Below are 259,305 nucleotides of genomic sequence, written 5' to 3' on the forward strand. Positions count from 1 at the left end.
TTACTGGCCACCATGGCGCCCGTCGCTAAGCGAAACATTTGCCGAGTTTTGCCCCGTTTTACGACCTTTCTTGCCAGGGTCGTTAAGTGAATCGGCCTTGCCTATCGGAAGGTCGCCAGAGCAGACCACATGAACCCCAAGGCCCTGCAAGCGTCAGTACAGGGTGCCACTCCAGTAGCGGCCCACTGATTGCAGAATTCTGGCGCGACGGCTCCAGTCTGTCTTTGCCGGTCCGTGTGCACCACCATCTTTAAAAGATGTTGTTTCCTTCTGCGCACATGCTCAGCTGAAAATTGTGGAAAATTATTTTTAAAAATAATTTTCCACAATTTTCAGCTCTCTGAGCGTGCCAGAAGGAAAATTGTCCCTCCTTGCATGCCCAGCAGCAAAATTGCACTGGGGACGTGCACATGCAAACGCACGCACACAAAACAGCACATAGTGCACCGGTAGAAAAGGTAAGGAAGCTGCCCCTGGTCGGTGGCCCTGGTCGCTGCCCCTGGTCGGTGGCCAAGTGGCTTGAATTTGGATCGCGTGAGCCATGGGGATGCTGCATTGCTCATAAGTGAAAAAAAGGCCATCGGTCACTTTTTCAATGCCGCTGTAACTTTGAAAGGTCACTATATGAAGTGTTGTAAGTTGAGGACTACCTGTACCCTTGGTTAGCCCCAAGCTGGTGCTCCTTGAAGGTTGGATCATCCCCGACAGCATCAGCATCAAGCAAAAGTAGAATTGAAGCAGAGGGGGCTTTCGCTGAGCGTGCTGTCCAGCCTTCAGCCCCGTCTTCCTCCCTACCAAGAGAATAAAACAATTTGGAGTGGACTGTGGGATTGTGTGGCTCAACTACATTGAGCGTGGGAAAGCACTGAGGATTATTAATTTGGTAACATAATCATGTCACAAGTATTTGCTAAGATGACCTTTTATCTTCCTATGTTTCAACTGATCCTCAATTTTGTATCCAGCCCGTCTTTGGTGTGTACAACCTTCATTATTTATTTGTTTGTTTGTTAAAAACATGTACAAGGTAGCAGGTGTTGGTAAGCAAAGTAGTTACAAATAATAGGACAGTAGGATGGGACAGTAGGCAGATGCGCTTATGCACATCTCTTACAGACCTTAGGAATGGGGTGAGGTTGACTGTAGCCAGCCTAAGTTTTGGGGTTTGGGGGAAGAAACCGCATAGTCAGGGAGTGCATTCCAGGCGTTGATCACTCTATTGCTAAAGTCATATTTTTTGCAAGAATAGAATAGAATAGAATCCTTTATTGGCCAAGTGTGATTGGACACACAAGGAAATTATCTTGGTGCATATGCTCTCTGTACATAAAAGAAAAAGATACATTTTATTTTATTTTATATTTTTATTTATTTATTTATTTATCCATCCATAGACTCGGGGCGGCTAACAACAGTGGTAAAAACAACATGCGACAATCCAATACTAAAACAGCTAAAAACCCTTATTTTAAAAACCAATCATACATACAAACATTCCATACATAAATTGTACAAGCCTAGGGGAAAAGAATATCTCAGTTCCTCCATGCCTGACGACAGAGGTGGGTTTTAAGGAGCTTACGAAAGGCAAGAAGGGTGGGGGCTATTCTAATCTCTGGGACATTTGTCAAGAATCATGTGGTACAACACTTAATGATTGTCATAGGGGTCAAATAAGCAATGAAGAAACAATCAATATTAATAAAAATCTTAGGATACCAGCAACAAGTTACAGTCATACAGTCTTAAGTGGGAGGAAAAGGATGATAGGAATAATGAGAAAAACTAGTAGAAATAGAAGTGCAGATTTAGTAAAAAGTTTGACAGTGTTGAGGGAATTATTTGTTTAGTAGAGTGATGGCGTTTAGGGGAAAACTGTTCTCGTGTCTAGTTGTCTTGGTGTGCAAGTGAGTTTGGAGCAGTTTATAATTTTAATATAATATAATATTATTATAATTAGTTTTTATAATTAATATTATAATTCCTGTAAAACACGAAGACATGTGCTTGCAATTCCACTTCTGCTGTCCTGGTGGACTATGTGACTCACGGCAAGCCCTAACTGTATGGCCCTGACATGTGCAGACTTTTGCTCCTGCCACACACAAAACAGAGCATGGACAAAAAAAGTGCCTGGCAGGGACCGGTGCCTGGCATGGATTCCCCCAGACCCTTTGACTCTTGTGGTTCTAGAAGTGTGGCAACTGTTGGGCTATGAGACAAGACTGCCCCACAGAAGCTCAGGGGGCCTGCCCCACATTGTGCCCGTCTCAGGGTTTATCCAGAGAAATAGGTCTGGCTGGGATTTTGTCTAAAGGCCCAGATTTGCAGCCAAGCTGCCAGTTGGGTGATGCTGAGCTCTGGAACAGGTGAGGGAAGGGGAGCATTCCAATAGGTGTTTGGGGCCAGATGTCCAAATAGGCTTGCAGACAGTGTCTCCAAACGGCCACCTTCACCGACTGAGCGTCTCCAGGCCCCTTGGACTACAGCTCCCATGAGCCTCAGTGGCGCAGTGGTTAGAGTGCAGCATTGCAGGCTACTTCTACTGGCTGCTGACTCAGCCTTCCATCTTTCCGAGGTGGGTAAAAGGAGGACCCAGATTTTTGGGGGCAAGAGGCTGACTATATACAGTAAGTTTTAAATGCTATTCCTTCCCTTCCTTCCTTCCTTCCTTCCTTCCTTCCTTCCTTCCTTCCTTCCTTCCTTCCATCCCTCCCTCCCTCCCCTTTTTCCTGTTCGAATGCAGTATTGCAGGCTAACTCTTCTCACAGCCAGATGTTTGATCCTAACTGACTCAAGGTTGACTCAGCCTTCTATTCTTCCAAAGTCAGTAAAATGAGGACCCAGATTGTTGGGGGCAAGAGGCTGACTCTGTAAACCACCTAAGAGAGGGCTATAAAGCACTGGAAAATGGTATACAAGTCTAAGCTGTGGCCATTGCTATTCATATCCAGAATAGCTGCCCCACTGTCCAGGAAATAGGATTTGAAAATCCTTGTATCTGGAGGGGGCACCATGGAGATTTGCACAGATGGGGAGAGCAACAATGCTTACAAATTCTCATTTTATTTATTCCTTCATTCGTTTGACTTCTATGCCGCCCAATCCCAGGCAAGGACTCAGGGCGGCTTACAATAATAATATAAATAGAAATACAAATAAATACAGAACAGTTAAAAGAAGTCTAATATCTAATATTTAATATCTAAATATTACTATCTAATATTTAATTAAATATTACTATCTAATATTTAATATCTAAAACTATAAAACCCCATAATAAAAAAACCCATTTGTTATTTTAAAAAAGCCAAACATAATCACATGCATACATACCATTCATACAGTTTGGCCATGAGAGATGTACAATTCATGGCCCCCAGACCTGCCTGCAAAGACAGGTCTTTGTGGCCTTGCGGAAGGCCAGTAGGGTGGGAGCAGTATGGACATCTGGGGGAAGTTGGTTCCATAGAGCCAGGGTGGCCACAGAGAAGGCCCTCCCCCCGCGGTCCTGGCAACCTGCATTGCTTAGTCAATGGGGCCTGGAGGAGGCCGACTCTGTGTGCTCTTATGGGTCTCTGGGAGGTGTGTGGCAAGAGACGGTCCCGTAAAGAGTCTGGCCCTGAGCCATGTAGGGCTTTATAGGTGATAACCAACTCATGTGTGGGACACGATTGTATGTTCACTGAGCACAGAAATGAAGCTCTTTTGAGGATCTCAACTACTAAGGATCCCAGGACAGAAGCTGCTTTTCCACTATTTTTTTTCAATTGCCCTAACCTACCATGTGCTGATAGCCTTCCAAGTACTGTCCAGAGGATCAGGGTTGAATTATTAGAACATATAGAATGAAAGGGCTGGAAGGGACCTTGAAGGTTTTCTAGTCCAACCCCCTGTTCACAGCAGGAGACCTTGATTTTCCAGATCAGCCAAAGTCATTAGCCATCACCCGTTGAAACCTGGGTTCGTAAAACACAAGCCCCCATGCACACTACACCCTGCACTGCTCCCCATGAATGCGCACACGGTGAAAACGGCCAAGTGGGCCAACCGGAAGTTCTAAAACAGTGATGGTGAACCTTTTTTCCCCTCGGATGCCAAAAGAGCATGCGCACATGCTATCGTGCATTAGTGCCCACACCCATAATTCAATGCCTGGGGAGGGCAGAAACAGCTTCCCCCGCCCCACGGAGGCCCTCTGGAGGCCAGAAATAGCCTGTTTCCCGACTTCTGGTGGGCCCACTAGGCTCGTGTTTTGCCCTCCCCATAGGCTTCCCTTCCTCCGTGTGAGCCAAAAATCAGCTGGATGTCACACACATGCATGTTGGAGCTGAGCTAGATAGGGCTCTGCATGCCACCTATGGCACCTGTTAGGCCATAGGTTCACCATCACTGTTCTAAAACACACTTCCAGTTGACCCGTTTGGTCGTTTTCGCTCTCCCCAGGCTTCAGGGAAACCGCCTGAAACTGGGGAGTGGCAAAAAAATGACCCAGTGGCCCAACCCGAAGTTATTTTCCGAATTTCCTGTTGGACCGTTTTTCTCTGTCCCCAGGCTTCAGGAGACTTCCCTGAAACCTGGGGATTCTGAAAATAAAGCCCAAAAATCAACTGGCTCCACGTGCCACCTGTGGCACACTTGCCATAGGTTCGCCATCATGGCCCTATGCCATGCTGGACAAATGGCTGGCCAGTCTCTTGAAAACCTCCAGTGATGGAGCACCCGACAACTGTTGGAGGCAAGCCATTCCACTGGTTAATTGTTCTCACTGTCAGGAAATTAATTCTCGCTTCCTCTTGCACCCCTCACAAAAGTTCAGGAAGAATGAGAAAGCTGGACTGGAATGCATTGGGGCGACTGGAAACCCATGGCCCCTGTGCATGTCCCTGCAAGCGCATCTCCTGTGGTAGGCAGCAGAGACAGAGGGTCTCAAGGTGGACCCAGAGCAAACTCTCTAAGCCGCACTGCCCTTGTAAAACGGTGCTGGTAAAGCCATGTGCTTGGCAGAAAACCTGACACACCTAATTGCATGTGGACTTTGGAGCAGCTTCTATCACTTCTGCTGGGTTGGGCAAACCCACGTGGGGGGAAAACAGAAGGTTGTGCCCATCAGGGGTGGAGATTTCCTACCTCGGTCACATTTCCACTTGTGGGGAAAGCACATGGTCCGTTCCCCAGAGATTTGGCAGGCCCACCTGTCCTCCTGAAGCATCATCATGGGCCCAGTTGAAAGGCGCGTGTAGTGTTAACCCAGCCAATGGTGGTTTACTCAGTTAACTAGGGTAAAGCAAACCATAGCTTAATAAGAAACTGCTTTGCATTCATTTTATGATGTTGAGATAATGGGAAAACAGCCACCTGACCTTTCTCTGATATGGAAAGATCCAATTATCAATGCTTGCTGCTGCTGCTGCTTTTTATTTTATTTTTTGCACTGTTTTATTTAGTTTTTATTTAGGTCATGGTGATGGGGGTATGTGTGTTGGGTTTTTTATGCTCTCCGAATAGTTGGGGAAATATGGGTGTGCTGGAAAGGGGAAAGAGCTAGCATTTTGAGCCCGCTTGCTGATCAATAACATGATGGTGGCACCTTGTTCTTCAATAATAGCTCAGCACCCTGGAAGGATCTAGGGAATATTTTTATTTCATTTAAGAGGTTTTTTAATTTAAGAAAAAAATGAAATGGAAGGTTGGCTTGCCAAGGGTGTGACATCATGCTTATTAACAGTCCTGGTGAACCCCACCTAAAGCCAGATTAATTGTGGACAGAGAACATGTGACCTGAGTTCACCCCTACGTTGCAAGATCCAGAAGAATGAGCCAAGCTGACTCTGCTCTTAATTTTTCATCTTGTTTCCAAGAAATGCACAATTCGTATTTATTGATACCCTGGTAATCTCGGTGGTGCAGCTACTTCTGCGGACCACCGGCTGCCAGCAGTTTGGCAGATCAAATCTCACCACACTCAAGGTTGACTCAGCCTTCCATCCTTCCGAGGTCGGCAAGATTGTTGGGGGCAATATATGCCTACTCTCTGTCAATCCCTTAGAGAAGGCTGTAAAGCACTGTGAAGCAGTATATAAGTCTAAAAGCTATTGCTATTTCTCCCATTTAAAAAGAAAAGAAAAATACAGTAGTTGCCAAACGGTTTCAGAACCAGGAACAATGCAGATGCCAGCTGGGTACCACCACTGGAAATGCAGAACAGGGTCCCCCTTTGTTACTGTGTCATTTGTCAAGGCAAATTTAATTTTAAAAATCAAGTCGATGCTGAGGGAGGATAGCCGAAGGGCAGCAGTATATAGAAAATACACTGCTCAATAAAATAAAGGGAACACTTAAACAATACAATATAACTCCACGTAAATCAAACTTCTATGGAATCAAACTGTCCACTTAGGAAGCAACACTGATTGACAAATCAATTTCACAGGCTTTTGCGCACATTCAACTTTGTACAGAACAAAGTATTCAGTGAGAACATTTCATTCATTCAGATCTAGGAGGTGTTCTTTAAGTGTTCCCTTTATTTTTTTGAGCATAGAATAGAATAATTGGGTTGGAAGGGACCTTAGAGGTCTTCTAGTCCAACTCCCTACAGGCCCGTCCTATGACATTCCAGACAAATCTATTCTCTTCTTGAAAACCTTCAGTGACAGAGGTCCCAAAGATACTTTTTCAGGAGGCGGCTGGACTTTCTTCTTTTTTCTTTTGAAGATGTTTTCCTTCTCATCAAGACGCTTCTTCCGCTCTGACCGGATGGTGGGGAATGGGAGGATTTATACTCCTTGCAGACAGCTGGTCATTTGCATCCTTTTAGAAGGTTGTGGAGGCCACCTGGAAATTTATCTGTATTCTCAGGGTCACCTGAGTGGTGGTCCTGGTTCCTATAATCAGTATATATATATTTGTCCCTGGGAATCCATGCCTAGTCCCACGCCATTCAAAGGAATCCATTCCTAGTCCCATACCATCTCAATTGCATAGCTAAAAGTCTGCAGTGATTCTCGGTCATCCAGGTCATGGTTGTCCCAAAAGTGCTTTTGCCTCCGGAAACATCCATGGCGTAGATCTGGGGTCTCCAACCTTGGCAACTTTAAGCCTGGAGGACTTCAACCCCCAATATTCTGGGAGTTGAAGTCCGCTAGGCATAAAGTTGCCATAGTTGGAGATACCTGACCTAGATGACTGAGAATTGCTACAGAGCTTCACTGATGGACCACCCACAACACATTTACGGGACCGTCTCCTGCCGCATAGCTTCCAGTGACCGATTAGAGCCCGCAGGGTTGGACTTCTCTAGGCTCATCAATGAAAGGGTCAGCTGGCGGGGCCATGGCAGAGGGCCTTCTCTGTGGTGGCCCTGGCTCTCTGGAACTCTCTACCCCCTAGAACAGTGTTTTTCAACCAGTGTGCCGTGGCACACTAGTGTGCCGCGAGACATGGTCAGGTGTGCCGCGAAGCTCAGAGAGAAAGAAAACAAGAGAGAGAGAGAAAGAAAAAGAAAGCAAGCAAGCAAGAAAGAAAACGAGAGAAAGCAAGAGAAAGAAAGAAAGACAGAGAGAAAGAAAGAAAAAGAGAGAGAAAGCAAGCAAGAGAGAAAGCAAGAGAAAGAAAGCAAGACAAAGAAAGAAAAAGAGAGAGAAAGCAAGCAAGAGAGAAAGAAAACAAGAGAGAAAGCAAGAGAAAGAAAGCAAGACAGAGAGAAAGAAAGAAAAAGAGAGAGAAAGCAAGCAAGAGAGAAAGAAAACAAGAGAAAGAAAGCAAGACAGAGAGAAAGAAAGAAAAAGAGAGAGAAAGCAAGCAAGAGAGAAAGAAAACAAGAGAGAAAGCAAGAGAAAGAAAGCAAGACAGAGAGAAAGAAAGAAAAAGAGAGAGAAAGCAAGCAAGAGAGAAAGAAAACAAGAGAGAAAGCAAGAGAAAGAAAGCAAGAGAGAGAAAGGGAGGGAGGGAAGGTGGGAGAAAGACGGAGGTAGTGAGGGAGAGAGAAAGAGCAAAAAAGAGGAAAGAAGGAAGAAAGAGGGATGGAGAGAAAAAAGAGGGGGAGAGAGAAATACAGCGAAAGGAAGAGATAATTTTTTTGTCCAAGCTTTTTTTAGCCGCCACCCCCCCCCCCTCAATGTGCCCCATGGTTTTGTAAATGTAAAAAATGTGCCGCGGCTCAAAAAAGGTTGAAAATCACTGCCCTAGAAAGCCTTGAAAACCTGGCTTTCTTGGCAGGCCTGGGGCCGTAAGCAAATGACATTCTTAATTTCCGGCCCAATAAGATAATGATTGCGTATATATGATATGGTGTAACTACATTGAGGTTTTAAATGATTTTTTAATATTAATTCTATTATTGTTTAAATTGTTTGCATTGTTTACATTGTTTTTATATATTTTTATTGTTGTAAGCTGTCCCAAGTCTTTTGGGAGTGAGTGGCATACAAATTTAATAAACAAACAAACTTCTAAAAGCAAGCTGTTCCACTGATTACCTGTTCTCAATGTCAGGAAATTTCTCCTTAGCTTTTAGGTCTCCAGAGGATATTGGGGTGTTATGAAAGTAGTTCCTATGATCTGGCTGCCTTTAGCTCAAGAAACCAGGGATGGGCTCCTACGTGTACGGTCAGGTATGCAGAACCGGTAGAAAAATTTTGATCAGGTATGCAATTTTTTTTTCTTTTTTCCCTTCTGGGCTCTGGGTATGTTTTTCCTATCACAATAAATGAGGTTGAATGTGTATAATTTTAGAACAGCTGTGCATGCGTGTGTGTGTACATACAGTTTATATAGTAGATAATGTATATTTTTGTGTGCCTGTGTGTAATATGTATGTATATATATGGCATACATACATAGAATTAAATAGTCTATTTTGGATGTTCAGTAATAGTAAATAAGGGAAATTGTATCTCTTTGAGGTGAGGAGAAGCCAAGCACCCTAACCCAAACCCTTGACATGAATGACAGTCAAGTTGGCCACCTTTAAGACAGTCACATGACATTTAAGCCACCACCACTCCCACCTGGTCACATGGCTAACAAGCCACACCCACAAAATAAGCCACTCCCACAGTATGGTAGTTAACAAAATGTGTAGCCCTTCCCTGCAAGAAACCCAAGATGTTGGCCGCAACCACATGAATGACGCACATGAAATAGTGATGGGGTGGCCCCCTTGACTTTTCTGGGCTCCTTCCGGGCTGAGTCTCCTGCCACGTGGGTTCTCAGGCCTCATCTGACCTCTGAAGGAAGCACAATGCCACCTCAGTCAGTCCTGCAGCCCTGATCCTTGTTTGGGGGGAGGCATTCCAGCAAAAACAGCTGGGCTCCAACAAACGAGGATTGTTTTCTCCTAGGAGAGCAGATTCTCCTGCGCGCCCTCCCACTTCAGGGATGGGAACAGAGACCCAGGGAGGGAGTGGTGCTTGTGCTCTCTGGAATCCCTCTGTGCGAGGGGGGGAATGGTTCTAGCTGGCCCAGGCTTTGTAGATCGGAGAGGGGATGGAGGGCATGCGGTCATGCTCGCCCATTGCTCAAGCAAGCGGAGATGCACACATGCTCACCCACCACTTCCACAGCCCAATTGCAAACAGCTCGCGGCCCTCCATGGGATTGGGGACTTCTCTTCTAGGCAGTCTGCATTGGAAATCCCAAAGATGCTTTTTTTGTGTGTGAGTTTCGTATTATTCTTTGAAGACATTTCACTTCTCGTTGAAGAAGCTTCTTCAGTTCGGACAGGACAGTGGGGAATGGGAGGATTTATATTCCTTGCAGACAGCTGGTCATTTGCATCCTTTGATCCTTGAAGCACTTGGAGGTGTATCTAAGTCCTCCTGAGTGGTCCTCATGGTTGCTGTGGCCTGCATTTTTTTCTACCCTCTGGAAATGCCTTCCTACTCCCACACCATTCCCAGGGTGTTCATCCCAAATTGTACAGCTAAAAGTCTGTAGAGATTCTCAGTTATCCAGTATCCCAAAGGGTTTTTTTCAGGAGGCAACTGGACCTCCTTGTTTTTTCTTTGAAATTGATTTCCAGAGGAAAGGAATATAAATCCTTCCATCCCCCAGCATCCAATCAGAGCGGAAGAAACTTCTTGGATGAGAAGTGAAACATCTTCAAAAGAAAAACCAGATGATCAAAAACCTGGAGACTAAAACATATGAAGAACGCCTGCAGGATTTGGTCTTGGCTAGTCTAGAGAAAAGAAGAATTAGGGGTGACATGATACCAGTATTCCAGCATTTGAGGGGTTGCCACAAAGAAGAGGGGAGTCAAATTATTCTCCAAAGCACCAGAAGGAAAGACAAGAAACAATGGTTGGAAACTAATCAAGGAGAGGAGCATCCTGGAATTAAGGAAAAACTTCCTAACAGTGAGGACCATCAACCAGTGGAACAAATTGCCTTCAGAAGTTGTGGCTGCTCCATCACTGGAAGTTTTTAAGAGGAGTCTAGAGAGTCACTTATCTCAAGCAGGGGGCTGGACTAGTAGATCTCCAAGGTCCCTTCCAGCTCTAGTTTATGCTTACAAATTAGAGCAGCCGGGTTATACTCGAGAGTCCAGACCAGACTTTTATGGTGGGAGACCAGTTTGGCGTGATAGCAATCAGAGGTGGGCTGCTAAGGTGGAACAGTGACATGTGCTCACTCCCCTTGGCTCTGTGTGCTAGCAGAGTCCAGCGCAATTCTGCTACTGCATCTGGCAGGTAGAGAAATCACGTGCGGACACGCAGGGGCTCCCATGGCACCCCTGCATGTCTATGCGTGATTTCGCTACCTGCCCAGGTACAGTAGCAGAATTGTGCTGGACTCCACAGTTACCACGCCGGAACATGGGCTCCCCTGCATGTCTGCGTGCGATTTTGCTACCTGCCCAGGTGCAGTAGCAGAATTGCGCTGGACTCTGCTAGCACTCAGAGCCACGGGGGTGAGACAAACGTCACTGTTCCACCTTAGCAGCCCACCTCTGGTAACAATCAAGTAAACAATACCGCAATACAGAAACTGCCCAAGAGCCATCAGTAAGCGCCTCAACCAAAGAAGATCTAAAACCATGCACCTACAGACAAACAAGCATGTCACCGGAATATAAACTGATAACAAACCACACACTCCTTAGCTAGCACTGATGACATTGGCTAAATAGGGTAATGAAATGTTTTCAAGAAGACAACAAGCTCCGAAAAGCACTTTAATTTTAGAAAAGTCCTGCTTTAATATCACCCCGAAATACACATTTCTGCATTTTTTTCTCTCAGTGGATATCAAAATTGTGAAATGAGATGATGGAAAAATGCTACCTCGGCTTTTAAGCTCCAGCTGAGAAGAGCCACTTGCAAATTGTAGCTAATTGCAAATTTCAGAATTGCCTGATAGAGCTAGAACCAAATTCAATCCATTTGGCAAAACCCGAGGAAGGTTTATTTATTTTCTTTTTTAAAAATCAGATGTTGAACACACTTCTCCCAGGTTGCGTATGCAACACCCACACCCCCCAAACCATGCTTGCTCATGTGCAATCAAGGTTTGAAATGGAAAACTTTTAACTGGCAAGTAGTTCCACCCTAAATCAGTTGCTGTTTTTCTTCAGTGAGAAGAAAATATTTGGAAGGCGAAGCTCATCATAATCTACAGGATTAGTTCAGGAACTACACATCCATGGAGAAAATTACTTTTTGGGACACCAGTAGCAATGTGCTGGAGAACATCCCTTTAAAGTCACAGAGCTGCCAAATCCGTGTACAACTGGATGGAACAATAGATAAAAAACAGTCAAGGAGCGGAGCAGCCTGGAGCCAAGCAGAAACTTCCTAACGGTCAGAACATTTAAGCAGAGAAACGGTTTTGCTGTCAGAAGTTGTGGGAACTCCATCAGGGGAGGCTTCCAAGAAGAGACTCGACCTGGTTCAACGGACAGCCACTTGTCTGGAATAGCGATAGGAGGGTCTCATGCTTGAGCAGGACGGTGGACTAGATCAGTGATGGTGAACCCTTTTTGGGTCGCGTGCCAAAAGGGAGCATGTGCATGCGCTAGCATGTGGGTACGTGCCCACCTCCATTCCCTTCCCCCCAAGCATGTGGACCCCTCCCACTGCCCCTGCACATATGCACAACCCCCCCCCCATTCCTGCACATGCGCACAGGCCTCACTGAAGCCTGGGGTGGGGAAAAAATGGGCAAACTGGAAGTTCGGAATAGCACACTTCCGATTTGCCCTTTGGGATGGTTTTTGCACTCCACAGGGTTCGGGGAAGGTTCCTGAAGTCCCAGAGTGTGTAAAAGAGCACAACGGGCAAACTGGAAGTCTGTTTTCTGAACTTCTGGTTTGCCCGTTGGATGGCTTTTCATACTCCAGGGCTTTCTTGCAGCATCTGGAGGGCGAAATGGCCTTTCCCAGGGCTGAAAATCAGCTGACTAGCACGCACATGCATACTGGAACTGACATAGGACTACCCCTCGTGTGCCCTCTGACATGGCTTCATGTGCCACCTGTGGCACGTGTGCCAGAGGTTCGCCATCCCTTGACTAGATAATCTCCAGAATCCCTTCCAACTCTATTATTCTATTACCGGTGCTCTGAGAACTAAATGTAGCTAGTCCTTGACTAACAACAGTTCATTTAGTAATTGTTCATATTTACAAAGATGCCAAAAAACCTGACTTATGACCATTTTTGCAGCATCTCTTGGACATGTGATCAAAATTCAGGTGCTTGGCAACTGGTTCATACTTAGGAGCATTGCTGTATCATGGGGTCATATGTCACCCCCCCTTCGCGACCTCCTGACAATCTTAACAACTGTGTTACTAATTATCCACCGCAGTGATTCAATTAACAACAGTGGCAAGAAAGGTCGTAAAATGCAGCAAATCTGACTTAACCAATGTCTCATTGAACAACAGACATTTTGGATGCAATTGTGGTCATAACTCAAGGATTACCTGTATGTACTGAAGGCAGTAGATGAAAAGATGAACTTGACAATCAGAAAGGTCGGCAGTTCAGCAGTTCAAATCCCTAGCACCGCATACGGAGTGAGCTCCCGCTACTTGCCCAACATAGCAGTTCCAAAGCAGGTAAAAAAAAAGGTAGAAAAACAGGGACCACTTTGATGGGAAGGTAACAGTGTTCCGTGTGCCTTTGGCGTTGAGACATGACTCCAGAGATGCCTGCGGACAGCACTGGCTCATCGGTTGTGATACGGAGAAGAGCTCCACCCCATTTGTGCGAGGGGGACCTTTATTTCCACCTTAGGAAGAGAATTAAAGAGCCATATTTTTATGTGGATTTAAATGCAGTATTCCGGTTCTCCATCCTGAGAAGAAGTGGGTGTAGGCGGACCAAAATGTGTTAATTATGCATAAATAACAAATAAGCAAGCCCTTAACTCGACCAATAGAAATCCAGTGAGTGTCCTCAGCCAGCTTATGAAGCTGGGTCAGTTCTAATCAGTGGTGGGATTCAATTTATTTAAATACCAGTTCTGTGTGTGTTGCTTGGTGGACGTAGCTGGGGAAGGGTATTGCAAAAGCTCCATTTCTTCCCCACTCCAGGAGAAGGATACTGCAAAGTCTCCATTTCCTTCCAATCAGCTGGGAGGCAGAGAATAGTTAACAAGGGTGACTTCACCTTCCATCCTTCCAAGGTCGGTCAAAGGAGGACCCAGATTGTTGGGGGCAATATGCTGACTCTCTCTAAGCCACTTAGAGAGAGCTGTAAAGCACTGTGAAGCAGTATATAAATCTAAATGCTATTGCTAGATGGGGGCAGGGCCCATCAGAGGTGGTATTTATCGGTTATCCAAACTGTGCAAAATTTCCACTACCGGTTCTCCAGAACTGATCAGAACCTGCTGAAACCCACCTTGGATCCTAATCTGGGTTAAATTTTATTATGGTTTAGCAGACTGAATCCAGCCCATTTCATGAATGTATGATTCCATGCATGAATTTATGAAACCAAATGGAATAATCCGCATTGGTGTTGGACCATCTAATGTCACCTGCACGATGTTATCTTGAGACAGATACCTTCCCTGTTCTGTCCCCACTTTCCTGGTTGCCAGATAAAGCTTGTTGCATGAACCCCATCGGAGGATTACAGCATCTTGGATCGTGCTTGTGGGAGAGAAGAAAGTTTAACTTGACTGCCAAAGCAATTTTCAATAATTAACTGGCACGGACCAGAGACAGAAAGAAGCCAACTAGGAGAAGGGAGAAGGCACGGAACAAAAACTTCCAGAATGACCTTGTCTCGGTTCAGAAAGAGTGCCAAGGATTATGCAACTTACCCTGCACTTGGGGTGAGTCGCCCCGAGTCCTTGGAGAGGGGCAGCATACAAATCCAATGAATAAATAAATAAACTCCTTTTAACAAAAGAGAAGTCCTAGGTTCCTTTCAAATATAGCGGCCAAACCAAATTTATTTTGTCCTGTCTTGGTGGTCTGGTTTACCCAACGTGCAAAGGCAACGTTTTGAGTCCCAACAATATAGATCATTGGCTGCCCAAGCCAGTTGTGTTCTTACCTAGCCCATTGTGCAACACACACACACACAGTGCTCACATCCAGAGAAATGATAGGATTCCACCTTAGGACAGCCACAAACCATTTGAAAGAGCACACCAGCATCTTGGGTGAGTTCTCACAGTGAGTTAACCCATCATCAAACAATCGGAATAAAGCTGGAAGGGAAAAATCAGCTAGCTGATTTTCAAGATGCAGGAGGGCGGGGCACATGTGGGTGATGCACGCATGTACATGGACTGGGGGTCATGTCTGCATGGGGGGGAGCACCTGTTCTGGGCACTACTACTTTCCCCATAAATTATCCAGAAGATTCATTCTTCCAAACTTCTTCTGCAGTTCAAATATATGTTTGGCGGAGCCTAGGGGAAGAGCCTTCTCTGTGGGGGCCCCAGCCCTCTGGAATCAGCTCCCCCCTCCTCCCCTTCTGCAAGAGTTTTAAGACTCACCTATGTCGCCAGACCTGGGGCAACTGGATCTTGCCCCCCGACCATTAAATGTGATGCATGGTGTGATTGGATTGTCTGATTGAGTAATATATAAGGTTTATAGCTGTAGTTTTTTAATGTATTAGATTTGTTTTGTACGCTTTATTTCTATATTTATTCTGAGCCACCCTGAGTTTTCTGAGAAAGGCAGCATACAAATCTAAATAATAATAATAATAATAATAATAATAATAATAATAATAATAATAATAATAATAATATATTCTGGTAGCAAGCAAACAGCATGGCTGGAATTTCTCCATCAGCTGGGAGCTAATAGCTTTATGACACCGTTAAAATACCATTCTGAATAGCTTGGAGATAACAGGCTATAAATCTCTACTTTAAGCAAATTCTTGCCGGGCACAAGACAGATCTTTCAGTGAAACTGCTTCTGGCTCATTTAACAGTCTCTCATAATTATCTATGGTTTTCTTTCCAGGATGCTACTGAAAGCCACATCATACTTTTTCAAGCAGTTGTCAGAACACAATCTTCTTTTCCAGCTACTCCGGGAAATGACATATACAGATGCACAGAGCTACTAAAGGGTGGGTTACTACCACTTACCTTGAATTTTTTCTCTTCTTCTGATTTTTCTTCTATATTTTGGATCTAACCACTCACTGTCTAATAACTCATCAGTATCTGACAGGGACACACTTTCCATTGTAACATCAGTTCCCTGAGGTGAACACATTTGATTCTGTGCCTGTTTTTTGCAAACAAGGATCGTATTAGCTTTTTTGGTTGCTGACGCACACTGCTGGCTCTCATTTAAGTGATTGTCCATATTTCAGTGATCATGAGGTTTCCTAGTTTGTTTCTCACTTAACATGTTAGGAAAGCTTTATCGCTCTGTGCCTCGGAAATCATGATTGGTGGCACTGTGAACACATAAATCTGGGGCTTATGCAGCAAACCTAAATTAACAAAACGGAGGGCAATCTATGAAGCCACTATTCCCCAAGTACTTCTAAGCGTTTTCTTTCCCCATCCCCTGCTTTTCTCAGAGGTGGCAAAACCAGGAGGCTGTAACCCTCGTTCCAACCACTGCATTCATCAAGATGGTTCCGCCTTGCCTATCCTAGAAATCTTAACAAGCCACAGAGCTTAAATGAAACATTAGCATTTTAAGCGATCTGTTTAAAACCCTGCTGTTCTGTTCGGGTCCTATGTGACCCGAAACCAAGTTTGAGTCCCCGGTAAAACATTTTCCCTGCATATCTGAAACTTGAAATTTCATGACTTTTCATCATTTCAGGGGTTCTCTCTATGAGAATTTTTTTTGGGGGGTGGGGGGCTTAGTTTTTGCTGGGCAAAAAAACTTCCTAATGTTACCGTATGTTCGGGTCACATACGACCCGGACAGAAAACTCTTCATTTGAAGTGCTTATGTTTGGTCAATTTGAAAACTTTTTTCACTTGGAAAGTAGTCCGAACATTTCTGCACACAATGATATGAAAATTGAAATGAAAAAAGTAAATTTTATTGGTTTATTTTGCTGATATAATGCACGCCCCCCCCTGTTTTTGTGATTTTTTTTTCAATTTATGGATAGTTTTGCCTGCAAAATCCATTCTATTTTACTAAAGTTGGTGTGGGATTGGTAGCTTGAACATTTCTGAATATAAGAAAAATATAAAGGAACTGAAAAAAATGATTCTTATTGGTTTTTTAACATCAGAAATAAGCCCCCCCCTCGGCTGCTTGCAACCATTTTCACTTTTTATTTTTTTATGCTCCAAATCCGAAATATTCTTTAAAATATTAGGCATTCATTTACTCAATTTAACAATGCTGATCATCAAAAAATATTTTTGGGGTGGTGGCTAATTGTTTTCTGGGCAAAAAAAAATCATTACTTCGAGTCTGTTTCTGTTCGTATGTGACCGGACCAAAAAGAATTTTTTTAGGTACTTGAATTTGATCTTTTTGAAAACTTTTTCAACTGGAAAACTAGTTTGAACATTTATGAACATAATGATATGAAAATTGAACTGGAAAAATTGAGACTTATATTTTTATTTTGATCAAAAAGCCCCTCCCCCATCCTTTCTGAATTTCGTGTCAATTTCTATTTTTTAGGGCTACAAATCCCTAAGGAATTTCCCCCCAAAAGGTTTGATATACTAAATTGAACATTTCTGAATATAAGAAAAATATAAATGAACTGGAAAAAATGGTTCTTATTGGTTTATTTTTGCCACAAAAGGGCCACCCCCCCCCCTCGGCCTTGCTGTGTGCCATTATTACATAGAAACATAGAAACATCACTTTTTATACATATTTGGCTAGAAATATTTGGAATATCCTTTTGAAACAATCCTGAACATAAGAAAAATAGAAATGAACTGAAAAAAATGATTCTTATTGGTTTATTTTTGAATATAAAACCATATTGTCTTGTACTCGAGTATAAGCCTACTCGAGTATAAGCCTATTTGAGTATAAGCATGGGGGCCCATTTATGTGCAAAATAAACCAATATGCATCAATTTTTCCAGTTCAATTTTCGTATCATTATGTTCAGAAATGTTCAAGCTACAAATCCCACACCAACTTTAGTAAAATAGAATGTATTTTGCTAGCAAAACTATCCATAAAGTGAAGACTATTTCAAAAAAAACGGGGGGCATGCATTTCATCAACAAAATAAACCAATATGCATCAATTTTTCCAGTTCAATTTTCATATCATTATGTTCAGAAATGTTCAAGCTACCAATCCCACACCAACTTTAGTAAAATAGAATGGATTTTGCAAGCAAACCCATAAATTGAAAAAAAAATCACAAAAACGGGGGGGGGGCATGCAATATATCCGCAAAATAAACCAATAAGATTTACTTTTTTCACTTCAATTTTCATATCATTGTGTGCAGAAATGTTCAGACTACTTTCCAAGTGAAAAAAGTTTTCAAATTGACCAAACATAAGCACTGCAAATGAAGAGTTTTCGGTCCGGGTCGTATGTGACCCGAACATAACATTAGGAAGTTTTTTCGAACAGAACATGGGGGTTAAAATAAAGATTAAACTTGACTGGAGGGGAAAAGAGATCGTAATGTGCTCATAATTTAAAAAATCAACATTGGAACTTTTAAAAGAGGAGAGAGCAAAAAAAACCCACAAACCCCAACCCACAGTGGTTTTTTAACCAAACTTTTAAAAAAATGGAAAATGGAAACTACATCCTGCTTTCTAGAAAGCAGGTAACAGGACAAAAGTGGCATCTCCTGGAGTTTCGGGATCAAAACTAAATTTCCAGAGTTGGAGGGGGTGGCTTGGGGGGGAGAGAATAAAGCAGCAACAACATTCAACTGTTGCAAAATGCTTCAGCAGAGGTGGAAATTTGTAATATCCAGGAACATTCCTTGGGGGATTTTTTTAGGGCTTGTGAAAGATGATAAACAGAACATGAGTCACGCATGTGACAAAGTAGCTCAAATCGTTTTAAGGTTGACTGAACAGACTGTGAAGGAGGAGTTTAGTTAATCTACACCAGAGACCTTCAACTCTGGCAATTTTAAGACCTATGGACTTCAATTCCCAGAATTCCCCAGCCAGCAAGGCTGGCTGGGGAATTCTGGCAATTGAAGTCTGTTAGTCTTAAAAGTTGCCCAATTTGGTGTAGATTAATCTACAGGTGTGGCAAAGAATCAGGAATGCATTAGCAGCTTTCTTGGTCCTTAATTTTACGAGAAGGCAGAGGTCATAGGTAGTCCTCAACATACAACTGTTCATTTAGTGACCGTTCACTGGAAAAAAAGTGACTTACAGCTGTTTTTCACACTTTGCAACAATCTTTGCAATATCCCCATGATCGTGGGATCAAAACTCAAGATGCTCAGCAACTGGATCGTACTTACGACTGTTGCTGTATCCCAAATTTATGTGATCCCTTCTGAAAAGCAGTCAATGGGGAAGCCAATTTCCCTTAACAACCAGGTTACTAACTTATCAACTGCAGCAGCAGTGGGATTCAAACATTTTTTTACTACTGGTTCTGTGGGCATGGCTTGTTCGGCATGGCAGGGAAGGATTCTGCAAAATCTCCATTTCCTCCCTAGCAGGAATTCTGTTCTGTTCTATCAGCTGGGACTCTGGAGGCAGAGAACAGATGGGGGCAGGACCGGGGTTGCAGTGGTTAGAGTGCAGCACTGTGGGCTACTTCAGCTAACTGTTAGCTGTAGTTCAGCAGTTCAAATCTCACCACTGGCTCCAGGTTGACTCAGCCTTCCCTCCTTCCGAGGTGGGTCAAATGAGGACCCAGATTGTTGGGGGCAAGAGGCTGATTCTGTAAACCGCTTAGAGGGCACTGGAAAAGCACTGTGAAGCAGTAGATAAGTCTAAAAATCTAAATGCTATTCAGAGGTGGCATTTACTGGTTTGTTTGTTATGCTTATTTGCAGCCCAACAAATAAAAACAATTCTTAGAACAATATGAAAAACATTACTTAGAAAACCCCACTAAATACAAATAGAATCCAAATCCAATAAATAAACAAACAAACAAACAAATAAAAAAATATATAAATATAAATAAATAAATAAACATATATATTCCCACAATCCTAAAATACACAAAACTCACAACAATTCTCACAGTATAAATATATTAATTAGAAAACCCCACTAAAAACGTATATTCCCACTATCATTCCTCATTCAAGGATGGATTTAGGTGGTTTTTCAGTCAATCAATGGCCCCAGGCTTGCCGGGAGAGCCAGGTCTTTAGAGCTTTGCGGAGCACACGTAGTTCTCTGAACCACTCAAAATTTCCGCTCCCAGTTCTCCAGAACTGGTCAGAACCTGCTGAAATCCACCACTGAACTGCAGCAATCCATTTAACAATTGCGGCAAGGGGGAAAAAACAGGTCAGAACTAACTTCATACACAATGTCTCATAACAGAAATTTCGGGGTCAGTTCGTAGCCATAAGTTGAGGATGAGCCCCTGTGTTTTTGGCAAAGGTTCTTCCAAGATGTTCTGTTGAAAGGCTGTTTGGGGCACGCATGCACATGAACCTGGAGTTCAGAGCACTGCATTGTTTTATAACTTGGGCAATGCCGGGCTTCATTCCAACATGCCAACCGGAAGACACAATCAGAATGCAAAAGCCGGAAGGGAAGGTTTTTTACCCTGCGAGACAATGAGGCAGGTAAATGGCAAGGGGGATGCTCTTTACTGCTCCCCCACCACCACTGACCCTTGTCTGCAGAGGGCAGGAAGCAGCTGCTAAGTTGCAGGAGGCCCGTCCCAGGTGGGGTGGGGGGTGGCGAATGAGCAGGATGGGGACAATTGTTTCATTGATTTCCATGCCCTGCCACAGGGGAACTTGACCGATCAGGGATTTCCAGCGTTGGCAACTTTAAGACATGTGGACTTCAACTCCCAGAATGCCCTAGCCAGGACTGAGGAATTTTGGGAGTTGAAGTCCACAAGGCTTAGTTGCCAAGGTTGGAGATTCCTGCTCCTGATGATCTCTGTGGAGGTTTTCCTTGCATTAAAGGCAGTCCTCGTCTTACGACCAATGTTCCCTCTATTTTTTTTCCGGTGTGGGCGGAAAAGTATAGTGTCTGAGCGACAGTCCCTTTGGGACTGGGCGGCATAGCGGTATAAATAAGTAAGTAAGTAAGTAAGTAAGTAAGTAAGTAAGTAAGTAAGTAAGTAAGTACATACATACATACATACATACATACATACATACATACATACATGCATACATACATAAATAACCCCCTCATATATACAATCCCATGTAACATCCCCTTATAAATACAGTCAATCATCAATCATCCCTCCTGAAATTTATACCATTTCTGGGTACTTCTCCTGTCTTTCCCCCTTTTCTCTCTCATGTTTCTCATTTCTCTCTCTTCCTCCCTTTTTCCCTCATTCCTTCTCCCTCTCACTTCTCCTCTTTTTCCATTCCTGTCTCTCTCCCCCCCCCTTATGTGTGTGTGTGTAACCATTTCCAAAACCAGTTGAGGGCTGGGGTTTTTTTCTCTTTTATTCTTTTCAAAAACAGGTGTGGGCTCGGGGTTTTTTCTTATTATTTGGATGCTTTTTACCATATGCTTCAAGAATCACCTCTCTCTCTCTTTTGTTTCTCTCTCTTCTCATTCTCTGCCTCAATCATTTTCTCATTTCTCCTTTTTTCTTCCCTTTTTGTTCTCATTTCTCTCGCTCTCCTTTCCTCTCCCTATCTGTCTCTCTTGCTTTCTCTCTCTCTTGCTATCTCTTTTTCTCTCTTGCTTTCCTTCTCTCTCTCTCTCGTTCTCTTATTTTCTTTCTCTCTCTCTTGTTCTTTCTCTCTCATGCTTTCTCTCTCTTGTTCTTTCTCTCTCTGTTGCTCTCTCTCTCTCGTTCTCTCTCTTATTTTCTCTCTCTCTCTCTTTCCTTTCTCTCATTCCCTCTTTCTCTCTATCCTTTCTATCTCACTCTTTCCTTCTCTCCCTCCCTTTCTCTCTCTTTCCTTTCTCTCATTCCCTCTTTCTCTCTATCCTTTCTATCTCTCACTCTTTCCTTCTCTCCCTCCCTTTCTGTCTCTTTCCTTTCTCTCATTCCCTCTCTCTCTCTATCCTTTCTATCTCTCACTCTTTCCTTCTCTCCCTCCCTTTCTCTCTCTTTCCTTTCTCTCATTCCCTTTCTCTCTATCCTTTCTATCTCTCACTTTTTCTTTCTCTCCCTCCCTTTCTGTCTCTTTCCTTTCTCTCATTCCCTCTTTGTCTCCTGGGGCTGACTGCGCCTGCCTTGCACCCCCCACCGTGGAGGGAAAGCATTTGGCATCGGCACCGCCAACCCCCCCTTCACGAGCAGCAAAAGCCTAAGCGACGGAGCCGAAAGGCAAACGGCGCACCCCGCCGCTTAGGCTTTTGCTGCTCCTGGAGGGGGGGGAGGATTTTCTCCTCCCCGCCCCCCCGGCAGCCAAACGGCGCTGAGGCTTTCGGCATCGGCGCCCACCCCTCCAGAAGCAGCAAAAGCCTAAGCGGCGGGGTGCGCCGTTTGCCTTTCGGCATCGGCGCCTTCCCCTCCATGAGCAGCAAAAGCCTCAACAACGGAGCCGAAAGGCAAACGGCGTGCCCAGTCGCTGAGGCTTTTGCTGCTTGTAGAGGGGTGGTGCTGATGCCACTCCCCCCCCCAGGAAAGAGGTGCAGGAAAGCAGCGTGTTTAAAAGGCGCGCTGCTTTCACGGAAAGCAAACCCGGCTTTCCCGGCCGGCACAGGGCTTTCCCGCCGCTCCCCCCCGAAAACACAATGGAGGATGACAAGCAGGACGAAGCGGGGTGGAGCAACGCGGGGCTCAATCAGGCAGCTTCCGCGCGTTTCTTTCGGCAGAAGAGGAGAGGGAGCGGATCGGGCGGGCGGGGGCAGCACCTTCTACTGCCGGCGCCTCGCCGCCCTCGCCCCCCGCGGGCTGGCAGGAGGATGGGGACTGCGCGCCCATGGAAAAGGGCACGTGGGGGGTATTTTGGGGTGCGCGGGCGCGCAGCCTACGGGGAACGGTGCTTACGACTATTCTGTCCCAGCAATGAGCCTCCCAAGAAATAGATCCAGACACATTTGACAAGATTTAAGCATGTAATTCTAAGAGTTTTAGTAGCAAGGAGGTTTAAATGTTTTAAAAATAAATCAGAAAGCAAGAAGTAAGTCCATTTCAGTCTTAACTGTTCATTAGTTTCTTGAACAATAAATCACTCCCCAAATACGTCTCTTTGATCTCTCTCTCTCTTTTGTTTCTCTCTCTTCTCATTCTCTGCCTCTTTGCAGGCTCGTTTTCATTGCTACACCCTCCAAACAAGGGTTTTTTCCCCCAGCTCTAACCAGGGGATAAAAGGATGTGCCGAAGCTGACCAGACTAAGGTGCTGGCCAGATGAATACCTGGTAGGCAGATTCCCCCCCCCTATTTTCCTACCCAAAAACTGAAGTGCGTCTTATACTCTGGAAAATACGGTGGGCCAGATCTAAGCATCCTGGGGGCCTTGAGTACAGGGACAACTTGCAACCACAATTGAGCCCAAAATTTCTGTTGAGCTTTGTCCTGTTTTATGACTTTTCTCACTAGAGTTGCTAAGTGAATCATTGCAATTGAGAAGTCAGTAAACCAGTTGTTAAGTGAATCCAGCTTCCCTGTTGACTTTGCTTCTGAGAAGGTTACAAAAGGAGGTCATGTGACTTTAGAACACTGCAAAGGTCGTAAGTATGAATCAGTTGCCAAAGTGGAGAATTTTGATCACATGGTCCTGGGAGACGCTGCGAAGGTCATTGTCAGACTGAAGCCATTTTTATTTGGGATCTTTGACCTGCCACAATTTATGCTATTTTTTCCAGCCCTAACCAGGGGATAAAATAATGTGCTGAAACTGACCAGACTAAGGACACCAGCCAGCTGAATATCTGGTAGGTAGATTCCCCCCCCCCACTCTATTTTCCTCCCCAAAAAACTAAGGTGCATCTTATACTCTAAAAAATATGGTAAATGCATTGACCAGCTGAAAAGACCACAAATGGTGAATACATGACACTTGTTGTAAATACAGGTCAGTTGCCAAGTACCCAGATCAAATGACCTTGGGGATGGCGGAAGAGTTGTAAGTGCAAGGCAGTTGTAAATCACTTCTTTCAGTGCCATTGCAACTTGGAATAGTCACTACTAAATGGCTGTAACTCAAGGACCACATGTATGTCACCATCTCTATCAGCTGCCATTCCCTGCTAAAGGTTTTGCATTGAGAACCTTCACATTAGCAAAGGCAGGAGGGTTGGCAGATATCAAAACAAAATCTTGCAAAAAAGAAGAGACACAGTATACAATTGGGGAGAAGAAAACAAAAGCATGCCAACCCTCCCCTCCCAATTTATCCAAGCAAGATAGAGAATAACAAAATAACAGAATTGGAAGGGACCTTGGAGGTCTTCTAGTCCATCCCCCTGCTCAAACAGAAGACCTTATACCTGTGATAGCGACCCTATGGCACGTGTGCCACAGATGACACGTGGAGCCGTATCAGAGGGCACGCAAGATGTTGCCCTATGTCAGCTCCAGGGCACATGTTCGCGCTGGTCAGCTGATTTTCGCCCTCTGGACGCTTCAAGGGAGATTTCCTGAAGCCGTGGAGTGCAAAAAACCCCACCTAATGGACAAACCGGAAGTTCAGAAAACACACTTCCAGTTTTCCCATTGTGCTGTTTTTTGCACTCTGGAGGATTCAGGGAAGCTTCCTGAAGTTTCCAAAGTGCGTTTTCTGAACTTCTGGTTTGCCTATTGTGTTGTTTTTTTGCACTCCAGAGCTTCAGGAACGTTCCCTGAACTCTCTGGAGTGCAAAAAACAGCACAACGGGCAAACCGGAAGCCTATTTTTCCGAACTTCTGGTTTGCCCATTTTTTGACATCCCAGGCTTCAGAGAGGCCTGTGTGCATGCATGGGGGGAGGCATGGAGGAATGTGCATGCATGGGGCGGAAGGGAAGGGGTTTGGGCACATATACGCATGCTAGCACACCCACAAACTGCTTTGGCACGCGAACCAAAAAAACTTCGCCCTCACGGCCTTATACTATTCCAGACAAGTTGCTATCCAGCCTCTTCTTAAAACACCGAGTGATGGAACGCCCACAATTTCTGAGGGCAACTTGTTCCACTGGTTAACTGTTCTCATCATTAGGAAAATTTGACTTCATTCAACGTTGGATCTCTCCTTGATTAATTTTCACCCATTGTTTCTTGTCTGGCCTTTAGGTGCTTTGGAAAAATAGGTTGAAACTGCCCCCCTCTTCTTCTTTGTGTCAGCCCCTCAACTATTGGACCACTGCTATCATATCTCTCCTAGTCAGAGGTGGGATCCACCGATTCGGATCGGTTCAGGCGAACCGGTAGTAACACTCTGCGGGGTAGTAGCTATTTCCTTTTGTTTCCATTTGCAAACAGTAATGTTCATACATTCATAAATATTTGAAAGAAATATATATTTCCAGACATTAATTGAAAGGAGAAAATTCACGGCCACAATCCAGTTGCATTCACAGACAATTATGAATGTGTGCCTACTGGTAGCTTTGATTAGGTTCTGCATCTGCCGGATACCAAAAACCAGGTCACCAGTTGAGTTTAATGCTGACATAAGCTCAGAGACCAGGATTTGTGTCCTAATTTAAAGCTGCATTAACAATGCAGGCAGGAGACAGCAACCACGCATAGATCACTCTGGAGCATAACAGCAAAATGTACTTTAGCTTATTCTATATTAGGAAAATATGCCAAGAATCGGGAACAGAATATAACACTAAAGTCCTCAAATCCAACCCTCTGAATTGGGCAAGGATAGGGACAAATTCCAATAATGAGGATATAAAAACATCAAGAAACCCCTTCTATGCCCCCCCATCAATGTTCCCTCTAATTTTTTTTCGATGTGGGCGGAAAAGTATAGTGTCTGAGCGGCACATTTGGTGAGTCCTTCGGGACTGGGTGGCATAGAAGCTAAATTAGATAGATAGATAGATAGATAGATAGATAGATAAATAAATAAATAAATAAATTTTCACGGCCTATTTTTTCCCACAGACGTCAGTGTCACCCAATTATTGCATAATTATTTGGGGCTCGCTTGGTGCTGGGGCAGAATAAGGCCCTTTCCCACTATGTTATATTATTCTGATTGGTTGCCTAATTATTGACATCACTAGCATACAAAGATTCCAACTGAAATTAGCATGATCATCATCAACTATATTTTCAAATAGACAGTAATAATTCAACATCCCAAACTCCCTAAGATTAGCCTCTTACAACAGCCATTGCAAATTTTAAATCTTTCCCTCTAGAAATACCAAGAACTTTAAGATTAGTCTGTCAGTCTCAGATCAAAAACATTAATTATCAACATCCAATATATTCATAAATGTATTTAATTATGTCAAAAACATCTGGCTCACCTTAGAGTTTCTCACGTCTGTCTCTCACATTGATGATGACCATTCCATCATTGTCTTTGTCCACTCCATCTTTGTCCACTCCATCTTTGCCAAGATCAATCTATCTCTCCCCCACTTTTCTCTCTCTTTCTCTCCCTCCCTCTTTCTCTCCTTTCTATCCCCCTCTCTTTTTCTCTTCTCTCTCTTTCTTGGCGGGGTGATGGTTGGGCCTGGGCGGTGTGAGGGCTATGACACCGGGAGGGCCGTGGCAGGCAGGCAGCTGGGCCTGGGTGGCAGGAGGGCTACAGCATTGGGAGGGCCGCGGTGGGATGACGGCTCGGTCTGGGCGGTGGGAGGGCTACCGCAGCAGGAGGGCTATGGGGGGGTGATGGCTGGGCTTGGGCGTTGGGAGGGCTATGGCACCGGGAGGGCCATGGCAGGCAGGCAGCTGGGCCTGGGCAACAGGGCTATGGCAGCGGGAGGGCCATGGCGGGATGATGGCTGGGCCTGTGCGAAGGGAGGGCTACAGCAGCGGGAGGGCCGTGGCAGGCAGGCGGCTGGGCCTGGGCAGCAGGAGGGCTATGGCAGCAGGAGGACTGTGGCGGGCCAATGGCTGGGCCTTGGCGGCAGGAGGGCTACAGCAGCAGGAGCACCATGGCTGGCGGTGGCTGGGCCTGGGCAGCAGGCCAGCAGCAGGAGGGTCACAGCGGACCAGCGGCGGGAGGGCTACAGCAGAGGCAGTGGCGGCAGCAGGCAGTAAGGGCCTGGGCTGTGGGCCTGTGGCGGGAGGGCTGCGTCGGGTGCCGGCCAGATTTGGGCTCCATGGCCATGCCCCCTGGTTATGAATCCAGTGGGTGGCAGCAAGGGGTTTACTTACCTCCTTAGCCGGCGAGCTGAACAAGAAAGACCGTTCGGCTGCCAGAGTTAAAGGGGCAAGGAGGAAAGCGTGCCTGCAATTGGCTCCTTTCTTTCCTGCCTTTACTAGAGAGGAACTGTTGCTGCCCTATGGTTGCAGAGCAGCAACAGTTCCAATTGCCCATTGGTCGGACCTCTGCGTGGGAGTTTCAAACTCCTGCACGGAGGTCTCAAACCTCCTGCGCTATAGTGCACAGCACAGCTTAAGGGAAACATTGCTCCCCATCAATGTGTACTCCCCACACTGCCTTCCATGCATGCGCTTAGGCCTTTCTGAAGTCTGGTAGGTGAAAAAAAAATGCCCAAACTGACAAACTGGAAGTTCAGCAAAATGCAACTTCTGGTTTGCTGTTGTGCTGTTTTTTGCACTCCAAAGGGTTCAGGGAAGCTTCCTGAAGCGCCAGAGTGCAAAAACCAGCAGAGCAGGCAAACTGGAAGTTTGGAAGACGTACTTCTAGTTTGCCCACTGTGCTATTTTTTGCTTCCCTGAAGCGTCTGGGGGACAAAACGGCCTTTCTCAAGGCCCAAAATCAGCTGACCAGGGTGCGTATGCACACTGGAGCTGAAACCTGTCAAAGTCTCCCGTTCCCTCCAATATGGCTCCATGTGCCACCTGTGACACACATGCCATAGGTTTGCCATCATGGATATAGGGTCTCCTGCTTGAGTAGGGGGTTGGACTAGTACAGGGGTAGGGAAAGTTGGCTCTTCTATGACTGGTGGACTTCATCTCCCAGAATTCCTGAGCCAATCATGTTAGCTCAGGAATTCTGGGAGTTGAAGTCCACATCTCATATGAGAGCCAACTTTCCCTACCCCTGTACTAGAAGATCTTCAAGGTCCCTTCCAACTCTATTCTGATAGACTGAACTCTGTAGAAAAGTAGAATATCCTTCTTGTACAATGTCCCAATCTTCAACACCAAGTATAAAGCTAGAACAATGAAAAGTGCTTACAGTACTCCCAATATTATATAACTGTTGTTATAGACCATAACATGTGTTCAAAATACAACCTTTTCTGTGCTGAATCTACAGAAATATAATTTCCTCTAAAACTGTGACAGATGCTGTATTTAAGCGGAAAATAACAGCATCTTCAACAGAGGAAGTTTTGACCACACAAACCTTGGGCTTGCTGAAGGTATTCTTAAATTCCTCTTTCAAAAGAGATTGACCAAAAAGCGAAGGGGTTTTTTAGAACATGGAAATGCACACCTACCATTCCCCACCCCCACCCCAAATTGCACTTAATCTGGTGAGAAAGAAAAGTTTTGTTTTAAATAGCATTTGATACATCAGCTGCCCAGATTCTAATCCTACTATTCCTTGTGAAAATTTGATTAGATTAACAGAGTTGGAAGGGACCTTGGTAAGTCATCTACTCCAACCCCCCTGCCCAAGCAGGAGACCCTACATCATTTCTGACAGAGGGCAGTCCAGTCTTCCAGTCAACTTCTTGTTCCTTTAGTTGATTGTTCTGTCAGAAAATGTCTCCTTATTTCCAGGTGGAATCTCTCCTTGATCAGTTTCCATCCATTGTTCCTTGTCTGGACTTCAGGTGCATTGGAAAATAGCTTGACCCCCCCCCCCCCCACTCTGTGGCAGCCCCTCAAATACTGGAAGACTGCTCTCATGTCTCCCCTGGTCCTTCTCTTCACTAGACTACCCAGGTCCAGTTCCTGTAATTGTTCTTCATATGTTTTAGCCTCCAGTGCCCTTAGCTTGTTTATATATTGCAAACCCAACTGTTTTGTGCATAGTACTATCAACATCCAGTAATGAAGAACCAACAACTTCTGGAGGCAAGCTGTTCCACTGGTTAATTTTCCTCACTGTTAGGAAGTTTTTCCTCAATTTCAGGTTGCTTCTCACCTTGATTATTTTCCATCCATCGTTTCTTGTCTTGCCTTCTGGTGCTTTGGAAAATAAGTTGACCCCCTTCTTCTTTGTAGCAGCCCCATGAATGCTGGAATACTGCTACCATGTCACCCCTATTTTTTCTTTTCTTTGGACTAGGCAAAGTTGGCTCTTCTATGACATGTGGACTTCAACTCACAGAATTCCTGAGCTAGCATGATTGTCCACAACTCATAGGAGGGCCAACTTTGCCAACCCCTGGACTAGCCAAACCCAAATCCTGTTTAAGCCAATTGCATGCTCTACTCATTTCGCTACTGTGACTCTGGGATTATCTGCCATCAGTCAGTGTCAGCTCTTAGCAACCATATAGATTGATTTTCTGCCCGATGATCTGTTCCTAAACTGGTCTTCCGATGATGCCCCCTCCTTAATGCAGCCGAGTTCCTCCGCCCGGCTCTGCTTGCCTTCTTGTTCCCTTTCCATCCCCAGCACCACAGACTTCTCCAGAGGCCTGGCTCTTTCCCAGGACTGATAGATTGATTATGTCCTGAAAGCCAGGATTGACACCGAGTAACATCACACAAGTAGTCCTTGCTTAATAACTGGTCCCTTAGCAAGGGTTCAAAGTTATGATGAATACCCTTGTAAGGTCCCGAGTCACCAGGATGCCAAAGAAAGACATAAGCAAGAAGACGCTTGGAAAAAATATGTTTTTATCAGAGGTGGGCTGCTAAGGTGGAACGGTGACGTGTGCTCACCCCCGTGGCTCTGAGTGCTAGCGGAGTCCAGTGCAATTCTGCTACTGCACCTGGGCAGAGTGTGAAATCATGCACGGACATGCAGGGGCACCTGTGGCCTAGGTGCAGTAGCAGAATTGCGCTGGACTCCGCTACCATTCAGAGCCACAGGGGCAAGCACACGTTCCTCCTTAGCAGCCCACCTCTGATTTTTATTTGTACAAAGAAGAGTTGGGTAGACCCTACCACAACATACAAAGGTCACATCTTGGGGAAGCTATGGTATCCTTTTACACCTTCAGAGACATCAGCTTAGCATCCAATTCTGGCCCCTGCTTCCCTTGGCAGTGCAACAAGGAACTGTGTGTGTGTGTTGAGTGCTTAGCAACACAGGGGCTGGGTTACAGGTGGGCTCCTCCCGGTTCAGACCAGTTCGCCCGAACTGGTAGTGGCCCACTGGTGACATCATGATGACATCACAGTACCGGTTCAGTTGGGCTGATACAGCAGCTTCCACATAGACTGCCTATGCCCTAGAGCAGGGGTCTTAAGACTTGTGGACTTCAACTCCACAAGTCTTAAAACCGCCAAGGTTGGAGACCCCTGTCCTAGAGGAGAGCTGCACCGTTAGGGAACTAAGATGAAATACATCAATTGCCCAAGGAGACGTTCGTTGTTGCAGTGAGCAGCCCTTTGCTTCAGGAAACTCATCACATCACCCACTCAATGGACCCGGGGAGGCGGGGAGGGGGCGGGCTACCTGTTCTGCATCTCCCTTCCATCTGCAGCAGTGGCATGCAGCTGAAAGGGTTGCTAGCTAAGCCCTGGGCATTGTCACGACAACCCTCTTCTCTCTCCCCCCTCCCCCCTCCCCCCAGGGACCTCTTCCTGTGGGGCTTGAACAGATGCACTGGACTGGAGCAATGAATTTGCAATGGAGGGAGAAATGGAGGCAAGCTCTCTCTGCAGCTGGAGTCAAAAGGGCATTTTGGTTCTTGGCATCCCCCATTCTGCATTTGGTGCATTCCTTAGGGGCACACAGGTCTAGCCATTCTCCCTCTTCTTCCTCGGCTTTACTGCCCCAGGTGGCTGCAGCTGGGATCGATCAAGAGCCGAGCTGCACCTTCCCCCCACCAGTGGATGCATGAAAGCAGCTATCGGTGGTGGTGGTGAAGTGGTTAGAGTGCAGTACTGCAGGCTACTTCTGCTGACTGCCATCTACCTGCATTTTGGCAGTTCAAACTTCACCAGGCTCAAGGTTGACTCAGCCTTTCCTCCTTCCAAGGTGGGTAAAATGAGGACCCAGATTGTTGGGGGCAAAAGGCCGACTCTGTAAACCGCTTAGAGAGGGCTATAAAGCATTGTGAAAGGGTGTACAGTATAAGTCTAAATGCTACTGCCAAATGCAATGAGCCAGGATTTTCTATGTCCCTTTACCACCATCTAGTGAGAGCTGAGAGTATTGCAGCTAGGGTGGCAGCAACCCTCCAACTACCTGTATAGTAGGGGTCTTGGACTTCAATCCCCAGCAGGCTGAGCAAGATTATCAGTGAAATGCCAGGGACAGGGGAAGTATCTAAAAAAAAAAAAGAGGGCATATAAGCATCAGGAAAGTATACTGCTCAAAAAAATAAAGGGAACACTCAAATAACACATTCTAGATCCGAATGAATGAAATATTCTCATTGAATATTTCATTTGCGCAACTATTCCATTTGCACAACAGCATGTGAAACTGATTGTGTTGCTTCCTAAGTGGACAGTTTGATTTCACAGAAGTTATATTCTGTTGTTCAAGTGTTCCCTTTATTTTTTTGAGCAGTGTACATGAACAGTAAACTCTAGGGCAGAATTTCTGAAATTTAAGATAGTTGGAATTCAACTCCCAGAATTCCCCAGGTTGAGAAACAGAAACGACATTACCATTCATGGGAAGGAATTAACTGCAACAATAGCCTGATGGTCCATAAATCGAATAATTGTCCTCTTTTCTTACTTTAGTGGATACTTCTAGAACGGAAGGACCTTTTGTGGCTATAGACATACAACCCCAGAGCATCCCAAGATTGGGGCCAAATTCGGATGATTTCAAGATTTGGGGGCATGTTCAGAGATGGGTTCCACCCAGTTTGGATCAGTTCACCTGAACCGGCAGCAACTGTCTGGTGACGTCACAATGACGTGACGGAACCAGTTCAGCCAGTGTCGGTCTGTGGAAGCAGCCATCTTTTAAAATGTTTTTTTTAATGTTTTTTTTTAAATTTCCAGGATATTTTTCTTCTTTGCACATGCAGAAGCTGAATTTCTGGCCCTCTGCATACATCGCCATCTTGTTTTTGGCTTTATTAAAAAAAATTCAGATTTTTGTCACTCTGCATGTGCACAGGTGCAAAGCGCCCACAGGGCACTGCGATGCAGTGTAAAAGGAACTGAACCAGCAGGGAGGTAAGTTAAAATCCACTCGTGGGCATGTTGCATGGAAATGCTCCACAACATTGGCAAAAAAAAATTAAAAATCAGAACATCAAATACAAGCTGGGCAGATACGACTTCATAGAAGACCCTCACACTCCAAAGGGTCTTGGAGTACTCATCTCAACCTATCTAAGCATAAAGGCATTAAGAGTTGTCAACGTAATCTTGCAAAGCTTCTTCTCCGGTAATATTATACTGCAAACTAGGGCATACAAAATTCTCGAATACAGTTCATCTGCCTGGAACCTCCACTGTATATCGTAGATATACAATAGTCACAATGAATCAGCACAAAATGAGCAGAAAAACACAGGGAGAAAGAATCACATTTCTGGCTCCCTCTTATGGCAATCTCCAACACTAACTCTTAAAGTCATAGTGTTTCAATACATACAAGCATTCATTGTTAGCTTATTTATATATTGCCAAACCCAACGGTCATGTACATAGTACTAAAAGTAACCATATCTGTGTTTTAACTTCCTTGCCTAAAACCCAAAGTTATTCTTTGCCTGACAAGATTCTCACTGAGTTTTCTTTAGTGAGATTTCATAGAATCATAGAGCTGGAAGGAATGTGGGAGATCTTCTAGTCCTTCTATCTTCCTGGACAAATGGCTGCCCAATCTTTTCTTGAAAACCTCCAGAGATTGAGCGTCCACAACTGCGGAGGGAAGCTGTTCCATTCATCAATAGTTCTATCAGGAAATTCCTTCTGTCAGGTTGAATCTCTCTCTGAGGAGCTTCCACATATTGCTTCTTGTCCTGCCATCAGTTGCATTGGAGAATAAGTCAATCCCGTTCCCTGGAACAGCCCTTCAAATTTTGGAAGATGGTTATCCTATTACCGCTGAACCTTCCCTTAGCCATCATTTCTACAATTTAGCCTCCAGGCCCTTAATTATCTTTGTTGCTCTTTTCCACATTTTTTCTAGGGCCTCAGCATCTTTGAGAGGTTGAGATTGACAGATAAATGGAGTTGGAAAGGACCTTGTAGGTGATCTAGTCCAACCCTCTGCCCAAGCAGGAGACCCTACACCCTGACAGATGGCAGTCCAATCTCTTCTTGAAAGCCTCTAGCGATGAAGCTCCCACGACTTCCGATCGCAACTTCTGTTCCATCAATTGATTGCTCGCCCTGTCAGAAAATTCCTCATTTCCAGGTTGAACCTCTCATTGTTCAGTTTCCACCCATTGCTCCTTGTCTGGCCTTCAGGGGCTTTGGAAAATAGCTTGAGCCCTTTCTTTCTGTGGCATCAGATGAGAAAACTGAGAAATTCACAAATGACCTACTTCCCATTTAAAATCAATATATTTCATGAAAATTGTAATTTTTAAAATTTTCTTCTACTGGCCTCTCTAGGATCCAGGAAGTGGGCAGGTCTTTTTACTGATAATATAAAACACACAGCTGGTTGTTCAGATAACAGATAAAGCACATTTTTGCACCTGTTCAGCGTTCCTGGCTGAAGAATAGAATAACCTGCTGAGTCTGTCAAACACAGCCCCCTTACCTGAGGCTGCTCACCTGTGGAGTTCACAGCCCTCTCTCACCGTGTTTACCTGCAGAGTCTGCAGAGAGGGGCGGCATACAAATCTAAATAATAAATAAATAAATAAATAAAATCTTCGTATGAAAGGCTAGCATTTATTTTTATTTACAAGTCACTAAAGAGACTGAGTGGCTTGGAAGTAGCCTAGGTTGTAAACTATCCATAAGCACCTGCAATGCCATAGGAATTTTCTGCATTGACTTGTAAACTAGAGTTTCACAAAGAGTAAGTAGGTTGACCAACTGGGGTGTCTTCCACAAATCACAAAATGATCAGCTATAAAAGCACAATATGCCATTTCAGCCTCTTAACCTTGAGAATATTTGCCTTTTCTTTTTACGGCTTAAGTACTGCTTTTCATTGAAGTTGCCTCCCTTTTCCAACTGTTGCCTCACCTCTGCTGGCCTACTTAAAGTGTGCCTCTAAGGAGAGCTTCACGTGGGACTAAGTGTTCATGAAGACTTTGCTCTTCATCTCCCATTATTTTTTTTCCCCACTGAACCAATTATTTTATCAAAGAAGGGAAACTAAACTGGCTTAACATAATTAGTTTCTAATAAAAGCATGCTGGCAGCCTGTAATCACCTAATTTCCCTCTGGGTGCTTGGCAATTAATTGTTTTCTTATTGTTATCTTCGTAGATTCCGAAGTCAGGCTAACATGCCGTGACTATTTTTGCTTTATCTTCTTCCCTTTTATAAAAAGAGATTGCTCGAGTAGATTTCTCTCGTCACATTGCCCTGCAGTTTCCAAAAATCAGACTGGTTATCAACACATATACGAGGGTTATCCGGAAAATAAGGTCACAAGGCCCATAGCGCTCGCGGGGAATGTTCACGGGGGAAGTTGGTATTATATCATTTAGCGGGAAGCCAGCAGGAGAGAACGATCAGTGCCAGTGGTCAGTAGATCATCGACTGGCGTTGTGGTGAAGGTTAGAGATGAGCGTCCTCATTCCGTTTCCCTCCAAATGTGAAGTGCGTGCTGTAATACACTACCTGGATGCTAAGGGCATGAATGCTGCTGGGATGGGTGTCCAGGATTTGTGCGCAATGGGTGCCCAAGATTTTTCTCCACAATTGCAGAATTTTGAACTTTTTGGCTGAAGGAGAATGGGTATGGCGCCACTGCATTGATTGACGTTTGCTCCCTGGAGTAGGGTGATACACCCAAGTTTCATCTCCTGTCACTATACAGTTGAGAAAAGCCTTACCTTCAATCTCGAAATGGTCAAGAAATTCTTGGGCGGCACTGACGCTGTCAGTTTTGTGTGCTTCAGTCAGCATCTTGGTCACCCATCGCAGCAGCGTTCATGTCCTTAGCATTCAGGTAGCGCATTACAGCATGTACTTTGCACTTGGAGGGAAACGGAATGAGGACACTCATCTCTAACCTTTACCATAACTCCAAGCCCTTCCACCTCCAGATTCTTGGTTAATTCTTTCTGTTCCATTATTCAGAAGGGAGAATTGGAATTGTCTGTCAGCGAACCAAATAGCATCTGAGAAATAAATCAATTTCCACTCTTGTGCTTTCACACACGGTTCGATTTATTAACAAAGCCATTTTGGATTCAGCACGTTCCTCCCAACTATGAAATTCCATTCAGTTCCCATCCAAGTTAAAGTTCATTTCACATCCCCACACCCACAAGTGCAATCATGTGGACCAAACCGGTGCAGGGATTTCTGGTTCCTTCATTAGTTCAGTTGACCCTGGACTCTGCGTAAGGGAATGTGTGGTGGTATAAATCTCTTTCTCTCTTTCTCAGTCCTCTCGTTTCTCTGTTGCTGCTAACTGTGCCAGGCAAAACCTCAAACTTCATATAATGACTTTGGGCCTGACACTAAGTTGCTTCTCTCCTTGTTTGTTTAATTTCCACCCATTGCTTCTTGTCCTTGCTTCAGGTGCTTTGCAGAATAGCCTGACTTCTTCTTCTTTGTGGCAGGCTCTGAGATATTAGGACACTACTATCCTGACTCCCCTGGTCCTTCTCTTCATTAAACTAGAGTACTGAACCATTACTCATATCTCTCGGCCAACAGCTGGATATCTGTTAGAACTCCACATTTCCTCTGTGCATCCCTGATAACTCAGGGGCCACCCAGCTCATTCCTTAACATACTCCAGTGCATCTTATACTCTGAAAAATACGATAAGTAGAACCCATACTGGTTTTCATGCGTTTCTAGGGTAGTGGTGGGCAACAATGGCCTCTATATGAGCTGTAGACTTCAACTCTCAGAATTCCTGAGATGGTGCAATCATGGCAATTCCTGGGAATGGCTGAGGCAGGAATTCTGGGAGCTGAAGTCCATAGGTCGTAAAGGGGCCATAGTGGCCCACCCCTGTTCCGGAGCATGGATCCCAGGGTCCCTCCCAAAGGGTCGTTGTGCAGTACCATGGCTTCCACTTTTAAAAGCAGTGCAAAATCCCGCCATGCCCTCCCGCACGCAAGTCTGTCCTAGGCTGACTGGGTGAACATGAAGCCTCTGCATCGCATTTTCTTTCCAAGAGTTTCCCACAAACAGAGTCAGGAAGCAAGCATAGAAATCATAAAAACGTTGGACATTGAGTAAGGGTAGAATCCGAGAAATGCAGTCGGAAATCTTGTTGGGCAGAAACAAGGGACTGAACCAGGGGTTGGTTCCTCCTGGTTTGGACCAGATCGCTTGAATCGTTAGTGACCTGCTGTTGACGTAAAGATGGTGTCATGGATCCAATTCTCTGTACCGGTCCATGCGCACCGACACTTTTTTAAAGTAATTTTCAGCAATTTTTTGCAGTGTTTGGATGGCTTCTCCTCTTCCTCTGCTTTGAAAAAGGCCCTCCTGCCTGCCCGCGGGTTAATACCGACCTTTATTTCTTCACCTGAAGCACAGGTGAGTACTTCCTCAGCTGTGTTTTGGCTGAACTCCACCTTCTGAGCATGTGCAGAAGTGAATTTGCACGAAGGGATGTTGTGATGCAAGCCACTGGCAAAGGTAAGTGGAGCCCACCTCTGAACTGAACGGGTACAGAGAGTTGTCGGCTTACGACTGCAATGGAGCCCAAAGTCTGTAGAGGTTTTCAATCCTCTATGGTCGTCCCAAAGGTGCTTTTTTCAAGAGGCAACTGGACTTCCTGGCTTTTCTTTGAAGATGTTTTACTTCTCATCCTGGAAGCTTCTTTAGCACTGACTGGATGGTGGGGAATGGAAGGATTCATACTCCTTACAGACAGTTGGTCATTTGCATCCTTTTGCAGCGGTTCTCAACCTTTCTAATGCCGCAACCCCTTAATACAGTTCCTCATATTGTGGTGACCACCAACTGTAAATCTAGCGCCAATTCTCCCAAAAGAGATTTAAGCTGATTGGCAGAAAGGTCAGAGGGACACCCCCACAGTAAATGCCTGATTGGTCGGATTGTAAAATATGTTCCATATGTACCAGAATAGAAGCTTTATTATTATTATTATTTATTAAATTTATATGCTGCTGCTCTCCGAAGACTCGGGGTGGCTTACAACATATAAAAACAGTATACTGTACATCAAGATAATAATTAAAGTAATAAAATCCACAGTAACTGAATTTAAACATGCCTGGGATAAACATATATCCATCCTAAGATAAAATACAGGAAATAGTATAAGGGCAGACTAGATGGACCATGAGGTCTTTTTCTGGCATCCATCTTCTATGTTTCTAAGTTAAAATTAAGAATTACATTTAAAAAGAAACTAAAAGGCCTATTAACATGCACACATACATTCATTGGCCAGGGGGTAGAATCTAATGACCCCAGGCTTGGCGGCATAGATGAGTCTTTAGACTCTTACGGAAGGCGAGGAGGAGGGGCAACATGAATCACTGGGGGGAGTTGATTCCAGAGGCCTGAGCCCCTCACAGAGAAGGCTCTTTACCTAGGTCCCGCCAAGTGACATTGTCTAGCTGACGGGACCTGGAGAAGGCCGACTCTGTGGGACCTGACTGGCCTCTGGGATTCATTTAATTCCTAATACCATGGGAAATTTGTTTTTTCCCCCAGGGTCTCAGGCAACCCCTGTGAAACAGTCCTTCGGCCCACAAAGGGGTCCCGACCCCTAGGTTGAGAACCACTGTTTTAGAGGAACTACAAGAGCCATCTGCACCACTCAGGTAACCATGAGGACACAGATAAACCTCCAAGGGCTTCGATGACCCTCTAAAAAGATGCATATGACCAGCTGAGGAGCATGCACAGTGGAGCTGAACTGGGGTGATGGCTCACGTGCCCAGAGCATACCACGGGTTCACCATTACGTGTCTTATAGCAAAGAAACCAAAAAGGAAATCCTGCCAAAAACCCCTAAAATTCTCTGCTCCTCCAAGGCGATAAAATACTAAAATATATATTATTTCCAGAGTGCCCCTTTTTCTCAGCATTTTCTATAACTTCATATATTCATTGGGTGATTTTGTGTGATTTGACACTTCTAAAGCTGGATTGCATGACCAATGCTAGAGGGATCACTAGAGATCATATATCACAGATGATTTAAATCAGTGGGGACTTGGAAAGTAAACATTTTATGGGGCCTGCATGCCCAAGGACATCCCAAGGTGAAAAACAACACTTAAAAATTATAGTAGTTGATGAACTCTTTTCTTCCTAAAGGGAATTGCCATAGGGCCTGGAAATTGGGACAGAAATGGGAATACATTTTTAATTTATTTACAACTTGCAAAGAAATGCATCCTCCAATATTTAATAGACCACTCAATCCATTTTGTTTTAAAAATGTTAAAAGTTTACTGAAGTCACTTGTTTCATTAAAAAGCGTACAATATGTTCTTCCCACCTTTTTTAGACTGATACAAGGAGATTTCCCGCCACCAACTGTCCTACAAGGGATCTCTTCTTGATCCTTGCGTGCTGCACAGATGTCGATTGATTGAGAGGACGGGATCAGATTGAGGCTGGGACACACAGGTTAGGATGATATAGTACAACAGACAATTGGGGGGTGGGAGCAAACATGATAGATAAATTAGATATACTAAAAACACGCAGCCAAGTTTCCAGTAACATGTTTTAAGAGAATTTCGCCAGAGCATTGAATGAAGGGAAAAATTCTGTTCAAAACTCTTTAAGAATTCAACCAGAGACAAGTTGACTTACAACCGTCCATTCAATGATTGTTTGAAGTCACCACGGCATGAAAAAGGTGAGTCACGACCGTTTTCCATACTTGTGATTTTTTGCAGCAGTCATGTAACTGAAATTTGGGCGCTTGGCCACTGGCTCACGTTTATGACATGGTTGGTCTCCTACAGAGGTGGGCTGCTAAAGTGGAACGGTGACGCATGCTCGGCCCTGTGGCTCTGACTGTTAGCGGAGTCCAGCGCAATTACATTACTGCACCTGGGCAGCAAAGTCAATGGGAGAAATCAGATTCACCTAAACCAGTGTTTCCCAATCTTGGCAACTTGAAGATATCTGGTCTTCAACTCCTGGGAGTTGAAGTCCAAATATCTTCAAGTTGCCAAGGTTGGGAAACACTGACCTAAACGGCTGCCTCCCTAACTTTCAACACCTGCAGTGATTTATTCAGGAACTCTGGGAGGAAGGAAAGGTTGTTAAAAATGGGGCACAGCTCACCTAACGACTGTCTGGCTTAACCAGGGAAATCTGGGGCTCAAGCACGGTCATAAATCGAGGACTACTTTAGGACAGCTTTCAATGCCGTCCGTCCTAGAAGGTGAGGTTGGGATGGAGAGCGTGAGCTTGCAAAGGGGCTTTCAGGGAGGGAAACGGGGTTGGCCTGAAGCCTGCCTGGCCTTATGGCCAAGAGCCGGGAAGAAAGACACCCCTGCCAGAACCTGTTGAATCTTTTATTCCAGGGAAGGAAGAAGATGCTGGCTTTCTACCTTCCCTCCCTTCCTTACAGATAGACTGCTGCTCTTAGATTTCTGCAGGGTCTGAACGCTCAGAGGGGTGGCTTACGTTTTAATAAAACACACACCTGGGGGGGAAAAGGAATTATAAACAAAAAACAGAAAGAAACTTGAGGATTCCTGAATGGGAAAAATCTCTTAGGAAATTTCGCAGGCTGGGGGTGGGTTGGGTTGTGGTGGAATGGGGTGGGGTGGGGTGTATTTTACTCCTCAGAACCTGAGACTGGTCCAATGCAAGACTGCGGGGTGTGTGTTGTGTGTGGAGCTTTTCAGTGGCCCAAGAGGCCACTGGCGCCAGCAATGTGGGGGTCCCAGGGCTGGTTATCATGCAGAACCAGCGCCCCAGGCGACGGGCACAAGCAGGTAGGGATGATGGCAACGACCCCACAATCCGAGTCTGCGGTGTTTCCTCCAAGCTACCAAAAAAAAGTGGAGAGCTGGGAGAATCGGCCTTGCAGCCCCCCTCCCGCTTCCCTGGGCCGTGAAACAGGCGAGTTAAAACTATCTGCTGCCCGGGGAAGCTGCCCCTGGGCCTGGCAAAGGCTTCGGTTCACCTATTGACTATTGCAGTGGGAGAGAAGACCCCGAAGAGGCCATGCTGGGAAACAGCTGGATTCGGAGAGTCGGGACTCGGCCCATAGCTCAAGGCTTCATGTTGCTCAGGCGGAGATCCCTCTCATTCTCGAACTGACGGTAATCCACTCTTTCCAGGAAGGCCCGTCTCTCCAGGTACCTGCAAGGGAGGAAGCAAGGGTTTTAGATGGGCTGGGAGGTAAGGCAGCTAGAAACAGGGCATTGCCCCTCCTGGCTTTATTTCCTTTCCCTCTTCCAGGCCAGGGATCAGCAACCCCCGCGGCTCTGGAGCCACATGTGGTTCTCTTATCCCTGTTGTGGCTCCCCATTGCTCCAAATATGCATCACAGCCGTCAATGTGTGATACCTGCCAGCACACAATTTATTGAGCTTTTCAACCGCTGATAGGCCAGCCATGGATAAAGAAAAGATAAGTTTCAGAAGAAAACAAGAATGAAGTCTCCAAAGGCATTCAACCACATATGCTAGTTCTGTGGCCGCTGAGGAAATAGTCAGGCAAGGGAAGGATTTTGTGGCTCCTAGTGTTTTCTTTTCTGTGGGAAATAGATCCAAATGACTCTTGGAGTATTTAGGGTTGCTGACTCCTGCTCCAGGCGTTCCTTGCACCAGAAATGTCTTGCCATGTCTTCAAATTAAGCTTGACAACTTCACCTTTTGGGTCGCCCACGTCCAGAACAGCCTCACTTACCCTCAAAGAGGCTGTGTTGGCAGCACACGAAGCCATCTCAGAGGGCACCCGAGGCATTGCCGTATGTCAGCTCCAGCGCACAAGCACACGCTAGCGAGCTGATTTTCGGCCTTGGGGAAGGTTGTTTCGCTCTCCGGAAGCTTCCCTGAAGCCCTGGAGTACAAAAACTGTTCAATAGGCAAACTGAAAGTTTGGAAAAATGGGCTTCCGGTTTCCCTGTTGGGCTGTTTTTGGTACTGTGGAGGTTTCAGGAAAGCTTCCGGATGCCCCAGAGTGCGAAAAACAGCCCAGCATGCAGACTGGAAGTCCATTGTTCCAAACATTTGGCCGTTTCTTCACTGTCCCAGGCTTCAGCGAGGCCTGGGTGCATGTGTGGGGATGCGGGGGGGGAGGGGATTGTGGGCACGCGGTGTGTGCATACATATGCGTGTGGGTGAGGGAAGGGGTTTGGGCACGTGCCTGTGTGCTAGCACACACACAGACACACAACCTTTTGGCATGTGAACCAAAAAAGGTTTGCCATCAGCGTTGTAGGGCATTTTAACCGATGGGTTGCGTCCACTCAAGCAAAGGGTTAACAGAGCCTTGATTTTTCCCAAATTCTACTTCTGCTTCCTACGTGGAATGCCTGCAAATTGGTCACAGGCACCTGAGGAACCGGTGGGAACAGTCGGTGGCGCATCAAGGTTCTTCAGGAATCTTACCAACATTTTTTTTTAAATGGGGGCGGGAGGGGGAAATTGTGCCGCTTTTGAGAGTGTGAGCAGCCAGTGTCACTCATCAAGCAATTGCTAAAGAAACAGAATATACATACATAAATACATATATGAAAGTCTTGGCATATTTGGGTTTCTTTCCGTGTAAGTTTCAGAGATTCCTGGCGACGTTTCAACGAGGTCCCACTCATCATCTTCAGGCTGGTGCTTTGTTCGCCCTGGCACAAGGACAAAAGCACCAGCCTGAAGATGACGAGTGGCACCTCGTTGAAACGTCGCCAGAAATCTCTGACACTTACACAGAAACAAACCCGAATATGCCAAAACTTTCATACTTGCACCCGTGAAAATCTATGAAAATGTACATACATACATGCACATAAATACACGCACACATATATATTTCTCACCCTTCTTTTCCTCTGTTGTGGATGGCCAACTCGTCGCCAATGCCTTCTTCTTCTTTGAAGTTCTCCCAGTCCAGCTTGGACTTCTCCAGCGTGCTCATTTTCTGCTTTTTGGAGTCAATCTTCCCCAGAAGGCTGTTAATGCTGCTGGGCCGCTTCACTCTGCCAAGGGAGAGCAGAAGATAAAGGCCAGTTCTCCAACTGCTGGACAAGATGCTGCCCCGTCCCTTCTGCAGAACATCGTCCAGTTTGTTCATCACACACCCTGTTTCCAGACTAGTGAAAAGAAGGACCAGGGGAGACAGGATAGCAGTCGTCCAGTATTTGAGGGGCTGCCATTGAGAGAAGGGGGTCAAGGCCAGAGAAGGAATAATAATGGATGGAAACTGAGCAAGGAGAGAGCCCACCTCTATAATGCCCTAGTTGGTCTACACCTAGAGTACTGCATTCAGTTTTGGTCACCACACTACAAAAGAGACATTGATACTCTAGGGAAAGTGCAGAGGAGAGCAACCAGAATAATAAAGGGACTACAGTAGAAACTAAAACACGCGAGGAAAGGTTGCAGGAACTGGGCATGGATCGTCTAGCAAAGAGGAGGTCCAGGGGGGACATGATAGCAGTCTACAAATACTTGGGAGGCTGCCACAGAGAAGAGGGAGTCACATTATTTTCCAAAGCATCAGAGAGCCAGACAAGGAGAAAAAATTGGAAGCTGTCCAAGGAGAGATTCAACCTGGAAATAAGGAGAGCGATCAGCCAGTGGAACGGCTTGCCCGCAGAGTTGGTGAACACTCCAACACTAGTGACCTTCAAAAAAAAGACCACACTGCTATTGGACTAGCGTGATGTAGGGTCTCCTGCACCAGCAGGGGGTTGGACTAGATGACCTGCAAGGTCCCTTCCAACTCTAATAATAGATAGATAGATAGATAGATAGATAGATAGATAGATAGATAGATAGATAGATAGATAGATGAGACATTTTCTGACAGTGAGAACAATCAACCACTGGAACAGATGTTGCCTTCAGAAGTTGTGGGAGCTTCATCACTGGAGGCTTTCAAAAAGAGACTGTCAGAAGTGGTGTAAGGTCTTCCTGCTTGGGGCAGGGGGGAGGACTAGATGACCTACAAGGTCCCTTCCAACTCTCTTAATTGGTAAATCTGTAACTTCAACAATGAGGATGCCTTTAGAGCCAATCCTGCATGGAAGCTCTTAACTAGCTCAGTTCTACAATTGGCAGTGTCAGAGGCGAGCCGGGCACAACCTCTGCCTGGTTTTTAAACCAGGTTTATCCACACCTTTGGATGATTAACCAAGATGAGATCCTGTTCTGAATGACTATAAAGTGTGAACTGTGGTTTGCATCATCAATTTTATTTTTATTTTTATTTTATTTTTAACCCTACTCTAATTGTATCCACTGTAAACCCAGTGGAATCATCGTGCCATGTTCTATAAAAATCACTGTAAACCCAGTGGAATCATCAATAAAACCTACTCCATTTTGTGGGACAATAAATCCAGTGAAACCTTGTACCCTAATCATTGTAACCCCAGTAGGAACATGTCCTCTCTATTTATATCAGTATAGTTTATAACTGTTTATAAATGTATAAAGAGTTATTATTTATAAATTATAATCCACATATCTTGCTTTAATTCTATAATTCTATAACTTTTATAATCAATATTTTATATTTTCATTAATAACTTTTCTTAAAAAAATTAAAATCATCCAATATAAGTGGTTTGCAGAGTCAGCTTCTTGCCCCCAACTATCTGGGTCCCCGTTTTACTGATGGAAGGCTGAGTCAACTTGAGCCGGTTAGACTTGAACTTCCGAAATGCTGGCAGCTGGCAGTCAGCAGTATTCTGCAAAAGTGCAGTACTCTAACCATTGCGCAACTGCTATGTATGGCATAGCGCGATGGCAGTCCTGGCAGGTGCCTTCATTCCTGGAGAAAGCTGTGCCCATGAGCCTCTGCTAGTGCATCCAATTTTTTAATTATGGGATTTCCCCTGGAGAGAGCATCCCAGGGTATCGCTGCGAGCACTTTGCAGCCATTGTAGGATAGGTTCCATATACTAAAACAGAGCATTTTGTCCTGGGAGCTTGTCTTTTGTGGTTGATGAGGCACATCCTATTAAACCGTCTTGTCATTGGTGATACCTTGAGCCTCCTGAGATTTGATCTGCCAAACTGCTGGCAGCCGGTGATCAGCAGAAGTCGCTTGCAGAACGGGACTCTAACCACTACGCCACTGAGGTTCTATACCATTTCTGTGGGCCCCTGCACTACAACCGGCTCCGCGCTGCTTGCCAAATGCCCACCATCGCTGATTCTTCAGCACAACTGCTGCAACGAAGGGTCACCACGATGGAGCCACAGGCTTGGCTCTCCTCTAGCGAGACACGCCATCCTTTAAGTGACAACGGTGTAGCCCTGAGGGCAGACAGAAGGCGTCGCACAACCATACCGGTCCCGCGGAGGATCAATCACAAAATCCATCAAGCGCAAAGTCATGTCGTCCATTAGCTGAGGCTTTACATCTGCACAATAGGTTTTATTTTGCATTCCCGGGAGAGCTTCCCTTTCTACCGACCGGAGGCCATTCTGGAAATCTGGGAAGGAAATGCCTGGCATTCTTGAGCAGATGAAAGAGGCAGAAAGCCACGACAAGCACTCGCATCCCCAAAGTTCAGGATATTTTAATGAACCACTCAAGGAAAAGATAGACTTTTCCAAGCCTAGTTTTTTCCAGTTTTCAGTTAGAAAATCTTCCTTCATGAACCAGAGGAAAAGTTTAAAGGAAAGGGCCAGTTCAAAAGGAGCAGCTCTTTCCCCTTTGCCACAAAGCAGAACAAACAATGTGACCCTTCAGCTGAGCACAGTCACAAAACAAGCAAATTGTGCAAACCAATAAACCACAGACTGAACCTTGCAATTGCTGTAAATTCAGTAACTGAATTTAAACATGCCTGGGATAAACATATATCCATCCTAAGATAAAATACAGAAAATAGTATAAGGGCAGACTAGATGGACCATGAGGTCTTTTTCTGCCGTCAGACTTCTATGTTTCTATGTTAACTCTCCAAGTTTGGACAACACAGAATCTTCTCAATCTCAGCTCCTCTGCCCAGAAATATTTATGGTTCTTTTAATGGGATTCCTGGGGAAGGCACCTGCTTCTCCTGGAAAACACTGCAGGGGCCCCTAGCCCGGGGGTCGCCAACCTTGAACACTCAAAAGAGCCACAACCGGAAGTGTGCCCCCCCCCCCCCCAATCCAATTATGGAGCTGATTGGAAGTCCAGTTCTCCCACCATAGTCTCCTCCTAGCACAGTGTCTTTTCCTTTTACCAACCAGCAACAGGGAGCCGTAGCAGAGGGATGAAAGAGCCACATGTGGTTCCAAAGTCGCGGGTTGCCGACCATGCCCCTAATCAAAACTATGGGTTAAGAAACTCCCACTATGCAGTGATTCTCAACCTTTCTAACGCTGCAACCCCTTAATACAGTTTCCTCATGCTGTGGTGACCCCCAACCATAAGTCTGGTGCCAATTCTCCTGCCAATTGGCAGGAAGATCAGAGGGACACCCCCACTGTAAATACCTGATTGGTTGGATTGTAAAAATATGTTCCAAGGCGCCAGAATAGAAGCTTTAATTCCTAAGAGCATGGGAAATCTGTCTTTTCCCCTATGGCCCTTAGGCGACCCCTGTGAAATGGTCGTTCGACCCCCAAAGGGGCCTTGACCCCCAGGTTGAGAACCATAGCACTATGGACTGAAATTCGGAAGACATGCTGCGGGCAGACCACAATAAGCCAAGTTGTCTTATCCCTGGCTTGTCACATGAAGCCATGGGGGAGTTCATGCACCACAATAACCAATGACGATGGTTTAACAGGATGTGTCACGTCAACCACAAAATAACAAGCTTCTGAGATAAAATGCTGTTTTGGTATAGGGAACTTATCCTGTAATGGCTGCAAAATGCTTGGGTGAGAACGATCACAGCGATACGATGGGATGCTCTCTCCAGGGGAAATCAAGTAATTAAAAAATGGGATGCATCAGCAGAGGCTCATAGGCACAGCTGTCTTGAATAGTTTGACAGTGGTGAGGGAATTCTTTGTTTAGCAGAGTGATGGCATTCAGGGAAAAATGTTCTTGTGTCTAGTTGTCTTGGTATGCAGTGCTCTGTAGCGACGTTTTGAGGGTAGGAGGCTCCACCTTTTTTCAGTGTAACAGTCACTAAATGCACCGTTGTAAGTCGAGGGCTACCTGTAGTCTTCTTAGGAATCCAGCCCAAGTGTTTGTGGGAATCCTCACCCTGCAGATGGATATGGCTCAAGTTGACTCAGCCTTCTATCTTTCCAACATTAGTAAAATGAGGACCCAGATTGTTGGGGGCAAGAGGCTGACTATGTAAACTACTTAGAGAGGGCTGGAAAGCACTGTGAAGGAGTCTAACAGCCCTTCCTTCCTTCCCTCCCTCCCCTGTTAGAATGCAGTATTACAAGCTAACTCTGCCCACTGCCAGGAGTTTGATCCTGACCAGCTCCAGGTTGACTCAGCCTTCCATCCTCGCAAAGTCAGTAAAATGAGGACCCAGATTGTTGTGGGCAAGAGGCTGACTCTCTGTAAACTGCTTGGAGAGGGCTGTAAAGCATTGGGAAGTGCTGTTGCCTGCCCTGCTTAAAGGGGAGGGAGAGCAGTTGGATTGGATAAAGGATGAGGGAGTTGCATGAGAGGAAACAAAGCTATGCATTGGGCCCCCACTGCTGGCCTTTCCAAGGCTGCACTATGGAATACAGGACCACCCACCCCACAAAGCCAGCGACCGACCCATTACCCAAAAATTGGCTAGCCCCTAATTGATAACTAGGCAGGGGGAGGCGGGGGTGGTGGTGGTAGGAACAAGGGGTTTGAACCATGAATCTGGGCGCGAAAATCCCAGATCCAGCTTTGCTTTTTCTGTAACCACTTGGCTTTAGTAAAATGCCCCTTTGGCTAACCGTGAGCGAGGGTCTTTATTTTCGAAATGACCAAGTAGGATGTGCAGGCTTTGGAAAACAGGACCATCCTCCCAGATGGGAAGTCGGGCTTGTTTAGAGGAGGAATCTGGTGACCACCCTAGATGCTACTCTCTCTCTCTCTCTGAAGGTCATCCCAGTGACCTTTCTCATCTCAGACTGCCACTCACTGGGCCTTCAACGCCCATCCACCCCTAGTGAAGAATTTAGCACTCAATATCCCGTTTGCTCTCAAAAGATCTGACAGTTGGAAGAGGGCCTCCCTTTACAAAGGCCTCGGCTCACCACCAAAATTGAGCTCCACATTTCCATGTTGCTAAGCAAGGCAGGCAGGTACAGGGCTCTCCAAACAGAAGGCCGCAAGCCCATGGAAAGCAGCAGGTTAGCCCACGCGCAGCTACACTCGTGCAAGCGCATACAGCTCCATTTGTGGGAGTGGCAATGGGTGTGCTTGCCGTTTGTGCAAATGGAGCAGCATGCAGGTGCGCACTCGCCACCACCGTTCGCCTGTAACCGTTCCCTCTCCCTCCCCCCCCAGTCCGCAAAGACAGAAACGATAGTTGGTTAAGTGAGTTTGTTGGTTAAGTAAGAAAATGAACCTTGGTGGGGCAGTGGTTAGAGTGCAGTACTGCAAGCTGCTCCTGCTAATTGCTGGCAGTAGTTCAGCAGTTAAAATTTCACCATCGGCTCCAGGAGGACTCAACCTTCCATCCTTCCAAGGTGGGTCAAATGAGGACCCAGATTGTTGGGCAAAAGAGGCTGACTCTGTAAAATGCTTAGAGAGGGCTGGAAAGAACTGTGAAGTGGTATATAAGTCTAAGTGCTATTGCTATTGCCCTCCCTCCCTTCCATCCACAGTTCAATCCTAACTGGCTCAAGGTTGACTCAACCTTCCATCCTTCTGACGTGGGTCAAATGAGGACCCAGATTGTTGGGGTCAAGAGGCTAACTTTGTAAACCTCTTACAAGGGTTGTAAAAGCACTGTGAAGTGATATATAAGTCTAAGTGCTATTGCTATTTTGCTCCATTTTATAACATTTCCCCCCTCCATTACTGGTAAGCAAATCATGATAGCAGTCTTCCAATATTTGAGGGGATACCACAGGGGTGGGGGTGGGTGGGGGAGGGAGTCAAGCTGTTTTCCACAGCACCTGAAGGCCAGACAAGGAATCATGGATGGGAACTGATCAACGAGATATTCAACCTAGAAAAAAGGAGGAATTTTTTGACAGGAAGAGCAATCAATCAATGCAACAGAAGTTTACTTCAGAAGTTGTGGGAGCATCACTGCAGGCTTTCCAGAAAGAGACTGAACTGCCATCTGTCAGAAATGGTGTAGGGTCTGTAACAGCAATAGCATTTGGACTTATACCGGGCACAGTCCAATTGTCACCCCACTTGCCAAGTGCCCGAATTTTGATCACCTGACCACTGGGACGCTGCAACGGTCTATGGGCGAAAACCATCCGCAATCACCCTTTTCAGTGCCGTCATAACTTTGAACAGTCACAGCTCTAAATGGAAAGACGATCTGCGCGGCTTCTGCCAGGGCCCTGCTGGACCGAGTGCTGGGGCTCCCTTCCAGAGCTGTTCCAAGTCAGGGTTGCTCAAGCCACCTGCAGGATCCCTGCTCTGGGGCCGCCCCTTGGAGTCTAGCATTGTGTCGTAGAGAAAAATGCCTGTAAAGTACAGAAGCTGGATTTGGTTCCCAGGCACATTTCCCGGAATGGCTTCAAGCTCCCTTTTTTGGCTGGGGACGGTGGATCTGTGCTCTGCAGCTGTGCTCCCAGTTTCCACGAAGTGCCGAGCAGTTTAATGAAGGACAGATGCTTGAATGCTATTTCCCCTATTCCTTCATCGTGGCTACTACTACTTGAATGAGTCAGCCTTCCCTTTGCTAATTGCTACTCTTTGTCCAGTTTGGAAAGGTGTCAAGGAGTTAAGTGGCAGCCCCGATAAGCCGAACCCACTAAATCGGAGGTGTCGAAATAAATTTCATTGAGGGTCACATCAGGGCTATGGTTGACTTGGGGGAGGGTTGGGGGTGGTGGTGGCCAGCTTGACACTACTCCCCAAACTGCTGGCATATTTCCTCTTTGCATTGGGTAAATTGGGCCGAAGCCACGTTTGTGAGCCCCTAACATTTCCTGGGATAGCAATAGCATTTAGACTTATATACTGCTTCATAGTGCTTTTACAGCCCTCTCTAAGTGGTTTACAGAATTAGCATATATCGCCCCCAACAATCTGGTTCCTCATTGACCCACCTCGGAAGGATGGAAGGCTGAGTCAACCTTGAGCCGGTGCTGAGATTTGAACTGCTGCACTACAGCTAGCAGTTAGCTGAAGTAGCCTGCAGTGCTGCACTCTAACCATTGCACCACCCTGGCTCAGGATGGCCCCGTGGACCAGTCCAACCACTTTGCGGGCCATATCTGTCCCACAGGCCTTGTGTTCAACACCCTTGCACTAAATGAAAGATGTCCAAGATTTGGGCATTAAGGTTTGTGGATTTCAACTCCCAGAATTCATTAAAGTCGTCAAGGTTGGAGACCCCTGCACTAAATCCATGAACAGCCAGGCGGACAGGATTAACTTGCCACCAGAAATCGTGGGGGCTCCATCACTGACAGTTTTTAAGAAGAGACTGGTCAGTCACCTGTCTGGGATAGTATAGGATAGGTTCTCCTGCTTGAGCAGAGGGCTGGACTAGAAGACCTCCAAGGTCCCTTCCAGCTCTAGTCTATTCTATATGCTAAACTCAAATATAGCAAAAAACACCGAGTGAATCCAAAGCTGTGCACAGAAGGAGCCACGGTTTGCTAAACTCACAGGAAATGAATTCCACAGATGGCCACCAGCCGGGACAGCCCAAAAAAGAAAGTGAAAAACCCAGCTCCAAAATAAGATTCCTCAAAAAGGAGGCGAGCTCAGAACGAAGCGGTGAGGCTGTCTCAGAAACCCGGCCACTGCCCTCTGGGTTGAGACTTCAAGGGCCTCTCCTGGGGTCTTTCCTTAGTAAAGAGACCCTCTCGCCAGCTGAGACAAACAAGGTGCTGCATCTACATTTCATCCATTTTGTCCCTTTGCAGAACGGGTCCGATTGTGCAGCGGGAGGACACAGAGGTCCGCTCTAGCTTGACAAAAGCGATTTCCAGTGGTGATTAAATCTGGAACGGCTTTGTGAGTTGTGACATCAACGGGACAATTGCTGCAGGCTCAGAGGACCAGGCCAGGACTGGCGCCCCCTGGTGGCTGCCACTTCTTCTCCTGCTGCCCTATCTGTCATCGGACGTTGGCAATCATGTTGGCAATCCTATTTTTATCAACAGTCACAAGAAAAAGTGCTGCTGAGTTTTCTCCAAGCTGGTCCCTTAGATTTTCAAGCCATGATCCTCTTCTTCTGCCTGGACCTCCTTTGCCTTCAATCTTTCCTTGGAAGTGAAGGATGCCTTTCCCCCCCAGATGTCACATCAGATGTCTAAAATATTCTAACTTTTACTTTTTAATGGTTTTGGTGATTTCCCTTGGCTTTCCCGGAGGTTTATCACTTCCTCCTTTCTGAGTTTGTCAACAAAGCTTATGGTCTGTAAATACTTCGAGTCTCTTCCAGTGGCTGTTGGTCAGAGACCAACTCACAACTGGGTAGGACAGGAATTGTATTCACTGCACAGACTCCACCCTCCATATGCAGGGTGAGGATTCACACAAACACCTAAGAAGATTACAGGTAGCCCTCGACTTACAACGGTTCATTTAGTGACTGTTACACTGAAAAAAGGTGGAGCCTCCTACCCTTAAAGCGTTGCTACAGAGCACTACACACCAAGACAACTAGACACAAGAACATTCCCCCCCGAATGCCATCACTCTGCAAAACAAAGAATTCCCTCACCACTGTCAAAATATTCACTAAGGCTGCATTACTATTAATCATCACCCATCTCCTCCCACTTATGACTGCATGACTGTAACTTGTTGCTTGTATTCTTACGATTTATATTAATTTTGTTTCCTGATTGCTTGTTTGAGCCTTATGACAATCATTAAGTGTTTTTTACCTCATGATTCTTGACAAATGTATATTTTCTTTTATGTACACTGAGAGCATCTGCACCAAAGAGAAATTCCTTGTGTGTCCACTCACACTTGGCCAATAAAGAATTCTATTCTATTCTATTCTATTCTATTGTATTCTAATTCTATTCCATTATTCTATTCTATTCTTCTGTATTCTACTCCATTCCATTATTCCATTCTATTCCATTCCATTTTTATATTTCTATTCTATTCTTCTGTATTCTATTCTATTCCATTCTTCTCTTCTCTTCTACTGTGTTCTAAAAGGGACTCATGACCATATTCCACACTTATGACGGTTGCATGATCAGGTGACCAAAATTCAAATGCTTGGCATATGATTCCTATTTATGACGGCTGCTGTGTCCTGGGGCCATGTGACTCCCTTTTGTGACTTTCTCATGAGCAGAGTGAACGGAGGAGCCAGATTCACTTAACAGCCATGTTACTAACTTACCAACCGTAGTGATTCACTTAACAACTGTGGCTAGAAAGGTCGTAAAATGGGCCAAAACTCATTTAGCAAAATAAATATTGGGTTCAATGGTGGTCATAAGACGAGGACTAGCTATACTCCAATACAAGGTCTGCCCAATTGTGGGAAGCCAGGCGCCAACTCACTGCAGAAAACATGTTGGAAAATGCAAAAATCTGCTTTTAGATGAAGCGTGTGCTATGAATGTAGCAATTATGTTCTGTTAATTAGTATTTGAGAGCCAGTTTGGTGTTGTGGTTAAGGCCTCAGGCTAGACACCGGGAGACCCTGAACTGGCTGGATGATCTTGGGCCAGTCACCCTCTCTCGGCCCTAGGAAGGAAGCAATGGCCAATCACTACTGAAAAACCTTGGCAAGAAAACTGCAGGGACTTTTTCTCAGCAGCATCTGAGAATTGGATACAAGAGAACTGAAAGAAAAAAATCCCTAGTATTTAGCATGCTCTGAGATCCCAGCCTTATCAGCTAACTGCCTAAATTATTTGCAAATTCAGAAGGTGCATGAGGACACTCAAAAAACATATTTGGTCTGGTGTTTAACACAATGGATTAGAAGGTGGGAAACTGTGAGTTCATGTCCCATCTTAGCAAGCCAGTTGGGTGACTTTGGGCCGATCAGCTGCAGGTTGCCACTACCAGTTCGCCTGAAGTCGTCTGAACCAGCTGAATCCCACATCTGATGAATGATTTCGAGCACTGATATGTCTAGCTTAATGAAAAGAAGGACCAAGGTTACAAGTTAGCAGCATTCCAATATTTGAGGGGCTATCACAATGAAGAGGGGATCAACCTATGCTCCAAAGCACCTGAGAGCAGGACAAGAAGCAATGGATGGAAACTAAAGTGGAGAAGCAATGTGGAAATAAGGAAGAATTTCCTGAGAGTGGAGGGGAAAAAAGGTGGGGAGAACCTGAGAAGGGAAGAGTTAAACCAGCTGCTTTTGGTGTGAAAAACCAGATCCGGCTTTGCTTCTTCTGTAACCACCTGGCTTAAGTAAAATGTAGTTTTACTACTAATGGAGTCAAGAGACTTTCTTGTCTAACTCACCAAGCTGGGATGACAATACCGGTGCGAATCTTCCCTCCCCTGGCAATTAAAACTCAGGGGGCTGCTCCACTGCATACATCCATTTCCTTTCTAGGTTGGGTGAGGAAGAAGGCATCTCCCAGGAGGTTTTTAAGGGAATCAGCCAGTTCCCGCTGGTTCTAAAGATGCCGTTGCAATTCCCCCAATTCCCACATTCGTGTGACCTATGCTGGATGAACAGAGTTTCTCAGGATCTTACCCCGAAACAGTTGGTGGAGACATCTGGGTGGCCACATTCGGCTCCAGCTGTTTCCGAAAGAGCTGGGCTTCCTTTGAAGCAATGTCGACTTCCTTGGTGACCCTGCCGGAGGGATGGAAGACAGAAAAGGAAAAGAGGACACTAAAGCAGAAGCCATTCCTTTCATCCTTCCGATTCGGTCCCCATTTTGAATTCTTTTATTATTTTTGTAAAAAGGGTTTTTTTAAATTTTTCTCCACATTAAAATCACATACAACATCACATATACTTTCAATACAAGTCAGTAAGCATACATTGTCTCTTCAATGCAATTACCTAAATTGCATCCCAACTTTACTTTTATTATTAAAAGTTTATTTTATTTTATTTGATTATTTATTACTTTTATTATTCAGTCTGTCTTAATCTTCCCTTCCCTCTTTCTATCTCAGGTGGCTATTCCACCTCTACTACCTACTTTCTTACACCTTCTCTCCCCTTTTCTACTACCATCTCCTTCCTTCCCCCTTCTCTTCCTCCCCTTCTCCTCTCTCCCCTTTCTCTCCTTCTTCTCTATGTCCTCTTACAACCTCTAAATCCTTCCCCGAGTGGACAATTCTATTTCTATTACATGACAGACTGAGAAGCTTCTCTAAATGTTTACCCTTTATAATCATAATTCTTAATTCCATATCCATTCTACCCACTTTGAATTCTGACTGCAGGATCTCTGGAAGTGGGGCCTGGACTTGTCTGCATCGCCTGCCCGATTCCCAAAAAGCTTCAGCTAAGAAAATGCGGAATTCCTTCAACCAGCCAAGTGGGGAAACCGATTCAATCAACTCTTGAAAGTCTTCAAGCACATCAAGATATACAGCAGATGTTCCTTAATTTGGGTCATGCAATTCTGCAACCCAGGTCAGAGGGCATCAAGGATTCTGCAGACCTTCCCCTCTTCCTCCTCCTCCACTCTTCCACACCCTACTCCCTTCTAACCCTGATGACGTTACCTAGTTGGGTAATGAAACATTTGCAAGAAAACGACTGAGGTCAGGGACAGCTCAGTTCAACCCCAAATATTCTCCTTTATTTGTATACACAATCATCACGAACGTGCGTCTCAATTTTATGAATTCAAATCCCAAATGCTTGTATAGAGGGCTGCTGAGAGAGTCACCACATTGAGTGCTAAAATTTTCCCTAACGCTGCACTTTGCTAGCGTACTCAAGTTTCTCAGTACATCAGTCTGAAATTCATACATTTCATACAGCAGAATTCTCGTATTTCTACAATCATCATATTGAGAAACAATTACAATACCTTCTCTAAAAGTAGGCAATACATTTATGTGGAGTGATTTGGACTTTTGACTGGGCTAATTCCGTTTTAAGAGTCAGCCTGGCTTAGCAGTTAAAGTATCAGTCTAGATAGAAATGGGAGGTTGGGAGTTCTAGTTCTAGTTTAGGCACAAAGCCAGTCACCCTCTCTCAGCCCTGGGAAGAAGGCAATGGCAAACCATTTCCAAAATCTTGCCAAGAAAACCGCAGAGATTTGTCCAAGCAGTTGTCAGGAGTCAACAATGACTCAAAAGGTGTGTGTGTGTGGGGGGGGGGGGGGGAGAGGATAAGAAAAAGGAAAAAAATCCAGAAAAACCCTCATCCATACTGTTCACTGTTAACTTCAAACAGTTTGAGTTTAAAAACCCACATTTGAGATAAAGACTTAAGTAAACCATCTACGTAAATTAATCTTTCTCATGTTATTTTAATCCCGTCTGTTTTTCCTTCTGTGTGACCTTGTAAGGTATTTGACTCACCCCTCCGTTTTTAGCAGGCTTAATAGATTCCTGCTTTCATTTTTCCCTGAAATGCAAAAAAATTGCTGGATCCAACAAAATTTCATTTTAATGTATGCTGATTACTGTACATTCAAAATAAAATAAAGTTATTCCATTCTTTTTCCATTCCATTTCTTATTCCATACCAATATCCTCTGCCCTTGGTGGCGAACTTATGGCGAGTGTGCCACAGGTGGCACATGCAGCCATATCAGAGGGCATATGAGGTGTTGTCCTATGTCAGCTCCAGTGTGCATGTGGGCGCTGGCCAGCTGATTTTTGGCGTTGGGGAAGGCTGTTTCACCCTCCAGGGACTTCAAGGAAACTTCCCTGAAGCACCGGAGTGTAAAAGAACTGACCAATGGGCAAAACGGAAGTGAGGAAAAACGGACTTGCCTGTTGTGCTGTTTTTCAGACTCTGGGGCTTCAGGAAGCTTCCCTGAAGTGCGAAAAATGGCACAACAGGCAAACTGAAAGTCCGTTTTTCTGAACTTCCATTTTGCCTGTTTTTTCACCATCCCAGGCTTCAGTGAGGCCTGTGCGCATGTGTGGCGGGGGCAGTATGTGTGTGGGGTGCGCCTGCACGGGAGAAATGGGTGTGGGCAAGCGCATGGGTGCTAGCACATGCACACACATAGTTTTGGCATGCAAACTATCAAAGGTTCTCCATCAATGTCCTATGCTATGCTATCCTTCAAGGGAGTAAATAAAGCGTCTCTCTAGAACAGTGTTTCCCAACCTTGGCAAGTTGAAGATATTTGGACTCTGGGAGTTGAAGTCCAGATACCTTCAAGTTGCCAAGGTTGGGAAACACTGCTCTAGAACAGAGGTTGGAAGGATGGCTCAGGAATTCTGGGAGTTGAAATCCACAAGTCGTAAAGGGGCCATCTTTCTCCACCTCTGTCCTAGGAAGACGACTTTATCCCGGTCTGAATCTTTTATGTAGGGAACTCCACTTAATGCAAAACTCAATTCCACTTTCTTGTTACTCAAAGCCTTCCGTTCCCAATGCAGCTTTGCCAGGTTTCCTTCCCAAACCTCCAAGGAAGAGCAACAAGTGACTCCCCCTTCAGTCCCAGACCTTCACGCTTCTCCCTGTGCCTCACTGAGGTTGCTCTGAATATTTCTCAGAGGTTTGGGCCCTTTTCTGGACTTTCAGCTCCCCATTTCCTTCCCAGGCCTTGGAACTAAACCCATGGACATTTCAAGCACAATGCAGCTCTTGCCCAAAACACCAGCCCATCTGATTCTGAATTACTTTCAGAATTTCTGAAAAATGACTGGGGTTGTCCCCTAATTTCTCTCTGGGATTTGGAAGGATCTTAGAAACATAGAAACATAGAAGACTGACGGCAGAAAAAGACCTCATGGTCCATTTGGTCTGCCCTTATACTATTTCCTGTGTTTTATCTTAGGATGGATATATGTTTATCCCAGGCATGTTTAAATTCAGTTACTGTGGATTTACCAACCACGTCTGCTGGAAGTTTGTTCCAAGGATCTACTACTCTTTCAGTGAAATAATATTTCCTCGCATTGCTTTTGATCTTTCCCCCAACTAACTTCAGATTGTGTCCCCTTGTTCTTGTGTTCACTTTCCTATTAAAAACACTTCCCCCCTGAACCTTATTTAACCCTTTAACATATTTAAATGTTTCGATCATGTCCCCCCTTTTCCTTCTGTCCTCCAGACTATACAGATTGAGTTCATTAAGTCTTTCCTGATACGTTTTATGCTTAAGACCTTCCACCATTCTTGTAGCCCGTCTTTGGACCCGTTCAATTTTGTCAATATCTTTTTGTAGGTGAGGTCTCCAGAACTGAACACAGTATTCCAAATGTGGTCTCACCAGCATTCTATATAAGGGGATCACAATCTCCCTCTTCCTGCTTGTTATACCTCTAGCTATGCAGCCAAGCATCCTACTTGCTTTTCCTACTGCCCGACCACACTGCTCACCCATTTTGAGACTGTCAGAAATCACTTCTGGGTGAGTCTTGCAACAATAGCCCAAAACAGGTCCACCCACCAGCTTTGAGTCTCCAAGGAGACTCTCCGTTTCATGGTTATCCTAAAGGTGCTTTTTCAAGAGGCAACCAGACTTCGTTTTTCCTTAAAGAGATTTGGCTTCTCATTCAAGGAGTGTCAAGGTTCCAGGTAACATCCAAATTTAAATCAAGACAAGGCATTCCTCAAAGTTCCAATTTATTTCCGGAGCCATCCTGGCACCTACACTGGGGAACCCGAATCTAAGCTTCCCTCCCAGTTGAAAGTTCACATGCCTTGACCCCCACCCGCAAACTTGTCACGCTGCCCACTCAGATTGTGCCATTGTGGCCAGTCCTCCTTCCGTTTCTGCCAGGTGGGTGGGCATAGGATATCCTTGAACCACTCGAAAGAATGCTTTGTGGCTGCATCTGTTTCCTCCTGAAAATCACCCTCCCCAAGTTCCCATAAACATCAGGTCTTCTATAGATAGGGTGGCAAGCCATTGATTTATCACCACCCTCTGAACCGGCTTGACAAGGAGCTCTGCAACCTTTCCAAAGAAAATGATAAGAAGGTCCAGTTGCCTTTTGCAAAAAGCAGTTTTGGGACCTAAAACAATAATTTAAGGTGGTCAGTTCAATCAGAAGAAGCTTCTTGGATGAGAAGTGAAACATCTTCAAGGAAAAACAAAGTCCAGCACCTTGGGGACACCAACTTTGAGTAAACTCAAAACAGGCACTTATTTGCTTATTGCATCATCTTCTTTTAAAAAACTCATAATCCCTTGCGGGGTGAAGTCTGGGCAACTGAATGGAACAAGCAGGGTAGTTTAGAGGCCGGATGCCCTTCCTGTCACCAATGTGTAGTTTTCTTCAGCAGATATGAGGGTCGCCCAGAAAGTAATGCACCACATTTTTTTCTCAACCTACAATAATGGTACGAATGCAAAACTTTAGATATACATTATTTGAATTGTTAGGAGTGCATTTGTAAATTTTGCATTTCTTCAGGCAGACAGTGTAGCTGCAGCAGTGTTTCGAAATGGCGTCTGTAAGTGATGTACGTTACAAGTAGCGTGTCATCATTGAATTCCTCACTGCGGAGAAAGAAACTGTTGAGAACATTCACAAATGTTTGTGTACACTTTATGGAGAATCTGCAGTCGACAGAAGTATGGTAAGACTCTGGGCACAGGGGGTGAGGCCACTAGAGGTGATTCACAGAGTACAGAAATGTCTTCGTGGCCAGAACAAGGAGTGGTACCGACAGGGCATACATGCCCTTGTGTCTCGCTGGAGGAAGGATACAGAACGGGACAGAGATTACATGGAAAAATAGGGAGTGTAGAAGAAACATCTTCTTTCTCGTGTGTAAGTTTCATTGTGTTCAATAAATAATTGTTGAAGAAAAAAAATGTGGTGCATTACTTTCTGGTCGACCCTCGTATATTCTCAGTGTGCCAGGAGAGAAATATTTGCCTCTACCTAGGATTGAACTCACAGCCTCCTGGTTATGAGGCAAGAACTCAGCCTCTAGGCCACCACAGCATTCCTACTGGCTCCTATTGTATGTGTATCTGAACACACCTGTGCTGTTTTACAGTCCTGTGAAATGTTTGAAGGTCCTTGTTTTGTAGCAAATAGCAAAAAGCAATGTGTAACACGGTCTTTGCCCCCTGCTGTTTGACTGGAATGCTTGAATGCAAAGAAAATGGGCCGATTTCCATATTTTCTTTGAGAAATATTTAGCCTTTTCACAGGTCCACCACATATGGTAGTAAGTTCCTATCTCATCTTTGCACTTCCAACAATTTGGAGATCTTCCTTGATAAATTTTTGCTAGTTTAACTGGTGTGAAATGCCAACGATAAAAATTTTTATACAAATTTTCTTTATAAGCAACCGAAATAGTCAGTTTCAAATTGTACAGTAGCTCCAAAGGAATTCCCATTTCACCAATTCTATCCCATGGCCTATGTTTTGTGCCCATTTTATCATCACTTCTTTAACTTTCTCTTCCCCCATTTCCTTATTTAACAATGGGGGAAGAGAAAGTTAAAGAAGTGATGATAAAATGGGCACAGAACATAGGCCACGGGATAGAATTGGAGAAATGGGAATTTCCTACACTTTACCAAAATTGAAATTAAGAAATTAAGACCTTTTTTCCTTAACTGAGTCACGCAATAATATTTACAGACTAGAATTGTTCTGTTATTTTTTTGATATCACTGTTTTTATACCTTTAAAGCTGTTTTTTTCTCATTATGATATGTTTTTACAATAATTTTAAAATGAATAATGATAGGAAAAATGTTTTGTTTGATATTAAGAAATATAATTACTTTAGCAAAGGGTGAAAATATAAATATGGTAATCCGCAAGTTTGAATATTATTATAGTTAATTTATAAAACAAAATAAGGAAGGAGAGAGCAAATATCTCTCCAATTGTTATTTTATTTTATTTTTGTAATTCTAAAATTCTTTTTGTTTTTCTTCTGTTATGTATTTTCTTTTCCTTTTTTTTCTTTTTCTTTGAATGTGTTTATATCTGTTTTTGATTTTAGTTTTTGTATTGTGCATTTAAAAATAAAATATAAAAAAAAGAAAGAAAGAAAACGGGCCGAACTTACCTCACCTCTTCGCCAGCAAAGTCAAAAACTTTGGTGACCGTGATTTTGTTGCTCCCGGTTTCCTTCGGTTCCCCATGAGACTTGCACACAATCTTCTCATCGGCTGACTAACCAAAACGGGAAATAAAATAAATAATAAAAACACACATGGGGTGCATCTTATACTCTGAAAAATACGGTACATAATTGAACAAAACGTAATGGAAATTCCCTTTTTATTTCAAACAGTGCTGTTTGAATGGCAGTTTTCTCCTTACCGTGTGTTTCTGGTTGGAGGGAGCTTGTTCTGTGGAACCGACTTTGGGTTTCAGGCCAACATCACTAAGGAAGCTGGCCCATAACGCCTCCTCCTTTTTCCTTTCCTCGGTTTCATTCATATGAGCCTTGTGACTTTCTCCTGGTTCACCGTCCTCCTCATCGCTTTTATCATCTTTCAAAGATTCTCCTTCAGCCACGTCTAAAAAAAGCCTGTGTTGTTTCTTTTTCCTAGAGAAAAAAGTCTTTTGTTATCAGCAAATAAATTACCATTCAAGATCTAAAATGGCAGTAAAGATTATTTGGGAGTGCTGGGAAACAACCAGGAGCAACTGCAGTGTTTGGCTAAAAAAAGGGAAGATGGCTGCCAGAAAAACACGACTGAAGGGCCACCCCTTGCGGTCGTCATGTTAATTTTTATTTTCAACCACATCCTGCAGACACAGCTGAGCATTCTTGTATTAAGTATAAAAGGGCAATAGGTAAGGACGGTTGGCATTTTATATGGACAAGAAAAGGAAACAAATTTTGAAATATGGGCTAAGGCAATTTGTTTATGCCTCGGTTCATATAGGTAGATCTCGACTTATGACCACAATTGAGTGCCAAAATTTGGGTTACCAACTGAGACATTTGTTAAGTGAATTTTGCTTTAATTTAATGACCTTTCTTGCCACAGATGTTAAATGAATCATGGCAATTGTAAAGTTGGTAACCCAGTTGTTAAGTAAATCTGGCTTTCCCATTGGCTTTGCTTATCGGAAGGATCTCAAAAATGGATCACGTGACCCTGGGACACAACAACTATCATAAATATGAGACAGTTGCCAAGCACCTGAATTTTGTTCAAATGCCTATGGGGACGCTGGTATGGTTGCAAATGTGAAAAAAGTTCATAAGTCACTTGTTTCAGTACCATTGTAACTTTGAACGGTCACTAAGTGAAATGTTGCAAATGGAGGACTACCTTTACACTGACTAATTTATACGTGGACTTCAACTCCCAGAATTCCTGAGCCAGCCATGCTGAATATAGTGCTATTTATGCTAGCTGGGGAATTCTGGGAGTTGAGGTCCACATGTCTTAAAGGATCCAAGGTTAGGAACCTTGGTTTATACTAATTCTATAGAGAAGAGATCTTCAAATTTGGCAACTTTAAGACTTGTGGACTTCAACTCCCAGAATTCTCTGGGAGCTATGCTGGTTGGAGAATTCTGGGAATTTATTTATTATTTATTTATTGGACTTATATGCCGCCCCTCTCCGTGGACTCTCCGTGAAGTCTTAAATTCTCCAAATTTGGGGACTCCTGCTATAGAGATAGCAGGCTTATCTCAAAGCTAATCTCAAGCTTGACCAGAATCGATGTGGGAGTTTTGTGAGTCTTCACACAGCTCTTCCTCTCTTTCGATGAAACTGCCCTCCTCATTCATCACACAAATAAAACACCTTATTGGAAAACAGGCAGTTTTAGACATAATCTTGAAAAGGAAGCAAAACAACACATTCTTTCCCTCTTATGCAAATTTCCTCTTCCGCTTACCCAGGGGCGATTCCTTTAGCGTCCTTTTTACATTTCTTCCAGTCTGCTGCCTGCTGCTTCTGCTCCTCCACTTCTTCGTCTTCTTTTATCAGCTCACTGACATCATCTTCACTGTATTCTTCTCCTGCATCAACACAAGCCAAAAGGCACAGGTGGTCACTAGGAGTGGGGTGGGTGGGCTAGACTGTGTGTTACCCAAGTAGCCAGGCCTGAGCAAAAAGGAAGCATTGTGATCGGAGGGAAAGCTGAAAAGGAATCCAGCAAGGAAACTTTTATCCTTCATCTGTCTTTAGGCAGACCGGAGATCTGCAGGGAGATTAGCTGGGGTGCTGCAAAATTTGAAAAAAAAAAAGCAAGCTGTTTAATCGGATTTTTTCTCCATTCTGGTGATTTAAAAATATGAAAACAGCAGCAACAAGAAGGTATGTCGCCAGCCTGGGTCCTCAGTAGTAGCTGTTTGGGGACTCCATACCACCCTCAAAAGAACCACGGGTCACACTGGTCTAGTGGGGAGCCTAGATACCTGCAGACTCTGCATTCTACTTACCGTAGTTCCAATCACCAGGAGACAGTGAGTGGCAGTCCCGCCTTAGCATGAAAGCCGGCTGGGTGACTTTGAGCCAATCACTCTCTCAGTCCAACTCATTTCAGGGAGGGGAGGGGGGGAATAAGTAGAACAAGGAATATTAGTTATGCTTGCTGCCTTTATATTCGCACTGCCCCCACCATTCTGGCCTTTCAAAAGATTTTTTTTTAAAAAAACAAATTTTTGCTGGCAGGCCTGGGGCCACTGAGCGTTGACATTCTGCCCTGGTCAATAGTATGTTTGTGATTGGGACGAATTTGGATGAATGGGTTTAAATGTTTTCGATTTTAAAACTTGGGTTCTATCATCGTTGTTGTGGTTAGCTCTGGCCCAGCTCCTGCCCCAAGGACTGTGGATGTGGGGGAGACATCCACATGCTGCAGGCCTGTTTTGCGCCCCCCCCCCCCCCCTGGTCACGCTGTGGGTTGACAGCCTCCAAAGACATCTAGAAACATCCAGTAGTTAAATAGTTAACTCTTGTTTGTTATTGTAGCTCCTCCCTTTCTATGATGTATCCGTGCTTTCCTCACTTCCTTTCCTACACAGGAAGAGAAGGCAAGCATCCATCTTCCTTCTAGTCTTTACAATGTGAGGACATGCTTTATGCCTGCTCCAGGCATTATTATCATTTTTTACTTTTCTAATAAAGTTAACTTCGTTTAGAAGGTCTCCTCGCAGCTCATTTCCATTGACTCCGTGGTTAGTCTCATTTCAGCTCATGCGGGCTGATCCCACATGAGCACTTTCCATGACATCCCCTCCCCGTGGAATCTGCTGATGTAGGCTCCTCTGACCAAGAAGACATGAGTGACAGGGAGGAGGAGAGTGTGGCAGACAGCTCAGAAGGAGATCAATTATCTAGCTCCTCCTTGAATTCAGAACAAGAGTTAATGATACAGCCACGCATGCAGAGAGCGATGCAACAACAACTGAGAGATTATTATCAAAGAAAATAAGGCCACCTGTGGTTGGGTGGGGCTGTGGTAATTAGTGAAGCTGCTATAAAGAGCAGCCTGTGGGTTTGGCCATTGTGGAGGATTATCTGATGGGTGTGTTTCGTGCCTGCTTTGCTGACTTTGACCTTGTGCTGATTTCCCCCCGCTTTGAACCTAAACCATAGCAAAGTGTGTTTCACTTTGTGAAAGAAGAAGGACTGTGAATTGCCTCACAGCTGCAAGCTAAGTATCACAGAACTGATAAGGGACTTGTACAAATTACCAGTTTGTTTGGAGACGAGTGCTCTTTGCTCTACAAAAAGAGGACTTAGTTTAAGTGAATTTTCATTATAAAGAACATTGTTTTGAATTTTCAAATGTGTGTGTGTGTGTGTGTGTGTGTGTGCAATTTGTATGTGTGAATTTTCGGGAGGAGTCTACCAGAAAACCCGACAGAACAATTGTTATAATGTATAATTTAAATTTGTATTTTAAATTGATTTTATCCTGTAATCTGCCGAGTCCCCTGGAGAAGGGTGGCCGAAAAATTTGAATGAATGAATGAATGAATAAATAAGAATAAAGCTAGCATAAAAATAAAAAAATCAAACAGTTCTTTCAAATAGAACAAAACAATCTTTCTTAACCTTGGATGCTTGAAGATGCCTGGACTTAAAATCCCAGAATTTCCCAGCGAGCATGAAAAAGACCCTGCTAGACAGATTGCACCAAAAAAAATAAATCCCAATTGGATCACAGAAATCTTAATTCTTCAAATTGTCCAGCATTTGCCAAGAAAGAAATGCACCAAGATTACAATTCAGGATAAGAGTGAAATGGGAGAGCCGTACAACCCCAGAGAACTACAAATAAAATAAGTAACATGTTGTAAGCCAGTGTTTCCCAACCTTGACAACTTGAAGATATCTGGACTTCAACTCCCAGAATTCCCCAGCCAGCATCTGGGAGTCGGAAGTCTAGATATCTTCAAGTTGCCATGGTTGGGAAACACTGTTGTAAACCACGTTGGGAGCCAAGCTAGGATTGATCCTGTGAAAGTGGGCCCTTTATCTGGATGGATAGGAGACCACCAGGAAACTCCCCCCCCCCCAAAGAAAAGATTTGGAGTCAGAAGGACGGACTGCGGAATCTCCACCCCATTCCCAAAAACAACCAGCATGGCCATAAGTCGGGCTGCAGGAAAGGTTTGCCTGCCCAGGGCACTTAGAAGGGACGGGAGCCAGCAGTTCCTGCAAAGGGGTTCTCAAACTAGGCCGCTTTCAGAATTCCCTGCCCAGCAAAGCTTGCTCACTTTGTGGGAGTTGAAGTCCCCCTTGCTTCACTTTCCGAGAAGCGCGGATCTATGATTCCACGAGAAGCGGCGCCGGCTTCAGTTAGGCGAGCAGAAACGGGTCCGCAGCTCAACGCCTTCCCTTTCAGGATGGTATAACCCGGCGTCATCCCGTCCTCCCCCCTCCCGCAACTCGGGTTGGAATCGCCCATCCGAAGCGGTGCCGGGCCGATGTCACGTGATGCCCACAGCACGTAGCCCGGATGTTGGTAGCCGCCGGACGGGCCTTGACCCGGAGACCTCCCCCTCCGGCCCTAATTGCCCAAACCGCCCGCCCGCGGGTGGTGACGCGCTCTCTCCGACGCCGGGAGTCCCCACCTGAGGGCAGGTAATCCTCATCCTCCTCTGACGAAAAATCCTCCGAATCCGACATGGCTCTTCCGGCGCGACTCCAATCTCACGGATCACGCTCCACGTCCTGAGGCGACAACCCGGACGTATACGCCCCCAAATTCTTTTCCCCCGGAAGTAATTCCTGGCCCTACAATACAGACCGATGGAAGACCGTCTCGTGACTTTGGTTGATTATTTGAACATTGTTTTAATATTTGACCGGCCCAGGCGTAAATATTGGACGATAATTACGCCTGGACTCGCGGGAAAGATCAGTCAGACCTCAGGGGGAAAAAAAGGCGCCGCAAAAGAAGAAGGTGGGCCATTTGAGGTCCAGAAAGCCTGGAAAAGATCGGTTGGCAAAGGAGAAGACAGCTTCGCCGCCCTTTGCGGATTAACGTACTGCGGATGACGTTCCAGCCGTCGGTGAATGAATAGTTCCCGGCATCCTTCTCCGGAAAGCCAGAATGGGCTTCTGGAAAGTGTAGTTTTCTAGGGGACGGCGGAAAAGAAGAGTTGCTTTAACAACAAAAAACCAAAGAGCGCTGCGATCCAAGAGCGGCTACGGCGGACGGAAAGCGGCCTTACCGGAAGTGCGTCTGGCGCCGCTCCGGCCGCGCTCCTCTCTGGCTCCGTCAAACGGGATGCCGCGGCTGAGGCGGCGGGATGGCGGAAGGCGGCGGTGCGTCTTCTTCCGACTCGGGCGGCCTCTTGCAGCAGATTCTGAGCCTCCACTTGATCCCGCGGCTGGGCAATGCCACAAGCCCCGCCTGCGCCGCCGCCCTCTGCCATTTTACAGGTGAGCGACGACGCAGCCCAGCCTCCGCTCCCGGGGAGGCTCGGGGTTGCCCGGGACGCTGGGGACGCGCTGGGCCCTCGGCTCGGATCTGAAGGGGAAGGGAGGAGCCCCAGGCCGTCGCCGAGGGTGGGCGGGTCTTCCCTGCCGGAGAGTGGGAGGAAACCGGCCAGTCCCGTTCGCGGGAAGTCCTGGGTCCCCCACAGGGGGACCTTCACACCAGACCTCCGAGGGTTTCGGTGCCTTGTTTTGGTTGGAGGGAGGGGGCAGTTTTCAGAAACAGCCTTTACAACTGCTTCAGTTTCTGCCTCCCCTCCCCATTTCTGCCCTTTTGGCCACCCTGCGTTGCCCCACCCCTACCTGGCCCTTGCCCCACCCCCACCTGGCCCTTGCCCCGCCCACAACTCGACGTTGCCCCACTCCCGCATGGCCCTTGCTCCACTCCCAACTGGCCCTTGCCCTGCCCTTACCTGGCCCTTGCTCCGCCCCACACCTGGCCCTTGCCCTGCTCCCAATTGGCATTTGCCCCGCCCCCACCTGGACTTTGCCCCACCCCCCAACTGGCCCTTGCCCCGCCCCCGCCTGGACTTTGCCCCACTGGCCCTTGCCCCGCCCCCACCTGGACTTTGCCTTGGGGTGGGGCGAAAAAAGGACTAAGCATTTCTGATAGACCAACATTTGGTGCTATCATAACCACAGGTTTTCTTACCTCAAATTGTTGGCTCCTACTTGGAAAGAAGAGTTATATTGCATCACATCATTAATCAAACATCGGTGGGAAACATGGATCTTCATAGTCTGACCTGCTAGCAACTTTCACTAGCAAAATTACAGCTGTAGCTATAGTTAGTTAAGCTTCCTTTGAGTTAAACGAAAGGGCAGACATACCTGATAGTCGAGGAAGGGGACTAAGAAAGTAGCTGCAATATATTAGCATGTTAGCATTAAGACTTATATATCGCTTCACAGTGCTTTGCAGCCCTCTGTAAGTGGTTTTCAGAGTCAGCCTATTGCCCACAACAATCTGGATCCTCATTCTACCCACGTTGGAAGGCTGAGTCAGTCTACTGTCCCAACTCGGTCAGTTAGAAAATAATTTTACTATTTGCAAGAAGTATCTATAAACAGGATTTACCAGAGTCTGGAATTTCTTGCTCCCTAAGCCATCCATCCATCTGGTAAACTCTGCAAGATTTGTTTCTCTCACTATGGAAATATATACATCTGAAGTAGACTGCATTGTTTCTCTGTGTCCTATAATTATGTGGATACTGTATATGCACAATTTTGTATTTATTTTGTCATGTTCATGTAGTGTAGGTTAGAGGTGGTGACCCTTTGAGAGATGTATGCAACAAACTCTGGACTGGGGCCAGAGACCGGCCCAACCTAAAATCAATTGCCCAATGATAGCCCCCTTCTGATCATTTTGTTTTTGGTTTTGATCCCTGATGGAAAGGGGAGCGAAAAGCTACAAACATCCCCCCCCCCCCCGATTTTTACATTCCCTTTTAAAAAGTTTGTCACAGTTTGCCACACACAACCTCTACTTGACTTCTATCTCTACATTTGTAGTAGTTGCTCTTCCTGTTAATGACAGTGGCAGATTTCCCATTTTTTCCAAATCTAATTTAATTTGTCGCATCCGTTTCATATAATTGTCTTCTTTGATTATTGCACCTTTTGCTCTTAATTGTATTCCTAGATACGAGGGTCACCCAGAAAGCAATGCACCACATTTTTTAAAATTCAACAATTATTTATTGAACACAATGAAACTTGCACACAAGAAAGAATGATGTTTCTTCTATACTCCCTAGTTTTCCATGTAATCTCCGCCCCATTCTATGGCTTTCCTCCAGTGAGACACAAGGGCATGTATGTCCTGTCGGTACCACTCCTTATTCTGGTCACAAAGCCATTTCTGCACTGTGCACTGTCTTCTAATGGCCTCACCCTCTGTGCCCAGTGACTAACCGTACTTCTGTCGACTGCAGATTCTCCATAAATGCTACACAAACGTTTGTGAATGTTCCCAACAGTTTCTTTCTCCGCAGTGTGAAATTCATCACTTACAGACACCATTTCAAAACACTGCTGCAGCTACTGAAGAAATGCAAAATTTAAACATGCACTCATGACAATTCAAATAATGTGTATGTAAAGTTTCACATTCATACCATTACTGTAGGCTGAGAAAAAAAAATGTGGTGCATTACTTTCTGGGCGTCCCTCGTTTGTCACTTTTTTAAACTATCTGTGTATTAAAAATGCCCTCCCCCATCCCCCCAGAGGCTCTCTGAAAGCCAAAAATGCCCTCCTAGAGCCTCTGTGTGAGTCAAAAATCAGCTGACCAGCACACACATGCACATTGGAGCTGAGATACAGCAACGGCTCGGGTGCCAGCAGATAGGGTTCTGCGTGCCACTTTTGGCACCCATGCCATAGGCTCGCCATCACTGATATTTATTTATTTATTTATTTATTTATTTATTACTTAGATTTGTATGCCGCCCCTCTCCGAAGACTCGGGGAGGCTCACAACACGTGGAAACAAATCATAAATAATCTGACAATTTAAAATATTAAAGATTTTAAAAAGACCCCATATACTAACAGACATACACACAAGCATACCATACATAAATTAGACATGCCCAGGGGAAGATGTTTCAGTTCCCCCATGCCTGACGGCAAAGGTGGGTTTTAAGGAGTTTACGGAAGGCAGGAAGAGTAGGGGCAGTTCTAATCTCCGGGGGGAGTTGGTTCCAAAGGGCCGGTGCCGCCACAGAGAAGGCTCTTCCCCTGGGGCCCGCCAACCGACATTGTTTAGTTGACGGGACCCGGAAAAGGCCCACTCTGTGGGACCTAATCGGTCGCTGGGATTCGTGCGGCAGGAGGCGGTCTCGGAGATATTCTGGTCCAATGCCATGAAGGGCTTTAAAGGTCATAACCAACACTTTGAATTGTGACCGGAAACTGATCGGCAGCCAATGCAGACTGCGGAGTGATGGTGAAACATGGGCATACCTAGGTAAGCCCATGACTGCTCTCGCAGCTGCATTCTGCACGATCTGAAGTTTCCGAACACTTTTCAAAGGTAGCCCCATGTAGAGAGCATTACAGTAGTCGAACCTCGAGGTGATGAGGGCATGAGTGACTGTGAGCAATGAGTCCCGGTCGATAGGCTCGCAACTGGTGCACCAGGCGAACCTGGGCAAACGCCCCCCTCGCCACAGCTGAAAGATGTTTTTCTAATGTGAGCTGTGGATCGAGGAGGACGTGATATAGAAGAAGCCAAGCTGGATCTGGGGTTTTCACATCCAAAGGATATGGTTAACTTTTTCCTTGTTCCCATCAAACCCTGTGTAACAGCCCCTGTCTTTGCAACTGGATGGTTCTGTATTCCTTTGTGTGACATTGGAAGGATCGAGATCCATAAGGCGGTGATGCATAGTTTTGTTTCCTCATGTTAACCCTCCCCCTTATCCCACCCCACTAATCCCGCCCTTCCATATGGTAGGCTGACAGCAAGCAATGCGTAATATAGCTGAATGAGAGTCTTGACACCCTCCCACTCCTCAGCCCGGCAGCCTTCAGGTTGGGCCACAGCAGCCTCTGATCTGTCTGGAGAGGACTTGCTGCTTCCTGCCAGCTTCCCCACTGACTTTGTGGAAAGCCAGCATGAAGTCAGCTACAGTACTTCCTTACTCCACAAGCTTTGCTTAATGATAGTACCCGGGCCTGCCTGGTTTGCCATCGCTAAGCAGAACTGTCATGAGATGTTAAACTTTACAAGCCACGGTACTGAGTGATGGAAATTTCAGTCCCAGTGACCATTATAAAACTGAGCAATACCTGTACACCAAAGCGGCTCACTAAAGGTGAGATACCAGGAAAGATGTACATAGTTCTCAACATAAAGAATGTCGCTTGGCGGGACCCAGGGGAAGAGCCTTCTCTGTGGCGACCCCGGCCCTCTGGAACCAACTCCCCCCAAAGATTAGAATTGCCCCCACCCTCCTTGCCTTTCGTAAGCTGCTTAAAATCCACCTCTGCCGTCAGGCATGGGGGAATTGAGCCCCTCTTCCCCCTAGGCCTTTACAATTCTATGCATGGTATGTATGTATGTATGTTTGGTTTTTTATATTAATGGGCTTTTTAATTGTTTCTAACATCAGACTACTATTGTACACTGCTTTATTGTTGCTGTTAGCCGCCCCGAGTGTCCGGAGAGGGGCGGCATACAAATGCAATCAATCAATAAATAAATAGCTAGCTAGCTAGCTAGCCCAAGGCCTACTGGGTTTTTAAAAGTTTACGGAAGGCAGGGAAAGTGGGGGCAGTACGGATCTCTGAGGGGAGCTCATTCCAGAGGTCTGGGGCTGCCACAGAGAAGGATCTTCCCCTAGGTCTGGCCAGACGACTTGGTCTGGCTGACAGGACCTGGAGAAGGCCAATTCTATGGGACCTGACTGGCTGCTGGTATATATGAGGCAGAAGACGGTCCTGTAAGTAATCTGGTCCCATGCCATGTAGGGCTTTCCTGCAACCATTCTTTGTATGTTTCAGTCTCCAGTCCTCTAATCATAGCTGCCTAGAGTCCTTTGGGAATTGGGCGGCATACAAAATAAATAAATAAATAAATAAATAAAACAGACACACACACACACACACACACACACACACACACACACACACACACACATATGAGCTTAATGGAGCCTGCCCATTAAATGGTGACATGAAATAAACTCTTACACGATTTTACAGCTTTTTTGCAGTGGTCATTAAGCAAATGCAGCAATGGCGAAGCGACACCATGGTTTGCTATTGCTTCTGCTTTTGCCAGAAATCAAGACATGCCAGTTTTCAGGAAAAAAACCTGGCATAAAATGTAAAAACACAACCACAGGATGCTGCAAAGGGCTGAAAATTTATTTATTTGATTTGTATGCCCATTGCTCCATTGGGGATTTCTGGGAGTTGAAGTTCACACATCATGAAGTTGCCAAATTTGAGAGACACTGGTCTAACCCTGACTGAAATGTGGAATACCACCAACCAGAGCGAATCCTCCACCTAAAAGCTCCATCTTCTGGACTTCTGAGTTCTTCTGGAAGAAGCTGCCCATTTCTAACTGTTGGGAGGTCCACCTAAGAAAGGCTTAACCATGTGGATTGAAATGCCTTGATCTTTGCTCTGGGGAGAGCAACCTCTGGAGGGTTGTTGGTGGAAGCCTTCCAAGGGTTGTCCTTCTGAGCTTTTCTTCCCTCCTCTCCCAACTGCAGAGATGTGGTATGGAGTCTTCCTGTGGGCACTGGTATCGTCCCTCTTCTTCCACATTCCTGCAGGACTACTGGCTTTTTCCACTCTCCGGAGGCACCGCTATGGCAGGTTCATGCCCGTGAGCATCTTCCTGATGGGCCTCATTGGGCCAATAGCTGCCGGGACCTTAACAAGTAGGTTGATTCTGACAGAATTGGTTGGGTAGCATTCTGGATCCTAGCAGGGGAAAGGCCTGGTTTACATGTCACCCGCTATGGTCCTAGGTCGAGAACTACCTGCATTTGGGAAGCGGGAGAAATCTCCCCAAGGTAGGCAGCAGCCCAATGAAGGTGTTCTCTCCCCCCTCTTCCTGTACAGGTGCTGCCGTTGCTGGGGTCTACCGAGCCGCTGGAAAGAAGATGAGCCCCTTTGAGGCGCTGACTTGGGGAGTGGGACAGACCTTCTGCGTGGTGATGATTTCCTTCTTACGGATTTTGGCTACTCTTTAGCCCGCTTCCCCCTCAGTCCTGGAAGGCTACCAGAGGAATGTCGCTTGGTTATCACAGAGCAGGTTTCAAAGGCGTGAGAAATCACCACGAAAGAGTTTTTGTGCAATACCTTTTGAAAGAAAGAGAGCTTTGTCACAGCTTTGCTTTGCTTGAGGGCTGACTTGTGGAGAAGAAACCTTGCCCTGGATCAAGGCCAGGAGTCTCTCCGAAGGACCGCCCTCATCCAAGGTCAGGCAGCCAAAGTCAAGAGAGTTGTGGGTCCTTCTAAGCATCCCCCTTCTCATTGTCATCACCACTGACTCGGCTGCTTTCAATGTCCACATTGCGATATTGCTGGAGGGTTGTCCTCAGGCTAAGAATATGAATGACCCACAAGGAAATGTGGAAATGTTCACACTCGCCACTGTTGGTGAAAGGGTGTTCAGGCGCCGGGCCTGAAAACGAAAACTGATTCTCTGTGTTATAATTTGTGACATTTTTGTAACCTGAAGTGCCAACCTGAGCTTTCTCTGTTTTTTTAAAGTATGGATATCTGGTTTAGGCTAGGGGCATGATGCCATTTGACTCCAGAGAACAACAACAACAACAAAAGAATGAGGAAGCCGTTCTGTGTTACCTGAGTGGGCTAACTCAGGTAACACTGCTGAATGGGGTTTCTGCTGGGCAGGCGGGGAGGCTTCACCCTCATGGTTTGAAGCCTTTACCAGGAAAGAATGGAAAGACCAGGCAGCCCAAGCAGCCGCATCAACCTGCCTCCTCTGATGGGAAGCCTTTGGCCTCCTGGTTAGGGCTGAGTCCAAGAAGGAAAAAAAAATTATTTACTGCTACCTCAAGTGCATGGGACATTTTTAAAATGCAATTTTGCTGGCAGGCGGTTTACTGCAGGGGACAGAGGAGGGAAGGCAAGACCCAGAAATGCATTTGGAAACCTGGGATGCTGCCTTAATTCGTACCTGGCGGCCTCCCAGAGAAACCATGGGGAAAGTACACGAGCATCACCCTTTATTGCTGGGTGGGTTTGTAGAAAGGAGGAAGGGGCTGCACCTTTGGCTATTTTTGCCCTGGAATCCTCCATTCCCTGCAGGCTTGGATTGTTATGGGGATCTCACAAGTGCCTGGGCGCAATGTTGTTGCCCTCCCTCCTGGGATCAGTTTTGCAAAGCATCAGTGCCCTTCCTCAGTGGCAGCCACCGTTGCTGCCCAGGAGCTCACCAGTCTGCCCCATGGAGGCAGATCCCACTGTATTACCCCAAGGGTAGGAGAGGATTCATTGGCTGGGAGGGGGGACAGCGCAGTTATGATTAGATCCATTAGTGGAGTCCAGTGCGATTATGCTACCTGTCCAGGTGCAGTAGCATAATTGTGCTGGACTCCGCTAGCACTCAGAGCCACGGGGGCAAGCACACGTCACCGTCCCACCTTAGCAGCCCACCTCTGAGGACATGTCCTTTAGCACTCAGGTGGGGCATGCATGGGTAGGTTTCCCTCATTTATCAGGAATTGAACTCCATCCCTCTCTCTCCAAAAGTCCTGTCCACCTCAGTGCTTGCGAAGCCTCCTGGGTGGTTAGCGGAGTGTCTTCTGAAACCCCTTTTCCTCTGAGCTCCACTAACCCCTTTTTAAAAGAAATAAGCATTCTGGGTCACAGGCAAACCACCTTCCCCTCCGTTTTTATCACTGAAGCATTTCCTCAATTGACTTGGTCAAAAATGAGCTGTGTATGCTCCCCCCCCAAAACTTTTTTTACAAAAGATACACATGCCAAAAATCTGATTCGTATGGTAACATAGGTTTAACACAGCTGACAAGCACACCCCAGGGTGATAGGATTCTCTCTCCCCCTCCCTGGCCACATTCCCATTCACTGTGCCCTCTCCCCTGACTTAAGTGCATCTTACAGCTCTTGAAAGGTTACCCATCAGTATGTTTTAAAGAGAAAATGCTTAAAATGTGTGATTGTTCTCATTTTTAGTGTATAGATCAGGATTAAGCGGCCAAAATCTCAGACAATGGTGATCATTCCAACGCCTGTTACTTTTGCTGTGTTTCGGAGCTGGTTGGGTGTGATCACTCCAGCTCCATGATCTTCCTTCCATTGGCAAAATACTCTCTTATTTTATACCTTCACTGTAGTTTTGCCGGGCCTTTCTAACCCTTCTTGAGCCAGATGCTCCAGGAGGTAAGAACATGTTTTTTCCTCAGCCTCCTGAATTAACTTGATTGTTTGGACAAAGCTGTTGGAACTTGATTGTTTGGACTCAGCTGTTGGAATCCTAGTTTTAGTGAGCACGAAAGAAGAAAGGATCAACCAAGTCAGGGGGTCTTAAATTCGCAATTTCATTATTACCCAGCAGCAGGGAGCTTGGTGAAACTTGAAAAAAAAAAAGAAAGAGTGAAAGACCACCCTCACTCATCCAAATGTAAGAACAGAACTGGCTGTTTTGTTCATTGCCTTTACCAAATATCTACATTCATGAACGTGAACATCAATATGACTTGCAATGGAAAGTCAGTCTCTCTCTCTCTCTCACACACACACCCATTGTGCAATGGTGGAGAAGCTTGTTAGGAGCTTCCCACAAACTGGGTTTAAAGGCAGGGCTGATGGGCTCCTTCCTTGCTGCAAATTTTTTTCCTTTGCAAACCTGCCAGAGTGCAGCTGTCGTCTTGTTGGCAAATGCCCACCGTGTTTGCATGCCACAGAACCCTGCAGCAAACGCCAACCAATCTCTGTACAGAGGGAGATTAAATCTCCCAATACCAGTTTTTATTTTTCTATTGACATTTCTGATTCCAGCATTGGTATTTTAGCTAATAAAATCCCAGTTAAGTCTTGTGAACACGGAGTGCTTTGTGTATCTTGTGATTTGGGGCTGTGGGATTTTGGGTAGGGATTAGGACAGACGTCTTCAAACTTGGCAACTTTAAGACTTGTGGACTGGAGAATTCCCAGAATTCTCCAGCCAACATGCATTGGCTGGGGAATTTATTTATTTATTTATTTATTTATTTATTTATTTATTTTAATAGAGTTGAAAGGGACCGTTAGGTCATCGAGTCCAACCCCCTGCCTGAGCAGGAAACCCTACAGCACTCCAGCCAAATGGAAGTCCAATCTCCTCTTGAAGGTGTCCAGAGTTGGGGAGTTCACCACCTCCCCTGGCAGGCAATTCCATTGGTTTATCGCTCTGACCGTCAGGAAGTTCTTCCTTATTTCCAGGTTGAATCTCTCCTTGGTCAGCTTCCAACCATTGTTCCTCGTCCGGCCCTCTGGTGCCCTGGGGAATAAAGAGACCCCCTCCTCACCGTGGCAACCCCTCAAGTATCTGTAAACTGCTATCATATCCCCTCTAGACCTTCTTTTTTCTAGGCTGTCCATGCCCAGTTCTCTCAATCTCTCTTCGTAAGTCTTGGTTTCGAGTCCCCTAATCATTTTGGTTGCTCTTTTTTGCACCTTCTCCAGAGTTTCGATATCTTTTTTGTAGTGAGGTGACCAGAATTGGATGCAGTACTCCAGGTGGGGTCTGACCAGGGCATAGTAGAGTTGTATTAGTACTTCCCTGGTCTTGGAGCGTATTCCTCTGTTGATGCAGCTTAAGATTGAGTTGGCTTTTTTGGCTGCTGCTGCACATTGCTGACTCATGTTTAGTTGATTGTCCACCAAGACTCCAAGATCTCTTTCGCAGTCGCTACTGCTGAGTGGGGTATCTCCCAGGCTGTATGTATGTCTAGGGTTCTTTTTGCCGAGGTGGAGGACTCTGCATTTGTCGGTGTTGAACCTCATTTTGTTGGTATGGGCCCACTGTGATAGTCTGTCTAGGTCTTCTTGTACTCTGAGCCTGTCCTCAAGGGTCTTGGCTACCCCCGCCAGCTTGGTGTCATCTGCAAATTTTATTAGTTTCCCTTTTATTCCCTCGTCCAGGTCGTTGATGAAGATGTTAAAGAGTACAGGACCCAGGACAGAGCCCTGTGGTACTCCACTGTCTACTTTTTTCCATGTGGATTTGGTGCCATTGAGGACAACTCGTTGGGTGCGGTTGGTCAGCCAACTGTTTATCCATCTACATGTGTAGTAATCTACTCCATTTTTTTCTAGTTTGTGGATAGGAGATTGTGGTCGACTTTATCGAAAGCCTTACTGAAGTCCAAGTATATGAGGTCCACTGAGTTGCGTTGGTCAACTGACTTGGTTATGGTGTTGAAAAATGATATGAGATTGGTTTGGCATGATTTGTTTCTGATGAATCCGTGCTGGCTATTGGATATGATCTTGTTTGTTTCTAGGAAGTGGGTAAGTTGTTTTTTGATTATTTTCTCCAGTATTTTTCCAGGTATAGAGGTCAGACTGATTGGTCTGTAGTTGCCTGGGTCGGTCTTTTTGCCTTTTTTGTGGATGGGGACTACGTCAGCTCGCTTCCAGTCTTCCGGTAGGTCTCCAGTGATCCAGGATATTTGGTAGATGAGGAGGAGTGGTTCCGCTATGGTGTCTGCCAATTCTTTTAGGACTTTGGGGTGAAGTCCGTCTGGCCCTGGTGATTTGTATTCGTTGAGTTCCCTCAGGTAGTCCCTCACTGTGCTTTTGTCTATGTTGAGTTCGGTTCTGGGGCAGTTTGTTGCAGTTAAATTGCAGATTGGTTGGAGGGAGGTTCCCTTTTGTGTGAAGACTGTTGCAAAGTAGGCGTTGAGTAGCTGTGCTTGGTTATTGCTGTCTGTGATTTCTCTACCCTCTTCGTTTTTTAGTGTGACGATTGTTTCTTTGATTTTCTTCTTATTGTTGATGTGTTGGAAGAATCTTTTTTTGTTGTCTTTGACTTCCTTTGCAAGGTGTTGTTCATATTGTGCCTTTGCTGTTTTTATTTTTTGTTTGCAGGAACTGGCTGTTTGCTGATATTCCGTTTTGGTTATGAGTCCTTCTTTCCATTGTTTGTACTTAGCTTTTTTTCCTTTTATGTCATCTGCGAGGGCTTTGTTTAGCCATGCAGGTTTAGTTTTGGTTTTCCTGTTTTTCCTTTTCATGGGGATTGCGTTGTTTTGGGCATCTATGATGCTGTTTTTTAGGATCACCCAGGCTTCCTGAGTGGTTTTTCCTTCTAAGAGTTCGTTCCAGGGGCATTGTTCAAGGTTCGCTCTGAGCTTGTTAAAGTCCGCTTTTCTGAAGTCTGGGACTGTAGTGGTGTTGGGTATAGTAGCTAGTGATTGCACTATGTTGAATTTGAGGATGACGTGGTCGCTCTCTCCCAGTTTCCTTTCTTCTTCTGTTCCCGCTATTGTTTCTTCCCTGTTTGTTAGTATTAGGTCTAATATAGCATTCCCTCTGGTTCCTGTTTCAACTTTTTGGGTTAGAAAGTTGTCAGCTAGACTGGAAAGAAATTTGGCAGACTTTTCGCTTGGTGCTGAGTTAGTTGTCCAGTTGATGTTGATTCTATGAGTTGAAGTCCACAAGTCTTAACGTTGAGACCTTTGGGGACCTCTGGTTTAGAAGAACATTGTTTCCTGCTGCCTGGGGAATTCTGGGACTTGAAATCTGCAAATCTTAAAGTTGGCCAAAATTGGACACTCCCGATTGACATTGTTGGCCAGCACTTGTACCATCACATACACAATTTATGTCAAAAAGGGGAGTTACAAAGGATTAGATTAAAAAGATAAACATGAGTATCTAATGAATGCTTGGAGGAAAATATAAGTACAGTACATGTTTTTAAAGCCAAGTTCACCTTGGATAATTGCATTCCTTCGCAGTATTTCCAAACTTGTCTGCTACCTTTGGGGATTTTTAAAAAAATTAAGTTGAGAGTCCAGCCAAACCAAGTTGAGAGTTGCCAATGCTTTGGCTGAAGTTCAGGATTTCCATAGTGAACTCTTCACTATGGTACTTAACAGTTTATCCAAGGTGACAATGTTTGGCACTTTGATGGTGGGGAAGAATTTTCTCCAAGAATAGATGGAATTTTTTGGCCTGGCAAGGGTCACTTGCTCTCTTCTGGCCAATAGATAAATAGTAGTGTGAATTTTTTTAAAAAAATAATTACTGTAGTGTCTGGTTTTTTCCTTGTTGGGTTAATATATATTTGGGGCTATTCATATTGTAAATATAAAGCAGATTACAGGTACTCATCAATCTATGACCCCAACAATTGACTCCAACCTTTCTGCTGTTAAGGGAGATGTTAAGTAAGTTTTGCCCCATTTTATGACCTTTGTTGCCAGAATTATTAAGTGAATCGGGCTTCCTCATTGACTTGGCTTGTTAGAAGTTGCAAAAGAATCACATGATTCCGGGACATGACGGTCATAAATATGAACTGGTTGCCAAGCGCCTATATGTTGACCATGTGGGGTGCTGAAACGGTCATGTGAAAACTGGTCATAAGTCACTTTTTTCAGTGCCGTGGTGACTTTGAACGGTCATTAAATGAATCGCTGTTAGTCAACTGAACCACTCACTAGAATTCTAAGACAAGCTTAATGACTAGGGATCCCAATCAGGATCCTACTTTTGTAACATCAGTAGACATAGAATAACTGAGTTGAAAGGGACCTTGAAGGCTATCTAGTCCAATTCCTTGCTCGAGTGGGAGACTCAACACCACTGAGGACGAACCTTTTTCCTCTGGGAAGGCACCAGCTGCAACGACAGTGAGGAGAAAGCAGGCGAGTCCCTGACCTGAAAATCAGCTGGCTAGTGGGAGGCCTGGGCACAAGCGCTGTGGAGCTGAGCTGGTTAACGGCTTGCGTACCTGCAGAGGGCTCCGTGTGCCACCAATGCCACGCGTGCCATAGGTTCGCCATCACGGATCTAGTCTTCCTAGTCAGGCATAGAAAGGGGTTTTTCCCCTCCTTGGCAAGACTTTGATTTTCCTTATACACTGTTAACCATGTTGCAATTAAGACTAAATTAACATTTTAACTTCAGAGATACTTAGAAGTATAGAAACAAAAATACTTAAAGAAAATAAAAACAAGCGACAAGTCAATAATTCATGGTTAAAGACTGGCATCTGCATTATTTAATCTGCTAATTGGTTGCTGTTTAGATCTGCTCTTTGTAACCATGTGTTAACATGCTTCTTATTAATAATGCATTTCATGCAGCTGGGAGTTATGATATATAAACACACAAAGGGAGCGTTTCAAAGGACTAGCAACGTTCAACAATCATTTCAAGTGATCAACTTGCACTGAAATGGGAACTGCTTTTTTGTTTTTTAAAGTCAGGTTTTTCTTGAAGTTATATGATTGGGTGGAAATCTAGCAAAATGATGCTTAGATTAGAGCAGGGGTGTCAAATTCAAGGCCCACAGGCTAGACCCGCCCCGTGGAGTCCGCCTGGAAATAGCAAAGGACCAGCCCACGGTGCCTGCTAGGTAAAAAGGGGCTGTGCAGTGGCCTCCTCTGTCTTGGCTGGTAAAGTGTTGCAGAAAACCATTCAGGCTGAAAACAGGGCAAAGAAGGCAGTAAACACATGCATAGACAATCTGTGGTGTCCCATTTTGGTCGGAAGGGTGCTGCAGGAGGCATCCGTGCCGTCTCCCCTCCCTCCTGTCGGCCTGTGGAGAATTACAATTCTGATATGGCCCTCGAAGAAATCCAGTTTGACATTCCCGGATTGGAGCTGCACAGGGGAGAGGGGGAAGATATTCATGTTGGCTTTAGAAAAGGCCAGGAAACAATTTTTTTTTTTAATTTACATCGAATAATTCAGTGTCCTAAGGATCCTAAGCAAGATAGACAAAAACTGGTTGATGTAGTTAGGTTCGGTTGACTTGTCTTCCCCTTGGAAGATCAGAATGTATGGGCCTGTGATGACCAATGTTGCCAATGAGCAACATTGGCTTTGCCTCACTCGTTGGAAGCCTTGTTCATCATCTTCTATCTGGAATGTGACCCATATACCGGTGTCATCTAAGGACAATGAAATGTTGTGGATTCTCTTTTCTTAAGGATCTCTATAGGGAGGGAGGGAGGGAGGGAGGGAGGGAGGGACCTTGAATACCTGCCCCTGCCCTCCTCCCATTTTGCTAGTGATGGAAATGAAGGACATTCTGCAATAATTTGAACCCTCTAACAAATTAATCTCCTTTGGTATGTAGCCTGATCCCTTGCAATCTGCCATAATCAATCAACCAGCCAGCCAACCAACTTGCCGTTCTAATGCTCCGTGATCCCCAGTCAATAGGTGTCAAGCTCCAGACTGCACAAGTCTTTTCTAGAAGAGTCATGAATCAGTTTTGGATCAAACTTTATTACACTCACTTCTGAGACAGTATTTCCAGCAATCTGGGTTTTCAAAATTCCTTAAAAAAAAACCCAATAGCGATGACCTGGAATAACGATATCTGCATAAAACTCAGGAAAGTGATAGTCCAAGATCTTTATACACCAAAATAAAACAAAAGGTCAGTTTCACAAGTTTAATTTGGAATCCTCCCATTGACACAAAACTGGGAATGAAGACATACAATGCACTTTTGAATACAAGCCAATGCCACCCGACCCAACCACTCTTTGGGGTTTGGCAGAGCCACATTTTGCAGGCAAAGTGAATAGGAAGGTTTCTCACATTTGCCCTTTCAAATTCTGAGTAGCTTCAAGGCTATGATTACTAGCAAGGTCTTTTTATCTGCAGGGCGTGTGATAACAGCCAAAATCTAGATGCAAACCTTTCAAAAAGTCAAGGAGTCTTGAGAGCGATCCCAGCTGAGAAAGGCGTCTGCAACATACCCCGAAATTGGTCCGCTTATTGCTGATCCCCCACCAAGTCCAGACATCCTCCCTCCTTACTAGAGAAACTCTGGCTGTGTCCAAACCATGAAGCACCACCGAGAAACCTGTGGGTTGCTGCTCCTCTTTCAGGAATCCTGAAGGTTGTTTTCATTCAGGAGGATTTTCTCGCCAGGCTTAAAGGCTGGCATGCCTCGGTAAGGGCAGCTGGCGCAGCGGAAGGCATCCCCCAGGTAGCACTAGAGAGGAACAAAAGTGGCATCTGTAGAAGGCAAAGAGCAGCCAGCCTTCAGGGTGACTTCTGTCCTTAATTGTAGGAGACAACGAGGCTCAGCCTGAGGGCGGAGTCTGGAATCTCTAGGCCCCGTAAGAGACCTAACTCCAGCCACCAGTGTTCCTTGTAAGCTGCGCGCGTGCGCGCCCCCCCCAAATACCCCCCACGCACCCTTTTCCATGGGCGCGCGCTCCCCATCCCCCTGCCAGCCCATGGGGGGGGAGCGGGGGCGGGGAGGTGCGGCAGGAGGAAAGGGAGCCGTGGCCGCCCCTGCCTCCCCACGGTGCCTCCGGCCAAACGCGCCCCTGACTTCTCGGTCCTGCCCCCCACCCGCCCGATCCGCCCCCTCTCCTCCTCCGCTCCCTCCTGCCTTGGGGCACAACTTCTCCCGCGGCGGTGGCGGCTGCGGGATGAAAGCGCTGCCAGCCAGGGGGCTGCGAGAGAGGGCTTTCTCCGCGGGCTTCAGGAATGCCCGCCCCGCCCCTCTCGCAGCCCCTTCGCTGGGACCGCTTTTGTCCTGGACTTCCAGCAAGGGGGCTGCGAGAGGGGGAGAAAGAGATGACTCTTGATTTAAAGCATATGGTAAAAAGCACCCACATAATAACAGAGAAAAAAAACCCCAGCCGTGTGTGTGTGTCTGTGTGTGTGTGTGAACTCTTGAACCATTTCCAATAGCTCACCTCTAATTGGAAATGGTTCAAGAGTTCACACACACACACACACACACAAGGGGGAGGAGACAGTGATGGAAAAAGAGAAGATAATAGTAATAGATTTTGGTTTTGTTTTATTATTAATTTCTTTTAATAAAAAAAGAAGGGAATTTTTTTCTCATTTATTTATTTATTTATACTTCTATGCTGCCCAGTCCCAAATGGGACTGTCGCTCAGACACAATACTTTTCCGCCCACACTGAAAAAAAATTAGAGGGAACATTGCCAGCCACCCTTGAGGTCTGAAGACTCTTACCTAGTGCCAATTCACCTGAACCTCCATTCTGGTCTATAGGTTACATGAAATAAACTTGTTCTTTTGAACCCCTTCCTGCCTCCTGGCTTCTTGCACGGAGCATTAATGACAGAAGGGGGAAAAAAAAGGGCCAGATGTCTCTGAGGGGTCAGAAGCAGACTCGTTGAAGAGCCCAAAGGCTGCTTATGCTGCTCTTATTCCCTACAAGGAACCATCAGAGTCCTGGTTTTATGCCACCCAATCACCTGCAGGAGAGACAGCTAAAAAAAAGTTTGGACAAAAAAAATATCTCTCTTCCTCCCTTTCGCTCTATTTCTCTCTCTCCCTCTTTCTCTCTCTCCCTTCCTTCCTCTTTCTTTCCCCCTCTCTCCATCTCTTTGTTTCTCCCTTCCTCTCTTTTTTGCCCTCCTTCTCTCTCCCTCCTTCCCTCTCTCTATGTCTTTCCCTCACCCTCCTTCCCTCTTTCTCCCTCTCTCTTTCTCTCTCTCCCTATCCTGCTATCTCTTTCTCTCTCTTTCTCTCCCCCCTCTCTCCCTCTCTCTCTTTTGCTATATCTTTATCTCCCCCTCTCTTGCTATCTCTTTCTCTCTCCACCTCTTCCTCTCTTTCTCTCTCTCCCTCTCTCCCTCTCTTGCTATCTCTTTCTCTCTTTCTTTCTCCCCCTCTCTCCCTCTCTCTTTCTCTGTCTCCCTCTCTTGCTATCTCTTTCTCTCTCTTTCTCTCTCCATCTCTCTTTCTCCCTCTCCCTCTCTTGCTATCTCTTTCTCTCTTTCTCTTCCCCTCTCTCCCTCTCTTTCTCTCCCCCCTCTTTCCCTCTCTCTTTCTCCCTCTCCCTCTCTTGCTATCTCTTTCTCTCCCTCTCTCTTTCTCTCAGCAGCCGCAGCGGGTAGTAGCCGTGGGGCGGCAGCAAGGTCGTCAGCTGTGAGGCGGAGCTTCGGAACGGAGGCACCGACAGCGGCAGGCAAGTGCCAGCCACGCAATTCTAGCATGTCCAGCCGCCGCCGTCTGTCCCTCTGTTCTGGAGCTACGCTTCACAGCTGACCACTCTGCCGCTGCCCCACGGCTACTACCCGCTGCGGCTGCCGCCGCCGCCATCACCCTCCCGCTGCGCGCCGCCCTTCCGCTGCCGCTACCCTCCCACCAGGCACCAAAGCTCACCTGCTGCAGCTGTCAGGGAAGCTCCAGCTGGGCGGGGCGCTGCAGTTGCCGGAAAACTTGGAAGGCGCTAAGAAGGAAGCTCAGCTTCCGTTCTCACAACTTTTTGCTCTTCGCAAAAAGTTTTGAGACCAGAAGCTGAGCTGCTTTCTTCGCGGCACACCTGACCATGTATATGTTTTTTTGCTGAATTTGAAAATTAAGGGAGACTAGGATAGATCTACTGTATTTCGGCCTTATTTTGGCCTCATCAGCTAGCCATACCCACTGGGTATGGCTCATCAGCTAGCCATACCCATCTATTTCGGCCTTATATACATATACATATAAGTATATATGTATATGTATATATATATGTAAATTTCAATCATGTGTCCACGGGATGCTGCAATGGCCATAAGTATAGGCCAGTTCCTAAGCACCCAATGACATGATGAGGGAGGGAACTTGTTGGAACTTTGAAATTAAGTTGTATGTAGATCTGGAGATGTCTGTTATAACCACTAAGTTGAAGACAACCTGTACTACACTGTGTAAGCCACCCAGAGCTCACCTCTATTAAATTTGATAAATGACTAATCCAGCTAGACAAGGAACTGGGAGGAACACTGTCAGAAAGCTGCTGCCTCAATGCCTCCAGATGCCTCCCCACAGAGAAGAGAATCATCCAGAAACTGCTCTCCTGGATCTGCATGGTGGATTTTGGATCTTAGTGCCATAACACAATATGTGTTATGGCACTAAGATCTAAAGTCCATCATGCTCCAAAATGCATGTCACATAATGCAGATGATGAATGTGGATGTTGGCTGCTGATTCCTCATATCAAAAGAATGATCACTTTTTAAAAATCTGGCTCATTGCTTGAAATGCCATCAGTCAAACGTGTGTAGGAATCAAACATAACATCTCTGTTGGAAACAAAAATTAAACTGAAAGCATTCTAACGGGAAAGGCATTTCCTCCTATGAGACAATAAATAGCATCCTTTAAAATAGCCTTTCTTCCATATCTCTTACTAAAAAAGCAACAACTAAAATTAGCAATGGCCTGTTTGTTCATTCCTTATTCTACAAATTACTATTGTGGGACATGTAGCTGGCATTATATTCCAATTGCTGTTAGAAAAAAAATAATTACATTGCCACATGCAGATCTTGGCTGTGCGCCTCTCTTCTCCTGCTCTAGTTCTTCAGCAAGGCCGCAGGTGCTGAGGAGGAAAGAGGTGCAGTAGGTTTAATAGGCTTAAAGAGACACTGAAGATTTCTTTCTTTCTTTATTTAATTTGATTTCTATGCTGCCCAATCCTGAAGGACTCAGGGCAACTTACAACAATATAAAAAGATACAAATACAATAAAAAAGAACTAAAACTATAAACCCCTATTAAAAAACTCATAACTCAACCATCCAAGCAACACACATGCATACCATTCACTACAATTCGGCCATGACAGATGTCAATTTTATGGCTTCCAGTTCTTTGCAGTCTTTCGGAAGGCCAGTAGAGGAATATAGATGGGGGTGGGGTGGTTGGTTTCATAAAGCTGGGGTGACAACAGAGAAGGCCCACCCTCATGGCCCCGCCAGTTTGCATTTCTTAATTAACGAGAACCCTGTTCAATCTTATTGGTTGCTGGGAGGCATTTGGCAAATCCTCTCTGACAGAGGAAATAACTATGCATGTCTGTCTGTCCTTCCTTCTTTTTTGCTCACTTGTTCTCAAAAGGGAAAAAGTCTAGAATTGACAAATTTATGTTGCTAATGTACCCATGTTTCCCTGAAAATAAAATCCTGTCTTACATATTTTTGCCACCAAAAAAGGCACCAGGTCTTATTTTGGGGGGATGTTATGCACTGACTCACCTCATTTGTGCGCATTGCCCCTGGCCTCCCTTTCGACCTTCAGGAATTTCTTTTGCGAATGGCAAGGCTTTCCTGAAGGCCTCTGCAGCTGATAACGACTGCTGAGGTCTTCAGGAAAGTCTTGCTGGCCTCAGAAGAAATAGGCCGGCAAGGCAGCAGTTGGGGTATGCAAAGCTTAGCTGCAACTGTACGAAGGTAAGTAGTAGGGCAGCTCCGCCCCACATCCCCACCCTAGTTTAATTTTTACCTGTGCAGCCTGGAGTGGGTAGTGTCTTAATTAGGGCTTATTTTGGGTTTAGGGCTTATACTGGGCGCTTGTGTAAAAATCAAGCTAAGACTTATTTTCAAAGTAGTTTTATTTCCAGGGAAACACAGTATGTACTATTAAATCTCTCCTGTCTCTTTGTAACATTCAATTGTGTGAAACAGAGTGTTGCAGGGCAACCATTTTTGAATCAAGCTAGCTAACTCAGTGATAGCGAACCTATTGTACGAGTGCCACAGGTGGCATGCAGAGCCATACCTGCTGACATGCAAGCCATTGCCCTAGCTCAGCTCTAACGTGCATGTATATGTCGGCCATCTGAATTTTGGTTCGCAGAGGCTTTGGGAGGGCATTTTTGGGTTCCAGAGATCCTCTGGGGGGGTGGGGGAGGGCCTTTTTACCCAACTGGCTCTAGGGAAGCCTTTGGAGCCTGGGGAGGGTGAAACACTACTAGACCACCAGAAGTTGGGAAACAGGCCATTACTGGCCTCCAAAGGGAGGGGGAAGCTGTTTTCATCCTCCCAAGGCATTGAACATTGGGTGTGGGCACTCAAGCATGTGCGATAGCGCGTGCCCATGCTCTTTCGGCAGCCGAGGAAAAAAAAGCTTGCCATCTCTGAGCTAACTTAAAGCATGTATTCAAAATCAAAGACTCATTACTTCTATGGGATCCCAATCTCCAGACCTTCAGACCAATTGTACAGGTAACTCTCAACATATGACCACAATTAAGCCTAAAATATGTATTGCTAAGTGAGACATGCGTTAAGCGAGTTTTGCCCCATTTTATGCCTTTGCTGCAATTGTTAAGTGAACCATTGCAGTTGTTAGTAACACAGCTGTTAAGTGAATCTGTCTTTTGTTTGTCAGATGGCTGCAAAAGGGGATGGTCACATGATCCTGGGACATTGCAATCATCACGAGACAATTGCCAAGAGGCTGGATTTTGATCAGATGACCGTGATGTTGTAATGGCCATAAATGTGAAAAAAGGTCACAAGTCACTTTTTTCAGTGCTGTTGTAACTTTGAAATGTCACTAAATGAACTGTTGTAAGTCGAGGAGTACAGGTAGTGTCAAAATTGTGGCTGTGGCAACGCCCGAGGCTACATGAATGTGATTTCTCACATTCCAGCAAGGTTCCCACATGCAAAGCTGATGGGGAAACTGGCAGGAAGTCAGAACTCATTGCTTTGTTCACCTGTAGTCATTCTGTTATTGCTTTAAGTAAGCATCTTGGAAAGGATAGTCCAACGGACTAGTATTTAAATAACTCCAACTCCTCATTTAACCCCAAATAAATGTGTTCACCCCATCGTAAGAATAATAATTTTAAATCAGGGTTTCTCAAACTTGGCAAGTGGGCTTCAACTCCAATTTCTGTCTGGGAAATCCTGGGACTTGAAGTCAAACATCTTAAAATTGCAAAATTGAGAACACAACATACTGATTTAGAAGGTTGACAGGATTGCAATATATAATCTCTATTTCCTAGATGTCATTTTCTCTGCATCATTTTTGTTATCATGCTTCCAGGTATGTATGTACAAGTACGTCCTTGATTTGTTTTGACACTTACCAATTCTTACAGGCTTTCCTCTTTCCAGATTCCTTACAAGAAGGGGCTCTGAGAGATGCTGGATCTGGCTTTTTCAAGTCCTCAGGTTCCAGAAGCTCATCTGAATCCAGGAGATCCTGAAGATAATAAGGACCAGAAAAAACAAATCCCAAACAACCCTTGATCCACAGGAAGCAAAGATCCCTGCAGTTACATTTGGGGAAGTAAATGTATAGAGTTGCTGAACAGCTTTGAAGATTTTTCAAAGAAAAACAACAGTAATAATATTATCAAAAAAGGGATGCTGTATAAAAATTCAGATTTGGGGGGAGAAAATACTAACATATAAAATAGTTTTAAAATTCCTCTTGGGTAGAGCTGCCCAACCCCACTTTGCCTCTTTTTCCTGGCTTAGAAGGTGGCTCAGGAAAAATGTGAAATACAGAAAACATAACGTTACGCATCACTTTTGGTGAGGTGGCCTGTCAGCCTTTGGAGGGGCCCATCTGCACCTACCACATCTTCATCATCCATGTCGTTGGCAGAAAGAGTCCAGAGTTTTGCCGCCGTGAGATCCACTTGTGGTTTTTCTGAAACAACCAAATTGACCCCAGAGAACACAACTGTAAAGATGATGTGATAAGCCTCAAAACCTCTTCTTGGTCCTATGATATAAAACAATCCCGGGGACTTTTAAGTCCCCTGAGCTAAGTGTATTCTTTAATAATCAATTTAAACAAAAAATTATAATAATGGAAAAATTCAATCAGTATTATTCTTTATCCCTGAAAAGTTTCAAATGAGGTTTATAACTGAGACAGCCAAATCAACAGCCAAAGGAGCAGGCATTTCAGAACTAGTTTGGTGTGGTGAAAGTGCTGGACTGGGAGACTGGGAGTTGTAGTCTTCCCTTAGGTATTAAACCGGCTGGATGGCTTTAGGCTAGTCCATACTCTTAACCCAACCCACCTGACAACACGGTTGTTGTGAGGAAAACAAGAGGTACGAAGATTATATTCACTGCCTTGAATTGGACAAAATAATGGTGGGGTATACATTAAATCATAATTTACCCATTCTTAGGATGGTTTCTACTGATGTGCTTAACTGAACCTAGCTGTGATGGCAAACTTATGGCACATGTGCCACAAGTGGCAAGCAGCTTCCTCTCGGTGGGCATGCGAACCATCGCCTCAATCAGCCTCCCACCCGCCAACTGATTGTAAGGCCTCTGAGAGGGTGTGTGCATGCGTGGGGGAAAGGGGCCCGCACACGCGTATGTATGTACATGGGGCCCACACGTGCATTACATTTTGGAGGTTTGGGCGTGGGCATGCGCATTTGCATGCTTTGGGCCCTTGGTCCAGAAAAGGTTACCCATCACTGACCTATGGGTGAGGCCTGAGAAGACGAAAGCCTCTGTTTATAGCTTTCTTACCAGTCACTGGTTTCTTGACAGTAGAAAGCTTGAGCTGAGTTGAAGATCCAATCTCAAAATTGGGTTTTTTGCCTTCTAATTGAACTACAAGAATTTCTTCGCACTGCAGATCCAGATGCTTCTGGGCATCCTGAATTTGTTCTGAGGTTAAAGCGTCCTTCTGCAGCTAGAAAGCAAAGAAAACCCCCCACTTACTTTACCAATTAATCCATCCAGGCAGGGAAGACCGGAACAAAGTGCTTATTACAGTAGAACCTCGACATACGAGCTGCTCTACTTACGAGGATTCCGAGATACGAGCTGGGAGGGGAGAGACATTTTTGCTCGACTCCCGAGCTCACATTCGGGATACGAGCGTTCCCCCCAGCGCTGCTTCGGAAGGCGCGATGGGAAGAAGGAAAGCGGCACGGCGGGCGGCCAGCGGCAGGAGGCGAGAGGTGCCTCTTCGATGTGCGCGGACCCCCCCACCCCCAGCAGAAGCCAAGGAGCCCCAGAGTGGGGCGGCAGGGGAGGCGACCGCCTCTCCGCTCGCCAAGTGCCACTCACCAAGTGCCTCTTCGCGTGCTCGATCTGCCGGAGAGTCTTCTGCTGCTAGCCGCCCGCCCTCTTTCGCCCAGCGTCGCTTCGGAAGCCGCCGAACGCCGTCAGAGGGGCGCGATGCTTTAGGAAGGCAAGCAGCAAAGCGCCTCGCCGCTCACCAAGTGCCGCTTTGCTGCTTGCCTTCCTAAAGCATCGTGCCCCTCTGACGGCGTTCGGCGGCTTCCGAAGCGACGCTGGGCGAAAGAGGGCGGGCGGCTAGCAGCAGAAGGCTCTCCGGCAGATCGAGCACGCGAAGAGGCACTTGGTGAGTGGCACTTGGCGAGCGGAGAGGCGGTCGCCTCCCCTGCCGCCCCACTCTGGGGCTCCTTGGCTTCTGCTGGGGGTGGGGGGGTCCGCGCACATCGAAGAGGCACCTCTCGCCTCCTGCCGCTGGCCGCCCGCCGTGCCGCTTTCCTTCTTCTCGTCGCGCCTTCCAAAGCAGCGCTGGGCGAAAGAGAGCGGGCGGCCAGCGGCAGAAGGCGAGAGATGCCTCTTTGTGCGCTCGATCTCGGGGGTTGGGGGCGAGCTTGCCACCAGGCTTGGCTGGGGGGGGGGCGGCGGCCGGGTCCGGCTCCCGCCGCTGATGCGCCCCTCTGATGGCGTTCGGCGGCTTCCGAAGCACAGGGAAGGGCTTAAGCCGCCGCCTTTTCCCTTTCGCCCAGCGCTGCTTTGGAAGGCGCAACGGGAAGAAGGAAAGCGGCACGGGGGCTTGGCTTCTGCTGGGGGGGGGGGGCGGCCGGGTCCGGCTCCCGCCGAGCGGGGGCGGGAGGAGGCAGCGCCGCATCGGACCCCTCAGGCCTCTCCACCCGGGTCGAGCCCCATCCCGGGCGGAGCGGCCTGAGGGGTCCGGTGCGGTGCTGCCTCCTCCCGCGCCCCGCCCCCGCTCGGGAAGAAGGAAAGCGGCACGGGGGCTTGGCTTCTGCTGGGGGGGGGGGGCGGCCGGGTCCGGCTCCCGCCGAGCGGGGGCGGGAGGAGGCAGCGCCGCACCGGACCCCTCAGGCTGCTCCGCTTGGAAGCTGGGAGGGGGCGGAATATGGGAGGAGAGAGGCAGCCTCCACGCTTTCCTTTCGGAGGAAGAGCTAAGTGGCCAAAGACGTTCCGCCGCCCCCCCCGCTTCCAAGCCGCATTCGCCTTCCTCCGCCGCCGCCAGCCTCCGCCCGGCTGTCATTTTGTAGAGAAGCGGGAAGCGGAGGAAGAGCTGGATGCTGGCGGCGGCGGAGGAAGGCGCCACACGATTTAGCGGCGAAGTAAGGTGAAGGGTTGGAAAGCTGAAACCGCCCGGTTTCAGCTCCCCAATCCTCCACGTTACTTCACTCCTGTCCTGGCTAAATCGTGTGGCAGCAAACATGCTTTGGGAGTTTGGCTGGGGGGGAGGGAGTTAGGCAGGTGCTACTTCTCCCCCCCAGCCAAACCCCCAAAGCATGTTTGCTCCCACGGGGAAGGGAAAAGGCGGCGGCTTAAGCCCTTCCCTGCGCTTCGGAAGCCGCTGACGGGCCCCTCTGACGGCGTTCGGCAGCTTCCGAAGCACAGGGAAGGGCAGTGAAAAGGCGCGATGCTTTTCCGGGCAGCCAGCTTGCTGGCCGGAGAAGCGAGCGATCCGGGAGTCCAGGAGGGGGAGAGAAAGAGAAAGAGAGAGGGGGGAGAGAGAGAAAGAGAGGGATAGAAAGAGAGAGAGAGTGAGAGATGCTCAGTGAGCCTTTCTTTGAAGTTGCCTTTCTTTCTTTCTCTCTTTTACCTTCCCTTCCTCTATTTCTTCTTTTCTTTCTCCTTCCCACCTTCTTCCCTCCCTCCCTCCCTTCACTCATTCCTCTTACTCTCCCCTTTCATAAGTTTCCTTGCTTCCTTCCTCTGTTCCTGTCCCTTCCCCCTTTCTTTCTTGCTCTTTTTCTTTCTCTCTTTTACCTTCCCTTCCTCTATTTCTTCTTTTCTTTCTCCTTCCCACCTTCTTCCCTCCCTCCCTCCCTTCACTCATTCCTCTCTTACTCTCCCCTTTCATAAGTTTCCTTGCTTCCTTCCTCTGTTCCTGTCCCTTCCCCCTTTCTTTCTTTCTTTCTTGCTCTTTTTCTTTCTCTCTTTTACCTTCCCTTCCTCTATTTCTTCTTTTCTTTCTCCTTCCCACCTTCTTCCCTCCCTCCCTCCCTTCACTCATTCCTCTCTTACTCTCCCCTTTCATAAGTTTCCTTGCTTCCTTCCTCTGTTCCTGTCCCTTCCCCCTTTCTTTCTTTCTTTCTTTCTTGCTCTTTTTCTTTCTCTCTTTTACCTTCCCTTCCTCTATTTCTTCTTTTCTTTCTCCTTCCCACCTTCTTCCCTCCCTCCCTCCCTTCACTCATTCCTCTCTTACTCTCCCCTTTCATAAGTTTCCTTGCTTCCTTCCTCTGTTCCTGTCCCTTCCCCCTTTCTTTCTTTCTTTCTCTTTTTCTTTCTCTCTTTTACCTTCCCTTCCTCTATTTCTTCTTTTCTTTCTCCTTCCCACCTTCTTCCCTCCCTCCCTCCCTTCACTCATTCCTCTCTTACTCTCCCCTTTCATAAGTTTCCTTGCTTCCTTCCTCTGTTCCTGTCCCTTCCCCCTTTCTTTCTTTCTTTCTCTTTCTCTCTTTTACCTTCCCTTCCTCTATTTCTTCTTTTCTTTCTCCTTCCCACCTTCTTCCCTCCCTCCCTCCCTTCACTCATTCCTCTCTTACTCTCCCCTTTCATAAGTTTCCTTGCTTCCTTCCTCTGTTCCTGTCCCTTCCCCCTTCCTTTCTTTCTTTCTTTCTTTCTCTTTTTCTTTCTCTTTTACCTTCCCTTCCTCTATTTCTTCTTTTCTTTCTCCTTCCCACATTCTTCCCTCCCTCCCTCCCTTCACTCATTCCTCTCTTACTCTCCTCTTTCATAAGTTTCCTTGCTTCCTTCCTCTGTTCCTGTCCCTTCCCTCTTTCCTTCCTTCCTTCCCACCCTCCGTCCATTCATTCACCCATTCATTATTCATTTATATGTACATGTACATTTCTTCATTAAAAACATGTCTTTCTGCATAATTTAGACTAACTTTGTGAGTTTTTTGAGGGCTGGAACCAATTAAAATTATTTACATTAATTCCTATGGGGAAAAGTCGTTCGAGATAAGAGCTGCTCGACTTAAGAGCCCAGGTCCGGAACGAATTAAACTCGTATCTCGAGGTACCACTGTATTACCAATGAAGGCTGATTACAAACAAAATAACGTTTTCCCCTATTAAAGGAAGATTTTTCCTCAAACATTTTTGTTTATTCGCTAGGTAAATCCAATCTTTTATTTCTCAAATGTATTTTGAATTTCCTTTGACATCTGAACTAAGATTATAAGGTTGTATTGCATATTTTATATATATATTTCTAGCAAATAGCTTTATAAGTTTTCTAAAACGATTTCTTACCTCTTTTACCTCAACCAAACCAGAGAGTGTTGCAATTGTTTGTAGTTTGCTTACTGTCTTAAGTTTGTCATCATTACCTGAGAAATACAATAGATAGCAAATATCCATAAATAAAAGTTAGGAGGAGACCAAAAGAAATCTGAGAAGTTTTCCAAATCACTCCAGATAAAATAGATTGAGTTAATAAAGGAATGCAATAGGATCAGGCTTCTCTTATGTACTTTCACAACTTTCAGAGAGCTACCAAAGTTCATGTTCTTGTCAAGAGCACCAGGGGGCTTTCAGGGTGAACGGATCAGTCCTTTACCTAGTTGGAAGCTCTTTCCTTGTCCCCATTAGTGGTAACACATGTCCACCAAAGTGGTACCTATCTATCTACTCGCAATTGCAAGCTTTTGAATTGCTGGAGCTGGAATGAATGATGGGAGATCACCCGGTCATGCAGCAGCACTCATGAGACACACCACTCCTGTTCTTATCTTGATCTATAATTCTTACAGGCAAACCGATTTATTCAGATAGCCATGATAGCACTTAAGACTTCTATACCCTTCATGGTGCTTTACAGCCCCCTCTAAGTGGTTTACAGAGTCATCCTATTGCCCCCAACAATCTGGGTCCCCATTTTACTGAATTCAGAAGGATGGAAGGCAGAATCAGCCTTGAACCATTGAGAATCAAATTGTTGGCAGAGGGCAGAATTAATACTGCAATACTGCATTTTAACAGGGAGGGAGGACCCTTAGGCTTAAATAATGCCTCACAGTGCTTTAGAGCCCTCTAAGCGGTTTACAGAGTCAGCATATGTTGCCCCCAACAATCTGGGTTATCTCAGATATGGCTTTAATTAATAGTATTTCATTTCCTTCACCATGGTTCACTGGAAAAAGACTTACAGTTGTGTCAGGAAATTAGAGGGAACATGAAGGAGCTTTAAGGATTCTTTCCAGCCCTCACAAATTTCACATCAACTGCATTACATCAACTAAACATTCAGGTTTTAATATTAAAGTGCTAAATAGCTTGAAGTAAGTTCACCTCTAGTCCCCTCAGCTTATCTGGTGTCAAATTGTCATTTGTTTGTTATTTATCCTAACCTTACCTGCTATTTTCTGGTAGAGACAAAAGAGAAAGCACTTTCAATTGTACAACAGAACTATAGAGTCCACACGGACCCATTTTCAGATGTGGGTTAATATGCTGCTATAATATTGTATCTAAAATCTGCTGTCTTTCTTTTTTCATTGTTTAAATGAGACTGCTTTGCTCTGTATTGTATTTGAATCCAAATCTATCTATCTATTTATCTATTTATTTATTTATTAATTATTAATTGGATTTATATGCCGCCCCTCTCCCAGGACAAATGTTCAAGAACCACTTTCTTAAAACAGAAAAAAGGAATAAAAATAGCCACAGTACTGCAATCCAGATATGGTAATCAGGAGATGGAATTTAGGAGAGGGGAAATCAGTAGGGTGCAGCTTTGGGGCCAGATAGTAACAAGAGAAACCAGGAGTAAATGCAAAGGATGGGATTGTTAAAGGCAAGAGGCTGACCCTGTAAACAGCTCAGACAGGGCTGCAAAGTGCTGTGAAGTGGTATATAAATCTAAGTGCTATAGGCATTATGATGGGCCAGTTCTAACTCCGGCTGGCTGATGTCCTATTTTTATTTTATTTTATTTTTCAAGACAAAACAAAAACACAGACAAAACACAGAACAAAAAAAAAGGAGCCAGAACCACTCCATTCTTCTAAGAAGTCTCGAAGAATCTTACAAGTCATGTTAAGAAAGAGAAAAAGGTAAATAGAGAAAAAAATATGAACTATGTGTGTTACTACTATTTACAGAATTTACATCATTTCATACCATCTGATATAAAATATACTGTTACATAAGTATTCTTTTGTTCAACCAATCTGGGCGCTGCCGTCTGGCTGTCACCTTTTGAAACAGCCGGGCACTTCTCGGCGTTCTCCCAAACGCCAAACCCAAAAAGTTTGGCAAAAGTTCGGGTGGCCGCTGAGAAGTGCCGCCGACTGGCTGCCACCTTCCGAAACAACCGGGGCACTTCTCGGCGTTCTCCCGGGTTTGGCGTTCGCAGCGGTGGGTTCGTAAGGCGAAAAAAGTTCGTAAGAAGAGGCAAAAAAATTCCAAACCCCGGGTTCGTATCTCGAAAAGTTCGTAAGACAAGGGGTTCATATCATGAGGTACTACTGTACTTTAAAAGACATATAATCATAAATTCCCTATTTCAAATATGGACAGAGATTAAGAAAGACCACATCTTAACTGTGCCCGAATGGATCTCTCCAATCGAGGCAATAAGACACCCAAATTTATTACAAAGTACCGCACTTCTAAGATTTAAAGATCTTTTAGATCCTCACATGGGCCTAAAAACCAGACAAGAATTAAATAACGAGAGTAGGGAGATAGACTGGTGGACATATGCCCAGATCCAAACAAGATTCATAACAGATAAAAAGATTTATCTTTTTCAGAGAGGGAAATGCACCTTTGATAAAATAATCATGAAAAATCAAGAAAAAAATCAGAAAAATCTATAAATATATATTAAGATCTAAAACAGAAAGCATTACCGTATTTTTCGCTCTATAAGACGCACCTGCTGATAAGACGCACCTAGATTTTAGAGGAGGAAAATAGAAAAAAAATATTTTGAGCCAAAAAGGGGAGAGGAAGGAGTGAAAGAAGGGAGTGAGGGAGGAAAGAAGGGAGGAAGGAAAAGGAAAGCAAGAAATGGAGGGAGGAAAGGAAGGAAAGAAAGAAAGGGGGAAGGGACAGGAACAGAGGAAGGAAGCAAGGAAACTTATGAAAGGGAAGAGTAAGAGAGGAAGGACTGAAGGGAGGGAGGGAGGGAGGGAAGAAGGTAGGAAGGAGAAAGAAAAGAAGAAATAGAGGAAGGGAAGGTAAAAGAGAGAAAGAAAAAGAGCAAGAAAGAAAGAAAGAGAGAAAGAAAGAAAATGAAAGAGAAATAAAAATAGAGAGGGGGAATGAAAGAAATGGAAGGAGGGAAGGAAGGAGAGAAAGCAAGAGAAAGAAAGAAAGAAAGAGAAAGAAAAAAGAATGAAAGAGCAAGAGAGCAAGAGAGAAAAAGAAAGAAAGAGAGAAAGAAAGAAAGAAAGAAAGAAAGGCAACTTCAAAGAAAGGCTCACTGAGCATCTCTCACTCTCTCTCTCTTTCTATCCCTCTTTCTTTCTCTTCCTTTCTCTCTCTCCTCTTCCTTTATCTCCTCTCTCTCCCTCCCTCTCTTTCTCTCCCCCCTCTCTCCCCCTTTTCCTCTCTCTTTCTCTCTCTCCCTCTCTTGCTATCTCTCCCCCCTCTCCCTTTCTCTCCCCCCTCTCCCTCTCTTTCTCTCTCTCTCCCCCTCTTTCTCTCTCTTCTTCTCACTTTCTCTCTCTTGTTTTCTTTCTGTCTCTTTTGCTTTCTCTCCCTCTCACTCTTTCTCTCTTTTTTTCTTTCTCACGCTTTCTTTCTCTTGTTCTCTCTCTCTTGCTATCTCTTTCTCTCCCCCCCCTTTCTCTCACTCTCTCTTTCTCACTTTCCCTCTATCTTGCTGTCTGTTGCTCTCACTCACTCTCGTTCTCTCTCTGTTCTTCTCAGTGGTGACGGGGCCGGCGAAGGTGATATTCAATGTCGGGGGCGCTCGGGCGGTTGCGCGCGCTCCCTATCTCCCTGCTAGCCCACTCGGAATATTCAAAATAAGAAAAACCTTTGCCGGCAAAGGCTTTTCTTATTTTGAATATTCCGAGTGGGCTAGCAGGGAGATAGGGAGCGCGCGCAACCGCCTGTGCGCCCCCGACATTGAAGACCTCCGCTGAGAAAAGCCTTTGCCGGCATTTCCTCGCAGCGGCGGGCGGAGAGAGGGAAGGGGGGGCAGCGGCGTCCCTCCTGGCCTTGGCGGGCCGCCCGACCCTCCCCACCTCCTGCAAATGAGGCGGGCGGCGGGGGGAGAGCGAGGAGCCGGTTCTGGCGGGCGCGGGGCTTGGCTGGCTGGCTGGCGGGGGGAGCGCCGCTGGTGGTGCGGAGGGAGACCCTCCTCCGGGAGGGAGGGGGCCAGGCAGCAGCTAGCTAGCCAGCCAGCTGGCGGGATGGCGCTTCCGAGTTCGCAGCCTCCCCCCCCCCTCCCTGCCTGCATCTTCGCTCCATAAGACGGGGCTGATTTTTCTTCCTACTTTGGGAGGAAAAAACCTGCGTCTTATGGAGCGAAAAATACGGTATGTTAAAAGCTAATATGATCAGTTGTTGCAGGAACTTTGGGCATTCAATAGATATGGACAAATGGGAAAATCTTTGGACATACAATTGGCAAATAACAAAGCCTGTTATATTTAAAGAAAATCAAATGAAGATGTTCCACAGATGGCATCTGCCACCCAACAGACTTTCTAAAATGTATCCGAATTCCCAACCAAATTGTTGGAAATGTAAAAAAGAAATAGGCACTTATTATCACCAGTGGTGGACCTGCTCCAAAGCTAAATATTATTGGAACCTAACTGAGAAATGGCTAAAAGAAATAATACAAGATGAAGTAGGAAAGACCCCAGAATTTCCCCCCCTAGGTATACCCTCTCAAAAATATAAAAAAGAAACTCAATACCTATTAATACATATCTTAACGGCAGCCAGGTTAGCCTGTGCACAAAGATGGAAGGCTGCTGAAATTCCAAAAGAAGAAGAAATAATAAGATTATTGATTGCGCCGAAATGAATATGATGACAAGGCGGCTAAAAGGACAAGAAGAATCGCAATATGATGTCCTGTTTTAAAAGCTGTTTCTCCCTGCCCATAATGGGGAGTTACGACTGGGTAAAATTAAACATTGCCTCTCTTCAAACAGGTGCAACCTGGGCTACACATCGTCTCAGCCAGTGACAGCATCAGATTAATTCTGTCTGGCCAGGAAACTAAGCAGAGTCACACCAGGCTGTTCCTTAGAAGGGTGGCTTTCCAGTAAATCTCAAGGTTACTGATGCTGAACTGGAAAGCCAAAAACACCTCTTGGGAGAGACAGTTGCAGTCCATTTGTAGGCTACTGTTAAGAAAACTCCATGGATGTGCAATATATATGTAACCATTAAAAGTTAGACCAAATGCAAAAAGAAATGACATTTTGGAGTATGTATCTTCCCTCCCAAAGAATTTCCCCCACACCATGTTTTACGATCACAAACTTTACAGCCCCAAAGTTTTGTTGTTCAAGTGAGACATTTGTTAAGTGAAATTTGTTCCATTTTACTACTGTTCCAGCCACAACTGTTAAGTGAATCTCTGCAGTTGTTAAATTAGTGACACAGCTGTTAAGTTGTAAACTGACTTCCTCATTGACTTTAACAATAGCGCTTAAGACGTATATACTTCACCATGCATTACGGCCCTCTCTAAGTTACAGAGTTGGCCTATTGCCCTAACAATCTGGGTCCTTATTTTGCTGACCTCAGAAGGACGGATGTCTGAGTCAACCTTGAGCTATTCAACCTTGAGCTATTCAGCATCAAGTCAGCAGAATTAGCCTGCAGTGCTGCCTCCTAACCACTAAGCCACCACTTTACTTGTCGGGAAAATCACAAAAAGTGATTGCATGGCTCCTGGACACTGCAACTGTTCTAAATATGAGTCAGTTGCCAAATGTCTGAATTTTGATCACGTGACTATGGAGAGGCTGCAGTAGTTGTAAGTGTGAACAACAGTCACAAGCCCCTTTTTTGGTGCTGTTGTACTGAAACGGTCACTAAATGAACTGTGGTAAGTCCAAGACTATCTGGACAAGTGTATTTAAATCAATAAAGTCTGTACTGGTCTTTTATTCTCCATGAGTGGAAAAGTGAGGATGGCTTAGGTGACAGAGCTTCAATTAATGGCTGGAGATAAGCAAAAGATTAAAGACTTACTTGTTTCAGTGGTCACCGCTTCTTTCAAAAGGACACGACCTCCAGGCTTGACAATCCGAGCTATTTCAGCAAGAAGCTCTGCGCTGTGCTGCGTTAGGCTGCCAGGAACCAGCCCTGAAAGGACCACATCAAAGCTGGACTCTTTGTGGGACGCTGAGAACATAAAATGAGAAGCACATACATATACAGTAGTCCCTCGCTATACCACGCTTCACCTACTGCGGCTTCACTTCATCGCGGGTTTCTGAGGAAGTCGATTGGCAGATTTAAACAGCCCGCCGAACTCAATCGGCAGGTTTTTTAAAAAAAAAATATCTAAAATTGTAAATACTGTATTTAAATACTGTATCTAAAATAAATACTGTGTGGGAAGGGTTTATAAACACTTAAAACAATGAAAACTTAACAAACAATTACAATATAAATACTTAAATAAGTACTATCAGTCGATAAATTCCCCATCGCGGATTTCACCTATCGCGGCCAGGTCTGGAACGTAACACCAGCGATAGGTGAGGGACTACTGTACCAATGATTCTTACCCATTTAAATATATGCCCACACTCAACATGCTAGCTATGGAATTCTGGGAATGAAAGTTTACACAGCTTAAGGTTGTCAAGTTCAAAAAATGCTGCTTTAGTCACTGATGACTTCCATGCAATGAATAACTATTTGTGGAGTTAGAATGACTGGGTAAAACTGCTTCCAAGTGACCATGCTGGGTAACATTTGTGGAGATGATTTCCAACTTGACGAAATAGACGAAGTATCCAGATTCCCTTTGTGTCCTCTCCCAACCAAGGATCCTGAGTTCCACAAAGAAGGTTGCCTTATTTGGTGCCAAATATTGTTGTGAAAGTTGTGAGCTATATTTTGCTTTCTGAGAATGTGCTCTGCCTACCTTGATTCTGGACTTTCTTGATGAGACAGTTGAGCCTCCATCATCAGGTGAACCTTTAACCCATCAATTGGATGCAAAGTTTGATTCCTTTACTAAGCTTATTTTTACATGGTTACAAACCATATTCAGTTCCTTGATCCTTATATAAAATCATGTTCTATGAGGTTCCTCTAGATCTGTGATGTAAAGTTCTGCAAGAGTTTTGTGCCCTCCTCTCCTCAACTCCAAAATGGGCCATTGTCTTTTCTCCTCAACTCCACAGATTAGGCTTTGGGTTTTATATAGATGTTATCATAATGAGCTTCAGACTACATTTTATGAGGGTTTTTTTTAAGTTCATGTTATTTTTTTGGTAACTTTCAGTATCTATCTGCATTTATACATTTCCCTTCTACTGTGTGGATAGCTGTCTAACACTTCTTTGGATCTATCTGTTCAGATGGAAAAGGAATTTATTTTCTATTATTTGGAAAGTTAATTATCATCATTAACTTTGACGTGAATATTGCCATGTGGTAAGTTGCAGCAGACAGGAGATGAACTAGAGTATCTCTCTTATCAGTAAACTTATTTTGGCCATGCGCCATTAGGGGGGATGTATTCTGGATAGACTATTTAAATTATTGTTGAATTAGAAAAAGCACCCCTCCGATACTCATTTAGGGTTTCTCTTTGCTGTCCTGGACTAAAGCAGTAATCTCAACAGTGTCTGAACAGTTTTTACCTATAACTATAGGTAGTCCACACTTAATTGTGTTACTAAGCAACATAGTTATAAATGAAACACTATGTGACTGTGCCAACTTACATTATTTTTACTATTGTTTAGCAAGTCACCATAGCCATTAAGTGAGACATCATGTAACTGCAACTTGCAGTTTGACTGTGGCTTCTCCAGACTTTGCTTGTTGGAAGCCACCTGCAAACTGCATAGGATGCGGTGGCAATCATGAATGTGTGCTGGTTGCCAAGTGCCCAAATCTCAATTACGTGACAGCAGGGATATTTTGACAGTCACAAGTTCCAAAACCTGCTGTGTGTCTCGTCATTAGGGGCATCTTAACTTCAAGCGGTCATTATAATTAATCAAGCACCATCCTGCACAGAGCATAACGTTTAGCATTAGTTTTCTAATGTATTAACAATAATGAAGAATTATCCTTTATAAATGGCACGTTACCTTTAACATATTAATATATTTATTATGATAATGAGTACTTCTGACACTCACAGTAAAGCAGCTGATTGACGTTTTCTACAGAAACCTGATTTTCAGCTCCAATAACTGCTTGAACATCCTGGACAAATTTCTGAAGTGCCAAGGGAGAGGCGTAACTATCGCAAACCACAGCCACTTGTTCCCCGAGAGAGATCCCATACTCTGCCATGCTCAAACTAGTTTAAGATCTGAAAGAAAGCAGACATTGTTTCCTAAAATAAAAGACATAAAATGTAGCAAATATAGGTTCCAATTAACATAATATACAGTGGTACCTCTACCTAAGAACACCTCTACTTACAAACTTTTCTAGATAAGAATTGGGTGTTCAAGGTTTTTTTTGCCTCTTCTGAAGAACCATTTTCTACTTACAAACCCAAGCCTCTGAAACTGCAACTGGAAAAGGCAGGGAGAAGCCTTTGTGGGGCCTCTCTAGGAATCTCCTGGGAGGAAACAGGGCCTCCACCCTCCCTGTGGTTTCCCCAATCACACATATCATTTGCTTTTACATTGATTCCTATGGGAAAAAATTGCTTCTTTTTACAAACTTTTCTACTTAAGAACCTGGTCATGAAATGAATTAAGTTCGTAAGTAGAGGTAACACTGTATTTGAGGCACTCTCTGAGCAAACAAGCTTACATTTAAAAGGTGGTGAGGTGGGTAGAGTGCAGTACTGCAGGCCACTAAAGCTGACTGCTAGATCGGCAGGTTAGCGATTCAAATCTCATCACTGGCTCAAAGTTGACTCAGCCTTCCATCCCTCCGAGATGGGTAGAACGAGGACCCGGATTGTGGGGGCAATATGCTTTTAAAAAGTGCTATTGCTAACATGTTGTAAGCCGCCCTGAGTCTAAGGAGAAGGGCGGCATAAAAAAATCAATCAATCAAACAAACAAACAAACAAAGAAACAAATGGCATCATGTTGAAGAACTGCAAACTTTCCAATTATAGAGAGAACTAGAAAACAGAGGGGGAAATATTGGTTGAAGATACAAATGGACCTCTACAGAGCTGCTTATGACTTCATCTTATTTCCAAGTTCCAAAAGCCGCACACACCCCTGGTCATTTTGGGAACTTGGCATTTGGCTCACCTTTACAGCCGTGTGCCAGAGATGGGCTGCTGCTGGAACGAATAATTGTGTGCAGCTCCAAGGCTCTGGAGAGCGAGTGCGGGATTGAGCGCAATTTTGCTTCCCATACCTGTGCAGGTAGCAAAATCTCGCATAGGGATGTCCATGCGGGAGCGTTTCGCCAAGGTTTTTTGCTTCCACACATGCGGCCCTGGGGGAAGCAAAATTGTGCTCGATCCCGCACTTGCACTCCAGAGTCACGCAACTGTGCACAATTAGCCATTCTGGCAGCAGCCCATCTCTGCCGTGTGCAGTGCCCTGCAGTCACATGATCACAATTTTTAGTAAGTTTTGCTAGTTTCTCACCTTTCTGGCCAAAAAAAAAAAAGCCCATTGGGAAAAAGGGTAAGAAGGAAATGAGAAAATCCACGGGAGACAAGCAATTAAGAAATATGAAATATAAATAAAGAAAATGGGTTTGCAAGATCTAATCTAGGTCAGTCCCCGGGATCAGAGGTTTATTGCTCATAGGAAGAGTAAAGCTCTGATCCCAATGACCAATCCAATGTGACCAAAGCATTTGCTTAACAATTTTCTCAAAAAGGGTCAAACAATGGACCTGGTCAAATGGTGACCCACTTAATGCTCATCACCACTTATGACCATAAACCCAGACTAAATGACAGTTGTTACTTGAGGATTACCTGTATTTTGCTTGAGTACTCATACTGAAAAATGTGTACTTAAAGTACTTAAATTTTCATTCCCTAATCTTTTAAACTAAAATCTATTTCAAAATCCTTTCTTCCTTTTCTGCCTCTAGATACTGTCAGCCACAATAAGTATCCTTAAATATCCCTATAAAGCTGGGCTGTTTAACACAGAGAGCCTGTTTTATATGCAAACTGAGGTTTAAGAGGATAGAGCTGTACCAGTGTTAACAGAAATTGCAAGATGAGAACAAGGATATATGCTCAGTTCTTTTTCAGTGCCCCCCAAATGGCATTTTTGCCATTATGAGCAGAATAAGTGCCAGTGTAAAATAGTTTTAGGTGTCTTTAATATTTCTTGTGCATTCCATAAGGGGGTGGTTTGATAAGTATGTTTGTTTATTCAATGTACAATCATAGCCCAAATATTACATTATAAAGGAAGATAAGCTTTACAGAGCACAGCACAAAAGCCAGATAGAAAGAAAAGGCCCTGCAATACTTATTGAAGTATAAGTATTGTACAAGTAGAAGTAAAGTACAAGTATTTATGTTGCTGGGTCAGAATTTGACTCTGACCTTGAGAGCAAAATTTGGACACTGCCAATGATGCAGAATCATAGTGACCAGCTAACAGCAGTTCAATATAAAAACAATGTGTGCATTCTGGGAAATCAACTAACAGCAGTGCAATACATGTTTTATTATAGTTGTTAACTCTACAACAGAAGCATTATAATAAAACATGACTTAAGGATTCTATTACATTTGACCCGCAACAGCACTAAAAGTCATTATTTTGAATTTTCCTTCTAGACAGCAGCAGGCAAGGTGTCATAGTTGATGTATGGTACCCATGGGCACCAACTAAGGGGTAGGGGCTGCCTTATACAAAATCAACAGAGAAACAGAACACTAAACCCTCCGCACAACTCCTTGTCCCCTCCTTTTCCTTCAGCCAAGTCTAGTTCCAGGAACATGCATAAAATGTAGAAAAGAGTCGGGGTGGCGCAGCAGGTAGAGTGCTGTATTGCAGGCCACTGAAGCTGACTGTAGATCTGTAGGTCAGCAGTTCAAATCTCATCACCAGCTCAAGGTTGACTCAGCCTTCTGTCCTTCCGAGGTGGGCAAAATGAGGACCCAGATTGTGGGGGCAATAGGATGGCTCTGTTAAAAAGTGCTATTGCTAACATGTTGTAAGTCACCCTGAGTCCAAGGAGAAGGGCGGCATAAAAATCAAATCAATCAAATCAATCAATCAATCAATAAAAAGGGAAACAGTGAGTTTGGTCTGGTGCAGGAGTCTCCAGTGATTTTTAAGACTTGTGGACTTCAACTCCCAGAATTCCTCAAAGCAGATCTGCGGACTTCAACTCCCATAATTCCCCAGACCTGGGGATTCTGGGAATTGAAATTCACAAGTTTAAAAGCCACCCAAGCTGGAACCCCGTCTGGTGATAAAGGCACCAGTCTACAAAACGGGAGACCCCGTGAGTTCAAGTCCCGCCTGAGCCATCTTTAAATAACACCATCTTTAAATTTGCTCAACAAGCTCATCCAGCCAGGATAGCCTAGGCCGGGGGTAGGCAAAGTTGGCTCTTCTATGACATATGGACTTCAACTCCCAGAATTCCTGAGCAAATCATGCTAGCTCAGGAATTCTGGGAGTTGAAGTCCGCATGTCATAGAAGAGCCAACTTTGCCTACCCCTGGCCTAGGCTAGTATTTCTTCAAGCTGAGTTCCGAGGAGCCCCACGAGTCTGTTACAATCAAAATTATTTACCAGATATTATTTATCTTCTTTTTTTCCCCCAATATTTTTTTATTAATTTTCTTTAAAATAACATACAGACTTACAAACATTTAACATACAGTGTAGGGATGTATCATCCCTGCTTTTCTCAAAAGTATAAATGCAAATACAGAAAAAGGAATACTATTTATCTTCTAAACTTTAAAATAAACTCACTTTTCTCATGAGATTTGGGGGAAGCCTGAAAAATAGGGGTTTCCCCGCTTCTTCTTTTTTGACGTTAATGTTTCCAAAGATCAAAACTGGCGCTTTCGTGGTGAGCTTCAAGCCCCCGCCCCAGGGATAGACCTCATCCCTCTCCCCCAAAGACAGAGAGCAATGATTAAGAACAAGTTAGAAACCCTGAGGTAAACAAGGCCGAGCGGGGCCGGCACGGTCGTCCTAACCGTCGCTTTGCCCGGCCCACCTCTCGGAGTTGTTGTGCGGGGGGTCTCGGATAGTCCTTGGAGCTCCCACGGCGCAACGCCCCGGCTACCTACCAGTCGCCCCTCGTGCTTCTCGGCCCGGCCGCCGTCCCTGCTTTTCTCCTCAGTTGCGCCTGCCCATGTCAAAGATGGCGCTGGTGGGAAAAAATTGCTCCCGCCCCCTTGACCCGTTTCAAAGATGGCGCTTACGACACCAGCAGGTTCTAGAGTTCAAAAAGAGAGAGCGGAATCGGTGATTGGGTGGAGGACGCACGCGGGGAGAAAGCACCTCCCTCCCTCCCTGCGCGTGAGGGCCACGCCCCGCTCTATAGATAAGCGCCGGCGGCGGTTCGCCCCGCCTCCTTGGCGTGCCCCGCTCCTCGCCCGACTCAAAGATGGCGGCGGCCGCGGCGGCGGGGCTGAGGCGGTCGGCCCGGGGGCTTCTGCGCTGCCCGGCGGGTGAGGTGCTGGAGGGGGGGGGGGAGAGCGTGGCTCGGGCCGGCGGTGTGGGAAGGGGAAGGATGGCCTCGGCTTCTCCCGCTGCGGGATATGCAGGACTGGGCGCCCTGCCATTCACAGGCGGGATGAAGGGAAGGAAGGTGAGGTGAAGGGCGAGGGAGGCCCTTCAAGCCCGGCTTATTTGCATACACCCACCTAGGAGGACGCCCATTTGAAGGAATCCGGGGCTGGGCGAAGTGGAACCACACACCCTATTGTCCACGGCCGAGGCGACTCCAGGGCCCATAAGCCACATAGTTTCCCTCCGCCCGGTGCATGCCCACTGCGCCTGCGCGGTAGGTTGGACTGCCGGTCCCCCACTTACAACTCAGGGGCAACCGAGGCGCTCTCGAGCCCCGCTCCCTCTGTGACAGTCTGGACTGCAATACCCATAAGTCCCAGCCAGCCACCTTGTTAGAGATTATGGGTTTGGGAATCGAGCTCTGATTGTTTCCTGATCTTCTCCCATCCTGCTTTTTTTATTGCCCAACCTCTGTCTGGATGCAAAGTCTGGGCTTGGATGGCCCGATTTTCTTGCAATTTTTTCCCCTCCTGAATTTTGGAGGTTGCAAAATGGCAGCCTGTGCCCAATGCTTTCTTATTCCATTCATTCATTCATTCATTCATTCATTCATTCATTGAGCCTATTAGGCTTTGGCCGCCTGGTCTCATAAGAAGCTTACAGATTTTCAGAATGGCAAGGAGGTTAAAACTAATGAGTATAACCATTCAATAAAATAACATGGTCATAAATAACATCACAGACTGGGGAAAAAAAACAACAACAACCCACCCCTGAAGACAATCCTCATTATCCCCTTAGCTTCAAAAGGTCTCTGGCTCTTTTGCTTCCCGGTTCATTTTTGACTGCCCCTTTCTTGGCAAGGTTTACAGAAGTGTCTTGCCATTGTTTGCTTCCTAGAGTTGAGAGGGAGTGACTGGTCAAAGGTCCCCAGCTGGCTTTGTGTTTAAGGCAAGACTAGAATTCACAGGTTCCCAATTTCTGGCCAACTGCTTCTGAAAACTTGCCAAGGAGCCTGTAGGGACTTGTTTAGACAGTTAAGAACCAGATATGATTGATTGAATGAAAGGAAACAACAACCACCAGCATTTGGTAGAGCAGCCAAGTACAATGGTACCTCTACTTAAGAACTGGGTGTTCAAGATTTTTTTGCCTCTTCTTAAGAACCAATTTCTACTTAAGAACCTGAGCCTGGAAAAATTTTCCAGGAAATTTGAGAGCGGCACGAAGGCCCGGCCAGTTTCCTGCCATTCCCCCTTTAATCCCGACCATCTTGGGCTTTTCTGGGCTGCCAGAGGAGCCTTTTGATGGCGCTTAAGAAGGCTTTGGCAGTCCAGAGCGAACAGAGCGTTTTCCTTTCTCTGGATTCTTGGAGAGGGAATAAACCACTTTGCTGTGGTGACTCCCTTGTGCTGTCTCCCACACACCCGGTGCGAGGTTGCCTCCCAGAGCATCTGGGCACAGAAAGGCAAAAGGGGATGCTTTGCCCCGGCCAAATCAACTTGGCTTCAGCCAAACTGAGGAGTAACCACAGTGAAGGAAAGGCTCCAGCTACAAAGCAAGCGAGCGAGTGAGAGAAGAGGGGAGCCCTTCAGCATGGGAAGGAAGAGGAAGCAGGTAGCAGCAGCAGCAGTCGGCTTTTGGTCAAAGGAGCGGGAGGTTCCCCCCTCTCGCCCGCCTGGGTTTCTCTCTCTGGCGCAGTGTATGGGAGGCAGCCTCGCGCTGGGTGTATTGGAGGCACGTGCTCATCGCCGCCTCAGAGTCCCTCTTTCTTTTTTTTAGCCTTAAAGTTTTGGATTTTTTTCATTCCCCTCATTTCACCTTCTTCCTTTGGCAGCGACTGTTCTCCTCCTCTTCTTCCTCTTCCTCCCAACCAAATTCCGAGCTTGTATTTCTTTCCCAATGGGTTTATGCGCATTATTTGCTTTTGCATTGATTCCTAGGGGGAAAATTGCTTCTACTTAAAACGTTTTCTGCTTAAGAACCTGGTCACGGAACGAATCAAGTTCGTAAGTAGAGGTACCACTGTACGTCTTGGAAAAGACATCCAGGTGCCAGGATGCTTGAGATCAGAAATTATTATTATTATTATTATTATTATTATTATTATTATTATTATTATTTATTAGATTTGTATGCCGCCCCTCTCCGCAGACTCGGGGCGGCTCACAACAATAATAAAGAACAATGTACAGTACAAATCTAATACTTAAAAATACTTAGAAATGCATGCCTGGTAACATTATAAAGTAAGTTGGACTTAAAAGGAGGAGGAAAGGAAGAGTATTGATACTGCTGAGCTTGGATGATTCCTGAGAATTCCATGAGCAGCCAAGAAATCAAATAAATGGATAATTGAACAAGTGTTGACCTAGAATTCTCCCTTGAGGCATGAATGACCAGGCTCAAATTTTTTGGATACATTGTGCAAAGGCCCACCTCCTTGAAACAGTATATAACCATGATGGCGAACCTATGACATGCATGCCAGACATACACGCAGAGCCCTCTCTGGGGGCACTCATGCCATCGCCAGCTACTCTTCTAGTTTCCGGCATGCACGGCGAGCTGGTCTTCGCAAGTGTCGGAGCGCCAGAAAACGGCCTGAAAACTGCCAAAACCCAGGTTGTTTTTCAGGCCATTTTCAGGTCATTTTTAGCCCAGAAGATGCCCAAAAAACGAATGTACACACGGGCCTGTTTTTCTTCAGGTTCCTGGTGTTTTGTACTCACATGCATGTTCTGGTTTGGGCACTCGGTGCCGAAAGGTTTTTCCATCACTGGTATATAACATGGTGAAAGGTGGGATGAGGGACCAGGGAGAAGAGAAACAACAAGGTGGATGGACTCAATTGTAGTAACGGTATGTGCGCTGTTGGGAAGGCTCAGGTTGGAGACAAGTCATCTTGGAGATTGCTTGGAGGAGGTGATGCTGACTTGATGGCACATAATCAGCAGTCAAGGGGAGAGAATATTTTAATGGGACTAGGGCTTTTTAGATAGCGCCAGCCTCATTTGTAAGTCATTACTGGAAGTATTTATTAGATAACTTTCTTTGACATATTATGAAAGACGACTTGGATTTTTAAACAATACATGTCTGGCATACCAGTGACATATTTTCTAAAAGGAATAGTACATATGTCTTAAGCAGCGGGATTTTGTGGATATGTCTGTTGGCTTCTGAATTCTGAAATGTTTAAGGGGGCCTTCACAGCATACAAGATTATTCATTAGGTTTGTGTGTTACTTGACTAATTTCTGTTTCAGTCTTTCGAATCCAGCTGTATCAATCGCAGCGAGCCTTCCATCCTGCAGTGGCACTGCAAAGAGCTTCAGAAGAACACAAACAGCCCCCCTTCCCACCTCCCAGCCAGCAGTATTCAGCATCTTCACCCGTGGATGAAAAGCAACCAGGCTCCCACCACAGGTAATTTGCATTATTTCTCTCCCAAATGGCCTTGAGTTTTCTTTTTTCCCCAAAGTAGCAATTCTTTGCTTTGGGAAAGTGTAATGAACACATTTTAGTGAGTAATTCAGTAGCTGGCATTCTTCCAGTTTACTCAGGATGTTGCAAAGCTGGGTTCAAATTGACAACTGAGCAATTTTGTGAACCAGGCATGTCTAGAATGATTGGGTGTGGTGTTCATGCTCTTGTAAACATTGATAGATAAACGCTGGCTAGATTTACAAAAGTCATAATGCAGTTTAGTTGATGTATGTCTTAATTTTTTTAAAAATCAAAGATGCCAATAATGTTATAGCCAAAAATATTGTGTCTAAATACCATGATAAAACCATATATGAAACCAAGACCTGTACTGTTTCATGACGGCATCAGTTTTAATTGGGAAAAATAATAAAAGCTTTGGACTTGTAGTGTTTAAAAGTGCTTGTAAGACATGCCTTCCTATGCTTTTACCCCTAGTTACACAGATCAGGGGGGTGAAGAATCGGAGGGCTATGAGAGTGAGGAGCAGGTACAGAATCGGATCCTGACAGCAGCTCTGAACTTTGTGCCCACTTATGGCTGGACGATGGATGCAATTGCAGAAGGAGCCAAGGTCTGTATCAAGAGAAGCAGCACGTTAAGAGGCCCAAGAGCTAAATTGGTGGCTTAGCTTACTTGAGTTCCAAATTCCCATTATTACTGTTGCTGTTCTCTTTGAATTCTATTCAGAATTAACAGTTTGAACTCTGACTCAATAGGATTGATGTGCAGGAAATTTAATTTATTTGACTTCTGTGCCGCCCAGGCCCAATGGTACTCAGGGCGGCTTACAACAATAAATAGTACATACCATAAACAAGTCAAATAATTAGTAATAATAACATTAAAACCTATAATAAACCATAATGAATCCACATACATACAGCACAGTTGCAGTCGGATGAGATAAGATGTTATATTCACGGCCTCCAGGTCTGGCTGCAAAGCCAGGTCTTCACAGCCTTTCGGAAGGATTGTAGGGTTGGAGCAGTGTGGACATCGGGGGGTGGGTGGGGGTGTAGTTGGTTCCATAATGTCAGGGCAGCCACAGAGAAGGCTGTTCCTCGCGGGCCCATCAACTTGCATTGTTTAGTCAACGGGACCTGGAGGAGGCCAACTCCTTGTGATTTGGTTGGTCTCTGGGAGGTATAGGGCAGGAGACGGTCTCGTAGATAGACAGGTCCTAAGCTATGTTGTTGTTGTTATTTATTAGATCTGTATGCCGCCTTTCGCCGAAGACTCGGAGGGCTTTATACGTAACAACCAACACCTTGAATTGTGACCGGAGACGAATTGGTAGCCAGTGCAGTGCACGAAGTGTTGGTGTTATGGGTGTATCGAAGAATACCCATGACAGCTCGCGCGGCTGCATTCTGGACTATCTGTAGTCTCCGAACACTCTTCAAGGGTAGTCCCATGCAGAGCGCGTTGCAATAATCTAGATGGGAGATAATGAGGGCCTGAGTGACCGTGTGCAGAGCTTCCTGGTCCAGATAGGGCCTCCCCTGGTATACCAGTTGAGCCCAGGTAAAGGTCTCTCTGGCCACAGTCAAGGTTCAGCTATGGATCTAGGAGGACACACAAGTTACGGACCCTATCTGAGATAAATTTCTGAGACTCACCACTCAGTATTGTCCATTTTAGGACATTTTGCTTGCTGTTTTTTGCAAAATAGGTTCTACAGGTAGTCCTTGGCTTACAGCCACAATTGAGCCAAAATATATGTTACTAAGTGAGACAGTTGAGTTTTGCCCCATTTTTCATCCTTTCTTGCCCCAGTTGTTAAGTGAATTGCTGCAGTTGATAAGGTAGTAGCCATGGGGATCCTGGGAAGGTCGTAACTCCGAAAGATGGCCTTAAGTCACATTTTTCATTGGGCCGTTAAATGAACTGCTGTAAGTCAACTCTTTGTATCTCCTTGTAGATTTGCAATACAAAACAGAATTTTCTATTTTTATGACATGAAAATTACCGAGGACCCGGGTTGAAGTGGCTTGGTGGGACAAGAAAAAAAAAAAGGAGGCTCCACATACATTATCTCGATTCTTTTGAGAGAACCTCAGCAACTTATACTTGGATCAGGAGGCTCTTCTCACGGTCACTCATGCCCTTATCACCTGACAGCTAGACTATTGTAACGCGCTCTACATGGGGCTACCCCTGAAGAGTGTTCAGAGACTGCAAGTGGTCCAGAATACAGCTGCGCGAGCCGTTGTGGGTGCACCTAGGTACACCCACACCACCCCAATTCTCTGCCCTGGCTCCCGATTGGTCTCTGGGCACAATTCAAGAGGTTGGTTATCACCTTTAAAGCCCTACATGGCTTAGGACCAGACTATTTGCCGCATTGCTCCCAGCGGCCGATAAGGGTCAGTCTTCTGTGGGTCCTGTCGGCTAAACACTGTCGGCTGGCAGGCCCACGGGGAAGGTCCTTCTCTGTGGCTGCTCCAGCTCTTTGGAACCAGCTTCCTCCCAAGAGCCGGGTTGACCCCACACTACTGGTCTTCTGAAAAGCCTTAAAGACCTGACTCTACCGGCAGCCCTGGAGTATGCATGGTTGTTCTTAATTGTTTTTAAGGCTGCAAAGACCTGGCTTTGGTGGCAAGCCTGGGGGTCATGAAATTGATATCCGTCATGGCCGAATTGTAGTGAATGGCATGCAGGTGTGTTGCTTGGATTGTTGTTGTGGGGTTTTTTAATAGGAGTTTGTAGTTTTAGATATTCAATTTGACTTCTTTTTTTATTGTATTTGTATCTTTTTATATTGTTGTAAGCCGTCCTGAGTCCTTCGGGATTGGGCAGGATAGAAGTCAAACAACAAACAAATAAATAAATAAATTGTTTGACAGCTGTTTTTTTTATTTTATTAGATTTATAGGCTTCCCCCTCTCCTCGCGTATTCAGGGCATCTTACAAGGATAAAATAGAGACAATAAACTCAACCCGGATAAGACGGAGTGGCTGTGGGTTTTGCCTCCCAAGGACAATTCCATCTGTCCGTCCATTACCCTGGGGGGGGGAATTATTGACCCCCTCAGAGAGGGTCCGCAACTTGGGCGTCCTCCTCGATCCACAGCTCACATTAGAAAACCATCTTTCAGCTGTGGCGAGGGGGGCGTTTGCCCAGGTTCGCCTGGTGCACCAGTTGCGGCCCTATCTGGACCGGGACTCATTGCTCACAGTCACTCATGCCCTCATCACCTCGAGGTTCGACTACTGTAATGCTCTCTACATGGGGCTACCTTTGAAAAGTGTTCGGAAACTTCAGATCGTGCAGAATGCAGCTGCGAGAGCAGTCATGGGCTTACCTAGGTACGCCCATGTTTCACCATCACTCCGCAGTCTGCATTGGCTGCCGATCAATTTCCGGTCACAATTCAAAGTGTTGGTTATGACCTTTAAAGCCCTTCATGGCATCGGACCAGAATATCTCCGAGACCGCCTCCTGCCGCACGAATCCCAGCGACCGATTAGGTCCCACAGAGTGGGCCTTCTCCGGGTCCCGCCAACTAAACAATGCCGGTTGGCGGGTCCCAGGGGAAGAGCCTTCTCTGTGGCGGCGCCGGCTCTCTGGAACCAACTCCCCCCGGAGATTAGAACTGCCCCTACTCTTCCTGCCTTCCGAAAACTCCTTAAGACGCACCTTTGCCGTCAGGCATGGGGAAACTAAACATCTTCCCCTGGGCATGTTAATTTATACATGGTATGCTTGTGTGTGTGTTTGCTATTACATGGGGTTTTTCTTAAAGCGTTAAATATTTTAATTAATTGGATTGTTGTGACTGTTTTTACTTGTTGTGAGCCGCCCCGAGTCTTCGGAGAGGGGCGGCATACAAGTCCAACTAATAAATAAATAAATAAATAAAATAACAATAAATACAATGTAAAACATTACAATTAGATTTTAAAAACCCACCATAAAAACAATCATCGTTCTTTCATGCAATGACCAGAGCGAGACTTTTGCTCACAGGTGTGTCTTCAACGCCTTCCAAAAGGCAAGGAGAGTGTGGGTGGTGGGAACCCCCGGTGGGAGTTGGTTCCAGAGGGTCGGGGCTATAATAGAGCAGTCTCTCCCCCGTGGGCCCGCCATCGACATTGTTTAGCCAATGGAACATGGAGGAGGCCAACTCTGCAACCTAACCTGTCGCTGGGGTGTTTAAGGCAGAAGGTGGCCCCATAAATACTTTTAGATGCTTGTTTCCTGTTTTATCTTTTTTTCTGCATTTGGCTGTGAGCCACCCAGAGTCCTCTGGGGTTGGGTGGCCTAGAAGTTCAAATAATAAACTAACAAAGAAAGAAACCTGATCATTACAAGTACAGGTAGTCCTCGACTTACAGCAGTATGTTTAGTCACAATTCAAAATAAATACACTGAAAAATGTGACTCAGGACCAGCTTTCACAGTTGCAACTTTTGCAGCATCTCTCTGGTCATGTGATCAGAATTCAGATGCTTGGCAACAGGTTCATGATTTTGACCATTGATTTGTCCCAAGCTCACGTGATCCCCTTTTGCCACTTTCTGACCAGTGAAGTCACCTAACAACATTTGGCTAACTTACCACCTGCAGTGATTCACTTAACAAATGTAGCAAGAAAAGTCATAAAATGGGGCAAAACACAATAAATTCCTCAGCACCATTAATTCTGGGCTCAATGCTAAGTTGAGGATTAGCATTAGCATTTAGACTTATATACCGCTTACTAACCCCTCGCATCCTGGATACAAATTGTTCCAACTCCTACCCTCAAAACGTTGCTACAAAGCCCTGCACACCAAGACAACAAGACACAAGAACAGTTTTTTCCCGAATGCCATCACTCTACTAAACAAATAATTCCCTCAACACTGTCAGACTTATTACTAAATCTGCACTTCTATTTCTACTAGTTTTTCTCCTCATTCCTATCACCCTTTTCCTCCCACTTAGGATTGTATGTAACTTGTTGCTTGTATCCTAAGATTTTTATTAATATTGATTGTTTCTTCATTGCTTATTTGACCCCTATGGCAATTATTAAGTATTGTACCACATGATTCTTGACAAATGTATCTTTTTTTTAAAGGACGCTGAGAGCATATGCACTAAGACAAATTCCTTGTGTGTCCAATCACACTTGGCCAATAAAAATTCTATTCTATTCTATTCGTCACGGTGCTTTACAGCCCTCTCTAGCGGTTTACAGAGGGTCAGCCTATTGCCCCCAACAATCTGGATCCTCATTTTACTGACCTTGGAAGATGGAAGGCTGAGTCAACCTGGAGCCTACTGAGATTCGATCTGTCAGACTGCTGGCAGCCAGTGATCAGCAGAAGTAGCTTGCAGTACTGCACTCTAACCTGTAGCAGTATACCTGTAGCAGCTTACCTGTAGCAGAATATCACATCAGCCATGGACAATCCTGAATAGGATTTGCACCTCCTACATTAGCCCACCGGGAGTAAGTTTCTTCCTCTCGGTGTGACTCTGGGGTTCCTCATCAAACTAAATCACATTGTGACCAACTGTAAGCTGAGGGCATTTACTGGTCCAGTTTCCGAATCATTTTTTAAAGTGTCAATGATGCTGCACATTAGTGATTAGATGGCCTAGACCAGTGATGGCTAACCTTTTTCTTGCTGTGTGTCGTAATACGATGTGTGCGTGACACCACCATCTCATGTGCCCCCTCGTGTGCACTCAGACACCCCACACTCCCCCGAGCATGCACGCGTGAACCCCCATACTCCCCCACACATACAAATATAACCCCCCCTGTGGTCCTCGCATGCACCTGTGATCAACCCGCTGCCTTGTTTTGGGCGTAACGGGTCTCCCTGTAGCCTCCTGGGACCAAAAACGGGCCCCAGGACCAAAAGGCGCTCCGCCCACCTCCCGTGCATGGACATGTGAGTCCTCTACACCCTCACATTCCTGTTGGCCAAAATGCGTACGCATCCTCCGTGTGTACCCTGCCTTTTGTGCATGCGTGGCAGATACCTGGAAATCAGCTGGCCGCCGGGAGGCGTGTGCACATGCGTGGTGGAGCTGAGCGGACGGCTTGCACGTATGCAGACGGGGCTTTGCGTGCCATCCGTGGCATGTGCCACAGGTTCACCATCACAGGCCTAGATGCTGATGTTTGAACATAGATCTTTTTAACATTGGCCTTTTTGGATCCTACTAATCTAAATGAAATGGAAGTCTATATTTCTATGTATGAAATGCCACGTGCTAAAATATAAAGTACGCTAGGCCCAACTTGTGCTGCTTCATGTGTAATCCCTGCCTATTTGAAGCTGCAGGAATTTATTTCCCGGTGGGAATGGTCCAACTCTGTCTCTTTCTCCTCCTCCCTTCAGTCCGTAGGTCTCTCCGTTGCGGCAGCAGGGCTGTTTCACAATGACGGCAGCGAACTGATCCTCCACTTTGTGTCCCGGAGTAACTCCAAACTCTCTGAACTCCTTGAGGAACAGCACAAGCTGGTACAACTTGGCCAACTGGAGTGAGTCCCGGGCAGAGGAAGGGAAGGGGGGGGTCATGCTAGCTTTCCAAACAGCCATGCGCGGGATGGTAGCTGCATTGAGCCCAGGAAGGTCACTCCAGAGTGGGGCTTTGGCAGGTAACATGCAGAGATGGGTCCCATTTACCTTCCCCACCGGTTTGTGCACATTTTACGTGTATGTGACCCTTCCTAGAAATTACCCTCTGTGTATGTGCAGTGGTTGTTGTTTTTTTGGCAATCCATGGTGACTAGAGATCAGGTTCGGGAGCGTGGATTGCCAGTGGTGCCAAATTTCTGCTATTAGTTCTATAGATCCAGTCCGAACCAGCAGCCACCCACCTCTGGTCACTTGCCTTGGCATCCTGAGCGAGCGAGAGAGACAAGAGCGACTGGCACTAAATAATTCTTCTCTTTTGAAAGGAAGAAGAAGACAGAGCAGTTTATCAGGGATGCTTTAGAAGCAAGGCTGAGGATGCTCATTCCATATATTGAAAAATGGCCTCAGGTATAATACTAAACTGCTTTTCTTGGTGTTTCTTGCAATGTTCCTAGATTGTCTCAGTGCATTTAGAAGAGAGCACGTTGATGGTTGAATGCTTCTCTGTTTAGCAATCTACTTGGGGGACACAGCAGAGAGAGAAATGACAAATTTTGTTTCTCCCCTCTTGCTTGAATGAACTCCCAACCCCAAGTCCAAACTGATTTTCTTGTCTTGCTGTGATGGTTCCCTGAAGGTTCCCTGCTTTTGTCTGGAGAGGGAAGACAGGCAGCAATGCCCCAGTTTTGATCCTTGCTGGCTCTTTTTTTGTGATTAGGTCTTTCTGGCTTTCTGAAACAAATTTTAAAAGACTATTGGGCCCTAAGGAATGCAGTGACATTCCTCAAGTTAAAAAAAAGGTTGTGTTTCTTTATTAATACATGCAACACGCATATGGTTTGTGCATGTAGATGGCTGGATAGAGTTAGATAGGATGTAAATGATAGAGGGCAGACAGACAGACAGACTCAAGCAGGAGACCTTACACCATTTTCAGGCCAGTGGCTCTCCAGTCTCTTGTTAAAAACCTCCAGTGATGGAGCACCCATAACTTCTCAAGGCAAGCTGTTCCACTGGTTAATTTTTCTCACTGACAGGAAATTAGATTTCTGGTGCTTTGGAAAATACATCGATCCCCTTCCCCTTTGGGGCAGCCCCTCAGATATGGGAACATTGCTATCGTGTCACTCCTAGTCCTTCTTTTCACTAGACTAGAGAGACCCAATTCAAATCTAGGAAGAAAGGCAAAAACGCCCCTGACTCTTCCTGCTTAAGCTCGTTGGGTTGAGAGCAAAAGACACTCTGGGCAGCATTCCAGCTCTCGGAAAAGGAATCTCCAAACGTGGCAACTTTCACACTTGTGGACTTCAACTCCTAGAATGCTGGCTGGGGAATTCTGGGAATTGGAGTCCACAAAGCTTAAAATTGCCCCTGCTGTAGAATTCAAGAGGAACATCCATCTCCCTGGCCTCATTTATCTTATTTGGATATCCGTTTGGTATCTTTGTTCATTTCTTCCTCTTCATTTCCCTTTTCCCCAAAGTCTCACATAATACTTAGAAGATTAAAACAGGTGGAGCGTTGGAGGTTAGGGATGGTCCGCTTTGCTTAACCCATTTCTCTGGTTTTCCTCAGGCTATGAGTGTGTTGCTGATGCCACACAATATTCCATCCAGCTTCAACCTGCTTACCACCATGGTGGATGACATCTGGCACTATGCGGGAGATCGGTCCACCGATGTAAGTCTGAGGAGGGGGTTGCCATTTAGGATTCGGAAAGGGCATGGAGAGGTTTGAAATACGCTGCTTTGCAGGGCAAATATATTTGGGGCTATCTTTCGGGGGGATGTGCAGTTCAAGGTTCAAAAGAGGTGAGCGTAAGACATACATTTTCTGGGTTCAGTAATTTCTTCCAGCCAATCCCTTATTTTAAGCTAATACTTCCTGGTTTTGGGGCAGGTCCACCATATATGATAGAAAGTTCCCTGTTTATAACTACACTTCCAGCATTCGGGTGTTCGATTTGGAAACATTTTGGCCAATCTGGCTGGGAGTAAATGCCATTGATAAAACATTTCATAAAGATTTTCCTTTCACAGAGTAGTCAGTGTTTCTAATCATCCTAGCAAACACATAAGTAAGTGAGATATTGTATACAACACTCATGCTTAGTTTCTAAAGAAAAATGAGTTAGGTTTCATGAGCAAATGATGAAAGCAAGCAAGCATACGTTAATCCATAAGAAAGGCTTGGGGATCACTAATATAGATAGTCTTTAATTTATGACAGTTCTTGTAGTGACATGGAAAAAGTGACATGACTGTTTTTCAAACTTATGACAATTGCTGGTTCCTTCTGACCAGCCAAGTCCATTGGGAGCCAGATTCACTGAACCGTCTGTTGCTAACTTAACAACTGCGATGATTCACTTATTGACTGTGGCAAGAAAGATCGTAAAATGGGGCAAAATTCACTTAACAACTGCCCTGCCTAAAAACATAATTTTTTGGCTCAATTGATGAACCTTGGTGGCGCAGTGGTTAGAGTGCAGTATTGCAAGCTGCTTCTGCTGTAGTTCATCAGTTCAAATCTTACCAGGCTCAAGGTTGACTCAGCCTTCCATCCTTCCGAGGTGGGTAAAATGAGGACCCAGATTATTGGAGGCAAAAGGCTGACTCTGTAAATCACTTAAAGAAGGCTGTAAAACTCTGTGAAGCGGTATATGTCTTTTTTTAAAAAAATATTTAAAATGAAACAGACATATAGAAACACACAAACATAAAAGAAAAATACACATATCCTGGATGATTTACATCCCGATTTTTGTCAGAAGCCCATATGGAGTTGTATATGTTTTTACATCAAATTGAAAATTTTAGTCTATGTTCACTGTACATTTTTATGTAAGAGAAAATAAAGAAGAAGGGAAACATTTTAGAGAAGAACTTGAAAGAGAATAGGAAAAAAAAGACTTCAAAAAAGCGAGAAACTCTAGTTTCCAATTTTGAAAAAAAGAGATGGACATATTAATTATTAATCTTTCCAACCTTGCATTCTATTTCACTTATTTGATTGTTTCTTTGTTTAAACCAATTGTAAAATTTATCCCAAATTCTATAACGATCAGTTTCTTCGTTCCCATCTAGTATTTTGGTTAGCATATCCATTTCAGCACATTCCAAATTTTTTTAAATAATCATTTCTTCTTTTGTAATGTCTTCGCTTTTCCATAGTCTAAGTGCTATTGCTAAGTGCTAATTGTGGTTGTAAGTTGAGGACAGCCTATATCAAGGCTACCCTGGTTCTAAATTAGAAGATGCATTTTGTTTTATAAATTAAAATTGGCCATTTCTATTCTGTACTACAGAACAAGCAGTACTGTAGTAATAGAGTTATGGTTATGTTTCTATATTTGCCTGTCTTTCTAATATTTATGAATCACTGTTATTTTCTTGAAGACATCTAAAGTGTTATGTTATGCAACTTTATAAAAACCATGAATGGTGTCAAAGTGTAAATCATCAGATAGAAACAGATAACACTTTTAAATTGGTTTAATTCTTCCAACAAATAAATCCATGCTGCATTCAAGTGTTCTATCTTGGACTCTTTTTGGTAGAAGTCAGCAAATAAGGGGTGCGGTGAAGTCTTTATCTTAGAAAGAAAAAGGAAGATTCTGCTTGGAAACTTTTTTTAAGCAGTTACCTAAAAAACTCCATTCTTAATGATGAGAGCCATTGGATTTTTTGGGAGGGGGCTGGAAATAAAAACAAAGTAAATTACTTCTTAATTAAAGCAATTAATGAACTACTTGACCTATTATAAAGAGAAGGAAGAGGAGCTTAGCAGGTCCTTTTAATAAATGGTTTTAATAAATCTGTGTAAGAATAAAACAGCAGCTACTGCAGTAACAAATAAATGGCACATGGACAAATTAAAGGAATAAAGCAGAAAGCCAAATAAAAGACAGAGATCACACCAGGAAACTAAATATTTTTTCTAATAGTATGCAAATTGTAGTGGAGCTTTTAAGAAATTCAGCTTCCACAAGCGAATCTGCTTTATATATATTTTTTCTCCTTCTGCTGTTATGGAAATTAGGGGGGGGGGACTTATTTTTTCCTATTTCTAATTTATCAGTGCAGTGCTTTGGGGCAGCACAAGATGTAACATTTATAGAACGGAAAATGAATGCCTTGTTCCACACTGGATAGCATGGAAGGGAAAGGGAAAGTCTGCTTTGAAGCTACAGACTTGCTTCCAAGTTTTCTGTCTCTATCAATTCAATTCGGAATAGAGCTGGAAGGGACCATGGAGGCCTTCTAGTCCAGCCCCCTGCTCAAGCAGGAACCCTCTATCATTTCAGACACGTGAGAGTCCAGCAGCCACAACCTCCGAAGGCTGTTCCACTGGTCAATTGTCCTCACTGTCAGGATGTTTCTCCTTATTTCCAGGTTGCTTCCCTCCTTGATTTGTTTCCATCCGCGTTTCTTGTCTTGCCTTCTGGTGTTTTGGTAAATTTGTTAACCGCCGCCTCTTTGTGATAATCCCTCAAATACTGAACACTGCTGTCATGCCCCCCCCTTCTTTCCTCTAGAATAGTTGTACTCAAATCCTGCAACCGTTTTTCATATATTTCAGACTCCAGGCCCTTAATCATCTTCATTGTTGTTCTCTGCACTTTTTCCAGGTCAAAGTCAGCAGCTTTCTTTAAAGCCAGCCTTTTAAAAAACCTGTTCTTAATTCTGCCTCAGGAATCTTGGTGACTTGTAAAATAACATTCCCTCCCAAGCAGTAGGAAATTGCTGACAGGGTATCTGCTTTTAATTCCTTTATTTATTAAATTTATATGCTGCCCTATGCCCATCTCAGCTGTTGAATGGCTCTGAGTAGCTGACATAATGATAAAACAATCACATAAAAGAATTTAAATGTCAAAACAGTAAAAACAAGCTTTAAGAGCTTTAGCTCCTTTCCCTTCTGCTTCAATGAATGTAGCTTGTAGCCTTTCTCCCAAAGAGGCAATTCAACGCTCTCCAGGGTAGAGAATCTACAAGAATAGCATAAATATAATACCATTACAGCTCTGCTTGGAAGTAATGCAACCACAATCTGCCTAATCCTGGCCAAAAATGCTTCTAGCATCATCAAAGCTAGTGCAAAGCAGCCTATTTATTGTGAGTCTTTATATAGGTAAATTTTTGTTAGTTATAGTTAGGTTTCTGTTGAGCTTGAAGGAAATTCTGGATATGGCTCCATATGCCTCTTTGCCATGGATAACTCTGCAGTAGCTTTTCTGGCAAAGCTTCTATTCCTCTTCAGCGAACACTTTTATGTTATAGAGCAGTATACTAGTGTGGTTGTAATTAGCGCTGTGACAAGAATAGAATAGAACAGAACTTTGGAGGTCTTCTAGTCCATCCCCCTGCTCAAGTAAGAGACCCTCTACCATCGTGGCTGGAGGGAAACTGTTCCACTGGTTAGTTGTCCTCACTGTTAGAAAGTTTCTCCTTAATTCCAGGTTGCTTCTCTCTTTGGTTCATTTCCAACCATTATTTGTATTATATTGAGAGTCTTGGGTTATTTGTGTTGCATTTCATGTGTAAGTGATTATAGAGTCACTGTCTCTTCCCAGCAAAGTCTTGCCTCCTGTACGTTCTTTCAGGCTTTATTTTGCATAAGGTTTTCTAGCGTGGGTTTGTTAACTGACCAGACCGTGCAGTGTGATGTGTTAATTGCCAGATACAAAGATTAAGGGTGGCTTGTTTTTCAGCTCAAGTAAAAACTACCACCGCCTGGTCTTTTCTCCAGACCAATCAAAAACATCTGGGACACATCCAGGAAGTAGATGGTTTTTATTTGGAAATTCAGCAAGCTCTATTCCATGATAATATTACACTGCTTCTGTACATTTGTTTCTCTCAGTGACTTAACAGGAGAAACATTACCTCCAGGCAATATAAAAATTTCCATATCCATATTATTCCATTCCATTCCATTTCCATATTATTTGATTTTTTAAAAAAAATATTTTTCAGATTTGTAGAACTCACTTTTCATGATGTGTTCAACCAGAAATCTAAATGTGTGTGTGTGTCTGTGTGTGTTTATGGAACAGACAAATGACACTCCAATTGTGATTTAAAACATGGGTAGGGGTTTCATATCAACACAGTTTGCAAAAACCTTAATTTGTTTTTTAATTTTTTTAATTTTTAATGAAAATTTCCTTTTTACAACATTTACATATCAGTATATATTCACAATTTTTCTCCTGTCCTATACATGTCATACATGCTAATATATTCATGTACCATTTTACAAATATCCTATAGGTTTATACCATGTTAATTCCTAGTTTCCCTTTGTTAACTATCTTATTATTTGCTTCTATCTTTTAACTATTTATATCATTTTTCCCATGCTAAATAGTACTCTGTTTCATTTTTTATCTCTTTTGTCAATTTATCCATTTCCGCACAAGCTACAACTTTTCTTATCACATTTTCGTATGTTGGTATAGTATTGTTTTTACAGTATTGTGTCTATATGATTCTGGCTCTGGTTATAATATGTAATATTAGATATTGTAAATTTTTGTTGTAATTGTACCCAGTAAAAATATTAGTAGTTTCAAATCTGTTCTGTTATCCCCTCAAGCCATTTTCTTATTTTAGTCCAATATTTTCTCACTATTGCACATGTGCACCATATTTGATAATATGTCCCTCGCGTTTGATTGCACTTACAGCAGATCGATGATGTATACAGGAGCATCCTAGCCCAGTGATGGTGAACCTATGGCACGGGTACCACAGGTGGCACGCAGAGCCATATCGGCTAGCACGTGAGCCATTGCCCTAGCTCAGCTCCAGCGTGTGTGCCGGCCAGCTGATTTTTGATTTGCATAGAGCAGTGTTTCCCAACCTTTTTTGAGCCGCGGCACATTATTCACATTTACAAAATCCTGGGGAATATTGAGCGGGGGGGGGGGGGCTAAAAAATGTTTGTACAAAAAAATCTCTCTTCCTCCCTTTTGCTCTATTTTTCTCCCTCTTTCTCTCCCTTCCTCTTTCTTTCCATCTCCATCCCTCTTTGTTTCTCCCTTCCTTCCTCTTTCTTTCCCTCTCTCTCCATCCCTCTTTGTTTCTCCCTTCCTCTCTTTTTTGCTCTCTTTCTCCCTCCTTTCTTCCCTGTCTTTCCCTCACCCTCCTTCCCCCCTTTATCTCTCTCTCTCTTGCTGTCTTTCTCTTTCTCTCTCCCCCTCTCTCTCCCTCTCTCTTTCTTGCTATCTCTCTTTCTCTCCCCCTCTCTCTCCCTCTCTCTTTCTCCTTCTCTTGCTATCTCTTTCGCTCTCTTGCTATCTCTCTCTTTCTTTCTCTTTCTCATATACCATGCCGCAGCAGCGGCATTGGGCAGTAGCCGTGGGGCGGCGGCAGGGTGGTCAGCTGTGAGGCGGAGCTCCGGAATGGAGGCACCAATGGCGGCGGCTGGATGTGTTGCCGTACATGCTGGCGTTGTGCTGGGCATAGGTGTGGGGCTGGAGCCTCCGTCCCGGCCCAGCCAGCAGGCAAGTGCCAGCCACGCAATGCCAGCATGTACAGCGTACAGCAACATGTCCAGCCGCCGCCGTCGGTGCCTCTGTCTTGGAGTTCTGGCTCGCAGCTGACCACCCTGCCACCGCCCAGTGGCTACTGCCCGGTGCCGTTGCTGCCGCCACCCTCCCACCAGGCCCCAAAGCTCACCTGCTGCCGCCGCCAGGGAAGCTCCAGCTGAGCGGGGCGTGCAGCTGCTGGAAAACTTGGAAGGCGCAAAGAAGGAAGCTCAGCTTCTGGTCTCACAACTTTTTGCTCTTCGCACTCTCAGCAAAAAGTTGCGAGACCAGAAGCTGAGCTTCCTTCTTCGCGACACACCTGACCATGTCTCATCAGGCACACTGGTTGGGAAACACTGGCATAGAGGGCGTTTTTAGCTACCAGAGACGGTCCAGGGGGATGGGGGAGGGCATTTTTACCCTCCCCCAGCTCCATGGAAACCTTTGGAGCCTCAGGAGGGCAAAACATTAACCCTCCTGGGCCTACCAGAAGTTGGGAAACAGGCCATTTCCAGCCTCTAGAGAGTCTCCAAGGGGAGGTAGGGGGGTTGGAAGCTGTTTTCACCCTCCCCATGCATTGAATTATGGGTGTGGGCACTCACGCATGCGCGATAGCATGCATGCATGCTCTTTTGGCACCCAAGGAAAAAAAGGTTCGCCATCACTGTCCTGGCCAGTCTCACTGGTGGGAGTTGCCACCTGTAGAACAAGTTCTTTTTATAGGCTGCTGCAGAGGTGGGTTCCTACTGGTTTATCTGAACCGGTAGCGACCCGCTGGTGACATCTTGATGACATCACAGAACCAGTTTGGTCAGTGCCGGTCTGTGAGCATTGCCAATTTTTATTTTTATTTTTTTAAAAAATTATATTTATTTATTTATTTTTTCTTCTGAGCATGTGCAGAAGCTGGGTTTCCGGCATTGTCCGTGCAGACATCATCTTGTTTTCAGTTTTATTTTTAATTTTTTTCTGCACTGCGCATGCACACGCAAAGCACATGCACACCCATGCGGCACGCTCGCATGGCACGGGAGGAAGCAAACCAGTACCAAAGTAAGTTAGAACCCAAACCCTGGGCCGTTGACATAGTTAATTTATAATTTGTCTCCCATTTCTCAAACTCTATACTATATCCAAAATCCTTAATTTGTTTTTGGGCCTTCTGGCTCTCTTAATTCCTGGTCTTGCAGATAAATTGGTACACTCGCAGAGTCATAGTGGCCGGGATTTATAACACCACAGAACTGGTGATGATTCAGGATTCCTCCCCAGATTTTGAGGATACTTGGTCCTTCCTATACAACAGAGTTGCTGACGCAATGAACGTGGGCCACACAGCTAAACAGGTGAGTGGTAATGATGAAAGCTGACCCTTGTGCCACACAGGTTTTCCAATTTCTCTATCTCTGTCCCAGGGGTCTCCAAACAATGTTCCCTGTAACCTGCGCAGCACGCTGTGGTGCAGGCAAATCCCAAAGACGGTGCAGAGTTTTCCAAGCCTGCGCAGAGCCAGCGCCATTTCTCCCAACCCGACAGCTGATCTGCCCCTCCCAAGCTGTCGGCGGGGGAGAAAGCCCTGGCTTCTCCAGCTCTGTCTGGGGCTGCCATCGCGCGCGCCCATCCACCTCCCCTGCGCCCTCTGAAGAAGGCAGAAGATTGGGGGGGCTGATGGAGGCCAGCCCCCTCGCGCTGATCAAGGCTGCCCCGCGGGCTTTCTCAAGTGCCGAAAGACGCCCTTCTGCTTCCCCTCAGATGCCGCTGCATGCCCCATATCATTGGCCCGGTGGAGGACGTTTCTCGCGGGGTCCCTGCCGGCACCACCCCCCCAGTTTGGATGGAGGTGGCTAGTCGTCACGGGCATCCGAAATGGGGGCGCTGCCGGGAGGGACCTCTCGAGAAACACCTGCCTCTGGGTGGCGGATGGGTGAGCGGAGGAGGGCACAGCTGCGCTGAGGGGAGGGGAGGAAAATGCAGGTGTGTATGGCGGCCGCTCAGGACCTGTTTCTTCCTTTCTTGGTTCTGCATCCCTGCTTTGAAGGGGAGGGGGGAACATGGCATCGGTCGTGAGGAGAAGCGGGGTGGCCAAGAGCAGTGGCGGGTCCAGCCCATCCCACCTTGAGAGGCAGCTGAGAGGAAGAGCAGTGCACGCCTGAGGCAACCTTGGCTTGGTTTCCCGCCTCCCTTAGCAGAAGCTCAGCCTTCTCCTTATTCATCTCAGACTGCGCTCGCCTCACGCCGCTCCACTGCCACACAAAGCAGTTTAGACAGGGGACGGTGTGTGTGTGTGTTTATATATGGAGGTGCTTGTTGTACTCCACGGCATTTGGCTTTGGTGCGGCCCTGGCATAATGGGCATTTCCCTTCTAATCGCCAAAACCAACAGGGTCTTTCTCTGTGTGTGTTGTGTATGTATGTGTGCGTGCATTCCTTCCCTTGCATAATTGTGCATTGGCTGGAGAGACGGGAAGCGGGGGGGAAGAGTGAGAGGGGGAGGGAATGTGAGAGAGAGAGAAATGAAAAAATGATGGAGGGAAAATACAAGGGAGAGGAAAAAGAAACAAATGGGAGAGAAGGGGAGAGAAGGAAAAAAAGGGGAGAGGGAAGAGAGAAGTGGAGAAGGAAGGAAGGAGAAATGGAGGGAAAAGGAAAGAAGGAAGGATGGAAGAAGAAATGGAGGGAACAAGGAAGGAAGAATGAAATGAATGGAGGCACGGGAGGAAGGAAGGAAATTTTTGAGGGAGTGTAAATTTTTTTAAATTTTTCTCTCAATATACATTCAAACAATACAGAGTACCATCTAATTTTCTGTGAATAAAATGCGGTATTTTGTTAGGAACTAATATCAATCATCAAAAAAGTTGCAAAAGGTTTTTTTTTCTAATGTTGTCATCCAGGTACATACTTTTCTTTTAATTAAATTCCCTCCTTAATGATCCTTCAAAAAGTACACCACCAATTATATTTCTAACTTATTAACCATTATGCCAAAGTGCTTCCTTCTTTCTTTATAAATTTTTCTATAAACCAAGAAAACCTTGTATAGCCAATCAGATGTTAACAAAAGAAAATTAAAAAGAAAACATATACAAATTTCAGATTTCTTCCTCCCCTCTAAATAGTACATTTACCTAATCCAAAATTTAAAAATTATTTCATCCCATCTAACATTTAGCCAATTTATACTTATCTACGTTTCTTACTGAATTATTAATCTTAAATTTCAGTCAATTTGAGAAAAGAAAAAAGAAAAAAATTCTAAATATTCTCTATTTTCAATCAATTAAAAATCATTAATCTCCCCAACAATTCTAAATTCAATTTCATTTATGCATTAATCCAAATCAGTATCACCTACTACATATCTTACATATCAGTACTTCTAACGTTATTAAAACAGATCAGCCATTCTTAAATTCATATATCTAAATAGAAAAAATAATTAAAGTTAAAAGAAGAGCAAACAAAACAATACTCCAAGCTTAATCACCCTTCTCAAACTCCAATTTCTTTCATCTGAGCAGAACTTTGAACCAAACCCTTTTCTTTTTTATTTTTTTGTATCCCCCTTTAAGCCCGTTTTCCATTTTATTCTTTCTATTCTTCCTTCTAGGAAGGAAGGACTTTGTTAGAAAAATAAAGGGGTTATTGGATCAAACTTTGGACACTTGACAATGTAGTTATGATGGTGGCAATGTCCCAGGGTTATGTGAACATCTTTTGTGATCTTCTGACAAGCAACTGCAGGGATTCACTTAACGCCTCTGGCAAGAAAGGTGGTAAAGTGAGGCAGAACTCACTTAATAACCGTCTTACTCCAGAGATAGAAACGTTGGCCTCCATTGTGGTCAGAACAGAAGTTGATGATTATCTGTCTGACCAGTGCACTCTTTTAGAAGCATATCAGCAGATCAGGAGTCCATTTTGAAGCTCCACAGAAAACATCTAAGGGGGAAGGCAGGTTGTCCTCGACTTACAATGGCTGTTCAAAGTTGCAATGGCCCTGAAAAAAGTGACTTATGCACCCTTTTCACACTTAGGACCTTCGCAGCAGCCCAATGATTGCAGGATCAAAACTTTGCTTTCATATTTATGACCATTGCTGTGTGTCCTGAGGTCACGTGATTCCATTTTGTTTCTAATCAATCCACGCCCAGGCATGAAAATGTGCCACTCAGACATTATACTTTTCCACCCACACTGAAAAAGAATTAGAGGGAACATTGTCTCCAAACATGGCAACTTCAACTCCCAGAATTCACATCTCTTATAGTTGCCAAGATTGGAGAGCCCTGCTCTGTCCCGTATACATTGTGATAGGCGTGCTGAAATGAGAAAGTGGCATGCTGTGCGGCTCAAACCTCTCCTCCCAGGTATCCCCTAGGACAGTGACGGTGAACCTTTTTTTGCTTGGGTGCTAAAAGGACGCACACCCATCATGCCATGCCCTCTGTGCATGTGCGCAGCCCCTCCAGCCGCCCCCCCGGCACATGTGCACAGACTTCACCAAAGCCTCCAGACTTCCAGTAGGCCTGTTGGGCCATTTTTCGCCCTTCCCAGGCTTCAGAAGGCTTTCCTGAAGCCTAGCGAGGGCAAAAAATGGCCCAATGTCAAAAACTCTCAAGATTCTCTTACTTTAGCCCAGTGATAGCTAACCTTTTTCTCATTGTGTGCTGAAAACAAGTGTGCTCTACCAGCCCCCGCACATTTGCATGACCCCCCCCACACACACACCTGTGTGCACACGCACATCTCTTGCATGCATGGCAGGTACCCAAAATCAGCTGGCATGGGGAGGCATATACGCATGTGCGGTGAAACTAAGCTGGGCGACGGCTCACGTGCCACAGAGAGGGCTCTGTGTGCCACCTGTGGAATATGTGGCCATATGGTCGCCATCACGGCTGTAGTCTATGGAAGTTCCAGCTTGTGCTTGTTTTGATCCACAAAAGGCTGACAAGGCTTTCACAGTTTGGGCTGCCTTTCTGGAGATGATGTTGTGGTTGGCTCACATCCCGCTTCTTTGGTCACGGACTTTGTGGAGAATGAATCCGATCCATCTGGATATCATAGGGCAATGTGTTTATCAGAGGAATCGGAAAGTGAGAGTGAGGAAGAATTAGCACCTGGGGACTCTCCAGAGGCTGCAGACCCCCCCAGCTGCGGTAATGTCAGGGTCAGATGAGGAGGGGGATATTATGGACCCAATGTTAGATGTTAGGGTAAGAAGAATGCAAGGGAGATGAATATCTCCAGCAACGTAGATCTAGGTATTGAATACTTCTATGCATAGCTTGTCATCACAGATAGTATAAAAGGGAGGATTATGGGAAACCTCGGTGCAGAAGTTCAACGTTCCTATATGGAGAGAGAGAACTAGCTGCCAAAGAGTTTCTCTCTTAAATCCTTCTGCAACCCTGCAATCCTAGCTTTAGAAGGTATTTGCGAGTACCTGTCCACACCGAGAATTAATGACTTGAATTTATGGCTTTTTTTTGGACACTTGTTATGAGCTAACGCTGGACTTTTGGCAGTCAAACTGATATTCCTCTGATGTCCTTGTTGTTTCCAGCATGTTTCTTTGTAAATAGACAAATATACACTGCTCATAAAAATAAAGGGAGCACTTAAACAACAGAATATAACTCCAAGTAAATCAAACCTCTGTGAAATCAAACTGTCCACTTAGGAAGCAACTTGATTGACAATCAATTTCACAGGCTGTTGTGCACATTCAACTTTGTACATAACAATGAGAATATTCCATGAGAATATTTCATTCATTCAGATCTAGGATGTATTCTTTGAGTGTTCCTTTTATTTTTTTGAGCAGTATACAAAGTGACTTTGCTTCCGAGTCTTCATTGGGGCTTAATCATTGCTAATTAATCGGGCTGGATAGAATAGATGACAAGGTAAAAAAATTAAACATTGAAGAAATTTCAACAATGTTGCTTCTTAGCTGTGTTGTTAGAGGTTTCAGACTTTTCTTCCTTTCTTGAGGGATAGACTAATCTCAAGAGATAAATAAAATGAAGCTTCCTTTTTAAAAAAACATAAAATAACTTTCCCTCCACAACTTTTCAATTTTAAAGTTACACGAACACATTCAGTGCCGTAGGCAAGGATTCTTAGAGTTGTTTTGATCAATATTAGCTATTAAACACCAAATCCAGAATAAATTGGAAAATAAATTAGGATCCTCCTGTGTAGGATACTGCTGGTTTGTTAGAAATGAATATTTTCTCCCTTCAAGGGGACGATTTTCTTGCCCTGCCTGAAGAATGGAATAGCTGTTGGGCATTGGGCTTCACTTAACACAGAGAAAAAGAATCTGATGTGAATTCAAGCTAAGACATACATCTCCTTCTGCAGAAGTAGCATCCTGCCTTGAACTGTGCTATTTCCGTTCACCTGCTCACCTTTTGCAACCTTAGTCCTCAGCTTCTTTTTGTTCTATCCTTCAGTTCTGCTTTTGTGTTTTTAAAAGATTGAAATGTTCACACACACACACACACAAAATAAAGGACATCTCCATGTCTGTGTGACAGAAAATGTGGATTGATCCTCTGGCATTCACAGCCCATTCAGAAAGCTGGCACATGGTCAGTCTTGCCTGAACGCTGCTCCATGCCATGGTGAGACTGCCCATGCTTGTGTGGCTCATCGCAAAGGGTTGTCCGTGCTCTCATAATTTGGCAGTACAGTGGTACCTCTACCTAAGAACGCCTCTACTTAAGAACTTATCTAGATAAGAACCGGGTGTTCAAGATTTTTTTACCTCTTCTCAAGAACCATTTTCCACTTACAAACCCGAACCTTTGAAACTGTAACTGAAAAAGGCAGGGAGAAGCCTCCATGGGGCCTCTCTAGGAATCTCCTGGGAGGAAACAGGCCGGAAAAGGTGAGGAGAAGCCTTCTTGGGGCCTCTCTAGGAATCTCCTGGGAGGAAACAGGGCCAGACCTATCTATCTATCTATCTATCTATCTATCTATCTATCTATCTATCTATCTATCTATCTATCTATCTATCTACCTACCTATCTACCTACCTATCTACGTACTTACCCACCTATCCATCCACCATCTATCACGTTTATTGGCCTCCCATCTTACCACAGGGTAACTGGGCATTTTATAATATTAAAAAGATAAAACTATATACATAAAATAATAATACAAAATACAATGCACAGTCATAGCTAAATGATGGGGAGGGAAAGAGTGGGTTGCGCAGGGGGAGGAGGTGGGATCTGATATTAATCTATCAGCACCCTCCAATGCGAAGCCCCTCTGTTGGAGCCTTAGCCAACCAGCAGAGCCAGGTCTTTAGGTTCATGCAGAAGGCCCAGGAGGGTTGGAGAAGACCTTGCTCCAAGGGCCAAGGCATTTCAGAGGGCAGGTGCCCTTCTGCACCTCGCCAGCTGGAATTCCCTGGCCGATGTGGTCCTCAACAAACCTGCCAGCACAGCTAGGCAGACTGATCCCAGTGGGATGAGACAGTCCTTTAGACCACCTGGACCCATGCCATGAAGGGCTTTAAAAGTGGTTACCAACACCTTGAATTGAAAGATATATGTCTCTTACTCCATTGAAAAACACTATGCAGAAAGCTTTATTGAGCCTCTGAATTGAATCAAGTTAATTCGCTTGGCAATTGTCCACCATTCGTTTCTGACAAGTCCTCTGGAGTAGCCCCAGAATTAATCTATTATATTTACATATGTTATTATATATAAATATGTTTACGTACCTTCTTTGGGTCCTGCCTAGACCATGAACTTGAAGCTTCCTCAAATACCTGCAACCATATAAGGTGCCTGGTTGCTTCTCTGGAGCAGCCTCTTCCTGCCCACCTCCCACTCTGCTTTTAAGATAATGTACAAGTAGTCCCCAACTCACAACCAACCGCTTAGTGACTGTTTGAAGGTGTGGTGGACCCAAAAGGTGTTTACGACTTAGTTCTGAAGTTCTGATGGTCACAGAACCTTCCTGTGATCCCATGGCCTGCATTTATGGCCATGTTTGTGAGTGACATAGGGGAAGGTTTGGTAGGGAAAGTTTGCCTATTTGCCGATGACTCTAAAGTGTGCAATAGGGTTGATATTCCTGGAGGGGTCTGTAATATGGTAAATGATTTAGCTTTACTAGATAAATGGTCAAAGCAATGGAAACTGCAGTTTAATGTTTCCAAATGTAAAATAATGCACTTGGGGAAAAGGAATCCTCAGTCTGAGTATTGTATTGGCAGTTCTGTGTTAGCAAATACTTCAAAAGAAAAGGATTTAGGAGTAATGATTTCTGACAGTCTCAAAATGGGTGAACAGTGCAGTCAGGCGGTAGGGAAAGCAAGTAGGATGCTTGGCTGCATAGCTAGAGGTATAACAAGCAGGAAGAGGGAGATTATGATCCCGCTATATAGAATGCTGGTGAGACCACATTTGGAATACTGTGTTCAGTTCTGGAGACCTCACCTACAAAAAGATATTGACAAAATTGAACGGGTCCAAAGACGGGCTACAAGAATGGTGGAAGGTCTTAAGCATAAAACGTATCAGGAAAGACTTAATGAACTCAATCTGTATAGTCTGGAGGAGAGAAGGAAAAGGGGGGACATGATCCAAACATTTAAATATATTAAAGGGTTAAATAAGGTTCAGGAGGGAAGTGTTTTTAATAGGAAAGTGAACACAAGAACAAGGGGACACAATCTGAAGTTAGTTGGGGGAAAGATCAAAAGCAACATGAGAAAATATTATTTTACTGAAAGAGTAGTAGATCCTTGGAACAAACTTCCAGTAGACGTGGTAGATAAATCCACAGTAACTGAATTTAAACATGCCTGGGATAAACATATATCCATCCTAAGATAAAATACAGAAAATAGTATAAGGGCAGACTAGATGGACCATGAGGTCTTTTTCTGCCGTCAGACTTCTATGTTTCTATGTTTCTATGTTTCTATGTGGTGGCTTGTAGCCATATGACTGCAAAGCATCTGCTTTTGGTTTTCACCAAAAATAGCAAACAATGTGTTTGCATAATCACCATGGTGTTTGCCTAACAATGCCTGCATTCACTTCATCTTCATCTTTTAATAACCCCACAATCTCTTCCAGGTGTGTGTGTTTGTGTGTGTGTGTGTGTGTGTGTGTGTCTGGCCAACTGAATGCAGCTGAGTGTTTACTGGCCGGTGTGCTAGTGTGGAAGGTTTTTTTTTAGCAGATCTATTCTCATTGTGCCCAGAAAGAGAAATATCTGGCGGTACCTAGAATTGAACTCACAACCTCCGGATTGTGAGACGAGAGCTCCACCTCTAGACCAACGTACCACTCACTGCATTCGCTAAATGACGGCTGCAAATAAAGGCCCTACCGTTGGGTCACGTGATGGCTTGCTTTATGACCAGGCAGGGGTAGGAGGATCCGTTACAGTCGTAAGTCTACAGGTATTCGAAGGCCACATTGGTGGGAAATGCAGAGACTTCAGCATGGCACCACAGCGACTGGATTTTGGATGTGCTTCCCGATTGCTCCCCCCCCCCCCCCCCAAATATAAAAGCCAGTGAGTACTGGAGGTTTTCCATCTCTGTGGTTTTATTCTTCTAGGTTAAGGCCACTGGAGAGGCCCTCCTTCAGGGACTGATGGGCGCTGCTGTTACTGTGAGTAATTCCAGACACAGGGTCTCCCACAGCCTTTGCTGTCTTTCCCTTGAGAATCTTTCTGCTGTTACAGAGTGCAAAAACAAAGCAAAGTATCGTGGTTTCTTTTAAGAAGTTGGGGGGGGGGTATGTAAGCCGCCCTAAATAATGGGATTTTCCCAAAATAATTCCTAGGGAGGAGTAATTTTAGCAGAAGGCTTTTCATCTCAGAATAATCTTTGTAGAAACAGATACAAGTAAAGTGCAGAAAGCCCCTTCCTCTCAATTAATTTCCCAGTTAATTTAAAGGAAGACCCATTCACTTCTTTTAATGGGATTCGGTTCCTTAATAGCGTAATTCAGGAAGGGTGCTTCAATTCCAGCCCAGCAATTTTGTTAAGTCCCTTACCCAGTTTGCTCAAGAAGTCCAGGAGTTTGCTATTTGGTGTTTATTTTTGGCATGGCATTTTGGTCTAGTGCTTAAGGCATCAGGCTAGAAACCAGGAGACAGTGAGTTCTAGTCCCGCCTTAGGCATGAAAGCTGGTTGGATGATTCAGAGCTAATCACCAGGAGACAGTGAGTTCTAATCCCGCTTTAGGCATGGACGCTAGCTAGGTGACCTTGGGTCATTAACTAGGAGATGGTGAGTTCCAGTCCTGCTTTAGGCATGAAAGCTGCTTGGATGACTTAGGGCTAATTACCAGGAGACACTAAGTTCAAGTCCTGCCTGAAAATTGTCTAAATGACAATTAGTTAAGTGGGTTATTATTGTTAAGTGGATCATTAACCATGAGACGGTGATTTCTAGTCACACCTTAGACATGAAAATTGACACCTATTTGACATCAAATATTGCATTCCTATTTCCCAAAACAACCATCAAGAGTTTGGGGGATCCTTCAACATCCCCTATGAACTGGAATGCCAGAGCTAGTTTGACAAATCGGTGGTTTTTAAGCAGTGTTGCCTGGATCAACATTCTAGGAACCCTGCTTAGAAATCACTGCTTGGAATGATCCCTGTCATGAAATAACTTAACAGTGCTATCCTATTTGGCCTGCTTGCAGTTTCTAACTTTCTCATGGTCTCCCTCACCTTTTTATTTATATATTTATTTTATATGTTTGATTGTTTTTGCATCTGACAGTTCAAGAATCTCAGCGGCCTCAACCAGCGTCGATGAAGCAATTAGCCGTTAGTTAGGAGCATTTGAGCATCTCTTCTGAGACTAGCGAAGAAACACGGTGTCCTATAAACCTCATCACAAGACTGTGAAACTGTCGCTTATTCTGTACAACCGTTAAAACGAACACACCATTTCATCTGCCTGATGTTAAAAACCTTGGAGCATGTGGAATCGCTGGCCAGCCCAACAATCAATTTGACCAGTAGCAACCTAAAAATTAAATGGTTTTTAATTTAAAAAAATGGGTTTAATTTTGGGGAAAAAATGATAGAAGGGTGATAGAAGTATTTGGGATTCAAAATTCTTTTAGTACACCCTTGTCCTTTTGTCCACCTAGATGTCTTAGTGTGTCTTAGCCATAAACAGACTTTTGTTGTATTGGTAAAATTGAGCTAAATTGTCTCCCAGCATCAGTGGCATCTCTTGTCAATTTAAACCCAGGATTCTGCTCTGCTGTTTGTTGACAGTGTATTTATAGAACTCTTGTGAATATATATTTTCCTGTACATTTGGACACGTCTGTATGTTCATTAAAAATAGTGAGCATTTTTCAGTGTTACTGTTTACTGTTCCTGTAAAACCACATCACAGGAGAGATGCAGGAATACATATTGTGTGTGCCTTGCAGAGAAGTAAAGTAGTCTTCGGCTTACAACAGCTCATTTAGTGACCATTCAAAGTTACATCATCACTAAAAAAAGAGACTTATGGCCGTTTTTCACACGGCCAATCCAGCATTCCCATGGTCACATGATCAAAATTCTCATACTTGGCCACCGACTCATATTAATGACGGTTGCCATGTCCTAGGGTCACGTGATCCCCTTTTGTGACCTTCTCACAAGCAAAGTCCATGGGGAAGCCAAATTCACTAAACCACTGTGTTAGTAACTAAACAACTGCAGTGATTCACTTAACAACTGTGGCAAGAAAGTTCGTAAAATGGGGCAAACCTCACTTAACCAATGTTTCACTTAGCCACATAAATTTTGAGCTCAATTGTGGTCATAACTTGAGGACCACCTGAATTCAAACATTTCCACCAGTGGCCATTTCCGGTAAGGCTTGTTCACGTATCTTTAATTAAACGACTTGATAATGAAGTCTTCGTCTTCTTGAATGTTGGATCTTGGATTTCAACAGAACCTTTCATTACAACTGTTATAGTTCAGACCAAGACTTTAAATATTGAGAGAGATTTTGGTGGGACACAAGTTGAAAATGTTAAATAATTTTGCATATGAGAAAATCTTCCATGGTAATCACTGGGAATGTGGGAAGATTGATAAATCTTTGACCCGGCATATCTCTAGAAAAATCCTTACAATTATTTTTTGGGCTTCTGTCCATTAGATTTCGAATGTAATTGAGCTTACCCAAGAACCAAAATAGGATATCTCAATAAGTACTCCATAAAATCCAGCTCTGCATTTCTGCTCTTTTTACTGAATGGATTTGATCCAGGATAAAAGAGTCCCAAGATTGTTTAAAAATTGCTAAGCATTTCTGGTCTATAATTCAAATACGGTAAGCTTCCGTTTACTGCACTGTAGATGGTGAAGAATTTTAGAACCAATGAAAAATGGCTTTGTCCATAATCATTCACTAGACTAGCCGTGCCCAGTTCCTGCAACTGCTCTTCATATTTTTAGCCTCCAGCCCTCTAATCATTTTTTGTTGCTCTTGCCTGCACACCTTCTAGACCAGTGGTTCTCAACCTTTCTAATGCCGCGACCCCTTAATACAGTTCTTCATACAGTTCCAACCATAAGTCTAGTGCCAATTCTCCCAACAGAGCTTTAAGCTGATTGGCAGGAAGGTCAGAGGGACACCCGCACCGTAAACGCCTGACTGGATTGTAAAAATATGTTCCAAGGCGCCAAAATAGATGCTTTAGTTCCTAACATCATGGGAAATTTGTCTTTTCCCCCATGGACCCCTGTGAAACGGTTGCTTTACCCCCAAAGGGTCCCAGCCCCCCAGGTTGAGGACCATTGTTCTAGAGTCTAGAGTTTCAGCAGCTTAATTGTTTAATTATGGACAGAGACACTTTTCATCGGTTCTATTTAGATCAAGAAATGGCCAGATGGGAACAGCCATGATTAGCGATAACAATTTCACTTAAGACTTTGCAGCCCAATCTAAGAGATTTACACAGTCAGCATATTGACCCCGACAATCTGGGTCCTCATTTTGCTGACACTTGGAAGGATGCAAGGTGGAGTTCACCTTGAGCTGGTGGAGATTGAACCTATGGCAATCGGCAAAATTACCTGTCGTCTGCAATGCTGCATTTTAACCCTGTGCCACCATAGCTCATAATTACTGTTTATTGACTGAGCAGTTCACGTTAAAAAAAAAACACCAAAAGCAACTAAAACATTGTTTTGGCAAAGCCCACCTGTGCCTCAAATAACCCCAGCTCAACTTTGTCTAGTTCAAGTTTTTCTCCGAGCATTTACCTGTTTCACTCTTTATGCCAACTTGAATGCCAACATGGGTTCTAAATAATTTTGCCACAGAAGCATTCTGGGTGGTGGGCGGTGCCTCCCCACGTTGGTGATATCGTTTCTAAGAACCGATCCAAACCAGGATCAACCCAGCGTCTAACTTGATACTGTATTGCACACTTAGCACTACCTGACTGTGGAAATTACTTCCAGTATTAACAAAATTGCTAATCTGGGTTAGGTGTTTTGCCTAATCACTGTCAGGGTATAAAATAGATGCTGATCCTCCCCATCATCCGAGGTTCTTGCTGCTGGAAATAGGTCTGTGGCCACCCCCTTCCATGGAGGAAAGCCAAGAGACAGAGAGTCTCCATTGATGGGATGGACAGTGGAGCGCTGTAGTGGAAAGTAGTCTGGATTCCCAGGAGGGAGGGGCCACTTTCTAGAGGGCAGTGAAGGCTAGACAGCTTGCTTAGGAGGAAGAGGGTTAAAACAGCTCCTCCCTAGTTTTTCCCAGAGGAGATCTGTAGTTCTGCAAATAGTGCTGTACTCTGGCAAGATTCTGTCTGTAGTTGAGGAAAAAATTAAGATAATTTTAAGTAACTCCATGCATTGTTCTTGAGACCTGATGGGAGGGATGCTATGATCAGGGGCGGATTGCTTCTACAGTCGCTATCGGTGCACTGTGCACATTTTCAATTGCAGTGTGTGTGCGCATACTATGCACATGCATCCCAACGTGTCTTTGCTTCTGCGCATGCACAGGAAGCAAAAACACACTGAAATCTTGTGAGGGGACACGAGATATTTCAGTGTTTTGCTTCTGTGCATGCGCAGAAGCAAAAAAACCCCACCAAAATCTTGGGCGCATGCACGTCCCCTCATGAAATTTTGCTTCTGCACAGGTGCATGAAGCAAAAAAATATGAAAAAAGGAGGGCAGCTCCCATCGGACTGCCACCAGAGCGGTCACGCACAAACTGCGCAATCTGGCAGCTGCTACCAGTGCGCAGTCTGCTACTGCATCGGTAGCAACCCACTACTGGCTATGGCGTGTACCGTGGCAACATCTGGATGGCCATTTGTCCCCCCCCCCTTGCTAGTCCTGTACAGCATTTCTTAATCTCAGCAGGTTTCAGATGTGTCGATTCAAACGCCGGTCAAACCCCTGCTGGCTGGGGAATTCTGGGATTTGAAAGCCCCACCCCTCCATATTTGCTGAGGTTGGGAAACAGCTTCAGCCTGATCCATTTTCCCGATGGAGTAGAAACCATTTGAAGCCAGAAGCATTGCAAAGACAATCCCTGCCTCCCTCCAAGCCCCAATTCTGCTGTGCTTCGAGATCTCCCTGTCCTGCTTTGCGAAAGAAATTGCAAGAGCCAACTCGGGAGCAGTGTTGAGGTTGTGGCTAATTTAATCTTAGGCTCAGTAATTGTGTTTTTGTTTTTGCAGATGGCCTTGGGAAGAAGAGCAAAGGAATTATGGGGGGGGGGGGGGATCATCAGTTACAAAACATTTTGGGTGCTTTCGCTACAGCTCTTGAATCCCGCAGCCCGTGGTCTCTTTACCCTCCCCTTCCATCCCAATACATTGGCGTCAAAACAGACTTCAACTGGATTTGGAGCTGAGCTAAAACATCGTCTGGTCCCCTCTGTTCATTTCCACCTATTTTTCTCTCTCCTGACTTGAAAACATCTCCCATCTCTCACTTACACACAGGATCCAAAACGTGATTATTTACACATAGCACAAGAGAGGGCAAATACCTCCAGCATTGTCGAGAGAGGAAAAAGAAAGGAACAAATAAAGAACACACACAAAAGAAACCATAACAACACTACCAATTGTACAACTATAAAAAGATAGCCCTTCTAAAAGTTATTCAATAAATAGTAAAACTAGAAAAACCAATTGCTTCTGTTAAAAAAAGTTCAGCATAGGAAATCCAGGTGCTCCGTGGAAGCATTTCACCAAGACAGCATCTTCCCAAGCTGGTGATCTCCAAATCTACCAGGGCGTCAGGTCACATCATCCCTTGGCAGTACGAGCGAGCGATTATGGGATTTGGAGCGGTACATCCGGAGGGCACCAGTTTGGAGAAGACTGCCTGGACCAGAGGTCTTCAAACTTGGCAACTTTTAAGACTTGTCTACTGGCTGGAGAATTCTGGGAGTTGAAGTCTACAAGTCTTAAAGTTGCCAAGTTTGGGGACTGCTGCCTTTGACTCACTTGTACCAGGAAAGGAAGGAGGGGGGGGAAGGAGGGAGAAGATGGGGCTGTGTTCTCAGGAGAGCCTTTTTTCAAGAAGGAAAGTAGAGCGTTCCTTCAGCAGAGTCCTTCCACAAAGCCCCAAAGGACATTTTCTCCACTGTGCTTCTGCCTGAAGGCCAAGCCGTGGTCAAAGTGCCAGGCTAAAGTGGTCAACTTCTTTCGACTGTCCAAGAGAAGAAGAAGCCAGGATTTGGAGTAGGGGGGGAGGGGCCTTCTGGAAGCAAGCAATTGATTGTCTCCTACCAATCAAAAGGAGGTTGGGACTGACCGGTGGGGCCCAAAACTTGTTTGGCCTCGAAGGCAGAGGAAGGAGAGAACGGTCAGCACTAATCTCTGCTGAGCTTCGCCAGGCCTTCGGGGTGGTTTGTTGGGGAGTAGAGGTAGGAGATAGACTTGAGGAGAGGCAAAACTTTCTGACTGGAATGTAGCAAGAAATCTTCCAACAATCTCCTTCTTGAGGAGGCCACCCCCGAGGGGCAGATTGCTATCACCGCTGCTACCAATGCGCTGCACACTCAGCTTTTGTTCTCTTGCATGCATACATGTCCCAGCATGTTTTTGCTTCTGTGCATGCGCAGGAAGCATAATTTCACCAGGGGACGCATGCAATTTTGGTTAATCTTGTTTTTGCTTCAGCGCATGCACAGAAGCAAAAAAAATCACCAGAATTTCCCACGCGTGCGTCCCCTCGGAAGATTTTGCTTTTGTGGATGCGCATGAAGCAAAAATACACTGGGACGCAGGTGCACACATGCAAGAGAATAGAAGCTGTGTGCGCAGTACAACATTCGCTACCAGTGCGCCCTCCTCTTCAACCCACTCCTGGCCACCCCAATCTGCATCCCCTTTTGCAATCACCTGCTTCCGCATTGTGCTGAGGCAATGGTTGGCATGAACCACAGTTGTTTGAATAAGCCACATGGGGCTGAGTGTACTTGATAATCTATAAACCCCGCTCGGCTAACCACGGTGGCTGGATTCGCACCACATGCTAGTCCCAAATCGAAGGAGGCTTGCAGTGAAACCCAGTCAATATCTCCTTCCTTTGGGAACAGTCGGGGTCTGCGTCTTGTGTGAATAGACCTCCAATAGAGCACCCGTGTTCAAAAGGGATGGTCATCCTACCCACCCCTTGAAGCTCACGATCGGCCGCAAACGGCCCCAGGTTGAGCAACTTTTGGGCTCAGCAAACAGAACCAAGGCCTCAACCCCCCCTCCCCACCCTAATCCTGAGCTGGCAGCCCCGTGGAGAGAGCACAGCCAGAAGGAAACTTGTGCTACCGTTGCTGAGGGGAGAGGAAGCTGCCTTCTCCAGGGAGGCCCGAAGGGTCTGTGAGGAAGCGTTGCTGAGCAAGCTGCGTATCTGAGGAGGCGTTGCAAAGGTCCAAAGGGTATATGTGGTCACTCTCCTCTCCCCTGCAGGGTTCCAAGGCAGGTTGATTCTGGGCCTCCCAAAGACCTGGTTGAGATCTGCAGCTTGGATTGGCAGAAAGCCTGGGCTGGCAGCCCCTCTTCCAGCCCCACAACCCCTCAGGGTCCATCCTTTGGCTCCCAAGTGACACGGGAAGACTTCACCCTGGCCCAAGATGCTGTTCCCCCAAGTGAGTAAGGAAGACAATCCCCCCAAGGGGTCGAACCCTCCCTCCGACCGTCTGAAATTCCGGCCTTGATGGCCCAGAGATGTGCATTCAAGTGAGACCCCCCCCCTTTCTCTGGATATATAGGATATGCATAAACAATACAATATATTTAAAATAGTTGTAATAATATAGAGCTCGTCCTTTTTTGGAAGATCCTGGATGCCTTGTTGACATCCTGGGCCAAGCCGCACTCGTTGGCTGGACCGTCCGCAGCTCCTGGATCTGGAACGTTCATGTTTTGAGCCAGCCGGGGCAAAGCTTGCTTTGTTCCCTGCAGCACAATGTTGTCCTGGGGCCTTTCATGGAAGGGCAGGAGCAGGTTAAAAGAAAAAGGAAATCTTCGGTCCCTTGGCCTGAGTTGGCACCCCAACAGTTTATTTCGTTTGGGATTGTGTGGCTTCATTGGGTAGCCGAGGTGGTGTCTTTGCCGTCACTTTTCCCACTCTTGGAAGAGTTTGGCTTCAGTAAGATTAGGCGGTTCAAGAGGTCAGTCTCTGAGCTAGCCTGGGGACCCGAGTAGGTGTCACCTGTGGGCAGAAAAAGAGATTTTTGTCTGGTTCAAGACACAAGTTTCTTTTGTATAACAGAGGCACCTACAAATTATGGACATGGAACATTCAATGCTGAGCGAATAAAGTAGGCATAAACGGGTGGAACTGAAAACATTTAGCAACTTGTTCACTGCCCAGTTGCTAAGTGGGTGTGTTCATAGAGGCGTGGCCTACTTGGCTTCCTGCACCACAGTGGGGGGCTGATTTTGCTCTCCCTAGGCTCCGGAGGCTTTGCTTGAGCCTCCGGGAGGGTGAAAACAGCCTCCCCTGGTTTCCGGAGATCCTCTGGAGGCTGGAAATGGACTCATTTCCCAATTACCTGTAGGGCATTTTTTTGCCCTCCCAGAGCAACGGTGGAAAATTTCCAGGGTCCTGCCATTCCCTGGCATCCAAAACAAGCCATGTGGAGACTCCTGGGAGGGGAGGGGCGGGGTCAGCCTGTCCTTGTAAGAACTGGCTGTGCAAACCAGATTAAAATGAACATTTGGTTCACCCAAAATAATCCGAACCGGCTGAATTCCACCCCTGGGTATAAAGTAAGTTATAGAAATATAGCATGTGTTAAAAAGAGTATAGAATAAATAGGATTAAAATTACAGATAACACTCTTTTCCCCCCCCTTTTCTTTCCTCTCTCTTTCCTTAGCCTTTTTTCTTTATACAGTAATACCTCATGATACGAACTTAATTGGTGCAAGGAGGAGGTTCGTATGACGAAAGGTTCGTAAGACGAAACATTGTTTCCCATAGGAAACAATGTAAAGTCAATTAATCCGTGCAACCAAAAAACCCCCGCAAAAAAACGGCTTTCGGCGACTGCTGAGAAGCCGCGCGGCTGTTTTAAAAGATGACAGCCGGCCTGGGGGGCTTCCCAGCACCCCCCCGAACCCGGGTTCAGGGGGGTGCTGGGAAGCCCCCCAGGCCGGCTGCGACCTTTTAAAACAGCCACGCTGCTTCCCAGCTGTCTCCTGAAGCCGAACGCCAAAGCCGAACTTCCGCGTTCGGGTTTAGGAGACAGCTGGGAAGTGGCGCGGCTGTTTTAAAAGGTCGCAGCTGGCCTGGGTGGCTTCCCAGCACCCCCCCGAACCCCAAACCCGATTTCGGGGGGTGCTGGGAAGCCCCCCAGGCCGGCTGCGACCTTTTAAAACAGCCGCGCCTCTTCCCAGCTGTATCCTGAAGCCGAACGCCAAAGCCGAACTTCCGGGTTCGGCTTCGGGAGACAGCTGGGAAGCGGCGCAGCTGTTTTAAATGGTCGCAGCCGGCCTGGGGGGCTTCCCAGCACCCCCCCGATCCCCGAACCCGGGTTCGTGGGGGTGCTGGGAAGCCCCCCAGGCCGGCTGCGACCTTTTAAAGCAGCCGCGCCGCTTCCCAGCTGTCTCCTGAAGCCGAACGCCAAAGCCGAACTTCCGCGTTCGGCTTCGGGAGACAGCTGGGAAGCGGCGCGGCTGTTTTAAAAGGTGACAGCCGGGCTGGGGGGCTTCCCAGCAACCTCCCGAACTGAACCCGGGGTTCAGAAAATTTTTGCCTCTTCTTACGAACTTTGTTCGAGTTACGAACTGACGTTCGGGAGGCTTCTGGGAAACCCCGCCGCCCGGCTGTCACCTTTAAAAACAGCCGCGCGGCTTCCCAGCAGTCTCCGAACGCCGGTTCGTAACTCGAAAAAAGTTCGTAAGAAGAGGCAAAATTTTTCTGAACCCCGGGTTCGTATCACGAATTGTTCGGAAGACGAGGGGTTCGTATCTTGAGGTACCACTGTATATATATGTGTGTGTATTGCGATTTTTAATTGTACACTCAAAATTCATATTATTATTATTATTATTTATTAGATTTGTATGCTGCCCCTCTCCGTAGACTCGTGCAGAATGCAGCTGCGAGAGCAATCATGGGCTTCCCTAAATATGCCCATGTCACACCAACACTCCGCAGTCTGCATTGGTTGCCGATCAGTTTCCGGTCACAATTCAAAGTGTTGGTTATGACCTATAAAGCCCTTCATGGCACCGAGCCAGGTTACCTCCGGGACCGCCTTCCGCCGCACGAATCCCAGCGACCAATTAGGTCCCACAGAGTTGGCCTTCTCCGGGTCCTGTCAACTAAACAATGTCGTTTGGCGGGACCCAGGGGAAGAGCCTTCTCTGTGGCAGCCCCGGCCCTCTGGAACCAACTCCCCCCAGAGATTAGAATAGCCCCCACCCTTCTTGCCTTTCGCAAGCTTCTTAAAACCCACCTCTGTCGTCAGGCATGGGGGAATTAAGATATTCTTTCCCCCTAGGCTTCCACAATTTATGTATGGTACGTTTGTATGTATGATTGGTTTTAAAATAAGGGTTTTTAGCTCCTTTAGTATTGGATTGTCGCTTGTTGTTTTTATCACTGTTGTTAGCCGCCCCGAGTCTACGGAGAGGGGCGGCATACAAATCCAATAAAATGAAATGAAAATGAAATTGTATGGATCTGGAAAGGACCCCCTCCTCAAAGAAGCATTGACAATCTCCTGGACCCAGCTCCGTGTCACCTCCCTGATGGCTGAGACCAGCCAGGAGGGACACGGATCCAGTAAGCAGGTGGCAGAACTCACATGGCCTTGTCCACTTCATCAGGTGTCACCAGATCAAACTCTTCTCAGACAGATGGACAAGTATGAGCCCCAATCACCTCGACTGACTCGTTGTCAGTCGACTCTGTTATCCAATTGGAGTTGAGGTCCGCCCAGATCCGAGCGATTTTATCAGCAAAAAACGTGTTAAAATCCTCGGCACTACTCTGCAAGGGCTCCCCAACTCCCCCCTGGTTAAGAAGGGAGCGGGTCACCCTAAATAGAGCGGCCGGGCAGGATTCCTCTGATGCAATCAAGGCGGCATGATACGTGCATCTTGCCGCCTTGAGCGCCACTTTGTAAGTCTTAATATGAGCTCTTACAAGTGTTCAATCGGATTCGGACTTACTCTTCCTCCATCACTTCTCTAGACGTCTCTTCTGGCGTTTCAACTCCCGGAGCTCCTCGTTGAACCATGGAGCTCTACGAGGTCTAGTGCTGCGGAGAGGTCGCAACGGCGCAATCCGGTCAAGCCTTGTTCCAGGCCTCAGCAAGAGACTCCGCCGAACTGTGGATGAGTGCATCTGGAATAACCCCAAGCGCCCTTTGAAAGCCCTCTGGGTCCATCAGGCGTCTGGGGCGGAACTGTCTAATCGGTTCCGCCTCCCTGTGGGGAAGGATTGGAGCCAGGAAGTCAAGCCGTAATAGAAAATGGTCTGACCATGACAAAGGCAACACTTTTAAGCCCCTCAGTCTCAGACCATTACTCAATTGCCCAGAGAGGAATACCATGTCGGGTGCGTGCCCCCCCCTCGTGAGTTGGACCCTGTACTACTTGAGTCAGGTCCATGGCTGTTGTGGTGGCCATGAACTCCTGCGCTATCCCAGAGGTTTCGCCGAGTGACGGCAGGTTAAAATCCCCCAAGACAATAAGTACAATACATTTGTATTGATATCTGAACAAGCCTTTTATCTTCAATAAAGATTATATTTTTTCCTTACAACAGTTCATTTAGTGACCTTTCACTAATACCAACGAGAACTAAATGGAACCTCCAATTCAGGGGTGTCCAACATTACAAATGGCGGCCGTAATGATGTAATCAACATGAGCCTATAAGACGCTAGTAAAGTCAAGTCATATTGTCTTTTGGGTGTGGGAGTTGCATGCATGGCACACATTAAAAAGATTGGAATTTTGATTGCACCAATGTGTCCACCATTGTTGTTGTTGTTGTTGTTGTTGTTGTTGTTGTTATTATTATTATTAACAACAAGAACAACAACAAGAACATATCCTGCAGACACATTTGATCCTAATCCAGAATGACCTACTGCTTACAATCAGGTTTGGGAAATGTTTCTATCCAAATTGACCAGATTTTAAGATTGGGAAAAAGGGACACCCTTGAGCATGGGAGAGGGGGGATACTCAGTGGGGGAGTGCTGGGGGTGGGCTAAAAATATAGCCAATTTTTTTTCTTTCTCTTACTTTCTCTCCTTTTTCTCCCTTCCTTCCTTCCTTCCTTCCTGTCTCTTTCTCTCTCCCTCTCTTTTTTCTCTCTTTCTCTCTTTCTCTCTCTCTCTCTTTCTTTCTCTCTTGCTATCTCTCTTTTTCTCTCTCTTTTCTCTCTCACTCTTGCTCTCTCTCTCTTGCTTTCTCTCATTTCTTGCTCTCTCTCTCTTTCTTTCTCTCTCTCTTGCTCTCTCTGTCACACTTTTTTTCTCTCTCTCTGTCTGTCTTTTGCTCTCTCTCTCTTGCTCTCTCTCTTTTTCTCTTCCTTTCTTCCCCCTCTCACTTTCTGTCTCCCCGTCAGTGGCAGGCTCCTGCAGAAGCAGAGCGCGCTCAGTCACTCAATTGGTGGCGCCTGGGCAAACGCCGGGCCGGGCCAGAGCCACTTGTCTTTGCCAGGCCAGCTGCTGCTGGGAAGGAGCAGATAGGTTTTTCCACCCGGCACAAATGCCGCTCCGCCCGCCCGCCTCCAAGCACAACAGACGGACTATTTCCCTTTCCTTCCCCTGCCTTTGTTGTCACGGCCAGCAAAACCTCCTGCCTGGGTGGCTCAGCCCCATGGCGGTGGCTACGGGAAGATGTCGAGCTAGGAGAGAAGAGTGAGCAAGAGTGGAAGAGGAGGAGGGGGGGAGCGAGCAAATAAAAAGAAATAAATAAAAGACCGGGGGGGGGGAGAGAAAGGCGGGAAGGAGCGATGGATGTGTTAATCGACGGCTGCAGGAGGCTGAGAGGGCGAAGAGCAAAAAGTTGTGAGACCGGAAGCTGAGCTTCCTTCTTCGCGGCTTCCCAGTGGCTTGTTTCAAAAAATCGGGACTTTTTAAAAATGCCCCAAGGACAAATTGTGACTGTCCTGCAGAAAGTGGGACATCTGGTCACGTCTTCCCAGAATTCATCTGCCTATCTGTTTTTTGAAAGTGAAAGCTGGAATAGATAAATCATTGAGCAGATTTCAAGACCAGAAGTGATTGCAAACAGGTTTATTCCCCTCTGCCAATATTGGAAGAGAGGAAATTAAGTCCTAGGGATAAATTAACCTCTGCAGGGGAATCAAGAACTCTAGGGACCACCAATTCTTCCTCAACAAGGGAATATCTTCCAATAACTGAATAATTTCAAATAATTGGGGTTGAGCAGAGAACTCAAATGTCACTAAGCCTCCAGGAACACAAAGGCCCAATGATGCAAAAGAAGAGAGTCCAGTGGAGTAGCATGGAATGGAATGGAACGGATTAGAGAAAAGATAGATTCCAAGTAATAACCTAAAAATGCTTTGTCTGTTCATGACATCACGGACAGCAGTTAAAAGCAGTTCTTCTAAACTGCCAGGTTAGCAGTTCCAGCATTTGATTGACTTTATTTGAGCTCTGAAACGAAACATGATTGGGCCCTCTTAGAATGCCAAATAGAAAAATAGAAAGAAGAAAACATCCAGCAAGAAGATGCCAACCATGTAGAGCAGTCAGGAAAATAATACAAAGAACGACCACATCAACAAGACTGGAAACTCAACTGCATTTTTCCTCTTCAGTTCATTTTTTTTTCAGAATTAACAAACACACGGCTACCTCTCTACTTCAAGAGAATCTCAAATGCCCCTTGCAAAAAAAGCGATTCAGGTCTTGATAAGAGTCATCTTTTCCTGCCATGCGGCCTGTCGCTTCGGCCTTACCCCTGCCGCGCCATCTCCAAGAGGTTATCCCAGTTCTTAACAGAAAATGGATTGTCCACTTTTCTTTCAGAATTAGAGCTGAATCCTGGATGGAGCTATTCTGGATAGAGCACCTAAGTCTTTGGTTTGCATCAGACCACTGTTTAAACAATGCTAGTGAACATCTTGGTTACTGGTTTCCTTGTCAGATGCAGAAATTGCAGCCTTGCATTACAATTGGTTTTAAGTCTTTGGAAGGCCACCTTTCAATCCCTGCAGGTTCAAAGATGAATGGACAGGTTTGACTATATCCAGGTTTAAAGGTTAAAAGAGAAAGTTTAACAAGGGCAGTAGGGTTAATGAAGCACCATGAAATTCTTGGTGCTTCTTCTTCACTAAATTCTTCTTCACCATGAAATCTCCTACCTTTCAGAATTCTTTTGAGCAGAAATAAATTACCATATTCTTCAGAGTATAAGACGGACCTCTTTACCCCCAAAGAGGGTGAAAACTTGGGTGCATCTTATACACCAAATGTAGCCCCACCCAGCCACCCCTCCCTTTGGTCTCTGCCTGCCAGCAATTTACCTCCTCGCAGCAAACAGCAGCAGAGCCTGCTTAGCACAGGCCACTGATTATCTGCCTCCTGACACTGATTGATTGAAGTTGCCGGCAAGCCTATGTGCTAAAATGAGAGTGAAACTAAAGCTGCATGGGGGCAAATTGCTAAAGGGATCAGACTGTGCTGAAACTGGCTGGGTTTTTTTAATGCAAGGAGATAAGTCGATAACTATAAATGCCTATAGAATGTTCAAATAAGTAGACTTATTTTTTAAAGACTGCTTTATTTATTTATTTGTTTGTTCAATTTTTTATGCTGCCCTTCTCCTTAGACTCAGGGCGGCTTACAATATGTTAGCAATAGCACTTTTTAACACAGCCAGCATATTGCCCCCACAATCCGGGTCCTCATTTGACCCACCTCCGAAGGATAGAAGGCTGATTATTAACTTAACAAAATGAAGAAGCTTTTTAATAATAATAATAATAATAATAATAATAATAATAATAATAATAATAATAATAATTTAATAATAATTTCTTAGATTTGTATGCCGCCCCTCTCTGCAGACTCGGGGCAGCTAAATAAATGCTTGATCTGAAGTTTTTAAAAGAAATGCTTGATCTGAAGAGGCCCAGTTCCATTGTATCTTCTTTTAAATAGCAGAGAATACTTCCAGAAAGCCACATCAGTTTTAAAGATCTGTACAAGTACAATCCGCTCTGAGTCCTTGGAGAGGGGTGGCATACAAATCTAATAAATAAATAAATAATCTGAAATGAAGCAGTGTCCTGTTTAGTATTAAGATAAGGCAGCTGAGATAAACCCTGACTTAGTCATGTTTGGAGTAGATCTATTTAAATAATTGGGAGTAGTTAGTGTGACTACATTTAAGAAAATTTTCTGGGATTACTATACTGCCATAATGTACATTTCTCCTGTTCTTTGCTATTTCTATGGGTCAGGCACACATGCACAGAAATACACAGCAAACAGTGTATATCATCTATTTGCTGTTTGGCAAATTGTTAGGAGGCAGAGACCTTTTTTCCTTGTTTTCCTCCCCAAAACTAAGGTGCGTTTTATGCTCCGGTGTGTCTTATACTCTGAAAAATACGGTATGCATTTATATTAGGTCTTAGCAGGTGAAAGCACCTGATTAGCTTTGCTTGGATTGGAAAGCTAGGTGGGATTATTCCTACTCAAGAGGACGATGGGATACCACCAGTTCATCTCAGAAGTGGGTGACTTGAGAGACGTCCCGGAAGAGTCTAAAGGGAAATCGCTCTTGCAAGAAGCTCAAACTCAAGGAAGCTTCAGAGTTTAGAAATAGAAAAACATAGAAAACCGACAGTAGAAAAAGAATTTGTGGGCCATTAAGTTTGTGGGATTTTTTGTTTTCTTTTCCTTAATTTATTATTTTTAATTATTAATTTTAAATCTTATTAATGTTTACTTTACTTTTGTATTTTGTCAGAGCATAGGACAGGTAATCAGTGGATCCAAAATCCAATTTTTTTACTACCAGTTCTGTGGGCGTAGCTTGGTGGGTGTGGTGTGGCTTTGTGGGCATGGTTTGGTAGCGTGGCAGGGGAAGGATGCTGCAAAATCCCCATTCCCTCCCCACTTTGGGCCCACCCAGAGGTGGCATTTGCCGGTTCTCCAAACTACTCAAAATTTCTGCTACCGGTTCTGCAGGACTTGTCAGAACTTGCTGGATTTCACCCCTGCATGTAAACCAATCAACTTTAAACTTGGTTATTGATGACTGACCCACTGGCTCCAACTGGAAGTTGGTTCCAGGCTACTCTTTCTGTGAAGTAACACTATTTATCATTACTTTTGAATGTCTCTCCTTAAGTTTATTTATTTATTTATTTATTTTTGAAAATTATATTGTCGCCCCTCACACATGGCAATTCAAGGCATCTTATTCCCCTTGTTCTAATTTAATTTAATAATCTAATTTAATAATTTAAATTATACGTAAAACTGATTGTTCCTACTGCTGTTGTGACCACTATCAACTATTATCAGACATCGGAAATCTTGGATACTTTGCTATTACATTTGAATATTATAAATATCTTTATCATTTCCCCTTGGGAGCTTTAGAGAAGCCATCTGAGAGAACATCACAAATTCTTACAACAGAGGAATCGATCACCAAGATAGAGAACAACTCTGAATGAAGGAGCTTTTCAAATAAATGAATTCATTGGACAGGATCCAGACCAAATGGAGCTTTGCTTTCTTAGCTCCAGGGACAAAAGGGAAAGATTGCTTTCTGGAAATCAATAGAGTTTAAAAAGTGCCTATGTCTATTTGGACTGAACATTAATATGCGAATGGAACACAGCATGCAGAATGATTGACTTCAGAATATCATCTCAATGTTGCATTAAATTAGAGCTATCCAGTCAGGTTGTTTATATTTAGTAATGTACAATCCAGAAAAAGCTTTTCACGTTCAAGAGCAGTCAAGGAACAGAACACCAGAGTTTGGAGGGACCTCGGAGATCTTGTAGTCCAACGCCCTATACACGCAGGAGACATCTATATCTTTTCAGAAAAATGGCTGTCCGGTCTCTTCTTAAAACCCCCCAAAGATGAAGCGCCCACAACTTCTGAAGGCAAGCCATCCCACTGGTTGATTGTCCTCACTGTTGGAGGCTTCTCCTTAGTTCTAGTTGCTTCTCTCCTTGGTTAGTTTCCATCCATTTTTTCTGGGGCTTTGGACAATAATTTGACCCTCTCTCATCCTTGTGGCAGCCCCTCAAATATTTGAACACTGCTAACACGTTACCCCATGTCTTTCTTTTCACTAGACTAGACACATCTAATTCCTGCAATGGTTCTTTGTACATTTTAGCCTGCAGGATCCTAATCATGTCTGTTGAGCTTCTCTGCACTCTTGGTAGATGCTCAACCTCTGTTTTGTACCACAGTGATCAGAATTGAATGCAGTATTCCAAGCGTGGCCTCACCAGTGCCGTATAAAGTGGTACGATCATTTCACACGATCCTGAAACTCTCCCTGTCAAATGGAACGAGATGTGGACTCACCCCCGTAGCTGGAAGACTCGGCGATGTTCTGTGAGCCGGTGATATGATGCCAGTAAGCACTGCGTGGCAACATGGTGGTAGGTGTGCAGGGATAGGAATAATGCTCTGTCCCCTTGTTCAACAACTGGAAAGGTAGAAAGAGCAGGAGGTGAGCTTCCAAAATTTGAACTCTCTTTAAGGTTTTTTACTGGGTTGTTTTTTAACTGGAATAGATTTTCTGTAAGATGCCCTGAGTCATTGACTGAGATGGGCAGCCATGGAAATTGGATGGATGGATGAATCTGCAGATGGCGGCATTCAAAAAAAGGGCTCCTACAATAGGGCAGCTAGTTTTATTTTTTGGAGTATAAGACGCACCTTTTCCCCTCCCTAAAAGAGGCTGGAAATTTGGGTGTGTCTTATACTCTGAATGTAGCGTTTCAAAGGTTTTTTTCCCCCAGCCCTAACTAGGTGCTAACAATTTTCCCAGCTTCCTACTCCCTCTGAAGGTTTTTTTTCCAGCCCTAAGTCTTTGCAGGCTTGTTTTCACTGCTACTCCCTTTGAAAAAGGTTTTTTCAGCCCTAATCAGTGTTAATTGGAGGCTCGTGCCAAGAGCCAGCAGAACAATCAGTGGATAAAATAATGTGCAGAAGCTGACCAAACTGAAGACACCAGCCAGATGAATACCTGGTAGGTAGATCCCCCCCCCCCATTTTCCTCCCCCAAAACAAAGGTGCGTTTTATACTCCAAAAATATGGTAATCCATGTTAAAATACTTCAGAGTTCCCTTGAAGGAGTCTGCCATAAAAGGCACACATTATTAATGGTGTTAGATCAGTTTCCTCAACCTTTTCAAACTTGGAAACTTTGAACTATGTGGACTTCAACTCCCAGAATTCCCCAGCCAGCATGCTATGTAAGTCCACCAACTTGAAGTTGCTAAGGTTAAGAAACACTGAGTTTCTTCTGGTCCCCGCTGGCTCTGGGAAGCTGGCACATTGTAGAAGTTTTCTTTAGAAAACTGAATTAACTTCATGAAAAATTAAGCTTATCCCGCTCCTCCCAACCATATCCAGCAGGCAAAAGGCTTTACTACTGCATGCTCTATAGCAGAGGTCCCCAAACGTGGCAATTTTAAGACATGTGGACTTCAACTCCCAGAATTCTCTAGCCAGCTATACTGGCTGGAGAATTCTGGGAGTTGAAGTCCACAAGTCTTAAAATTGCCAAGTTTGAAGACCTCTGCTCTATAGCAACGTTTTTGTTTTTGTTTTCAAATTTGGAACCTTTGGGATAGGAGGACTTAATAATAATAATAATAATAATAATAATAATAATAATAATAATAATAAAATTAGATTTATATGCCGCCCCTCTCCGAGGACTTGGAGTGGCTCACAACAATAGATACAATAAAATACAAATCCAATATAAACTGTATTAAAAACCCCGTTATTATAAAAAACTAACAATTCTAAAACAATCATACCAATCTCATATGTTGAGTCAGGAAAGGTAAGGGGAGAAATCAATCCCCCATGCTTCGTGGTATAGATGGGTCTTCAACATCTTACGGAAGGTAAGGAGGGTGGGGGCAATTCGAATCTCAGGGGGGAGTTGATTCCAGAGGGCCGGAGCCGCCACAGAGAAGTCCCGCCAGACGACATTGTTTAGTTGATGGGACCCGGAGAAGGCCGACTCTATGGGACCTAATTGGCCAGAATTCCCCAGCCAGATAGGAGTCCAGCCATCATAAAGTGGCCAAGGTTGTTGAACAAAAGTCTATAGCAGGCATCAGCAACCTGCAGTTTTGGAGCCTCATGTGGCTCTTTCATCCCTCTGCTGTGGCTCCCTGTTGCTGGTCGGTATTGAGCAGCAAGGAAATACAAAACACACACACATACTGGAGGCTTCCAAAATACAAAATATATTGCTTTACAAATTGGCTGACAGCCATGCAATGATGGCAGAAGAATGTCTGTTTATGACCAAAAGGTTTGGGTACCAAGCGAATATCTCACCCCCCCCCCCCAAGGTTTGTAAAGAATGCCTCCAAACGGGGCTGCAGCAAAGCTACTCACTCTATTGTTCACGAGCTACAGTCTTTCAAAACACAAGTGTCCAAAAACTGGGTTGTTTTCCAAAGATGCAAAATGTTGGTGTAGAGATGAAACTCCAGGTCTGTTTCTTGTTCTCTGTTAACCACAAACGATAATTCCTTCCACAAAACCTCCCCTTTTAAGCCTGCTGCAGCATTCCCTAATTACTCCTAGCTGTGATTAGGAACGTCTCCTGCATCTGCGCAGCTGCTCCTGTCGTCCCATTATCCTTCGCACCCCTCCCCATCCGACCCAGACGAGGCTCTAACTGGGGTTTCCACGGACACTGCAGGGGCCTCCATCTCTACCTCTACAGCACCTTCAGCTTCCATCTGTCCTTCCCACTCACTGTCTGAACCCTCCGAGAGCCACACAGGTCTCCGATGCTCCGATGGACATCCGGTTCAAAATCTGTTATCAGAGGAGCTGGCCATGAGCCAACCACAACAGTCAGCTGACTCAGCTCCACAATTGATGGGACTTTTGGTTGGAACAGGTAGAGGAAAAAGGATGCTGTGCTAGGAAGAGACTCTATGGCGGGGAATTCTGGGAATTGAAGTCACCCAGGCTTAAAGTGGCCAAGATTGGAGACCCCTGGTTTGGAAGATACCTAGAAAAATGTCTGCCTTCCCCCTGCCGGCAGGAATGGTATACTCACCCTCACATTCTTCTCCATCTCCATCAGGACTCGCTTGTGCTGCTCAGCAATGGCTAAGGTGGCGCTGTGCACTCTCTGATAGATCTCCTCGCCCTCCTGGGTCTGGAAGGTGTACAGCCCTTCCCCTGCATCACACATCCTGCTAAGCAACAAGAAATATCCAGAGATCAAGACAGAGACTGCAGCAAATAGGAGCCTGTTCTTCCCCCTCTGAAGACATGGGCTCATCTACGGATCATCGGCGCCTCTCATTCTTTCAGGCGCAAAGCCGACAATGGGACCTGGTGAACCATCCAAGCCATGTTTCTTGATTTCTGCAGAGGTCATCCAGATCATGGTTGTTTGGTGGTGAAATCCATTTTTTTTACTACTGGTTCTGTGGGTGTGGCTTGGGGTGTGTGGCTTGGGGGCGTTGCAAACTCCCCATTCTCTCTCCACTCTGGGGCTAGCCAGAGCTGGTATTTGCCGCTTCTCCAAATTACTCAAAATTTCCGCTACCAGTTCTCCAGAACCTGTCAGAACCTGCTGGGTTTCACCCCTGTGGTGCTTTTTTTCAGGAGGCAACTGGACTTCCTCATTTTTTTTCCTTCAAAGAAAAAATCCAGAAAATCCAGTTTCCTCCTGAAAATAAAGCACCTTTGAGACATGTTCTTGATGGTTTCACACCTATAGACAAAAGCTTGCCTCTACTATTTGCACCTACAATATATAGGTAGTCCTTCTTTAGTCACCCCAATTAGGATCCGTAACTTGGTCACAGAATGAAGCGGTTGCTAAGTAAAACTGCTCCCCTCTCATAACACCTGACCTCATAAAATATATGGGAAACACCAAACTTTTTAATATACAATTGCTGTTATCGGATCAGCCCAATGCAATCTCTGAGAGTAGCCAAATTTTGTTATACTTTCTGCAAATTTAGGCACACTTTGATTGCCCACAGACAATCCACCATCAATTGTTGAATATTATCTCATCTTTTTAAAATTACTTTATTTATATAGCTTGATTTTATTTGATTGAATTGGATTGGATTTGCCAACAGGGTCCAGTCCAACTCCACCATGTATTCATTGCTTGCTCCAGTTGGTATGAGTGTTTATTTTATCTGCAAGCCTTGAAGTTCAACTGGGAAACCAGTATTCACAATCACTGGTGTGTGTGATCTAGTTCAGGGGTCTCCAACCTTGGCAACTTTAAGCCTGTCGGACTTCAACTCCCAGAATTCCCAGTCAGCAAAGCTTAAAGGCTTAAAGTTTCCAAGGTTGGAGACCCCTGAACTAGTTGTAGAGGGGCCAGGAGACCTTAGTAGACTTAGCCCATCCGCCTGTCACATTCCTGTCCCCCAAGCCTGACATATAGTTTTAAAACTACCTAGAATACATCAGCATTATTGTGCCAATACTTCATTAATCATTGGTAGAACTAGGAGCAACATTAGGTAATAATAGACATACCTAATGAATAAATTATATATTTACATATAGATAAAGATAATATATTAGTTTAAGGATAGCACCGATGTTGGAATAAATTTAGGGTTTTGGAAAGCTCATACGTCAACCAAATAACAGATTAAGATTAGAAATATTCAGGGAAAGACAATAGGGAGAAAGAGGAAGTAGGAAGGAAGTAGTAGAAAAGTAGGTAAGGGAGAAAGGGAGAAAGAAGGTACAGGAAAGAGAGAGAGAGAGAGATGGAGGGAGGGGAGTAGCACAAAATATAGAAGGAAAACAGACGGGTGATAAAACTATAAACGTGTCAATTTGGTATATTTGTTTATGATATTTTGGATAAATACATAAGTGTGTAATGTGTTGATGATATGGTATATGTACGGATGTAAAGTTTGTGAAAAAAAATATTTTAAAAAGTTAATCATTGGTAAAACTAAAAACAGATTGCAAATAAAGTTAGAAGAAGATTTGCAAACCGTAGTGTGGGACAGTGTGTGAAATAAGGTGAATGGTCTAACTGAGAAGGGGATCACTTGATTCTTCATTGCAAAAGGTTAAGCTTTTCAACAGATCCCAGGTTTGTCCTCTCAAGATCCGAAATCCCCCACAAGAGCGAAGGAGGAGAGAAACAGAACCTGCCTTTTCCTTGGAGGGTTTTTGGCCTCTGGCAGGGAGATGTTGGGTGGGTGGGTGGGATTATTCCCCTTGCTTTCTCTGCCGGCAAAACAGCTTTATCGTTAGAACAGAGTCCTGTTGCCTGTGAGCAGGGGGTGGTGAGGCTAGAAAAACCCTCTAATCATGGTATAAAAAGGCAGGCTGTGAGTCAGAGAAGGCCTGGAATAAAAGGGAAAGATCCTATTTCTTGGCTTTGTAGATGGTAATTAGCTCACTCAATGGAGCAGGCAAGTCTAAACTGGTGTTCCTTAACCTAGGTAACTTTACAATGTGTGGACCTCAACTACTAGAGTCCAACTCCGAGAATGTTGGGAGTTGAAATCCACAGCACGAAGCTTATAACTTCAGCCTGATGATGGTGAATGTGATTTCACCAAAACGTCGCATAGACACTCAAAATATTACACGGGGCAAAACCCGAACTCAGAACAATCTACATACATATACCCGTGAAAATCTACGAAAACAAATTAATATTTATATTTATATTTATATTTATATTTATATTTATATATATATATATATATATATATATATATATATATATATATATATATATATATATATATATATCCTATGTTTTTTTGCTGAATTTGAAAATTAAGGGAGACTAGGATAGATCTATTTCGGCCTTATTTTGGCCTCATCAGCTAGCCATACCCACTGGGACTTGAACCTGCAACCTTTGCCTTGTAAGGAAGAGAATTATCCTCTAGGTTACAGTATCCAATCCCTTCAGCTCTGCACCAGGGAAGGGTTACATATTTTTGTGTCGAATCACCCTGGTGTATTGAAGGAACATCACAGCTCCTTATTTGCCTCTCGGCCCAATCCAGGGCCATTTCCAAGGCAGTTAATTTTATTGATAGCCGACAATTCTATCTGTATGTGTCCTATGTTTTTTTGCTGAATTTGAAAATTAAGAGAGACTAGGATAGATCTATTTCGGCCTTATTTTGGCCTCATCAGCTAGCCATACCCACTGGGACTTGAACCTGCAACCTTTGCCTTGTAAGGAAGAGAATTATCCTCTAGGTTACAGTATCCAATCCCTTCAGCTCTGCACCAGGGAAGGGTTACATATTTTTGTGTCGAATCACCCTGGTATATTGAAGGAACATCACAGCTCCTTATATACCCGTGAAAATCTACGAAAACAAATATATATATATATATATATATATATATATATATATATATATATATATATATATATATGTTTTTCTTATGTCGGATCACCCTGGTATATTTTTAAGGAACGTGTATATATATATATATATACACACATACATACATACATACATACATACATACATACATACATACATATATATATATATGACGGTCTTGGTATATTCGGGTTTCTTCCCATGTAGGATTTGGAAATTTCTGGTGATATTTCAACGAGGTCTCACTCGTCATCTTCAGGCTGGTGTTTCTGTCCTTGTTCTAAGGCGAACACTGCGAGACCTGAGCTGCCTTCCTTCTATAAATACTGGTGGCTGGGTGTGGTTTGATGGCTCAGCAATTGCCTGATGTGTAGAAACTTCCTGGTGAGTCAGTGGGGTAACAATTGGGGTTGTTGATGTAGCTGAGGTATGCTGATTAGTTAATGGTTGTAGATTAGGTGTGATATCCTGAGTAGTTGGAACTTGCAGGCTACTTGATTGTTTTACAATGTGTGTTCTGAGTCTGGTTTCTATGGCTGGGATACGTTTGAGGGCTGGTTTCCAGATGTCTGGTAAGCGAGAGGTATCATCCCGCTTGTTCATATTTTGGGGATGTTTTTCTATCTCGATGTGTCTCGCAGTGTTCGCCTTAGAACAAGGACAGAAACACCAGCCTGAAGATGACGAGTGAGACCTCGTCGAAACATCGCCAGAAATTTCCAAATCCTACATGGGAAGAAACCCGAATATACCAAGACCGTCATACCTGTACCCGTGAAAATCTACGAAAACATATATATATATGTGTGTGTGTGTGTGTGTGTGTGTGTTTTCGTAGATTTTCACGGGTACAGGTATGACGGTCTTGGTATATTCGGGTTTCTTCCCGTGTAGGATTTGGAAATTTCTGGCGACGTTTCGACGAGGTCTCACTCGTCATCTTCAGGCTGGTGTTTCTGTCCTTGTACTAAGGACAAAACCCGAACTCCGAACAATCTACATACATATACCCGTGAAAATAGCTTCGTGCTGCTGTAAATATGGAATGTTTGCAACTACCATTTGTTCCTTATATATAGTGTTGGTGGTGGAGATTTGGTTTGAATGTAGCAAATAGATTGGGTGACTATATTTTAGTGATTTGATTGGTTGGTGGAATCACAATTACTTGAAGGATTGACATGGTGATTATTATGATATGTGTTTTTGTTTAAGGCTGGTTTCCAAATCTCTGGTAGGCGGGACGTGTCATATGGAATATTTTGAAAATAATGCATTGGAGCAATCTAAACACAAACCTAAACTTTGGCTGAGATATGTAGATGACACTTTTGTAATTTGGTCACATGGAAAAGAAAAACTAGACAATTTCCTCACACATCTCAATAGCTTACACCCCAAAATACAATTTACTATGGAAACAGAAGCCAATGATCAACTTCCCTTTCTGGATGTCCTAATCTATAAAAAACCCAATGGCACCCTAGGACACACCATCTACCAAAAGAAAACCCATACCAACCGTTATTTAAATGCACACTCCCACCACCACCCCGCACAGATCACCTCAGTAGCCAAAACTCTCATCACCAGAACCAAACGCCTAGCTGACCATGAGCACTTAAAAACTGAATTGAACAAACTCAAAGATGTATTAATTTCTAATGGATTCGAAAGGAAAACAATTACAAACCTAATAAAAAAAGAGACACCCCCCAAAAATCAAGACCAAGAACAGGATAATGGTACCACCCTCCTCCCTTACATCAAGGGCACCACAGACAAAATTAGTAAAATTCTACACAAACTTCATTTGTCACTAACCAAAAAATATCAAACATCCTAAGAAACCCAAAAGATAAAATCCAACTCGAAAACCAAGGAATCTATGAAATCCCTTGCAAAACATGTGCAGCCACATACATTGGACAAACCAATCGAAGAGTGAGCGCACGCATTGCAGAACATAAGAATGCAGTTAAAAAAGAAGAAAAGACATCTTCCCTTGTCCAGCACATTAAAAAAACAGGGCACGAAATTGACTTTGAAAAAACTAAATTACTTTCCAAAACAGAAAATTTATACAGAAGAATTACTATGGAAGCCATAGAGATAGAGAAGCACCCTTTCAGCATGAACAAACGGGATGACACGTCCCGCCTACCAGAGATTTGGAAACCAGCCTTAAACAAAAAAACATATCATAATAATCACCATGTCAATCCTTCAAGTAATTGTGATTCCACCAACCAATCAAATCACTAAAACATAGTCACCCAATCTATTTGCTACATTCAAACCAAATCTCCACCCCCAACACTATATATAAGGAACAAATGGCAGTTGCAAACATTCCATATTTACAGCAGCACGAAGCTTAAAACTTCAGCCTGATGATGGTGAATGTGATTTCACCGATCACCATCATCAGGCTGAAGTTGTAAGCTTCGTGCTGCTGTAGATATAAGGTTCCAGAGGCCACTGAGAAGTGCCCGGCTGTTTCAGAAGGTTATAGCCGCCCGCCGCCGCCCAGCAGAGTGCTGTTTTTGCGATCGGCAGTGGTGTTTTCGGCCGATCTGGAGGCTGAAATGGAGGTGCGGAATCCCAATAGGGAATTCCATGGGCTTTGACGTCACAAAGACGTTTCGGCCGACCAGGAAGGATGTCTTTGTGACATCAAAGCTCCGCCCATGGAATTTCCTATTGGGATTCCCCACCTCCATTTCAGCCTCCAGATCGGCCGAAAACGCCGCTGTCCATTGTAAAAACAGTGCTCCGCTGGATGCCGCCGCCCGGCTGTAACCTTCTGAAACAACCGGGCGCTTCTCGGCGGCCTCTGGAACCCAAACCCAAACCCAAACTTTTGCCGAACTTCTTGGTTCGGCGTACAGGAGAACGCAGAGAAGCCCCCCAGCTGTTTCAGAATGTGACAGCCGGGCGGCTGCGCTTCTCGGCGGCCTCCCGAACCCGAAAAGTTCGGGTGAACGTTGAGAAGCCCCCTGGCTGTTTTAAAAGGTGACAGCCAGACGGCAGCACCCAGCGGAGCGCCATTTTGCGATCTGCGGTGGGTTCATAAGCCGGAAAAAGTTTGTAACAAGAGGCAAAAATTTTCTGAACCTCGGGTTCGTATCTCGAGATGTTCGTATCACGAGGGGTTCGTATCATGAGGTACCACTGTATATGGCTAGCTGATTAGAGCAAAATAGTTTGAAATAGATCTATACTAGTCTCCCCTCCTTTTCATTATCAACAAGAATATGTTACATATATATATACGTGTGTGTGTTGTACGTGTGTGCAGAGGTGGACTGCTAAGGTGGAATGGTGAAGTGTGTTTGCCCCCGTGGCTCTGAATGCTAGCGGAGTCCAGCACAATTATGCTACTGCACCTGTGTGTCCGCACATGATTTCGCTCCCTGCCCAGGTGCGGTAGCATAATTGCGCTGGACTCCGCTAGCACTCAGAGCCACGGGGGTGAGCACACCTCACCATCCCACCTTAGCAGCCCACCTGTCTCTCTCTCTCTCTCTCTGTATGTGTGTGTGTGTGTGTGTGTGTGTGTGTATAACATATTTTTGCTGATAATGAAAAGGAAGGGAGACTAGTATAGATCTATTTCAAGCTATTTTGCTCTCATCCTTAGGAATGAAAGCTGGTTGGGTGAATTTGGATTAATCACCAGGAAACAGTGAGTTCTAGTCCCAGCTTAGGAATGAAAGCTGGCTGGATGACTTTGGGCCAGCAGTGAATTTTCCACAGCTGCTTTATAGCATTGTAAAATAGAGTTGGGCTACAAGAGTGATTGCCACAAAATCAGACCATCTGTGCCATATCCAGTGTGTAGGACTTGGAAAGCCATACTTTCATCCACCCTGGAAGCACCTTACTTCACCCTGCATGACAACGCCTTCAAGATGACCTGACTTCTGGGCCAAAGGAAGATCAGGAAAGGTGCCAACCCCCCCCCCCCATCACCCAGATGATCCAACTGCAGACATACCGGCCAGCTTCAAAGGTGAACCGTGTGGCATCTCGTCCGTAGCGGCGCAGGGAACACAAAGGCCAGGAAACCAGCTTGATCCGGGGATTGTGCATATCCCAGAGGTAAATGTTTTCATGGGTGATCTGCAACTTGCATTCGCCATAGATGTCCAGGTTGGGGCAGGGCAGGAGGAAAACGTTGAACCGGTCTGCAAAAGGGGATGCAAAAAATGGCTCAGGATCTCCAAGGCTCCTTAATCTGGCTTCCACCCAACACTTGACCTAAGCAGCAGCAAAATCCTCCCTCCTCTCAGTTCCCAGGCTCCAAGTACGGGGCCCAAATTAGAGCAGAGCGGAGCAGAGCAGAGCAGAGCAGAGCAGAGCAGAGCAGAGCAGAGCAGAGCAGAGCAGAGCAGAGCAGAGCAGAGCAGAGCAGAGCAGAGCAGAACAGAAGTGTTGGAAAGGACCTTGGAGATCTTCAAGTCCAACTCCTTATTCAGGGAGAAAAATCTGTACCATTTCAGGGAAATGGTTGTCCAATCTATTATTTTAAAAAAATCTACTGATGGAGCACCCACAACTTTTAGAAGCAGGCCATTCCACTGATTAATTGTTCTGTCAGGAAATTCCTTCTTATTTCTAGGTTGCTTCTCTCCTGGTTTAATTTCCACCTGTTGTTTCTTGTTCTACCCTCAGGTGCTTTGGAGAATAGCTTGACTCCCTCTTCTTTGTGGCAGCCCCTAAGATATTGGAAGACTGCTATCATGTCATCCCTACTTCTTCTTTTCATTACCCAGTTCCTGCAACCATTCTTCATGTAATAACAATAACAATAACAACAGGGTTGGAAGGGACCTTGGAGGTCTTCTAGTCCAACCTCCTGCTTCGGCAGAAAACCCTACACTACTTCAGACAGATGGTTTTCCAACGTCTTCTTAAAAACCTCCAGTGTTGGAGCATTCATAGCTTCTGGAGGCAAGCCATTCCACTGATCAATTATTCTAACTTGTCAGGAAATTTCTCCTTAGTTCTAGGTTGCTTCTCTCCTTGTTTCATTTCCACCCATTGCTTCTTGTTCTACCCTCAGGTGCTTTGAATAACGGGTAGACTCCTTCTTCTTTGTGGCAACCCCAGAGATATTGGAAGACTACTCTCATTGTCTCCCCTAGTCCTTCTTTTAATTAAACTAGCCATGTCCAGTTCCTGCAACTGTTCTTCATATGTTTTAGCCTCCAGGCTCCTAATCATCTTTGTTTCTCTTCTCTGCACTCTTTTCCAGAGCCTAAATATATTTTTTCCATCACGGTGACCACATTATTCCAAGTGTGGCCTTACCAAAGTATTATTAATTGTACCTTAATTTTGATCCCTTTCACTTTGTCTGTTTTTTGGCTTACAGTGGAAATCTTTGTTAAGGCCCACATCTTGATCTGCCCATGATTTGGAGATTAATTTGTCAATCTTCACTACCCAACAGGGTTTCCAAAATTCTTCTAACAACTGTTTTTTCCTGAGCCTTTTAAAAAGCAGTTTGTAAGTTCTACTGTTTAACAAGTACTGTATCTTTATTATATTTCATAAACAAACATTAAAATGCAAATTAACATAAAAGGGAAAAGGGGAATAACAGGACAGAAAAATACACTGAGCAAATAAAAAATAAATGTGGCTTCCCGAGTTTTTCAGTACAAAGAAAAGACAGCAACCCCTGTCTGGTTTAAATTAATAGTCTATAGTTAAATTAACAGAAAGAACTAAAAGTCAACACGAAAAAGAAACCAACAATGCTCTTATTTTTTATTTTCCCTATTTTAATCTAATATATAATATGTATAATCATATACTTGAAAAACCTTAACCCTAACCCCAATATTTCTCTAATCAAATCAGATTTAATCCTCAAAACCCAAAATCAAAAGTTGATTTTTCTCCTTGTCATATAAGAATTCTAACATTGTAACAGAATTTTATACAGCTTGGGACAGGTGGTATAACTGACTTAACCAAAATAATCATCTAAAACTATAAAAACAACATAAAGAAGAATTAACCTCTTATCCCCCTACATGGACCAGAAGGAACTGAGTGGAAATATGTAATTTTAGAAATTTACCAACAAGTAAATAGATTTGAGCAATCTATCTGTTGTTGAACTGACACAAAGGAAAGAATGAAAGAAAAAGTTGTCTGAAATGTACACAAATAATATTTCAATAGAACTAAACAAGACTTGAATTACATCAACATAGACAAAAATATATAATTTTACAAATCAACTAAGTACATAATTTTAAGTAATTTATTTGATGTTGAATTGACACAAAGGATAGAATGAAAGTAAAAGCTATCTTAAATGTACACAAATAATGTTTTAATAGAATCAAATAAGATATGAATTGTGTTAACCTAAACAAAAATGCCATATATACTTAGGACCAGGGGTGAGCTGCTGCTCGAACGAGGGGGGGATGCAGTGGGGTAGCAAAAATGGAGCTCCACCCCAGAGGCCCCAATTTGCACTGAAAGATGTTGAAAGAAAATGCATAAGCCACAGCCACAGTGTGGTAGTAAAAATTTTGGTAGCCCTTCACTGCCTAGGATGTACTGTATTTATAAACAATCGATTGACTGTAGAGGATAAGGGTCAATAGAATGGTTGACATTAATGTGGAATATCTTCAATATAAACATTTATGCATGTATGTATGTATGTATGTATGTATGTATGTATGTATGTATGTGCCTGCCTGCCTGCCTGCCTGCCTGCCTTCCTGCCTATCTATCTATCTATCTATCTATCTATCTATCTATCTATCTATCTATCTATCTATCTATCTATCAATATACTAGGGTGATTCGACAAAAATGTGTAACTCTTCCCTGGTACAGAGCTGAAGGGATTGGATACTGTAGCCTAGATGTTAATTCTCTGCCTTAAAAGGCAAAGGTTGCAGGTTCAAGTCTCAGTGAGGGTATGGCTAGCTGATAAAGCCAAAATAAGGCCGAAATAGATCTATCCTAGTCTCCCTTAATTTTCAAATTCAGTAAAAACATGTGACATATATATATATAAATGTAAATTTCAGAGATTTCAAATTTCAGGTCTCGCTGTGTTTGCCCCAGCACAAGGACAAAAGCACCAGCCTGAAGATGATGAGTGGGACCTTGTCGAAACGTCGCCAGAAATCTCTGAAACTTACACGGGTGTATGCCGGCCCTCTCCGCAGATTCATGTGTATGCATGTATGTATATGTGTATATATATATATATAATTCAGCAAAAAAACATGTGACACATATATATATGTTTTCGTGGATTTTCACGGGTACATGTATGATGGTCTTGGTATATTTGGGTTTCTTCCCGTGTAGGATTTGGAAATTTCTGGCGACGTTTCGATGAGGTTCCGCCTACCAGACATCTGGAAACCAGCCCTCAAACGTATCCCAGCCATAGAAACTGAAATCAGACTTGGAACACACATTGCAAAACAATCAAGTAGCCTGCAAGCTCCAACTACTCAGGATATCACGCCTAATCTACAATCATTAACTCAGCATACCTCAGCTACATCAACGATCCCAGGTGTTACCCCACTGACTCACCAGGAAGTTTCTACACAGCAGGCAATTGCTGAGCCATCAAACCACACCCAGCCACTAGTATTTATAGAAGGAAGGCAGCTGGGTGGGGGGGAGGATGGACTGGGGAAATGATGGAGCTGGCTGAGATGGCAGAATTGACTGCTCTCGTGATCAAAGACAATAATGAATAAACTGCTTGCGATTGGAGGCCAATATTAGAATTATTTTTTTTTAAAAAAATTAGTCAGACATACAAACACAAAAATAAAAATATAATTGCATGTGTGTGTGTGTGTGTGTGTGTGTGTGAAGGCTGCATCAAAAGCAAAAACTGCACATGTCCCCGAATCCTTGGGGCCTACTTCCCAGGTTTGGACTGGCCAAGGAATGACACCTGTCTTACCTGTTTGCTCACACTGAACTCCGGGCGCCAGCAGATCCGGCTCGCCGAGGCTGATGTCGTTGAGCCGCGCCCCCAGGCATTCCACGGACAGCGTTTTGTACCATTCCTCGGCTTCCAGCTCTGCAGAGACACACAAGCAGCATACAGGCTCATGGTTATTCAGGGCAGCCCCACCCGATCCCCTCCAGCTTTGTCAGCCGTTGCTCCAGAAGCAACTTGAAATTCCGCCGTTCCAGCAGCCGCTTCCCACCTGATTCACAGGTGAACGTCCGAGCTGAGTCGTCCATAAATATGATTGCCACCGCTTGCCGTTTGGTCTCCTTGGGCAGCCTCGTGATACATTTCACGTTGCTGATCTCTGTGACCTGGAAGAGAAACCAGATTCTGCATGAAAGCGCCTCCCAGCAACGTCTACCACTGCCTGCCTTAACTTGGTTCCTACACAAACTGTCTTATGATTGGACCTGGAGAAGAAAGTTACCATTAGGATTTCAATTTCAGCAGAAAGAAAAGGATTTAGTTCTGCTTAGCTCCTTGGACCTCCCTGTATCTACGGAGAAGGGCGGCATAGAAATCTAATTAATTAATAAAATAAAATAAAAGATGTGGGTAGAAAGGATGATAGATGCTGAGCAAAACAGACAGCTTGGCTGGATTAAGCCACTGGAACTAGAAGTCTTCATTTTCAGCTATTTGAGTGAGTTTGAAAACACTTCATTTTTGCAGAGCTACCAGCCACGGCTCAGCTTGGAGTGAATATCTAAGTTGAATTGGGATGATTATCAAAAGCCAGGCAATGGATGGATCCACTTAGTACTTGGATGGGAGATTACACCGGCTTCCAGAAGGCAGTGCCAAGCCACTTCCTGGCATTCTGCTCTCAAAGTCACCAGCAACAGTTTTACCTTGCCACTTAGGATCTCCTTGAGTCAAAAGGAACCTGATACCATTTTGGCCAGAAGAACATTAGGCTAGTTGGGAGACACACTTTCAAGCTCATAGGGCAAAGGCTAGAGACTGGGCCCCAGAAAGGAGCTGGGATGCATAGAGTTTGGGTCAAAGACTTGGCGGGCGGCCCAGACAATGGGACAAGAGCTTTGGAAGCCACCGAAGAAGCCAGAACACACTGGCAGGGAGAAGGGATATTATGAAAGGACCACTCCCTGGAACACATAAACAAGGTTATTTTTTGCCACAATGCTTCCCTTGGGCAAGTATGTTTTTCCAGCCGGCAATGCACATGAACCACGATGGTGCCCCAGGGAAGCATTTAATGGTAATGAGAATGTCACCGAATGAGGCAATGATGCTGAATTGGAGCAGGCAAATTGCAAATGGGCTCTGGAGTCTTGCCTGCTCCCTCCCTGTTCTCAGAAAGGGGCAAGGGCTCTTCCTGATGCTCTCCCTTGATGATCCCCAGCCTGGGTCCTCCCAGATATGTTTGGATAATACTGATGGTGAAGTAGAGTCCTAAGGCATCCAGAAGGAAGTTGGCAACGGCTCTTCTAGATCAAGCAAGTTGGGAAGAGCTCACCTTTGGGCATCCTCGTAAACACACCGACTTTTCATCTGGGTATTTCTCCAACCTTTGGGGACCTTTGCTGGAAGATTTCCGAAACACCAGCCAGCAACGGCGGTAAATCTGAGTCAAAGAGAGAAAGGGGAAGGAGGAGGAGGTGTTTCTATAAGCAAGATAAAACTCAAGGGAGCAATGCTGCACCTGCCACCTTGAAGAGTTGGAGATCAATTGGACTGCCATTTGTCTGAAATGATGTAGAGCAGTGATGGCGAACCTATGGCACGGGTGCCACAGGTGGCATGTGGAGCCATATCTGCTGGCACGCAAGCTGTTACCCTAGCTCAGCTCCAACGTGCATGTGTGTGCCGGCCCACATTTTTGGCTCACACAGAGACTCTGGAAGGGCATTTTTGGTTTCCAGAGAGCCTCTGGGGGGATGGGGGAGGATGTTTTTATCCTTCCCTGACTCCAGGGAAGCCTTTGGAGCCTGGGGAGGAATAAATACGAGCCTCCTGGGCCCACCAGAAGTTGGAAAACAGGCCGTTTCTGGCCTCCAGAGGGTCTCTGGGATGGGGAGAAGCTATTTTCACCCTCCCCAGACATCGGAGTATGGGTGTGGGCACTCTTTTGGCACCCAAGAAAAAAAGGTTTGCCATCACTGGTGTAGGGCGTCCTGCTTGAGCTGGGCATTGGACTAGATTATCTACAAGGTCCCTTCCAACTCTGATAATAATAAAGAATAGTAATACCCATATGGATGCTCATGAAATGCACCTTCAGGAATACGTTTGTATTTTTTACAGCCACAGAGATTGTGAAGCAGACAGAGGTTGGGTGTTCCGACATCTTCATGCACCCTAAATATTAACTGTGCTTTAATGCAGACGATTGCGTAGCTCCAGAGTTGTGAATCAAAAGTCATTAATTTCACTGAATTAATTTTTTGCAGGTTTTTTTTCATTTTCCAATTCATTTTTCCAGAGTCCGAGGGCCTGTTGGCTGTGGAAATCTGCAGACTGAAGTCCACTCAGCTTAAAGTTGCTATGGTTTGAGAAAAACTTTCCAGCAAATTTAGCCACTCCAGGAATATTGGATTACAATGCCCATCATCCGACACCCTAGCTCGGAGGAAGGAAAATATTTCTAAATGCTAACCAGGGGTGGGCAACAGGCAGGATGGGGTGGAACACAGTTCCACCAACGGAAATGAAGCTGTGTGCCCAGCTCCAGCTGACCATCCCACCCTCCCATCCTCCTCCTCAGAAAGCAGCAGGGAGACCAGCACCAGCAGGACTTGCAGGGGGCCCATTTCCTCCCCCCTCTTTTCTCAACAGCTGATTGGCAACCGTTCGCCCAGTTACCCAGCCTGAGGCAGGGGGGGCGACCCAGGAAGGAGAGCGCGGGAAATGCGAAGCAAATTGTCACCCCAGCGAGCGACATTGGGGAGGTTGTAAGTCGAGGACTTAACAGTTCACTTGCACAATGATGAACTTTCAAGCCACTCCCACCTGGTCACATGGCAGGCAAGCCACTCCTACCCAGTCACATGACCATCAAGCCACACCCACAAAATAAGCGACATCCACAGTGTGGCAGTAAATATTGTGGCTGCCCATTACTGATGCTAACCATTCACTAAACGTCCCGTGGCCACCATGCATAGCCAGTCTCTTGCTGTCTCGTGCAGGGTTGTCAAACCCGTGGTGTCACAGTGGCATCATGTGATGTATCAGGACTCCCCCCTTCCCTAAACTGAGTGGGAGGTGGGGCCAGCATGTGACACATCTGAACCATGGACCACACGTTTGACATCCCTGCTCTAGTACCTGGCCCATTATCTCATTTCACACTGTGTCAGAATAAACAGCATTTATTCTCTAAGTCAGGGTCAAGTCTCCAAAAGCACGAAGGAATCTAAAGGAGTCATAGTGGCACAATGGTTAGAGCGAAGTACTGCAGGCTGCTTCTGCTGGCTGCCGGCAATTTGGCAGTTCGAATCTCATCAGGATCAAGCCTCCATCCTTCTGAGGTGGGTCAAATGAGGACCCAAATTATTGGGGGCAAGAGGCTGACTCTGTAAACCACTGAGAGGGGCCTGCAAAAGCAATGTAAAGCGGTATATAAGTCTAAGTGCTATTACTAAAGGATGGCACAAACGAGGCCAGATACGCACATCATGGCATCAACAACCAACCGATAGGGCTTACATCAAATGTCATTAACCAACTGATGTAAATTGCCCATCATGATGAGTTTATCCTGACTTACAGATCATAATGCTATTTATTCTGATATAATATGAAATGAGATAATAGACTAATCATTAGAGGGCAAGAGACTGGCTATCTGTGGAGGTCAATGGCTCCATGGTTAACGTTTAGAAATGCATTCCTCCAAGCTGGGGTATCAGGGGATAGGCATTTTGTCACAACACTTAAGATTGTGTCAAGCGTAAGAGACCAGGTCCACATTATAAGCCCAATTAAGCTGATTTGTTGTTAAAAATCTGTGCACAGGACTCCTCTCAACCAATGACTTAGCATCTGCTTGGAGTTAGATATAGGTAAACAGCACTCCAGGAAGTGTGGACATACTACGCTTATGGCTATGTAGGGATTCTAGAAGGCTGGTTTCTCTTTTCACACTGACCCCAGATTCTACCCCTCCTTCTATAGCAGTGGTGGCAAACCTTTTTTGGTTCATGTGCCAAAAGGGTGTGTGTGCATGCACATGTCTATATCCCTTCCCTCCTCCCACGCATGCGTATCCCTGGCGCATGCACACAATCTGTCCCCAACTGAGACCCAACTGAAGCCTGGGACGGTGAAAAAGAAGCCAAACAGGCAAACCCGAATTTCAGAAAAATGGGCTTCCGGTTTGTCTGTTGTGTTGTTTTTGCATTTCAGAGGGCTCAGGGAAGCTGAGTACATTGGGCAAATTGGAAATCCGTTTTCTGAACTTCCGGTTTGCCCTTTGGGCTGTTTTTTTGCACTCCAAGCCTTCAAGGAAGCTTTCCTGAAGCATCCGGAGGGCGAAACGGCCTTCCCAAGCCCAAAAATCAGCTGGATAGCATGCGCATGCGCTCTGGAGCTGACACAGGGCAATATTTCACATGCTCTCAGATGTGCCATAGGTTCACCATCATGGTCCTATAGGTTGATACACAGGATTATATGCAGGCCAAAGGTTTGGGCTGTGTAGCTCAGAAGTTTTACATCTCAGCAAGGAGATTTTCTGGAGGCAGAGACTGAGCTGCACAAGGTCTCCTGCCAGTCTGATATCCATCTTTTCTCCCCACATTTGACCCGACACATAATTGAATGATATGGTGGACTGGGCTTAGTTTACTTCTCATAATAACAGAATACAAATGATATTACAAGATAAAATGATTCCTCTAAAGAACAACTTTTTATGGAAAAATGGTAGAAAAACAGCCAAATGATGTCTGCACAGAGGTACCTTTCTATTGTGTCCCCTTTTTATTGTTTAAAATAAATTCATCATCTGATCAAAGAATTTTGATTATTAAAGATATGATTGTATTTTTTTAAAAAAATAAATTTTTATTATACAAGGATTAAAAAGAGCAGACATATAGTATTGTACATGTTATATCTTTCACAGTATAATTATTGTTTGTCAAAGATATGATTGTAATAGTAATAATAACAAATATTAAGCTACTTTAACAGCTCTCCTCTTAAGTTTTTACTAGTCCCAGACTGTGAGATTAAATTTTAGATAATACTGATGATGATGATGATGATGGTAAAGGTATAATGTTGAATTTATTGGACCTGAATATTTTGACTTTGCAAAAAAGCCACCTTAAAACGACTACGTTTTTACCAGTCACACAAACTGTGAATCAAACTGAAGATTAAATCTATAATAATAATAATAATAATAATAATAATAATAATAATAATAATAATAACAACAACAACAACAACAACAACAACAACAATGAAGAGAAACAACTGGGGGAAAAATAACAAAATATTGTGGCTTGCAAATTGAAGCTGAGTGCTTGTGGAGGAAGAAATCAATGGTTGCATTTGGAGCCATACCCAAAGGGTTGCCAAGAGACATGGAAAATTTGAACTTATTCTGAGGTTGCAAAAAACCCGCCCCGCTCTACTCAGAACTGCCTATATGCTCTATTTAGACATTACCTTAACAGCTTAATAGTTTTTACCAGTCTCAGACCGTAAAAATTAACTGAATAACAATAACAACCACAAATTCCAATTGCACACCTTTTTGGCACTGAGTGCCCAAACCAGAATGCGCATGTGTGCATACCAGAAACCCGAAGACCAGCTGGCCGGTGCATGCATGCCTAGTTTTTGGCTGTTTTTGGCCATTTGGGGGGCATTGTTTGGACTGTTTTTAAGTCAATTTCTGGCTGTTTTTATCCCCAGGAATGATCTAAAAATGACTGGAAAACGGCCTGGAAAACAGACTGAAAATGCCCCCCAAATAGCCCCCCAAAGGCTGGAAAAGAGCCTGGTTTTTGGCCGTGTTTAGGCAGTTTTGCACTGCAGTGAAGACCAGCTGGTGACGGCAGGGGTGTCCACAGAGAGAGTTCAGCGTGCCACTTCTTGCACACATGCCACAGGTTCCCCATCACTGCTACAGGCAGAATCTCCAGGGAACCAACCAAACCCTGACGAAGAAGAAACAGCCGAGTCCTGGACCCAGCTATGGAACAGCCCCAAAAAGTACAACAACACTGCAGCTTGCATCGAGGTGATGGATGAGAATAAAGAACAAGTTGAAAGGAACGAATGTGTAGAAACATCAGGAATGGTGGAGAAAGAGGGGTCTCCTTCTGCCTGGATCTCACTTGCCTTCAACCTTTCCCTGGTAAATGTTACGCGCATCATTTGGTTAACAGTAAAGGACATGTACCAGGTGGGGTTGCCACTCCTCTAAACAGCTTGGCATGCACTGAAGCAAAAAATCACTGAAATCTCGTGCATGTGCGAGACTGCGCAGGAGCAAAATCTTGCTCACTATGTGCGCAACTCCACTTTTGCTAACAGTAGAATGGTGTCGACTATACCAGTAGAAAGCCACTACTGATGTGTACCCAGGCCTCACCTCAACATATTGGGAAACGACGCCAGGGTAATCTCCACTCTACCATTGCAATTCCTCCTTGTGTCCTAAGGTCACACTTTGTGGATTCTTCATTTGCTTTTAAGGATGCCACATTAATACCCCTGTCTGTAGAAGCTGAAGGACACCTTTAAGCGAAGGACGTCTCCTAATTTTATTCTCCACAGCAGCATCCTTATTAAATAAATAAATAAGCCGCTCTGAGTCCTTTGGGATTGGGCGGCATAGAAGTCAAATTAAATAAATAAACAAATCCTCGTGAGGAAGCCTGGCTGTCCCCAGTTCCCCTTAGCATCCTCTCTGCTTGAACAGAGAGAAGACCCCGTGGCTTCCACATCATGGAAGCAGCACAGGAGCTTCCTCCGAAACATGTATCCCGCCTGTGTTTTCCTTCATTCGTAGATAATAATTGATCCGTCACAGAAGGAAATCATGGTATTTTCCTTGCAGTGTAGCAGGAGGGATCTCCTGACTGACAGCGTCCTGGGACTATTGGAGAGACCCCTGAAGGGCGTGAAACAAAACCGAGGGGCTGCACCAGCAGGCTACAGATTAACCAGGATTAAACCTTTGTTTTCTACCTCTGAAGCCAACCCTTTACTCAGCTGGTGGCAGGTCCTTGGCAGAGGAATGCCAGACTTGCCCTGGGTGGGCTCAACCATCAACCCAGGTTTTTGGTCAACCGCCAACCAGAAGGATTCTGTTATCCATTCAGTGGTGTCCAACTCTTGGCAATTCTCTTGGTCTCTTCACACCTTCCAATCTTGCACTGCTTCTTTGACTTGTTCTATGCTCTGGTTGGTGTCTGTTTTGATAGTGTTGTGGCCTGTCGGCTGCTGGCCCCTCCAGCAGCCAAAACAGAAAAAGAGGAGGGGATGTAGGGTGTGGTCAGCATCAGGGCAACCTGGGAGCTCCGAGGGGGGAGAGGGAATGGAGCTGGGAGAGGGAGAGAGAGAGAGAGAGAGCCTGGGCTGTCCGTCAGCCCTCAATTGGAGAGTCAACAACCCCCAGGTCTGGAGGTGGCTGATGAGGAAGAGGAGGAACAGCTGGGGCCAGTGCCTGATGTGCACGTGCACAGAAGGCAGAGGAGAGGAGAGCAGAGGAAATTTATGGGCTGGTCATTGGGACAGAAAAGCCACCACTGCTAGTGAAGCCCCACCCTAGCTCTGGGGATCAAAGGCAGAAGGCGGAGATGAATAGATGTGGCAGACAACTATTCCTCTTCCAAATGGATAGACTTGCTAGTCTACAGTGAAAGAGAAACTTTTTGCTGAGGCTGTCAGCACTTGTAATAAAGGAATCTTTTGAGTTCACATCAGAAGGTTTGTCGTGTTTGGGGAGCTGGCTCAGAACAGATAGAGTACGGCCATTGTGTTCTTTGGTGACCTGGTTTCCTTACACCACTAATTCTTCCAAGTATAATTTGCTTTCTTCAGTGAAAGCCCCCCCATCCCACCCACCCCATCTGACATGGCCAAAACAGTGTTATGTTTTTCAGCCTCAACCTCCATCCAATCTGCCCTCAACCTCCATTCGTTGACTTCTCTTTCCTAGACCAACTTTGGCTGCATGGATGCTGATGCTTTCCATTTGCAGACCTCCTTTAGTCTGTTTTATTCATAGGATGCTCTCAGTCCATTAAAGAAAGAAAGCAATTAGCGTGCCGCAGAAGTGAAATCAAATTTGGAGATGGCACCAAACTGGCAGGAACAGCCAACACTCCAGAAGATAGATGAAAAATACAGAAGGATTTTGACAGACTTGAGCATTGGGTGCTATATAACAAAATGAAATTCAATGGTGAAAAAAGTCAGGTTCTACATTTACGCAAGAAAAACCAAATGCACAGGTACAGTATATGTGGTACCTTCCTCAACAGTAGTAACTGTGAGAGAGATCTTGAAGTCCTAGTGGGCAACCCTTTAAATAGGAGCCAGCCGTGTGCAGCAGCTGCCAAAAAAGCCAACACAGTTCTATTATTATTATTATTATTATTATTATTATTATTATTATTATTATTATTATTATTAATTGGATTTGTATGCCACCCCTCTCCGCAGACAGTTCTAGGCTGAATCAAAATCACGCGAAGGGTTAATACCACTTTATAAGGCCTGGGTAAGGCCACACTTGGAATACTGCACTCAGTTTTTGACGCCACGATGCATCTTCAAGGCTGTCACCTTTTTAGGGTCTCCAGAAGAAAAATCTAAATTACTGGGAGAAGGAGCAAATCCAGGCTGGGTTGAAAAGGCCATCTGATCAGCCCATCGCAGGTAGTCCTCGATTTACCACTGTTCATTTATTAGTGACAAGGACGCTGAAGAAAGGTGACTGATGACTATTTTTCAGCCTTCCAATCTTTGCAGCCTCCGCCATGATCCTGTGATCAAAACCCAGTTGCTTGGCAAACCGGCTCATACCTAGGACCGTTACTATGTCCCAGGGTCACATGATCCCCCGACTGACAAGCAAAGTCAATGGGGGAACCCAGACTCGCTTAACAACTGGGGTACAAACTTATCCATTGCAATGATTCGCTTAACAACCAGAGGGCATAAAATGGGGCAAAACTCTCCTTAACAAATGTCTCATTTAACAACAGAAAGGTTGAGCTCCATTGTGGTCATAAGTTGAGGACTAGCAGCATTGAATCGCCAAGCATACGTTGGGTTTCCCCATCCTGACGTCCCCAGTGCATTCTGGGAGTTGAGGTCCACCTACCTCAAAGTTGAGAAACACTGTCCTACATACTAACCAAAGCAGATTAAAGCTTAGACTGGAACAAATATTCCCCTTTGTATCAAGCTGACAAGATAAATTATTTGCAGTGGAACAAAACAGCTTGATGGGTTTGATTAGACAAATATAGCACTGAATGACAATCATCAATTACTGGAAGTAATGATACGCAAGACAAAGAAACACGCTAAGCTCACTTTCCCATGTATACAGCACATTAGCAAGGTACACCCAGCACACTTAACTAGGTTAGATGCTTAAAAGTTGTACTACACATTAAGCTCATGTTAACCCTGGCTTGTTTTTCCATGGCCTTGTTCTGCCAATTCCCAGCATTTGGTTTCAGAAGGTAATTTGAGGAAACATCTTTAAAAGCTCCTCTGGTTCACTTGAAGATACAGTGAGAGAGGCAGAAAATCATTGAGACGTGTGAGAGTGATTTCACCCCTACAAGATACTGTACACAGACTAAAAGAAACTCCAACAACAACGAGGCCCTATGGATCAGGAACATTTTGGTGTAACAGGTGCAATGATAGAATCTCGCACGTTTGAACACTCACAGACTAGGGGGTTGCTACTGGTGTGGTAGCAGGCTGAGCATTGGTAGCAGCCGCCAGATTGCGCAATTTGTGCACAACCGCTCCAGTGACAGTCCTATGGGCGCCACCATCATTTTTCTTCAATTGTTCGTATTGAAGAATTACGCTTCTGTGCATGCGTTAAACATGCATCCCGTCCATTAAACAGGGTCATCCGCAGGACCTGTGAAGCACCTTCTTCGGTCACAGCCAGTATCAGGTTGCTACCGATACATATAAGGATGCCATACCAGTAGCGAACATTGAGTTGCGCACACAGCTTCGCTTCTGCTGCGGGCACACATATGCGTTCCAGTAAGATTTTGCTTCTTTTGCAAAAGGGGACGCGCACTGTCTGAGATTTCGGCAATTTTTTGTTTCTGCGCATGTGCGGAAGCAAGAATATCCCCGAAATCTCTTGCACTTGTGCAACTACTCACGAGATTTTGCTTCCTGTACATGTGTGTGTGGGAGAAGATCCCTGTCTCTGCTTCACTTGCTCTCACTCCCACTTTTCTTTCTCTCTAATCCCCCTCCCCTTTTAAATAGGCTGTTAAGCATGCATGTTCATGTGACCATCAGTCGCAGGCAGACCGAGGAAGGGGCTGGCTTTTTCGGTAACTGTGACAGCTCAGCTGGAGGAAGACATTTGATTCTACTCGATCCCGGGCTCTCGTGGAGCACGCCAATCCCTCTCTGTGCCATCTTAGGGACACAACGTTCCACAAAAAAAGCTATGCCAGGCATGATGGGGAGCTTGGTGCTCCACTGCAAGATTGCAGATATGTGCATCCTCCTAAGTCCCAGCCATTGGAAGTCTCCTACCAAAGCAGTTCCCCTTAGATGGCATGGCTTGGCCCTTGTCAGCATTACTGCAAGCACATGTCCTCACCCACAGAGAAACACAGTCGTGGGATTCTCCAGCAATGCTGACCTGAGAACTTTTGTATCGGAAGCAACTCTGAGTTGGAGACTGGAGCCACGTATGAAGCCAATTAATTCCACACATATTTTATACACTTTATTCTCCAAGGAAGGCTCGGATTGTCCTGCATTACTGGCTTGGCTTTCTTAGGGCTTTCTTACTGTCTCTTTCTGTCTCAAAGGGAACAAAACTTTCTTTCTAAGGGAACTGTGATTGAAGGTCCATCTCTTGACCATTTTTGCTCTAGATAGTCAGCTAGAAACCAGATAGTTTCATGGCATCTTAGGGACTCACTGTCAATCTTCAATTTTGGACCTTTGAACTGTAACAGTCTCTCCTTTTTTGTCTCTTTTTCTATGGAACTAACATCCCTTTCAGGAGGGGGGAAGAATGTCAGGCCTGCCATCTTCAGCATACTTTACTTTGCTGGCATCCTGCCATAAAATACAAGGGAGGGGGGGGAAGCAATTGGGAAATTAAGGATTGGACATGGGAATATGCAAGAAATGGGGGGGGGGGGGGGTGTGGCAGGGTGACAGGGACCAGAAGTGTCAATCCAGATTAAAGTAGCTGATCAAGGACACAGTGCCTGAGAAGAGGATGTGAAACTACACCTGAGGCACTAAACCTCGAAGGCATTCCCAAACATTAAAAGCGAATACTATTGGACACCGATGGACTGGTCAAGTGGGGAGGGCCATGGAAAGGGGGAAATCTTTGCGTGGAATGCTCAACTCCAGCTTTGCTTATGCTACAACCTCGTGAGGATGAACCTATGGCACAAGGAGCCATATCGGATGGCACATGAGACGTTGCCATGTTTCAGTTCCAGCACACTGATTTTTGGCCTTCGAAAGGCTGTTTCATCCTCTGGACGCTTCAGGAAAGCTTTCCAGAAGCCCTGGAGGCAAAATAAATGCCCAATGGACAAACTGGAAGTTTGGGAAAATGCACTTCTGGGTTGCTGTTTTTTGCACTCTGGAGGGTTCAGGGAAGCTTCTGGAACCCTCCGGGGTGCAAAAAACAGCACAATGGGCGAACCGCTCTGAATCTTCGGAGAGGGGCAGCATACAAATCTAAATAATAATAATAATAATAATAATAATAATAATAATAATAATAATAATAATATTTTAAAAACCGCAAGTGTGTTTTCCTGAACTCCCAGTTTGCCCATTGGGGGATTTTTTTTCCACCTAGCAGGCTTCAGAAAGGCCTGTGCGCGCATGGGGGGGGCAGCGTAGAGTGTGTGTGTGTGTGTGTGTGCATAATAATAATAACAACAACAACAACAACAACAACAACAATTTATTAGATTTGTATGTCACCCCTCTCGAGAACTCAGAGTGGATCACAACAGGACAATACACAATATACAAATCCAAAGATTTTAAAAACCCTTATAAAAATAATCATACAACTCAAACAAACTATGCATAAACACACCATACATGCACACATGCTAGCACACACACTCGACACACCCTTTTGGCACAGAAATAAAAAAAGGTTCATCATCTCTGGTATGGGGTCTCCTGCTTGGACAGAGGGTTGGACGAGAAGATCTCCAAGTTCCCTCCCAGTTTCCTTTTGATTGAATTGGAAGCCAGTCCTTCTCTAGGGCTCCAGTGCCAGACATACGCCCAGGCCCTTGAAGAGATTAACACCTGCAGCATTGTTTCCGGGAAGCCCCCTCCCCTGGCCTGGACCCCTTCTTAAAAGGAAACACCCTCCAGCCAGCTGCCTGCGAGCCAAGCCTCAATCAGGGGCTTCAAAGGCCAGGCCAGCTGCCACCTGCCCAGCTCAGAGGAACTTCCCTGAAGAGGCTTCCCGTGGGATCCAGCAGCAAAGGCGGTCCGTCCCCATGGAGGAGGCTTCCTTCCCCCTCGTTAGGAGCTCGCCACGAGGCTGGTTCAGCTTCCAGAAAGCGCTGGTTCAGCAAACTGAGTCTGGGAAAGAGCCTTCCTGGCTTGGGATATTGCATAGCTGTGTGAATATAAAAAGTGAGCTGGGAGGACCAGGGAGAAATTTTGCCTTAGGTAAGCGGCCCTGGATGACTCTACTCTCCCCCTCAACTCCCTGGGGAGCCTCTCTTCCCTTGCTACTCAGGAATTTCCTCAGCTTAAGGCAGTGCTTCTCAATTGGGGGGGGGGCGCTGGGGGGAGCACATGACCCCGGGTAACGTGCTATTTTTTTGCTGCAGGGAGAAGGGGATTTTTTGCACCAAACAGTAGCCCACAGCACTGAGCAGAAGATATGAAATGCAGATCACAAACCCTTAAGAGACACCAGGGGAAAATATTGAACAGGGATGAAAAGAGAGGAGGAGAGAAACGGAGATCATGAGACAAACGGAAGTCTCCCAAAAGCTAAGATGAGGAAATAGGACGAATTGTATGTAGTGCTTGGCTTTGCTGTGACTATGGTGGGAGACGAGGAAAGACCCGGATGTTTACTGTGTCTAAAAATGTTGGCAGCGGACAGCATGAAGCCAAATACATTAAGGCGTCACTTAAACACATTGCACTGAGTTTTTTCAACAAAAACTTGCCAAATATTGCAAACAATCATCCCAGCAGAGAATTGGGGGGGGGGGGGAAGCTCGTTGTGAAATGTTTACTTCTTCAGGGGGGTGGTGGTAACAGAAAATAACTGAGTTAGTGCTGGCTTAAGGAAAGGCCCAGAAACACGTTTAAGCAGGGGTCTCATCCCCTGATTTTGTAGGAGTAATTTAGCTTGATTTGGGCAAACTGCTTCAAGATTGTGGTGAAAATGATTGTACCAGTTTGGACATCTCCCTTTCATTGGAATAACAGAACAACAAAGTTGGAAGGGACCTTGAAGGTCTTCTAGTCTTATTTCCTGCTCAAGTAGGAGACTCTATCCCAACGGTGAAATCGACTTAACCTCCCCTACCAGTTCTATCGCATGTGCTATTTTGCCCTCTTCCCATGTGCAGAACACTTTGCGCATGTGGCGGGGGTTAAAAAAGAAAAGAAAATGGTGACGTCCGGGCGGATGGGCGGAGATTGCACTGCCACTGTAACAGTTCTCTGAACCACCGGCGGCCGCTGCTAGCGGTAAGCCCAAACTGGCAGCATTCCACCCATGCCCTATTCCATTTCAGACAAAGGGTGGTCGATAGAGGTGGGTTGCTAAGGTGGAACGGAGATGTGTGCTGGCCCCTGTGGCTCTGAGTGCTAGCAGAGTCCAGCGCAATTCTGCTACTACAATTGGACAGGTAGCGAAATTGCGCACAGACACATAGGGGCGCCACAGGACCCAGGCCGCCAAGTTACTACCGGTTCTATAGAACTGGTCCAAACTGGCAGGACTCCATCTCTGTTAACAATGTGGATCCTGGCTTTATCTGAGAAAGTACAAGGACCATAGCACACATTAAAAAAATTCTAACTTTATCAGGGAAAGACAGGCCACTTGGATTGAATACTGTAACCTTAGAGCAGGGATGGCGAACCTATGACAGGTGGCACACAGGACATGCGAGACGTTGCCCTAGGTCAGCATACATACGTGAACTGGCCAGCTGATTTTCAGTCTTCTTTTCACCCTTTCCGCTCTCCCCAGGCTTGAGGAAAGGCGCCTGAAGCCTGGGGATGGCGAAAAATGGCTGAACAGGCCAACTGAAGGGTTTGGAGGCATGCACGATGGGGCAGTGCGGGGGGTGTTGTGCGTATGCACGGGGTGCAGCACAGGGGTAAGCATTGCATTGTGGGCGAGGGCACCCTTTTGGCAACAGAGCCCAACAAGGTTCACCATCACTGTCTTAGAAGGATGATCTGCATCCCATCTTTACTCACGAACCGTCTATCACCATGATGGAAAGACCGATCGATATTCTAAGTTCTTAAAGCTGTGTTTAAAAAGAAAGCTGCCTTTCCCCCCAAGATGAAGTCTTCTTCTTTTGTTTCTGCTTTGATTTCCCTTTGAGGTTTCTTTTCCTCTGTTTTTTGTGTACTAAAGCAATACATGGAGGGAGAAAAACCTGTTTCTCTTCACTGCTGTAGAAAGTTAGCACCCACCACTCTCCTAGGAGAATGAAATATTTTGAATGAAATATTAAAAAGGCAGAATTTTATATTTCCCTAGATGGGAAGTGGAGAAACGTGCTCTTAAGAGACAGAAAGCAGGCCCCCACTTTCCTTAATAGGCCTCATAAAGAGATAGGTAGCTCTATTCATAAGCAAATACCCTCACTGAAGATACACACCATTAAGCCATAATAGGAAATGCTCAACAGTGTTTAAGAACATCAGCCTCTTCATTGCATCATCTCAGTTGCACACACACACAGCAAAACTCAACCAAACCTGGGGGCTTAGACAACCTATAGAGCCTGCTATGACCCCTACATAACCCCTACAACAGCCAAGAGAATCCATGTTCTTGCACAGGAACAGGAGTCTCAAGTGCAAAGCTCAGAGAAAGTATAACCCACCCACCCCCTCTCTCAACTCCATGGGGTCATCCAATTTGATGAAATATAAACATAGCTTGGAATTTGGAAGCTGCATCTGGCAGTTTTCCAATGGCATTGCCAAAAATGTAGAGGGGGGTTGGATGATGCAGGGGTTTGGTAGGAGGAGCCCTGCTGCCGTGCCCCCATGCAGGGTTGTAGGACACAAAAATAAAAACCGTGGCTCAGTTTGCTCCAGGTTCCAACCGTCATGAATTTACGCATGGATTTCTACAACTATGCAGTTCCCACCCACTCAGGTCTCCCAAGCGGCAATTTGGGGGTGGGTGGGTGGGTGGGGGAAGATGAGTCACTTTTCAAATCTATCAGTAGAGTTTCTCCCCAGGACAACTGCAAAATACTTTGAGAATCTGAACCTGATATGAATTAAACTGAATAACCAAACTTTTTCCTGTTATCAATTCTAAGCCACAAATGAATCCTCTGTGATCATTTTTCCCTCTATATCAGGTGCCACTGATATTTTCCTCTGCCAATCTGCCATACCAGAGAGAAGAGGTATTTCCAGGGGCGGGTTACCGGAAGTGCACCCCCCGCACACCCTCGTGCGTGTGTGCCCTCATGCAGGATTCCGCTTTTGCGCCCACTCTGCCATGCCACCACCCGCTCACCGCCGTTCATCCCACATGCCTCTCGTGCCAGCTCCCCCCACCGCCTGCTCTGCCATGCCACCGCCTGCTCACCGCCGTTCACCCCATACGGCTCATGCACTGGCTTCCCCCCCACTGCTCACTCTGCAATGCTGCAGCCCACCCTGCTGTGCTGTGAGTGTCCTGCCCGCCCAGGCCCTTACCTTGCTCCAGTGACCTCCTGCAGGGGTGTCAAGAGCATGTAGGCCGGGTGGCCCGAAGCTCCGGCCATGCTGCCTGCTCTGTGCTCTCCTGAGCTGCAGGCATCTCTCTCTCCTGTGGCGCAAGAGAGCAGGCGCCTGGCCGGAGCTTGGGCAGGTTGCTTTTGCCAGCTGCCGCTATAAGTGCCGCAGTGAGATTCTGGCTGCTGTGGATGTGCAGCAGCCGATATCTTGCGCATGGACGTCCTTTCGGCAGCATAAATTGCCAGTTTCTTTGCTTTCACGCATGCACAGAAGCAAAAAACCCACCGTTTCTGCTGGCGGAATGGCGTTTACGACCGTTCCGGCTGCTGCCCATCACTGGGTATTTCCTATTTTATTTTGTTTTTTGCAATCCCGCCTTTTTAGAGCAATAACGGGCCTCTCTTTCCACAAGACTGAAGTGCCACTCGGAATCGCTTAGACATCGTAAGCGTTGTATTAAGCCCAGCGGAGGTGAAATGTTAATCGCCCCGTTCTCAACATCCTAATATAAGCAGAATTCCCGCCATAAAGATGCAAAGATGAATAAAAACACCATCAATCGCATGACTCAGCCCTCTACCACTGGCATATCTCGTTAGTTTCTATATATGTCAGCTTTAAACTGTGTTTTGTGCAAGTCTGTAAAAGAGGTAGATGCTGAACCTGCTGTGTCGGCTGAAAAACAGATAAAAATCTAAGGGCACTAACTTGGCCAAGCAAATCAATTCAACGTAGAATAAAGTTGATCCCGTGCTTTGTGTTCGCCTGTTAACAATCAATACAATTGGAAAAAAAATGCCCTTGTTTCCCCTATGACGGCTAACTGGGTCAGTCAGAAGGTTAATGTGCTGTGGCAACTTTAAAAAACAGCCGGTTAACAAATCTAACCAATCGCAGTGGATTTGATGATGCCACCCCAAAGAACCCCATCTCACACGGGACGAAGCCAGCTTCAACCAGGGAAGTAGGGGCACTGAAGCCCACCTCAGGGGATTCCTTTGCCCGCTGAGCCCTCCACCTTCTCCAAAGCACCTGAGGGCAAGGCAAGGAGTAACGGATGGAAGCTGATTGAAGAAAGATCCGACCGGGAATTAAGGAGAACTTTCCTGACACTGATAACAATTCATCGTTGGAACGCCTTGCCTCTGGAAGCGGTGGGGGCTCCACCCTTGGAGGTTTTCAAGAAGAGAATGGACAGCCATTTGTTCAAAATAATATCAGGTTTCCTGATTGAGCAGGGATTGGACTAGAAGACCTCCAAAGTCCCTTCCAATTCTGTTGTTCTGTAATGCCGTAAGAACAGACCGGACAGCCCTTTGTCTGAAAATGGTCTAGGGCAGGGATAGGTCAAGTGGGCTCTTCTATGACATTTGGGCTTCAACTCCCAGAATTCCTGAGCTAGCATGATTGGCTCAGGAATTCTGGGAGCTGAAGTCCACAAGTCCTAGAAGAGCCAACTTTGCCTACCCTTGGTAGGGGGCAAGGGTCGGGGCGGATTGCCATTACCGTTGCCACTAGTGCACTGTGCGTGCAGCTTCGGTTGTCTTGTGCGCACACATGTGTGTCCCCAGCATGTTTTTGCTTCTGTGCATGCTCAGGAAGTAAAAAAACGCGCTGAAATCTTGTGAGGGGACATGCACAAGATTTTGGCAGTTTCTTTGCTTCTGCGCATGTGCAGAGGCAAAAAATTGCCGAAATCTTGCATGCAGGCGCCTCCCCTCACAAGATTTTGCACATGCACACAACCCAAAAAACATGAAAAATTATGGGGGGAAAGATGGTGGCACCCATAGGACTGACACCGGAGCAATTGCGCACGAATTGAGCAATCTGTCTGCTGCTACCGGAGTTCAGTCCGCTACTGCACTGGTAGCAACCCACCACTGCCAGGGCTGTCAAACTCAGGGCCCAAGGGCCAGATCTGCTTAGATCTGGCCCATGAAGGACCTGTAGCGCTTCTGCTAACAAAAACGGAACTCCCACGCTCCATTTTCACCTGTGACAGCCAGCAGCGAGTTCCTACTGGTACGGATGAGGACGCTGCACCGATAGTTAAACTGGAGCTCCGTGTGCAGCTTCAGGTCTGTGGCATGCACACAAATTTGTCCCAGTGAGATTTTCCTTCCGTGCATGTGCAAGAAGCAAAATCCCGTGAGAGGACATGCACTTAGAGAGATTTCAGTGATTTTCTGCTTCTGTGCATGCGCAAAATAATAATAAAAAATCATCGAAATCTCTCTCGCACGCATGTCCTCTCACGGGATTTTGCTTCCTGTGCATGCGCAGAAGCAAAATCTCTCTTTTTTAAAAAAAAAAATGTATTGATTTCATTGGGACGTGCACACATGTCACAGACCTGGAGCTGCATGTGTAGCTCATCAGTAGCAGTGATAGCGGCAACCCGCGCCTGGTGATGGCCTTCCGCAACTCTCTGCCAACTCTCATGGGGGGTCTGTTTTCTCTGGCAGAGGGCTGCGGGAGGCTGTCGCAGGCAAAAACTGAGCTTGGGAGCCCATTTTCTCCGGCAGAGTGCTCGGGCCGCCCTGACATGAGTAACATTGAGCTGGCCATGCCCACCCTGGCTTCTTGAAGTCAAATACAACCTTGATGCAGCCCTCTATGAAATTGAGTTTGATACCCCTGGTACAGGATCCCCTGCTTGGACGGGGGCGGGTTGGACTAGAACAGGGATAGGCAAACTTGGCTCTTCTATGGCATGTAGACTTCCACTTTCAGGAATTCCTGAGCTACCACGATTGTCTCAGGAATTCTAGGAGTTGAAGTCCACAAGTCACGGAAGAGCCAAGTTTGCCTACCCCTGGACTAGAAGATCTCCAAGGTTCTGTCCAATTCTGTCATCCTATAAGATATAGAGCCAGAAGGAAAGAAGGGTAGCCACTCTAGCATAGAACTCACTGACAAACACTTATTGACTACTTTGTTTGAATTACTGCAGCTTGCCAAGCCAACAGGGCTGGTACTGTTCTGACGTCAGACTTCATGGGTGCAGAATTCTGAGAGTTGAAGCCCACTGTTGAGAAACAGTGTTCTAGTGCACGGGTGGCATCACCACACCTTAATAAATGTGCACGACCATCATATTTAACATTTCCACAGCAGAGGTCACTGCCTGCTCTACAAAATGCTGACAGCTACTGTGGACAGCTGCATTCTAGCAACTTGGCTAACACTTTGGGCTAAATCACAATGGACTTTTCTTGGGCTTTAGTCTCATGTCTTGCATAGGTCTGGCCAAATCGCTCCCTCTCTTGCCCTTTAAATTCACAAAAAAACCAGACAAAATCCCACTGTCCACATCTCAAGGGTGGTGAGGTGACCAACAGAAAATAGGATAGAATCTCAAGAGTCTCAAGGCTTATTTATGCTGCCAGGCTTGGGGCCATCAGACTCCAGCCCCCTGGCCAAGCAAATGTAGCGTATGTTTGTTGTGTGAATGGTAATGACTGATTTTAATATTGTTGGGGTTTTAGATTAACTGTTTTACTATTAATTGGATTATGATGTTGCATTGTTTTTATATGCTGTAAGCCACCCGAGTCCTCGGAGAGGGGCGCCATATGAATCCAATAAATAAATAAATAATAAACAGCTCAAGTGCTGGCAGATATGGCTCCACATGCCACCTGTGGCATTCATGCCATAGGTTCACCATCATGACCATTTCAGACAAAGGGCTGTCCAGTCTCTTCTCAAAAACCTCCAGGGATGAAGCTTCCACAACTTCCGAAGGCAACTTCTGTTCCACTGGTTGATTGTTCTCACTGTCAGAAAATTCCTCCTTACTTCCAGGTTGAATCTCTCCTGGATCAGTTTCCATCCATTGTTCCTTGTCTGGCCCTCAGGTGACTTGGAGAATAGATTGACCCCTTTCCTCCTCTCTGTGGCAGCCCCTCAAAGATGGAAGACTGCTCTCCTGTCTCCCCTGGTCCTTCTCATCCCTAGACTAGCCGTGCCCAGTTCCTGCAACCGTTCATCAGGTTTAGCCTCCAGTCCCTTTTCCAGATATCTAGCTCATGACATCTGAGAGAAACATATTCAAGGGAAGGTGCATTTCTCCTGCCTTAATCCACTTAAGCCTTGAAATGCTCTAAACATGTCCTTCCCCCCAAAAAAGAAATAATCAGCAAAATGCCAAACACGTCCCATTGATCCTCACCGCTCCCATAGAAGGCAGACAGTAGCAAATATTCCGATATTTTCATCCTGTGGTTTTTGCTGACATGCTTAAACCTAAACACATTTGCTGGCTTTGGAAACTGCACGTTCTTTGAAAACCACTCAGAAAGGACAAAGCCTCTTCTAAACTCTGCTTGGCATTCCCCTGTGGTTAAAACGTTCTCCCTCATTATTTGTAACATCGCAGAGAGAGTTTTAGGAACGTTGCCAAGGGTGGCCTCCCATAAATTTTGCATCCTTGTTTTAAAAGCATCAGCAAGTCATTTCCTAGGGCAACGTCGTTCGGTGTAACCCCTGATGCAGCTGGCTGGGAATCCTGGAGTTGTACGCCGGTCTGGTCAAGGCTGTCCTTTGGAAAAATAACCATGCACGCAGAGCTATGCGCATGCTTTCCCTTTTTTCCATGTTTGGAAAGCGACAAAACACACGTAAGAGGAAGCGTTGCCCTTCCTTCCTAACTGCGCTGCGGAACGTTGAGCCTCCTGAAACTGGAGCACCGCCCTGGATCTGGAGAAGGACTCCCGAGGACCTAAAGGCTAACGGGGCAGAGGTTGCATTAACAAAGGGATCCAATCAAAATCAAGGGATGTACTAATACCACTCTGTAAAGCCTTCGTAAGGCCACACCTAGAACACTGCATCCTGTTTTGGTCATCACAGTATAAAAAAGAGGCTGAAACTCTAGAAAGAGTGCAGAGAAGAGCAACCAAGATGATTAGGGGGCTGGAGATTAAACATACGATGAAGAGTTGCAGGACCTGAGCATTAGCCGCCCCGAGTTTACAGAGAGGGGCAGCATACAAATCTAATAAATAATAGTAATAATAATAATAATAATAATAATAATTATAATAATAATAATAATAATAGCTAGTCTAGGGAAGAGAACGACCAGGGGAGACAGGATAGCCATCTTCCAGTATTTGAGAGGCTGCCACAGAGAGGAAGAAGGGGGTCAAGCTATTTTCTAAAGATCCTGAAGGCCAGACAAGGAATAATGGATGGAAGCTGACCAAGCAGAGATTCAACCTAGAAATAAAGATAAATTTTCTGACAGTGAGAGCAGTCAACCCATGGAACAGAAGTTGCCTTCGGATTTATGGAGTTTCATCCCTGGAAGCTTTCAAGAAACCACAGGACTGCCATCTGTCAGAAATGGTGTAGGGTCTCCTGATTGAGCTGGGGGTTGGACTAGATGACCTACAAGGTCCCTTCCAACTCTGTTAATCTACTCTAAAGCCAGAGCCACAAGGGATCAGTGTGCTTTGACAAGAGCGCCTTAGGCGGGGCTTCAGCGGATTCTCCAGAGAGAGAACACGAGTGAAGTTGTAATGGAAACTTGCTTTCTAAATATGCAGATTGGGCAGCAGGTGGATTGGGCCGATTGCTTTGATTGGGTGCACGCAGAGGGATGGCTACCCAAAGCAAAGTCTCTCTAGAGTTGCCCCATTATCTCTGCCACCAACCAGAAAACAGACACACCAAGCCAACCTCCACAACCATTGTTTCATTTCCTATTTCCCACACCAAACAACTGTGTAGACAGGAACACACACACACACACACACGGCCATCTCTTGCTCTCCAGAACATGTAATTTATCTCCTGCATGGCAGATAGCCCCTGGCTTTTAGGATTAGTGAAAACATCAAGCAATTCAGCCCTGTGATCGTGTCTGATCTCCTTTAAAACTGTCTTAGCTGGTGGCCATGATTCTAAAGCCGTGACGGTGAACCTATGCCACTCATGCCACCGGTGGCACGCAGAGCCATATGGCAGGGCACGCGAGACTTTGCCCTGGTCAGCCACAGCGCGCATGCGCACATTGGCCAGTTGATTTTCGGCCTTGGGAAAGGCCATTTTGTCCTCTGGATGCTTCAGGGAAGGCCAAAAAAATCCCACAATGGACAAACTGGAAGTTCGGAAAAGTGCCCTTCTGTTTGCCGTTGTGCAGTTTTTTGCACTCTGGAGGGTTCAGGGAAGTTTCCTGAAGCCCTGGAGTGCAAAAACCAGCACAATGGGCAAAACAGAAGTGCATTTCCCAAACTTCCGGCTTGTCTGTTGTGCTTCCTAAAGTCCCGAAGTGCAAAAAACAGCACAAGGGGCAAATGGAAGTGTGTTTTCCTGAACTTCCATTCTTTTCACCTACTAACACATGCCCCCTTTTGGTATGCAAACCAAAAAAGGTTTGCCATCCCTGATCCAAAGGATTCCTTGTGATGACCGGCTATCTAAGGACTGTCTGGCCACGCCCACAGTCACAGGGCTGCACTTCGGACATTCAGACTCACATTTCCAGGTATTTGCAGGGTCCTACTTACATTTTGCCGGAAATTTGCCATTACTCCCGGTTTCCAACCAAAACTGCTCAGAGCAACCAATGGATTCACTTAATGACCACCACAAAATACAAACAACAACTAAAAAAGATTGTAGAATCCAAACGATTCGTGTGACCGCCTGCTTTATGGCTGCTATGACTTCCATGCTCAGTTACAGTCATAAATCACAGACTATCAGTACCCTGGGTTAGTGAATTCCCTGCCTCCTGTCTGAAAATGCTGTTCCCTCTCCTTTGCCATAAATTTCTCCTGCTGGTCAGTTTTATTGGATTACGAGTTAGTTTCATTAAAGTATTAGAAGAAAATTATGTACCTATACAGAGAGAGACCTTGGCTTTGTCTGAAGGGAGCAACCTGCTCCTGAACATCTCATCCAGCTGCTCAAATTATGGGCTAAAATGCAGGATAATGAAAGCAATATCCTGAATTTGATAAGGTAATAGCAATAGCATTTAGATTTATATACTGCTTCATAGAGCTTTTACAGTCCTCAGTTTACAGAATCAGCATATTGCACCCAACAATTTGGGTCCTCATTTGACCCACCTTGGAAGGTTGGAAGGTTGAGTCAACCTTCAAGCTGGTGGTGTGATTTGAACTGGTGAACTACAGCTAACAGTTAGCTGAAGGAATCTAACCACTGCGCATCATGATTGGATGGGTGGGTGGGTGGGTGGGTGGTAGGTGTAAGGAAGGAAGGAAGGAAGGAAGGAAGGAAGGAAGGAAGGAAGATGTGGGTTGGAGAGAGGCTTAGAATAGAATAGAACAGAACAGGACTCTTTATTGGCCAAGTGTGATTGGACACAGAAGGAATTTCTCTTTGGTGCATATGCTTTCAGTGTACATAAAAATACATTTGTCAAGAATCAAGAGGTACAGCACTTAATGATTTGTATAGGGATCAAATAAGCAATGAAGAAACAATCATTATTAATAAAAAATCTTAAGGATACAAGCTAATTACAGTCAAACAGTCATAAGTGGGAGGAAATGGGTGATAGGAATGATGAGCAAAACTAATAATAATAATAATAATAATAATAATAATAATAATAATAATAATAATAATTTATTAGATTTGTATGCCGCCCTCTCCGTAGACTCGGGGCGGCTCACAACGATGACAAAAACAATATCCAATATACAGCGTAACAAATCTAATAATTAAAAGAAAACATCTAAAAACCCATCATTTAAAAAACCATACAACACAGCATACCATACATAAAACTCTGTAAGCCTGGGGGGTGATGTCTCAATTCCCCCATGCCTGGCGATATAGATGGGTCTTAAGTAATTTACAAATCACAAGTAGGGTGGGGGCAGTTCTAATCTTTGGGGGGAGTTGATTCCAGAGGGCCAGGGCCGCCACAGAGAAGGCTCTTCCCTTGGGGCCTGCCAGATGACATTGTTTAGTCGACGGGACCCGGAGAAGGCCAACTCTGTGGGACCTTATCGGCCGCTGGGATCCATGCGGCAGAAGATGGTCTGGGAGGTATTCTGGTCCGATGCCATGTAGGGCTTTATAGGTCATTACCAACACTTTGAATTGTGACCGGAAACTGATCGGCAGCCAACGCAAGCCACAGAGTGTTGGAGAAACGTGGGCAAACCTAGGTAACCCCACAATAGCTCTTGCGGCCACATTCTGCACGATCTGAAGTTTCTGGACACTCTTCAAAGGTAGCCCCATGTAGAGAGCGTTGCAGTAGTCGAACCTCGAGGTGATGAGGGCATGAGCGCCTATGAGGAATGACTCCCTGTCCAAATAGGGTTGCAACTGGTGCACCAGGCGAACCTGTGCAAACGCCCTCCTCGCCACAGCCTAAAGATGATGTTCCAGTGTTAGCTGTGGATCAAGGAGGACGCCCAAGTTGCAGACCCTCTCCGAGGGGGGCAATAATTTCCCTCCTCCGGGTAATGGACGGACAGATGGAATTGTCCTTGGGAGGCAAAACCCACAGCCACTCCGTCTTGTTGGGGTTGAGTTTGAGCTTGTTGACACCCATCCAGACCCCAACAGCCTCCAGGCACCGGCACATCACTTCCACTGCTTCGCTAACTGGACATGGGTGGAGATGTATAGCTGGGTATCATCAGCATACTGATGATACTTCATCCCATGCCCTTGGATGATCTCACCCAGCGGTCTCATGTAGATATTAAATAGCAGGGGGGAGAGGACCGACCCTTAATAGTAATAGTAATGTAGACTTAGTAAATAGTTTGACAGTGTGGAGGGAATTATGTGTTTAGTAGAGTGATGGCGTTCAGGGAAAAACTGCCCTTGTGTCTAGTTGTCTTGGTGTGCAGTGCTCTGTAGCAATGTTTTGAGGGTAGGAGTTGAAACAGTTTGTGTCCAGGCTGCGACAGGTCAGTAAATATTTTTACAGCCTCTTTTTGATTCTAGGGGAATCAATGTAGAAAAAAACCAGGCAAAGCAGCAGGTCAAGAGAGGAATCAGACTGGAATCATTACTTGCTTGCAAACGCTCAAAGTCGGGTTCCTTTGAATCCCATTTACTTATCTACTGCCAATTTAGTGTGGATGTTAGTTGACTAGATTCTTTATGTATAGGCAGGAGTAATAAATTATTGACTGGAACTTCATGTGTGGTGCTGATTGCCGAAATTTCTGAAACAGGAATCTTTTAAGCTGGTCCAGGCCCAGCTTGCATAGTATTTTCATCCTCCCCCAGAGGCGCACACCGGATGTGAGACAATCTCTTCCCCATCAATTGTCTTCCAGTTCCATGGCCACAAGCAGAAACACGAATGCGAGAGCTGGCAGATTGTGAAAGCAGCTGGTGGCAATTTTTGCAATCACAGCAACACGCTCTTACAATGGGAGAAATTGTTGCTTATGCTCATGTGGGGCCCGTTGCTTCCCAGCCGAGTGCGGTCTGATCAACTGGTCGGCTGCAGAATATAAGCAGTCTCTAGTCTCAGCAAGGCAGCCACGGAAGAGCCGTGGTGGCACTGTGGTTAGAATGCAGTACTGCAGGGCTAACTCACGGCTCACTCCAGGAGTTCAATTCTGAGCAGCTCAAGGTGGACTCAGCTTTCCATACTCCTGAGGTCGTTAAAATGAGGACCCAGACTGTTGAGGGCAAGAAGCTGTAAACCACTTAGAGAAGGCTGTAAAGTACTAAGACGTGCTCATACATCTAACTGCTATTTTCCTTCCTTCCTTCCTTCCTTCCTTCCTTCCTTCCATCCATCCATCCATCCATCCATCCATCCATCCATCCATCCATCTATCCATCCATGATGTACAGTGGTTAGAAGACAATGTTGCAGGCTGACTCTATCCACTGCTAGGAGTTCAATTCTGACTAACTCAAGGTTGACTCCATCTTCCATCCTTCCAAGGAGAATAAAATGAGGACCCAGATTTTTGGGGAAAATAGGCGGACTCTGTAAACCACTTAAAGAGGGCTGTAAAAGCACTATAAAGCAGTATGTAATTCTGAATGCTATTGCTATTGCCCTTCCTTCCTTCCTTCCTTCCTTCCTTCCTTCCTTCCTTCCTTCCTTCCTTCCTTCCTTCCTTCCTTCCTTCCTTCCTGTCTGTTAGAATGCAATATTGCAGGCTAACTCTGCCCATGACTTTGATTCTCACTGGCTCAATTTTGACTCATCCTTCCATTCTTCCAAGGTTGGTAAAATGAGGACCCAGATTTTTTGGGAAAATAGGCGGACTCTGTAAACCACTTAGAGAGGGTTGTAAAGCACTGTGAAGCGGTGTGTAAGTCTAAGTGCTAGTGCTATTAAGGTGCACCGTTTTACTTCAACAATGGTTTAATGTGCCGAAGTGTGTTTAAAGTTAAAAGTTCTCCAGTTTCTTGTTCTCAACCTTGAGAACTTTAAGATGTGTGGACTTCAATTCTCAAAAGCCCCTCGTTCTGCTAGCTGGAGAGTTCTGGCAATTGAAGTCCACACATCTTAAAAGTTCTGAAGGTTGAGAATTGCTGGCTGGTGGAGAAGATAGGCTTGAGCAATAAAGCAAGGTCCATTCCTGCTCTGTTCCCAGGCTGCGTTTGGCCATTCCTTGGCTTTGGATGATGGTAATAGAACAGTTCACACATTACTTCTCAACCTAGTTTGCCTACATAGAAAAACAAGGATAAACAGCAAAGTATCTATAACCTACCAGAGTGGGAAAATCCAGGTAATCCTCCACTTACAACAATTCATTTAGTGACTGTTCAAAGTTATGACGGCACTGAAGAAACTTACAATCTTTGTAGCAGCCTAATGAATATATCAAAAATCAGATCCTTGGCAACTGACTCATACTTATGACCGTTGCTGTGTTGTGTCCCAAGCTCACACGATTCCCCTTCTGATAAGCAAAATCAATGGGGAAGCCAGATTCGCTTAACAACCATGGTACTAACTTATCAACTGCTGGGATTCAATGAACAACTATGGCAAGAAATGTGATAAAGTGGAGCAGACGTCCCTTAACAAATGTCTCAATAACAGAACATTTGAGCTCCCTTGTGGATGTAAGTTGAGGATTACCTGTAGAAGATTTTCCTCCATCCCAAGAGGTTATTGAGAAACTACTGGACAATTATTTGTCTGGCATAGTATAAGCTCTCCTGCCTTCAGGGGTTGGACTAGAAGACCTCTAGAATAGCTTCCAGCCCTCTGATTCTACTATATGTAACTCGATGTACTTCCACTGCCCTTTCTGTCTTTGCCATTCAATTCTCTTGGAATTGCTGAATCAGCATTTCTTCACTGCCTTCAGCTGTGGTGGAACCAGACATCAGTAGAAGACATTGGAGGAACCAGGTTGGTCTACAATGGGGGGGAAACAGGAGTTTGGTAGCATCTTTTTTTTACTAAGAAATTTTATTAGCATTCTTCAAAAGAAGAAGCTATAGCTGGTCCTGAATTTATTTGTTTGAGTAGTAAAAAGGGCCTTTTACATAGTTTGCTCAAATCTGCCTGCCTGCCTGCCTGCCTGCCTGCCCTACCTACCTACCTACCTACCTACCTATCTATCTATCTATCTATCTATCTATCTATCTATCTATCTACCTACCTTTCTCATCCATCTATCCATCTATCCTTCTATCCATCTATCCATCTATCCATCTATCCATCTATCCATCTATCCATCTATCCATCTATCCATCTATCCATCTATCCATCTATCCATCTATCCATCTATCCATCTATCCATCTATCCATCTATCCATCTATCCATCTATCCATCTATCCATCTATCCATCTATCTATCCATCCATCCATCCATCCATCCATCCATCCATCCATCCATCCATCTATCTATCTATCTATCTATCTATCTATCTATCTATCAGGATAGAGCTAGAAGGGACCTTGGGGGTCTTCTAGTCCAGCCCCCTGCTCTAGCAGGAGACCCTAAACCATTTCAGACAAGTGGCTGTCTAGTCTCTTCTTAAAAACCTCCAGTGATTGAGCGATCACGATTTCTGGTGGTAAGCTGTTCCACTGGTTCATTGTCCTCACTGTTAGGAAGTTTCTCCTTAATCCCAGGTTGCTTCTCTCTTTAATTTTCATCCATTGTCACTCACTCACTCAGCAAATTTATATGGCTGCTGTGCCTATAAGGGTTGACCAGTCTAAGTACAGTTCAAATGTGGATTGTTCTCTTTAAAATTCTACATGGCTCCAAACCTGGGTATCTTCAGGGCCAACTTCTCCAAGTAGACTCCACCCATTTGGTAAAATCTAGCATGGAATCTATTCTTTGGATCCCAATTCTAAGCAACCCAAGGCTGGTTCACTTCCATTGTTCTTCTTCAGATTAGCACCCATTGTGTTGGTACTCAGAAACGCTGCTAAGATTTGACGCTGTGAGAAAGCCTTCACGGGTTGAAAGGATGTTTGTATATATATTTATACAAACACATACAAATACACATAATACATGCATACACACACACATACAAATACATGCATACACACACACATACAAATATATTTATCACAATTTAGCATAATTTAGTTTAATTTTTCTGGTTTACTGTATGCCACTTAGAATCATCCATAATGGAAGCAGCCTCTGAGCCTAAATAAATAAATATATTTTCACCTGGATTAATGAGAGACTAGATTAAAGGAACTTTGATTTATGGCACGTATCTGAATTTTTCAATAATAAAACACATGTATCGAAAACTAGGCTTCAGATGAAAGTGATTCCCCACAATACATTCGTTTGAGGCCATTATATACAAAAAGGCATTTAACCACCATCATAACAACAACAACAACAAAAATTGTTCACAAAGGCAAGGGAGCTTTGGTGTCTACAGCATCCACTCGAATGTCTGCTCAAATGTCCCAATTTGATGCAGTTGGTTGTGAGTTGGGCAGCCATAAATTTGCTGAATGAATGAGTGAATGAATGAATGAATGAGTGAATGAATGAATGAATGAATGAACAAACGAAGCGGTGTAGAAAAACTACCATTTTGTGTTTGAAATTTTGCAGAGAAGGAAAGAGGTAGATCTGTCCATCTTTCCAAGTAGGAGGCAAACCAAAAGAAATGACCAGTTGAGTGCCAGGGAGGGATCAAACATGTCATCAGTCTCAAATGAGTCCCTTCCCACCCACAAGAGATCTAAGTCCACTCACTTTGAATTCCACTGACTCTGATCTCTCACCAATTTGCTGGGGCCCTTAGGAGTTCAGGATTTTCTAGAGACCTTAAAGCTGCAACAAATCTTTATACCCATTTGGAACAGCCTGGATTTCCTGATTTCCCTGGTGCCTGACACAAAATTTAAAATCACATCCTGATTTGCACAGAAGCAATCACTGGTTGCTATTATGAGTAACAACAAGGATTCAACTGTCTGCTCCTCACCAGGGTACCTGGAGATTATTGGCATCGTCCTTGGCACCCACCAAGCTCCCTAACTTATGTAATTCTATTATTGCAATTCTTGTTTGGGGTTTGGCCATGCTCAAGTGTAATAGCCATTTTGTGAAAGTGCTTACAGGACACTCTCAGAATCCCAAATGTCTCTCTTGGCTCCAAACAGCCTCTGACCATTCCAAAGGCATTTAACCATCATTCCATAGTGATTCTGGTGACATATCAAGAGCTCTCTAGTCACTATCTTGAGAGATACGGTATTGACGCAGGAAACATTTTGTCAAATGTGTGGTCTTTGGTGGAAGCAGCTTTGATTGAGAGGATGGCAACCTTCCTGCCTTCCTACCAAAGAGACCCTAAGCATTTTGATATCTCCCCGAAGAACAGACCTCAATGGCTTTTTACCATCCGCCAAAGAGGTACAACCAGGAGAGCAACAGAGACCATCATTGGGCCTTTCCGGGTGTTGCCCATCTTGTTATCCAATGATAATGATCTACCAGCAACACCCAATCTTATTTCTCTCTAACTGGGAAAGCAGACAAAATAGCATGCATCCATCATATACTTCAAGGCCTCTAAGTACAAATCGATATGTATTTAATGCATTTTTCTTAATATGAATCAGGAGGAGAAGGGACATCTTGCAGCAGAGAAGTAGGATGGGAAGAGAAAGGCATGACTTCCTGTGACTGTGAGATTTTTTCTGCAACCAACAAAACAATTCCAAATGGCCTTTCCTTCTCAAGGGTCTGGCCAAAACTGGATTCCTTCACCAGAACCAATAACTGAAGTCAACTTTCCTCAAATTGCCTTCTTCCAACTGCTTGGGACTACACTTCCCAGAATTCCTTTGACCCTGCCAACTGGAATTTCTTGGACCTAGGTTCCCAAACACTGTAAGGGATCAGGTGGATGAAAGCTGACCTGTGAGTGATCATTAATACAATGGAGGGGAACTCTGAAGATGTAGAGTCGGTGATCAAAGATCCTTTTGAAAGCACCCGCCCAAGGACAGGAAAACAGAAGTTTCCATCATGCCAACCATTGTTGCCCAGCATGTCTGCACCCCTTGCAAAAGCGGTTTCATGGTTCTGTTGTCTTTTTGAAACTTCTAACAATATTGAATCCTGGGGACAGACTGAAGGCAGTATTGAAATATTTATTGCAAAGGAAAAAAACGTGGGCTATTTTTTTTTCATGGTGGAGAAAATAACACTCCGTTAACCGAGTGTTATTTTCTCCACCATGAAAAAAAAATAACCCACGTTTTTGACTTCCATTAGAGATGTTGCTGGATGCCAGGGAATGTCAGCTCAGAGGCTCTCAAGCCCAGGTCTAGAGCCATTTAGCAAGAACACAGAAGGGGAAGCAATCTTGCTGGGCTTTGGGCTGACACCCTGCCATAAAGAGGGCAGCTGTGTTGGGCGGTAGCAGCAACAAACCAGAAGGAAGGTTTTTCCTGACTCAATGTATTTTTATGAAGAAGCAACATCTGTAACTCAAGAACGCTGTTCGTTTGCCAGTTGCAAGCGGTGCCGCCTGAAGAAACGCAACCCTCGGATTCTGCATCTCTCAACCAGGAAAGGACAGAAGCATCTCTGCTGGTGTTCAAATCTTTTCCGTTTCTGCACAAATCTCCCTCCACCCATTTCCAAAGCACAGGAAAGCAGTTTAGAATCGGTGGACCCCCCACAAAGGCATCTCTTATCAAAAATATCTGAGGGCTGGGGGGAAACCTCCCCCCACTCCTGCAGGCGATGCCAGAGATGACAAAATAATAGAATTAGCCTGCTACCAATTTCCTCCTTTGAGCTGCACAATCAAAAAAGATTTGCCTACACTTGCATCGACTCTTCCAGTCAAGCTATGCCAGGCCATTCAAAAACCATCCCTGGAGCCCAAGTGGATTTATTCAGGCTAGGCATCTCTCTCTCTCTCTCTCTCACACACACACACACACACACACACACACAAACACATATACACACGCAAGGACACACAGATACAACCACACAGGGAGGGATCCTCCATTAAAAAGCGTTATTAAAAAGAAAGAAAGAAAAAGGAAGTACCAATCAGCAGTCGGCATCCCCCCCCCCATAGAAACGCAGGGATTTTGCCTGGAGAGATGCTCAGCCTTTATGCAGCAATGCCAGAAGGGACCCCGCAATTCTAGCCATCCCCCCTGCCCCCATCTCTGGCAGACTGGGGGGGGGGAGAGTCTGTCTAGAGGGGAGGCTCCGAGAATCAAGAACTCCCCCCCCCCGTCTCCCCGTGCAAATTCTTCTTCACAACAGCAGCGGCTGCCCCCCTTCTCCTCCCCTCTAGTCCTTCGCCCCGGCCAGCATCTACCCCGAGACCCCGATCTGCTCCCTCCCTCCTGCTCACGGGGGGGGGACTTTGCCGCCCCGGCTGTGCCACTTACCCCAAGTTTCCTGCTCTTCATCTTCACGTAGCCTTGCTTGACGATGTCGCTGAAATTGGTAGCCATGGCTCAGCCGCCTCGCCTGCCGCCTCGCCTGCCACGGGTTAGCCTCGTCCACGCCTCCCTTGTTCCTTCCCTCACTCGGCTCCCTGAGCTGCCTTCCTCTGGGGCAGCGCCAACCTCGCCCTGCCCTGCGCGCCTGCCCGCTTTCCACCTGTTCTCAGACGTGGGCTGCCACGCCGCCTCGCCTGCCTCCCAGCATCGTTCTAGTCGGAGCGGCTTTTTTCCACCCGGGCGCTGAAAAATAAAAATGACAGATTAGAGAGGGTGACATCTTCCTCCTGCTTGTCTGCACCCCCCCCCCACACACACATCCTCTACCCCTCCCCTCTTTTCCTCCACTCCCTCCCCCTCCCCCTCCCCTCGGCTTAACCATTCGGGAGAATCCTAGGTAGCTGGCGCGGGTGTGTGGAGGAATGGAACAGTCTGGCGCGGAACTCGGCGGGCGCTTCGGCTCTTGCAATTCATAAAAGAGGAGCTCCCGCGGCAAGGACAAAAGAGGAGAGAAGCGGCTGTCTTGTTTCCCAAAGCCCCGCACACCCACCCTTCGAGGGAGCTTCGGAAGTTGCCTCCTGGTCCCTTGTTCGATCCCGCCAGGAGAACTTCGTGTAGGACCTTCTCGGTTCTTCCCCTCCCTCGCTCTCTGCAAACAACACAGCGCAGGACGTCAGAAGTGGAGCCTCCGAAGGCACAGCGGTGCGAAGGAGCAAAGCTTTAAAAGACTTTATTCGACCCCCCCCCCCCCATCGTGGCTTCCCCAAGCTCCTCGCTCTCGCTCTCTCCCCTTGCAAACAACTGTTGGAGAAATCCAGATGTTTTCGCATCAAAGTTAGGCACTTGCCAATCGAAGAGGGAATCTGAGCTCCTTAAAACGAACACGCAGGAGAGCTGATGTGCCTGCTAATTTGACTTGGCTGGTTAATTAAACCCCAAGAGCCGCCATGCGCAGGAGGCTACACGCACCACGACGAGTTTCCTCATGTTGAGATCGCTGCCTAATTACCTGGTTTGGCCACTCCAGGTTGGATTATCCTGGGATTTTATTTCATTTTTTAAATGTGGGCGGGTCAAAGGTTAAAGGAGCATTTTTCGCTGCTGGGTGCAGTAAATGTACTGCAGGCGAGGGGAATATATATTCTCACCCCCCCCCCCCCCCCAACATATTGGTATATGAAACAAACGAAAGCATGCACCTTTTTATGTGGTGGCTCCCAGGGTGAACTTGCCGCTGTTTTTGGCAAACTGGATGTAGCCTGCCATGTCCAGAGGGACCGACACTTGTGCTGCTCCACACAACTGCTTTTCTCTGCCCTGTCCCAGCCTTGGTTTGCTTAGCAGGGTAGGATCATATCCACCCAACTTCCAGCATTTAAAAATAAATAGTGAAAAATGCAGAGTTTGCATGTAAAATGAGCACAGGGAGTTTGTTGTTAATAACTCCTGGCCCTTTGGTCTGTTTTTTGCTCCATTCACACAACGTCCTCCAAAAGGTTTGGTAGGAACCTCTGCTCTTAACGGCCAGGGATGAGTGGGAGGCAGAGGTAGGCCGCTAAGGTGGGACGGTGACGTGTGCTTGCCCCCGTGGCTCTGAGTGCGAGCAGAGTCCAGCGCAATTCTCCTACTGCACTTGGGCAGAGAGCGAAATTGCCCACAGACATGCAGGGGCACCACAATCCGTAATATTTCCCCAATTCCAGCAGGGACCATCCTTTGAAGCCACCACCATTTCCTGGCTCCTGTCTTTATTCCCCTGCTGCAAAAAATAAACTCCACTTGTAAATTTGACCACAAAAGGAAGAAAGGAAGGATCCCAGCTTGGTCCTGGCTGAGTCGCAGCTGAGTCGGCAGCTAAGCCTGCCACGACTAGCTGCCCTCCCCCCTTCCCCAGGACGGGAAGCACCCTCCCCTCCTCCCCTTTGCTGTCTCTGCACCCCTTCCGAGCGTGCCAGACTCACCCACTGATGTCAGCGAAAGCATTGACAAAGGAAGCCCTTGCTAAGCTCCGGGATGCCTGTCTGAGCGTTCCTGCTGACTCTCCACCGGCCACATCCTGAAGGCTGGCTAGTGGGCAGACCTGGGAGACTGAAATGCCTTCTCCCACAACTGGCATCATGTCCTTTGCATAAGGAGCCTTCTTCCTTCCTTCCCTACCATTTGAAACCCACTTTTTAAATCTTTTATTTAGAATTTAGAATAGAATGGAGCTGGAAAGGACCTTGGAGGTCTTCTAGTCCAGCCTGCTGTTCAAGCAGAAGAACTACACCATTTCAGATAAATGACTGTCCAGTCTGTTCCAAAAAAACACCAGTGACAGAGTCCCATGGTTTCCGGAGGCCAGTTGTTCCACTAGTTAATTGTCCCCTCATTCAGCAAGTTTTTCCTTAGTTCCAGTTTGCTTCTCTAAAAAGAAAGGCCTGGACCAGACTATATAGACTATGGACTAGACCAGACCAGAATAGAACCTGCAAGGGACCTTGGAGGCCTTGCAGTCCAGTCTCTGCTCAAGGAAGAGAATCTATACCCGTGATGGCGAACCCATGGCACGTGTCAGAGGGCACACGAGACTTTGCCAGGTTTCAGCTCCAGTGTGCATGTGTGCACTGGCCAGCTAATTTTCGGCCTTGGGAAAGGCTGTTTCGCCCTGGAGTGCAAAAAAAGCACAGCGGGCAAACCGGAAGTTTGGGAAAGGGCATTTCCAGTTTGCCATTATGCTGTTTTTTGCAGGGAAGTTTCCAGAAACCCTGGCACAAACCCGAAGAGTGTTTTCCTGAACCTCCAGTTTGTATGTTGGGTGATTTTGTTTTACTTCTGAGGCTTCAGAAAAGCCTGTGCGCATGTGCGGAGGGCAGCACAGGGGGTTGCGCATGCGGAGGGGGGGAAGGGAAGGGGCGTGGGCAAGTGCATGCATGCCAGCACTCCCACACCGCCCCCTTTTGGCACACAGACCCAAAAAGGTTCACCCTCACTGCCCTTTGCCATTTCAGACAAGCGACTGTCCAGTGGTGGATCGCTCCCGATTTCTGGAGGCCCACAGAGTTTGTGTGTTTGTTTGTTTATTTCGCTGAGGGCAACTTTGCAACCAAGGAATTGAAATACAGGTAGGCCTCAACTTACAACAGTCCATTGAGTGACCATTCAAAGTTACAACGGCGCTAGTGCAGATGGTGCAGACGGTGGAGTGTTGGAGAAACATGGGCGTGTCTAGAAAGGCCCATGACTGCTCGCACAGCCACATTTTGCACGGCGGTCATAAATGTGAGGACAAATGAAGCAACAGTCATAAGTGTGAGGACAAACCACATTTTTTCAGTGTTTTTACAACTTTGAATGATGACTAAATGAATGGTCAAGTAGAGGCCTGTCTGAAACAAATCACAATTGTCTTACCGGGCCATGGAAGACAATCTGTTATGAATGAAGGCGAATATACGTAATCCAGGAAAATGTTGCAGGCTCCCATCTGGGTGAATCACCGGGACTGGACGTTTTCTCTTCTGAGCTGCTGGAGCCGATCCTCAGGGAACTTTCCTCTCCCAGAATGTGTGCTTTTCTCTTTTTCCCTTTCCCTTCTTTTTATGACCCCATAATCCCCTGCGAAGTGGAGTCTGGGCAACTGAATGGAGTGAGCAAAGGGGTTGAGTGGCTGGAGGCTCTTCCTTCTCGCCAACACAGAGTTTTGTTCAGCTGATAAATTCTCATCGTGCCCAGAGAGAGAAATATCCGCCTCTACTAGGATTGAACTCACAGCCTGCTGATTGTGAGGGGAGAGCTCCACCTCTAGGCCAGTTATGGGTTGCTACTGGTGCGGTGGGTGACTGTGTACTAGTAGCGGCTGCCAGAGTGCGCAATTTGTGCGTGACTGGCAGTCTTATGGGCGCTGCCACCTTTTTCGTTGCATTTTTTGTTTTATGTCCATGCGCAGAAGTAAAACTTCACAAGGGGACGTGTGTGTGTGAGAGAGATTTGGTAAATTTTTGTTTCAGGGCATGCGCGGAAGCAAAAAACCCACCCAAATCTGTCTCGTGCGCACGTCCCTTCGCAAGATTTCAGCGGGTTTTTGTTTTCTGTGCATTCACAGAAGGAAAAACACCTGGGGGCGGGGGGGGTGCACGCACTCACGCAAGACAATGGAAGTGCACCGGTAGCATCCGGTAATAGCCATCCACCCCTGCTCTAGGCCAACGCACCACTCCAATGTGCACTTTGCTATATTATGCATAAACCAGCCCCGTAGCACAGGTTCTGGTAGAGCAGGGGTCCCCAAACTTGGCAACTTCAAGACTTGTAGACTTCAACTCCCAGGATTCCTCAGCCAGCTTTGCTTTGCTGGCTGGAGAATTCTGGGAGTTGAAGTCCACAAGTCTTAAAGTTGCCAAGTTGGGAAACCTCTCTGGCAGAGAGACGTTCGCTGAGGATGGGCTCCAGCATCAATGCAAAAGCTCGGAAGACTTAAACCTCCAATCCTGGTGACCAACTATGATTGGATCAGTCGTGGGTAGCTACTGGTAAGGTAGGGGACAGGGCACCAGTAGTGGCTTCCAGGTTGTGCCATTGGGGCATGGCCACTATTAGCGCTGCCATCTTTTTTTGGTATTTTTGCTTTGTGCACATGTGCAGGAAGCAAAATCTCATGAGGGGGTGCACAGCTGTGAGGGATTTCAGTGATTTTTTGTTTCTGCGCATGCGTACAAAGCAAAACAATCCTTGGAATCTCTCACACACGTGTGCAACCCCTTGCAAGATTTTGCTTCCTGCACATGGGCAGAAGCAAAAACGTGCTGGGACGTGTATGCATAGTACACACATGCAGTAATGGGCAGCCAAAATTTTTACTGCCAAACTGTGGGTGTGGTTTAATGGTCATGTGACTGGGTAGGAATGGCTTGCCGGCCATATGACCAGGTGGGGGTGGCTTGAATGATCATCATCATTCAAGTGAACTGTTAAGTCCTCTACTTACAACCGTACAAGTGTCGCTCGCTGGGGTGACAATTTGCTTTGCGTTTCCCGCACTCTCCTTCCTGGGTCACCCCCCCCACCTCAGGCTTGGTAGCTGGGCGAACGGATGCTGCCACAAACATAAATGCTGCCGGCACCACTTCCACCCAGGCCTTCTGCTTGCACCTCAGGCGGGAGGTGGCCACATGAGGCTGGAGGGGAGCCGGGCAGGAGAGAGGGAAGCTTGTCCAAGGCCAGGAAGAAGAAAAGAGGAGAAAAGCAAGGAGCGCAGACGCAGCAGCAGGGGAATAAAGGGAGAACCGAGCCTAGACCAGTAATCCAGGAAGTGACAGCCCATCGATCAGCTGGAGCTGCACATACAGCTTCATTTCTGCCGGTGGAACAGCGTTCCACCCCGCCCTGCCTGCTGCCCACCCCTGCACACATGCACGCAAGAGAACCGAAGCTGCGCACCAGTAGCAGCAGCAATGGCCATCCGCTCCTGGATTGGATCTTGCCGAATCTGTTCCATTCAGGGCTGCGTGTTCCGCGCTGGTGTTCACTGGGTCAATCTTGGCTTTTCCAGCCGACAAAGTGGGAACGCAAAGAAAAGGGGAGGGAAAGCAAGGAAGGGTGAAGAAAAAGGAGACTCAATTCAGAATCCCCGAGTGGAAAAATGATGCAACTTATGAAACAGTGAAAATTTGTTCCCCGGAGAAGAGCTTTCGCAGCAGCCCCGGTCTTTTGAGGGCGACACTTGAACTCCCTCCCCGCCCAGACGTTTTCTTCACTTCGCCCCCTGAGAATGCGCCTGATTAGTGTCAACATCTTTTCTTCACACTAAGCTCCCTTACCCCGGGAAGGCACACCAAAATGTGAGAAAGATTTGCAACGTTGTCGCCTGGCAATTCTTCACACCTCGCACTCACACAAATGCTCAGCATCGTAGGGCGGTGTACCAACCCTCCCCATTTAGTGCTTCGAGGATGAAATAGAAATCCATGCTGGGACTTGACCACAGGGGCGTCCAACTCGGTTTCATTGAGGACCGCATAGGGGGTGGGTGGGGGGTTGACCTCATGGGGGCTGGGGTGGACGTGGCCAGGTCATATTATATCACTGTTTTTAAATGTTAAATATCAATGTTTTAAAATGGTTTTTTGGTGTTTTGTTTTGTATCATAGAATCATAGAGTTGGAAGGGACCTCCAGGGTCATCGGGTCCAACCCCCTGCTCAATGCAGGATTCACTAAACCATCCCAGAAAGATGAGTGTCCAGTCTCCAGACCTCCAGTGAAGGCGAGCCCACCACCTCCTGGGGCAAACTGTTCCACTGGTTTATCACCCTTACCGTTAGAAAGTTTTTTCTCATATCTAATGTAAATCTACTCTCTAGCAGTTTCATTCCATTGTTTCTAGTGCATCCATGTGCTAATAAGAACAATACTGATCCCTCTGCTCTGTGACAGCCCTTCAGATATTTGTAGACAGCTATCAAGTCTCCTCTCAGTCTTCTAGGACTGGGTTTCCAGACCACTCACCATACTTGTAACTCTCCTTTGAACTTGCTCTAGTTTATCAATGTCCTTTTTAAATTGGGCCCCCCAGAATAGTTTATAAATAATTTTTTTCTTAATTTTTTTAAAAAAATCTTATCACTTGTCTCATTTCAGGGGGGGGCAGGGGTGGATTCCTTGTACCACTGCTACTGGTGTGCTGTGTGCGCAGCTTTGCTTATCTTGCTGTGTATGTGCACACATCCCAGTGTATTTTTGCTTTTGCGCATGTGCAGGAAGCAAAATCTCACGAGGGTACACATGTGCAAGATTTCAGCTATTTTTTTTATCCCACGCATGCGCAGAAGCAAAAAATAGCCTTTTGCTATTTGCTAAATGCAGGTGCCCCCTCAGGGTTGGGGTAAGCACCCTGTGGACTGGATCTGACCCATCAGCCTTGAGTTTGACACCCTGCTCTACAATGTCAAGAGGAAAGACACAAGTTTCTACATACAAGAATGGAGTCTAAGACAGTGATGGCAAACCTTTTTTCTCTCGGGTGCCGAAAGAGCATGCATTTCTGCTATTGCACATGCGCAAGTGCTTACACCCATAATTTAATGCTTGGGGGGAGAAACAGCTTCCCCCAGGCACCAGAGGCTCTTTGGAGGCCAGAAACAGTCTGTTTAGCCCTCCCCAGGCTCCAAAGGTTTTCCTGGAGCTGAGGGAGGGGAAAATGCCCTCCCTCATGTCCCCCCGGCTCTCTGGAAGCCAAAAACGCCCTCCCAGAGCCTGTGTGTGAGACAATAATCAGCTGGCCGGCACACACATGCCCTTTGGAGCTGAGTTAGGGCAACAGCTCATGTTCCAGCAGATATGGCTCCCGTGCCATAGGTTTGCCATCACTGGTCTAGGACAATTTGCCATGGCCAACTGGCCACAACTAATTGCCACTGACAGCTAACTGCAGGACAAGAGTTACATGAATATCAACAAAGAATAGAACAGAACCATTCAAGAAAGGATGAAAAAGGAGGGACTGAATGACAAAAATTAACATTGTTTTGAAATTTTATTTTCGATAATGAAATTGAATTGTTCAATTGTCCTGCGGCATGTTGGCCATTCTGACAATAATGATCCAAGAGGTTAAAATGATCTCTCTTTACAAAGAAACAATTGCTTTAAATCTGTATAGAAAAAGATCAGGTGATTCTTGCTGGTCATGAAAGCACTCTGCATGCTGAATTACAAATAAATGGTTGGTTTGGTCGCAAATGCCTGAATTGTGATCACGGGACCATGGGGATGCTGCACTGGTCGTATGCAGGGGTGGGCAGCAGGCAGGACGGGGGGGAATGCAGTTCCACCGGCAGAAATGAAGCTGCATGCATAGCTCCAGCTGACAGGTGACAGTAACGTCCTGGATTAGTGGTCTCAGCTTGGCTCTCTTTTTTCCCCCTGCTGCTGCTGCTGCTGTGCGCTTCTTGCTTTTTCCCTCTTTCATCCTTCCTGGCCTCGGACGAGTTTTCCTCTCTCCTGCCCGGCTCCCCTCCAACCTCACGCGGCCACCTCCCAAGGCCAGGAGAGCTGCACCGTGCCGAAGTAGTCTGGGTTGCGGTCTTTTTCCCCACACAAAGCCCTCACTCGGCCCACAGCTGAGATGAAAAGGCATCATGCAGCAATAACAGTTCACTTGAATGATGATAATTGTTCAAGCTACTCCCACCTGGTCACATGGCCAGCAAGCCACTCCTACCCAGTCACATAACCATCAAGCTGCACCCACAAAATAAGTCACAAGTTCGGCTGAACTTGGCAGCAGAGTTCGGGTAAGTTTGCCAAACCCGAACGCCAACACCTCTGGCCTGGCGGGCTTCAAGCAGACGGTGGCCGGGAGGGGGAGGTGGGAAGGGCTCTGGCCAGCCGGTCATCCCTTCAGCGCACAAGATGGCCACGCCCCCCCGCCGCTGCCGTTGCCCCCTCCAGGCGACCTCAGCCTGGCTGCTGCCCCCATCCGCCTGTGGCTTTATTTCCTCATCAACTCTACTGTTTCAGCCCCAGTCAGGAAGGAGTCTCCATGACGTCAAAGCCCCGACCCGGGAATCCCAGTGGGGGCGGCAAGCAAATGGGAAATGGGATTCCCCACCTCCTTTTGATTGCAGCACCATTCCAGAGGTGGGGAATCCCGTCAACCCCGGGCAACCCACCTTCTTGCCAGGGGGGCGGGAAACAAAGCCCAAGCGGAGGGCATCCAAGGCGTGGGAGCTGCTGCATGCACTGGGGTGGGTATTTTGGGCTCAGAGGTGGCGTGGCTCTCCCCCCCTGTTGCGCCCATTGCCAAGGGCAGCCTTAGCTCACCCCGGCGCTCTTTGGAAAAGTGAGGGGGGCGGTTCTGTGTTGATGTAGGCCTTGCTCTCCCATCTTCCGCCAAAGCAGCCCGCGGCTGCCTGTCTCCTTTTATTTCTTACGGAAAAGGATCAGCCACCACGGTCATTGGCCACCATGGTGGTGTGTTGCTTGAGCTGCTCCAGCGCCGACTCCATCTTCTGCTTTTTCACGGGGGAAACTGACATGATCGCGCATGTGGTGGCGAAATAAATTAAAGGAGGAGGTGCGGTTGCGGCATCCAAGCCTTTTTTGTAGGAAATAAAAGGAGACAGGAGGCCACGGACTGCTTTGGCGGAAGATGGGAGGGCGGGGCCTACATCAACAAAGAACCTACCCCACTCCCCTTTCCAAAGAGCGCTGGGGTGAGCTAAGGCTGCCCTGGGCAATGGGCGCAACAGGCGATTGGTGCAGACTTTGGTTTTGTTTCCTGCTTGGCAGCCAATCAGTATTGCTCTGGGTTGCAGGATGAGCAAGGCGGTGTCGTGGCCTTAACTTCCTTATTTATTTAGTCCAACCTTGGCAACTTTTAAGACTTGTGGATTTCAACTCCCAGAATTCCTCAGCCAGCCAACTTTGGCCACTTTAAGACTTGTGGACTTCAACTCCCAGAATTCCTCAGCCAGCCAACTTTGGCCACTTTAAGACTTGTGGACTTCAACTCCCAGAATTCCTCAGCCAGCCAACTTTGGCCACTTTAAGACTTGTGGACTTCAACTCCCAGAATTCCTCAGCCAGCCAACTTTGGCCACTTTAAGACTTGTGGACTTCAACTCCCAGAATTCCTCAGCCAGCCAACTTTGGCCACTTTAAGACTTGTGGACTTCAACTCCCAGAATTCCTCAGCCAGCCAACTTTGGCCACTTTAAGACTTGTGGACTTCAACTCCCAGAATTCCTCAGCCAGCTTCGCTGAGTCAGAGCCCTCCCCGCCTTTCCCTCCCACCCACTGTGGTGTTCAAGCGAAAGCCGAACCTGAACACGGACTTTTTAAAAAGTCCGGGTTCAGATTCAGTGTGCCGAACACTGCAAAGTTCGGCACGGACCTGAACTATGCAAGTTTGGTTCACCCAGCACTAGTTGTAAGTATGAAACCCAGTCATAAATCAGTTTCCAGTGCTGCTGAAAATTTGAACAATCACTAAATGGAGGATTGTAAGCTGGGGATTCCCTGTATTTAGAGTTATTCAAATAGCACAATGCTGGAAGCAAAAAAACCCACTGAAATCTCGCACGTGCATCCCCTCGCAAGATTTCAGCACGTTTTTGCTTCCTGTGCATGCAAAGAAACAAAAACACGCTGGGGAGGCATGTGCACGCATGCAAGACCACCAAAGCTGCACACAGTGCACTGTAGAATTATGGCAAGGAGAAGGTGTGTCCAGTCCAAAGGTTGGATGAATTGGGAAATTTCGGTTGATGCCGAAAACCTTTCTGGACTCAATGCCCACCATCACCCGGCAAGGGAGAGGAGGTCAAACACAGTGCTTCAAGTCTTAACCCTCCCTTTCAAGACTGTCAGAAGAAAAATAAAAAATATCCCAAGAAAAAGCAAAAACAGGGAAGGAACGAAGGCAGGTTGGCCTCATACTGATAGCCATTTAACAGGACCGTCAGTCACACAAGGAGATCACACACATACTTAACAAGTGCTGATAGCATTAAATGTCCAGGGGGTTCCTGATGACCCCGGTTGCCTGTCTAAGGGCTGGTCAAACCAGTTTTTCTACCTAGGAAAACAGAAGCTAACTGTATCCCCTGCAGTCAGCTGATATTCGCTTGCTTTGTCTCCAATTTTTTTAAAAAAAGATTCAATTAACTTGGCAAAACCTCCAAAGCCCTAAATTGGAGAATTTAATTGGAGGAGGGAAAGTTTTTGATCATTTTAGATAGTTTTAGATCAATCTCCTCATAGAGGAGATCAAAGTTTTAGATCAATCTTCTCATAGAGGAGATTGGACTGTCATTTGGCTGGGGTGCTGTAGGATTTACTGCCTGAGCAGTAAATGATGACCTGCAAGGTCCCTTTCAACTCCAATAATATAAACTAACAAATGAATAAATATTTTTTTAATCTAACCTCCCATCTGTGCAGGAATCTGCTATTACAGAGATTGCTATTGGCCAAAGGTCTGTCCCATTATACAGAGTAGTTTAAGACTTGTGGGCAGAGGTGGGCTGCTAAGGTGGAACAGTGACGTGTGCTTGCCCCTGTGGCTTTGAGTGCTAGCCAGGGGCATCCCTGCGTGTCCACGCGCGATTTCGCTCCCTGCCCAGGTGCAGTAGCAGAATTGCGCTGGAACAGAGCCACAGGGGCGAGCACACCTCACCGTTCCACCTTAGCAGCCACCTCTGCTTTGGACTTCAACTCCCAACATGGCTGGCTGAGGGATTCTGGAAGTTGAAATCCACACGTCTTCAAAAGTTGACTTTTTAGAGAATCTTGGTTTAAAACCATTGTTCCAGCAATTTCAGGCAGCTTGAAACTCAACACTTTTTCTCTTCGCATGCTAAATGTCAGATACTCCCGTTATATAAATGCATCTGCAGGAAAAGCTTGCAAACAGTAAACAACGTTTGCAGAGTATCTCTCTGCCACTCCTTAAACAAAGCAGGAGTTTTCCATAGGTTTGTCTGTGTGATCCCCAAAATAGACTTCTCTCACTTAAAGAATTGCAGTCCAGCATCACAGACCGCTGGTCTCTCTTTGAAGTGCCTTTTTGCCTTTGCATCTTAAATGCTGCCCAGCCCTAATAAAAACTAATTACCTCCTGTTATAACTGACATTTCTTGAGCAGATATTGTTTAAATAGCTTACCTAATAATAGGAACAGATTTGGAGGGTCAGAAGGAACCAAGGGTATGGCCTTAGACCCATGATGGCGAACCTATGGCACACAGAGCCATATCTGCCGGCACATGAGCTGTTGCCCTAGTTCAACTCCAGCTGACTTTTTTTGGGGTGGGGGGGTATAAATTTTTTATTGTTTTCCACACCTTACAGAGATTCCAATTCACATACCTCAAATTAAAATATAATATAAATACAATGCCAATTTCTTAGTGAAATTAATCAAATTTTCCTAATTATTCAAATTTTCTAATTATTTCTAATTATTCAAATTTTCCAATTATTTCTGGTATATATCATTCATCCTGTGCTACCTCCTTTCCAAATGCTATCTCTGGATTTCAGATAATATTTTCTGCTTTCATTTATATTTCAATTGCTATAGCTATCTAAATTTCTCTTGGCTATTTGCTGTTTTTCCTAACTATGCCATCATGCTTCAGTCCCTTTCTAGCGTTTTTAGAAAACACATTCCCACTTTCATTTAAAAAAAACCCTCTCATTTTATCATAACTGCCCTTAACAATAGAAAATATCCAAATTTACGTCTCTTTAAAAGCCCAGGAAGGAAAGAAAAAGAATAAAGAAAGAATAAAAGAGAAAAGGAAAGGAAAAGGAAAAACACTATTCATATTGTGGGCTGAGGCTCTGGAAGAGCATTTTTGGCCTCCGGAGGACCTCCAGGGAGGCAGGGGAGGCTGTTTTCCCCCCCTCCCCAGGCTCCAAGGAAGCTTCGGGCACCTGGAGAGGGTGAAAAACAGGCTTCACGGGCCCACTGGAAATCGGGAAACAGGAAACAGTGTCACATGGGGGGGAGCAGTTTGTGGGGGGGTCACATGCGCAGTGTGGGGGGTGGGGAGCATGGGCATTGAATTATGGGTGTGGGCACACACACGTGTGCAATAGCGCATGGGCACACATTTTTGGCACCTGAGGTAAAAAAGGTTCGCCATCACTGCCTTAGACTAACCGTTGTCAGTGGTGCCTGCGACTGAGAAGGTCTCTATGGAAACCTGTGGACTATATCAATTTTTCTCCATTGTTCACCTCATAAACTGTATAGTTAAGAAGCCGTATTAAATTTATAAAAGCTCGAAGTTGTATTAATGATATTTTGCTTGCGTAATACCATTATAAAATACAGTTATTTATACTGTAAAAAAATAAAAATAAAATTAAACCAAAAAAGCCCCTCCCCATTGTTTCTGCCCTTGTCTTCTGGAACTAGGTCCAAGAGCTGTGGCTATTCTTCTCCATGCCAGCCCTTCAGCCAAACTTGAAGAGCTACTACGTCTCCCCACATTCTTCTCTCGTTTTTGAGCTGCCCTTCTCTGGACATGTTCCCGTTTTTCTTAGGCCTTGTTAACACACAATCCCAAAACCAGCTCCAATATTCCAGAGGGGGTCTGCTCAGTGCAGAAGAGAGAAGAACAATACAGTTAGTCCTTGACTTGCAACCAGTAGCAGATTCCTACCAGTACGACAGGGGATAGCACACTGGTAGTGGCCACCAGATCGTGCAATTTGCCACAGGCACTATGGTGCCAGTCCTATGGGTGCTGCCACCTTTTTTTCTTCAATATTTTTGTATTTTTGTTTCATGCCCATGCGCAGGTGCAAAATATTGTGAGGGGACACATGCATGAGATTTGGGTGGGTTTTTTTGCTTCTGCTCATGCATGGAAGCAAAAAACTCGCCAAAATCTCACACGTGCATGCACCCCCTTGTGAGATTTAAGCGCTTTTTTGCTTCCTGTGTATGTGCAGAAGCAAAAATACGCTGGGATGTGCACGCAAGAGAACTGAAGCTGCACACGCAGCACATGGGTAGTGGCAGAAATGGCAACATGTCCCTGCTTACAACCACTCATTTAGGGATCTCGACACTGGGCCATCCTAAGAATAATGTGTCCAGTTCTGGTCACCCTAGAAAGAGTGCAGAGAAGAGCAACAAAGATGATTAGGAATCTGCATATTAAAATTATCCAGAACTTTAAAGTTATAGTTTTAAAGTATGTCCAGTTTAATGAACAGGAGAACTAGCAGTCTTTCAATATTTAAGCGGCTGACACAACAAAAAGGGAGCCAACCTATTCTCCAAAGCACTTGAAGGCAGGACAAGAAGTAACAGAACAGAATAGAATTCTTTCTTGGCCAAGTGTGACTGGACACACAAAGAATGTGTCTTTGGTGCAGATGCTCTCAGTGTCCATAAAAGAAAAGATAGATTTATCAGGCATCATGAGGTACAACACTTAATGATTGTTGTAGGCAGGGGTGGGCAGCAGGCAGGACGGGGTGGAACGCAGTTCCATGGGCGGAAATGAAGCTGCATGCACAGCAATTTTTTCCTTCCTGTGCATGCGCAAAAGCAAAAAAATCACTGAAATCCCACGCATGCGTCCCATCGTGAGATTTTGCTTCCCGTGCAGAAGCAAAATCTCACTTAGACTTGCACATGCGCACAACACACCAGAGACCCAAAGCTGCGAGCCCAGCGCACAGGTAGCCAAAATAGCGGCAACCTCCACCTGAACAAGGTCCCTGTAATTCTGTACAAGGTATTCAGTTTCTCTGATCACAAATAGACAAGAACCAGTAGCAGGACAAGATTGCTGAGGAGGTCAATTTGGAGTATTTAGACAAGATTAAAATGAGGAACGAAGATGACCAGGGCTGAAAAACAAAGCCTCACGTGGAGAAACTGAACCGGGCGTGGAGAAAAGGCAGCAGGAATATCCGTAGCTCTTCTGAGCTGATCCAAGGTCAGGATCTGTTTTCCATTGTCCCAAAATTCAGGATATGGAAGAATGGATTTCAGTGACAGGAACTGAATCTTAAGAAAAACATCTTAGCAGGAAGAGCAGCTCCTTCGTGAAACCGGGCCGATGCGGCCTCTTCTTCTTTCCTGTCCAAGCGGAGACTAAACAGCCATCTGCTGGAGATGCTCTAATTGGGGTTTTGGCACCAAGTAAAAGGTTGGTCCCTGGGGGCCTCCTGCGTCATGTCACAACTGCCTAGATCCATCTGGGCTGATCAGACGACAGGAAAGCCCTGAAAGGGGGGGGGGGCTGCAGATCTTGCTCTTCAGAGGGTGGGTGGGGAAGGAGCATCTTTTCCTCCAGAGGGCGAGGGGGGCGTTCACACAGGTTCGCCTGGTGCACCAGTTGCGGCCCTATCTGGACAGGGAGTCTCTGCTCACAGTCGCTCATGCCCTCATCACCTTGAGGTTCGACTACTGCAATGCTCTCTACATGGGGCTGCCTCTGAAGAGCGTTCAGAAGCTACAAGTCATGGAGAATGCAGCTGCGCGAGCGGTCATGGACCTCCCTAAATATGCCCGTGTTTCTCCAACACTCTGTGGCATGCATTGGCTGTCGATTGATTTCCAGACACAATTCAAAGTGTTGGTTATGACCTATAAAGCCCTACATGGCATTGGACCAGAATACCTGCGGGACCGCCTTCTGCCATATGAGTCCCAGAGACTGGTCAGGTCCCACAGAGTCGGCCTTTTCCAGGTCCTGTCAACTAGACAATGTCGCTTGGTGGGACCCAGGGGAAGAGCCTTCTCTGTGGGGGGCCCAGCCCTCTGGGATCAGCTCCCCCCAGAGATTCGTACTGCCCTCACCCTCCTCGCCTTCCATAAAAGTCTGAAAACCTATTTATGTCGCCAGGCTTGGAGTCACTGGACCCTAGCCTTTAGCCAATGAATGTGTGGTACATTTGTGAATGATTTTTAATGTTTTAGTCATTTTAGAATGGTTTTAGATTAGTTATTTATAATAGTTGGATTTCACATGTCTTATTGTATATTGTTCTTTTTGATACGTTGTGTGTGACTCCGAGCCCACGGAGAGGGGTGGCATACAAGTCCAGTTAATAAATAAATAATAAATAAATACAGTGATCGCTTGCCACTTTGCGGTTCACCTTTCGCGGCTTCAGTGCATTGTGGGTTGCTGAAAGACATGGAAGTGAGCGGGGATGGCAGCGGTTTTGCCCGAGTCGGACCTTCTCCCCTAACACGAGCAGTAACGAATGGAGGGTGGGCTGCTTTAAAGGCTTTCAGCTGAGTTAGCAGGTCCTGGCGGCAGCAGCGGCTGGGGGGTGGGGTCCTGGGGCTAACTCAGTGGCGTGCCTGCCTTGTCCCTGCCAAAGTGACGCTTTGCTGCTGGGTGCGGAGCGAAGCCTCTGGGAGCCCTTCGTGAGCATTCCCAGAGAGACGGAGGCAGAGAGATGAGAAGTAAAGAGAGGGGGGAAAAGTGAGGGACAATGTGTGTGTGGGAGGGGGAGAGGAAATGTATGTACTTCGCAGATTTTCCTTTATCGCAGGTGGTCCTGGAACGTAACACACACACACCCGCGATAAATGAGGGATCACTGTAAATCTTTTTATAAGGACTCCAAGGGGAAAGAGGGAAGAAGGAAGAGGACGGGTGGAAGAAGGAGAAGAAGATGGAGGAAAGAGAAGGAGGATTCACTTAACAATCAGGTTACTAACTTACCAACTACAGTTCGGCGGAGGTTCCTACTTTCCACCGCTACCAGTGTGATGCGCGCGCAGCTGTGGGTGAGTGATAGGCAGCTGCGTCCCAGCGAGCTTTTGCTTCGGCAAAAAATCACCAAACTCTCCCACGTGGGCGCGTCCTCCCATGAGATTTTGCTTTCTGCGCATGGGCAGAAGCAAAATCTCACCGGGATGTGCCCACCCATCCGCCGGTCTCCCGGAGCTGCACGCGCACCACCGTTTTCCCTACTGCTGCGCAGTGTGGCCCCTGCCAGTAAGGAGCCCAATACGGACTACAGTGATTCACTTAACAACTGTGGCAAGAAATATTGCAAAATGGGGCAAATCTCACTTAACAAATGCCTCACTTAAGAACATACATTTTGGGCTGAATTGCGGTCACAGGTCGAGGATTACCTGTACTCTCTTTAGATTCTGTTCCAAATGCAGCAATGCTCAATGGCAGCTTACAATTAAAGAGGTTAACACTAAAGCAAGAAAGGTTAATGTTCTCCACAAAGCTAGCACTGAAATTATTAAGGTCTAGTGGACGACCATTTAAACATGAGCCAGCCGTGTGCAGCAGCTGCCAAAAAAGCCGACACAGTTGTAGGCTGCATTAAAAGAGGGATAGAATCAAGATCACGTGAAGGGTTAATATTGCTTTGTAAGGCTTTCATAAGGCCCCACCTGGAATATGCCATGCAGTTTTGGTCACCACAATTGAAAAAAGATCTTGAAAAAAAGTGCAGAGAAGAGTGACAAAGAGGATTAGGGGTCTGGAGGCTAAAACATATGAAGAAGGGTTTCAGAACTGGGCATGGCTAGTTTAATGAAAAGAAAAACAGGATAGGGGAGACAAGATAGCAGTCTTCCAATATCTCAGGATTGCCACAAAGAAGATGAAGTCAAGCTCTTCTCCAACGCACCTGAGGGTAGAAGCAATGGGTGGAAACTAATCAAGGAAAGAAGCAACTAAGGAGAAATTTTCTGGCAGTTAGAACAATGGATCAGTGGAACAGCTTGCCTCCAGAAGTTGTGAATGCTCCAACACTGGAAGTTTTAAAGCAGATGTTGGATATAGTTTGTCTGAAGTAATGTAGGGTTTCCTGCCTAAACAGGGGGTTGGACTAGAAGACCTCCAAGGTCCCTTCAACTCTGCTGTTGTTGTTGTGATGATGATGATGAAGAAGAAGAATATTTTCATATATTTTTCATAGTCCGGTGCTAGGAATTCTATGAGTTGAAGTCCACCCATTTTAATGTTGCTGAGCCGAAGAAATAACACATATAGTCGAACATCTGGGTTTTTTTCAGAGGCTGCTACAAAGAAGGGGGAGTCGAGCTATTTTCCAAAGCACCAGAGGACAGGACAAGAAACAAGGGATAGAAACTAATCAAGGAGGGAAAGCAACCTGGAAAAGAAGAAAGTTTCTGACCGTGAGGACAATTAATCAGTGGAACAGCTTGCCTCCAGAAGTTGTGGGTGCTCCCATGGAAGTTTTAAAGAAGAGACTGGACAACCATTTGTCTGAAATGGTGTAGGGTTTCCTGCCTAAGCAGGGGGTTGGACTAGAACAGTGTTTCCCAACCTTGGCAACTTGAAGATATCTGGACTTCAACTCCCAGAATTCCCCAGCCAGCATTCGCTGGCTGGGGAATTCTGGGAGTTGAAGTCCAAATATCTTCAAGTTGCCAAGGTTGGGAAACACTGGACTAGAAGACCTCCAAGATTCTATTCTCTCCTGTTCTGTTCTATTCCTATTCTATTTCTATTCTATTCTATTCTATTCTATTCCCTATTCCCATTTCCCATTTCTATTCTGTTCTGTTCTGTTCTATTCCTATTCTATTCAATTCAATTCAATTCTATTTCCTATTCCCATTTCTATTCTGTTCTGTTCTATCCTATCCTATCCTATCCTATCCTATTCTAATTCTCTTTGTCCCATCCTGGGATTTGTGATCTCCTTTCCCAAAGGATCAGAAACCGAAAAACTGCTTTCTCCCAATTTGACTGGCCAGCAAGATGGGTATCTACAGGGCCAATTCCAGGGGGAAAGAGAGGCTTCTCATTGCAGGTAGTCCTCAACTTACAAACAGTTCAGTTAGCAACTGTTTCAAATTGTGGTCATAAGTCAAGGACTGCCCTATAACTAACGCCGTTTTAGGTCTGATATGTATCCTGCCGTTGCATTTCATTCTCTCATGTTTTATGGTTTTTATTCTTTGGGGGGAAAATGCTTAATGAAAGAAAAGGAATATAATTTTACTGCAAGGGTGAAGTAAAAAAAAACAATCCAGGATACACCCGCCCGAGCAACTGAAGCCCCCCTCCTATTTTATGTCGGTCACACTCCCTTGCACACTTTTTTGACTGCACATCCCTGCCTCTTGCAAATGAATACCAAACTTAAAAAAAAAACCCTGGAGGTGATTCACACTAAATTAAAGAAGAATTTATAGCACAGTCCATGAATTGATGATTTAGGATCATTGTGATTTAGATTTATTAGAGCTGTCAACTGCATAAGACATCTTGGCAAAATTGCAAGGCGGGGGGGGGGGAATTCCCCCCCACCTTTTCCTATTTTAATGGTGAGAATTGTGATAAAAGCATTAAGAAAACACTCCTTGGTCTCTCTTTGAATCTCCAGTCAGGAGACACAAAGCTCTCTTAGCTTCACCGCAGGAGGCATCCTTATCGCAGCAACCAATTAGGTCCCACAGAGTCGGCCTTCTCCAGGTCCCGTCGACCAAACAATGTCGTCTGGTGGGACCTAGGGGAAGAGCCTTCTCTGTGGAGGCCCCGGCCCTCTAGAATCAACTCCCCCCGGAGATTAGAACCGCCCCCACCCTCCTTGCCTTTTGTAAGCTACTCAAAACCCACCTATGTTGCCAGGCATGGGGTAACTGAGTTACCTCTAAGCTATTGTAGATTTGTGTATGGTATTACTAAGTTGTATGGTTTTAATAATGGTTTTTATGTGCTTTTTTAACATATTGGATTTGTGATATTGTATTATTGTTGTGAGCCGCTCCAAGTCCTCGGAGAGGGGCGGCATACAAATCTAATAAATTATTATTAATTATTATTGTGGATCTCAACGCCCAGAATTCCTCAGCCATCTTTGCTTTGCCAGCTGGAGAATTCTGGGAGTTGAAGTCCACAAGTCTTCAAGTTGCCAAGTTTTGAAGACCTCTGTTTTAGGGTGTCTTGCTTCTCAGAAACTTTGACATGAATGGTTCAGGACGGGGTAGAGAACTTTCCAAAGGCTCCTGGGCTGGATTTCAGATTTTGTGTATGGCCGTGAATGCCAGAAGCTGCATTCTCTTAGTTTTTTTCCTCCTTGCGTTTGATTCCACGGGGTTTCCTTTGCTTACTTTACGTTTCGTGCTTCCTATCTCCAAGTGACAAGAATATGGATACAGGAAATACGACTTTAGTAACTGAGTAGTTAATGCATGGAACTCACTACCAGACTCTGTAGTATCATCATCCAACCCCCAAAACATTACCTTTGGACTGTCCACTGTTAACCTCTCCCGATTCCTAAGAGGTCAGTAAGAGGCGTGCATAAGTGCACCAGCGTGCCTTCTGTCCCCTGTCCTAATTTATTTATTTATTTATTTATTAGATTTGTATGCCGGCCCTCTCCAAGACTCAGAGCGGCTCACAACAGGAATACAAAATACAAATCCAATGGTTAAAAAAGCAGAACAGTTAAAAACCCTTGATTAAAAACACTCATACAACCCAAACAAACCATACATAAAATGGAATGGCCCAGGGGAATCAATTTCCCCATGCCAGGAGACAAAGATGGGTTTTTAGGAGTTTGCCGAAGGCAAGGAGGGTGGGGACAGTCCTAATCTCCAGGGGGAGTTGATCCCAGAGGGCCGGGGCCGCCACAGAGAAGGCTCTTCCCCTGGGCCCCGCCAGATGGCATTGTTTTGTTGACAAGACCCGGAGAAGGCCAACTCTGTGGGACTTGATCGGCTGCTGGGATTCATGCAGCAGAAGGCGGTCCCGGAGGTATTCTGGTCCAATGCCACTTAGGGCTTTATAGGTCATAACCAACACTAATGTTTCTCTCTTACTAGTATCATGTATATAAACATCATTGTATATTACCAATATTTACTTGACAAAAATAAATTCCGGCAGGCCTGAAATTAGGCTGATTGTAAATATGTATGTTTTTTATATTATTGTTATTATTGATTTTTATTATAAGATTTTAACTGTTTTTACTGTTGTATTTATTCCGATTGTTAGCTGCTCAGAGTCCTTTTGGAGTGAGCAGCATACAAATACAATAATAATAAAAAAATAATAGATTTCAGGTTGCCCATCATGGTTGGGTTACATTTTAAAGCCCTTCCCTTTGTAGAGTGTTCAGTTGAAACCCTGGCTGTTTTCACCCAACAAACTCTGCAGGGAAAACAGGACAAGGGCCAATAATGTCAACAGCTCCGAAAAATATTTTCCAACCGATCTGGGAAAGCCACAGTCCCGATTCCACACCCACCCACCCACCCCCACGGTCTGGTTCTTCGCAAGCTGATGTTTGTTTCTCTTTTGAAAACCCTTCGCCATCCCTCCAAATATTATTTGGCCATTTTCTCACGGCTCCTCTCCGAATGTGGGTTTCCTGCCTAGCTCATTAAATTTCACCCAGCCTTCAAAAATTAAAACATTCATAATCCAATGCAGCTTTACAGCCTAACTCGTTAAATTTTGCCAGCTCGCACACACAAAACCCCCCCTCACCATCCCCAAACCTTCATCCCAAGCAACTTGTTGCAAATCGATGAATGAATGGTGTATAGAAAAGAAGGACAAATCAACAACGCAAAACACGGGCGACGTCTTGTTAGAAGCAGGAAGCCCCTTTTCACCTGCAACTTAAAAGCAACCAGTGTGTTTGTGTAGGTTCACATTCTTACATTGTTTGCAGGACAAGCTCTTTCAAAAGTGCCCCATGGGGTTAAGAAACAACCCTGCCAGGGCAAGCAAAGACAGATGAGGCTATCTTATCTGAGCCCCACCACCAGCTTGGAGGAAGCGCAAACAATTCCCCTTGCAGCTCTCTCTCCAGTGATCTTATCAGGTCCCCCTTGCTTGGCTTTGGAAAAACAGCTCTATCGGGCATCCTCACCCAACTAAGCCCTTGTCAGTGGGGCAGGGAATGACCCCTTGCAAGGCAACAGCCAGCCTTATCAGCATTGGGAAGGTGGGAAGGGGGAGATAGCTCCAGGGTGGAGGAAGGAGCCCCCCACAGCCAGCCCCCACTCCAGATGGGAAGGAATTTATTCTGTGCCCTTGGGCGGAAATCTTTCCCGTTTGTGGGTTTGTCTCAGCCTCTCTGTAAACAGACACAAACACACCCCACCTACGAAGGCATCAACCGAAGACCTTTTGGAGACTCACATCTGAGCAGAATCCTGTTTTTTTACTTTTTATTTTTTGTTTTCCTTGTTTCTGTTTGAAGTAAAAACCTCTGGAGCTTGGAAATTATTTTCCAGATAAATAAATTATGCAAAGCGAACATTTGACAAACCTATTTTTTCTTTTATGTATACCGAGAGCCTATGCAGCAAAGACAAATTCCTTGTGTGTCCAGTCACGCTTGGCCAATAAAGAATTCTATTTCTATTTCTATTTCTATTTCTATTTCTATTTCTATTTCTATTTCTATTTCTATTTCTATTTCTATTCTCTATTTCTATTCTCTATTCTATTCTATTCTATTCTATTCTATTCTATTCTATTCTATTCTATTCTACGCTATTTAATGGTTTTGGTGTCTTGGCCAGAAAAGCTTCTGCACTCGCGCCAGTGGGGGCTAGGCGGGGCCAATAAAGCAAAATCGGATCCTGAGCAAGCAGAAACCTGGAAGGTGGGCAGTGAGGAGGATTATCTTCCCAGCCAAAGAAAGCCCCTCGTGGCCAAAAAAAGAGATTTTGCCATTGGTTTGTGTTTTATACACTGAAATTGTAAATGAATCTTGGCAGCACTCCCCAAATCAGCCGCTTTATCTTGAAAAACATTTTCCTGCTCCTTTCCATCCAATGCTCACCCCTTGCAATCAAAGGAAAGTCCAAGGACAACAAAAGAAGCAGATAAAAATCATGGAGAAAAATCTTGCATCTGGGCTACAGCGGCAGCTTCCAAGGAGCCTCTGGAAAGACAATTTCTCAACAATCCAGAGTCCCAGCTGAAGAAGAAATGCACCCACGCTAACGTAAGGCATTTAATTTGGGAAATAACCAAAGCCTCTCCTGCCATTTTTTGACACTGGTAACACATTAGCATTAGGCTCCAAACCTCCTTTCCCTAGACAGGAATTTTCCCAGCAGCAAAATCTTATCAATTTAAAATGCAAGGAAATTGATTCTTCCCCCCTGCTTCTCTCGCCCTGTTAATTTTGCACAATCTTCGCTCAGCAATTTTTCTATTTCAGCCACAGTCTGTCACTGCCAGCTCTAACTCCAGAGTTACTATCACAACCTGCGCTGAAAAGTTAGCTTTATGGAGCCACTCCATAGTAATTAAGTCTTTGCTGTACAAACACGGCTGGCACCAGACACATCACCACTTGGGAGCTATTTCTGAGAGGGAGGGAGGGAGGGAGGGAGGGAGGGAGGTGGGGGAAGGAGCAGTTTTTGAGACACGGCAGGGGTGTGTGTTTGTTGCCCAACAATCTGCTGTGTGTGCAGGGCAAACAGACCCGTTCCAGGCTTGTTCTCTGACCCCAAACTGAGACATAAGAAAGGGAAAATCATAAACCATGTTCCATCTCCAGAAAATGAAGCTCTTCAGAACAAAGACATTGTTCTTAAACATGTTGGAAAACCAGCGCTAAACCAAAATCTATCTCCTGGCTAGGATTCCCATTGGTTAGAGCCAGTTTGGCTCTACACAGCCCTCACCAACTTGAGGCCATCTCGAGAGTCTGGAATATAAGTTGCATACTGGAATTCTCTGGTGGCACAGATAAGAAGAGACACCAACTTGGCAAAGCCGGGCTCAGACCTAGGCACCAGTAAAGTGGATACACACCGTTAAAACAAGCAGTCCAGGTACGGCCAGAGTCACTTGCTTGTGAGATGGGGGGCTATATTAGATGATAGATAGATAGATGATAGATAGATAGATGGACAGTGAAAAACTGTAATAAATAAATAAATAAATGATAAATACAAAATAAAATAAAACAAAATAAAATAAAAAGATCAAATATCCTGCAAGGGCATCCTGCTTGTTGGACATTCTCCAGACACATACATATTGTTTCCTGGACAATCATATGGAAAGGGAAGAGGCTGTCAAAACATTCCGGGATGTTTTCCAATTTTCCAACCCAGCCTCCAGCCTGGGGGATATTCTGGCAGTCTCCCCTCCAAGCCTTACCCTGGTGTGATCCTGCTTAGCTTTCTCAAGCTCAGCCAAGACTGCCTAGATCCTAGCATCCTCTGGACCCTTTGCTCATGGCAACCTGAAAGAGACTCCCATAGAAAGAGATACAGGACTGTAAAAGACACACCAGGACAGTGGAGGTAAAACTTTTCGGCACCCAGTGCCCAAACCAGTATGCCCGTGCATGTGTGTGCCTGTGCGCATGCTGGAACGCCAGAAACCCAAAGACCAGCTGGCTTGTCCACATGTGCCTGTTTTTTGGCTGGGTTTTTGCTGTTTTCAACCAATTTTGAGGTCATTTTTCAAGCTGTCTTTTATCTGAAAAATGGCTTGGAAAATGCCCCCCAAAACAGCCTCAAAATTGTTTTTTGGGACGTTTTGCGGGCCATTTTCAGGCTGTTTTTCGGTGCTCCAGCGCCTGTGAAGACCAGCTTGTCGAAAACCAGAACAGCAGCTGCCGACATTGCGTGTCCACAGAGAGGGTTCTGCGTGCCACTTCTAACACGTGTGCCATGGGTTCGCCGTCACGGGACTAGGAATACAAATTAAAATAAGCATGATAATGGTCAGAGGATACTTGTCCACCCTGGATCAGCTTAAATCACCAGATCCTGATGGGAGGGGGAGCGTGAAAAAGTGAAGCGTGGACTTCCGAACCGGTAGGAAAGGTAAGTAGATTTCACCACTGGTTTCATGTGCTTTCACCACTTCTGAATGGCCCACAGCTTGGTCCTGGGCCGTGGCTCTAGTATTGGGGATCCCTGCTGCCCTTCTCTATTTGGTTGCTCCCTGACATGTTTTTAAGTTTTTAATATTATTAAAATAGTGTTGCAGGTCCCAACCCACCAAAACTTCCCTCCCCCCCCCCTCTCTCTTTCTCTTCTCTCTCTCAAGAGTTTCATTTTCCAGTTTTATGATTGGATAGAGATTTAAGAGATATGTATATATTTTAATTAGCTAATACTGACAAATTGAAACAAAAGAATTAATTTAAATATTGTTAATCAGATGGCAAAGTTAAGAAATGGTGGTAGCACTAAATAATGATTTAACACAATTCTTAACTAATGTTTTTTGGTTTAGATATATAGAACTTTATACTATGGAGTAAATGATGCACTAAGAGAGGTTTTCATTTTACATATACAATATATAGAATCTGTATTACTGTATATGTGTTATATATATGTTAGGATATTTTATTAAGATTTAGATAGATTTTGTTAATGTTCATATTGATGCAATGTGGGATTTTTTTATAGTAAGGTGGAGTCAAAGATTTTTTAGTTACAGGTTTAATAATTGATAATGTTGCATGAATTTTACCGATTGTTTTCATCTAGAAGAGTAATGAGAGATAAGAGCTTCCATTTAAGGTTTAATATGGAAAAGAAAAGGTTTTTTTTAATTACAAATATTGTTTTGTTGTTTGTAATTATATATTGTTTTATTTTATGGTGGAGAAAAATAAAAATTTTATACCCGGCGGGGGAGGAGAGTTTCATTTTCCAAGCCTTTTTATCAGTTTTCCTAGCATGGAATATTTTTTCTTTCTTTGCGCCATGGGGCAGATCCTTGCTCTCCACTCGAATTGTCGAATGTGTTCAGTTTCTTGCCGCCCTGTTATTCATTGTCGCGTGCCTGGCAATGGCTTCCTCTGATGATGCTCACTTGACCTACATTTGTCATTTCAAAGCCCATCTTCTCCCTGGCTTGCAGAAATCGCTCTCGAGCTGTCCCCGACTCTGTTTTCATTTTACCATCCTGAATAATTTGCTGCCACAGGCAAACGGAGCCACTTCCGCTGCTCACACCAAACCCCAAGTCGTTTGCAACAATGCGCATCAAGTGGCACAAACCTCCAATGCCAATTTGGGAGACGTGCCAAGTGATGAGAAGACACCCAAAAGCTCCGACGTTCGAGATACAACTAGGCTCTGCTGACCTTCTATCGCTGTAGGACGCAGCCTCGGACAGCATTTGTGGGACAGACAAAGGTGAGCTGCTAAGGTGGAACGGTGACATGTGGCTCTGAGTGCTAGTGGGCTCCGCTATCACCCAGAGCAATGGGGGCGAGCACAAGCCACCGTTCCACCTTAGCAGCCCACCTCTGTGTCCAGGTAATAATAATAATAATAATAATAATAATAATAATAATAATAATAATAATAATAATAATATATTATTATTATTATTATTATTATTATTATTATTATTATTATTATTATTATTATTATTATTATTATTATTATTATTATTATCAGTCCTAGGTGCTTGGGAAGCGCCCGACTGGTGATGAAATACAAAATCCAGCATAGTGATCTCATTATGTCAATACAACACAGCAAACGAGATCACTATGCTGGATTTCGTATTTCATCACCAGTCGGGGGCTTCCCAAGCATCTAGGACTGAAGAATAAGAATAAGAACAAGAACAAGAACAAGAACAAGAATAAGAATAATTATTATTTATTAGATTTGAATGCTGTCCCTCTCCGAAGACTCGGGGCGACTCACAACACAATAGATAATGTACAAATCCAATATTAAAAAGAGATTAAAACCCTTATCATAAAAATTAATGACACAACCCAAGCAAACCATACATAAATTGTAGTAGCTATGGAGAATATCAACTTCCCCAAGCCTGGTGACATAGGTGGGTTTTTAGGAGCTTGCGAAAGGCAAGGAGGGTGGGGGCAGTTCTAATTTCCGGGGGAAGTTGATTGCCAGAGGGCCTGGGCCGCCATTGCTTAGTCTACGGGATCCAGAGAAGGCCGACTCTGTGGGACCTAACCAGCCGCTGGGATTCGTGCTGTCCTATAAGGTAACCTCAACTTACAACAGTTCATTTAGTGATCATTCAAAGTCGCAACGGCACTGAAATAAAGCATCTTGCTGACCATTTTTCACAGTTATGACCTTTGTGGGATTCTAATGTATTTATGACGGTCGGCATCAGTAGTGAGTTCGAAAACCCGGTTTGAGCGCTTGCACACATGATGCCTCTGCCCACGTCTAGAAGCTTCTGCCCATGCACATGCCCATGGAAGCGGGGGGAGGGCAGGCCAGTCAGACCTTGTCCTGTCTCGGGGGCTGCGGCGACCTTTGCTGGGGGGCAAGATGGAGAGAGGAGGAGGAGGAGCAGGAGAGCAAGAGAAGGAAAAATGGGAGGAGGAGAGATGGAGGAAGAAGAAGAGGAGAGGATGAGGAGGAAGAAGAGGAGGAGGAGGAGCCTCCCACCACTGCTGCCACCAGTTCACAGATCTGGCCAAGCAGGGGGCAACCCAGCTGGTCACCACGTCCCTGGGTCAGCAATCCGCTTTTGTGACTTTCTGTGAATGGGGAACCCAGATTCACTTAACAACCGAGTGACTAGTTTAAGTTTATTGGATTTATATGCCGCCCCTCTCCAAGGACTTGGGGTGGCTTATAACATATAAAACGGACAATACGCATCAAATCCAATTAATTTAATTAAAAGTTACATCTAAAAACTAAAGAACCAATTAGTACAGCACATGCATAGCCATTCAATTATTAAACCCACTACACATTCATCAGCCAGGGGACAGAATCTAATGATATCCCCCCCCCAAAGCTTGGCGGCATAAGTGAGTCTTTAGACTCTTACGAAAGGTGAGGAGGGGGGAGCAGAACGAATCTCCGGGGGGAGCTGATTCCAGACTCACATATCAACAGCAGCGATAACAATGGTGGCAAGAAAGGTTGTAAAATTGGGGGGGGGGATTTTACCTATCTATCTATCTATCTATCTATCTATCTATCTATCTATCTATCTATCTATCTATCTATCTATCTGTGCATGATATGACTGTGTGTATGTATTTTATCTATTGGTTAATTTTTCTTTTTAGACTTTTTAATGTAAAACTGTTATTTTAGATTTTAAGTATTAGATTTGTTACCATGTATTGTTTTCATCACTGTTGTGAGCCGCCCCGAGTCTTCGGAGAGGGGCGGCATACAAATCTAATAAATTGAATTGAAAATTGAATTAATGACAGAAATTTTGGGCTGAGTTGTGGCTGTAAGTCAAGGACTACTGGTAACGAAGACATAGAGAGAGGTCAAATCTTAAGCTCCCGTAGTAGGTCATCGTTCCTGGATGCAACAGCCAAGAAAATCAGAAAAATATTTTAAATGTGCCGGACAAGAGAAGAGAGACAGGATCTGGAGGAGGAGAGGGGAGGCATACAAATCTAAATAATAATAATAATAATAATAATAATAATAATAATAATAATAATAATAATAATAATCTCCTTCTAGCCAACCCTCCAACCAGCAGTGGGTTGCTATCGGTATGTTAGAGGACGGCGCACCAATAACGGCTGCCAGGTTGCACACTTGCACACAACCGCTACGGGGCCAATCCTATGCACCGCATGCACAGAAGCAAAAAAATGCTGGGAACATGTGTGCGTGCATGCAAGACACCCAAAGGTTTGCACACAAGGCACCGGTAGCGGTGGGTAAGGCAATCTGCCCCTGCCTCCAACCTTGGGATGCCGGTGTCCCAATTCGTGTTACTCTTTCATTCGCAAAGACTTCCCGTTCTGGGAATCTGTTCCCCAGGGACCAAGACCCCATAAAAGGAGGGGAGAAGACGAGAAGACTTACAACTGCTTGTTTAGTAATAGTTCACTCTTACAATGGCACTGAAAAAAAATAATTTAGGATTGCTGCAAGATCTGTGTTCGAAATTCGGATGCTTGGCAATGGGTCCATATTTGTGACGATTGCAGAGGTCATGTGATCCCCTTTGGACAGAGTTTCCCAACCTTGGCAACTTGGAGATATCTGGATTTCAACTCCCAGAATTCCCCAGCCAGCATTTGCTGGCTGGGGAATTCTGGGAGTTGAAGTCCAGATACCTTCAAGTTGCCAAGGTTGGGAAACACTGCCTTAGGAGATCTTCCGAGGAGTAAAATCAACCGGGAAGCCAGATGCACCTAGCAACCATGTTACTAACTTAAACAACCGCAGTGCTTCGCTTAACATCTGCGGCAAGAAAATCATCAAACAACAAGTGACAAAAGCCATGTGGTCCCACCCAGCAACAGAAAGGATGGGCGCAATGATGGTGGTACATGGAGGACCCCCTGTATCCTTCCCAAAATACTTTCTCCTTCATATCCTCTTTACATAAACCTTTTAATTGGGTCCTCTTGAAGAATTAGGGGTGACATGATAGATGTGTTCCAGTATTTGAGGGGCAGCCCCAGAGAAGAGGGGGTCACATTATTCTCCAAAGTGCCAGAAGGCAGGAAAAGAAACAAGGGATGGAAACTAATCAAGGAGAGAAGCCACCTAGAACAAAGGAGGAACTCCCTAACCATGGGGACAATTAACTGGTGGAAGAGCTTGCCGCCAGAAGTCGTGGGTGCTCCAACACTGGAGGTTTTTAAGAAGAGACTGGAGACAGTCTATTATTTTAAATGGTATAAATTCTCCTGCTTCAGCAGGGGGTTGGACTAGAAGACCTCCAAGGTCTGTTCCAACTCCTATTCTGTTCTATCCTACTCCTGCTCCTTGCTCTGTTCCATTCCATTCCATTATTCTCTCCTCTCCTCTCCCATCATCTTATCCTATCCTATCCTATCTTATCCTATTCTATTCTATCCTATCCTTTCCAATATTCTGTTCTATTCTATTCTATTCTTTCCATTATTCTATCCTATCCGATCCTATCCTATGCTATCCTATCCTATTCTTTCCAATATTCTATTCTATGCAATCCTATGCTATGCTATGCTATGCTATGCTATGCTATGCTATGCTATCCTATTCTTTCCAATATTCTATTCTATTCTATTCTATTCTATCCTAGTCCAGTCCATTGTTGCGGGCCCTTGAATCCAGAGAAAAATTACCATAATCTGGGATGAGTCTTCAGTGGTGAAATTGTCCTCCAATTATGGACCTTCAACAATGCAAGATGGAAAAGTCCCAAGTTCTCAGTCGGAGAAATAAGTCACGCAAACGAGCTGCTCTTTACTGCTGGCTAATTTCCTGCATCTCCATTTCTTTTCCCCCTTCATCAGCAATGTAACTTTACTATTCGATGTAAATGCTCTATTATGCACCACGGCGTATTTTATGGCCTTTCCTATAATGGGTTATGGCTGCGCGGCCCTTGACTTGCTACAACTCTGCTTCCTTCCGGGAGGAAGGCAGATTTCAGAACTTAAGTATACAGGTGGCCCTTGATATATGGTCACAATTGAGCTGGAAATTTATGTGGCTAAGCAAGATAGTCGTTAAATGAATTTTACCCCCATTTTACAACTTTTTCTCTACGATGCAGGATTTGGGTTTGGCTAGACTAGGAAAAAGAAGAAACTAGAAGTGACCACAGTCTTCGAATATTACCGGGGCTGCTAGAAAGAGGAGGGGGTGGCTGGGGTCAACTTATTTCCCCAAGCCCCTGAAGGCCAGAAGAAATAATGGACAGAAACTGATCAAGAAGAGAAGCAACATAGAATTAAGCAGAAACTTCCCAGCAGTGAGGATCCAGTGGAACTGATTGCCACCTGGGGTTGTGGGTACTTCATCACTGGAGGTTTTTCGGAAAGGACTTGACTGGAATGGTATAGGTCAGGGATGGTGAACCTCTTTTTGCTCGGGTGCCAAATGGCTGTGATAGCCAGCAGCATGCCCACCCTCATACTGCACGGCCCTCTGTCCCTGCGCATGATAGCATAATGTGCCCCCGCGCTTGCGCACAGGCCTCCCTTCAGGAAAGCCCCCAGAGCCTGTGGATGGTGAAAAACTCCACGTCCTTTTTTCTGGAAAGAAGGGTGCCATGTTAGGGTACATAGTCACTTTCTCATTCTTTGCGCTCATTAATGTCCCCCCCAAATAACGCACATAAGATTCCTCCCCACATGCGCACTAGTTGTTCCCGACTCTAGGGAGCGGTGCTCATCTCTGTTCCTAAGCCGAGGAGCCAGCACTGTCCAAAGATTTCTCTGTGGTCATGTGGCCAGCAAGGCTATAAATGCCAAAGGCGCACGGAGCACCGTTACCTTCCCACCAAAGATGGCTCCTATTTTCCTACTTGCATTTTTTACATGCTTTCGAACTGCTAGGTTGGCAGGAGCTGGGACAAGTAATGGGAGCTCATTCCATTAAGCGGCACTTGGGATTCGAACCGCCAAACTGCCAACCTCCTGATAGACAAACTCAGCATCTTATGCCACTGAGCCACCGTGTCCCTAAATAATGCACATAGATAAACATAAAAGAGGAGCTATTGGCTTCCGCCTGTATGAGAACTTACTGGACTTGTATTCATTCATTCAATATTTATTTAATTATTTATTCAATACTTATACTTCCTGTCTCCCTTGACAGCAGGTCCTGCGAATCAACCCATTCCGAAATGATTTGGGGGGGGGTTTGGGGGGGAGCATGTTTCCAAACGCTGCCTGGAGTTCCTGGGAAAAATTACAGTGACCTGGCAGGAGTTTTCTCAGAAAAATTGCCCTCCGATGATGGACCTTCAAGGCTGCTGAAGCTTCCACACGCCATGTGAAGCGGCCCATCCCTGAAACCTTCATGGTGTCTCTCTGTGTGTGTGACCTTTTTAAACATCGCTTGTGTTGAGGACAGTAGCAACAGCGCCTACACACTTATATACTGCTTCACAGTGCTTCACAGCCCTCTCTAAGCGGTTTGCAGAATCAGCATATTTGCCCCCAACAATTTGAGTCCTCATTTTATCCACCTCGGAAGGACGGATGGCTGAGTCAGCCTTCAGCCGGTCAGGACTGAACTCCTGGCAGTGGGCAGAGTTAGCTTGCAAGACTGCATTCTTAACCACTACGCCATCATGGCTCTTAGACAGATTGGATGGATGGATGGGCAGAAAAACAGAGAGATAGATCACAACAGCACATAGGCTTATAGCCTGCTTCACAGCCCTCTCTAAGCGGTTCACAGAGCCAGCCTTTTGCCCACACCAATTATATCCACTTCTGAAGGACCGAAGATTGAGTCAATGATTAGCTGGTCAGGATTGAACTCCTCGCAGTGGGGCAGACAGTCTGCAATACTGCATTCTTAACCATGGCTCTTAAATAGATTGGATGGATGGATGGATGGATGGGCGGGCAGGTGGGCAGACAGACAGACAGGCAGACATAGAGATAGATAGCAACAGCACTTAGATTTATATACTGCTTCACAGTCCTCTCTGAGCCAGCTTCTTCCCCACCTCCACAAATCTGGGTCCTCATTTTATCCACTTCAGAAGGATGAAAGGCTGAGTCCACCTTGAGCAGGTCAGGATCGAACTGCTGGTGGTCGTAGAGTTAGTCTGCAGTACTGCATTCTAACCACTGGGCTACCACAGCTCTCGGATGGATGGATGGGTATGGGAGAGAGAGATAGACATCAAGATACTGTACTGTAGACTGCATTTTGCAATAGCACTTAGAGTTATAGACCTCATTTTACTGACTTTAGACTGCATTTTAACCACCTCAAAAGGATGGAAGATGGAGTCAACCTTGAGTCAGTCAGACCTGAACTTGTAACAGTGGACAGAGTCAGCATGCAACATTGTCTTCTAACCACAGTGCATTGTGGATGGATGGATGGATGGATGGATGGATGGATGGATGGATGGGATGGGTGGGTGGGTGGGTGGATGGATAGATGGATGGGATGGATGGGATGGATGGGATGGATGGATGGATAAATGGATGGATGGGATGGATGGATAGATGGATGGGATGGAGGGAGGGAGGGAGGGCAATAGCAATAGCACTTATATACCGCTTCACAGTACTTTCCAGACCTCTCTAAGTGGTTTACAGAGTCAGCATATTGTCCTTCAAAAAGAGTCCTCATTTTATCGAACTCAGAAGGATGGAAGATGGAGTCAACCTTGAGTTAGTCAGAACTGAACTCCTAGCAGTGGATAGAGTCAGCCTGCAACATTGCCTTCTAACCACTATGCATCAAGGATGGATGGATGGATGGATGGATGGGAGAGAAGGGAAGGGAAGGGGAAAGGAAGGAAGGGAAAGGAAGGAAAAAAGGGGGAAGAGGGAAGGAAGGTGAAGGGAAGGGAAGACAATAGCCAATAGCCGTAGCACTTATACACCGCTTCCTAGTGTTTTTCCAGCCCTCTCTAAGCGGTTTACAGAGAGTCAGCCTCTTGACCCCAACCGTCGGGGTCCTCCTTTGACCCGCCCGAGACCCCTACCTTTTGTGGGAGGACCGGGTGCGGGGCGAGGTGGGCGGGCAGTGCCAGCCCAGCTCCTCTTCTCGCTTGGCTCCCTCGAGGGCGGGGAGGGAGGCGGGGGTGGGGGGACCAAGCGCCGGGGCTTACCTGCCTCTGTCCGGGGCTCCGGATCCGGCCAGCGGGCGCCGGGCTCTGCGCACTCGGCTTCGGGGCTGCAGGCAGCCGAGCCTGGCGCCAGGGCGGGCGCCGAGTGACCTAGCGCTAGCGGCGCTCGCTGCTCCTCGCCTCGCCCGCTCGCTCGCAGCAGCCCCAGCCCGGGCACGTCGGCCCCCGCCCCTCGGGAGCGGAGAGAGGGCGCGCCAGCTGGGCCTCGCCCCGTCTCGGGGTCTGCGGCGGCCTTTGCTGGGGGGGGGATGGAGAGAGGAGGAGGAGGAGGAGAGCAAGAGAAGGAAGAATGGGAGGAGGAGAGAAGGAGGAAGAAGAAGAGGAGGAGTGGGAAGAAAAAGAGGAGAGGAGGAGGAGGAGGAGGAGGAGGGGTAAGGAAGAATGGGAGGAGGAGAGAAGGGGGAAGAAGAAGAGGTGGAAAATGAGGAGGAAGAAGAGGAAGAGGAGAGCAGGGGAAGGAAGAAGGGGGGAGAGGAAGAAGAGGAATAGGAGAAGGAGGATGAAGAGCAGGAGGCGAGGAGGAGAAAGAAGAAGAGAAGCAGGGACTCCCCCCTCCCATCTGAAAGACTGGCACGGGATGATGGAAAGGGGCAGATTTGGGCTTGGCACCCACTCCGGGCGGGAGGGAAGGGGGCTGCAGGGAATCTCCAGTGGCAGCGCAGTCTACCTCTCCCGGCCGGGGACTGGGGGGGAGGGGGGAAACGCAGGTTCTGCTCAGGTGAGCGAGATTCCCAGGGGGGAGGGCGCAGGTGGGAAAGGGGACCGGACGCTCAGCCCCGCGCCTCCCCAGAAGGGACCCAGCTTTGGGGAACGACTTGTGGACCTCCAAGGCTCCTGAAGGTTGCCCAGCCCCATCCCGTTAGAGACCCACATCGACCGCCGAAAGCCCCCATCCACCCACCGAAGCTTTGCTGCAATCCTTGCCCAGGGAAGGGAGCGGCCAATTTAGCCCCCGCGTGACAAGGGTGGGATTGGTATTCGACCCCAGTAGGTGTGGAAGGGGGCGAGGGCGGGGGCCTCCTCTCCTCCCCTATTTTGAAAATAAACAGGTCGGTTTTTCTTTTTTCAATGAACAAGTCCTCTGCGACAAGCCCCAAGCAGCGGGGGCGGCGGGGGGGGGCGGGTGTATTTTATTTTTATTTCCTTCCTTCTTTTCCTTCCTTCCTTCTTTCTTTTCCTTCCTTCCTTCTTTCTCTTCCTTCCTTCCTTCTTTTCCTTCCTTCTTTCTTTTCCTTCCTTCCTTCCTTCTTTTCCTTCCTTCCTTCCTTCTTTTCCTTCCTTCCTTCCTTCTTTTCCTTCCTTCCTTCTTTTCCTTCCTTCCTTCCTTCTTTTCCTTCCTTCCTTCTTTCTTTTCCTTCCTTCTTTTCATTCCTTCCTTCCCTCATTCATTCACTCATTGAATTTATATGCCACCCTCCTCCAAGGCCTCGGGGCAGCTTACAGCATATAAAAGAAAGCAATATAATATTTGGATTTCTACACACACACACACACACCTTCTCCAGCAGACTCAAGGTGGCTTAGAAGATCAAATCGATACAAAATACAAAATTTATGAAACCCGAGCATGAAACCTAAACCTGGAACCCCAGACCTTTGAAACCATTTCAACCAAATTCATCCCAATCCCAGTCATGGTGATTGTCCTTGTGCATGTGCTAGGGGGGGGAGAGGAGGGGGAGCAACAGGATTTGGGGAGATTTGAGCGAGTGAGTCTTATTTTATTTATTATTTATTTCTTGCATTTCTATGCCGCCTCTCTCCAAAGCCTTAAGTTACAATGAAAATCAATCCGATTAAATTAAAAATTGCATAACTATTTAAATTTCCTCACTATACATTCGTACAGCAACCATACAATCATTTGTTGGCCAGGGGGCTGAGATCTAATCAGCCCAAGACTGGTGGCATAGATGAGTCTTAAACAGTAATGGGCAGCCAAATTTTTTACTGCCACACTGTAGGTGTGGCTTATTTTGTGGGTGTGGCTTAATAGTCATGTGATTGAGTAGGAGGGCTTGCTGGCCATGTGACCAGGTGGGAGTGGCTTGAATGATCATCATCGTTCAAGTGAACTGTTAAGTCTTCGACTTACAACTGTCAGGGTCACTCGCTGGGGTGACAACTTGCTTCACGTTTCTCGCGCTCTCCTTCCTGGGTCGCCCCCCCATCTCAGGCTGGGTAGTTAGGCGAACAGGTGCTGCCAGAAGCATAAATGCTGCCAGCGCCACTTCCACCCACATGAGGCTGGAGGGGAGCCGGGCAGGAGAGAGGGAAGCTCGTCCGAGGCCAGGAAGGAGGAAAGAGGAAAAAAGCAAGGAGCACAGACACAGCAGCAGCAGAAGCAGGGGGGAAAAGGAAAGCCAAGCCAAGACCAGTAATCCAGGAAGTGACAGCCACCAATCAGCTAGAGCTGCGCACGTATCTTCATTTCCACCGGTGGAACTGCCTCCCACCCCGTCCTGCCTGCTCCCCCCCCCCCTGCTCCCCCTCACTTCACTGCACCCTGTCTTTCTCCAAGGATATATTTGATCCTGACAACCACCCGGTGGAGAGGGACGGGCTGAGACCAAATATCTCTCTTTGCACACTAGACACTTGAAGGTGAACCTATGGCATGCATGGCCACAGGGGGCAGGCAGAGTCCTCTCTGCAGGCATGCCAGCCGTTGTCCCATCCAGCTCCCCCATGCACATCTGGGCACGCCTCCCGCCGGCAGCTGGTCTTCAGGTCTCTTGTCATGCATTGCATTTTAGGGCCTCCTGCAGCAACCTGGAAGCTGAAAATGGGTGAGGGGGGGCCAGGCACATGTGTGGAAAGGGATCCAGAAGCATCACACATGCATGCGTGGGGTTGTGCATGATGCACAGGGCACACAAAGGTATCACATGTGCATTGCATTGTGAGTGCGGGCATACATGCACAATTTCAGCATGGGACAACAGAAAGGTTAGCCATCCCTGCACTAGACCAGCCTTTGTCAATGCTGGAAGCTGGAAGAGAAGTAGACTTCCATTCCCATAATTTCCTGGCTAGCGTAGCTATGGGTAGTCCTTGACTTACAACGGCTTATTTAGTGACTGCTTGGAGCTACAGCAGCGCTGAAAAAAAGTGATGTTTCACACTTTATGACCCTTGAAACACCCCCAGGGTCACATGTCCAAAACCCAGGGGCTTGACCCCTGACTCCAATTTATGATGGTTGCAGGATTCCGGGATCATCCGATCGCCTTTCGTGACCTGACAATGTCAAATGAGGAAGCCACGTTTATTTCCATGTTTATTTAAGCCTTCGGTGCATCCACAGTGGGTGGGAAAGCACGCACCTCCGAACCGATAGGAAAGTAGATTCTACGGCTGAGTCTAGGCCACTGCATTATGCAAACTAATGATGCTATTAATGTTTGCTTGTTTGCATCCATCCATCCATCCATCCATCCATCTTATCTATTTATTTTGTCAAGTACATATTGGTAGTATACAAAGATATAACAATGTTTATATACATGATACTAGTAAGAGAGAAACATTACGACAGGGAACAGAAGGCACCCTGGTGCACTTATACATGCCCCTTAGGAATCAGGAGAGGTCAACAGTGGAGAGTCAGAGGGTAAATAGTTTTGGGAGTTAGGTGATGATACTACAGAGTCTGGTAGTGAGTTCCATGCATCAACTATTCAAGCATATTTCCTGCTGTTGAGTTTAGAGGGGTTCACTTTGAGTTTGTATGTGTTGTGTGCTCGTGTGTTGTTGTGGTTGAAGCTGAATTAATCATTGACAGGAAGGACGTTGTAGTAGATGATTTTATGGGTCTGCTAAGTCGGGTTTAAGGCGACGTAGGTCTAAGCTTTCTAAACCTAGGATTGTAAGTCTGGTTGCGTAGGGGATTCTGTTGCGCGTGGTGAAGTGGAGGGCTAAGGGTTAAGTGGTCGTATGAAGCATGCCAGCATACTGGGAGGGCCCATAATTGGGCGGATTTCATCCCTCTTGCACCCCTCCCCATCTGTGCATTCTAATCTCTGTTATGCATCATGTGGCTACACTTACAAACTGACCCATCCCTGCTTTGTTGTAATGCTGGGTTTGTTTGTTTAAGGTGCTTTAAAAGCTACACTTTAGTGGAAGTCAACTTCCCAAATAAAATGCAATCCCAGAAAACCAACCTTTTTTTAAAAAAATTCTTGGGGTAGTTAGAACCATTCCCACTCTTTTAAAAAAACATCTTATCCCTTTCCCCCCTTATATCCAGAAAGTCAAAAATATAATTTGTTGAAAGCATGTGAATCTTGGACTTAAATGGTACCTATTTCCTGAACTGCTGGGAAATTCAAGGTGGAATTGTTCCATTGACTCAGCTGGCTTATTTTTTCCTTTTTAATTATGGCTCCTTTTCTCTTTGATATTGTACTGGGTGGTTTTTGACTAACCTTAATTATGCTGAAGTTGGAGCCTGGAGGAGTTGCAAAAAGACTGTAACTTCTTTGAGGTGAAGGGAGCAGCCGAGGGCCAGGCCTGGCCTTTAAAGAGCCCTTTATTCCTGAAACCAGGAAGAGGAATCGGGGAAGCTAAACTGGCATTTAGTTTAAATTGCACTCATTTAAGAAACGAATAGGACTTTGGTGTCCTTGGTGCTCTCGGAATGTCGACCTGAGTCAAGGATTGCACAATTCAACTCTGAACTAGGACAAAGAGTTGCAAGATAGGAACTAGATAGGTTTACCCTATTGGGACCTGATCAAGGAGAGATTCAACCTAGAAATAAGGAGAAATTTTCTGACAGTGAGAACCATCAGCTAGATCCGGACACAAAAGATATGCATGGTTTTATTATTTTTATTATGGGTTTTTAAATTGTTATTTTAAACTGTTCCTTTTAGATATTGTTCTCTTTGTTGTCAGCTGCCCAGAGTCCTTGCGGAGTTGGGCAGCATATAAATTAGACTAATAAAGAAATAAATTAACCCATGGAAGAGAAGTTGCCTTCGGAAATTGTGGGAGATTCATCTCTGGAGGCTTTCAGGAAGAGACTGGACGGCCACCTATCAGAAGTGGTGAGGGGTCTCCTGTTTGGCCAGGGGGGTGGACTAGATGACTTGCAAGGTCCTTCCAACTCTGTTATTTAATGCTATGCTATGCTATGCTATGCTATGCTATGCTATGCCATGCCATGCCATGCCATGCCTTGTTTGTTTGTTTGTTCGTTCATTAATTCATTCATTAGATTTGTTTGCCACCCTCTCCAAAGATTCGGGGAGGCTTACAGCATATAATATAAAACAATTAAGACAAATCCAATTAATGAAAACTACATAACCTAATATCCCAATACAGTATTCTAAAAATCAGTCATACACATTCAGATCTCAACCATGCATCACATTGATTGGCCAGGGGGCCAAGACCTAATTGCCCCAAACCTGGTGACATAGGTGAGTCTTGAGACTCTTGCGAAAGGTGAGGAGGGGGGAGGCAGTATGAATCTCCATGGGGAGCTGATTCCACAGGGCTGAGGCCCCCACAGAGAAGGCTCTTCCCCTTGGCTCCGCCAAGCGACATTGTCTGGTGGGCAGAACCTGCAGAAGGCCGACTCTGTGGGACCTACCGGATGCTGGGATTCCTATGGCAAAATGAATCCCAGTCCTGGTCCTACAAATAATCTGGCTCGATGCCATCTAGGACTATGCTATGCTATGCCATCTAGGGGGTGTTCAGGGAGGTGTAGCACCTCTTGTGTAGGGGCATGTTGTGTCCTTTTATGGCAACTCATTTTAGGGCAGCTTGTTCACCTTTGGTCCCCACCTGTCACTCAGCTCTCACCTGTGGCTCGTAGTACCTGTAGCATGCACAGTGGCCGCCACCCACGCAACAGCTCCAACAGGCTGGCCAAACCAGGTTGAGAGTAGCCGTTGGGTCATTGACTTTCGACGATAGGGACTTATCTATCCTGAGCATGTGAAGACAGATTCCAGTGGACTGAACAGATGAAGCCTACTAGAATAGAACAATGTTCACAATGGCGGTCTCTGCAAGCGATGTGGTACGCTAAGAGCACGGCAAGACACGAAAGAGGCCCTGGTCAACCCCTGCACCCAGCCCATCTCCACCTGTCTCGGCTCTTGTCCTGCTATTGGAGGAAGATGGAACCCGGGAAGAGAGAGTGAGGCTGACTATGCACCCTTCTCCCTCACTTTTAATCCAGTTCATGCGCAGGTCTTGACATCCCTCCCAATGCCTGTAAAGATGTCTAGGTCCTCTTCAAACATGATGGATGAACATCTTGCCCTGCTATGCTGTGCCCTGCCCTGCTTCCCCTTCCCTTCTGTCTTATCCTACTCTACTCTACTCCATGGTCTTACTGTAGAAGGTTTAGTGGGTAGATGGCAGCTGTCTTCCGGTAGTCCTCAACTTACAACTACTCATTTAGTGACCGTTCAAAGTCACAACAGCACTGGGAAACATGATTTATGATCGTTTTCACAGTTACAACTACCTGCAGAACCCCATGATCAGGTGGGCATTGCCACTCCCGCCGGTCCCGGTATGCTGTGCTCTGCACATGCGCAGGAAGCAAAGTATCACGAGGGATGCGTGTGTGTGTGTGCACACATGCCAGAGATGCAGAGCTGTGTGTGCAGCTCAATTTTCGCTACCCGTACAATGGCGTCAACCATACCAGTAGGAACCCGGGACTGCCCATGATCATGTGAACAAAATCCAGATGCTTGGCAAAGGGTTCATGTGTCCCAAGCTCAGGTTATCCCTTTTGCGACCTTGTGACAAGCAAAGTCCCTGTGGAAGCTGGACACACTGAGCAACCAGGTTACTAATTTACCATATTTTGGGAGTATAAGACCCACCTTTTTCCTCCCTAAAAGCGGCGGATAATTTGGGTGCGTCTTATACTCTGAATGTAGCTTCCCCCCCCACCAGCCATAACTAGCTGATAACGATCTTCCCAGCTCTTATTTTGCAGGCTCTTTCATTGTTTCTCTCTGTGAAGAATGTTTTCCAAGCCCTAAGTCTTTGTGGGGTTTTTTTATTGCTCTAACTTCCTTCAAATCAGTTTCTTTCCAGCCCTAACCAGGTGCTAACAATGTTCCCAGCTCTTACCTTGCAAGCTCTTTCATTGTTACTCTCTGCAAAAAATGTTTTCCAAACCCTGTCTTTGTAGGGATTTTTTTTCATTCTTTACTTGCTCCGAATGTTTCTTTCCAGCCCTAACCAGCTGCTAACAATATTTCCAGCTCTTACAGCTTGCAAGTTCTTTCATCGTTACTCTCTGCGAAAAATGTTTTCCAAGCCCTAAGTCTTTGCAGGGTTTTTCCATTGCTCTACTTGCTCCGACTGTTTCTTTTCAGGTGCTAATTATATTCCCAGCTCTTACTGGCTTGCAACCTCTTTCATTGTTACTCTCTCCAAATAAAGTTTTTTAAAAGCTCTAACAAGGGGATAAAATAATGTGCTGAAGATTACCAGACTAAGAATGCTAGCCAGATGGATACCTGGTAAGCAGATTCTTTTCCCTATTTTCTTCCCCAAAAACTAAGGTGCGTCTTATATTCCAGTGCGTCATATACTCCAAAATATGGTAATCATTTCAGCAATTTACTTAGCTGTGACCAGAAATGCAATAAAACAGGCCAAAACTCATGTCACAAATGTCTCAATTAACAAACAGAAATCTTAGGATGAATTGTGATGGTTAAGTCAAGGACTACCTGTATTATCTAGCCAAGAAGCTGCCTAGAGAGGCTCAAGACTGGCTCAACTTAAAGGAGAGTTTACTCTGGAATTTCCTAATAATTTTATTGTTTTATGGTTGAGGGTCACCACAACATGAGGAACTGTATTAAAGAGTCGTGGCCAGGTGGGGGTTCCTCTTGGCCGGTGCTACCAGAATGCTCCCGGTGACTGGCACGGGCATGCGCACATCCCGCAGAAATACGGGCACATGTTGGCATGAGGTTTGGCTTCTGCACATGGACCAGAAGCCAGATCTTGTGTGAGGATGATGTGCACACGAGCGAGAATTGGCTCCTAGCTCATGTGCAGAAGCCGAATCTCACGCCAATGGCGCGCCCACCCTCTGGTCCGCTGGAGTTCTGCGGGCAGCTCCACATTTGCTACCGGGGCACCATATTGAACTGTACTGGCTGCAACCCGCTACTGGTCACAGCATTAGGAAGGTTGAGGACCCCTGCGCTAGTCTGAGCCCCCATCAAGGCAGGTGGAATCCTTATTTCAACCTGGACGAAATCTTTTCTGGAAAGCCTCCAGTGAACACTCACAACTGACTGGGGTTTTGGAGGGTTGTGAAGAGCTGACCCTTTGCCCAGGTGTTTCAGAATCAGAATAGAGCCGGAGGGGACCTTGGAGGCAGTGAAGGGCTACCAATTTTTTTTACTACCACACTGTGGGCTTGGCTGATGCAGGACGCCCTGCATTTCCTTTCAACATCTTTCAGTGCAAACTGGGGTGGAGCTCCATTTTTGCTACGCCACTGCGTCCCCCCCCGTCCGGGCAGCAGCCCCCCTCCTGCTTGGAGGTCTTCTAGTCCAGCCCCCTGCTCAAGCAGTAGCTCCTTACACCATTTCAGCACTCCAGTCTCCTCCAGGGATGAAGCACCCACAACATTTGACAGAAAAACATCCCCCTGGTTAATTGTCCTCACTGTTAAGAAATTTCTCAATTCCAGTTGCTCACCTCAATTGCTTCTTTACTTGATTAGTTTCCATCCATTTCGGCTAGCATGGCTGCAGCCCCTTTCAAGGAAGGTGTGTGCTGGGGCAGGGGAGAGGTATCCTTGCTTTTCTAATTGTTTTAAATGCTTATATTTTCTTACAAACCTAAGAAAATGTTCCTGGGAAGAATCGGGGGGAGTTGCGTGTTGTTGCACAAATTGTATTAACTGAATGGAATGGCGTTCATCCGTCGTTTTTGAAGAGGACCTTGACATTTTGTGGGGGATGTCAAGAGTTGCGCATGAATTGCATTAAAGCGAGGGAGAGGGGCGCATAGTCAGCCTCACTCTTTCTTCCCGGATTCTATCTTGCTCCAATAGCAGGACAAGAGTCGAGACAGGTGGAGATGGGCTGGGGGCAGGGGTTGACCAGGGCGTCTTTCGTATCTTACTGTGCTCTTAGCGTACCTCATCGCTTGCAGAGACCGCCTTCGTGACCGTTGTCCTAATCTAGTAGGTTTCACCCGCTCAGTCCGCCAGAATCTGTCTTCACATGCTCAGGGTAGACAAGTCCCTATCTTGCCGAAGGTCAATGACCCAATAGCTACTCTCAACCTGGTTTGGCCAGCCTGTCAAACCTGTTGCCTGGGGTGTGGCCACTGTGCATGCTATACTATTGGTGTTAGGAATAGCTATCCTGGGAGATATTTCATTGTAGGTGAAATGTAAGGTGAAATGTACGAATGTATTACCATATAAGATAAAAAGTAGAATGTAAGCATGCTCATGCTGAGTCATTGGGTGTGAACTGCAATTTGATTGGGCCAGAGCATTATAAGATGCAGATCACCTTCACCAATCTTTTCTTGGTCTTTGTTGGTCTTGTTGGTTTGGTTGTTGGTTGTTTGCTGTTGATGGTGGCAGCTCGATGGAGCAGTTGCGGGTGAGTTAGATATTGAGTACAACTGAGAGAGTGATAGGAAGAATCCTGGATAAGTTTAGTATCTACTAGAAACCTAGATTGGTTTTGTATCTACTTGTAACCTGGATTGGTTGAATATCTACTTGTAAGTAAGCTGAATGTAGCTGATGTAAAGTTCCTGTAAATAGAAAACTGAAGGTATTTTTCACTGAAGAGTCAACAACTGTTTTATACAAATGTGTCTTCATTCATTTATCTGGTTCATTAAATGGCCAAAATCGATTCTGATATCTTATCTAGTCCTCCTGCGTTACTCTGCTTATATATATCTGGACAATTGGGAGCCACAGGTGAGAGCTGAGTGACAGAAGGTGGCCAAAGATGAGCAAGTTGCCCTAGAAGCTGCTCTAAAATGGGCTGCAGAAAAGGAGAGGTGCTACCACTCCTTGAATACCCCATGCACCCCAACAGAACAGAACAGAACAGAAGGCCGAAAGGCAGCTGGGCAGCATAACATGTGGACTGGAGCTGACATAGAGCAATGCCTCGTGTGCCCTCAGATATGGCTGTGCGTGCCAGTGTGCCATAAGTTTGCCATTATGGGTCTAACCAGTGCAGAGTGCAGAGAAGAGAAACCAAGATGATGAGGGGACTGGAGACTAAAACATACAATGAGCGGTTGCAGGAACTGAGCCTGGCTAGTCTAGCAAAGAGAAGGACCAGGGCGGAAGTTATGTTCTTGATTTAAATAGAAGATTTATTTTGATTGGTTCCCGTGCGGCAAGCAGAATACTGCCGCCAAAATTAAACGGCTGTCTGCTATTTTGCTGCGTTTTCTAGGAGCAGCCGTTGCCTTTGTTGGGATTTAGCATAATTGGTGTAAGTTCCTGTTTCAGTTCCTTGCTTCTAATAAAGCACTTAAGAACTTCAACAGTCTCGTGTTTTCTGACTTAACAGTGGCGACGAAGGAGCTCGAACTCTTGCAACAACAACCTCGCCATGCAAACGCCCACAGTTCAAGCTCCCACATTTTTTAACTCAGAAAACGAGACATGGACTGCCTATATGTCCAAATTCCGGATTTTCTTACAATCTAGCAATCTTCACGATGCCTCGGATGATCGGAAGCGAGCGATTTTCCTTAATTATTGTGGACCTACCATTTACAGCCTTGCTAATACACTCGCCGATCCGGAGTCTGTGGAGACCATTGCATGGTCTTCCCTCCAAACGAAACTTGCCGCTCATTTTCAGCCGACAACTCCTGCAAGAGGAGACATGATGGCAGTATTTCAATATTTGAGGGACTGCCACAGAGAGAAGAGGGTCAAGCTGTTTTCCAAATCACCCGAAAGCCAGACAAGGAGTCATGGACGGAAGTTGACCAAGGAGAGATTTAACCTGGAAATAAGGAGGGACTTTCTGACAGGGAGAACAATCAACCTGTGGAACCAAAGTTGCCTTCAGAAATTGTGGGAGCTTCATTCCTAGATGAAGAGACTGTCATGAAAGAGACTGTCAGAAATGGTGTAGAGTCTCCTGCTTGATCTGGAGGTTTGACTAGGTGACCTACAAGGTCCCTTCCAACTCTGTTGATCTGTTAACTCGGTGTCACATTGTGCTTACCACTCTGTCCACCAGTGATGGAAATTCTACTCCCAATTTATGATGGTTGCCGTGTCCCATGGCCCCTTTTTGTGACCTCCCGACAAGTGAAGCAAATGGAGAAGCCAGATCCACTTAACAAATTGGTTAACTAACTTAACAACCGCAGTGGTTCACTTAACAACCGTGGCAAGAAATATCGTAAAGTGGGACAAAGCTTGCTTAAATCCTCACTTAACATCATGCATTTGGGGTTCAATTGTGGTCATAAATTGAGGACTCCCTGGAGTTAGCTTCCCCATTGGTTCATTTGGGGGTGGTTTGGTCGCACCCTGAGGGTCTTTGCAGAAATGCATCCATTGCAAATCTTCCTGTTGGACCGATATGCAGCTTGTGTGATGGGAACCGACCTCCAGATCTGCTGTGTGAGCACACTCGCTCGCTTGCTCTCCTCTGGACTTGATTTGCTTGGCTGCAGAAATATTAATGATCACCTCACATTTAAACAACAATAATAACAACCCGCCCCAAGTAAGGTGGGCTCTCGTCTTTTCTTAGGCAATCGATGGAAACGTAGAGCCAGCTGAATGATCTTGCTGGACCATCAATTTTTAATACTCTTTTGCATCTCTGAGTTCTTTTCGGTACCTTGGTGCCTCTTGATTTTCCATGCTCAGCTCCAGGCCTCTTCCTCCTTTTCTCCTGGTTTCTGGGGGAGAAGAGTTCTTGTGCAAGGAAGGGACACGGATTGGAAGAGAGAATGCCCACAGCTGCCCCTCAAAGCTCCATCTCAAAATCCCTCATTGTTGCTTCTACCCACAGAACCTTTATAGCTCACCCCCTCTGCCAATAGTTCAAAGGCTTTTGAGGGAAACCGTCTTTTGTTCTTCTTCCTCCATAACTTTTATGCAGATGTCTTCCCTTCCCTCCTTCCCTTTCCTTCTCCTCATCTCTCCTCCCTTCCCTTCCACTTCTGTCCCCCTTCACTTTCCTTCCTTCCTTCCTTCATCTGTCTATCTATCTATCTATCTATCTATCTATCTATCTATCTATCTATCTATCTATCTATCTATCTATCATCTCTCTCTCTCATCTGCCCATCTATCTGTCTATCTATCATCTATCACGTATCTATATCTGTCTGTCTGTCTGTCTGTCTGTCTGTCTGTCTGTCTGTCTGTCTGTCTGTCATCTATCATCTCTCTCTCTCTCTCTCATCTGTCTATGTCTATCATCTTTACTTCTTCTTTCCTTCCTTCCATCCTTCTTCTATCCCCTCCCTCCCTCTTCCCAAATTAAAACAACTTAGTAAAAAGAAATATAGAGATGCTGTCAAACTGAGCTGGATTTCTTGCATCCATGCAATTTTCTTGGCAGCATGACCAAATTTGTTTGCATCTCTCTCCCTCCCTCCCTCCCTCCCCCCCCTTCCGGCCAACTGTCTGGTCCAGTTTATAGTCCTGAAATCATTGCTGATCACCCAACCCAGCACTGACAAGGCCTCACCCAGCTCAGCTTCCAAATGGTTGGATCACTCTTGAAAGCCGAGTCTTTCCGATGAGGCAGCCTAAGACTGAATTTCCCTTTTACAGATCCTGCTCTTGACTCAAAGCAGTTTGTGACCAGTTACAATCCCCAAATCCCTTTCAGGTGCATAATTAGTGAGCAGGACTCCCTCTTCTCACCTTGCACACTTATTTTCCCTAAATGGATGTATTTTTCTCCCCATTACATTTTCCTCTCTTTGTTTTCAACCTATTTCTCCAGCTTTTAAAGACGAGAAAGGACGTGGGGTGGTTTTTTGGTGGAGGGGAGGTATCTATACTTTCTCAACGATTTTGTGTCCTCTGCAAATTTGATCCACGTTCTCCCTGCCTCTCAGTACAGGACTTGGGTGAAAAGGTGGAAAGATAATGAGCCCTGAGCGAAAACCAGTCTCTTCCTTCTTGGACCCTTCCTGCAATTTCCAGAGCAAATATTCCAGCAAATATTCAGGGAGAACCATTTTTAAGCCAGATACTCATGCTGCTATCATCCATGCCAGCCATCTCCTATTTAGTCACTTTGCTAGTTAGAATAATCATAAGCTACTTTGTTAAATGATTTGCTAAATCAAGATTGATTCTGTCCACAGTTCACACAATCCATTAAGGACATTTGTTAGCTAATTGGTTTGCCTGCTGGTGATTGTAACGTGTAACTTTCCTGGGTGGTGATTGAAGCGCTAATTAACTGTCCTTAAATCAGATAATACTATACTAGCGTGAAATCTGCTGCACCCTAAGTTTTAACTTTATCCTGCCTTGCTTGGTAGAGCTGGGGTGGCACAGTGGTTAGAGTGCAGCACTGCAGGCTACTTCAGCTAACTGCTACTGTAGTTCAGCAGGTCAAATCTCACCATGGGCTCTAGTTGACTCAGCCTTCCCTCCTTCCAAGGTGGGTCAAATGAGGACCCAGATTGTTGGGGGCAAGAGGCTGACTCTGTAAATTGCTTAGAGAGAGTAATTCAGAGTCGAGGTGGCACAGTGGTTAGAGTGCAGTACTGCAGGCTACTTCAGCTAACTGCTAGCTGTAGTTCAGCAGTTCGAATCTCACCACCAGCTCCAGGTTGACTCAGCATTCCCTCCTTCCGAGGTGGGTCAAAGGAGGACCCAGATTATTGGGGGCAATAGGATGATTCTGTCAACTGCTTAGAGGGGACTGGAAAAGCACTATGAAGCGGCATATATGTCTAAAAGCTATTGCTATTGCTATTGGTTACTTCTATTTTTAACTACCTGCAACCTCCTCAAGCAGGAGACCCTACATCAGTGATGGTGAATCTTTTTCTCCTCGGGTGCCGACAAAGCATGCACACATGCTATTGCACATGCGTGAGTGCGCACACCGATAATTCAATGCTTGGGGAGGACAAAGACAGCTTCCCCAATCCCCCGGAGGCCCTCTGGAAGCTGAAAACATCCTGTTTCCCAACTTCTGGTGGGCCCAGTAGGCTCATGTTTTCTGCCCTTCCCAGACTTCAAAGCCTTCTCGGGAGCCGGAGGAGGGTGATAACACCCTCCCGCAGCCTTCCGGAGGCTCTCTGGAAGCCAAGAACATCCTCCCACAGCCTCTGTGAGAGCCAAAAATCAGCTGGCCGGCACACACATGCACGTTGGAGCTAAGCTAGGGCAAGGACTTGTGTGCCAGAAGATATGGCTCCACGTGCCACCTGTGGCACCCGTGAGATAGGTTCACCAGCACTGCCCTACATCATTTTGGATAAGTGGCTGTGTAGTGTAGTCTTAAAAACCTCCAGTGATGGAGCACACACAAGTAAGTTGTTTCACTGATTAATTCTTCTCACCTTTGGGAAATTTCTCTTAGTTCTAGGTTGGACCTCTCTTTAGCAATAACAAAAGCACTTAGACTTATAGACTGCTTCACAGAGCTTTACAGCCCTTCCAAAGCATTTTGCAGAGTCATCCTATTGTCCCCAACATTCTTGGTCCTCATTTTACCCACCTCGGAAGGATATAAAGCTCAGGGAGAGAGAGAGAGAGAGAGAGAGAGGAGGGAGGGAGGGAGGGAGGGAAGGAAGGAAGGAAGGAAGGAAGGAAGAAGGAAGGGCAATAGCGACAGCACTTAGACTTATATACCACTTCTCAGTGCTTTTCCCCCAGCATCAAGTTGGAAGAAAGGGGAAAATTTTCAACAATTTTGAATCGCACGATTTTAAAGACCTTCAGGTCTTCTAGCCCAGTGGTTTCCAAAGGTGGCAACTTTAAGACTTGTGAACTTCAAGCATGGCTGCTTGTTGTTGTTGTTGTTGTTGTTATTATTATTATTATTATTATTATTAATTAGATTTGTATGCCGCCCCTCTCCGTAGACTGGTTGGTGAATTATGGAGTTGAAGTCCACATTGGAGACACCTGTTCTAGTCTGATGCCTGGGGAATTCTGGGAATTGAAGTCCATACATCTTTAAGTTGCTAGATTGAGAGACATTGATATAGTTAGTCCTCAGATTACAGATTATTATTAGACTTGGAAGGGAACTTGTAGGTGATCTAGTCCAACCCCCCACTCTAGCAGGAGACCCTATACATGTGAAACGTTTTCAAAGAAAAACCAGAAAAGTCCAGTTGCCTCTTGAAAAAACACCTTTGGGATGATGACCGAGAAAATCTCCACAGGCCCCTGTGCATTTTCATTCCGCTAGCCATTGCCAACTTTAAAGGGCAGTGCTCCTATATGTTTCAAAACCATTGAGCCAGCATTGTCTGAAGAGACGTCCACAATCAAGCGACTGGCAGGATTCTCAGAGCACCGTTATCTTCCTTCCAAAGTGGTAACTATTGATCTACTCACATTTGCATCCTTTCAAACTGCTAGGGAGCGGGAGCTGGGATGAGGACGGGCACTCACTCCATTGTGGGATGCTCGGGTCTCGAACCCAGGCTGCCAGATTTACAGCCAACAAGCCCAGCCTCTTAACCACTGAGCCACCTCACCATCCCATCATTGGAGACATGGTTCAAAATACAATGGTACCTCTACCTAAGAACACCTCTACTTACAAACTTTTCTGGATAAGTGTTATGTCCCTAGCAACAGTAGGGGGAGCTATTTGGAGGGAACAGTGTTGCGTTCCCATTGGTTGGTTGCTGAGTATAAATAACCTGTCAAGTTGTGGTAATTCTTGTTCTGCATTAATGTTAAATAAAGTTGAGTTGTACCTGCTTCAGCTGTCTGCTCGGTCACTACACTGGCGACGAGGTAATCCACACACACACGCTCGACCAGCACCACATTCCTGTGAACAAACGCTGGGTAATTAACAATGTCTACCCAGATAGTTTTTCCCCCTTTCAACCCTCAAGGGGAGTCCTGGGAGGCATATCTTGTTCGTTTTGAGTGCTTTCTCATTTCTAATGACTATAAAAACCTTTCTGGTGATCGCAAACGTGCGTATTTTTAAAGTTTTTGCGGGACTGAAATGCTGGAAACCTCACTCTCCCTTTTTGCCCCTCGTTCTATTCATGATGTTCCCTGGGAGGAATTCCTCACAACGCTTCAAAATCATTATGCCCCCCACCTTCTCGAAGTGCTAGGCGCTATCTGTTCTATCATAGGAACCAGGCAGAGGGAGAGACAATTAATCAGTTTGTGGCTGCCCTCCGTCGCGCGGCTAAGTCTTGTGAATTTCAGGATTTGGATGATTATTTGTTGGATCGCTTAATTTATGGAGTCAGAGACACCCGCCTGCAACGCCGCCTATTGACTATGACAGATTTAACATTTTCGGCTGCATTAAAGGAGGCCTGGGCTGTGGAAATGTCCACTCAATCTTTGGCTGACATGGAATTACCGCCTGTCACAGCTGCCACGCACAGCACAGTCGTATCACCTTCATTACCAGCAGACATCGAGTCTACTTTGAAGCAGGAGGAGGAAGAAGTGAACAGGCTGTCCAGTTTAACAAAAAATAGGCAAGTACCGAAGGGAGAGTCCTGCGCCGCCGCAGCTTCGCGTAGTACTTGCGGGGTGTGTGGCGGTGACCACCCCCAAGCCACTTGCGGTTTCCGGGATGCTTATTGCCGCCGCTGCGGCAGGCAAGGGCATATTGCTCGAGTGTGCCGTTCCCGGAGGAATTCCTCCAACTTCCAGTCATTTCCTGGTCGGGAATCGTGGCCTCTGCAGCAGAGAGGGTGGCAAAGGGAGTCGTCTGGTTGCCGAGAGTTCTACAACACCGTCAGGGATTCGTCACGTGAGTTCTGCAACACCATCAGGGATTCGTCAGCCGTCCCGCCAATCACTGATTTGCATACCCGGTCGGAGTCGGAGCTGCAGAGGGAGTTGTTGCCTGCTACAAAGATCACAGTGTTCGTGCGAGTGGGGGGTTCTTTGTGCCCAATGGAGATCGACACGGGATCGTCGGTTTCTCTGATGTCCTGGAGCACCATAAAACGACTTTTTCCCCGTTTGTCAAAGGGGCGTTTGGGGCCGTGTCCACTGTTTCTGAAGGACTACCAAGGTCGCTTGATTCCTACCGTAGGAAAGGGTTATTTTCCGGTCCATTACAAGTCTTTTTGTGGGCGGTTGCCCCTCATAATAATAGATGGCCCTTTGACAAGTCTGTTAGGCCTGGACTTGTTCTCAGTGTTGGGGTTTACCATTATGGGTGTAAATGTTGTCACTGATGGTTCCATGTCCCAGCAGTTAGCCCAGGAGTTCCCCTCAGTTTTTGATGGCACCTTGGGGAAGTATACAGGTACCCCAGTGTCACTGGCAGTTGACCCTTTGGTTCCACCGGTGCGTCTGAAGCCTCGCCGTGTGCCGCTGGCTATTAAGGGTAAAGTAGACACTGAACTTGATCGACTAATCAGCTTAGGAATACTGGAACCGGTGGACCAAGCCAAGTGGGAAACACCTTTGGTCATGGCTATAAAATCTGATGGGTCAGTACGTTTATGTGGGGATTATAAGTGTACTGTTAATAGGGCACTCGCACACCACTCGTATCCAGTGCCTATGGTGGCACACTTGCTACATTCATTGGAGGGGGGCAAAGTTTTTGTGAAAATTGACCTGTCCAGGGCATATCAGCAGTTGGCCGTGGACCCTGAGACAGCAAATCTACAAACTATCATCACTCATCGGGGGGCATTTCGTTGCACACGGTTACAATTCGGAATCAGCTCCGCTCCCGGAATATTCCAAGGGCTCATGGAGCAGTTATTGTACGGAATTCCAGGGACCTTACCTTATTTCGATGATGTCATCATCGCTGCGCCATCCCGCCCTGAGTTATTACAGTGGGTACGGGCTGTGTTAAGTAAATTCCAAGAGGTGGGGTTAAGGGTGAAAACCGAAAAGTGTACCTTTGCCTCGCAGAGTGTGGAGTTCCTGGGGTTCCTTATTGATGGTCGGGGTATCCACCCTACCCCAGCTAAGGTACAGGCAATTACCGAAGCCCCCGAGCCTAGGTCAAAAGCGGAATTGCAGTCATTCCTGGGTCTTTTAAATTTCTATGCAATGTTCCTCCCCCACAAGGCTTCTATCGTGGAGCCTCTTCATAGATTGTTAACTAAAGGGGTTCCTTGGCGGTGGGGGAAGCTTGAGGCAGGCGCTTTTACGGCCATCAAAGAGTTGTTGGTGTCCCATGATGTTCTCATTCAGTACAGTCCAGAATTGCCACTCATTTTAGCCTGTGATGCCTCCCCCTATGGCATCGGTGCTGTACTTAGCCATTTGTTGCCTTCGGGGAAAGAAGCCCCTATTGCATTCTATTCGAGGACCCTAGGCCGGCCAGAAAGGAATTACGGACAGCTGGATAAGGAAGCCTTAGCATTGGTGGCAGCAGTTAAACGTTTCCACCATTACCTGTACGGCCGTAGTTTCCAATTAGTCACAGACCATCAACCTCTACTGGGAATTCTGGCCGGGAACCGTCAAACCCCCGAGATTTTGTCCCCTCGCATGAATCGTTGGGTTATGTTTTTAGCGAATTATTCATATGAATTAATTTATCGGCCGGGGAGGAGTATTCCTCATGCTGATGCACTCAGCCGTTGCCCGTTGCCCGATATTTTAATGGATCCGGCCCCCATTTCCACAGTTCTAGCCATCGGCGCATCCCCAATCAAGGTGTCAGCTGCCACAATTATGCTGGAATCAGCCAAGGACCCAATTCTGTCTGTTGTAACATCCTGGATAATGCGGGGATGGCCTCCTTCTTGTTTAAGTCCAAATTTGTTGCCTTATTGGGTCCGCAGAAAAGAACTGTCTGTACTACGTGGCTGCATATTATGGGGAGCCAGAGTCGTGATTCCCGCGTCATTACAGTCTAAGGTTTTGGAGTTGGTACACATTGGCCAGCCCGGGGTCGTGCGAATGAAAGCGTTGGCTAGGGGTTACATTTGGTGGCCGGGGCTAGACAAAGCGATCGAACGGAAGGTTGCAAGTTGCCTTCCGTGTCAACAGACCCGAGCAGCCCCTCCAGCCGCTTCACCTCTAGAATGGGAGAACCCCAACATGCCATGGTCCCGGTTGCACATTGATCTCGCTGGGCCAGTAGCAGGGAGGATGTTGTTCATTGTTGTGGACGCGTACTCTAAGTGGTTAGAGGTGAAAATAATGCAGTCCACTACGACCTGTGAGATTATCAAAGCTTTATCAGCCATGTTTGTGACCCATGGATACCTGGACATTATAGTTTCGGATAACGGTCCACAATTTTCTTCTGGGGGGTTTGAGGCATACCTGGCTGGGTTGAGGGTCCGCCACGCAAAGACAGCCCCCTGGCACCCCGCCAGCAATGGGTTGGCGGAACGAATGGTTCACAGCACCAAGGATATGTTGGCCAAAATTACTCAAGGCACTTTGCAAGAGAGGGTGGATGAGCTATTGTTAGCACAGCACACTACACCGTGCGCCACCACCTCTAAGGCTCCATCGGAGCTATTAATGGGGCGAAGGTTGCGAATTGTATTAGATCGGATGCATCCCTTATATGCCAACTCCGGGCGACAGTTGACCGACGCTCGTACTTTCCAGATTGGAGATCCAGTATTCGCTCAGAATTTCATGGGGCCCCCGCGTTGGGTTGCGGGTACTATCACCCGTTTACGGGGGGCCCGTGCTTACACCATACTATTGCAGGATGGCAGGGAGTGGCATCGCCATGTGGATCAACTATGGAGCCGGGAAGGGGAATTAGCCCCAGAGGCAGAGGCGAACGATAATGCGCTACTGAATAGGCCTCTGAGCGCTAAACTGGATGGCCTAAAAAGAAGCGAATTGGACCCAGCTACACCCCAAGAAGCATTATTGGTTCCATTAGGTAGAATCCCACCAGAACCGGTACAAGCAAAAGAATCATATCACTCCAACTGTTGACAAGGAGGTCTTACCTATCGCTGATAGTGAAGCCCCGGGGGGGGGGGAGTTCCGGAACAACGCTCAGTCACCTGTCCTTACTGCGTCATACAGGTCGACACCCCGTCGCTCAGAGCGTGTTCGACATAGACCGGCGTATCTGAAAGATTACGCCTGCGCCCCCTAGGGGAAAGGGGTGTTATGTCCCTAGCAACAGTAGGGGGAGCTATTTGGAGGGAACAGTGTTGCGTTCCCATTGGTTGGTTGCTGAGTATAAATAACCTGTCAAGTTGTGGTAATTCTTGTTCTGTATTAATGTTAAATAAAGTTGAGTTGTACCTGCTTCAGCTGTCTGCTCGGTCACTACAATAAGAACCAGATGATCAAGATTTTTTTGCCTCTTCTCAAGAACCATTTTTCACTTACAAACCCGAGCCTCCGAAACTGTAACCAGAAAAGGTGGAGAGAAGCCTCCATGGGGCCTCTCCAGGAATCTCCTGGGAGGAAACAGGAACCAGAAAAGGCAGGGAAGAAGCCTCCATGGGGCCTCTTTAGGAATCTCCTGGAAGGAAACAGGACCAGAAAAGGCAGGGAGAAGCCTTCGTGAGGCCTCTCTAGGAATCTCCTGGGAGGAAACAGGACCAGAAAAGGCAGGGAGAAGCCTCCGTGGGGCCTCTCTAGGAATCTCCTGGGAGGAAACAGGGATGGAAAAGGTGGGAGAAGCCTCCGTGGGGCCTCTCTAGGAATCTCCTGGGAGGAAACAGAACCAGAAAAGGCAAGGAGAATAATAACAATAATAATAGTAATAATAATAATAATAATTTATTAGATTTGTATGCCACCCATCTCCGAAGACTCAGGGCGGCTCACAACAATAATAAAAACAATGTTACAGTGGAACAAATCTAATATTAAAAGAGAAAAAAGACATATAAAACCCTATCATTTAAAACCAAACAACACATACATACCAAACATAAAATATAAAAACCTGGGGAAGGTGTCTCAGTTCCCCCATGCCTGGCAATATAGGTGGGTCTTGAGTAATTTACGAAAGACAAGGAGGGGAGCCTCTCTAGGAATCTCCTGGGAGGAAACAAGACCAGAAAAAGCAGGGATAAGCCTCCGTGGGGCCTCTCTAGGAATCTCCTGGGAGCGCATGCGCATGCTGGCTGCTGGTTTTCTGCCGTGGGAAAGGCCATTTTACCCTCTGGACCCTTCCGGACGCTTCCCTGAAGCCCTGGAGTGCAAAAAAACCGCCCAACAGACAAACCAGAGGTTTGGAAAATTAAGTCCCTGTATGATCTCAACTGAGCCCAACGTTTATTAAGGGAAACATTTGTTAGGCGACTTTGGTTCCCTTTTACAGCCCTTGTTAGGTGAATCACAGCAGTTGGTAAATTACTCACGTGGTTATTAACTGAACCTGGCTTCCTCATTGCCTTTGCTTGTCAGAAGGTCGCAAAACGAGGTCGGGGTCCTGGAGACACTGCAATCGTCATGAGTATCAACCAGCTCCCAAGTGTCTAAATTTTAATCACATGACCACAAGCAGGTATGAAAAATGGTCGTAAATCACTTTTTTCACTGCTGTTGTAACTTTGAACTGTCACTAAACTTTGTATGTCAAGGACTATCTGTACTTTTAACATTGGCAGGTTAGGGAATTGTGGCACAATGTGGCGCAGATTAGAAGCTGGAAGTGCTCCATCTTTTTTGTCTCAAATGGGAATTGTGAATGAAGAACGATCCGAACAACACCAGTGATGGTGAACCATTTTCCCCTCGGGTGCTGAAAGAGCGTGCATGCACGCTATTGCGCATGCCTGAGTGCCCTTACCCATAATTCAATGCCTGGGGAGGGTGAAAACAGCTCCCTCCTGAAGGCCCTCTGGAGGCCAGAAACAGCCTTTTCCCCAACTTCTGGTGGGCCCAGTAGGCTCGTGTTTCACCCTCCCCAGGCTCCAAAGGCTTCCCTGGAGCTGGGTGAGGATAAAAACACCCTCCCCCACCCACCCCACCCCAGAGGCTCTCTGGAAACCAAAATGCCCTCCTAGAGTCCCTGTGAGCCAAAAATCAGCACCAGCAGATATGGCTACATGTGCCACCTGTGGTAGCCATGCCATATGTTCTCCATCACTGTCCTACACCATTTCTGACAGATAAGTCCAGTATTTTCTTAAAAGACTCCAGTGATGAAGATCGCACAACTTCCAAAGACAACTTCTGTTCCATCGACCGATTATTCTGTCAGAAAGTCCCTCCTTGTTTCCAGGTTGGATCTCTCCTTGGTCAGTTTCCATCCATTATTCCTTGTCCGGCCTTCAGGTATTGGAAAATAGCTTGACCCCCTCCTCTCTGTAGCAGCCCCTCAAATACTGGAAGACTGCTCTCACGTCTCCTCTGGTCTTTATCTTCCCTAGACCAGCCATGCCCAATTCCTGCAACCGTTCATTGCATGTTTGAGCCCCTGGTCATCATCCTGGTTGCTCTTCTTTGCACTCTTTCTAGAGCCTCTTTTTTATAGTGTGGGGACCAAAACTGGATGCAGTACTCTAGGTGTGGTCTTCTTATTAAGGCTTTAAAAAAGAGCATCTAAATAAAGGGAGCCTTTTGGAGCAGGGATGATGGATTCTTCCAATACATCCAGACACAGAATGGGAGGCAAGATGCAGCTTGAATTCAGAGAGACAGTTAAAAAGCAGGTTAGATGATGGCTCGCTGCTTGATATTTACCGCAGAATTAATTCAGGAATTCTATTTCCCAGATGGGCAGTTGTTGAGTCTTCTTTGCAGCCAAAGGGACACCTTGAACACAACCCCATTTATTACACAACAGCCGGAGCTGCTATTGATTGTAGCCCAGCACTGATCCAATACTTGGAACTGTCTCCTTTGAAGAGAGGTGTAACTCTAGCTGGGAGTTTCTGAAGGGAAGGTAGTAAACCTTGAGGTCAGAGAGAAAAATGGACGGTGGGCATAACATTTCCTACAGAGAGCGGCCTTCACGAACTAGCTGGGTGTGACATGGGCTTCCTGCGTTTGTCTATTTCCTCCCTCCCCGTTTATATTTGGCCCTTTCTGCCTGGATGTGTCCCAGAAGCAGATGAAAAAAAAGACCTGGCAGTTGCTGCTCCGAGTTGCCATCTAACCAGATACTTCACACAGCAGGAAAAGGATACGAGATGAAATAGCTAACAGAAAAATAACATCAGATTCAAATTCGGAATAAAGCTGGAAGGGACCTTGGAGATCTTCTAGTCCAGTGTTTTTCAACCAGTGTGCCGCGGCACGAGACATGGTCAGGTGTGCCGCGAAGCTCAGCAAGAGAGAGAAAGATAGAGAGAGAGAAAGCAAGAGAGAAAGAGAAAGAGAGAGAAAGAAAGAAAGAGAGAGAAAGATAGGCAGGGAAGGAGGGAGAGATAGAAAGAGCAAAAAAGAGAGGAAGGAAGGAAGAGAGAAAGGAAGAGGGATGGAGAGAGAGAGGAAGGAAGAGAGAGAAAGAGGGATAGAAATAGAGTGAAAGGGAGGAAGAGAGAGAGAGAGAAAAAATTTTGTCCAAACTTTTTTAAGCCCCCCCACTCCACCCCGCTCAATGTGCCCCATGAATTTGTATATGTAAAAAATGTGCCGCAACTCAAAAAAGGTTGAAAATCACTGTTCTAGTCCAACCCCCTGCTCAAGCAGGAGACCCTATTAAATACCATTTCAAACAAATGGCTGTCCAATCTTTTCTTGAAAACCTCTAATGATAAAACACTCACAACCTCTAAAGGCAAAACTTTTCCGCCAGTTAATTGTCAAGGACATTTTTCCTTAATTCCAGTTTACTTGATTAGAATAGAATAGGATAGAATAGAGCTGGGAGAGACCTTGGAGGTCTTCTAGTCCGACCCCCTACTCAAGTAGTATAATCTATACCAGTGTTTCCCAACCTTGGTAACTCCCAGAATTCCCCAGCCAGCTGATCTATACCAGCCATGGTGAATCTATTTTGGTTCACATGCCAAAAGGGGGGGGGGGGTTGTGTGTGTGCTAGCATGCATGCATGTGCCTACACCCCTTGTCTCCTATCCCATGCATGCACCCCCCCACATTGCCTTTCTGAAACCTGGTAGGTGAAAAAATGGCCAAACGAGCAAATCAGACGTTTCGGAAAACACATTTCTGGTTTATTGTTGTGCTGCTTTTTGCACGACGTGTGTGTTTGTGTGTGTGTGTTCAGGGAAGCTTCCTGAAACTCGGGAGTACAAAAAATAGCACAACGGGCAAACCAGAAGTTTGGAAAATGCACTTCCTGTTTGTCCACTGTGCTGTTTTTTACACTCTGTGGCTTCAGGAAGCTTCCCTGAAAACCTACGGAGTGCAAAAAACAGTACAACGGGCGTTTTTCCAAACTTCCAGTTTGTCCATTGGGAGATATTTTTTTTTGCCCCCGGGGCTTCAGGGAAGCTTTCCTGAAGCATTCAGAGGACCAAACGGCCCTTCGCAAGGCCAACACATGGCAGTCTTGTGTGCCCTCCGATATGGCTCCACGTGCCCCTTCCATGTGCCACATCATGGTTCTATTCTATTCCTATTTCTTAATGTGTTCCATTCCGTTCCATTCTGTTCATTATTCTTTTCTTGTTCCCATTCCCTATTCCAATATTCTATTCTGTTCTGCTCCTATTCCCATTCCTATTCAAGCATCCTCACATCTTTTTAACACCTTCCCTCTTTGCAAGGCTGGTCCCTATCCGAAAAGGCTGCCCGTCGTTTCCCTGGAAACCATTCCCAAGTACCCTTGCATGCTCCTGCCTCTCAGTGTGTGGGGGGGAGGTGAGTTCCCCCTGGTTATATCACTCTGCCACGGTGGAAACACAACCTCCAGGTTTGCTATAAAACTATTATCACAGGCCATTATTGCTTAATTTTTAACCGCTGTTTTGGGCTCCTCTCCAAAAGCCATATTAGCTGTCAAGCCCAGGAAGCCTCCACCGGCTGATAATTGCAAGGCTCCATGTTTTATTCATGGGGCAACTCCTGGAGAGGATACTTTTAAATGCACACCCCGTGCGTGTGTATGTGTGTGTGTGTGCGCGCGCATGTGTAGGCATAAATAAAACCAGGGAGAAAGGAATGAAAGAAGATCTGAGGTTGTCGGAATATCGATCGAGATATGCCGTTAAGTGGAATCTTTGGTCCCCCTGCAAAAATCCATCATTGGAAGCCTCCTCCAATAGTCCCTTCTCTCTTCCTGTTGAAAAACCTGCCAGACACTAACAAAACGAAACCTTCCGTCAAGTTCCCGTCAGTTATTTTTATTTATTTGTCTGTTTTTTGTTTGTTTGTCAAATATGTATAAGGTAGCAGGTATTGGTATAAACATAAACATTAGCAAAGTGGGTACAGGAAAATCAGAACAATAAGACAATAGGACAGGGATGGTAGGCACATTGGTGCACATATACACGCCCCTTATAGACCTCTTAGGAATGGGGTGAGATCGACTGTAGACAGACTAAGGTTAAAGTTTTTGGGGTTTGGGGAAGAAACCAGAGTCAGGTAGTGCGTTCTAGGCATTGACCGCTCTGTTGCTGAAGTCGTATTTTCGGCAATTTGAATTTGGTGTGATTTTTCTTAAGTTTGTACCTATTGTGTGCTCCTGTATTATTGTGGTTGAAGCTGAAGTAGTAATTGGCAGATAGGACCTTGTGGCAGATAATTTTATGAACTGCAGTTAGCTCGGTTCGAAGGCGACGTAGTTCTAAATGGTCTAAGCCCAAGATTTCAAGTCTGCTGGAATAAGGTATTTTGTTGTGAGCTGAGGAGTGGAGGACTCTTCTTGTGAAATATTTTTGAATTCTCTCGATTGTATTAATGTCCGATATGCAGTTCCAGACAGGTGAGCTGTGTTCCAGAACTGGTCTAACAAATGTTTTGTATGCTCTAGCTGGCAGTGCAATATTGCCGGAGAAGAAGCTACGCAAGATTAGATTGACTACTCTTAGTGCCTTTTTGGCAATGTTGTTACAGTGGGCTTTGGCACCGAGATCATTAGATACGAACAAGATCCTTAACAGAATGGGGGTCTTCTACACGGTTGTGTCCTCCAAGCTTGTATTTTGTGTTCTACTTATTTTTGGCAATGTGCAAGATAGCATTTCTGGGTTGAGATTTGAAGTTGCCACTTGTTTGACCATTCCGATACCTCGCCAGGGTTTGTTTGTTTGTTTGGTTTGTTCATTCATTCATTCATTCATACATACATACATACATACATACATACATACATACATACATACATACAGTGGTACCTGTACTTCTGAACTTAATTCATTCCGTGACCAGGTTCTTAAGTAGAAAGGTTTGTAAGAAGCAGCAATTTTTCCCATAGGAATCAATGTAAAAGCAAATAATGTGTGCGATTGGGGAAACCATAGGGAGGGTGGAGGCCCTGTTTCCTCCCAGGAGATTCCTAGAGAGGCTCCACGGAAGCTTCTCCCACCTTTTCCGTCCCTGTTTCCTCCCAGGAGATTCCTAAAGAGGCCCCACGGAGGCTTCTCCCACCTTTTCCGTCCCTGTTTCCTCCCAGGAGATTCCTAAAGAGGCCCCATGGAGGCTTCTCCCACCTTTTCCGTCCGTTTCCTCCCAGGAGATTCCTAGAGAGGCCCCACGGAAGCTTCTCCCACCTTTTCCGTCCCTGTTTCCTCCCAGGAGATTCCTAAAGAGGCCCCACAGAGGCTTCTCCCATCTTTTCCGTCCCTGTTTCCTCCCAGGAGATTCCTAGAGAGGCCCTACGGAGGCTTCTCCCCAACTTTTCCGGTTAGTTTCAGAGGCTCGGGTTTGTAAGTGGAAAATGGTTCTTGAGAAGAGGTGAAAAAAATCTTGAACAACCGGTTCTTATCTAGAAAAGTTCGTAAGTAGAGGCATTCTTAGGTAAAGGTACCACTGTATATTATTTATTTATTTATTTGTCTTCTATGCCGCCCATCTTGAAGCGATTCAGGGTAGTAACATTATCTGTGGTGTTAAAATAATTTGACATTGTTGGCGAAGAGAACAATGGCAAGACAGCCTACTGGCAAGGATTGTGGTGCAAATGTAAAGCATTTGAGGGGTCCTTGGTTCTCCCTGAGCTTGGTTGTTAGTTCCCAGGTGCTTCTTTACCAAAACTCAGTAATATCATCAGTCAGAGGAGGAGAGGGGGGGGGGGGAGAGGAAAGGGACTCTGGGCTGATTGGTCATGTAGTTAGGGATATGGTTAGTGACTCCAGGACAAGGCAACTGTCATAAATTTGAGTCAGTTGTGAAGCATCTGAATTTTGATCATGTGACCCTCAGGATGCTACAATGGCTGTAAGTTGCGGAAAAGGTTTTTTGGTGCACTTTGAACGCTCACTAAATGCACTGTTGTAAGCCAAGCATTCTTGTATGCGCCTGCCAAGGATCAAACCCACCCAACACATTTAGTATAAATTGTTTTATTACAAAAAAAAAGTTGAACAAAAAATTTCATTGCTTGTGAAGTCAATAGTACCCTTAGGAGGCCTTCATGTCCTGGAGTTTCACTCAACATCTGTTCACAGCTTTGAAAAGAGCACCAGGTAAGATGTTGTGCATTCAGTACCAAACAAGTCTAAATTGCATTGGAACAAGCATTCCCAGCTCTCTAACTCACTCTTTCTCAGCTGGGTGACTGGGGAATTCTGGGAGTTGGTCCACACCACTTCCAGTGGCCAAGGTTGAGGATCACTTCTCTAAACAGTACCACCGATGCACAGAAAATCATGAGTGTGGCCACGTATTTCCCAACTAGTTATTTAGCTCTCCAGATTTCAAGAAATGAGCTTGGGGATGCAAAGGGCCTGGGATTCTTTGGGAAAAGTAGGAAGTATGGGAGAAGGAAGGGAGACAGTAGAGAAGGAGTAGAAAGGAGGAGGAAGGAGAAGGAGTAAGAAAGTAGGTAGTAGTGGCGGAATAGCCACCTGAGATAGAAAAGGGGAAGTAGAAAGAAGAAAGTTGGATACAAATGAAATTATATAAAGTAAACCTGGAACATCATCTAGTTTATTGTATTTGAATGATGATATACTGTATGTACTGTATATTAAGTATTGAAGGTATATGAAGTTGTACGTTGCAAGAGCCAGGATGGCACAGTGGTTAGAGTGGAGCACGGCAGGCTACTTCAGCTAACTGCTAGCTATAGTGCAACAGTTCAAATCTCACCACTGGTTTCAGGTTGACTCAGCCTTCTATCCTTCCGAGGTGGGCAAAATGAGAACCCAAATTGTTGGGGGAAAGGGGCTGATTCTGTAAACCGCTTAGAGAGGGCTATAAAAGCACTATAAACATATATGTCTAAATGCTATTGCTAATGTGGAGAACAATTTAAAAAAAACTTTGGAAAAAAGGAAGTGTGGGAGAAGGAGAGTAGGTAGGAGTCAAGTTGGGAAAGGACGGCAATATTAAACAATGGTCTACAGAGAGCTCCACTTTCTTGGAAATGTTCCTCAGCTTTCATTTGAAATTTATGACATGGATCAAAAACGTACATAGGATAGTGTTTTGCTGGTTGATCTAATTGTTTATTGATTCCGTGATCCTGTAAAATGATACTCTGTGAGAGCTTCCTCACTCTTGAGGTTGAACTATCACGTGGGTCTGCTCCATTTGTGTGTTTGCCTTTGCTGAGCTAGTTGGAGCTCCAGATTTCGCATCAAGCTTTTTGTGTCAAAAAGGCACCTTTCAAAACTGTCCGACGTGTTTAGTTGGCATGACTGAACTCCTGATGGGCACAAACAAGGTCTTGGCCCCCAGGGTCACTTTCTCCAACCCTCCAAAGGGGTCCTTGAGGTCTATTTGGAAGTTCGGCTTCCAGAATTCCCAAGCAACAGCATCCTTCTGAAAGTGTTATGAGGAATTTTGGGAGCTGATGTCCTCAACTTTGAGGTTTTCCTAGAGCAGGGATGGTGATTTTTTAAAATTTGCATGCCAAAAGGGGCTGCTTGCGCACGCCAGCGTGTGAGCATTTAGCCACACTCATTTCTTCCCCCTGCGCTGCCCCTGTGCATGCGCACAACTCCCTCCGGCCCCTGCACATGCGCACGGGCCTCATTGAAGCCTGGGACAGTGAAAAAATGGCCAAACAGGCAAACTGGAAGTATGGAAAAACGGACTTCTGGTTTTTCTGTTGTGCTGTTTTTTGCACTCTGGGGCTTCAGGAATCTTTCCTGAATCCTCGGAAGTGTGAAAAACAGCACAACAGGAAAATCGGAAGTCCATTTTTTGCTAACTTCTGGTTTGCCTGTTGGCTGTTTTTCTTTGTTGGCCCTGAAGCCTCCGGAGGATGAAACGGCTTTTCCCAAAGGCTGAAAAATCAGCTGGCCAGTGTGCGCATGTGCGCTGAAGCTGACATAAGGTAATGTCTCTCATGCCCTCCGATATGACTCGCTTACATGCCATAGGTTCACCATCACTGTTCTAGAGGAACCACTCCGGGAGGAGCTGGACATTAAAACATGAGGTGTTAAAGTATGCCCCACATTGATAAAGGAGAAGATGAAACTGTTGAATTAGGATGAGGAGGTCAGATGACAAAATCTTCGTCCTTTGGGTCGAGCCTGTCAGTGGGCAGTTGCTTGGTTGGAAGACTGCAGACCACCTTTTCAAAGGTGGTTTGCCATTGCCTTCTTCCTAGGGTTGAAAATGACTATCTTTTGGGCTTCAGTATAAAGCAGGTATGTCCAACCTTGGCGACTTTTAAGACTTCTGAACTTCAACTCCCAGAATTGCCAGCCAGAATTCTGGAAGTGAAGGCCCACTTGTCAAGGCTGGACACATGTGATATATACAGACCCTCCAATTAGCAAAACACCCCCTCCCCCAATACAAGTATGTCAAATTACAATGAGGTTTAATGTTGGCTTTTGTGATGCTGCAGGGGAATCCCAGCAGTGCAAAAACAGATGCTTTGCTGGCAACGGAAGTCTGGAGGTGGGGTTTCCCAGCGAGGGGAGCCTCAGCAAAATCGCAGCATCACAAAAACACGGAAGTCCGGAGGTGGGGTTTCGAGAACTTCCATGTTTTTGCGATGCTGCAATTTCGCTGAGGCTCCCCTCACAAAAACACGGAAGTCCGGAGGTGGGGTTTCCCATGGAGGGGAGCCTCAGGGGAATCCCAGCAGCGCAAAAACGGGCTCTTCAGCTGGCAAAAGGGGGTGAGTTTTGGGCTTGCACGCATTAATCACTTTTCCATTGATTCCTATGGGAAACATTGTTTCATCTTACAAACTTTTCACCTTGCAAACCTTATCCCAGAACCAATTAAGTTCGTAAGATGAGGTATCACTGTACTGGAGAAGCATCAGCTGGGAATGAAATAGATACACCACTCCCTCTTCTTCCACAAATGGATATTTTAGATCTTTTGGCACAAAGCAGATGGTTAATCAAAGCACATCAATGTCTATGGAGAGTCTCAGACATCCATGTGGGATGTCTGAACATTATTTTTTAAGAAGAGGAAGAAGAAGAAGGAGGAGGAGGAGGAAGAGAAGGAGAAGGAGAAGAGGAAGGAGGAAGAAGAGGAGATGATGATACAGGAGGAGGGAAGGAAAAGGAGAAGGAAAAGATGAAGATGACAAAGAAGTTGTTGTTGTTTCGTATCTCATCCAAGAAGCTTCATCCGTTAGATGACTGCATCACCACACAACTGATGAAGTTTCTTGGATGAGAAGCGAAATGTCTTCTTCCTCAAAAAAGAAAAGTCCATTTGTCTTTTGAAAAGAAGAAGCACCTTTGAGACACAGCACATCAAGCATTCACTCTTAACTTTTCTCCTGTAGTAGGCAGGAATTTCATGACTAGTTCAATGTTATCATACAAAGCATATATATTTACACATACTGATACATACATACATACATACATACATACATACATACATACATACATATACAGTGATCCCCCGATTATCGCGAGGGTTCCGTTCCAAGACCCCTCGCGATAATCGATTTTTCGGGATGTAGTGGTGCGGAAGTAAAAACACCATCTGCGCATGCGCGCTCCTTTTTCCATGGCCGCGCATGCGCAGATGGTGTTTTTACTTCCGCACCTGGGAAGACCCAGCAGCTGAGGAGCCGCCTGCCTGCCCGCTTGTCCGCCGCTTTTCAGCTTTTCCGCCGCTTGTCCGCTTGTCCGGCCACCGCTTTTCCGCCGCTTTTCCGCTTGTCCGCCCACCGCTTTTCCGCCCGCCGCTTGTCCACCGCTTTTCCGCTTGTCCGGCCGCCGCTTTTCTTGTCCGGCCGCCGCTTGTCCGCCGCTCTGGGAGTAGAAGACCCAGGGAAGGTTCCTTCGGCCGCCCACCAGCTGATCTGCTCGGCAGCGCAGTAGCAGCGAGGAGCCGAAGATGGGGTTTCCCCGTTGCCCACGCAAAGGGGAAACCCCATCTTCGGCTCCTCGCTGCTACTGCGCTGCCGAGCAGATCAGCTGGTGGGCGGCCGAAGGAACCTTCCCTGGGTGCCGCCCGCCGCTCGAGAGCAAGAGGGGGAGAGATAGAGAAAGAGAGAGAAGGAAAGAAAGAGATGAGAGAGGGAGGAAGAGAGTGTGAGAGAGGAAGAAGCAAGATAGAGAAAGAGAGAGAGAAAGTAAGATGAGAAAGGAAGGGAGTGACGTCATCAGGTGGAAAAATCGCGATATAGCGTTTCGCAAAGATCGAGATCGCGAAACTCGGGGGATCACTGTATATAATAGGCTAACGAGATGGACAAATCCACCTCTTAGAATTTCTGGTGCCTCCGTTGCCTTCTCTTCAGACATCATAAGATATGGAGGGATGGGTATGTCAGAAGATCTTGAAGTGGTTGGTTCAGGCAAGAGGTGATGGACTCAGTGGACCTTTGGAGAACCTGACTTGTTCACTCCCACATTTTGGTTCCCTCCTTGGCTTGCTGTATCAGGTGAGC

General features: G+C 45.6%; 5 protein-coding genes and 1 long non-coding RNA gene across 15 annotated transcripts; 2 read left to right on the forward strand and 4 right to left on the reverse strand.

Annotated features, from left to right (window-relative positions):
* Window positions 1–31,708: 31,708 nt before the first annotated feature.
* On the reverse strand, window positions 31,709–33,490 carry LOC139172057 (uncharacterized). The gene is made up of 2 exons (XR_011559832.1): window positions 33,439–33,490; window positions 31,709–33,158 (listed from the first exon to the last, which is right to left on the reverse strand). It is a non-coding gene; the product is annotated as an uncharacterized lncRNA (long non-coding RNA).
* A 4,723-nt stretch (window positions 33,491–38,213) lies between these two features.
* Window positions 38,214–64,972, reverse strand: CFDP1 (craniofacial development protein 1). 6 transcript variants are annotated; one of them, XM_070760736.1, is made up of 8 exons: window positions 64,730–64,972; window positions 64,127–64,633; window positions 60,937–61,060; window positions 59,395–59,623; window positions 59,138–59,244; window positions 52,697–52,798; window positions 41,792–41,950; window positions 38,214–40,116 (listed from the first exon to the last, which is right to left on the reverse strand). In XM_070760736.1, the coding sequence occupies exons 2-8, from the start codon at window positions 64,179–64,181 to the stop codon at window positions 40,026–40,028; spliced, it is 867 nt and encodes a 288-aa protein (XP_070616837.1). In that variant the 5' UTR covers window positions 64,182–64,633; window positions 64,730–64,972; the 3' UTR covers window positions 38,214–40,025. The 6 variants fall into 6 exon arrangements, with proteins under 6 accessions (XP_070616837.1, XP_070616838.1, XP_070616839.1 ...); XM_070760737.1 differs by lacking the exon at window positions 64,730–64,972 and having other exon boundaries at window positions 64,127–64,707; XM_070760738.1 differs by lacking the exon at window positions 64,730–64,972 and having other exon boundaries at window positions 61,484–64,214.
* On the forward strand, window positions 64,273–73,554 carry TMEM170A (transmembrane protein 170A). Its single transcript, XM_070760742.1, has 3 exons — window positions 64,273–64,940; window positions 70,229–70,399; window positions 70,584–73,554. Exons 1-3 carry the CDS (start codon window positions 64,808–64,810, stop codon window positions 70,712–70,714), a joined length of 435 nt encoding a protein of 144 aa, XP_070616843.1. The 5' UTR covers window positions 64,273–64,807; the 3' UTR covers window positions 70,715–73,554.
* Window positions 73,555–79,114: 5,560 nt separating this feature from the next.
* Window positions 79,115–103,290, reverse strand: CIAPIN1 (cytokine induced apoptosis inhibitor 1). 3 transcript variants are annotated; one of them, XM_070760749.1, is made up of 9 exons: window positions 103,059–103,290; window positions 98,995–99,170; window positions 96,860–97,012; window positions 90,938–91,014; window positions 86,964–87,129; window positions 86,042–86,115; window positions 85,547–85,662; window positions 82,978–83,047; window positions 79,115–79,677 (listed from the first exon to the last, which is right to left on the reverse strand). In XM_070760749.1, exons 2-9 carry the CDS (start codon window positions 99,149–99,151, stop codon window positions 79,567–79,569), a joined length of 924 nt encoding a protein of 307 aa, XP_070616850.1. In that variant the 5' UTR covers window positions 99,152–99,170; window positions 103,059–103,290; the 3' UTR covers window positions 79,115–79,566. The 3 variants fall into 3 exon arrangements, with proteins under 3 accessions (XP_070616850.1, XP_070616851.1, XP_070616852.1); XM_070760750.1 differs by having other exon boundaries at window positions 102,736–103,107; XM_070760751.1 differs by lacking the exon at window positions 103,059–103,290 and adding an exon at window positions 99,623–99,833.
* On the forward strand, window positions 103,243–132,484 carry COQ9 (coenzyme Q9). The gene is made up of 9 exons (XM_070760748.1): window positions 103,243–103,442; window positions 106,773–106,932; window positions 107,431–107,566; window positions 113,338–113,480; window positions 113,901–113,985; window positions 115,153–115,257; window positions 122,302–122,457; window positions 130,717–130,770; window positions 131,898–132,484. The coding sequence occupies exons 1-9, from the start codon at window positions 103,379–103,381 to the stop codon at window positions 131,931–131,933; spliced, it is 939 nt and encodes a 312-aa protein (XP_070616849.1). The 5' UTR covers window positions 103,243–103,378; the 3' UTR covers window positions 131,934–132,484.
* A 5,898-nt stretch (window positions 132,485–138,382) lies between these two features.
* Window positions 138,383–231,780, reverse strand: LOC139172541 (docking protein 4-like). 3 transcript variants are annotated; one of them, XM_070761694.1, is made up of 9 exons: window positions 231,715–231,780; window positions 194,236–194,532; window positions 163,717–163,824; window positions 162,433–162,547; window positions 162,183–162,302; window positions 158,214–158,403; window positions 150,913–151,051; window positions 148,175–148,298; window positions 138,383–138,823 (listed from the first exon to the last, which is right to left on the reverse strand). In XM_070761694.1, exons 2-9 carry the CDS (start codon window positions 194,299–194,301, stop codon window positions 138,696–138,698), a joined length of 990 nt encoding a protein of 329 aa, XP_070617795.1. In that variant the 5' UTR covers window positions 194,302–194,532; window positions 231,715–231,780; the 3' UTR covers window positions 138,383–138,695. The 3 variants fall into 3 exon arrangements, with proteins under 3 accessions (XP_070617795.1, XP_070617794.1, XP_070617792.1); XM_070761693.1 differs by having other exon boundaries at window positions 150,913–151,054; XM_070761691.1 differs by lacking the exon at window positions 231,715–231,780 and adding an exon at window positions 194,840–195,311 and having other exon boundaries at window positions 150,913–151,054.
* Between the last annotated feature and the right edge of the window lie 27,525 nt (window positions 231,781–259,305).

Source organism: Erythrolamprus reginae, chromosome 9, assembly GCF_031021105.1.
Source record: "Erythrolamprus reginae isolate rEryReg1 chromosome 9, rEryReg1.hap1, whole genome shotgun sequence".
Taxonomy (NCBI): domain Eukaryota; kingdom Metazoa; phylum Chordata; class Lepidosauria; order Squamata; family Dipsadidae; genus Erythrolamprus; species Erythrolamprus reginae.

Coding starts and splice junctions, on each gene's coding strand:
- CFDP1 (XM_070760736.1), bottom strand. CDS start 64,181: ATGTCGGATTCGGAGGATTTTTCGTCAGAGGAGGATGAGGATTACCTG. Junction 59,624..60,936: donor GCTAAAGGAATCGCCCCTGG/GTAAGCGGAAGA, acceptor TTTTTTCTCTAG/GAAAAAGAAACAACACAGGC. Junction 40,117..41,791: donor CACAACAGAGGAAAAGAAGG/GTGAGAAATATA, acceptor CCTCCCTTGCAG/GTACCTGGAGAGACGGGCCT.
- TMEM170A (XM_070760742.1), top strand. CDS start 64,808: ATGGCGGAAGGCGGCGGTGCGTCTTCTTCCGACTCGGGCGGCCTCTTG. Junction 64,941..70,228: donor CGCCCTCTGCCATTTTACAG/GTGAGCGACGAC, acceptor TCCCAACTGCAG/AGATGTGGTATGGAGTCTTC. Junction 70,400..70,583: donor AGCTGCCGGGACCTTAACAA/GTAGGTTGATTC, acceptor CTTCCTGTACAG/GTGCTGCCGTTGCTGGGGTC.
- CIAPIN1 (XM_070760749.1), bottom strand. CDS start 99,151: ATGGCAGAGTATGGGATCTCTCTCGGGGAACAAGTGGCTGTGGTTTGC. Junction 87,130..90,937: donor GTTTGGTTGAGGTAAAAGAG/GTAAGAAATCGT, acceptor TTTGCTTTCTAG/CTGCAGAAGGACGCTTTAAC. Junction 83,048..85,546: donor AGGAAAGCCTGTAAGAATTG/GTAAGTGTCAAA, acceptor TTTCCTCCTCAG/CACCTGCGGCCTTGCTGAAG.
- COQ9 (XM_070760748.1), top strand. CDS start 103,379: ATGGCGGCGGCCGCGGCGGCGGGGCTGAGGCGGTCGGCCCGGGGGCTT. Junction 106,933..107,430: donor CAACCAGGCTCCCACCACAG/GTAATTTGCATT, acceptor TTTTACCCCTAG/TTACACAGATCAGGGGGGTG. Junction 113,481..113,900: donor GTACAACTTGGCCAACTGGA/GTGAGTCCCGGG, acceptor CTCTTTTGAAAG/GAAGAAGAAGACAGAGCAGT.
- LOC139172541 (XM_070761693.1), bottom strand. CDS start 194,301: ATGGCTACCAATTTCAGCGACATCGTCAAGCAAGGCTACGTGAAGATG. Junction 163,825..194,235: donor TGAAGAGCAGGAAACTTGGG/GTAAGTGGCACA, acceptor TCTTTGACTCAG/ATTTACCGCCGTTGCTGGCT. Junction 162,303..162,432: donor GACGTTCACCTGTGAATCAG/GTGGGAAGCGGC, acceptor GTGTCTCTGCAG/AGCTGGAAGCCGAGGAATGG.